This window comes from Xiphophorus couchianus, chromosome 7 (assembly GCF_001444195.1).
Source record: "Xiphophorus couchianus chromosome 7, X_couchianus-1.0, whole genome shotgun sequence".
Classification (NCBI taxonomy): Eukaryota; Metazoa; Chordata; class Actinopteri; order Cyprinodontiformes; family Poeciliidae; genus Xiphophorus; species Xiphophorus couchianus.
The window spans coordinates 31,778,241-32,056,168 of NC_040234.1; the positions used below are offsets into that span (position 1 = coordinate 31,778,241).

At 37.8% G+C, this 277,928-nt stretch overlaps 11 protein-coding genes and 1 pseudogene across 32 annotated transcripts; 9 read left to right on the forward strand and 3 right to left on the reverse strand.

The window, feature by feature from the left end:
- Positions 1-3,931: 3,931 nt before the first annotated feature.
- Positions 3,932-8,225, reverse strand: LOC114148360 (uncharacterized). Its single transcript, XM_028023586.1, has 6 exons — positions 7,949-8,225; positions 7,669-7,829; positions 6,357-6,573; positions 4,962-5,065; positions 4,660-4,797; positions 3,932-4,449 (listed from the first exon to the last, which is right to left on the reverse strand). The coding sequence occupies exons 1-6, from the start codon at positions 8,057-8,059 to the stop codon at positions 4,353-4,355; spliced, it is 828 nt and encodes a 275-aa protein (XP_027879387.1). The 5' UTR covers positions 8,060-8,225; the 3' UTR covers positions 3,932-4,352.
- A 2,004-nt stretch (positions 8,226-10,229) lies between these two features.
- On the reverse strand, positions 10,230-14,302 carry LOC114148361 (putative methyltransferase DDB_G0268948). The gene is made up of 7 exons (XM_028023588.1): positions 14,218-14,302; positions 12,902-13,247; positions 12,674-12,834; positions 11,739-11,955; positions 10,813-10,913; positions 10,530-10,667; positions 10,230-10,404 (listed from the first exon to the last, which is right to left on the reverse strand). Exons 2-7 carry the CDS (start codon positions 13,010-13,012, stop codon positions 10,314-10,316), a joined length of 819 nt encoding a protein of 272 aa, XP_027879389.1. The 5' UTR covers positions 13,013-13,247; positions 14,218-14,302; the 3' UTR covers positions 10,230-10,313.
- A 5,729-nt stretch (positions 14,303-20,031) lies between these two features.
- On the forward strand, positions 20,032-20,964 carry LOC114148674 (olfactory receptor 63-like). Its single transcript, XM_028024106.1, has one exon. It carries the CDS (start codon positions 20,032-20,034, stop codon positions 20,962-20,964), a length of 933 nt encoding a protein of 310 aa, XP_027879907.1.
- A 1,578-nt stretch (positions 20,965-22,542) lies between these two features.
- Positions 22,543-23,909, forward strand: LOC114148487 (olfactory receptor 11H6-like). The gene has a single exon (XM_028023809.1). It carries the CDS (start codon positions 22,977-22,979, stop codon positions 23,907-23,909), a length of 933 nt encoding a protein of 310 aa, XP_027879610.1. The 5' UTR covers positions 22,543-22,976.
- A 347-nt stretch (positions 23,910-24,256) lies between these two features.
- On the forward strand, positions 24,257-26,816 carry LOC114147735 (olfactory receptor 11H6-like). Its single transcript, XM_028022304.1, has one exon. It carries the CDS (start codon positions 25,367-25,369, stop codon positions 26,294-26,296), a length of 930 nt encoding a protein of 309 aa, XP_027878105.1. The 5' UTR covers positions 24,257-25,366; the 3' UTR covers positions 26,297-26,816.
- Positions 26,817-28,191: 1,375 nt separating this feature from the next.
- Positions 28,192-29,553, forward strand: LOC114147561 (olfactory receptor 1D2-like; annotated as a pseudogene).
- adarb1b (adenosine deaminase RNA specific B1b) lies at positions 29,396-161,654 on the forward strand. 8 transcript variants are annotated; one of them, XM_028022580.1, is made up of 13 exons: positions 29,396-29,586; positions 29,884-30,008; positions 73,044-73,120; positions 117,907-117,941; positions 139,849-139,923; positions 144,049-144,965; positions 149,317-149,431; positions 150,745-150,913; positions 151,057-151,208; positions 152,932-153,100; positions 155,973-156,154; positions 158,176-158,354; positions 159,016-161,654. In XM_028022580.1, exons 5-13 carry the CDS (start codon positions 139,896-139,898, stop codon positions 159,190-159,192), a joined length of 2,088 nt encoding a protein of 695 aa, XP_027878381.1. In that variant the 5' UTR covers positions 29,396-29,586; positions 29,884-30,008; positions 73,044-73,120; positions 117,907-117,941; positions 139,849-139,895; the 3' UTR covers positions 159,193-161,654. The 8 variants fall into 8 exon arrangements, with proteins under 8 accessions (XP_027878381.1, XP_027878383.1, XP_027878380.1 ...); XM_028022582.1 differs by lacking the exon at positions 29,884-30,008 and adding an exon at positions 114,662-114,714; XM_028022583.1 differs by lacking the exons at positions 29,396-29,586; positions 29,884-30,008 and adding exons at positions 68,682-68,692; positions 114,662-114,714.
- Positions 161,655-172,366: 10,712 nt separating this feature from the next.
- Positions 172,367-178,726, reverse strand: agr1 (anterior gradient 1). Of its 3 annotated transcripts, none has more exons than XM_028024355.1 (8): positions 178,706-178,726; positions 176,162-176,275; positions 176,004-176,067; positions 175,722-175,774; positions 174,590-174,666; positions 174,287-174,350; positions 173,292-173,375; positions 172,367-172,692 (listed from the first exon to the last, which is right to left on the reverse strand). In XM_028024355.1, exons 1-8 carry the CDS (start codon positions 178,707-178,709, stop codon positions 172,643-172,645), a joined length of 510 nt encoding a protein of 169 aa, XP_027880156.1. In that variant the 5' UTR covers positions 178,710-178,726; the 3' UTR covers positions 172,367-172,642. The 3 variants fall into 3 exon arrangements, with proteins under 3 accessions (XP_027880156.1, XP_027880157.1, XP_027880155.1); XM_028024356.1 differs by lacking the exon at positions 178,706-178,726 and adding an exon at positions 178,527-178,585; XM_028024354.1 differs by lacking the exon at positions 178,706-178,726 and adding an exon at positions 176,471-177,112.
- Positions 178,727-180,276: 1,550 nt separating this feature from the next.
- Positions 180,277-202,761, forward strand: traf3ip1 (TNF receptor-associated factor 3 interacting protein 1). Of its 13 annotated transcripts, none has more exons than XM_028022819.1 (17): positions 180,277-180,538; positions 182,825-182,893; positions 183,762-183,923; positions 185,606-185,734; positions 185,861-186,214; positions 186,307-186,357; positions 186,474-186,494; positions 186,735-186,758; positions 186,880-186,952; positions 187,224-187,247; positions 189,068-189,152; positions 189,586-189,672; positions 190,382-190,517; positions 190,595-190,631; positions 190,712-190,788; positions 200,095-200,312; positions 200,606-202,761. In XM_028022819.1, the coding sequence occupies exons 1-17, from the start codon at positions 180,416-180,418 to the stop codon at positions 200,769-200,771; spliced, it is 1,836 nt and encodes a 611-aa protein (XP_027878620.1). In that variant the 5' UTR covers positions 180,277-180,415; the 3' UTR covers positions 200,772-202,761. The 13 variants fall into 13 exon arrangements, with proteins under 13 accessions (XP_027878620.1, XP_027878623.1, XP_027878622.1 ...); XM_028022822.1 differs by having other exon boundaries at positions 190,382-190,511; positions 200,606-200,795; XM_028022821.1 differs by having other exon boundaries at positions 187,227-187,247; positions 200,606-200,795.
- A 3,261-nt stretch (positions 202,762-206,022) lies between these two features.
- On the forward strand, positions 206,023-212,279 carry asb1 (ankyrin repeat and SOCS box containing 1). The gene is made up of 5 exons (XM_028022834.1): positions 206,023-206,345; positions 207,331-207,469; positions 207,724-208,026; positions 209,686-210,068; positions 210,611-212,279. The coding sequence occupies exons 1-5, from the start codon at positions 206,252-206,254 to the stop codon at positions 210,739-210,741; spliced, it is 1,050 nt and encodes a 349-aa protein (XP_027878635.1). The 5' UTR covers positions 206,023-206,251; the 3' UTR covers positions 210,742-212,279.
- Positions 212,280-250,762: 38,483 nt separating this feature from the next.
- Positions 250,763-259,441, forward strand: LOC114147602 (protein Fer3). Its single transcript, XM_028022087.1, has 2 exons — positions 250,763-251,734; positions 253,439-259,441. The coding sequence occupies exons 1-2, from the start codon at positions 251,149-251,151 to the stop codon at positions 253,474-253,476; spliced, it is 624 nt and encodes a 207-aa protein (XP_027877888.1). The 5' UTR covers positions 250,763-251,148; the 3' UTR covers positions 253,477-259,441.
- A 6,976-nt stretch (positions 259,442-266,417) lies between these two features.
- On the forward strand, positions 266,418-270,621 carry twist2. The gene is made up of 2 exons (XM_028024273.1): positions 266,418-267,160; positions 269,562-270,621. Exon 1 carries the CDS (start codon positions 266,631-266,633, stop codon positions 267,129-267,131), a length of 501 nt encoding a protein of 166 aa, XP_027880074.1. The 5' UTR covers positions 266,418-266,630; the 3' UTR covers positions 267,132-267,160; positions 269,562-270,621.
- Positions 270,622-277,928: the final 7,307 nt, after the last annotated feature.

A 277,928-nucleotide genomic window follows, 5' to 3' on the forward strand; every position in this document is an offset into this window, starting at 1 on the left:
AACATTTTCTACAAAGACTGAGTCTTTTTGGGCATGACCTCAACTTGTCAATGTAACTCAGAATATAATTTCAAACAAACTGGTTGGTTTGTGTTTTAACAAGAGTTAAAAGAATGGATAACTCCCATTAATCTTTTAAAAGGAGAATATTGTGCATTTTAAATACATCTGCTTTTATAGTTTACAGGCTGTTTATTGGCTGTTTATACACAGCAAGTGATCTTGCTGTGTTTTCTTTAATTTAATGGAGCTGATATAACATTAGTGCAAATATGAAAGGCAAGGAGTGGTCAAATTTATTTAGGGTCATACAGCAGAATTGAATCAAACTCCGTCTGACTATATTTCAGAATTAGACACACATGTCAAAAATGATCAAATATTTAAACTTTCCTCTCACCTCTGGTCTCTACAGATAGTGGGCCAAGTAAACAGGGAGGGTTTACAATACAGTTTGATACCCTTCTCTACCCTGAACAAGAGGGGAATTAACAGACTTGACATGCCTCATTAGAAATATGAGTCTAGAGTTTATCTTTTCTGAAACCTCTTTAAAAATGTAAATGTCTAATTAGCTTCGTTCAGCTTTGATGTTTGCAACAGAGGAACGACAGTGATAGTAAAATGTTTCTCCTGGAGTCAGAAAAACTATTGCCTGAATGTCAAAAATGAATATATTAGGATTTCTTTCCTTCTTAAGGGGTCCGTCTTAAAGGCATTAAATGTGTCCTTGGACTTTCATCCTTGGTTTTTCTACAAATCTCAGATTCAACAGTTGGGTTTTTTTTAATAAAGTGCCCACATGTTTTGAGTTGTCACAGTTAACATTTAAAGCTGGACATTTTTGAGCTGAATTGTGATGTTTTTCTAATCTAACTGGAAAAACATCATGTGTTTTATGTTTGTATTTTTAAAGTAATTTCTGTAGTAAATACATAATAAACTAAACTTTTAAAAAAGGCTGAAGACAGGGTCCAAATATTTGAATCAGCTGTGTACTCCAGGACGTTTCCCTTCATCACTTTAAATAACTTTGCGAGACTGTAGATTTAGTGAAAGTAAAGTCTCATTGTAAAATCCCTTAAATGTCAATTTTGTATTTTGTGTACTTTTAGCTTTTTTGGTGTAGGTCTGACTTCTAATTTGAGATGTAGATCTAGTTTTTTTTTTTTTTTTTTTGTATTGTTCTTCCTGTTGTGCACTGTGTTCCTTTTACTTCCTGCCATTCCAGATTCTGAGTTTCTTTGTTTGGTATGTTAAGTCCTTCTTCCATTGCATTACATTTTCTCAGTTTGTCATCAGTTCCTTTTCTTCATCAACAATTTTAGCCTGTTAATGACAATTCAGCTGTTTCTTGTTCATTAATCACATAACATACCTCTCAGTTCAATTGTCAGTTCAATTGTTCCTTTGTAGGATCCTTCTGTTCCACAACCTGTTTCTATTGTTTTTTTATGTCTTGTTCTTCTTTTTGATTAGATGGAGATAATGTTCCTGTATGGTTTTAATACTTCTGCAATAATAAAAACTTTTAATTTAGCTTATTGGCAGATCAAAGGTAAAATTATGTCAGTTCAACGTGCTGCAGCTAAAGTAATTCAATCGAGGTGTTATATTTTCACACTATGCTTCGCCAAACCTAACAAAGTGATTTATGGCCATAACCCTAACTAGGTTGCATTCAACAGATACTGAAAAAATGAGGAAACTAAAGAATGAAAAATGCCTCTTTTCCAAACTGCACCAATAGCCAAAGTCTACTTTTGGGGGCTTATCCATCTGAGTGTCCATCACTTTTTATCACTGAAAACACCCCCAGTCATGAGTTTAGAATAGATTATGTTTGATTTTTCTAAAAACAGCAATGACACGGTTCCTGTTGGGTCTTCAAATGATAAACGTTGCCAAATGTTTTTGTTGGGTTCTCTTGTCTTCTTCTCAACAATATTTTCAACCTGGAAGTCACAGAGATAACAAGGTCTAAGAAGTTGCAGGGTAAGTTTGGAAGAAGAAATTACTTTTTCAAGAGAATAAAGACATTCAAAATGATCAAAGTCATAGATTTGACTCAGAGAGGCTGAACCTCTTCATAAGTAGCCTCTAACTTACCCTAGCAACAGACTGTTCTTCAAAGCTATAAATACTCAGTGCAGAAGGCATATAGTGATTATACTTTCTACATTTACCTTAGTTAAATGTTTGATTAAGGCCCTCTGGCATCTCTGAAACATTGTCTAGGTAGATTTGTCAAAATGTGCAGAGCAAACCTCCCACAAATGTTGATTCAGTGACTTCACTGAGCAGCTGTTTTTCTTTTATATCATTTAAGACTTTTATTAATTTATACTCATGAACAATTCACTGCAAAACCTTCAGCTGAACATTATGTTTACCCACTCAGTTTCAGCGCTGTAGTCCTTTACTAATTTCTGTAATGTAATTTATTCTCTATTAAAGTCTTTGTGGCAGTACCCGTTTTTTCAAAAGCCATTGTCTGTGTCAGTTCAGATCAGACTGAGGCTGCAGCCGCAGTGACAGAAGCCCAGTGGCTCCGGTCTTAATCATATAGAAGCAAAGTGTTGCACCTAAGGCTCTGCTCTCCCTGCCAGACCAAGTGACCCAAATATGAGCCAAGTGTCTGCTTAGTTTAAAAATAAAATTTGTCTGCAAGTACATGACTAATGCATTAGTCAGACCGAAACAAATCCTGTGATGTGCCATCTTTTGTTTGACATCTGCTGCACAGTTAGTCTCCACAAAATGTTTGGAATATTCAATAACATTGAATATGTGAAAACAATCATAAAACCTTTCATTTTGGCTAAAATGTTGCACTCTGGAGATGGAATCTTAGCTTTTTGACTGAAGCCTGTTCAGTTTGAAGTCTATCCAACTCACCCTGCTGTAAGAAGGTTACAATCGATTCAGTAAAGCAAAAGAATTCTTTTCTTTCACCATTACAATTCACACAATTTCTGCCCTTACCTAAAACATCAGCAGAGGATGTTTGCTCCATTGTTTCATTATGTGCCCTATACTGATTTGAATACGGCTGAAGAAGTCTTGTGTCAAATACAAATGAGGATTAGCTCTTATTTGTTTATTCAAACAAAGATTTTCCTGTCTAATGTTCTCACATTGACTTTTGGTTTGTACCTGATTCCTTTGTCACTTTCAACATCAGCTTTTTAAATCATAAAACACTGCCTCTGTCATAATTCACCAACTTCAAACCTACATCCGTGACCGGCAGTCCATAAAGACGGAAGGACCACCGAGACGTGTCAGAGTACTGTAGTGACAGGGTATTATTTTGTGGAGGGACATATTTCAAAAAAACAGATCAATAGGAATAAATCACCTGATGCCTGGCGTGAGCCATGTTTTGTCAGCCGATCCAATCTCATAGGATGGACAGCTATTGATCCAAGCTGTAATCTCGCAGATAAAAGCTTGATCTTTGGAAGTGATCTGAATGGCTCATACATTTTGCACTGACACAAAAGAAAAGCCCCAATACTTCCCAGTCTATAATGGTTCTTTTGGGTTACCATCAGCAGAAAACTATATACTGACATTCAGCATTTTGCCTTATTTGCTGACATTAATATTGTGTTTTATTTGCTGTTTTTTCTTTCCCTTGCATAGAAAGTACTCTTGTCCTAGTTCTACCATTTAGTATAGTCTCCTTTCAAAAAAGTCAGTCTGATAGAGCTACGTATGATATTAACTTTAAATGTTTTGGCCTGTGGGATAAAACTTTGGGACACCCCTGGTTTGCCCAGTTGACTCAGTGAAAGTCTGCATTAATGTGCAGACTCATGCTGCTAGCCAAATAAATTTTAATTCATTGAGTTTTAATCACATTTCAGTCTCACATTTTAAATTACAAGTCCTACAAACAGGAAATAAATACAGATGAGACTGTGAGTTACATTAAAAAATTATAATCTCAGATACATTTCATTAAAAAAACTACACAAATATCAGATTTTTACTTTCAGAAAGAAAGGTGAAGACAGCGACATAAAAAATGATTGACGTACACAGTTAATCAAAAGGACATTTGATGAAATGTCGCCCTCTACTGACATTATGTGAAACAGAAAAAAATCCTTTTTAAAACGACACAATGTTTGCTACTGTGTTATTTAAAGATATGCGAATGCTATCACTTCATTTAAATTTCAGTAGAAAACAGATATAAGCATTTCACCAAATGTCAAAGAGTTACTTGAGATATATAGTGAGATTCTTTCTGTCCAAAGAGAATACTTTATGAAATGATCAGCACCAGTAAAAGCAGATGTAACCTTTCCTGACTTCGTTAAAAAGGGCAGAGCTGCCAGAAGTCAGGTTTCTTGAGGTTTACAGGCCAGAAGGTAGAAATACTTGACAGCCACTGTGACTTCTGTCTCTGGAGAAGTCACTTTCATTACAGACATCAGCCTGGAGCAGACAGGAAAGGAGACAAGACTGTTTCAGAGGATAGCATATAAACATAAGGGTGTATAATGCCACTACTATTGTATAATAAAATATATGAGCATTTACCTTATTTAGAGCAAAGTATAAACACATCAGTGGTGGTTTAAAACGCTGGGACATAACTTTATGTGCAGAAAATGACAGATTTGCATCATAAAACATGATGTTCACCTCTCAGTTGTATCCTGGGAGAGCCTGTTAGCTCCCTGTGGATCTTCTCTCAGCAGAGCTTGATAACTGGAAAAAGACTCCACCAATCCCATGTAGCTGGACAGCGGCATAATATTTCTGTCCCAAAAACACTCCTGCCTGGAAAACAGCACTGTATATGCGCTGTGCATTGTATGCATATCAAACACAGAAATAACAGGGCTCTTTTTTCCTGTGCTTTGCTACATCACAGCCAAAGGGGAAAAACTTTTGATTTCACTGAAGTCAGATTACTAGCCAAAGAAAAGGAATCCATCACTCACCACTCCTTGTTGGGATAGGGAATAGATCCGTAGGCCTCCTGGTACAGAGCAATAGAGCTTTGACCAAGGTGGGGACTTCTGTAAGGTTCCAGAGCTGCGTAAAACTGACCAACAACAAAAAAAATTGATATTAAAATCGGGAATATGTTATGTATTTGTTATGAGTGACATTTTCTAACTTCGACTTGTCAATAGCACATTTTTATTCACTACACTACAGCACAGTTTCAGTGCAAAACCTACTGTGAGAAAAAGAGCAACAAGGTGTTTTAACCTCAAACGTCCACTGGATGGTAACATCACACTTTTTCAGCATTTTACATTTAGGTCTGAGAAATTCAAGCTGTACACTATTGATATATCATGAAATATTTTTTATTTAGATTTCTTGAATAAATTTTAACTTGTTGAACAAGGCCTTAACACAAAAGATGAACAATTGAATAAACATTTACTTCTTCTTGAGTCATTCTTACTTCTTTAAACACAACTATTATTATCTGTCACATACCCTGACATTTTTTATATCTGACGCCATCCTTGATGATTGATTCAACAGTAGAGTGGCAGAGTATTTAATGTCTATTTTAACTAGCCTTTAAGTTAAGATTTTAACCAAAACTCACAATTTTAAGTTATTTTTTATCAAACAACATTCAGCACTCCGACAGCAAAAGAGAAAGACTTTTAGTAAATAAAGGGAAGGCTGAATAGAGCACAGCGATGTTGTTCTATTTAAAGCATTTGAGATATTTCTAGTAATTAGGAATCTATATTCTCCAGAACATGCACATAAATTGCTGGTTTAATTAAGCTAACTGTGCCAATATTAAATACAAGAAACAGGAGACGGCATAAAATGTGAACTCAAATAATTTTATATTTGTTATATAGCAAATGCTCTCACACAGCGGTTTAGTAAATTTATCAACAAACTATATGGCCCCAATTTAGCTCAATAGAAGTCACCTCTATCTCACTATAATCAAGATTATAGTGCCAAATCACAACAAATGTTGCCTCAAGGCACTTTACCAAAAAAAGCAAAAAATATTAAAAATAAAAATAAAAAGTAGTTATCAATCATGCAGGCAGGTTGAAAAAATATTTTTGATGCTATTAGTTCCTAAAGATCGTAAAGACAAAACTATATCAGAAGTCAGAAGTTTGAGTTGAGGCTATACTGAAGTGAAAATCAGGCTTAACTATGAAAAATCATAGCAGTGCTTTAACTGGCACCCACAGAACTCCTTTCCTATCGGAGCCATGTAAAAATCAAAACATTAAGGCAAAGAAAAAGACATTTCCACTGCTGCAGTTATTTAATATTGTGTCTTTTTACAGATTTAATAAACGCGTTTGTGTTGTGCTTTTGGTTAAGTTTTCAGTCTTTACCTCTTCACAGACTTGGTTTAGTGTATCTTTGCAGCAGCCGGGGTAGCTGAGCTCCATGTTAATTGTGTAGTTGAGCAGAGCCAAGCAGCCTTGTGGTTTCAGGACCCGGTGGGCTTCCTGCAGGAACCGAGGCCTGTCAAACCAGTGGAAGGCAGACATGGCCGTCACCAGGTCCGCTGAGCTGTCAGCGAAGGGCAGCTCCTCAGCCACACATTGTCTAAAGATAAATCAGGGGGAAAAATATGAAACTTTCAGCCGGCATGACTTTTCCTTTTAAACATTCAAGAGGTGGATGCAGCCACTCAGACAGTACAAATATTAGACACAAACAGCCTATCCTTTGGTTTATAAAAGTCAGCATGCAGTAAGGACCATATGGACTATTTCTCCTGCTTGAATCTGCAAATTTCACCTTAGTGGGGCTAACAAAGAAAGTGTGATTTTTTTTTTTGTTTGTTTTTTTACGGTGACCTATCATGCTTTCTTTTAAACTGATTAGGATAGATCAATGAGATCTATGTTCATTACATTTTTGCATAAAATCATTCTCAAGTAATGCATTTTCACCTTCTCAGTTCTGTCTACTGTAAGCTCCTTTCAGAATGAGCTGTTTTAGTGCTCTGTCACTTTTATGCAAATAAGTTGTTGCGGATCACACCCCTGCCAACAATGTTTGTCTTTGCATTTTATACAATGATGCAAACAGATGCACAATTATACAACTGTACATCTTTGAAAAGCATTAGTAGAATTTCCTGCACAACCAACAAGACTGCATCAACAACAACAAAACACTTGTCTTTTCCAGCAGCCATTGTGCACTGAATGCAATGGTAAACTGAGCAAACATGGTTATTTGTGTGCAGGGTTTCGTTTGGGTTGCTAGATGAGGGGCGATGGCCGCCATTTTTTACGTCATAAAAGACAGCTCGTTTTCCAGCCACCAAAAAACATTAATTTATTGCCAGAAAATGACTGGATGATTTTTTTAAGCACTTGAATTGTTTCTAGAAGCGGTAGAGATCCAAATGCAAGTACAAAAACACACAAAAAGTGAATTTAGCATACTAGGTCCCCTTTAAGTATTTAAGATTTTAATTTGTAGAGGACTACCCTTTCCTTCTACTTCACTATTACCCACTACTTTCTATGAATAAGTCACATAAAAACTAAAAAGAAAACACATTAAAGCTGTGAGCTGTAGTTGACTGGGGAAAGATTTTAGTCACTGTGCTTTCATCACAATACAAGAAAAATAAAAAGCCACAGAGTGGATGAACCAGTGTAGACAACTTTTTTGGCTTGGACTTACCTATATGTGATGTTTGGCTCTTTGGCTTGCTGCAAAGCCACTTCCAACTGAGCAGGACTCACGTCTGTTCCCACAACCGAAGCAAAGTGTTTGGACAGGATCCGCGTGCCCTGCCCAGAACCACAACCCACGTCCACAGCCAGCCCAAAGGGACGACCCCGCTGAGAAAATATTTAAGTTACAATGCTGTGAAATTGCCTTTTGGAAGTAAAATAAACGGCCTACAGTGTTAGTATTTATAAATCAAAAACACAGACTTTGGTTGGCGGCTTGTGCTCACATGCTTCTCTAAGAAGTCCAGAACTTGTTGGATTAGATGATCTGAAGGTGAGATTCTGTACTTCCAGTAGGACGCAGCATGCTCCTTACCTTCAAAAAGTCTGTACGTCATAGCTGTCAAATAACCATTTGAAAATGGTTATTTTCCGCTCATTGAACTCAACTTTGCCAAGAAGACAAAAACAAACTGGAATATTTCTTCACTTGACAGGAAAAGCGAACTTCCACAAGGTTTAACTTCCTCTCTGCTGACTGACAGAACAAGCAGCGTGGGGGCTGGGCAACTGGGAGAAGCCGCCTCCAAGCAAGCGTGCTGCGCAACATAACAAGGGCCGTTAGTGTGTGATTATCTCATGAATAGAAAACCAGGTCAAACTCAGAGGCTCACTAGGAAATGTTTATTCAGGTAGCATGGAGGAGGATTTCTGTTAGAAAAGTCAGAACCCTGTAAGACTTTAGGTCCAAAGGTGGAAAATTAATGGCCACTGTATTTTTTTATCACTCAAATATGGCTTCATAAGAGAGTAATAAAAATAAAATGTAACAAATACACATAAAAATGTTCATAAAACGTATTTTCACTGCCAAAATGAGAACCTGACGTACAAAGAGCCATGCAGGCAAAAGAAAAACAGAGAGAAAATACATTATAATGTGAAAGCTTTATTGCTTTAACAATACTTTTCATTTTTGTACAAAATATAATCATGATATTACAATTTACTTTTTCAAGTTTGAACAATTATATCACTTCGATACAACATACATATTTATGGATAAACCTCTAGAAAGCTACAAAAGTGCTGAGATTACAACTTATTCTAAACCAATGTAGTGTTTGACTGCTTTTAATCATTATTCCAATAAATACAAAATATTTTGATCCACCTAAAGTTTGTATTGGTCACAAGAGCAAGGATTAATGGGTGGGAAAAAAGACACGTTTACAGTTTAGGGGAAGGCTGCAACAAAAGTGCAGATGAAAGTCACTAGATAAAATAAAAATGAAGACAAGTTTTTTTTAAGTTGTTTTGAACACTTTTTAAAGGGGTGGTTTTATGAAATTTTTTAGGCACATAGTGCCATTTAGTAGCACAATCAAGCAACTATATTACCTTCAGTTATAGAAAATGCTGTATATATCAAATATAATGTAAAAGAAATTTGACTTTGCAACTGATGCCTTGAAATTGGCCTCCGTTTCTTTAAGAAGCTCCTGCTCTTTCCTGAATGGTTGCCATGGGAGATTCAAAGATTCCTCAAACATGCGTGAAAGTAACAAAGCAACATTCCATGTTTGTTTTTATGAGGGAATAATAATATACATCATATAAAGCTCAAAAAAGTTACATAGTCCCTGGGATATTTTGCTTTCCCTCTGGTAAACATTCAAGTGTGTTGCAGAAGTTTAGGGTATAAGGAGAGATTTTACACACGTTTTAGAATGCAAGCACACAAGAATCTCAGATTCTGTTTTTCGCAAACAGAATCTGAGATTCTTTTGAAAAGGTCAAAAGAAACGACAGGGTGTGGAGATCACAGTAAAATCCAGAAAGCACCACTCAGAAATGTTTGGAAAATGCTACGCTAACAAAACATGTTTCATATAAAAGATCCCTGCAGTGAAAAGCGAGTTTGGAGAATGAGTAGAATGCTGACACTCCAGATCTGCCGATGTACGGAAGAGTACAGTACTCTGACTAAAACACACAAACAGATCCAGTGAAGAAAAAAAATAGCATAGGATGTTCTGATTGGAGGACAAATTAGAAAATATCTTGATAAGTCACTACTTTAAGGTTCCTCAGAAGTTGTAGACAGACCAAAAAGCAACCTCTAAACTGCTAGTCAAAAAATTGTTATAAATGCAAAACAACAGCATAAAAGGGATAGCAGAACAAATGAACATCCTATCCAAACATTCTGATTTGTGCATTTCTCCTAAAAACTGTTTTAAATATCAAGAGATTCTTTGCCCAGTTGTGTAAAGTGTTTCTCTCTTTGTGTTTTTATCTGCCTCACCTAAATAGAATCAACTTGAGTTGTACTCATAACTTTGAAAGAATTTCATATTTATGCCCATTACAACACGTTTGTGTCACTCATAACTAATGATTAGCTAACAATTAATTATCAAGCAATTCTATTTTCTCTTTTCAAATCATAATAACAGAAACTCCTCAAATGTAGTGTAAACCTTCAATCAAGGCAAATGTTAAAAATACTCGGAAATTCTGCATGGGTACAAAGCCAAATAAGTACAACAGTTCACTCTCGGGTTCTTGTTAGCTTTTTATGAATTACAAATTGAAGCATCATGAAAAAAGTCTTCCAGTGGTTAGTAGCACATAATGTCGTGGTGTTGGTTATTGCGGCTTTGAAGCCAGGACGCAGAAATATTCCCACTCCCGTTCTATTTCAGTGTCAACAGAAGTGACGCCCATTTCATCCAGGAACCTGCAATGAAAACGCTCATAGATTAGATGTACATATATATTATTTCCCAAAACTGTGTAACTAAACACCTAAATGCAAAATATAGACATCAGAATGTGCTTGTCTGTTTAAGAACAGAGAATTACCGCTTCTGAATGTTGGCCAGCATGTCTTCAGCCCCTTGTGGGTCTTTTCTCTTGTAAGAATTGTACATGGACCAAGTGCTAATAAAACCCACCAATGTTCTGACAGAGATCATGGATTTGCACTTAAAACTCTCAATCCTGTTGGATCAACATAAGAGGAAGAACACTGAAAACGTGCACTTAAATAAGCAGTCATGTTAACTACAATTCTGAAAGCATGCAGCTTAGCTTTAATTTGTATAATAACCATTTTTATAACATCAGATCAACTACAAAAGATTACCTTTCCTTGTCTGGAAAGGGTATGGCAGAGTACAAGTCTTCCAGTTTACTCTCTGATGCAGCGACTGGGTTGCTAGTGTAAGGCCGCAGCAACTCCTTCACCTGCATAATATCAACAGTTAAGGGTCTAGAAGCTCTGTCTTATTATTTCTCAATATCAATTATGCATTTGACACAGTTAATCATAACAATCTGGTGGAAAGGTTGCCACTCATGACACATTCCTCCTAAGTTGCTTTGTAATCTAATTGAAGATTTGGCCAGGACACTGACTCAATGGAGTAATGAAGCTACAGATAGGTGTTAAACTACAACTCTACTTCCTGATCTGGAACCTGACTTTTACTTATTTGGAGGATGACTAGTTAACTGAAGTTTTCATGACCAAAAGACACCCAATCTGTAAGGCAAAAAATGTGTGGACTTTGATTGCTAACAGGGTCTAATCTAACTAATCTAAAGAAGACATGTTCTCACCGTTTGCAAAAGACGAGAGGTCAGCAGCTAAATCTGATGCCAGTTTTAAACAGAAAGGCTCTATCATCATAAGACTAACTAAGGTTGGAAGTCTAAGTCTTTAGATGGAAGACATTTACAGCAAGGAAAACGACATTGCAATTGTTTTGTTTTTTTCATCCTGGAAATGTAGTAAAAATTTGTCAAATGGAAAATTCAGTGGCTGCTTTTAGTCAGAAAAAAAATCTGCAAATAAGAGGAAGTTGTTAATGTAAGCATTTTATTCGCCATGACTAGAAAATATTCTGTTTTATAAAATACATGTAAACATTTGCTGCAGGTTCAAGCCAGAAGTTAATAATTAATTCACTCACTGTACTTTGATTGTCTCCAAAAACAAGGCAGATCCTTCTGATGAGAATTAAAATTTAACTTCAACCATAAAAATCATGTCTTTAAACCAACACCTACCTCCTGGTAGATATGGTTTAGCTTCTCTCCACAGTCCTTATAGTTTAATCTGATGTTACAGTCCGTGAAGCCCAGCAGAGCCATGCAGCCCCTGGGCTTCAGGACCCGATCAGCCTCAAGCAGAAACCTGGTCGGGTCGAACCAATGTGCTGCCGAAGCTGCTGTCAACAAGTCTACAGTGCCATCCTCAAAAGGAAGCTCTTCTGCTGTCCCCTTACTGAAAACATACCACAGAGAGACAAGTACAGCAAGTGACCATCACATTACCAGTCAGTCTGGCTTTAAGGAGAGAAAAAAGTGAAAATATGTCAGGTCATCCAGTTAGCTCACTCAATTCCTCCAACCTAAACATTCTGCTTCCTAGCTGTTACTCAAGAAATTAAGAATAAACCTGTCACAATAAGCTATGAATCAATCAAATTAAAAGAAGCTTGATAATTCCCATTCTGAAGGGCAAATTTGTTTTCAGACACTTTATAATCCATTGTGTATTTATTGTTTTTGGTAGTTGTGTTTTATTTTGGATATTTAAAATGTCTTCCAGTTTCAAGAGTGTGTGTGGTGTGTTCTGCACAAAATTATAGTTTATTGGTCTTTGAGGGGGCAAATATATATTATTATGCCTTTTTTAATACATTACTTGAAAGGCGTCTCAAAACAACATTATTTATCACAATAATTTCTGAGACAATTAGTAACTTAACAAAATTTGTAACAGTGACAAGTCAACTTGTAATGAAGTTTGAGTCCCATCATGTAATGGATGCTGTGATATCACTTTGTTAATCGCGTTTTTGTGACAAATTGCTTTGTAGTTGTCGCCTTATAAAGGGAGGACTTTAGTTTATAAACCACATTTTCTTCAAAACGTTTCGCATACACAAAGAATTTAATATTTTGCTGGTGAACATTTACACATTTACACCTCTGCGTACCGGTATGTGATGTTAGCGTATCCCGGCACGGCCCGGGCCTCCTTCAGTTGGAAGTCGCTGATATCAATGCCAACCACTTCTTTGAAATGCGGCGCAATTAGTCGAGTATGCTGACCAGTTCCACATCCCAGATCTACAGCAAGCACATGCGGCTGTCCCTTCTGGGGATGAAAACGGGTGATAAGTTCTTTATTAAAGAGAGAAAAAATTCTTTCAGACAGGGCATACCTTTTTGTCCAAGTACTGAATGATAACATCCTTGAGCCCAGATGGAGGAGTAAACCGATACTGTTGGTAGATGGAAGCATGTTCCTTCCCTTCAAAAAGTCGGTAAGCCATTGAGAAGTTTCAGTTGCTTTTCTTATCTCTTGCCTGTTGTAACTAGCTTGTTCTCTCCTGCAGAGCAGTTTCTGTCCTTGGGAGCAAAGTTCGTCTTTTGTCTCTTTCAATCCCTTGTTTCTCTTCGCTTCCCCTCTCTGCTAATCTTGTTACTGTGTAACATATTTATTTTCAGATCTCCAGTTAGGCACGTGTGAGGTCTTCGGTCTTGCAGGAATAAAACCTCCCAGACATCCTACAATTCAAATAAAACAGATGAAAGCAGTGAGAATTTAAAGATGATCAGATTAAGATTATAAACCAAGCAAATAAAAGTGGCCTGATTAAGCTTCTTACTGAAAGCTGCCTATGTAGAAGGTCCTGTTAGCTCAGCTGCAGAGCTGTTAACTGTACACTGGGCCTCCTGCTTAACACTTTCCTTTTATTGCATATTTCTACACATTACATCCGATAAACTAACTACATTATGTGAAAAATTACACAAACTAATGAAATAATGCAAGTAAAATAGAATCAAGTTTATTTTCTTGTCTGTAAGGATAAATGTGCCAAACGGTTTTTGTTAATAATACAATCCATTTGTTGTTTAGTAACAATACACTTTACACGTAAAACAGCCAATATTATACTTTGTTAAATTATTGAATAACAACAAAGACAGTTGAACACAGATCTGTCTGACACAATCAATGTGTAGTTCCAGTAATTCACGAATGTCCCAACAGGAAATGATCATTTGAGAATTCACAAGACAAAAAATTAATACTATGAGAAAAAAGGAATAACACTTGCAGAAGACAGATAAAACACAGACCTGCCTTGAAGAACCTCTTCTTGTTTAACAGTAGTTAGCAATCAACTTAATGGTGCATTACTGGCCCCTTCTGCTCCAGAGAACAAATTACAGTCAAAATATGTCTTCAACCATCCTTTCTATGTTTATACCCTTAGTCCTTGTTGTCTGAAACGGCCACTGAATGAGTCGCAGTCCGACACAGAGACGAAAAGGACAAACAATCTGAAACATGTTCTCTCAAATAAGCCAGAACACACACAAGGATTTATTTATTTATTACGCTGGGCTGCAGGTCGACGCTTCCGTACAAATGTCAAAGTATCACCTTTAAACGACATCCGTCTTGTTTACAGCATAAATGGTGAGATTTACAAAGGCAGAACGGAAAAAAGCTCCAGCAACAACTTACCCTCTATGCTTGGCTGCGACCCATGTGAGGAAAAGGAAGTAACGTGGACACAAGTGTATACAAAACAGGACCTTCAAAATAAAGCAGCTCAAAAAGATCAAATTCACGAAATAAAATAGCAAATACAGTGGCATTCTGCATTTTAACTAAATGCATTTTAAACTCTGTGATATAAGCACTTTTTCTGTAAAAAGAAAAAAAAATCACACCTACGCTGCCTAGACTCAACCAACTTTTGGAAAATCAGATGTTCAACAACTCCTCTGAATATCTTGTATTTTGTTCATAAAATGAATGATCCCACTATTTAAATATACTCATTTCAACTTATATTTTAACTAGACAAAAGTTGATACATTCCATGAATGTTGGCTCTGTTGTGCCGACTACTAAATTATTTGCAAACTAAGTTATTTATCTGGTCAGTGATATTGTACCCCAGTTATTTTTAAAGCACACATGCAAATGCATTATTAATTGATAAATAAGAAAAAAAACAACACTTGTGTTGATAAATCAAAATGAAAGCAAATACACAAAATCATATTAAAAGACAAATGCAATTTTTTTCCTGTGATATTTTTAGGACAAATCTAAACAATCAATCTGTAACATGTTATACAATCAACGATGTTTTATTTAATTTTTAGATTTAACTCAATCGCTGATTTAAAAAAAAAAAGATTTTTCTATATCCCCGAGGTCTAAATCCTGACGTGTGTTAAGGATTGCGTGATTGTGGATGTGCTTAGAAAACTGTGTGAAGCTTGAATTATTCAGAGCAATGCTTAAGAGTGCAGGAGGATCTGATGTACTGCTCTCCTTCAAGTAATAAAACTCAGAAGAGCCATTTCCAAAATCTCCCTATTTCACCTGGAAAAGACAAGCGTTTTGTTGTTGACTTACCATTCAGAAACCACTTACTGCATTCTTGATGACTGCCACTGAAGCTCTACTTCTGCTTTTCAAAGATGTATGAATGTATAACTTCACATCTGTTTGCAGATGTCGGAGTGTAAACTCTGAGTTGGGAGTGTGTGGAAAGCAGCAGCTTATTTGGATTTAAAGTGATGAAGCCATAAATGAGGCTCATTCTGAAAGTAGCTCAATATAGGCAGAACTGACCATACTGAAATGTCATAATCTAAGAATGATTTTGTGCAAAAAATTTAATGAACATGCTTGGTATAGCTCAGAGACCTAACCTGTTCAAGGAAGCATAATGGTCACCTTTAAGTCTATACCTACTGTACCTCCTTGTAGATAAGGCTTAGCTTCTCTCCACAGACCTTATAGTTTAATCTGATGTTACCATCCGTGAAGCTCAGCAGAGCCACACAGCCCCTCGGCTTCAGGACCTGATCAGCCATATGCAGAAACCAGAACCAATGTGCTGCTGAAGCTGCTGTCAAAAAGTCTACAGTGCCATCCTCAAAAGGAAGCTCTTCAGCTGTCCCCTTACTGAAAATGTACCGCAGAGAGACAAGCACATAAATTTGACATCAACAGATTACCAGTCAGTCTGCATTTAAGGGAAAGAAGGCTAGAAAGAAAAAACAAAGAATTGTGTAACGCTATATTATGAAAACTATTAAATTAAATGTCAGCTCAAATTGAAAAAGAGGTTAAATGCCTATTGAGTATTCTAACAGAGTACTCAAACTGTTCTTGACTGATTGTATTCTTTCCTCACTCAATTACTCAGAAAAAAAAATCTGCGTGTAATGATGGACTCAGACCTTAACTTCCAGAGACACATAAAGACATAAAGGACAAATTTTCCATTTTCTTGAGAAACTCATCCATGCGTTTATTTTTAATCAGATTCATTATTGAAAGTGTCTTCACGGGTCTTCCTCAAAAGTTAAACAACGGCAGCTGATCCTGAACACTGCTGCCCACATTTAGCCTAAAACCAGAAAATTGTGGAGATCGCCCAATTCTAAATCCTTAACTAACTCCCTCAGAGAATAGACTTTAAAATATATTTGTTTGTTTATAAATCACTCAAAAATCATACAACTGACCTCTGCCTACCAGTATGTGATGTTAACGTGTCCCGACACGGCCCGGGCCTCCTTCAGTTGGCAGTCGCTGATATCAACGCCAACCACTTCTTTGAAGTGTGCCGCAATTAGTCGAGTATGCTGACAATCAGGAAGATCTGACAAAGAACCTCTTCTTTTTCTTTAAATGTCCTATGCTTCCCACTACATTCAGTCATTCATGAACTGATGGTGGCAACCTACTGATTGTAGCCAGAGCTGCCCTGAGGCAGTCTGACAGAAGTGAGGTTGCCATACACTGGCCGCCTGATCACCACCAGCAGGTAAGAAGTGTCTTGCCTATGGATACAATGACTGAGATGGATGGAGCAGGGGAACCAACTGTGCAGCAGCCTTGATTCTGTCAGCCAGCCACAGGGTAGGGTTGCCACAATCCATGTGCATTATTGGGTGAATGACTTCATGTAGTCTGAAACGCTTTGGAGTCCTCTGGACAAAATAAAGCGCTGTAAAAGAGTAGGCCATTTAACAGATCATTTTGACAGGCCTACTTACTCTTTAGAAAGCAAATAAGTGTTTTACTGTCATTGCAACACAACAGCTCATAAAAACAGAAGCAAAAGCAAACACGATTAGGCCATTTCTTTGTCAAGATTGTTGTTTTGTTTGACCATTTGCTACTAGGATAACTATTTTTTAAGTTCTGCATGATGTGCCTTAGAGGAAGCAAAGTGTGCTTAATTGCACCTGAGGGATAATAATATGACCTATTGACCATTTCCAAATGAGGCAGCGAGCATAATGCTATCCCAAGGGTTCTCATTAAGTTTTAAAATATCAAAGGAATTAACTTAGATATACATTTCTCCTCTGCTTAAAATGTGTATCAGCCTTGTACACTGAGGCATTGAATCCCAAACGTTGTGACTCACTGTCTTTGTTTACTTGTTTGATCACCTAGAGAGGTTTTCTACAGTACAGAGCAGAGAGACATTAAATAATCAGTAGTCAATTCACATTATTCACTATAAACAGTGCCAAAATTATTCATATCCCTTGAACGTTTTCATACTTTGTCACGGTACAACCAGGTATTGCTATATTGTATTTGAATTTGATGTGACAGACCATTAGAAAGTAGTGCCGAATTTTGAACTGGATGGAAGTGGTTCAGATGTGTACAAAAAAAATTTGAAAAGTGTGAAAAGTGCATTTTTATACACCTCTTTTTACTCTGAAACCCCTAAATAAAATCTATTGTTTTTATTATTATATTATCATATACCTGTATTTACTCATTCTATTATTATCTTTGTTTACTTATCTAATGTTTAGTTTATGCTTCTTTGCTACATATTCATTTACTCATTTGATTTGTTATACTAAGGATCATTTTGCATTTATTGATTTGATTTATTGTTTACTTATTTGTTGCTGATGATCTATATTTCAAGACATAGAATTGTGTAGTGCAATGGGCATGTAGATGGTTGAAGTGGAAGCTAACACATGACACTTCATGGTATGTGAGAAGATTAAAGTTTATGTGTCTTTTCCCATCATGAGATGAGGCTTGGGTGCAGCAGACAAGGATGCATTGTTTTGGGGTTTTCCAGAGCTGAAGTATAAATAGTCACAGCAGCTCTGTGTTAGTGGAAGCTCCAATACTTGCATATTGTACCTTATAGTCTTCTCCTTGATCAAGTACAGCCTTGAATAGATACATTTGTGAGTATGTGTTTGATTTGATTCTACCTTGAATGTTTCCTTAATAGTAATTTTCTTGACACTCTGTCATTATATTAAGGGGGCTCTCCAGCATCCATTTAAAAGTTAAATTAATTTTAATTTCAATGTAGCATCATATTTAAGGTTAGCTATTCTTTATCCCTCAAGCTTCTTTTAAACAAACCAAATATCCTTGGGTTAAATAGCTCAGTGTTTCCCAGCTATAGTCCTCAAAGTGTCACTGCCCTGCATGTTTTAGATGTTTCACACCTGATGTAAATGAATCCAGTTCATCAAAACCTGTCGATCCGAAAAGCAAGTGTGTTAAAGCAAAGAAACACCTAAGGCATGCAGCACGCTTTGAGGACCAGGTTGGGAAACACTGATATGTAAATATTCTATACTTTTATGACACAATTACATGTAATTTCTGTTACATGGCCTACTCTGCTCTCTGAGTAGCAAAACAGAATACCATCCAGCTGTGTGGAGTAAAGACGCTCAATGTTTAGTTGCAAGAGAACCAAATACCTATAAATCGGTCTCTTAGGTCCGCAGATCAGCTGCTTTTGGAGGTACCGAGATCAAGAAGGAAGCTCAGAGGGGACAGGGCTTTCTCTGTCATGGGCCCCAAATTATGGACCAACTTGCCTTTGCAGGTCAGGGAGGCCCCTTCACTGTCCACTTTTAAAGCTCGTCTTAAAACCCATCTATTTTATTTGGCTTTCAATTCTAGCGGGATCTAGTTTTAAATTGTATGTTTTTGTTTTTAAACTGTAAGTTTTTATTTTATGTTTTTTTTATTGTTATGTTGTGTTTTGATGTACAGCACTTTGTATCAGCTGTGGTTGTTTTAAAGTGCTTTATAAATAAAGTTGGTATGGTATGGTATGGTATAAATCGATTCATCCTGTTCAACTTGAGATTAGATGTCATAATGGGGGTTGATGCAGAATATGTCCAAAGTAAACGGGGCCACCTAAGAGTTGATTAAAAAGAATACAAGAATACATCCTCAGTGGGACTTTGTCCAGGTGGAAATATGTTGCACAGGACCACTCAGTAAGCTCCAGTTTAATCTAAAGATACACCAGACAACTTATCATATGAAGGAAATTGCGCTGCCTTCCAACCGAGCCCCATGCAGAAAGACACTTAGTGATCACATGTGGCAATGCTATCGACTGATAGATGGTGCGTTCAGGCTTCGTATGACTTTGGACTGCAGGTCGGAAAATGGCGTCACAGCTCAGTTAACCTTTTCCTCATCACTCATTTTGGCTGCGATAACCTTTCTCTGGAACCAGATTAAAGTGACAAAATTTTCTTGTTGGTGGTGAAATGGCAGATATGTTGTGTCCTATTTCCCATATACAGAATTGGGCAGTAACAAGGTACATTTTCTCAGTTACATTTACTTGAATAAAAGTTTTGGAAGCGTACTTTTAGAAGTAGTTAATATAAAGCAGAATCTCTACTCTTACTTTATTAAAAGTACTGCACCAGCTCTCTGTAATCAGCTTCTTGACTATCTCTGATTCATTCAATGACTGCAGAGTCATTGTTTTGTTCTGGAAGTCTGAAGTGTACAAAATTAAAAGTACTGCACAGAATACAGCCCCTTGTGTGCCCCAGTGCTCCTAACCACCTGGTGAAACAGACTACCCTTCAGTCTCACACACTGTGGTCTGGTTGTCAGGTAGTCATAGATCCAGGTGATTGTCATCTGTGTCTTCTGGAGTTTCCAACATAGGAAATCAAATTCATATAACTGGATATTCAAGAATCTCCAGAACTTCCTCAGATGTCAGTGCTAAAACAGCTTTCCATAGTTTCTTAATTGTTGCTTATTGCCCCTGAGATACATGACTCCTTTCTGTCCTTGTTAAAACAGATAATATTCATGAAGTTGGAAAATCCCACCCTTGTTTTTGTGTTGGAAAGCACACTGATTGGCTGCTTGGAAATCCTTGCTCAGCTGATTCTTAGTCTTACTAAAGAGTGCAAAGACGCTTGACTTGTCATTTGAAGACAGTTGTTTGCCTTTGAAACAATAGAGACGTTTCTTAACCCTAAAACAATGAATAATGTTTCAACAATTTCAGTGTTTTTTCTTTCAGGTCTCAATGAAACGAGTCGGAATCACAGATCAGCTCTCTTCTTTCTCAGTTTGATGTGTTACTGCATAACTGTCCTTGTAAATGTTTGTCTCATTCTGATCATCATCTTGAATAATGAACTTCATGAACCAATGTATATTCTGCTCTGTGCTTTTTGCATGAATGCACTTTATGGAACAGCAGGTTTCTATCCTAAATTTCTGTCAGATCTGCTCTCTCCTGTTCATGTCATCTCTTATTCAGGATGCCTACTGCAGGCTCAGGTGTTGTACTCCTTCGCCTGCAGTGATCTGTCCATCCTTGCCCTCATGGCGTATGACCGGTATCTGGCTATATGTCGACCACTGGAGTACCACTCCGTCATGTCGGTGCAAAAAGTCATGAAGCTGGCATCCTTTTCTTGGTTAACATCAGTTTTCATTGTTGCAGTCAACATTTTTCTAACATATAAACTAAAGTTATGCAGTCCATATATTAACAGACTTTTCTGTGTAAATTGGAGCATTGTGTCACTGGCATGTTTCTCTAATGAAACCTCTATTAATGAAATTGTTGCAAATATTACAATACTAATTTATATTCTTCATGGTTTCTTCATTGTTTGGTCATACATGTATATCATTAAAAGATGTGCCAGTTCTATAGAAAACCGGGCAAAGTTCCTGCAAACATGTGTGCCACATTTAATTTCCTTGTCCACCTTTATTCTTACTATTTTGATTGATATTATTAATAATCGACTTAGTTCTGCAGATTTAGCTAAGACTTTGCAAAATTTTATTGCGATGGAATTTCTTGTCATTCCTCCCTTGATAAATCCACTCATTTATGGTTTCAAACTGACCAAAGTTAGAAACAGAATTATTACTTTTGTTACTCTCAGATATAAATAAATTTAAGCGCATTTCTTTCAGATGTATTAATAAGCAATGCTTTCATAAACTTTTATTTACTTTGATTTTTGCTTTCTATTTAATTTGTTTCTGCTCAGAAATGTTTTTTCTTTAATTCCTGTTTCCTGTTCAAAATTTGACTTCAGAAATGTTTAATCTCAAATGGTTTTATACTTTGATATTCTGTGAAAATAAAAATGTTAAAAAATAATGTTACATATAAGAAGACGATATGTTTTGTCAATCTAATCAAGGCTCGGAAGGCAGCTGTGGAAATTATCTGTGGAAAATATTGCTTACATGACAAACCTGACAATATAAATATTTTAGCTGTTATTTGGCTGCTTCATGTTGCAGGATATTATTTTACACAATTTTCTTCTTTTTCAATAAGTTGCATCTTTATTGACTAAAATCAAATTTAAAAATGGGGGGACAGGACAGGACCGATCAGCGAGCTCCGGTAAGAAAAGAGGAGGCGGACTATGAGTTTATGTAAATAACAGCTGGTGTACGAACTCCACAGTAGTTGTTAGCCACTGTTCTCCAGGCGTGGAGTTCATCACAATTAAATGCAGACCCCGATACCGCCATTCTACTCACTGCGGTTCACATAGCACCGGATGCTAACGCTAGCTCGGCCGTGGGACTCCTGCATGATACTATCAGCAACAACCAGAACAAGTTCACATCGTCTCTGGGGACTTTAATCATGCTGATCTGAAATCAGTCCTCCCCCTCCCCACTATGGAACAGATTTACACTTCCAGGCTCCACAAGAAAGTTTTGGACATTTTAAATGACTCTTCACACCCTGGCCATGGTCTCTTCCAGCTGCTGCCATCAGGCAAGAGATACAGAGCAATAAAAACCAGGACAAATCGCCTAAAAAACAGTTTTTACCGGATGGCAATCATGGCACTAAATTCAAAGGCGTAAGAACTTCTGCTCTTGACACCACTTTGTTAAAAAATGTAAATTCTGTTGCGACACCTCCAGGCGCTGCAACCATCTTCTGATGTCTATTTATTTCTCATTTTGTACCATTTATTTCTTTATCTTTTTTATGTATGTATGTATATGTATATTGTATATTATGTATATACACATAACCTACATTTTAACTCGAGTCGAGCAAATCTCAATCTCGTTGTAATCTGTTGATGACAATGACAAATAAATCTTATCTATCTATCTAATGTAGGGCAAGAGTCCTGAAACTTTTAAATGTGTCCCTGGTTCAACATGCCTGAATCAAATAAGTGAATTACTTCCTCAGAATGCAGTCAAGTTGTCCAATCTTGCTAATGACCTGATTATTTGGTTCATGTGTGTTGAAGCTGAGATAGATACATTTATAGTTTTGTTTTTGATAAAAAAAAAATTAGCATCCTAATTTTATCCATGTTTCACAGAAATTGTTATTTTATTTAAAAAATAATCGTATTATAAATGTTTTCTGTTTTTCTATTAATAATATGTTAAGGTTATGTTATTAGTTTTAGAATAACATATAAATGCATGTATTTTATGTTTCTTCTCCTCCATATTTATAAAGCAGTTTTGGATACCATTAAACCATGCCAATTCCACTAATGTAAGCAATTTGTGGGAACTTCTTCTTTCTCATGACTAGTAACTTGAATGGCAACAGTAAACACTAGAACATGGAAAGATATTTTCTATCAAAAAGAGACCAATAAATAGTTAGAAAGGACAACAAAATAACTAAAACACAAACACCTGTGGATTATGATGTAAGTTGCCTTTCATGTGTGGATTAAATGGTAGTTTTACTCCAAGGAGTTGATTTAGGTTCAATCTAGGTGTCTGTTTCTGTAGAGTCAAGTGAGACTTGTTGAAGCTTCCGGTGTTCTCCCAATCAATGAGCTGCATTGCTAGAAAGGTGGGTTATTGGCTGGTTTGAAATCCCACTGTAACTGTAGGTTTTGCTATATTCAACAGACAAACATTAGAGATTGTTACTGAGCTGGTTACACTTCTCAACCAAGATGAACAATGTTTCAACAATTTCAATGCTTTTTCTCTCAGGTTTAAACGAGACAAGGAATTACAGATCAATTCTTTTCTTTCTCACTTTCTTGTGTTACGTTATAATCATCCTTGTAAATGTTTGTGTTGTTCTGACAATAATTTTGAATAATGAACTCCATGAACCAATGTATATTCTGCTCTGTGCTTTTTGCATGAATTCCATTTACGGAACAGCAGGTTTCTATCCTAAATTTCTGTCAGATCTGCTCTCTCCTGTTCATGTCATCTCTTATTCAGGCTGCCTTCTGCAGGCTCAGGTGTTGTACTCCTTCGCCTGTAGTGATCTGTCCATCCTTGCCCTCATGGCGTATGACCGGTATCTGGCTATATGTCGACCACTGGAGTACCACTCCGTCATGTCAAAGAAAAGAGTCATCACTTTGGTTTGTCTCGCCTGGTTAACACCTTTCTTCATTATAGCTGTAAGCACCTTATTAGCTTCTAGGTTGAAGCTATGTAGCCAGTATCTAAACAGACTGATCTGTTTGAACTGGAGCATTGTTATGCTTGCTTGTTTTCCAGCTGAAACTATAATTAACAGCATCATTGGAAATATTACAATAGGTATTTATGTTCTTCACAGTGTTGTCATTGTGTGGTCCTACATGTTTCTTATCAAAACTTGTGTTGGTTCTATAGAAAACAGGAGAAAGTTCATGCAAACATGTGTGCCACATTTGATCTCCTTGTTCACTTTTTCTGCAACTTTACTTTTTGATGTTATATATATTCGATTTGAGACCAATAATTTACCAACAACTCTTAAATACTTTGTCTCAATAGAATTTCTCATCATTCCTCCTATAATGAATCCACTGATTTATGGTTTCAAGTTGACCAAAATAAGAAAAAAACTTCTAAGTGTGGCAGCTATGAAATGCAGTCTTTAAAATTCTATTTTCCCTTTATGTATTCTTTTGTTAAAGTTCTTTCTTTTAATTCCTTTAAGTTTAGCCATGTTTTCTCCTTTTCAGCTTATAGATAGTTTACAGTGATATTATATAGGTAAAAATATTATTGAAATGTTATACTCCCTAAGTGAAACACATACACACATGCTGATGTTTTCAAGCCTTTATTTCTGTTAATAATTGTTATTTTCTGCTTACAACCACTGAAAACACCTTTTTGATTGGAATATTACATCAGACAAATAAAAAACATTTTCAATGTAGAAATTTGGGCTTAATGAAATGTTTGTTTAGGATTTTGCTTAAGGATTGTTATTTTAAAAAGGTATTTTTAATCTGGCAAACAAGATAAAAACCCACATTCTGATATATTTATAATTATTAAGTGGCCATATCTTTTTTTTTTCTTCTTTTGTTCCTAACTCAATGCATAATTGTATTGTATTGGATGTAACCAGGCAATAGTTTGAATTATAACTGCAATTTCTGTAATGCTCTTTTCCTCATACTTAGCCTTGTTTAGTTTAGCATTACCCTGGTTTTTTCTTCTGCTTTCATCATATGTGAAGCACTTGGTGTTAATTTTGTGTATGAAAAGTCATCATCTACAGATAACAACTGATTAATCACACAAATGACAAACATTTGTAAAATGCAAATATATATATATAGAAATTCAATACAACATATTTTATACAACTCAGTCTGTCAAATACTGTGTGCAGGCTGGCTGATAGAATAAAAACTTGTCAGCGTACTTTGATAGGTCAGATTCTCAAATATCTTATACCTCTGTTCAGTGATATTTAACTCCAGGAGCATCAAACTCTGTTTTGTTTTCATGATTTTAATCATTTTTGTTCAACCCTAACTGATAATCCTGAACCACATTTAGCCTCCTGCATGACATAACACTTAAAAAAAATTATGTAAATGTAAGTGAGTGGTTTGTTCCGCACTCAAAGTAAATATAAGAGATAGCTTATGGATGGCCAACAAATTAAAGAGACATGCATGCAACACAAAATGAGAAAATCATAATGGTGGATGATGATATTACAGATTCCCCCAGTCTGAGAGAGACTGAAAAAGGACTGTGTACAAAAGTAGGGAAAAGACAGCATTTTAGCTTGTTAGCTTAATAAGCTGACAAAATAACAATGTTTCCTCCAGAACTTTCTCACCTATCCTGTTTGGCCATCCTCTAAAATTGTTGTGCAATTGTAGTACACTTCTTGGTCCTCTTCGAGATGTTGATGTCTGCCCCTGTGGAATTAATTATGAGTCAGTAACCCTTCACCCATTGAATGAGCAACAGTGCATGAAAGAAAGTTTATTGGTTGATTTGAAATCCCAGAGCTACTGTAGATTTTTTTCATTTCAAAAGAGAATCTCATAAATGAGCTGGTTACAAAGCAGATCCACATGTCTTAACAATGAACAATGTTTCAGAAATTTCTCATTTTTTTCTTTCAGGTTTAAATGAGACAAGGAATTACCAATCAACTCTTTTCTTTCTCACTTTCTTGTGTTATGTTATAATCATTCTTGTAAATGTTTGTGTTGTTCTGACTATAGTCTTGAATAATGAACTCCATGAACCAATGTATATTCTGCTCTGTGCTATTTGCATGAATTCCCTTTATGGAACAGCAGGTTTCTATCCTAAATTTCTGTCAGATCTGCTCTCTCCTGTTCATGTCATCTCTTATTCAGGCTGCCTTCTGCAGGCTCAGGTGTTGTACTCCTTTGCCTGCAGTGATCTGTCCATCCTTGCCCTCATGGCATATGACCGGTATCTGGCTATATGTCGACCACTGGAGTACCACTCCGTTATGTCGAAGCAGAGAGTCATCACATTGGTTTGTCTTGCTTGGTCAATACCTTTCTGCATTATGGCTGTAAACACTGTCCTTGCATATAGGTTGAAGTTATGCAGCCCATACATTAATCGAATCATCTGTTTGATCTTGAGCATTGTTGTGCTTGCTTGTTTTCCATCTGAAACGACTGTTAACAGCGTAGTATCATATATTACAATATTATTTTACGTAATTCACTTTTTGTTAATTTTGTGGTCCTATATGTTTCTCATCAAAACTTGTGTTGGTTCTTTAGAAAACAGGAGAAAGTTCATGCAAACATGTGTGCCACATTTGATCTCGCTGTGCACTTTTTCTCTAACTATCCTTTTTGATGTTATATATATTCGATTTGGCTCAAAATATTTACCTCAAACAATTAAAAACTTCATTTGTATAGAATTTCTCATCATTCCTCCTATAATGAATCCACTTATTTATGGGTTTAAGTTGAGTAAAATACGAAATAAAATTTTAAGTGTGGCCACTATGAAAATGAAATAATGCTTTTCTAAAAAAAAAATCTTTGATAAAGTAATGTCTTGCCACTTTAGAGGCAAAATAAAGAGTCCACAATTATAAGCATAATTTGTCTTTTTAAAGACTGATGCAACAAATTCTTCCTGTCAGTAATTTATGTGGCTTTGGTGTTAGAATCTGTTTTATGTGCAATGCATTTTTTTGTTTTGTTTTATTGTTTTAATTAATACATTTCTACAACTCTACATGTCTTACATAAATGTAGATTTTTAATCTACCTTAATTTAGGCTCTGTTTCATTTTTTTAAATATTTATATTTAATTTTAATTACATTCTTTTCCCATTTTCACTTAATATTGTTGATCTAGAATTCAGAATCAATGCATAAAGCATAGATGTCTCGTCATCATTATCAGTAAATATTTCCTTTCCTCAGTCATTTTAACCAACATTGCCTCTGTAATTTTTGGTATTTCCCATGCTTAGCTTTGTTAGCTTATCTTTGTTTTGATTTTTTTTGTTATTATTTTATTTCCTTCCTATTTTTATATCACATGAAACAATTTCTGTTGTGCTTTCTGTGTATGAAAACTTTTTAATAAAGACTGACTAACTGAAAGATGACAGCACTGTCAAGTTTTAATTGAACTAATTAGGACAGTGTACATTAATTAGCACATTAACAATATGCCTGTATTAAAATACGCCAGAGTGAGCTCAAATTTACCAGCATAATTTTCTAAGACAGATGCATTTATAAATTTGGTTCTTCATCTTGGAATACAACTGTCATAGTTTTTTGGGGGGTTTTGCCTGTTCTTTTTCACTGTTGATGCCTCAAGTGGCCACTGGAGGGCAGAGATGACCAACAGAGCCGGCCCTAGGCATTTGGGCGCCCTAGGCAAAATATGTGGTGCCCTCCCACCCCCAGCACTTCCAACTAAATATATTAGACAACTGTCAGAATATTGTACATCATGTAGCATTGTTTTACAGCAAACATGGGTAAACCAAGCTCCATGACAGATGCAATAAAACACCAAAAAAGTAATGAAAAATAAATACTACAAAATATAGCACAATTAAAGTCCTTCCACATCCTTTTAATCCACTGCTGTTTATACATAATTTGTGATTTAAGAGTTGATTCTGTCTCAAATCACACAACCACTTCTCATTTGCATAATAAGACAGGAATGCATGAGGAAAAGTTAAAATAGGAGACAAAAAATGTAAAAAGAACATTGAAATGAAAAGTCCTGCAGGAAAAAACAAGATAAAAAAATAAAGGAGGTAATTAAAGAGACATAAATGGATCTGTATGAGTAAAAGATAAGGCATTAAAACATATTTTTACAAACAGTAAAATTTATAATATAAATGTATAATTCATTGGAACTAAAATGGAAAAATAAAGATGAAGGTAAATTCAGTTATAAAAACATGAGGTAAAATTCTCATTTTTTCCATTTATTGGTGCATTTTAAGCTATTTATATATGTTTTATTTTATTTTTAAAGTCTGTCAGTTTCGGTCATCAATACATTGCTATTTCATTGTCTAATTAATTCTGTTTTTGTGGACATGTATGTGTCCACTACCACTGTCGTCTCCCTGGGGTCAAACTAACCTGGAGAACTGCCCCACCTGTTAGCTCTGGCCATTTGCCTGCTCTGCAATGTCATTGTATCCATCCTACGTTCCCTCCTTCCCCATCTGTCTCCTCCTGTGAAATCAGTTGTGACTTTGTGAAGTATCCAACTTTCACCCAGTCAATGCTCTGCACTGAAAGAAAGAAGGGTTATTGGCTAAGTTGAAAACGCACAGCCACTGCTGGATTTCCTAAATTCAACAGAGAAGCGAGATTAGACATTGTCAGAGAGCTGGTTAAGGAGCAAAGACCCGTTTCTGAACCAAGATGAACAATGTTTCAACAATTTCAATTATTTTTCTTTCAGGTTTAAATGAGATAAGATATTACAAATCACTTCTTTTCTTTCTCAGTTTTTTGTGTTACTCTATAATTATTCTTGTAAATGTTTGTGTTGTTCTGACTATAATCTTGAATAATGAACTCCATGAACCAATGTATATTCTGCTCTGTGCTATTTGCATGAATTCCCTTTATGGAACAGCAGGTTTCAATTCTAAATTTCTGTCAGATCTGCTCTCTCCTGTTCATGTCATCTCTTATTCAGGCTGCCTTCTGCAGACTCAGGTGTTGTACTCCTTCGCCTGCAGTGATCTGTCCATCCTTGCCCTCATGGCATATGACCAGTATCTGGCTATATGTTGACCACTGGAATACCACTCTGTCATGTCGAAGCAGAGAGTCATCACTTTAGCCTGTCTTGCCTGGCTAACACCTTTTTGCTTTATTGCTGTTAACACTATCCTTACATCTAGGTTGAAGTTATGCAATCCGTATTTAAACAAAATCATTTGTTTGAACTGGAGTATTGTTATGATTGCTTGTTTTCCATCTGAAGCTGCTCCCAACAGCATGGCTGGATATTTCACAATAGCATTTTATGCACTTCACTTTTGGTTAATTGTGTGGTCCTACATATTTCCCATAAAAGCCTGTGTAGGTTCCATAGAAAACAGGAGAAAGTACATGCAAACATGTGTGCCACATTTGATCTCGTTCACTTTTTCACTTACTCCCCTTTTTGATGTTATGTGTTTTCAATTTGGCTCAAAAGATTTATCTGACACTTTTAAGAATTTTAAGAGGAATGAAAATTTTTTCTCATTCCTCCTATAATGAATCCACTTATTTATAGTGTATAAAAAGTGCTTTGTCAATAAAAGCCGACTGATTGATCTACTGTATATATGAGAAATCAGTATCTGTATTACCTCATTTTTGTCTCCTCAGAGACTTGCATTGCAGCCTAGAGAAAAACATAAACATATATTTTTTTATTTTTCATTTTCTTGATTATAAGTTAAATAAAATATATATTATTTTATTATTATACTATATTATCTTTTTGTCTAATTATTTGGACAATATTTCTTTATTACTGCCACAACATTTTGAAAATTTCTGTAAAAATCTGTGCGGTCTCCCCACCACCAGGCGGCGGTAATGTCTCGCCCTCTCCCCTGCAGCAGAAGAAGCGGGCCGACAGCAGCCTCTGAACACCGCAGTGCATGCTACCGCTCAGCCTGCTCCTCTGTTCGCCTTTCTTCCACATCAGCGACGCCACGGAGGAAAACAGACGTCCTGTCTGTGATTTTTACCCCAAACACCGGAGGACTGCCCGCGTCCTGACAAGTCTGCTCGCTCCCCTCCTGTCTGCCCGCAGTGAGTATTCTGGTTTTTGGTGTCATTTCGGGGCTGCAGTGGATGGAACATGGTTCCGGTGGTGTTTATATAATATTAGGTTGGTAATCCTCTACAGCAGCGGCTCAAAATAACGCGAATGATTCACATAAAACATGCTCGTCTCTTCATATAGGCGCCGCAAATGAGCGGGATATATTTACAGCTTGTTGAGGGATTTTAAGTCTATTATAATTGTCAATATTCAGATAATAATAATAATAATAATAATAACAATTATTATTATTGCACTCCCCCATCCCCTCCACCTCCATCCAGTTCTGCTCTGTCAGAGCCTGGAAAGGTCCGCTCTGGAGACCGCATCGTGTTCAATTAACGGGGATATGGGAGCATTAAAGCCGTGCTGCCTTCAATGCCGCAGTGTGTGCGGGGATGCTCTGCAGGTATAACCCGAAAAAAGCCTCCTCTCTTTATAAGTCCTTGGAGGACAAAAAAATAAATAAATGAATTAAAGTGTGAATGCAGTGCAAGAATGTGGCAACGGCGCTTATTTTCAGACTGCGTTTTGTACATATTGTAATAACAGTTTTATTACTATATTAGTGTGGTTTAATCAGATTATGGTGTCATTTATGCCTAGTATCTCGTTCCAAGAAATAAGTCAGAAATATTTAATCCACTTTGCCCTGTAAATACAATTTTTGCAGATATTTTGGGAAATCATTTAAATGATCCAGTAAACTCGGGTGACTCTGACACAGAAGGACCTTTCTAATGACCCCTACTTGAAAGGACAAGCAACCTGTGAATTTGTTAAACATCAGATTTTTTCTGGTAATCTCTCATGGTCAGTTGTTAGCAACAGATTTTATATTAATATACATTCTGTTGCTGAAGATTGACCAATTTTGGGAATTTTATTTCAGATAAGCTCATAGTTGTGATGTATTCATGGACCAGTAACAAGGTAATAGGTATTGGTTTATTTCTTTTGGTAGTTTTTAGCATGTTTAAGTATTTTTGTTGAATTATTATCAATTACTATCATAAAAAAATTACCATTAATCAAACTAAAGTACCTCTGAACACCCTCCATCTGGTAGATACTTTTTTTATTTGAGCCATATAAGTTTATTTCCCTACATTACTCTATGAGTAGGCTACTTAAAAAAATTCCTGACTGTCGCAATGAGAATGAAAATAAATCGAAGCAGGGCTGGTATAAAATACCCCATGGGAGATAACTGCTTTTTATTACTGGAAAGAGTCCAGTATCCACGACTGCATAATGTCAAAATGCCAAAGAGAAGAAATGATCACTGTCTGTTAAAGTATGTTTAAAAAGTATCATCACAAAGTGATCCATGTTGTGCAACTCGTGTCTGGGAATGAAATAAAATGGCAAATGCACAAAATGACCATAAGACACCAATAGATGGCGACAGTGTCAGAAAAACCTAATACGTTTTAAAAATTTCTATAGAGAGAACATTCTTAGCGCAGCTAACTGCTAATTTCTTCTTAATCGAATTTTTTTTTTAATCACATGCTTAAAATTTAAAGAGTCAGGACAATATAAGATGAATGTGAAAAATCCCTTAAATGCGACTCCAGTATAGTTTCAATTTCTAGAGAAGAGAAGCCATATTTCACATAACTTTGCGTATTTGCACTTAGAAAAATTTGCATGTTGTAGAAAACACCCAAGACACTTTACAGAGAATACAAGAGAGAAAAAATGTTGAGTGCTCATACATCACTTCATCTGTTTACCTTTCAGTTGAAATCCTTCATGCATGTGTTCCTCTGACATAATAATGAATTTAATCTTCCTTTCTGATCTCTTGCCTAGATCTCAGCTGGATAGTTCAGCTGCTGATGTAGGTTACCTTGCAGATGTCATAATGTTTGGCTTCCGCCAAGCCTGATTTATTTCTTATAATCTTTTCAAAGTGGTCTGTAATCTTGTAAAGTGGTCTTAAGCCACAAGACTCCTGTTTTTCTGGAGATCTAACACTTTTGTTTGACATTTTTCCCTCATTTTTGCTTCTGTCATCTTGAAGAAATGCATTTAGGCTTTAATGAAACGCTTAAGCTTACACACATCAGACCATTTAGCAAACAAACTACTGTTAAATTGGATGATTAGGAATTTTAATACCATCTACTTGTCACTGAGTTGCAGACTCATCTGTTCCTTTAGGAACATCTATAAAAATGCAAAGGATAATAAAAGTACTAAATTTGCACCATAAAAAGTGAAAAAGTGATAAAAATCCGGAACCTTGTCAAATGGTAATGAAGTATCAAAGAAAGTGAACAGAGTTTTCTCTGCTTTATGGACTATAGATATCCTCCATAAATTGCAAAAAATAAAAACAAACAAATACCTCCATACTTTCCCCTCACTTACAAGAAAGATAATTTTTTTTGTGTTTGGACATGTTTCCAGTCACTGCAACTGCCATTCTTACTAAGATAAAACTGTTTCAAAATTATAATTAGCATGCTACAGGTGGCATGTCTGTTAGGAAAGGTAGATCTAATTTAGAGCTTGCGTCTGAGAATGACATTCCACCTGATTACATCACACTCCAGCTGCAAGTCGGAGATCCAGCGAGTCTGGCTGATTGTTGTTGTTATAACTTCTAGCTGATTTTCTTTCTATTTTATGCTTTCAAGCAATGTTCCGATGGCTTAATGAGATACAATCTGAAGAAATACTGAATCTCATTCCAGCGCATACCTAGTCACAACCCTGATTGATCAAGTTTTTCTATGCCTCAGAAATGTATATGTCTATTGCAGGTATTTATTAAATATAAAGTTGTTAAGGCAGAGTATAATGAAATGTGAATTGAAGCCAAGACTTTTTACAGCACTATACGTGCGTATAGTATGTCTTTACTGGAGCTGGATGCAAGATGGATTTATGTTGTAATTATTAGAAACTTTTAATACGTCTTCCAAGAGTGTTCTGTGTTTATTAAAACTGCAAATATGGAAGCATTTCACTTTTTAAAATGCATTTTCAAGACTAGCTCTCAAAAGGAGGCTTTTTTTTCCTGACTATGAAGCTAAAAGTCCAGATTGCTTATTTGCTGAGTTAATTGAGCATTTAGCAGAAACTGGTTGCTACGGTCAGCTAAAACAGAGCACCGTCGAGGCAACCTTGGCAAAAACTGATCAAAGCTGACTACACAAGACCTTACTCTATATTTTACAAAAAGACTGCTACTCTTCTTGCTGAGGTGACACGTTTAAGAGAGGAGAAAACGGCTGAGATCACTCACTGGGGATCTGGTGCCAAACTCAGCGATCAGCAGCGTTGGGTAAACGGACCCACGCAGCAGAAGAAAAGACTGCTAGTAAATTTTCAGTGAATCTCAGTGCACTCTGTCCATTCACTCTCCTGTATGTGAAACCCAGAGGGAGCAGACGAGGTGGCTATAACCTTCACACAGCCCCATGTGGACATGGAAGTCTCTCTCATTGATCTATAGGTTCCCTACTCTAACCCGTGGGCACTGTTGTGTAAACCCTGATGAGTGCACCACAGCTCATCAGGAGGGTAAAGCAAGGAATATTTTTTTATTATCCATCCGTCCGTTTGTGTTTTTGTCTGTTTTTCCCTCAAAGCACTTTGAATTACTCTGAACTTGAGCGATGCCTCCATTCATCCACCAAACCATCTGTCTGACCATCCATCCATCCATTTGTCTATTATTCATTCATTCATCTAGTTGATTGTCCATCATCCTATCCATCCAGTCAGTATTTCCAGCAATCTATCATCCTTTCTCTGGTCCTTCCTTACCTTGCATACTTTAACAATTCCTGTTTTAAATCCTAACCAATATACAAATATTAGTTCTGTAAATTAATTGAAAAAAAACCCCCAAATTAATCACACTCTACCACTGTGATTGGTCACTATGCTTAATTTTGTAAGCTTTACATGTAAATATGCCAATTTCTCACAAAAAAATTAAAAAACAGGATAACAAGAACATTTTCAGTTCTAATATTTTTCATATTCAGGAAAGTTTAAAAGAAGTAATTTTGTTTCAAACATTAATTTAAAAAAAATTATTATAAATTAGTTGTGCTTCTGTGGAAGAATAATTCATCAATAAAGTGTGTACATACTGTAGTATCTTAGTTTTATCCAAACTTCCATCAGGGAAAACCTTCTGAAAGTTTCTTTTTTTTTAACTTTCTGGTTGCAATGACTGTAACAAAGCCCTTAGTCTAAATCTTAAAATAAGCTTTGATAATTTTTTCAACAGGTCCCCAAAAGCTTTGATTCTGCAAAAGAGTGATTTCAGATTCTATGAATACTTACAAAAGGCTACATTTGGACAATTTGTCCCTTTGGTTTGAGAATTGACTGCAAGACTGATGAGCCGCTGTTTGTAAGTGAAATAATTGAATGGATAGGGTGGATAAAATGAAATGGCTCTGCATTCCTTCTTTCTGGACGCCTTTCCTGAATATGTTTTCTTTTCCCGGCAGAACCTGCAAAAACACATTAGAGTCTCGCCTAATTGTAAAATTGGTTTGACAAAGTTAAATTAATCAGACTTTCCTCGGTGCGACAGTGATTCTCCTGTGTGTCGTGTACAATCTCATGAAGAGTGGTTGAAAAGAAGAAATGCTATCCGTCTGCTGGGAGATAAATTACTTTCCAGAATGTGCTGTAATTGCAGAGGGGATTTCCTTGTGGCGATTGGACATTGTTTCACTTATTTTGGGTAGAAAAGGATTTTAAAGTTGTTTGAAATGAATGTTTCCTCATAGTGAAACCTTATCTCGGCTTATCCCGACCTCTTTTCCTGAAAAACACCAGGCATCCTGTTTTCTTCCGTCTGATTCAGCTGTTGACTTAGATGAACAGCAGCGACGGTCTTGATGTGTTTTACCAGACAAAGTTCGTGTGACACTCAGCAGCTTCCATACATCTGATCTGCAGCTTTTTTCTGCTTCCATGTGAAAGTAAGGACAGTTTTTTTTAAGCATTGGTGCTATATTTGTTGCCTTATGAGACATGGCAGAAGGAAAAATGCTGCAAAATTGAAAACCTATGTGTTAAAAAACAGTACACTCAATTCAATATATTGCAGAGCTTTATTTAGATAGATTTGGCGAAGCTTTAGTTGTCATTCAGACAGTCTTGCAATTAACGGTAGAATACTCAGTAAATCATCACCCTCCTCCTTCTCAACAATCAATACTTGCTAATTACATTAGTAGAAGTATATTTTCTGATGTTTAATATGTCAGAAATTGTTTAGGTGAGTCTAGAAAACTTCATCTAAGCTGTTTCTTTGCCAAAACAACAGATATCATTCAATGCAGTTTTTTTAACAAAAGAATGTTTTGAAATGGAAATACTGAAATAGAATTTTGTTAAAATATTTTGAATGATCTGATGACTGTTTGCAATGAATACAAAACAAAGAGACGTTAACACTGCCGTCATCCCAACATTCACCATGATGATAACATTTAGCGTGTTTTCCTAATACCTTGCAGCCCTACATGAAGCTGTGCATCATGTCGAGACTTTGGGCTCCTGTGTTCAGTAGACATTGATCCAGAAGTCTGTATGTTTATGTCTTTTGACGGGTGAACTCATGCTTTTGTAGAGCAGGTCACAGTTACAGTTGATCAGATAATCAAGGGCATTTGATTATCAGTATTTAGCATAGCAGGTTTTACCTGAACTATTTGCATTTTTTTCAAAACAACAAGCTTATTAAGTAAAGAGTTGCGCATGTTGCTGTAGATTTTGCAAAACTCAAAGTTAGAATGCTAAGATTGTCTGCAACCTCTTGAAATAAATACAATTCTTAAAAGTGTGGCATGTGAAATGTACAAAAGGAGCATTTCTGCAGTTTAAATGTATAGAATGTGGCTTACTGCTCAAACAGGCTGATAGCTGAATTTTCCAGCTGCTTGGCGTGAACACCAGCTCTGTTCATGGCTGACTGCTAACCTGACTCCACTTTAACAGGTAGCGCACCTGGCTGTCCGCATGCAGCTACATCATGTGTTTCTCCACCTCATGTTGGCTACACACAACGATCTGCTCCACATTTCTTATCTGATTTAAACTCGGCTTTTTTTAGATTACATTTACATTAGTTATCCAGTTACTTCTCCACTATAACCTCTCTTAGCTGCATTTATTAAGATTTGAGTTGCCTGTTTTGCTACACTTTTGTTGTTAGTGTATTCTCTGAATATGAACCCTCTTCTCTTTAATTTGAAATACTTCATATTCAGAGGCAAAGATGAATAGTTTGGGTGAAAATAATGAGCAATAACAGTATATTTATGATTTTTGTTCATAGCCACACAAGGTTGCGCATCCTGTTTTGCCTAAATGAGTTCAGAAAAACATGAATTGAATTTGTAAAACAATAGTTTAATACTGCAAATATTTACTTTTTTTAATAATTTGCACCCCCATGTTCATCTCTGGCACATTAAGGCTTGAATATTTTCTACAGAATGTTTTTGTAAAGCAGGACAGATGAGGGTTGCAAGGGCTTTTTTCAGTCGAAGAGTGACTACAAAGTGAAATGGTTCTTTTTCAACAAATCCATCTGGAGTCATCAGCTGAACTGAACCTAACATTGCAATAAATGAACTAAATTCTTCAAGCACTTTGTCAGTGTGACAATCTGAAAATGTTTTTTCTAAATGAGCTTCAGGTCTTTGCCTCTGAGAGAGAGGCCACATACGACCTTGATGGTTCACATCTTGCCAGATGCGAATGGCTGACATGATTGCTATATAGCTGGAATTGAAACTGGAATTGAAATTGATTTTGAATGTATTCGTACATGATAGAATGAGTTCAATCAATCAGATAGCCTATGTGCAACACTTATATCACATAACGGTTGATTGGGTCAGCTGTTTCTAATTAGGATGGCAGTAATGGTGTAAAGGAGACTGATGGAGGTGTAACTGGATGATGTAGAATGCAGTGTCCTTTTGTTTTTTTGTAAAATGTCACAATTTTTAATCTTATTTAATTTTCCTTGTTATACCTTGATCTTATGAACATCCAACCTTTAATTTAAATTCAGTGAATTCAGTTGGAAAGGATCAAATTTTGTTTGCTTTTTGTACTTTGTACATCCACTATTTCCTTATTCCAAGCTCCAACCATTTCACAATGTTGTAGCTTACAGACAGAGGGATCTTCGAACATTCTTCTTTGCATAATCCTTATTGACTGACAGGATGTTGTGTCTGGTAAAGCATTTATGATTTGGATATATGTTTTAAACCATCAATAAATGTTGCATGACAACCTATTTTCAGTTTATTAGAGGAGTCCACCAGATTTTTATTAGAAATGTCGTGGTACTTCAAAGCTTATGATTGTGTGTACTTCAGTATGGTTCTTTGGGCCAAAACCAACCGTACCACAGCATCACTGATCCTCCACCTTACTTAACCCTGGGAATGATGTCAATCTTAATCTGATCTGACCAAAGCCAATGGTTGCAGTAAAAGTAGCTCTTAGTAATCTCCATGTTCTGACCTTTATCATATTTGGAATAAATAGACTTTTTTTCTGGCATGTTTTTATAAGGATTGGTGGCATTTTGATGGTGTGTATAGTGGTTGTTGGGACTTACTCTAATGAGCACTGATATTTTTTGTACCATCCTCCTCATTAAGGATGGGGGCAAGATAAATATGTGTCCTCATCCAGCCTTATTGTCATGGTTTAAATTTCAAATTGTTGCTCAGAATGTAGATATGCACACATTTAGGCTTCTAGTCTTTTCTGATTTCTTCTTCTGCCAATGAACATGTGATATGTTCTTTTGTTTTTATCATTTTGAAGAGTAATAAACTGGCTTCCTTGTTATGTCTTATTTGTATCCCAGGGAGATTAAAAAAAAAGTCTTGGATTACTAATTGAAATTGTCCATTTTTTTTCCATTGCTTTGACTCTAAATCTTCTACTGGTATGAATAATTTTGTTCTTAACAGTGTTTGAAATGTCCTCTTATCACAACAAATAGGAAGAAAGTAAGTAAAATATATACACCGCAAGACAAAAGCAAATGACCTTTTGAAGATGTTTGTTGAAGCTGTCATTAACCATTATTATATTATCCATATACTGGCTGAAGGACTGTTCAGCTAATGAACATAAAAGCCAAGTAACGGTTTGCAAAAGCAGCCAAGAGAAGGAATTTTAATTCCTGAATACATGTTTTGTCTCATCATAAAATTAAAATGAAAGTATTTGATTCTAATGGTCATCGGTATATTTATGTGAAGTTTGCAACCTGAAGAACAATGGCAGCATGAGGTATCAGGTGTTTTGCTGCATTTTCACAATGTAGAAGACGATAAGAGGAAAGAAGATTATGTAGAAATAATGAAGGATCTCAAGACATTAGTTAGGAAGTTAATTTGAACATTAATGGGCAATGATTTGAAATATATCACCAAATTAACGATAGTGACTTAGACTTAGTGATAAAAAAAAAATCCCAGTCAAAGTAGTAAAGTAAAAATGAAGCACAAATGATAAAAAATGCTTTTGTTGTATTTATTTTATGGAAATTGTTAAGGGTTTTGAATGACAACACAAATATAAATGTGGGATTTTCCATTATGCTATTGTAATACAATCTGAATTTATTTTGAGGGCTTTTTATAACTTCTATTGAGGGTCAAAAGAATCTTGAGGGCACTGTATAATTTAGATCAGCATGAATGTGTTTGTACTGGGTGGAAGCTTTTATTGATTTGAATCGGAAACATTTCTGCATAGCCACTTGCAAGTAAAGAGTTGAGTGTATAAATTTATCTATGGTGTGTTGCACAGATATAATGATGGCTTGCAGAACGCTGTGAGGCTAAAGTCTCCTGTTGTGCTCTGGAATTCCTGATTGTGGTTGAATTTTTGCCTTAATATACTGCTAATGTACGACTAATATGCTTTATATGTTCACTGTTCATATGGCTCTCTGTTTGATTCCTCACAAGTAGCTCTTGAAATAGGCTGTCAGTCAGCGTCAGAAATGAAGTGTGTTTATGGATATTCAGAGTGAAAAGCCTGCTGCCGTAACATAGAGGGAGAGCTCTGCTGTTTTATTAAAAGATACAAGCAGTAATGTCGTATTTTCATGTGATTCCTTTAAATGAGATTCAGAAAATTCTTTATTGTGTTGTACACATGAAAACTAGCAGAATAGGCCCTTTTATAGTTCAGGCTGTTGTCCAGATAAATAAATATCTGATTCTTGTTATTTCTACCTCATGCTCCTGGTGAGCTGAGCGCTTACCTGTCCTCCGCTGAACCTGTGGAGAATGATTGTCAAGCACAAGAGAAAGATATCGAATCTGTGTGCATGGACTGGACATTTTTGTGGATGACAAATTCATGCGAACTGACAGTTCTGATTTTGACATTGCTTTTTTCCCCCAAGTCAAGGTGAGTTGTTTGGGGCTCGCTTTGAAAGGATGTCAGATGTCTTTACTCTCAGAAGCGGTCGCAGTTTCACACAGTGCAATGACCACCCTGTCCTGTTTCTGTCGCTGCAGTTTTATGCAATAGCCAATCCTATTCTGCCCACGTTGAGAGCATGGCGTCCGAAGTGGAAATCAAAGTGGGAATTATGTGTTTAGGAGGGATTTCTGGCCTTCAGTCAAATAATATTTCAGGATTCAGACTCTAACTATGAATCATATCAAATTTCCACACACAAACAGATTTTGCTCTAAAGTTATCATAAAATGTGAAATTGCTTGTGGTATAATCGAAAATACAAAATTAGACAATGTTGTAAAGGTAAGCAGTAAAACAATATAGACAGCACTGTAATGCATTAAGGAAAAAGCAATAGAATAGAATAAAACTGAACAAATGAACTTCCTGGAGGAAATGTACTGATACTTAAAGATCACCAGAATGAGTTCCAGAGAGCCTGTTGATGAAATGATAAATTAGAAAGCTATGTTTTTGCAAATTTGTTGGTGCAGGAACGTTAAGCTCCTTGGAAAAAGTAAATGGGAATTACCAATATACATCTTGGAACATTTAAAGGAAACCTGGCTTGTTGGGGTGTTTTAAAGTTTATAGTTAATTTTTTTTCTTGGTACTAAATAACCACCACCAACTCATTCATTACAAATTTTATTCCAAAATCTTCCTGACTGCAAATTGCTTAAGAGACAAGCTAACCACCCTTATTAAAATTAATCCACATAGGGAAGTTGGACATCCTGCTTTCTGTCATGCCAGCTTCAGATGATGAACAGCTGATCCTGGCCATGAGGAGGGCATGCTGTCCACAGGGGGAAATAAAAGTCAAACTGTGCAATACGAAGCACAAAAAAAAAAAAGCCTGAACAGATTTAATCCATCCCTTCAGCCCAGTGATGAGCAATTCTGACTAAATGACTGCTGGGGTTCAGAGTTTTAAGATTGACTGAATATGGTTCAGGATTTGAACCTGACCCTGGCTTCCATGGCGTCCCCTACTTTGGCTGAAGGGGGTCCCTACATCAATGTGGCTCCATCACCTCACCTCCGCTGAATTATTTTGAGCGTGGAGCCGCGGGTGGTAGCCATTATTCATGCGGGCCCCATTAAAAATGCGACCCGTCCGTGACTGCAACACGTACGGCGGTCTTTACTTCGGGGAAGACGGTAACCTTTAAAGGTGAGGTGTTGTGAGTGTGCACAGACAGCTGGAGGTGATCTGCAGGACTTTTCTTTTTTAAAAAAGGTTTTTTTTTAACTTCTCTCTTTGCATTCACTGGAGTTAAGTTCTATGTGAAAACAGAAGAAAGGACTGATGCACACGCCAGACAGGGTTAGCATCAGAGCGTGAATGTGACATTACAGTCAATGCCACACACCCACACATGTTAACACTACAAAGGGCAGGACGAGGGCTACATACAACCACCGGGTCTTCGGCCCATCATAGTTCACCACACAAGTCCTGGGCAGCAAAGTTGTTTGGGATAACTGATAGATTTGTCAAAAAAAAAAAAGTTTTCTGTTGAACAGAAAACAAGTAGTGCCTGCTTATTATGTAAGATATTTCAGTGCTTTACTGATGTGTTTATTTTGGAGGCTGGCACTGTCATAAAGCAGCAGAGAGAGCAGTCATAGCTTTTATGTGATGTAAATAAAATATCAGATATGCAACAGATTCATGCTAAAACAAAGAGTAATTGGCTTGTGCATGACTCACAATGTTTATTTATGTTCTGTAACCTTTGCTGGTGTGATTGTGGCTGAATATTTATGCTCTCTCTGCTGTGCTTCACATTTTAGTTGTTGCACTCATTCATAGCTGCAGGCTTCTCATTTCAGCCACAACTTTGTGGCGTCAGTGGAGTCGGTTGGATATTTGCATATGAGGTTGTATTTTATTCAGGCTTTTTGAGATTAGGAAGCATTTTATTCTAAAAGATGGACTGAGACTGTTTTATTCTAATTTTTTTTCCTCTTCTTTATTTCCCAGTTGCACTACTGCTGAGTGACATTAGAAAATCATACTGCCAGGATATTTTTGTCAAATATAATATATTTCAGGGTTTCCCCCAGAAAACTTGCTAAGCCCAGTGGTCAGGGCGCCGAGACGGTCCACCGTGTTTTTGTATTAAAAGATGTTAAGTAAACAGGAAATGTAAAAATATTACTGGCTCATTATAAATTACGGGAAAACGCTGGTATCTCGCTATCTAAACCCACAACTAGTCTTAAAAACAACAAATAAAAAAAATCCAATTAAAATGAATATCAATTATTTGCACTTCTGTTTAATCCAAATTAAGTCAGCTGCTCCAAAAGGCCCCCTGGGGCTTCAGGGGCCCCATCGATGCTAATATTTTAACACAGACCAGCGATATATAAATGTAACGTTTATTTATTGAGATTATCAATGGTGTTAAAGGAGCTGGCAAGTGTACTTTGTAAAACTTCAAGGAACAATATTCATAGTTAGATTGTTTTGTTACCACAGCAACAATCTGATGCTGTAAGTTTAATCTTTGAGTTTGAGCTCTGTTTGTTTTCAAATACAAATTTGTAAACTGCAATTATAACTGATTGTTTTTAGGTTGGCCAATTAAACTTTTCCCCCTCTCCCAGATTAAATCTAACACAGAAGCTGTTAGAGGTGCTCATTGTTTTAGCAGGAAGAGGGGCCCTTAAGTCAAATCCTGCTCAAGGCCTCATGCAGCCTTGGACCGGCCCTGCATGATGAATTAAATCCACTGCACTGCGCAAAGACGCACAAAAAACGGGAGATTTAATTTAATGCTGCTAATGTGGCTTTAGTAGCTCTTCCATTTTGTGTCTGTTGAGTTTTTAATAAGCGTCACAGAAACGGTTCTGTTTACTGGAGTTAATGGGACGAGATTCTCAGTTCTCCGCGAGGCCGCGCGCATTAAATCTGGCTGACTAAGTAGGGAACGCATTTGACATGGTTTGATGCGTCGTGTAACGGGAAAAATACTATTACTACTACTGATAATAAAATAATATAAAACCAGCGTGAAGCGCTACTACGAGGCGAGCGCGAAAGCTCCTCACCGGGCTGAACCTGCATGATGAGGTTTGCGCTGGTTCGTTAACCACTAAAGCTCCGGCGAACCGGGAACACATACATAAATTTTACAGGGAAGACAGAGCCACACGCTGGGCAGCGTGTTGAGATGTAAACACCGCATATAATTCTTTGTTCACAAAGATAAATCATTCTCACCGCTCCCTCAACGCCCACCTCTGAATTCGCGACTAGAAGTTATACTTGCGGTTCATAAAGCTGCGCAACAAGAGCTAACGCGGCGGAGTTTAAACTCGCCTTGAGTTCTGAAAAGATACATAATTTCTCACAGGAAGTTGATGTAAATGTCCATACAGGCCAGCCTGTGTCCAGTTTGAGTGAAAACTGTGTCCACTTCACTCACTTTCACTCACTTACCTCACTTTACCTCCCGCTGAGGTAAAGTGAGGTAAAACAGCGGCAACGCGCAGAGGCGCCAGCTGTGTTATTGGTCCGCGAACTGCCGGCTTTACATGCATAAACTATAAACCTATCTATTATAAACCTATCCGTTAGGAATAAATGTGCTCCGCTAGTAAAATCCTCAGATCTGGCTTTAGAAAGCAAAGCTTAGCCTGGCGGGAGGGCTAGTAAAGCATGGCGGCCGGCAGGCTTATAATACACTGGGGGAAACCGTGCACTAATAATACAATCCACATTTTCCTTTTTTTTTCTGTTTTCTGTCTGTCACTCCAGTGCTTAAAGCTTTCTCTGCTGACCTTAGTAACTTGGGTGCATCGCCTGGGTTTGTTATTGCTCCTTTGCGAGTTGTTATCCAACAGTATGAAGATTCTGCTGCGGGTCCCACAGTAACATTTTAACGTTTGTTGAGACTTCTTTATGCATCTTGCTGTTTGCTGCAAGAGTAAATTTGCTTAGAAGGCCAGACATGATTATACCACCAGGCTAAATGCCTGAGGCTTAATTGAGACAAACCTACAAAGTGCTCAGTAGCAATGTGTTCATTATATGCTCCTGATGTGACATACCTGTTTTATTTTTGTAATTTTAAATGGGAACAATTGTGGGAATGTCCTAATTGATTCTTTATCAGAAATAACATTTTTCAATAAAAAAAAATACTTTTTATATTTAGTTTTGTTTGTATTGTTACTTGAATTTTTGAGTCATATTGAAATTAATAAATATCCCTAAAATATACTTGGAAAAAACACACCCAGGGGGTCCTGATTTTTTCACACAACTATATGTATGCGAAATATAGCCATAAAGGTTTTGTTCGATCAGTTCTTTCATCACTATTTGACAGAGAAACTGATTTTCCCAAGCAGCAGTCTCTGATACTGAGTTGTTCTCAGAAATGTCTGTTTTGTATTCAGCACACAAACTTTCTGTGTATATGCAAGTGCATGTTTGGCGGTATGAATAAGTCTACTGTTACACGTTCACTTTCCAACATCTATTTAATTACCCAGACTTTTAATTGGGTTTCTAATCTGTTGCAAAATCCTGCTTACCTTTTTTCTTTCTATAGCCAACCTCCTTCACCTCCATATGCATTACCAGAACCTCAGGTTTTATGACCTGTCCCTGTCTCCTGAAGCAGGTTACAAATGTTCAGTGACATAACTTTGATTGTCATGACTAGGACTGAAATGATTCCTAGAGTGATTTGAGTACTTTGATTATTAAAATTCCTCGAGGAAAATTTATCTGCCTCGAAGCTTAGTTAAGTTATGTTTTGTTATTTAATGCACCATGTTCCGGCCGGGTGGTTATTAGCGTTCCTCCTGAGTTGTTGACGAAAGCTAAGTGTTAAAAGCATAACGCCCAATTTTCATGTTCTGCCTGGGAGGATTATATTGATTCATAATAATGTCCGAATTTTTGACTTTTTGGGGGGACATAAACATCCTTAAAATGACGGGAGAGATTCTTGGAGTACGGCAGCTTTTGTCCTCTTGGAGCTGCTGGTTCAGAGCGAACGGTGGGGACAAGCTCGGGGGCAGGTGGGTTACTTATACAGGTGAGTGGATAGACTGAACACTGCAGGCGGCTTTGCTTTAGATGTGTAGCTTTACAGACAAACCGGAAAATAAATTTCATATCATCCCAGTCGCAACAAATTGGTGGCGAAGCGAATCGTGACGTTACATACCTGGTGGGTGTGTTTCTGTGTGAGATGAACGAAGGTGCCAAATCCTGTGGCTATTATTGCTGAACACAAAGCTATAAATGTCTGGGCAAGGTGAGAGTTCATCTGTTAAACTCACTGAAGATGAATACATAAACCAATAGCTGGAGAAAGGAAATTTTTTATAAGCGTATTTGTGAGCCTGCCTCTTTATTATTAAATTGAATATAATTTCAGATTTTTGTATAACTTTTCTCCAGGTTAACTTAGAAAGTGAGCTATTATTGTTACAGGTAAATTTCTAAATTAGAGAAAAGTTATTGTTGGGGAAGCTCAAATTTGAAAAATTGGACCGATGTTGATATGCAATAGTAATACTACTATTATGTTAGATTTACCAATGTTTTATTGTTTTTATCCGATTACTTGATTAATCATAAGAATAATCGATAGATTACTCGATTACTAAAATATTCGACAGCCCTAGTCACGACCCGACTTCTGGTCTGGTGGTGTTGCTAGCTCTTACATTTAGGCCATCCTAATGAAACTGATAAAACAGAGTCAATGTTAAGTCTCTTTTGTCTTTTCTGAAGCCAAGTCATTTTATTTTATCATTTTCTGTATCAGTTAAAACATCAGTATTTGGATACCATTGGTATTGGACAGGGATCATGTGTCTGTATTATAGTTAAGAAGAAATAACTATTTTTAAATAAAAAAAACAACAAACTAAAATACATCTTATATCACACCATGAGCTAGGATGTACTTGTATTTTTTTTGTTTTTACAGATACTAATGTTTACTGTGAGTCCAGTAAAAATATTTGGAAGCAAAATATTTGGAAAAGCAAATATTTAGCATCTCCAAAATATTTGAGAAGCAATCTGAGAGGATCCCCCTATATTTCATGTTTCCCAGTTTCTTCTAGTCTACCTGTCATTATCTTTATGTAAGCATTCAGATCTCCTCTGGACCCAAGTCAGAGCCTCGCTGCCTTGGGATACACTTGCACAGTCGATCCCTGAGTCTGTGAAAAGTCACTCTGTGTTCTCTCCACCGCTCTCCTGGGTGTCCTGTTTTAACTTATGCTCAGAAACAGACATCCACACAATGGTTCTCATTATAACCCCTAAACCCATTCCCTCCAAAATGAACTGTGTCATGATGTGACCGTATGTGTTTCACTGTGGATTAGGCTAAGTCCATTATTAATGCAGACCACATGGAGTAACTGTGAAAACATATTTGCCCCTCTTTATGAACTCTACTGAGCTCCTTGGTCTCATGTTTTGACAAAACATACAGTTGGATAGTAAAGCCGTTTACCCCTTAGCAAAAGCTTCAAACTTTTATATACACAATTTGTGTTTGGTTAAGTAATAAAAAAGTTGTTCTTTTAATTTTATTGTTAAGTTACAAATATAGCTACATAGGTTATGAAAAATGTATTATTTTGGAAATGTAAAAATGAAAAGCCTCTTTTATATAGGGTAAATTGCTCATCTAAATCAGTGAGACTGAATTCATATTGGCCTTCACCATTTTGCTCACAGATGACCTTCATTGTTAAAATATTACTATTATTAATAGGTTTTTATTATTAAGAAAGGTGGTTTATAATTCTTCATGCCTTACATTGCTTACTTACGTTTGAGTCACTGTCAGTTCTGAAGGGTTGAACAAACAATTTTCTTTCTCTCTTTTTTCCCTATTGGTATGCATCCTCATCCTTGCAATAAAAGGTAGACCACTTTAATGGCAATTTACAATAAATAGAGATATCTTAATTAACTAATATGTCTAGTCATAACACCATTTCTGATATCTGGAATGTAAGTGTGGCAAAGCAGATCTTTTTTATGCAGTCTGTCATAGGCCATGCATTGGCAGCTATCGTTTTGTTTAGTTTTCGGAGACACAAGCTTACATAATACGTCTCTGCACTTAGTGGAAGTAGAAAGACTAAGGATGGCACAGAGAAGAACAGTTGCTACTAAATCTGCACAAGTTGGTAACTTTTCCCCAAAAGAAGTTGCCAACTTTTGCTACCCAAAGTTATAATTCGGTAACATCAAATGAAGACAATGAAACAGGTAAGGAAAACCATTTTTCAATCAAGTCAATGAATTGGATTCACTAAATGGCAGATGTGAAGATTTCTTTAGGCGTTTTCAAGTTACCTGTAATTTTTGTACAAAAATAATTACAATGTAATTTTTTCAGCCTATTTTACCAAGATCAAATTAATTGCATTGAGAATACTTAGAATGAAGACTATAAGTAGTTGCAAAGCTGGTACAAGCACATCTCTAACAAAGGTTCAACTGTCACTTGTTGATATTGCCGATAAAATTTGTCCTGATTGTTGAGTGAAGTTTTTATCATTTCTAAAGTATTTATTAATCTGATAGAGACGTTAAAGTCAGACTTAACTTGTTTTTGAGAAATGGGGGGTTGTCAGAAGCAGAGTGTAGCAGGTGCTGCCCGTCCATGGGGGCATATTTGTGTACTCTGCTCACTCAGTGGGAACATTTTAATTTGATCCCTTTGTTTCTATAAAACAGGTCAGGATTTGCTTTACCTCCAGGCTATTTGTGTCAGTGCTGAAGCAGAATTTGTTGAGGTGAGGCAGGATTGGATTGTTTTCAGACAGAGCTATCAAAACTCTTACTTGGTCCAGAGTTTCTTTGAAATAAGGCTCTTCGCCTATTTAGTTCAGTAAGTTGTCATTTAGGCTTCATTTTCACTGGGTAATAATTAGATTTCTATCTCGAAAAACACCATGCCATACTGGAGAAATCCTGCTTGGGTCACCGTAATCATTTTCTCAATGATTTCATTCTGTGAATAAATCTGAAAGCAATAAAGTAAATGTTTCAGTTGGTGAAAATTTGTTCAGCATGCACTGTGCATTTGCCACAGATAATGACTGTATTGTTTGTTGTCTGAAGTGGAAAATACACGCACATCACATAGGAATGTTCTGCTCTCTGACTTTGTACGCCTAAAAGGTTTGATTTCCCAAATGAAGTGATGGCAACTAAATTGAGATTTAAATCCACAAAAATTTAAATATCTGTTTTTTCCTTTAAGACTTGGTTTTATACGAATTTCATCAAAGTTCTTTGTGTTTAAAATGCTCAAGAACAATTGAATATGAAAAAGTTAAATGTTTGCACTGTAAATCTCCACTTAAATGGTGTTTTCAGAGGCTAAATGGATATTTGTTATAAATGGGTTCAAGTGTGTGGAAGGTCATTTTTAAAAATAATGCTATCAAACTGTGAATAGGCAAATTTTACAGCGCTACATACAGAACTGGCATAATTACAATAGTGTTTTGGGATCATTTTTGGTATTTAATTGTACAGTGGACACCCCTTCCTATTTGTGTTTAATATTCACAGATTTACCTATTCCTGAATTTTTTTGTGAAACATCACTCCAAATTATTTGCTAAACATTTGACTGTTCATCACTTGTTTGTATAACATGTCTAAAATATTTGAAAAAAAATGCAGCTTGGGTAGCAGAAATACCGAGGTGCATGCTATTGAATGACATTTGTAAAGCAGCCAATCCAGGAGCACCATTTATTCTACTTGGTGCTGATTGGCTGTCCCCATAAAAGCAGACATAAAGAAGACTGTAGATGTTTACTTCTGCACTACTGCTACGGTGGTTTTCACTGTTCCTATTAATTCACATTAAGGTATATTTGTTGTCAAATTTGTTGGATGAGAAATTATTATGAAATATCACAAGATCTTGTGTTTACACTATGTGAATAAGTTTTATTTATGGGTTTTGCATATTTTGCTTATAAATGTATTTTTCATAATATAATAATAACATGAATATATTTTAAACACAAACAATATTTTTCCTACCTCTACTTAAATCCCCGCTGCTTCGATTCTGTGCAAAAGAACAATCCTGGTATAGTCTATATCTGAAAATTCTCCATATTCCCAAAGCAGTATTTGCTGATTTTGTCTAGTGTTTTGCTTCATTCTAGACTGAGATCTTATGTGCTATAAAGCCAGCAGTTGTCCCTCACTGTCATTTATTTAGTGAGACTGCAAATATGCAACAGCAGCATCCTCACTGCATAACGCTTAGACACAGAGGTCATTTCTGGTAGCCACACTGGTGAATTTTACATAATAGATGTGACAGATTTATACAGACCTTAATGCAGAACTTTCTGTAAACTCATGTTTGCAGTCAAACATGTTTCTGGTTTTCTGGTATTGACAAACATGATATTGTATAAATTGAGTTTTCAGGTTCAATGCTGCTGTTCCTCTCAGAGATTCTCAGCAGAGGAATGAACACTGCAGAGAGAATGTTGCAGAAATTCTTGATTTTTATTTTTATTGGCTTTTTGTTCTGTTAATATTTCATATGTTGGTATTTCAGAGAAATCTGTGCGAGGACAAACGTAGGCAGGCTCTGTAGCACTCACTCTTGTCTTTTTCTCTTCCCCCAGTGCTGCAGATTTTCTTCTTCACACAACATTCCCTCTCGCTCAGACCAAGCGGTGATGAAATATGTGCCTAAATTTGGATATTCTGTTGTTGCAGGGCAGCTGTGAGCTTTCATCTTGCACTTTCTAAAAGTGCTCTACACGGTGCTGAGCTTTTCATTAGCAGCTCTCCCTGCCCTCCTCTAAGAAAAAGGCTCAACTTTCCATCAACACCTTGAATTGCAATATGTAATAAAGGTCTTATGTCCTTTCACACATAGCTTTTACAGTAAGTTTCATCTCAAAACATCTTAAGATTATTTGTAAGGGATTCAATTGAACAATGAACAATTGGTTTTGTACAAAGTCTTGGTATTCTTATTGATTAAAGCATTGATCCTGTATTGTTTTGTTTTTCATGATTCCCAAGTCATTGAGTAGTTTTTGGACAGAAAACAGAGTGTATGGCTGATTGGCCAGAGTATGCTTTTCAATCTTTTTTCTAGTTGAATCCGTCAAGCTATTTTGCTTAGTGCTTTCTCTAATGATGTCAATGCAACACACTTCAAATTAAAAATGTTCCTTTGCCTATATCACTTGTTGTTCATTGACAGATGTGTGGAAAAAAGTAAAGTGCTGGAATGATAATTGTTTGGCACCAACTTGTTGATATCAGTTTCCCCTAAACTAGTTTGGCAAGTTGGATATTTTCCCCTGTTGTTAGTACACTGAATTATGAAAATTGAATCAAATGAGCTGCTGCTTTCAGAGCATTTATCATCTTCTACTGGACAATCTCACGAGATATATTTGGGGAGGAAAGGGTAATTCTGGTGTTATATGTTCATTCAAGTTCATGTTCAGCAGAACAGGATTGTAAGAATGTGCAAAGCTAAAAAGACGCATTTGCAAGGGTCACTGTCATTTTGTAACCCAACCTGCTGACCTAAATTGACAAATTAGATTGGAAGTACACATGCCACTCCACCCATCCCCCAAACACATATTGCATTTTCGGTGTCAAAATAACAGTCAGAGCAAGGTTTAAAAATACTATATGAGGGACTCTGTGGGCATCCATTTAACAATTTGGAACGATTTCTGTGAGGTTACTGAACACAGATCACAAGCACTTGTAAAGTTGCTTTATTGATGCTGAAAAAGAATTGTTGCATGCAAGAATGGCTATGTTGCTTTCTCTGTCTGTGCAAACCAAGGGTCTGAAGAAAAAAACTGCTGGGAAACACTGGACTAAACACCAAGGTTTCTGTCAATAAGTTGATTCTGCAGCATTGGTTTGCTGATAAAACACACAAAACTCAAAGCTACTTATGCTGTGTCTGTTTAAGCTACCACACATTGGGAAATCACAAATGTTGATCACTTTTGGACCAATGATAATTGAACGCCATAATTTGCAATATGGCCTTGTTTTCTTTTCTGTTAAAGCAGAATTTTAGTCTATTTTTAAAGCCGGAAATTAAGATTAGCTTCTTAGACTTCTTTGACGAATCTAAATATGAGTTGCAATAAATATTAGACCAAAAGTTTCAAGATGGTCACTATTTTCATTGCGATGAAATATAGACTTTTTACTTACTGGTGTTTATTAAATTAAACTTATTTTTTTATTTTGAAGAGTGAGATTGCAATGGACACCCAGTGAACAGGGTCTAGGGACCACAACCTCTTGTAAATAGCTGGAATCCATGAATACTTGAGACCTCCTCTAAAATAGCTTATAATACCTACTTTAAAAGTTCAAAGGCCAAATATACTTTAATATTCATTAATATGCACAGTGGAAACTGTTAACATCACAAAGCCATGACCTTCAAGGTCATCTAGAACAGTTTGTGGCTGGGCTTGAGTAAGCTCTTCTAACAGGAAACATCACTAGAGCTACAGGATCATGTCAGTTGTCGTCGTAGCATAGATTGGTTGAAGTGCATCCAAGTATAAGAGATTACATCACTTAAGCCATGGATATTGCCTGTTCTGCTTAGAGCCAGTGGCCCTTCTGGATAGAACAGGTTAAAAACAGATAACTTGCCACCACACCGTGGACTGTTGACGGCTTACTGTACACAGTAAGTTACCTAGTCTTTGTCATGTATTGTATTGCTTTCAAGTCTGAAGCTATAGTTCTCAACCAGTGAAAGGTGGAATGTTAACTTCACGTAAGGCTTGAATTTTTTTGTTCAAGCATTCAGGTTTAGGTGTCCTGGTGTTCATGAGTGATAGTAGGATACAGTATGAGATTAATAGGTGTATTCAGGTCTCATCTGGTGTACTGAGGCTGCTACTGAAGCTTGTTGTGGTGAAGAAGAAACATATTCAAAAGGTCAAGCTGTCCACTGACTGGTTCCACACCTCTCCTGTGGGTATAAAAATGGACCATGACTGACCGAATGAAATTGTTTTTATGAGCTTCATCTAGAGTGTCTGTACTCATTCTAAAGAGGAACATACAGTATGTCTGCCTTCAACACACATTCAATGGTTCTTGATGAAGTGTTTCAAGACCTAAGCAATTGAGTGGACTTAAGTTGTGGATAGTGTTATCGGAAGCATCGATGCTTCTGAATGTAACAAGCTGGGTGAGACGCCATGGGGATGATGATCACTGACCAGATACTTGGTGACTTTTGAACAATTGAGACATAAGTTGAGGTGAGGACCTCCATCTTCTTGGATCTTGGAGTAGAACTGCTGCTCCTCCACATCAAAATGAATCAGTTGAGTTGGCTCGAGCCTAAGGTTTGTGTGCCCACGATACATCTCTGTTTCAAGATTTCTTGTACATGTCTCATTGAGAGAACGCACTGGGGGATCTAAATATATCTCTTCTTGCCTGGGAACCTCTAGGGGTCACCAAGAATTAGCTGAAAAGTGTCTCTACGAATAATGATCACAGGGTTTGTGACATGGACCGACATAGCCGATTGCGAATAAATGGAAGACAATACATTTATGCAGGAATTAAATGTCTTGTTGGAAAACAGCTCAGCTCTACATACAAATGGACTTAATAACCTTGGTAGTAAACATTTTAATTGATATAGTTGTTTTCAAAGGAGTTAGTCTGATTTCATTAAGATTCCATTGTGGCTCACATGAAGTGTGAAGAGCTATTGACATGAAATACCAGGACCGTATTAACAAAACATAGTTCCCAAGATGTTTCTTTAGGGGAAATGTTTAGGGATCATATACATGACAACAGTTTTGTAAGTGACCTCAACACAAACCTTATCGTGCCCCCTGCTCTGATGTATTGCATGGTGAAAACCAGAGTTATACTACATCCTCTGTACTGATATGAGTAGAAGATGACCTCCTATGCCTCAGAATCGAGTTGCTTTCAGACTTGCTGAGCAGCCCATAGAAAAGAAGGATTTTTAATCCCACAGAGATGCTGTGTATCCTCACCGCTTCCTCACGGATGCAGAGCAGAGTGATGCAGGATCCAGTGAAATGTGTCAGTAGACAGGCAGAGCTGGAGGTTTTTCGGAAGCAGGATGCAGAAGATCTTTTTTATTTGTCTGTACAGCAGGGAATTTGCCTTCTTGTACCTCCCAGAGGTGCGCATTTAATTTCTTTGTTCTTAAAAAGTGTGCACGCATTTGCGGCAAAGCCTGCGCTCAGGGTCTCGGCAGAACTGAAGTTTATTTTTTCTTTTTGCAGAAGCAAGTGTTGTTTGATTTGTATTTATTTTATTTGTGTTCTAATCGACACCCCTTCTGGTCTCTTCTCATTGCTTTGAAGATGCTGCTGTAGCTTGTTTTCCTACCTCATTTTGCTCCAGATGCTGTCATGACCCTGGTGAATAAAACAGTCCAAAATTATTTGAACAACATCTGGGCACGAGTCAGTGCAGCATCAGAGGAGAACGTCTGTCCTGGAGGGCGGTCGTTGGTAATTGAACCGTAAATAAGACGTGGCTCAGGGGATGTAGGATGCCTGTGCAGGCAAGCGTGGGTTTGTATGTAGGAGAGAGACAGTTTCAGTGGAGAGTGTGTGCATCAGGGCACAGGGGGATGGGAAGAGGTGGAATCTGCCATATGGAGGAGAGGGAAAGACAAAGAGAGAAAAAAAGGCAGCATGGAAGAGAGGAGGAAGGAGAAAAGTGGAGAGACTCAGCCACTCTTGTCAACTCACTTAATGCTCCCTGCTGGCCCCGGGGATGCTGACAGCACAGTTTTGTTGATTCATCCTCCCTCCCCGACCAGTTCCCTCGTCTTTTGCAGTCAGTCTCTGTCCTTGTTGCCCTTCTGGGGCTCTGTTTATGACGCCCTTTGTCACTTTGTCCTTCATTATGACCTTGTGAAACTGAAGCCCTTGCTGTTGGGCCTTTGGGTCTGCTTGACATATCTTGACATATCTTTTCATTGACATATCTTTCTCTCCAAAAATATATAATGTTGCTTAAATCTGGAAGGGGAAAGGTAGAGGTACTCTACAGCAAAGATGTGTTACAGAAAGCAGATTCTTTTATTTTCATGCTGAAACTCAACGAGTTACCCATGCGGAGTAAATGCCATTCGGTTATATTGATGTCAAACAGAGTGACCAAATTGTCTTTACCACAATACAGTGCCACTCTGCCAATTTGTGGTTTAAGTTTGTGTAGTCATTTATTTGTTGCACCAAACTATTTGTGGAAAATTTCCACATCTAAAATATTCCAAAGAAAATGCAGTTTGGGAAGGGCTGGTGTTTGCAAAGTATCCAGTCCAGGAAGACCTTCGTTTTACTTGTTAGTTTACTTGTTTACATCTTAGCTTTTGTGGTAGTACCAAGATGGTTTCCACTGTGCACAAGAAAAAGGTATAGTAGATCTTTAAACTATTAAAACAGGAAGTGTTTATCAATCAAATTTAATTCCAAAATAGCTCTGTTACTCACACAGAGAACATTTTAGAGGGTTCTTAAGTACTCATAGATTTCTGCTCTTTGTAGGTGATTGTGGTCTCTTACACCTAAAAATGCTGGGTGTCCAGTGTACATCTTACTATAAAACACTGTGTTATTGCACCTTCAACTATTACTTTGGTCCAGTACAAAACAGTCATCTTATTAGGGGAATTGGTGATGATTAAAGTTGCAACTAGATTATTAGATCCAAAGCCAACAAATCACCTATTAAAGTTTTTTTTCTGAAATATTTGTTAATAAATTGGATAGTTTTTCCCTTGGAGGGTAGCATGGGCTTTAGAGTCCTTACAGTATTGGTGTCCCAGGTAATCATGAAAACGTTGCAAGAAGAAATAACTATAATAAAAAAAATATTTGAAGACAGAAAGTACCAAAACTCCTGGTTGGACTTTTGCTTCTGGAGGTATGAGCTCCTGAGATGTGGAACGTACCAGAAATGAGCCATTCTGAAGGACGTCAAGGTTAGATTTATTGACTTGGTTTAATATCATGTAAACATATTCAGTTGTAAGGGGGTTATTTTGCCATGAAGGTTCTGTTTTCCCCTGTGGATTTTAGTACGATTCTCTGCAGCCATCAATGTCCTTGACTCAGTTGTAAAGTTTAAATACTCTCTTTTCCACATGCTGAAATATCTGCAAATTAAAGAAAACCATTTCGTTTCTTGAGTGTTTCAAGATGAAGAGTTTAAATTTCCACCCTCAGTTAATGGATCTCAAGTGAAAGTTCCTGCATGATTATAAAGCTTGATCACTGTAGTAGAAAGAGTAGAAATCAGAGCCAAAGCTAACAATGGTTTCTGTATGTTGGTGGAAGTGACGTCTGTGTGTTCAGCACCGCTTCCTTGCAGATGTTGTTGTGAGTTTAGTCCTTGATCTCTGTGTGATTCGCAAGAAAGAAGCAAATGAGTTCATGTTATTTGTGCTCCCTTTATAAATCACAACTAAACCTCATGAGTTGGAGATCAGATTAAATTCTCAACAATGTGAGAACGATTTGGTGGAAGTTGTATAATCCCCTTTTATCGCACCTTTGAACAAACTCAGTAGGTGGTTTTAAGAAAAAAATGTAAATATACTGTCGTCAGAGTGGTACAAAATGATTTTTAATGCCAGAGTTTTGTAATACTAAGAAACTGTGATAATTATCAAACCATTTTGTGGCATATAATGTGATATTTGTCTTGTTCAAAATAACCAGACAGGATTGCAAAAATTAGCATAAGTTTTCATATCCTCAAATGAATACTTTCACTCTTTAGTTCATACTTATAACAATTTTTACTAGGAAATCTATTGTGCTAAGAATTAAGATTGACCATCTTTGTTGGATGGATATGATGTTTCAAATGGAGATGTATTTCATTAACAGCATTTGTGTTTCTGGTTCTAGATGGCACAGCAACCATATCGACAGTCATACAAATACCTAAAAAATAAGTAATAAATAGCTTTTTAAAAATCATAACCTTTATTGTTATCACAATAGTACCACAAAATATCACAATAAAATTCTAAGTCCATACCACACACCCCTAGCTTGCTGATACAGATGTTAATGTGGATATATCGTGCATCACTAGTTGCAACATTTTCATAGTATCTTTTTAAATATTTTTAAGGAATCTCTTAGCAGCAAACACACACATCAGTGTAGGTATTCCACTATAAAACAACTCATTCTATTATATAGGACAATAAATGTTCACCACTATTGAGGCTTCGCTTTAGTTCCATGCTTGTACATAGAGGTTAACTCATCTGAAGTCATGAATTCAGGTGAACTCCAGCCATTTGCTGCAGCTTTACCTCGTCTTCATGGCTCAGCTTAAGCTAAAGAGATGGAGAGACCTTTTTGTATTGTTGCCTAATCTTAATATGGATGACAAGGGCACGACATCCTATCTTCACCTGTGCCTACGGCAAGCCTTAGTCATCTTGTTCTTCCCATCGCTTCCATGTTTTTCCACTTCACTGGATCAGCAGCATGACCTCATGCAGGACGGATGTAGCCATTTGATTCCCTGGCAGATATTTATGTCTGGGTTGAATGTTGCTGTAAAGTTCGCCTGTCATTTGTGACAACCAGTTGCTTTCTTATGGAAAAACTAGATAACAGCCTGACAAATGGCAGCACCAAGTGCAAAGAAATCTCTATGTAAGCTGTAAAAGGATGTCAGCAGAAGCACATGAGTTGTAAAAAGCTGGAATAAGAAAATTGGGTTCCTGTGGACTTGCAACTGCTGGGTTTATTGTTCTGTAGCAAACTAGGGTGCCTCTTGACAAAAGAAATATGGAGTAATTCAGCTACAGTTGGTTTCATTAGTGAAAATTCCTCAGTTCAATAACCCGTAGAGGTTTTTAAGCAAATTGAGAAAATGTTCGTCTACCCCCAGAAATTAAATAAGTCAAAAAAGGTCTATTCTTTCATTTATACTTTTGCATTGTCCCTTTGCAGATAGACAGATAAGCAGAAGATTTCACATGTTAGATACAAAGTTATTTGATGCAGCAGTAAATCCCCGTTTCTGTCAAGTTTGAGCAGAATGATCCTGATTGTGATTTTTGCCATAAGTGAGCAGCCTCAGGCAGTGTGTGGGCGGGAAGAGAAATAAGCCTTTGTGTTTTTTTGTCTCTGCTGAACACCAACACAGAGTACAGTGGGATGGATCTGCCAGCCTGAAAATTATATCAACATTGTGTTGGAAATCAAGACTTTTATGTCTGATCTGTAACAAATATTTACCTGGCTTTTTTTGTTAAAGAAAAAGCCACTTACTGAATGCATTATTGGCTGCTTTTAATTATACATTTAATACTAATTTCAGGCGTGTATCATTTTACCTTAATGCAGTAGTTTAAGGCCTGAGTTATGTGATCTGATACCATACATACAGAAGGAAATGGTAACAGGCACCTGTTATTGATAATCCCACCCTCCCTAGCGCAGTGTTTCTCAATTCCAGTCCTCAGGCCACCCTACCCTGCATGTTTTAGGTGTTCCCCTTCTGCCACACACCTGGATTGAATCCTTCTGCTGTTCTTGATGGTCATGCAATCATTTGAATCAGCTGTTCTGGGATGTAGGCACATCTAAAACATGCAGATCAGGGGTACCTGAGGACTGGAATTGAGAAGCACTGCCCTAGTGGGAGAAGTGGCTCATGGTCTTTTGCCAAAGAGAAATCCTGCAACTTCTAAAATCTGATGCCATTGCATTTTTGTTTACATTTTTGAAGAAGGAAGTTGTGCTCCTGTCTTCTTCAGATGTTTTCATGTTGTTTACTTCAGCTATTCATGATGGAGCATCACCACAGACCAGGCATTAAATTGGTCACTCAAAAGGTTTGGTTTGTTTCACACCAAACAGTGCAGTGTGAAAGCGAACCACACCAGCTGAAAATGTAACAAATTTTACAATTTCCGTTACCAATCAAACCAAGGCTACTGGACTATCAAGTGTGAAAACATGCTTTGTTTGATTATTTTATCCTTTTAACACTACTGCTAATCTAAGATTTTAAACAATGATGATACTGTTTTTTGTGGTTGTAATGAAATAATGGTGCCTTTCTATGAAGACTTCCACAGAAATGTTCTCCAATCGAACAAAAGAACAAGATTTCCAATAAGAGTGGTCTAAACTGGCTTCATTTGTAGAGGATAACCTTGCTGAACGTTGAGGAGCTCGCAGTAGAATGGTGACTTCTCCACTCCAAAAGAAGCAAGTGGTTTGGGCTTCTTGATTGAGATGTCTTCAGGATGCTTCCCTTTGGAGGTTTTCCATTCACTTTTCATTTTGAAGAGACCCAGGGGCAGACTTAGAACTTGCTCAAGGGATTATATGTCCCTTCTGACTTGGTATCTGCCTCAAGGACTTGGAGGGTTGCAGGAAAAAGGGATGTCTGGTTTTCCCTCCTGGATTTGTAACCATGGCAACCTGACCTCTGATAAGCTGTTGGCTGCTTACGAAGACAATGGATGGACACTGAGTAACATTAGCCTTACTGTCATGTAAACGGACCTAATAGGTAACAAGAAACTTGAACTGGTGCACAAAAATAGTCTGTTGATTAGCTTATTCATCCTCATTCAGCTAAAATATTATCTTCGTATCATATTTGTTTTAGTAATTAAATGGAAATGATATCTAAAAAGGCAGTTCTGGAGCAGTGAAGCATGACTAATACTTAGACCCTAGCGAATCCAGAAACTGTGAAAGCTCAAACACACACTTCATTGCAGCAGAAGGGTTTTGTGTTGGGACATTTTTTTCATTCATGCAGTGTTTTTAATATTAATAGTTACATCTTATTGACTATTAATTACCCAGCACATTGCCTTTAGTGTAGCCTGTGCTTAAATTTTTTTAAAGTTTCAGGTGAAGACAACCCATCCCAGCCCAGCCAGAATCGATTATTGATGCACTCACAACCTTCACCGTGTTTACTTCTATTGACCTCTTTCAGAGGAATGAATGATGGAGTAGTGTAAAGACCGGAGAGGATAAAATATTTATCTCATTGACATTATTTGAGGTCTGACTCATGCACAGCGAGTGACTATTGTGATATTAATTCTCCCTCTGTTTATTTGCAGTCTGCTAACCGGAGCAGAGACGATGATGACAGCTCTTATGATTTACAGAGCTGATGGATTTGTCGCTGTGTTGCTGAGATAAATGGGATTGTGGTTAGTCAGCCAATAAGCAGCATTTTATTTGCCATCCCACTATCATCTCAGGCCGCCATGATAAGCACAATGACAAAAGCTCAGGATTGATTGGTCAGTGACGATTTTGTGTCCTTTATCATCAGGGAGCTGATTATTGGTTATTGAATGTGGTCATTTTTGTGTCCTTGATGCAGCTTTTAGAACCTCATGTAATTTAGTTCAGTTTTTTATTGTTGCCATTGTTCTTAGTACTTAATCTGTCCTTGGATGAAATAGTTAAGTTACCATTCGTCCAAAGTTATAATCTTAAAGCCATACAAAAACATTTTATTTTATCTCTGGGTTTCTGTGTCACTGCATCACTTGTTGTCTCTCCACTATATTACCAGGAGCATTTTGCTGTTACACACCACAGTATATATCAGAGCTGCACAAAAATGTGACTTGCAGTCATCTTTGCAACAAACTGTTGGATGAAATGTTTCGTTAGCTACTATATTTACACTGACGTGCTTGCACACCCTGCAGACACATTTTACATTTGATCTAGATTTAATGACAGAAATGCTAAAGCTCACAAAAGGGAGGTTGGATATTTTGGTGATAGATTCAACAGTATTGCCGTGCTATGTTATAATAGTGTGCAGCTCTTCTATGGATGGATGCTAAGCTATTTTGGCCTATATTTTATGCAGATTTTTGCAGTTGTTTTTGGTTAAATTCTTATGAATAATCTCCTATATTCTTGTTAATCTGTTGCACATCTGCCTTGTGTTTCAGTGATGAGTTCTGGTGTAACAGAACTTAATTTTTCACAAATGCACCTCCATTCCTGTTGACACCAATGTTAAACAGGTACTAGATTCCCAACATACATGACAAAAAAATCTGACTAAGATAAGTTCTTTTGTTGTACTTGTTCCCTCCGCCAAAGTTTTATTGAAGAGATATTGAAAGATAACATTTGGTTGAAAGCTGAAACAAAGTCAATAAAAGACATCTGTTAACAAGATATGTACAAGTCTACAAGTGGTTAAGATTGATCAGATAAGCCATCCAAACCTGACTTTCAAGGACTTGGTGCTGATTAAATGTGAAAATTACTAAAAAAGTCAACAATTTATATGGACTAAATAATGATAAGAACTGTCAAACCTTCAAGAACATTAGAAAAATGTCCACAGCTGCCTAATTCTTGTTGGGTGGGTGGTTGTACTGGCAACTGTCACTGGATTGAGCTAATCCTGTAAAAGAAATATTAAAACTTTTTATAATCTGGTATACAGCAGTTTTTTGTTTGGGAAAAAAAAATCCTAGCTTGGGGATTGATTTCAGTGCATTTAGATCTTCCAGCGCATGGAGTTAGTGATGTAAAGGTCCAATAATCCCAATCTGAGCTCCAGATGGGATTTCAGATTATATTATATTTTTAGATTTTCATGGAAAAAGTTATTTCTTTTAAAAATATGTTGAATATGGATTATAGATCAAAGCCACCAGATTAGAAAATTATACATTGTTGTATAACCTCAGTCTTAAAATTGGCTTTCACCAACAAAACTCATTTCTTTACAGACAAACTTTAAATGGTGAACACACCCCTTTTTATCCCCTGAAAAAGTAGAAAAGTAGGACTTCAATGGCAGTTTCTGACAAAAACTCATCTCAGTAGCCTTTTTATCAGATAATGGATTAGGATTTTGAGCCTGAAGGCTTCAGAGTTGAGGACGGTTATTTTTTTTAATAGAGGTTGAAGTTCTGTAGCAGACTTTCTCTATGTTGAAATTTACTCCACACACTCAAGGCTGTACAGGCAGTTTGATTAACATCCAGTTGGCTGGTCACAGATGTGGTACATGCAAATAAACAGCATGTTGCTTGACTTTCTGCTTCACTTAAAGTCTTCTATTGATGTGGTGCATTTCAACTGCTTTAATGGTTTTTACAGTGAAATTAGTTTCAACGTGTGCATTTTTATTATGTTTTGTTTATCCCCAAGTTATACTATGTTTTTTTCCAGCTACTCCCGAGGGTAGTTTCCACTTTTTGTCCTTGTGCCACAAGCCAAATCACAACCACGGCTGACTGATCTTTAGAAGCACTTGGAGTACTGATGTGGTTTGTTGGTGCATGTTGGGAATTACAAGTGCCCATATTGAGCCAGGGTTTAAGACATACTAATACTAAATACTTGCTCTTGCTCAAAAACGATTTTCTTTTTACTATTAGTTACAGCATTGGTGCCCAAACGTTTTGAGCCAAAGATCTACTTTTTCTCTCACCAGCCGGCTGAAATCTACCTCATGACACGAAGACATAAAAATTGTAAATTAAACTCTATTGACTTATTTTATATGTGAATATACAGTACATCAGTCATAGCAGAAATATTAAAGTGATAGATCAAAGCATCGTTGAAGATGTTGATGCTATAGGCAAAAAGGATCTCTGGTAGTAGTCAGTCTAATGAATCTGAAGAAGCTTCTGACTGAAGACATGACATGCTAACAGCTTAGTTGCTGGACAGCAGAGATGACAGTTCACAGTAACACATTATGAATGACACCATCAGTTGTTGGCAAGCACTGCTAATCCACCTCATTTGTTTTTGCAGCTTATCTTTAAATCTCTGTTTGGCTGTACGGTTAGAAAGCCGGGTAGAGAGAGTCATGGAAATGAGTCTTGTCGTTATGATTTATGGAAGAGATGGTTTATACTTCCTCAATCTCTGCTCTTTGGTAATGCTCTGCATCTATTAAGCCTCCTGTCGTGTAGTTCAGGTATTATTTGAGATTTTGAGATATTAATCAGTTGCTCCCAGCTGTAAAAACAATACCTTGTTGCCACGGTTGCGCATCTTAATGACTGTCTGAAAGTAGAAAAGGAAGAGCGAAAATCATACCGGCTGAACGGCATCCAAAACCAGAAGGAATCTGTCCAAACATGCAATGTATCAACCAAAGGAATGATGAACAAAAGTCTTCAAAAAAAAAAAAAAAAAAAAAACACAAATCAGAACTATTGTAACAGAGTTACTCCTAACATGCTGCCACTATTCTAGATCTGTGCTCCCCAAACAAACTGAGGTTATTTATTCATCCTACTCACCATTATCAGAGTTTGTTTGTTTGTTTTGGGATAATGCTATGTACGGTTCTTCATAAATTCTGCATTTGTAAAAGCACAAATTTGCTAAACATTTCTAAAAACCAAACTTTCAGCTTTTTACTGCTTTCTTTTTTTCTCCAAGACCATTGAAGAATCCCTCTTTCCCCAGATTTGATCATTAAGTTGGACACATCTTAGTCTAATCTTTTGGACTGGGACATAAAAAAAAAGTACATTAATTCCGTCTGTAGCATCATTTCTTGTATTTTGAATTTTATCACAATATTTTATGGTTCTTTGTGATAACAATAAAAATAATTCTAAAAACATTACTTATTACTGCATGGTTGCATGGCGCAGCATTCATGGCACCACAAACACAAATATTGCTTTTGAGAAACCATCCCATTTGAAATAGATGTCCTCAGGTTGACACTTATTTAAAGAAGTGTGAGTTATATCACAAAATAATATTTTCAAACTTATTGATGTTTGATGCTCTGGTGAAACAGTGGAGGAAATGGTGAAAATAACACCTATAATACTGTTTTTTTAAGCAGTAGTATAATTTTGATTTATTGAGTCAACAATAAATCAAAATTCATACAATATTTCACGATGCAATAAATGCCCAAACCTAATCATGTCTTCAAATAATTTTTATTCAGATCAGAACAGGTTGACGTTCCAGGTCCTTTGACCTGGTTGTACCAATCAAGTCCACCAATCTTCTTAAAAAGAGAAGGTTATATTCATCCTTAAGCTCCTGAATCATCCATCCTCATTGATGATTTCCCGTTCCCATTCATGAGTTGCAGACTACAGCTGAGTGGAGGACTGCACCCAGTTTGACAGCTATATTTCAGAACCACAATGGGTCAGATGTTGATGTAATCCCTCCTTCAGCAGCTGGTGAGGCTGATATCATGCTTCGAATTAGACTTCCAAAATATTCATGCATGCACACACACAGATGGGGACAGGCACTTAAGCACAGCGAACAAGGACGTTTTTTTTTTCTTCCTTTTGTGTGAATGAGGAGCTGTGGATCAGTGGTTGAGTGTCTCCTCTGTGTGTCTGTGAGGTCGACAGCCCAGGGAAGATTAGGAGGAAGCACATCAAATGAATGAAAAGGATGAAAGCAGAAATGACGGAGAGGAGAAAGCTGATGGTGCAGGAACCCTGCAGTATTACACCCGCCTTAAGAGAATTATCTGTGCAGGGTCTTTGAAAGTGGACACGAACACACACAAATGGACTCATAATGCAGCTTGACTTAAATCCCATTAAAACTGTTCATTAATCTGAACAGCTTATTGCTGATTCATGTTTATTCATACTCAGTTTCTGTTTTCCTGCATCACTTTGCTCCTGCTTTGTGAATAACTAATGGAAAGCACCTCTGTACAGATTGTCATCATGCATTTTCAGACAAAAGATATTGCTTTGTGCCCTCATATGTTTTAAAGAGTCATTGAAACTGTTAATAATTAAAAATGGGTGTGTTGGCGGACCGGCCGTGGGACCCGACTGCAGAGAGTTTGTCATTAACTTGGGTGGTTGGCCTGAAAAGTGAGGGTGGGGTTGAGCTGTAAATGGAAGCAGTTTGATTCAGCCACGCGTCACCATAGCAGGGCCACAACACATACCCCTGCTCCCTCATGCTCACTGGTTTCCATATGAACAATTGGCACCATTCTCAACACAGAGATGACCACATTTCCTCTCTAAAGGGATGCACAAATGCCCCAAAACTTTGGAAATTCTCGTGGAGTCAAACTTGTTTTTCCCCCTTTTGTTAAAGAGAAAAACTTCCATTCAGATCTGAATGCAAATACAGCTTTACAAAACAACTCAGAGCTCTCGAGGGTATCACATTTTGCCATGTTACAACCAAACTTCAGTGTATTTTATTGGGACTTTTTGGGAAGTAACAGTAACTTCACACTAATGTATGAAGTAAAGAAAATCCTATGGTTTCAAAAACACTTCATACATAAAATTTGAAAAGTGCTCAGGCCCAATTAGACAATAAATCAATAATATGGGAAGTAATATTCTATATACAGTATATATCCCAATAGACCTATCATTAGATTTGAATCATGCATATATTGTTTGAAAAGATGTTGTGGGGAAGAAAAAATACTCCAAACTATCTCCTGAGTCTGAAGTGTATATTTAAACAGCTGATGTTAAAAGGATTAACAATGCATTTATCATTTTTGCTGCGTGGATGATGTTAGTTTGTGTATATGGTTGTCAGCCTTGAGTAAATCATCCTTATTTCAAACCGGTGCTTTAACACTTTTGCCAATATGTTGATTCATGTCATAATTTTACAAATACACAAATGGTACATGAAACAAAGATGTAGAAAGGCTTTCTACTTACCTTCACAGCTTGAATGAATTTTGAAAGCTTAGCAAACTGGACCTTAATCATCCTTTCTGACTGCATTTCAGTTGGGTTTTATCACCATATAGTAAAGAAATACAAGGAAAATATGTCACTGCTGAAGTTCGTCTGCTGGATAATAATGTATAAATGTTCTTTTTCTAGAAATTTTTTTAAAGGGATAACAGGCAAACATTTTGGCATGTTTTGTTTAGCGGATGTTGCTGATGGATTTACGAAACCCATACCATGTTATTTCTCCTTATGTGCTCCATATTCTCGTTTTTTTTTTTTTTTTTTCAACATGAGGTAAATGTTTTCTCAGACAGGATCCTGATTGGTCTCATTTGATCATAATTTAGATGAAGACCCGCTTCGTCTGTGTTTACATGTGGCACACGTGCAGAAAAACTGTGTCTCAAGCCTCGCGGGCCACGGAGGATGTTGGTTAACCGGACCCATCTGCCGCGCTTGCCAAGCGTAAACGTCGCTAATCAGAACCTTGCAGATTTACGGTCAGAACAAATCTCCCTGTTTCAGTTTCAAAGTGGGCCGAACAAGTTTTAAACAAACAACCAGCGTGTCATGTTGGGTTTTAATCGTCTGACCCACATGCAAGAACACCCACAGAACAAGGGAAATCAGTAAAATTAGATTTATTGCAGAGAATGACAGTCAGAAAAAAGGGGAAAAACTGGTCCGGAGAGGATTCGATGCTTCTGGTTGGAGCTAAGGGTGAGAGAGTATGGTGAGTTCGATGACTGGAGGAAATGGTAAACTGCTGAACCCTTAACGTTCTTACTTCAGCTGAGATGACACGGACCGGGGGGGAAGGTCTGAAGGATCCTGGGCGGATTACTTGAGGTCGAGTGTTGCTGCTTCGCTTATGGTGGTGGGGCAGCTCTGGAGGGCGGACGAGGTCTGGGCGGGTTTCGTTTATGGCCGGAGAGAGGGAGGCAGCGAGCGTGGAGATCCGATCACCAAGGTGGGATTCAGGGACTTGGGCATCCGGTGGGCAATAATCCACCGGCGTCACAAGGAGAGGTTCTGCGCTGGATTTCCACTAAGGGGGTTCACAGCTTCAGTAGTGAGAGTTCCTATGGAGGCACAAAAAACAAAGAATCACTAGAAATTCACAAAGTTCGATCACTGGAGAACTTCAGGTGGCCTGTAATACCAAAACTGGCAAAACACTCTGGCACTGGTGTGTAGGCTGCCTCCTCCTCTTATACTCCTCCAAATGAGATCATGCAGTGCAGGTGATGAATATCAGCTGGTCCACGCCCTCCAGGAATGACTGCCAGGCGCCCCCTGAAGGATGGATAGGGAAACAGCAACCCCAACCACAGACAGGAAACACCCAGGAACCCAACACAGCGCAGTTTTGCGCTGCTCTCACTCCCTAAGGGGAAGAGCTAGTGATCCGACCTCAACCCGGCTGAGCTGCGTTTCAAATGCTGAAGGCTTAGAGCAGCTCAGACAGTCAGAAAAACAAAAAAAGTGAAAACGAACAGAGGGCGGGAGGGTAAAACGTAGCGAAAGCATGCTGAATTCAGTCATCAATCTTATGTGAAGTTACCGAATGTGTTTACATGCCTCAATACTAAATGTCAAGTACGGTTATGATTCAAATGGTGAAGAAAGAGTTAAAATCACACACCGGGATTCAGATACTCGGCCAAAAGCGGAATACATCAGGCTTGTCGATGCCATTAGCAGCTAATAAGTGCGCACACTCACCCCTACAATCATGCCGAGCAGTGTTGCCGTTAAACTACAATGGATGGGCTCAGTCAAGCGGGGGTGACCTCTTTTAATGCAGCAGCTCTGCTCGGTTCCCTCTCCTGGATCAGATTGTGAGTTCCATTGTGTGATGTGTTTAAAAGAAGGATTAATCCGCCTCCTGGTCTGGTATATGTGTGTGTACAATTTGTCGACCTTGTTTATGCCAAGTTTCTTTCAGTCTTAAATTCTCTTGATGGGTGTGAGATTTATTTATGTGTTTCTGTCTGGGAGTCGGCATTAAACTCAACATTACACCCGTAGGTGTAATAAGCAGTTGAACCAAAGACATTAAAATGCCATGGTCTAATAAGTTGTCTGTGCTTTTCTGGGCTGTCTTATCATATTAAATCCCATTCTATTATGTAATTTATTAAATCTGACACTTTATTTAAAAGCAAGGCCATTTAAAGCCCTTTCACCTCCTTATCCACTAATCAAATGCCTTTTCTTTAAAGATTCTCCTTCCATCTGGATCTGATTTATTTTGGAGATTTTATCTAAGATCATTTGAGGGAAAATCCAGTTTTCTGCCATGTTTTTAGCTGATATTTTTCTTCGCACTTTGGGTGTTGGGTGCGACGCTCAGAGCTGTCAACAGAGGTGTCAAACAAGTGACAAGTTTTCTGAGCAAGCAACAAAAACAGATGGTTTAGGGAATAGAGACACGACTGAAGAGAGAAATGAGACGGAGTGTGGAATGTTTATCCACTTTTCACAGGAATACATGTCACTTGAGTCTTTTTACAGTTTATGCTAGTTGGGTTTTTTTCATGGTGGAATGATAACATTTGACTTGAATAATTGAATTGATTAAACGTTAGTAAATAGAACCTCGACCACACCCTTTTTCCTGTATAATTCAGGCTGAATATTTGACCATCTTTCTTGTCGTAATTGATTGATTTTCTTTAGTCCTGCTTGCTTCTTTCCATGGACCCGTCTTTTAAGCATTGCCCACACGTTTTCTACTGGATTGAGATTTGTACCTTTCTAGAAACTCTTTGAATCCCTGCTTTATCCATTCAAAAGCTAGTTTTGTTTGAGAGCCACTAGTGTCTAAATTTAATCCATCCAGCTGTTGATTAGACGCAAAGTTGAAGGTACTGAACGTAGACTTTTTTTTTTCATTATTTCACCCATATTGTTATGAGATCAATGCTAGTGTAAAAAGATCCTTTAGTTTCAGATTCCCTCTTGAAGTTTTATTTCAATTTTTTTATTGTAGTTTCTCAATTCTGTCGTAAAAAGGATTTTGCTTTGATTTGCTTGCAAATGCTATTTTTTTGCACTTCACAAATTGAATATCACATCATGTAAATATGTCAAGGTATTTTGTAGGCACCTTTAAACTTGATCTAAATTATGTCCTTGGTTTTAACAAAATGATTCAAAGAAATAAAATGCCTAAAGGTCAGAAGTTTGATGCTATGACATACTTAAATAATAAGCAACGGTATTCCTGTATTTACTTAGTATTGGTTTGATACTGTAATAAGCAGCTAGTTCATTAGTTCGTGATTGTAGGTAAAAATTCTCCCTGCGAGGTTATTGTGTTAGTAATTATCTAAACTTGGGTGTGTTTTCATTCTTATTGTTTTGCTGTTATGTTTGAAGTCACTGTTGCATCAGAGTTGAATTCATGTCACATTTTGACAGTAGCAGGGCAGCTTTGATCACATGTTCTGCAATGGCAGAGAGGTTTTATTCTTCATCATTTTTTGCATGAAAACTCTTTATTAACCAGGCTGGATTTGCTGAGCATGTCTGACTGCCTCGTTCACTCAGCAACAAACATTTCTAACCATCAGTTATGGGCCACCGAGCAGCTATTTTTGGAGGCACTTTATGTTAATTTGCCAAAGATACCTTTGCAGCAGAGCTTGAGCTTTGAGTGAGTCATTCTCTTCTCTCTCATAAACTTTTCCCAATGTGTGACTCTCGCACTTCTCATTTGCAAAAAAGAAAAACGTTTTTTTTTGACAGCAAACATCCCTTAAAAAACCCATCAGCTGTCAAACCAGCTGCGTAACGATGCTGAAGTCAGCTGAGCCTTGTTGTAGTCATCTACCACCTCTACAGCATCGACTGGCGTGTCAGTTTGACCTCTGACAGTTTGTCACATCCAGCATTGACTTTCAGAGGCTCAAACACCAAATAAACTACAACAGTGTGTGCAAACTAAAAGGGTCATCGCACTAACTGTATTAAAAATACACCTGAACAGGGAATAATTGGCACTTTCACATGGAGGTTTCTTCTTGAGGTCATGTTTAATTAAAGGGATGTTTACACCTAACTGCCTCTGTCATTCATCATTAATTGGAACTGAATGTTTCTGTTTATTGGTCTGCACAATGCACCGGCAGGCTCGGTAACAGACACTGTTACTCAACCCAGGCACTTGGGTATCTTTGCTCTAAGTTACAGTGCATCCAGAAAGTATTCACATTTTCCATATTTTTTTATGTTACAGCCTTATTCCACTTTGCATCCACTTATTCTCTTTCCTCAACATTCTATACACATTTTTGACAGTGTGGAAAAAAGTTTGTGAGATTTTTGTAAATTTCTGAAAAGTAGTAAACCAAGAAATCACATTTATTAGTTTTGTGTTTACTAGTTTTGCTATGTGTTGAATTTGTGCGATGACAGTGACATGAGAATGCAGTTGTTTTTATGCAGCATTGTTCTACACTTCTTTTGCAGCCTTACACACTTTTCTTTTTCATTAACTAAGTGACCATTAGTAAATAACAGGCTCTGAAAACTGTTTTGGTTTTCTAGCCTGAAGCAAATGTGATGTAAAAATGCAAATGACCTTTTCCTCACTGTTGAAATGGGGTTAATTGCACTGTGTTGAAAGTTTGGATTAGCTCAGGGCAGGCTCCATTAGGAGCAGTCAGCACTTTAAAAATATTTAGCTTTTTCTCTTAGATTGAGAATGCATACGAGGGGTGAAATGTATTCAAACATTTGCATTTTCTTTCATGTGATTCATTAACAGTAATTTGCTCGCTCCTTGTTTTATTTACTGCGATTGACGTCTGCCGCAGTATTTGGCTGCTCATGTGGAAACTGCTGCAGCAGTCAGTAAGAATGCCGAGTCTGTGAAAAAAAAAAACCTGATTGAGGCGCTGATTCCAGGGAGAGGTGTTTGCTGGAGACCTGGCATCACTGTGAAAGCAACTGTCAGGATTAAACCACAAACTGCAATGTTTTTGCTGCTGCTGCTTGAGCAGAATGTAAAAGTGAAGTCGGGGTCTCACTGAGAAACGCACTCTTGTTTCCTTCGCCTGTGTTTTTGGTATTTGTTGGGAAGAGCTCCCACAGGATGCAGTAGCAGTGGTTGGATGCTCTTAGACTCACACTCATGCCTTCACCACAGTTAAATTAGTTGTAGGCCAAGCTCTTGTCCTCAGAGACGAGGCAGTGCGTGCGCTTGTGAAGCGTGTCCTCCACCTCCCTTCCATTGCCTGGTTATAAAGACGTAAGAGGGAGGAATAACTAGGTGACTCATAGCAACTCACAGCTGACTTATGTAACAAATTTTATTTGGATTTCACATAAATCACCCAAAGCTTTTATACATGGACCACCTGGATGACACGGTTTAATCCAAAGCTGTTGATCATTCTTCACCCTTAGGGTGTTTTCACACCTCATTGTCCAGTAGATTTGGTTCGATTGGGAACCAGAATTACAACATTTGTTCAGCTGGTGCTGTTTGCTTTCACGCTGCATTGTGTCAAAGAATCTAAGCCCCTTGAAAAATCTGTTCACCCCTCACTTGTGGTGGCACTGCACCAAGAACCACTAAAGGAAACGACACAAAAACCTCCAAAGAAGACACCAAGCTCAACTTCCTTTTTCACAAAAAGTAAACAAAATGGACTTGGATTTTAGCAGTTGTAGGATTTATTTTTAGTTTTTGGTAAAACACCACAAGCTATTTATCCCTCTAGTGCTAGACACGAGCGTTAGTTTTCGTTGTATTTACCCAGAATGTCTGGCATTATTGTCCCCTTCCTCTGCGGTTCGCTTGCGTCCACATACGCATTTGAGACGTAGTAGAGTTGACTTCAACCAAACCGAGGCCTAGGTTTTAGGCTGACCAGAGCTCAACTGTGCGTTCACAGTGCCTCAAGTGAACCAGACTTTCCAGACAAACAAACTGGAGTTCAATTAAAGTGTAATAAACCAGACTGGTAGTAGGTGCCTTGGTTTTGGATGAGGATTTGATTTGGGTACGTTACAGCAAGAAAAAGATATAAACATGAATGCCAAACACTATGATTCTTTGTACTTCTTAAAACATAAAATACCTCTTACAGAATAAGTAACAACCCACCCTTACTGAGGGGGCCATAAGTTAACAAGGATTTTACAGGAAAGCAGAATTTATCTCCTTGTAGTTAAAACCAAAGGGTGCATTTCAGATTTTACTACCAATAAGTCAAAAACTGACAGGTTGTTATAAAAAGACAAAGAATCCCCTATAAAGAAGTGGATATTCCACCTGTGTGCTGTTATTACCAATCGATCATGCATTACTTTGGTGTGGAGTGCTTTAGATTTAAACTTAAATGAATATTGCGTCGAACCTGTCACTGATGCTTTTCCTGCCACGGTTTGGTATAAGTACATGTACATTCACATTCCTCCTCCCTATCGCTTTACACTCCCTTTATCTTAGAGAAGACCCTACAAACAAAATTAAGAGGAAATGCTGTACACAGAGGGTTCTGGTTATGACATTGCCTGTTTTTGTGCTTTACTTTGCTTATTCAAACTTGGAGTTGTCATTTTAAGTTGTTTTTGTGGGTATAGCGTACACAGAGGGTTCTGGTTATGACTTTGCCTGTTTTTTGTGCTTTACTTTGCATATTCAAACTTGGAGTTGTCATTTTAAGTTGTTTTTGTGGGTGCAACCAACCCAGGTTTAGGCATAAGTACAAAAAAGGTGTTACTTTGTTTTTAAGCATTCTGAAGAAAGGTTGCTCCAGTTCAAGAAGTCCTCTTGGCAGCTCAGAGACATGTAAAGCACCTTGGTGGACGGCTAGAATACAAATGAAGCGAATATTCACCTACGATGTTGAAGGAAGGAGTAGAGGGAGGTTTTTTTTTCTTTCTCCATCCCACCAAGTTGCCCATCTGCCAAGAGGAGACCATATGTCCTGAGTCCACAAGACTTTTTCTTTTTAATGGACTCACTATCTTTAAGAGTTTGTTTGATGAACTTTTTTTTCTTTTTTCTTTTTTTTACATTATCCTTCAGGATTTTGTGTTGAAAATACTGTTCCATTATCTCCCATTCAACAATGAGCAACAGCATTAAAATCTCACGGCTAAAACTGTATATATTTCTGTCATAACAACCTTGAACCAGCGAGGCATACCGTGTCCCGTGGTTTCTGCAGACGGGTTGTTGGCAACGGATCCTGTGGGCAATGAGGGTTGTGGGATAGGACTTCTGAGGATTTCTCCAGGATGTGCAGAATGCCATTAATGCCTGATCGGATTTATATAGAAAAGCGTTTCAGAGTCTGGATTTTTGCCATGTTTCTTGAGTAGAACATATCTGAATGGTTTCCCAGTCATTCACTTAATGGTAACGGTTGACTAGAAGGCATTAAATTAAGAAGGGAAGTTGGTTTACTTTCTGTTCGGACGGAATGTTGAGACAGATCTAGATTTTCATGGTGCTGATTTGAATTCTCCTGGTGGAGGAAGCAGGCAGGTGTTTCAGATACTCATTGTTAGATGAACGTTACATATTACAATATTACCTGCGGTGGTATGTTTAGGCCAGAGGATGGACACTTGTACTCGTATAGCAACCCTGAACAGGAATAGCTCGTTTTTACACTCTGGATCAAAATTATTAGATTCTTTTTCATTTTTTGTTCTTTCCTTTGGTTTCTTATTTTGTTTGTATTTCTTTTTAATTCATGTAAAGCACTTTGAATTGCCTTGTTGCTGAAAATGTGCTATATAAATAAAATTACCTTACCTTGCAGTCAGAAGTTGAAATTGTTATTCCAGTTGGAAAAGTTTGGCAATATGAACCTAAGGTTTCATCACAATATTTACTATGTGGTACTATTCCAATAACAAAAGTGACAGTAAGAACTATTTGTGACAACTTTTTTTACTTAACCATAGCCCTGTGACTGCATGGCACAACAATCATTAACGTTCTTTTTTGTCACATAAAAAAGTGACAAAATTTCAAATTTATTAATACTCTGATTGGACAGGCAATGGAGAAAAATCCAGACAGTTTTGAGGGATTTTTAGCATCATTAATTGGAGTTTATGGAGACAATAATAAATCAAAAATCATTAAAAATGTATTGCAATAAATAATATCGAAAAATGCTCCCCAGTTAGAAAGTTCACCAAGCATTCCAGTATAGATATGTCACTCAAATATTCTTGAGTCTTGACTTGGACTTGAGATCAAAGACTTGAGATCAAATGACTGGTGAACTTCTCTGATACATACTAATAGGATATGTCTTATTTTGCGGGTCTAGACAAATTTGATTTAGTAGCACCGGGAGCAAAAGTGGCTCTTGGAATTTAAAATATTGAGGTAGATGTTTGAAACCCGGACACAGATGAGAGATCCAGCTGTACAACGATCCCAAAACAACAAACATGAAAACTGACTTAACCAATCTTTGTCCTCTGTCCTGTGGAAATGTGGACTCTACTTAAAAGCTGCACTATAAAACCAACCAATTGAAGTTTTTTTGGTGCAATAATTAGTTTAGCCTCACATGGATTATGAAATTTGCTTCTCAGTACCAGAAATGCGAGCCTGTTGGCTGGACCTCAGTGTTCTGCTCTTTTCACTGTTGTCACTGCAGGACTGGTTACGTTGGCAGTGAAGGATGTGTTACTTGATCGTAATTTGTTTCGAAACCTGCCACTCATCCAAGACCTTGCTAAACCTTGCCAGTGTCACCTCCTCATCCTTGTTGCCAAGACGCTCCCGTGTTGCTTTTTCCGTGACAATGGAGTCACATTACTGATGTGAGCGGACAACAGGGCAGCATCTGCTTCCCTTTCCCACACCCCTCAGATATCTTGGCTTCCTGCTGTCAGTCTTTCTTAGCGCCATCGCGTTGTGATGTTGCTGCTGGTCGGTCATGCTACTTGCGGCAGGGTCAGCGGGGTTCCTTCGCACAACGCTGCGGTGATCTGTGGCGTCTTACTGGCTGCCTGAAGAGAATTGTGTTCCTGATTTGTTCTGTTCCAGGTTGATTTTTTTTTCCATAGATTCCCAGAACAAAATGTTAAAAATAAGGTTTTATTCTGCTTTCGTTCCTTATGTGGTTATTGTGTATTATCAAAAGAACTGAACATATTTTAAATGATGTCTTCTCCCTTCTCTTTAGGTGCGGTGTGTGGTGTAAATAGGACAGAATTCAGAAGATAAAGTTGGCAGTTTCACCGCTGACTACTCACTGGAACGGTGAGTTCAAGCCTGTCATATTTCAAACATTTACTCCAAGACATCATGACATGAAATATCCGGATGGATAGATTCCTGGCTGCATGTACCAACCACAAAGCTGACTCCAGGCCAGTTCATATGAACAGAATGGGATTTATGGAAGACAAATTTGTCCCTTAAAGCATTTAACCTTATCTTTTTTATCTGTTAAGGGACTTCGTTTCCAAGAAGCTGTAATTCATTTACACTGCTTTGCAAAAGTATTCATACACTTTTTACATTTTCTAATTTTTGTACATTGCAACAAAACATCTGTGTATTTCTGGCGGGCCGGATTTGGCCCTCGGGCCTTGAGTTGTGGAGCCTCCTTTGGTGGTTAGCCTCTAGCAGCTTTATACATCAGTATAGAGATGTTATTGTCTATCATTCATAGCAAAATAACACAAATTCAGTCAGGTTGGGTGGAGAGTGTTCATCAACATTCAAGTCATTCAAATTACAGATGCTCAATTGGTTTTAGGACTGGACCTTGACTTGGCTATTCCAGCACATAAATATGTTTTTTATCCTGCAGGAAATGGGAAATTATAGGTTTGTCCATCTTTCCATTTTAAAATGATGGACTAATTGGAGCTTTTTCAAATGTTCAAAGCTTAGATGTTTTTCTTGAACCTAACCCTGCTTTCAAACCAAGTGTCTAGGCCTGTCACAATAACAAAATCCGGTGGATGATAAATTATCAATTGTAATTGTTGAGATAAATGATAATGTGTCATTTTGAGATCATTTTCATCCATCCATCCATCCATCCATCTTCTTCCGCTTATCCGAGGTCGGGTCGCGGGGGTAGCAGCTTCAGAAGGGAGGCCCAGACTTCCCTCTCCCCAGCCACTTCTTCCAGCTCCTCCGGGGGAATCCCGAGGCGTTCCCAGGCCAGCCGAGAGACATAGTCCCTCCAGCGTGTCCTGGGTCTTCCCCGGGGCCTCCTCCCGGTGGGACGTGCCCGGAACACCTCACCAGGGAGGCGTCCAGGAGGCATCCTGACCAGATGCCCAAGCCACCTCAACTGGCTCCTCTCGATGTGAAGGAGCAGCGGCTCTACTCTGAGTCCCTCCCGGATGACTGAGCTTCTCACCCTATCTCTAAGGGAGAGCCCAGCCACCCTACGGAGAAAACCCATTTCGGCCGCTTGTATCCGCGATCTCGTTCTTTCGGTCATGACCCAAAGCTCATGACCATAGATGAGGGTGGGAACGTAGATCGACCGGTAAATCGAGAGCTTCGCTTTTTGGCTCAGCTCTCTCTTCACCACGACGGACCGGTACAGCGCCCGCTTGACAGCAGACGCTGCGCCAATCCGCCTGTCGATCTCCCGCTCCCTTCTTCCCCCATTCGTGAACAAGATCCCGAGATACTTAAACTCCTCCACTTGGGGCAGGACACCCCCCCTGACCCGGAGAAGGCACTCTACCCTTTTCCGGCTCAAGACCATGGCCTCGGATTTGGAGGCACTGATCCCCATCCCGGCCGCTTCACACACGGCTGCGAACCGATCCAGCGAGAGCTGCAGATCACGATCTGATGAAGCCAAAAGGACCACATCGTCTGCGAAAAGCAGAGATGAGATCCTGAGGCCACCAAATCGGATCCCCTCAACACCTTGGCTGCGCCTAGAAATTCTGTCCATGAAAGTGATGAACAGAATCGGTGACAAAGGGCAGCCCTGGCGGAGTCCAACTCTCACCGGAAACGAGCCCGACTTACTGCCGGCAATGCGGACCAGACTCTGACACCGGTCATACAGGGACCTGACAGCCCGTATCAAAGGGCCCGGTACCCCATACTCCCGGAGAACCCCCCACAGGGCTCCCCGAGGGACACGGTCGAACGCCTTCTCCAAGTCCACAAAACACATGTAGACTGGTTGGGCGAACTCCCATGCACCCTCCAGGACCCTGCTGAGGGTGTAGAGCTGGTTCAGTGTTCCACGACCAGGACGAAAACCACACTGCTCTTCCTGAATCCGAGGTTCGACTATCCGACGGACCCTCCTCTCCAGGACCCCTGAATAGACCTTGCCAGGGAGGCTTAAGAGTGTGACCCCTCTATAATTGGAGCACACCCTCCGGTCCCCCTTTTTGAACAGGGGGACCACCACCCCAGTCTGCCAATCCAGGGGAACTGCCCCCGATGTCCATGCGATATTGCAGAGTCGCGTCAACCAACACAACCCTACAACATCCAGAGCCTTAAGGAACTCCGGGCGGATCTCATCCACCCCCAGGGCCTTGCCACCGAGGAGCTTTTTAACCACCTCGGCGACCTCGCCCCCAGAGATTGGAGAGCCCAACCCAGAGTCCCCAGGCTCCGCTTCCTCAGTGGAAGGCATGTTGGTGGGATTGAGGAGGTCTTCGAAGTACTCTGCCCACCGGCCCACAACGTCCCGAGTAGAGGTCAGCAGCACACCATCCCCACTATAAACAGTGTTGGTGCTGCACCGCTTCCCCCCCTGAGACGCCGGATGGTGGACCAGAATCGCCTCGAAGCCGTGCGGAAGTCTTTCTCCATGGCCTCTCCAAACTCCTCCCACACCCGAGTTTTTGCCTCAGCAACCGCCCGAGCCGCATGCCGCTTCGCCCGCCGGTACCCATCAGCTGCTTCCGGAGTCCCACAGGCCAAAAAGGCTCGATAGGACTCCTTCTTCAGCCTGACGGCATCCCTCACCGAAGGTGTCCACCAACGGGTTCGAGGGTTGCCGCCGCGACAGGCACCGACAACCTTGCGGCCACAGCTCCGATCGGCCGCCTCGACAATGGAGGCACGGAACACGGTCCACTCAGACTCCATGTCCCCCACCTCCCCCGGGACGTGTTCGAAGTTTTGCCGGAGATGGGAGTTAAAGCTCCGTCTCACAGGGGATTCCGCCAGACGTTCCCAGCAGACCCTCACAACACGTTTGGGCCAAGTGCACATATGGACACCCTTATGCTTGAACATGGTGTTCGTTATGGACAATCCATGGCGAGCACAGAAGTCCAGCAACAGAACACCGCTCGAGTTCAGGTCGGGTGGGCCGTTCCTCCCAACCACGCCCCTCCAGGTCTCACTGTCGTTGCCCACGTGAGCGTTGAAGTCCCCCAGCAGAACAAGGGAGTCCCCAGGAGGAGCACTCTCCAGTACCCCCTCTAAGGACTCCAAAAAGGGTGGGTAATCTGAACTGTCGTTCGGCCCGTAAGCACAAACAACAGTCAGAACCCGTCCCCCCACCCGTAGGCGGAGGGATCCTACCCTCTCGTTCACCGGGGTAAACCCCAACGTACAGGCGCCGAGATGGGGAGCAACAAGTATGCCCACTCCTGCCCGACGTCTCTCTCCCTGGGCAACTCCAGAGTGGAAGTATGTCCAGCCCCTCTCAAGGAGACTGGTTCCAGAACCAGAGCCATGCGTCGAGGTGAGACCGACTATTTCTAGCCGGAACCTCTCGACCTCACGCACTAGCTCCGGCTCCTTCCCCACCAGAGAGGTGACATTCCACGTCCCAAGAGCCAGTTTCTGCAACCGAGGATCGGACCGCCAGGGTCCCCTCCCTTGGCCGCCACCCATCACACAGTGCACCCGACCCCTTTGGCCCCTCCCACGGGTGGTGGGCCCATGGGAGGGGGGGCCCATGTTTCCTCTTCGGGCTGAGCCCGGCCGGGCTCCATGGGTAAAAGCCCGGCCACCAGACGCTCGCCATCGTGCCCCCCCTCCAGGCCTGGCTCCAGAGTGGGGCCCCGGTGACCCGCGTCCGGGCGAGGGAACACCAAGTCCAAGGTTTTCCTTCATCATTGGGGTCTTCGGGCTGCACTTTGTCTGGTCCCTCACCTAGGACCTGTCTGCCTTGGGTGACCCTACCAGGGGCATGAAGCCCCAGACAGCATAGCTCCTAGGATCATTGGGGCACTCAAACCCCTCCACCACGATAAGGTGGCAGCCCATGGAGGAGAGATCATTTTCAAGTAACATATTGATAATGGCCTAAAAATGCAAGTTCATCCAATATATTGGTTCAAGACTAATAAACCTAAATCTTGTAAAGAAACGGTTAGCATTGGAACTGGAAGACATTTTTAATATCCAAAATAAAAAAACCAGAAACAATAAATAAAACGGAAATAAAAACATTTTATTTGTGACGGCAAATAAAATGGATTATGTTGTCCCTGTAAAGGGAATTACCCTTAAATAGAATATTAAAATGGAAATTGTCAAGCCTGTGTAAATTTATTTTGCAGTCAATTGCTTAATGCTATTCTATAATAGCATTAAGCAATTACACTGTACACTGTACTACACTGTATCCGTCTACTACATAAAATCTTAATAAAATACTTTAAAGTTTGTGGTTTTATTGTGAAAAAGCTCAAAAGGGGGAATGAACACTTTTAAAAACAACATCTCATCTCCTCTCTGTGTTTAGTCTTGCGGTCGACTTAATGGATGCATTTTTCGCTCCCTTTTCTCCATGCATTGTGTTTCTGAGTGGAACAACTCGTCTCACAGTGTCTCCCACCGGTGTGGCTATTTTTAGGGGCGGCTCAACTATCAAGGGATGCTGCCGTCTCCCTCCATCTCTGTTTGTCTATTTTCCCCCCAACTCTTCCATGTGCCAATGTGTCAAAACATTTGCTAGTTTGTGTCAGAGTGTTTAAAGTGGAGGAGGGATGGAAATAAATGTGTGCACAGCATAAAAAACTGACCACATGTCACTTTGCGGTGCGGTTGCCAAATCAAACTCAAACTGCTTGGGTCATGGAAAAAGCAAAAACAAAACAAAATATTTCGTTGAGAAGTTTTGAAAATCTTGAGGGGGTAAATCTGAGGATGCTGTTGGCTATTATTCTTCAACAATCCAGAAGAAAAACAAACATTAGCAGGGTAAGAAACCTCTGAATGTTGGATAGATTTAGCTTGGTTTTAATCACAATAAGTTGACTTCTGGTTCCCCCTCCTGCTTTTTGAAAACTCGTCTCAGCCTGGGTCCAGAATTTTATAGCCAGATCTTTGAGTCACTTTACACCCTCGTCTTGGGACTTGTGCTCCATCATGCATTAAAATAAGCTGATTATCACCAAACTGCGTATGGGTTTTTGGAATAATCTGTTTTTTGACTGTTTTGATCCCATTCTTTATCTATGGCAGTGTTTGTTGGGCAGAACTGTGACTAAGCCTACTTCCTTGAACTAGAAACTAACCCACACATGGGTTGTATCAGGATGCTTCACTGTCAACACAACTAAGACTTGATGGTAGCTTTTCTTTGTTGGACAAATGATTTTCCAGATGTCACAAACAATCTGAAGGCGGATTCATCAGAGAAAATAACTTTGCACCAAACTGTCTGTCCTTGTTCTTTTTGCTGAATTGCAGTCTGTTCTTAATGTTCTTCTTGGACAGATGTGGCTTCATTTTCATTGTTGCCCATATTTTCAAAAGGCCGTTGTTTAAACATCTTCAGCTCACTTTTGAGGAAAATGCTTCTTGCTCATATTTAGGCAAGTCAAGTTTATTTGTGTAGCAAAAAACTGAAATGTCTTTTTGCCAAAATCCCCTAAAACAGGGGTTTTCAAAGTATGAAAGGGTGAGCCCCCCTCCAAGGAGCACAATGCCTGCTACGCCCCCCTCCCCCATAATCAACCCACACATAAACAAATGCCACTACAAAACACCTTCTAATTGCTTTTATTTTAGAACCATCTCATCTTTTAAAATGACACTTTATCTGAATGAAATTTAACACATGAACATTTTAAAACATTTCCTCCCATTTTAATTATTTTATCAGGGCCTTTGTATGGCAAATACGCCCTTTTTTCATTTTTCTAATGATAAGGACAACCCCAAACTCATTTTTCAACCGTTTTCTCAAACAAACGTTACATCTGAGATTCTGAGTTTAATGTTTGAGATACCAACAGTGTTTTCACATCTTAACAAAAACATTTTGATCAGATCTTTGGAACACATCTGTAAATGTTGCACATTTCCTTGAAATTAAAAAATAAATCAAAAACCTAAACAGTTGCAAAATCGTGGAGCTCTTTTTGTGGCTCATCTAAACAATTTATCTCGAGCTAAAAGAGCATGCTGTATGAAAGAGCGGAGGCATACAAAGGAAAAAACAGTTACGCACCTATGCCCAAGACAGCAAGCAGATAGCTTCTTTTCCGGTTTATTTTTTCCCTCGCACCGCGCCTCCCCTAAAGTGCTCTGGTGCCCCCGCCTCACACTTTGAAAACCGCCGCCCTAAAACATTACACTGCAGTGGCAAAATACATTAAAATTATGGAAAGTTGGAAAATAACCTAAAATGAAAGGTTTTCAGTTATTTCTTAGAGGAAATAACTTACTATAAATGAAGTCAGGGTTTCAGCAGTTTTGTAGTTTTCTGGACGTTTGCTCCTGGTTAGAGGAGCATAAAAACTCAATGTTGCTTCTCCATGTTTGTTTCTGGTTCTAGGGATGCAAAGTAAGCTAGAACCAGAAAACCTGAATGGTCTGGAGCCATTCAGTGATTTGTAAACTAACAAAAGTATTTTAAAGTCTATTCTCTGAGCTACAGGGTGAGAACTTTAGATCTGTGGTGATGTGTTCTGTCTTCCTGGTTTCTGCAGAGTAGTTGTCTTACAATTGGACAGTTTTAGGTTTGGTTCCAGCTTTGTCCTGTCACATGTTGATTTGCCCCTGGGCAGAGCACTTAACCCATGCCAAAGTGTAAATGTGGCTCTAGTGCAAAATGCTTGGAGTGGTCCGTGTCACTGGGAAAGCGCAGTATAAGTTCAGTCCATTTATTATTTCATCTACCCCATTTCATAGCAAACATTTTACTATGCTGATTGCTTTCTTCTATTTTTAGCCACTGAAGATCTTTGCAAAAACAAATTATGCATATCAACTCGCTGCACAGTAGAGATGAATTTTCAACAGGAAAACTAAAGCGTCAAAGAGATTTAAAGCGTTTCTGTTAAAATATTTGTCCCTGCCTGTGAGGCGGGTTTGATGTCATAAAAGCTGCAGCCAAGTTGTATTTTGGAACGTTACTGATGCCTTGTTTGGGATTTGATTCATGCTAGAGACTACACAGTGAGCTCTTGGCCTCCAGACTTATCAATGTGTTGACGCTTGAGGACAATAAAGCTACATTTTTCTTTGGTTTAATAAAGTAGTCCCTGTTTGCGTTGAGAGCCAGCAGTGGCTCAGATAGAACAGCTGGTGTTATTGACACAAGGAGACATTTATTGTCCTCCTGGTGTGACTCTTAACCAGTCCTGCTTCGTAGTGTGGGCAGTGAACTGTCAGGTAGAGGAGGACCGCTTAGAGAAGACCCTGATGAGTACGACTCGCACCCGGGGGCGCTGTTATTTCTCCCAGAGGAAAGGTGGAAAAAAGACATTGTCATCTGCTCTGCCTGAAAAAACCCCCAGCTTCGCTTAGACCATGACTATCACATCTCTTTTAACACAAGCTGGTAGCATGCACACACATTTGCTCGCTTTCCAGTGCTAATTAAAAGGGGAAAAAAACACATTTGCGTGCATGCAGACACTCAAATCCCAGCTGCTGTTATTTTTAAACAATGCCAGCGCCCTGTTCTGTGTGGATTTTTATGGCAGCAAAGTTCCTGCTGCCTGTGCTGTTGAGGAGTACTCATGCCCTCCAGCCTGCACCTCTCCTCCATTATCCTAATGAATATTTAGTGCACTGTTGGCAGGACGGCCACAACTCATCCTGCTAAAATACAATGAGATGCTGCGAGGTTAAAAAGACGAGCGTTTGACAGACGCTAACTCCGCGGCGGTGTATTTTTATGGACAATTCAGTCAGCCGGGGGTGTGCAGAGTGACCGAGTCACAGGATAGAAAAAGAAACGCTGGACATATTTCACAGTTTGCTGTCATAAATACACAGAGTACCAAAAATCAAATCAGGAAATGAAAAACTGAGAGAACAGTCCTAGAATAGCTTTTAGCAGGGTAGACTACCACTTAATGCACACTATTTAATATCTTCTACTCTCTTTTTCATAAAAGCATGACCTCCTTTAAGAACAGAATTAAGTGAGCTTTGTCTTTACTTCCTATGCTCCTAGCAGTTTCTGCTGTTGACTTTTAAGATTGTTGTCATTCATCTTAACGTTTTTATGGCGTTACCTCAGAGACCTCCTCATTCTTTGAGTTGGGTATCTCTGCTTTGTGGTCTTCATTATATGCACCTTGATGCACCTCCGGTGAGCGGAGAACACACACCAAAACCATTGCGATACAGTTTGATTCCCCCACTCAGGCTTGATCCTGTCAGATTTGGTATATTTGATCCACTATATAGATGATTACATTTTGTTGCATACAATAAAATAGGTTAAGAGAATGGTTTACAGCTGAATAAAGCTTTGTATTAAATTAAAATAATCACTTTGTGAAATAACATAAGGCAATAACTCGGTGGGAAGAGAAGCTTTCTCACAATCACAGGTTGTGGTTTGATTCCAGCATCCTCCTATCATTTTGTCATGCCCCTGGGCAATATACTAAATCCCAGCTGACCTACCTTTCTGCACATTGACGTATGAAAACATGTTTGTGAGTGCAGCTGGGTAAAAACAACTATTGTGTAAATTGCTTGTTTGGTTTGGAGTACTTCCAAAGTGCTGAAGTGCACTGGATGGTTTTTCATACTCAGTATTCTTGGATTTTTATGTGGAACATAACTCCAAAATATTAGAAAATTTTGCCTATTCTATAATTTTTAGAGCATGCCTAAATTATTTGAAAGAAACTATAGTTTTGGAAGCTGAAATATTGAGCTATAATGCTACTTGGCTTGCTGTTGGCCAGAACATGCAAAACAGCAAGAGAACAATTTATTTTTCTTTGTGCTAATTGGTTGTTCCTCCAAAAGCAGAGATAAGTTTACATTTTATCTTTCATTAAAACAGATCAGACTTTAAAAGTTTAGGGTTTGTTAAAAAAACATTGCACCTTGTGATGGTTTGTCTTACCGATGCACTTGCAGAGTAAAACTGACACTCAATTTTATCTGAACATCTATACTTGCTGAATCTTCTTGTGACGTATGCCTATTTCATGTAATCCGGTAAGTCTAGGTTTGTGAAAACAAACAAAACTAGAACTATAAGCAGTTTCAACGGGTTCAAAGCCCAACCCAGCAGTTGCCACATTGCAACTTTACAAATAAAGAAATTGTAATACTAGTTTTCAGAAAATATTGTTGAAAAAAACTCATCTTGATCTTATAAATCTAATATCACAATTTTTATCAAGTGCTTAAAAAATTACAAGTAAAATGTTCTTTTTTTTTTTGGTCATGCCAACTATTATGTGTAGTTCAATGTTTTTTGATCTTTTCTAAAACCATTACACATTTTCTACAATGTCTGTCCAACTTAGCATCCTGTGTAATGTCTAGTTTGATATGTTTGATTAAGGTACAATTTTCATTCATTCTTATTCTCATAATCTCCCTTGGAGGTGTTTTATATATATATATATATATATATATATTTATTTCAGGTCCATCTTGAGGAAATAGCTTACATCAATCATACAAAAATGTTGATTCTTCAGGGAACTCATTGCAACATATTAGCACATAGATGTTTTAGTTCCTAAAAAAAGACAAAATTATCTTCCCAAAAAGAAACAAAAACTATAAAAAAATACCCAAGATTTATGAGGGATTGTTCCAATTTTTTGTTTTAGCCTCGGAAACATTTGTAACAGGAGTCAGTGATATCTAATGAAGCAGTGGCTTCTTTTAGGAGTATCCTTTGTCATTGTTAAATACCCTAACTGCCTCTTGAGTTTAGTGCCAAGAGTTGTAGACATTGAGCGTGGGCGCAAGTGTACCTCTAGGAAATGGGATTTGGGCTTAAGTGACTTCTCTTCCAGCATCTTTACAAAGGTCACAACTGTTGGGTGAGGTTCAGTTTTGGAAGCTAGAGGGAACAATTTCTTATTTCTTATTTCTTTCAAGTCTCTTGAATTTGGTTGCAGATGTCCTTTCTTTCAGTTCTCACTCTATCAGAGCACTTTGGACTATTGTTTAAACCTTGAATGACTTCCTATTTGGCTGACTATCCCTTCTAGTATCCACGGTTCTACCCGCTTTCTTAGGTGAGAACATATCTTAAATTTTTGCCTTACATGTTAACATTGAAAAAGTCTAAAATGTCAAAAAGGTTTAACATCTAAAAGGACCTAAAAGATCTAAAACTTTTGCTATGCTACAAAACCAGAAAGCGTAGGTTTTTAGAAATATTTAGAAGAAAAGAATTTAGAAAATCTTCAGTTTCACCTAAATACTGTTTGAATTTCTGGTAACAATGGACTTTTAAGTTGCATTCGATTTGCATTGGCAATCTTCATCTGGATTTTTAGGGACTGTGATACAACTATATGGCACCTTTCGGTGTCAACATTTTTTGCAGGTGTTTAAGTATGGGACTTGGGCAGCCATACAACCCTTTCTAATATATATAATTTTTTTCTACTTGGTGCTGCAAGAACGGTGCCTGAGAAGATTTAATCTCCTTGCCAAAAGTAACTAGGCTGGCCATATTTCATCACTGTCATGTCCTTGGAGATTTTCTGTACATCTGAGAAGTGCAGCAGTAAAAATGGGACCTGCTAGAAGACTGACCTTTGGTGCAGCAGCTGGGAACCATATTTCAGGATGGCGTGTTGTTATGGAGACGTCATAGAAAGACCTTGACGCTGCATTTTTTTTGGAAGGGTTTGCTTTGCTGCAGGGTGAGTCAGACTCATCATCTTGTTACAGTGTACATACAGTAAATGCAAAATTATGCTAAATTTGGTGTGGTAGGATTCCTGCTTTTCTTACTGTACTATAAGCAAATATATTACTAGATTGGTCAGTTTTTAATAGAGATATTAATCAACTGTAAAAGACTTCAGAATGGATATATATCTATTTGAGTTCTAAATTAACAAATAAGTACCTCTATTTGGCCAAACTAGATCAGAGAGACACTAAGTGAGAGATTTTAAATTGACTTTTTGCTCCATCAAGTCTCACTATGAAAGTACTTAGTTTAGTAATTAGTTCACTTAACTGAGCATTTTTAAGGATTTGCTCTCTTAAACTATTTGACTTGAAAAAGCTGCTATCTTCTTTCGTTAGGAAACATATTTGATTGAAGCAGCTATAACGATCCTAATTAATTTTAAAGGTTGTTTTTGGAGATAAAACCATTTTTCTTGTGATCTTTTCTTGAATGTAAATGTGACACAGAGGATGATTGTTGTATTTAATGGGGTAGGATTTCAGTGAAAAAAATTTTTATGCTGGAACTGGGTAAAGAACTACATAGATGGATTGAAAATGTAATTCTAAGGCTGTGTAAAAGGAAATACAGAACAAACAGTGTGTTTTATAACAAAAAGCAGACGCTTTATGGGACGCTTTATCCTCACTATGAGTCAGTTTACACCCACCTGGGGTACGTTTCAAACCTGCTTTGAGAACAGATGATTTAAAGATACTACTAAGGAAACCTGGTTAAGTATTTGAGTCCAATAAATTATATCAACCAGCAGGATATTGCTAAGTTGGTTAATTTGGTTTGTTGAAGGATTTTTTGAGTTCTACTTCTTCAGTGTCCATTGGTCCAAATAGGGTCCAGAACCACAACTACTTTAAATAGGTTTCCATATCAAATTTTCAGAAATTAGTGTTTAAATAAATTTGAATGTGCTTTGGATTTTAGCATTTTTTATGGTTATTATTTATGGTTACTATCCGGCAACGACATGAGACCCTTTTTAATGCCACAAAAACTCATAATATCCTTTCTACAAAAACCAAACTTATTGGTTCAAATAATTAAACTATGCCCTGTTTACTTTGTTAAACAGGAAACCAAAAAATAATTTTGCAAACATTTCTTTAATCTTTATTTTAAAAAGATGTCGGATTTTGTGGTCCTTTCAACTTTACAATGTTTGGATACCAGTGGTGAAGAGGAGGAAGTGTTAACAGGAAACTAATTGGCAGGGCATTGGTCAGAAATTGGGTTTCAACTGGGTGAATTGACTCTGAAGCTTCAGTTTCGGCTCAAGATTGCATTGCATTCATTGACTGCAATGAAGGGTCTTGTAAAAATCACATTTACAATCTAAAAAGTGAAAGTATTGAAACCCTGAAACACATTCTGCTTTACATAAAAAATCTTACAAGCAGCTCCTAGAGCTGATTGTAGAAGAAAAGAAGTTACACAATCTAATAAATGAAATGATTTACAGCACAAAACACCAGCAGCACAATAAGGCAATGATTCAGTAGAAAACTTTGAACATCAGGAATAACGACAAGTTATTGGGGTCCTTTTAACCTACATGTATTTTCACAAAATAATGAGAAGTTTTCAGGACTTTGTGCTAATTATCCTGACCAGAGCATTTTATAAGATATGAGCCAGCTGATTTATTTGAGGAAGAGGAAAGATCTTTTTGAATTCAGCCCAAAGATTTTGCTTGAGGACATTAGGACATTCTCTTTGAGTGCATCATGGTTTGTGTTAAAACATTTACTTATTCATAAATAATTGCAGCTCTCTGTTTTGGCTCTCCTCTCCTCAGATGCTCTAACGGCATATGCTCTCTGTGATCTTAATGAACGCAGCGATTCAAAATATGGCACAGTGATTAACATATATTTCTATGAGTGGAGTCCACATGGAGAGCACTTGCATTCTTTCACACTTTGCACCCACACCTTGTCGATCTGTTTCTCACTTTCTCCATTTATTTTCATCTTCAGCAAGCTGTCATTCTTGCGGACGGGCATGTGCTTGCACGCCGTCCTCGGCAGCCACCAGATGGGAGACGGACGGGTCCCGTATCAAAGCCCCTGTTTGTTTTGGAAAGCCGCGAGTGGGAGCGGTGACCAGATGCAAAAACAATGTGATCATTGAGGCAGGTCTGAATCGGCAGCTGCTGCTGCTGATAGTGCACACCCGACCCTGCAGAGCTGGTCTGCTTTGTGTTTCGGTGACATGTGTTTTCCACTGTACGTACTGCAGTTAGGACTTTGTACAGTGATTGAGCTTCTTGTTTCCACAATGGAAGGGGTTCTTTACTCAAACATCAGCTCTGTGTACATCTGGGATAAATATTGAGCTCAGTAATAACGTTCAGTTCTGACACGCTGTGTATAAAGTTGGTGTGGGTGTAATAATACAGATGTGGTGTTTTGATTAATCAGTATCTGCTAGAGTGTGACTGTTACTGCATGTCTGCAGGCCATATTGTTGCCAGTATTTTTTTTACGTGGGTAATATTTAGAGTTGACTGCCTGCACAAGTTCCAACCTACATGGTTTTATTTGATGCAATAACATTTCTGTGGAACAGTCTGGAGTCATTGCTCATTCCCTCCTTTTGCATCTAAGTTCTTCTGATCAGTGGTTCTTCAAGTTTTCTGAAAGTTTTTGTTCTTTGGATTTTGGCTGCTTTGTCACTCAGTTTCAGTCCAGTTCTTTGTTTGAGCTGTTTAACTCTAACCTTTCACTTAAGTCCAAGAGATTAATTAAGAACCAGTATTTTATTTAATATTTAGAAACTTTGTGGCCAGTAATCTGTCCCACCAACACAAATTGTTCCCATTTTTTTAGCCACATCTATGAAACCTTTCTGTTTAGTTATGCTTCCACTACAGGGACCAATTCCAGGAACTAAAGCATTTTTCTAAGCTAGTTGTTTCTTTCCCTAAGGTTTCACTTCAGGCCCAGAGCAGAAACCAGAGTATTATTATTCCTGGGCATTTCAGCTTCCCAATATTCCTTTTAATATTTTTTTAGATGTGTGCTATGGAAATATTCATGAATAGGCATATTTTCTATAAATAAGGTATTATGCTTCTCGGAAAAATCAGCAAGTAAACAAAGGTCCACTGTACTTTAATAAAGTCAGGCCATCTTAGTGTAAATATTAACTAAAGAAATTAAATAAAGCATTCATTTCTGCTGTAGAAGCAATTTTCTTTTCAAGATTTAAACTAGTAATATTACAATATTTTCCTGCATTGATCTGCTGTCTGTCGTACAAATTAAAGTGATAACAGTTCCTTTGGATTGTGTGTCATTAACAGCCAAGATACAAGATGCTGCTAATGTTGCTAAATTCATTTGAAGTTTGTTGCTAGTTTGGGAGTAACTCTATATGTTTTATAAAGTGTAATTCTGTGACAGAATAATTTGTTGTAGATTTATTGTTGACAATTTGGGCTTTCATGTAGCTCAACATTACCCATTTGCACGCAGTTGGATGTGTCACTCCTTGGCTTTTAAACAATAGTTCTGTGTTCAAATTTTACTATTTTTAATTATATTCAAAGCTGCATTGTTGTGGTTTACTGAGATCTGTGTCTGCAGATTGCTGTAAAGGGATCTGCTCAGCATCAGCAGCGTCAGCAGACAGACCCACAGTTGAAACATGGAAAAGGAATGGCCTGGGTAGTTAAAAATGTTCTGGGAAAGAAAGTCCAGAGGGATTTTTCTGATGTTATCCCAATGAGGAACAAAATGAAGCGACAAAGCTGGTACTTATTGAAAAGAGAAGTTTGTGTTACAAGAAAGCGTTTTTAATTTCAAACCAAGTCAATGTTTAGCTCTGTTATTGCATCACAACGTAAAAAGCAGATATATAAATGCAACTCCTAATCAAATAAAATTGGTTGAACTGTTGGAAAATTAGAAGATATCCTGCATCTAAGATTACAAGCTAGACAAGAGATAGGATATTTAGTCATTCAACTCTCCATGTCCCTTGTCTTTTTTTCTGTGTACAACAAATTTGCAAAGTAACATGTATAATATATCACTTAAATTAACATGTTTTGTAGCTGACTGTCATTTAGGTTTTCACCATAAGTTATTAATTTGTTACATTTCCCGTGTGACTACAAATCATCATCAGGCTTTTATTATGACTACAGGTTCAGAACATACCTCAGATCAGCCCATTTTGATCTGACAGACTTAATGCAACAATTACAGACGTAGTCGCTCATACTCTGCTGCTTCTGGAAACACTCAGCGGTAACAAAGAACCATCAATCAATCACATTGTTCTTGGTATTACACTCAGCAGTGTACACAGACATGCATGTTTAGAAAATAGCAAGGAAAAATTTAGATAGGATTAAGTACTAGACCCCGGAGGATTGTGAAATGTTTGTGCAGATGGTCAATTATCTGGTTCCTCATTTTTCGTTTGGATCCTTGACTTTCTTGTCGGGATCACTAATTCAATTTGTATAATACAAAGCAGACCAATAAGAATACTTAATAAGACAGATCTCCATGCAACTACTAACAGTCCATTTATTGATGTAATAAATGGACCCATGTTTTCAGAACTTGGTGCTTTTTTTGTTGCTGAAAGACATTAGTGTAGAATTGATTTGTTTCCAGACTGTTTTAAGAAGCTCCATACCAGAAAGAATGAGTACACACTTAGAGGAAGATGTGTGTTTAGAAAAGCAAACAGCAGAATTGATTTTAAAAAGTTTCAGTTTGTTTCAGTAACAACAGTGCATTTATGGTCTAATTTTTGATGCTGAAATTAATACATGAAGATTTTAAAAACTGTAATTCACAGAAGTTAAGTCCCACAAGAATTTGGTGTCAATTTTAAGTGTTTATTATTATTATTAAGTTAAGTATTAACTGGCAGTTGTACTGTTTTTCTCCTGCTTTCTCCATATGTGTAGTTTATGGACTTTAGAATCTGTTCAAAACAGATATTGGAAAGAGGATAAGTGAAAGAAGCAATACTTCAGCCTGCACCTTTTTGGTCATGTTAAATTCATAAATGATAATGTAGTTAATACTGATGTGAAATCTTTGGTACCAATTTTTGTTTTAAGTGTAATTTTTGTTTAAATATAGATAACGTATTTGATTCCCCCCACTTATGGCTTTTGACCAAAATGACAAAAACAAACTCAAACATTTTCTTTTTCTCTTTTTAAGTCATTTCATCCTGTCTCGCATGAATGAAATGTGAATGTTAGACCTCAGTTCAGTTGGTTAACTTCTGAAGCCAGCTGGAAACTTAAAATTCCTATCTTTTGTTCTTTATCAGAGAGTGTCCCACAGCAAATGGCTGCCTACACACCGATACTCTTTGACGTAAATGTGTTATAACTTGAAGCATTGAATATTTAATTATTTAATCACTTAAAAATCAAGTCAGCAATGAAGAAATACCCAGAAATGTCTCATTTTATTGTTATCTCAGAAAAAAATAATCTGTTTCTGTAAATTACCAGCTTCATAAAGTAAGTATTTGATTTCAAAATTAGCCTACAGGCTACAGAGATGGCAGTTTACACACATTTCATTGCTTAGCCCACTAATCAGCTACCATACCGAGTCAAATCAGATTTTTGTGGTCTAAACTAATTTTCTTTGCAACTTCACCCCTGCCAAGATTGCTTAAATTTCCCAGCGAGTGTTGCAGCGGGGAAATGTTATAATTTGATCCTACTCACCTTGATCAGATTACACACTGGAATTATTATAATTACAGCTGTCACTGATTAATGGGCATGCTATAATTACAGACTTAGCCACAAGTAAGTGTGTATTGGTGCATGTGTGATAAAGAAAAATGAATATGCATTTGTTAAGGAGTGTGTATTTATTTTAACTTAATTCATCCAAATACCTGATTCGTCAAGACTCATTGGTGAATCAAGCAAATCAAGCTTGGACACAAAATAGCCTTAATTAAGAGAGGGATGGCAGATAAGAGCCTTTGTGAAAAAAAAAGTTGCAAAAGTACAAGAGAAGGTTGTAAAGAATGATGGATGAAAACCAGGCTATATCAAATGTCACAGAAATAATAACCATCTAATTTTAGTTTGCAGCTCATAGTATCAAAGATTACAATAATCTTTGGTAACAATAAATATTGCAGAATAATAAACTGTGTTTAAGGATGTTAGAGTTGCAGTTGAGTTATATATATCTTTGTTGCAGGTGAGTTATATATCTGTATATCTATGTTGCCACCCTGGTTTAGTTCCGTCAGTCATTGTTTTCCCAATTGCCACACATGAAAAGAGAGGGATTGAGGATAGTGCTTTGTGGGTCTCCATTCCTTTTTAGCATCTAAACTTTTCATAGCTAAATTTACATCTTGTTGAATCTTACCTTTGAATAGGATTTTTATGTTTTCTATTTAAATTGCTTCAGTTACTTAAGTTACTGTCTCTGTAAACTACATTACATTAGACAACTATTTGTCAGTTTGTTTAGGTTTGTACCTCACACTATTGCCTCACATTCCTCTATTTTAATGATTCTAACATTCTTATGTCTATTTTAAAACAATGCTGCAGCCTTTATGGCACTTCATTCTTTTTATATAGTAGGAGGCATTTAAGATGATAATTTCACACAGATTATAGGACATTTGCTTGTCCTGAAAAGTCCAGAAGTAGTTGAGGTGAAACAGGTCACTGGCTTGATGTGAAGAGCTTACATAATCAGACTTCCAGACCATTGCAGCTCCAACCACTTTAAACTGAGAGAAGTTTAAAATGTGCGTTACGAGTTAAAAGTTTGGACCTGTAGTCATTTATGTTTAATGCAGAGGTTTGTTTTAGATGGGAACAAGAACTGTGTGATCTGAAGGAAATTCTATAAAAGCTGCACTGAAGTTCATCCTCAATGAGTATTTCCTGACTTTATTTCCATTCCTGTTATCCAAATCCATCCATCCATCCATCTATCTGCCCAACTACCAGTATGCAGTTTTTGAAGATTTTTTCTTAAATACTTTGAACACATTTGATTCTAAAATAGGAAGAAGTACTTTCACTTCTGAATGTCACCATGTCTCACAAGGTGACATCCAGGATTCCCAGCTGGTGTCTTAGTTTTGCTGCCAGACGGGATTTATCCTGACTGACCAACATGTTTGCAAACTCTTCTAAACCATAACCATATTTGGGCATATTGGCTAAACGGCAAAAAATGAATAACTTCCAAATACCCTGGACAGATTACTGCAAATGACTTCTAACACTTTATCTGAATGACGCCCTATTAAGCATTTTCAGTTGAAATTCTGAGAGTTGCAGTTAATGCTAAAATGAATCACAGCCTCACTGAGGTGGCGCTTTTTACCAACCAGACGGATCGTATGGAGCTGAAGTAAGGGAACCAGAAGCAAGGCGAAAACGGAGCGATAAGGGACTGAGCTGCAGGGTTTTAAATATTAATAGCATGTATATCAGACTTAGTGCATGCATGAGCTGTTTGTGTGCACTCCAGGTTTTCTACAAGCTCAGCACCCCCCGACCGCGACAAGGCGAACCTCTCAGTCTGTGAACAGAGTCAGTCGAGCAGAATGGAGTCGCAGGCAAATGGACGCGAGGGCCGAGATAGATTACGCAGATGCTGCTGCCGCTGCCGTGTTGACAGAGCTGTGGTAAACCTCGTCTGGTCTGGGATGTTCCACCGGGGACCTATCTGCTTTATCTTTTACCCAGAATGAAGATTAAAATCTAAAATAAATAAGCAGTGACATGCGAGATGGAATAAAGATTTGCACTCATTGTGATTGAGCTAAATATTATCATTTTCATTATTTTACTTGACGTTCAAGATTAAAATGGATAGATTTATGTATAAAAAGCCGTTCTTGGTTTTTGCCTCCCTCCCACGGTTCATGTGAGTAGGATAGAAAAGCAGCAGCTTCTCTGTTTATCTGCTTGCTTGCCAAATGAAAGAAATAACCTCCTACAGTTGGCAAGGAGAAAATCTGGCAGATTTTTTTTAGATGCATCACAATATTATGGCCTTTTGAAAGGATTTATTACCACACACAGCTACTTTATCTTTCTTAAAGAAAGTTAGATCAGTCTGAACATGTTTTTCACCAAAATGTTGTCAGCACTTTTGGCACACAAGTTACCCACCAGCCAAATCAGAAAATGGCATGCAGGTTCCACTTAAAATACTGCTACTGGTCAAACCAGAGATGGAATATTTTACAGTTGTTTTTACCTTAATTTTTACTTTCTTATCCTTGGACATGGTGCTGCATACAGTATACTGTTGTGTATTTGTAGTTCAGCATTCATGGGTTCTTCACTTCACAATTTTATTTGGAAACATAGCTCTAAATTTGCGTAAAGTTTCCTATTCAGTTTTTTTGTGTGTGTAGAGAATGTTAACTATAAAAAAGTGCAGTATAGAAAGCTGAGATATCTAGACGCAATGCTATTGGCTGGTGTTTACAAAACAGCCAATCCAGGAGTGCCTTTTTTTGCCCACGATTACTTGTACTGCAAGAATGGAAATGAGGAAGACTGTAAATGTTAGCTTCTGCTGTAGCGCTACTACGGTTTTCATTGTGTGTATTTACGGATATTATATTATATATGTATTTGGTGTTTGAACTAGTTTGAGAGGGAATCATAAGTATTTGTAGATTTTAGCTATTCGAGGGCAGATGTGGACCCTAACAGTGTGTATACAAGGTGCACTGCAGTTTGCAGAAATTCCTCAAAATACAGTTTCTCGTAAACCTTTTCTTTCCATGTATAGAAACAGACAGTTTTACCGTTTTTGGTACTGGGTGTCTTGCTTAAAAAGTGCGGTTCCCTCTGGTGGAGCTGGTCATGTCGCATTCAGATTTAGCTTTCATAAATAAAATCAGCTTAGCTGAACCACCAGAGGGTGGAGTCGGGGTTAGCAGAGTCAATATAATTTTTATTAGGAGAGGTCCTTGACTTTAGCCTGAAACTGTCTGCAATCTCAAATCCTCATAGAGAACAGTAATCCTGCATGAGTGAAAATATAAAATTCTACACTTTAAATAAACACAGTAACAGATATTTTCTCAGCAGCAGGTGCAGCCATTTCAAAATACTCATGTGTCGTCTCAGCACCCTGTTTGGGGAGAGTTATGATGCAAGTGTGTGCGCTTGTGTGAGTTTTATTGGCTCCATTGAGTGAGTAACATTTCCAATCTGTTGTGATGTCGTCTTCCCCCCTGTGGCAACACAACTGCGTCACGGCTTGAGTTTTGCTGTCACATTTTTCTAGAATGATCTGCGTTATGTAAGGACTGAAATAAGGGGAACGACACTGCCAAATCGACATACTGCTGCACACATGCGGACACACACTCTTTCTTTCTAACACGCACACACACACTGCCAAAGTGTCCCAGCTGGTCGGCTGGCACTTTAGTCATAGAAAAACCTCTTGGATAGGACAGCTGAAAATATGTTGTTTTTTTCAATAGCAAAAGTCATCATTTTAGGATTAATGTTCATAGTGCAGAGAAGGTCACCAGGTGACTATACCTCAGCTGCTCATTACGTGAAATATTACAGAAAGTCAAGGCTGATTTCAAGGGTAAATACTTTAAGATTCCATGAATAGAAGGCACACTTATCCAATAAGTTTGTTTGTACTTTGCTTCTAGGCAGCCAGACTTTCATGTAATCTTTTTAAGTGGCCCTAATCAGTATTTGTCCAAGTTTTTTGAAGGTCTTTCAAAGTTTTTATTTTAACTTTGGCTGCATTCACACTCATTTTTAGTGGAGTTAAGCAATATGGGCTTAAAATCTTCTGGTATTTGTTGTGCTATATACTCATAAACCGCTTTATTAGGTGCACACATTCAGTTGCTTTCAGACATAGCTGAGAGTTTTCACACAAAAGCACATTTGAGGTTTACAGAGAATGGTTGGGAAAAGAGAAAATATCCAGTAAGTAGCAATTATGTGGACAGAAATGCCTTGGTGATGTCAAAGCAGAAACGGGCTTGAAACAGTAGCTAAAATAACCATTCGCTACAACCAAGAAAATCAGAATATCATCTCTGAATGTACAACATGTCGAGCCTTGAGGCAGATCGGCTGCTGCAACAACAGAAGACGACCCCTAATGGCTATACGATCCAAAATCCAAAAGAAAAGCTACAGTTCATACAGGCTCACCAAAAAAGGACAATAATAGCTTGGATTAAAGATGCCTGGTCCAACCAGTTCAGGCTTGTTGGACCTTGATTTCAGCTGAAAAATTCAGATGTTGAGATCAGAAATTATGTACATGTTATTGTAAATTATATTATACAAGTTTCTTAAGAGTCTACTTTATCCTGCTGTCCAAGTGAACACTGTGGAATTTGTACTTCACCAGCACCTCCACTTCTTCTGCCATGATGAAAATAAGGTTTGACCTAATCCCATGACTTTTCAAATCTACAATCATCTCTTTTGTTCACATTCAAGATGACATGATTATTCCCACACCATGACACAAAGCAGTCCAACATATTTCTGTACTTCCATACTCTTGTACCACCAATGACTGAAAATTCATCTGAATATTTCTTTGGATGAGATGGCTAAGTTGTGCAGAGTAAAAAGGAATGTAAAGAATCCAGCCTGTGGTGCTCTTCAACATCTGACCACCTGGTTAGACAAATACTCCTTCAGCCTCTCAAACTGTGGTCTGTTTGTCAGGTAGTCATTGATCCAGATGATTGTTGCGGCCTCCACCTGTGTCTTCTAGAGTTTCTGACAGAGCAAATCAGGTTGAATTCTGTTGGCTGTCATAATGCAGGATGTCAGTGCAACAGGTCTCGACTTACTGAGGAGTGATGGGTAAGCTTTTTTTTTGGTACTGGCTGAAGGCTGAAGAGGTGCTGCTCCACACAGAACTTCAAGACCCTGGGGCTGACACCATTTGGACTTACAGTCTCGTTCTAGTTCAGTTTCTTCAGCTGCCTCTACACCTTACTTCTGTACACAGAATGGGGAGGCAAAGAGGGCACTACTTGACCATTTCTGGAACACCCAATGACTGAAAATTCATCTGAGTATCTCTCTGGATGACAGTACCGGTGTCGTTTTTGGATCTTTTGATTTGGTTGAAGACAAAGACGTAGAAGCCAACAAGTCCATGACCGAGGTAGAAGAAAAGTCAGTAATTATTTGGGGGATATTTTCTTCTTTTTGGAGACCATGTCCATCCCTTTACAACCACAGTGCACCAATCTTCTGATGAATACTTCCAGCAAGATAAGGCTCCATGACATATTAAACTGAGTTCTTGAACATGACATTGAATTTAATTCAGTCGAACAGCAGTCTGCAACTCCAGTCTTCAAGTACTACGCTCCTGGGGATTTTGGATGCATCTTTGTTCCAACACACCTGATGCAAAAGGCTGAATTACCTCCTTGGCATGTCAGCAAGCTTTGTGAGAGCCTGGTCATTAATCATACATTTGATTCAGGTGTGTTGGAGGAGGGACACATCCAGTGGTTGCAGGACAGTGGCACAGGTGGAATGGAGTTGTAGACTCTTGCGCGAAGCACTTTTGCATCAATGATTGCTGATGAGATTTTAGCACAAAAACAATACTACTTGTTTGAAATATTCTACGTTATTCTACCTTAACAGAACATTAGTCTTTTTTTTTCTTCTTATAATCCATCATGTTGAAACACTGACTTCTTTTAAATCTCAGCTAAAACCCCACCTGTTTAGGATTGTATTTGAAATGTAATCAATTACAAATTCATTGATGGAACTTGACTTAATGTCGTGTTTTGATTGTTGATTCTATGTTGCATTGTGTTTCTGTGTTTGTAATGATGTAAAGCACTTTGAAATGCCTTGCTGCTGAAATGTGCTATACAAATAAAATTTGATTGATTGATTGATGTTTGAAGAACATCAATCTTCAAACATCATCAATTTTTATGTTGGCAGTAGGTGGGTTGTTGTGGGCTACTTGGCTTGTTCCAGCCAAAAAAGGCGAAGCAAGTTCATTTGTCTCCAGATGTCCCAGAGGTATTCTGTGTGAAGAAGGATTCTTGGTTGGAAGAGTTTGGCAGGACTTTAGTGCAGGCCTTTAAGTGAGCTGCATGCCACTAAATTGTAACAGATTCACCTACTTTTTTTATTGTTTTGACAAATTTCTAATTAAAAACAAAATAAGAATAAACAGATTACTTATTTGCTTGCCACATGACATTCATACAAACTTCATGTACCCTTACATATCATGAAACAACTGCTCACTTTTTGCATGTCCTCCCAACTGCTACCAACTGCGCCACTGGGCTGCACAGTGGCGCAGTTGGTAGCACTGTTGCCTTGCAGCAAGAAGGTCCTGGGTTCGATTCCCGGCCGGGGTCTTTCTGCATGGAGTTTGCATGTTCTCCCTGTGCATGCGTGGGTTCTCTCCGGGTACTCCGGCTTCCTCCCACAGTCCAAAAACATGACTGTTAGGTTAATTGGTCTATCTAAATTCTCCCTAGGTGTGAGTGTGTGTGTGTGAATGGTTGTTTGTCCTGTATGTCTTTGTGTTGCCCTGCGACAGACTGGCGACCTGTCCAGGGTGTACCCCGCCTCCCGCCTGGAACGTAGCTGGAGATAGGCACCGGCAACCCCTCCCGACCCCATTAGGGACAAAGGGTGAACAGAAAATGGATGGATGGATGGATGGATGACATTCATACAGCGGTTAGATTTTATTTAAACCATGCTACATTTATCATGATTTAAATAAAACCATGATAACTCTTTCTTTTCACTCTTTCTTTTCCAATATCTGTTGGCTGTTTTTTTCAAACATGTTTTTCTTTTTTTTTCCACTCTTGTAAACCACGTACTGCCTATTGTGTTGTGATGCGGTTGTCTGCCAGTCCATTTGTGACTACTCAGTCGCTGTATAAATAATAGATCTGATGAAATGACAAATGGCGTCCTGTTGAATGTTGCATGTGGATTTTGACAGAAATTTGCAGTTGTGTTTAAGTGCACTTTAAAACAGTCATATGGCATTATGAGCTGATGGTTTATTTCAACATCTTCATTCAGCTGCGGAGTTGTTCCTAACTTTGCAAGCTCTTTTTCCGTGGGCGGGACTTGTTCTGGGGTTGGGATCTAGCATTTAATAACTTCATCCTGCTTTCTGTTCTCTACTTTTTAGAAATTTCTCCTCTGGGGCAGTGCTGATCAGATTTTATCTGCTCGCCAGATTGAACGGCAGACGTTTAGTGTCTCTCTGGGTGATAGAAGAATAGGTGGAAAGACATTTGAGAATAGTTAGTGGGTATCAAGTGAGCCCTTACTGGTTCTGCTAAATCTGAACTCCACCTGGGTGCTCTCAAAAGCCTCTGGTGAGCACTAATAAGAGCTAAAATAATGGTAGAGAGAAATGGCTCTGGCTGCTCATGACCCCGTTCACATCAGAAAAGCCGCTGCCAGCATTCTGTCTGCCTGTCTCTGAGTTTTTGCCACTGTCCACCTTTTGTTCTTGTTTTGTCTCATTACATCATCTCAATTCAACAACTGCATGTCCTCCAGATTATAAGCACAGTGTGTGTATTGGACTAATGGTATATCATGAAAATGCTTTTGGCCTGAAGGCCTTGATGTTGTAGATTTAATTTTTATAGTGTTTAAGGCTTTGAAGTGCATTAATTTACTACCTTTAATGGTTTCATTGGATAACTGGAAGTTGATTTATGTGTTTTCCAGGTCTGCATAAATAGGAAAAAGAAAACTTCCTGGGAAAAAATGTTTCTCCGTCGATCCAAGCTGCTTGGGTCGACGATCCATCCTTACATACATACATACATTCATCCTTCTATTCTTTCGTCCTTCTTTCCTTCCTTCCTTCCTTCCTTCCTTCCTTCCTTCCTTCCTTCCTTCCTTCCTTCCTTCCTTCCTTCCTTCCTTCCTTCCTTCCTTCCTTCCTTCCTTCCTTCAAACTTATATTTACAAGTGGACAATGATTTAAAAATTATAAATTTTAGACTGGCATAGTATGGAAATCTGACATAGAACCCTTAGTGTGATCTGCTCCCTGGTTTGGAACGTAGTTATGTAAATGTGACTTTGAGCATTTTACCACAACACTTTCAGCTATTTACATTTGAGCTGTAGTGCTCACTTTTCATGCAGAATCAGTTACTTAGACCATAAATACACATTCACAGTTAAATTGTTATATCACACATGTCTTTGTGTTTGTGGGAAACAGGAAAAATGTCATTGAAGTCCAGTTAGGTTTAATGACGGGATATTTACCCATAATGCTTTGTAAAGCACTGCTGAGTCTCTCTTGGGGCTCCAAATTACCTCTCACATCTGCTGCTACTCTTCGCCACAAATAAGTCAGCAAAACACACTTAACACACACACAGCCCGTCTCATACTGTACGTCCAATAGTGCAAAGAGGGGTTGTTGGAACTGATTAGGCTGTTGTAAGTCATGATGATGCACTTAAACAGAGATGATGGAAGACGTTTCAGTAATTGATTGTTCCGCCATTCAAATTAATGTGACTAGAATACAAATTAAATTGAAAACAAAACAACTAGGCAAAACAATATGACCACACATCTTAAAATTACAATACTCACTAGTTTCCTATCTTTGGGATTCTGATTTTCCCAAGGTCTTTTGTTTGGCCGCTGAGTTACTGAGTATTTTGGGCTGTGGTGTAAGGTCGTAATGTCCGGAAATGACTGTACCGTGTTAGCAACACTGGCACACTACTTCAGGTAACTGTTGGAACGATAACGGAGAGAAGCAATATTTGTGCTTTTGAGACTGACTCTATGATGTTGATTTTACAGCCATAGGAGTTGTGCTGAATGGTCAGATTCCTTCGACCATATCAGTTTACCGTAGTGGGTCTGTCTGGATTGTGATTGCATCTCCAAGACAGACTCACAATGCACCATATTGATTGGTCTGGACTTCTCCTGGCTAGCTGAATGGTTCAGACTTCGTTTTTTTCCCCTTAGTGATTTAGCATGTACTCTTTGATGGAATGGAGCAAATGATTCATTTTATCAGGCATTGTGGTCTATTAGTGCAAGTAGAAAGATGGATTTGTAGTAAAACAGTTATGAATGTTATGTTTTAAAGCTATCAGTTTAGTGGCGTTGTGTTCTTTGTTGCTGTTTTTTGGTGAATTTCTAACCGCTATTTGCAACTTTGCTTACAACTTCATCAGGTGTTAATATTTTCTTCTGGTGATTATATATTATTCTTGAAAGCATGTGTAGCTTCAATGTGTAGTGATGTTCATAAACATTGATCTGAGGAGTAATGTAAAAAGCATTTATAAACACTGTCTGATGTTAAGGAGTAAGCTGTTGTTACCAAGTATCTGTGATCACTTTCTAACAGCAGTGCTGCATAATAAAACCCACACCTGTAGGTGGTGATAACATCTGCCAAAACCCAGAAACCTGGCTCCACTGTTGTTTTTTTTTTGCAGGAGGTAGTGGGAGGACATGCAAAAAGTGAGCAGTTGTTTCATGATATGTAAAAAAACAACTCTGTTCACCATGTCCTACAGTTTTGGTTTTCAGGGAAACTGAGAAAACATCAGAGAAGATGAAGCATTTACTGGAGAAGATGTGATGTGAGGATGTTGGTCGCTTGCTCTGCAGAAACAAAGGTCTTTTCTCTTATGTTCTTTGGTTGATAAAATCAGTTACTAAATGGCTCAGCAGTCCAGATCTATCACTGTAACTGCAGGGTAGAGAAACATTTTGTCTTACTGAGATTGTGTTGTTACTTTGAGGGAGTTCAGTTTGTGTGTGAACAGGTTTTGATTGGAAACCTGTAGAACTGCCGAGGTGGGTGGCCAAAAGTCCACATTACAACCACTTGAAGTGTTTTTAACTTCAAAAACTTCATTTTTTAAGTTAAAATAAAGGTTATCTTAATCATAGAAAAGCAGCTTGCTATTTTATCTGACAGTAGTTATAATTTTTTGTCTGATTGGTTTATTGTAGGTTTAAAGAAGAGGTATTAAGTCATCTGTAAAAGATGACCTTTATTTCCAATATAAGAGGCTTGAGTGAAAAAAATTAACTTCCAGAGACAACGTTAAGCAGATCAAACGTCTTCTTGAAAACTCTGTTTTTCACATACAATTTCTGTAGGTAAGAGACACATCCCAGCTATAGATTTATGAAGGAGATTTCAGAATGGTGCCAAAAATACATCTGTAAAACCCAAACTATCAGTGAAAAACAGCCCCAAACATGGTGAAGCAGTTTTTTAAGCTCACAAACCAATTGTCGTTGGCTCCTTTCTCACAAAAATATTTTCAGTCCTTCGCATGTTCCCATATGCACACATTAGCTTCCACCCACAGTGCTTCTCTGCAACCTCCCACACTAAATAAATTTAGATTATTGGCTGAAAAGTAGTGCAAACTTACTTCACACATTTTGCCAAAACAAAAAAAATCTGAAAAGAAAACAGATCTTATTGGCCCTCTTTTTTAAGAACTTAAAATAAAAACATGAATGTCAGACTTCTTATATACTTTAGTTTTATTGAATGTGAAACTGCACTCCCAGCTTGTGTATTTACATTGGAAAATGTTGAGAAGGATAATTTAATCATCATACGTTTACAGATTCAGTGAGACTAAAAATATAGTAGTAGGAATTAAATAATAGCCCTTTATTTTCGAATAGGTGCATTTTCTTTGAGGTGGTGTAGTACTACACAGAATACATAGCAAGGGTCTCTAAGTGATTTTTGTTTACAGAAATCAGATTCCACAGCAAATTATACTATGTAAAATAATATGTAGATTTTAAAATAATTAGAGTCCTCATCGTAGCTAAATAAATAAAAAACTGCAAGTGCTTTTGCAGTTTTGATTCTTTTAGGCATTAAGAAAATTTGCATTTTTGCCTAAGGAACCAATTTGTACCAACCTTGTGGACATTTAATGCCAACTTTGAGATCAAATAGTTTAAGGTAGGGTTTGTTCAGCAGATCACGAATGGCTTCTTTGGTTTGATTATATGTTTTTGAATACTGTAAGAGTCAACAGATTTAATTGAAAATCCGAATCACAATCAATGATAATAAAACATAAGAAAATAATGTTATCAAAATTTGTGATATTTGTCATTATGGATAAATAAGTACTTACATAACTAGAGAAATAAAGAAATATGCAACACTTGGAATGTGGGTAAAAGACAAGTAAGAAGGGATAAAATGGCAACATGCATTTGTAGTGAAGGTACAGTCTGTCAAACCTGGCCCAACTTTATTTGTGAGGAACCTTTCTAATGACCATGAATAATTAGAGAAAAAGGTATTAATCCTTCTATTTTGGAAAAATAATTTCCTAAGGTATAAGCGTTCCTTGAGCGGACAAGCTCCATTGTCTTTTGAATATTTTAGGTATACTTTATGGAAAAACACTGCAAATAGGCAGATTCTCTTATCAATAATTTGAAGTTACATTCCACAGAAATCTCTACGAATACTGAACCATGAGTAGACGAGGGTTGAGTGTATTTCTGCTTTTAATCATAAAACCTGCATTTTTGTTAATGCAATCAGCCTGATTATGAAATTTCAAGGTTTCCTGTCTGGATTTTGTTTTGTTAACCTTTAAAACAAATAATAAAGAAAGAGGTCTTAGCAGCATAGATGTGCATGAGTTGTTTTGATTTGGTTTATCTCTCTCCACTTTGACTCACCAGAGCTCTCTTGGGTACACATGGTCTCTCTCTGTCATCTGCTCCCTCGTTCTCTCAGCCCCAGCTTCTGGTTCACCTTGGATGACCAAAAGGCTAAATGACATTGAAACCCTCCTGAGTCAGCAAGTTGCTAATAAATCATTTGTCCTTTAGATAACTCCACAGATCTACCCCAGTGCAATGCCATGCAGCTTTGTGGACAAACAGTTGTTTCTTTGAGCGTTATAGTAAACGCAGAAAAAATAAACTGAATTGTGCTTTTATTGGAGCATATATGCACCCTTTTAGCTCTGTTTTAACACAAAGAGAAACTTGAACACTGTTCATCAGTTGTATTTGTGATAAAAACCTGCCCATTACCAGAGCAGCACTGGCTGAAATCTGCCAATCTAAAATAGTAACCCTTATGTAACTGTGGCCTCTGCATGGTCAAAGGAAATGTCAAATGCAGTTCTGTAGCCTAATGGCTTTAAATCTTTAACAACCTCACAAATAGAGATCAAATAATGGACTGGATGTTGACTTTGGCAAAGAATAGCTTTCGTACATGCAATGAAAGAATGTTGTAAAAGATTTAGCTCTAAATCTAACTGAACTAATAAATAATTTGGATTACAGCATGTAGTGATTGTGCTATTTTTTAACAGTGTAGATTTTTATGAATTTTAAACATGATTTTTTTTTTATCTTTTTGAGTGTCTATGGCTAATATGTTATGTATATACTTCTGTGAAGTATAACATATATATTTCACTAAACATGTAGATGGACAGAAGGCAGACTGCCCACAAGTCAGACCAGCTTTGCTCACACGTCACTAGGCGACGAGCCTTGGGCAGCCTTGAACAGATGGCAAACCCAGGAAGATGTTCCACCATCCTACACTGTTCAGACTGACTCAGTGCTTAACGTTTATGAACACTTTAATAGAGATGCATACTTTAAAGAGATTCTCAACCAAATGTTAAGACTTGGTATGAATCCTACCTTCTGGAGAAGACCAGACACATTATCTCATAGGAGAGAGCTTTGAGAGGATGTACCTATTGGAATAACCCTTAACCAATGGTGTAGTTTGTAGATGACAGAGTACTAAATATTTCTAATTGATTTAATATTTCCAGCATTTTGTTTTAGGAGTCTCTCAGTTTAAACTCCTCTTCCGTTTGTATTTTCTGTTAACTGTAAATAACCCCTTGGGGTAATTGGTATTTGTTTGAAACTAGAAATATATTACAACATGCCATAGTTGCATTAATAAAATCAGCTAACCTTTGTGGAAACAATAATTCAATGAAAGCAGACTTATGTTTTCACACTCCAAGAGAGGATGAGGTAGTAATGGTCTCATCAAACCATTTTTAGGTATGTAGACCAGAATTGTTAAAGTATTATGTTACTCACAAACCTGCTGCTGTTTGTGGTCAAATGTCTGCTAAGTTACATTTTTCAGTTTTTAGAATTAAAAATCTGTGAATTTTACAACTTTGTTTTGATTTTAGATCGATTTAGTCCAGTTTCACAGTGTAACCACGGTGACATAACTAAAAGCTGTACCTGTAGAATATGGGTTGTAATCCCATCTGTTCTTCAAGCTTTATCTCATGAGAAACAGTGTAGAGTACGTTTGTTACTCAAGTGCAGACACTGTGACAAAATCATCAGTTAGAGTTTTATACCTGAAAATAATTACTTTTTATTTTGGCGACAAAAACAAGCAAGATGCTTTGAAGTGACTTTTCTTAGGTTTTACATCGTAACTGCTATCACACAATCTGAGATTAATACTCTATTGCACTAATTTCATGTTTTTTAATTACATTAAGATCAGTGCAGTAATTCATACATCCAGATCGCAGAAGTAATAAATGTGAAACATTGAAGTCTGACAGAAAAGCGAATGCAGAAGAAATCTGTAATGGTCTGAAATGGGCCAGCTTGCTACACACACAGGTCCAAAAGTGTGCTCTTAACCCATGTATTTTTTGGCCAAAGGGAGATCTCAGAAAAGGAAAACCAAAAAGTGGAAGTTGGGAAGCCTAAAAGGGAAAGTATCTCAAAGCCAAAGGCATGTCTGTCTATGCCTCATTTCCACTTTATAGGTTCTGACCTGGCAGCATGGCACCAGGAGATCTTTTTATATTTACAGCGGTACTGATGCTGTCCAAAAACTTTTTTTTTTTCTGTGTGCTGGTTCCTTACTTACAAAGAGAGTCATACTGGCGTTCAGCTTGACGTCTTCAATGTTTGATTTGGTTTTCTTGTTCTGCTTCAGATAACCAAATCAGAGCTCTCCACTGCCAGAATGAGCATCTCTGAGTGGAAGTCCTGGATCAGCAAAAGGGGGGGCTAAATAGACCTGTCACAGTAAAATCCAACTTTTTTTTATATCCAGAGAATGGTACTGTCTACTAGATGATATAAAATCAGTGTCTTATACTTCCATGGAGAGGGGTTTGCAGGTAGCATTCGACATGGATCCAGGAAAACCAGCTACAAATCAGATTTACCATCATTCCACAGCACTTCAGCTTCCAAATCCCAACCCTAGCCTAATAAATTGTTAAAGACTACCTGCTGGCGGATGTTTTTCCCCCTTCAGCTTTATTGCGCCGCTGTGGCTGATTTTGTTTTCTATTTTGCAGTTTAGGACACAACATTTTTACGAAATTTAACAATAAACGGCAAATGAATTGATTGATTGCATTCATGCAGGAACAGGTTTCCCGGGCGAAGGATACATTTTCACAAAAGAGTTTTTCTAGTTACTAGGTGTAAGATGTAACCTACTTTACCGGATCCCCACATCTTCTACTATCATAAGACGCACACATGTGAACACAACATGAGGTGGCCTAGTTTTTCAGCTCCTCTGTGGTAATCCGATCCAGGACCGTTGAATAGAAGGGGTCTGGGAAAGCTTGCTCTGCCATTGTTCAGCTGGAGGAGCGTGGAAGAAAGAGGTTCTGAGAGCATGTGTGAGGCCGGATTGAGTCTTTATGAGCTCTAAACCCTCCTTCCTGACATGTGAGATTGAGCAGTGAAGCAGTAAACTCTGACTCAAAAATCACAAGTATGCCTTCATTTAAATGTATTTGATCCCATGTAGTGTAGTTATAAAATTTCATCCCAAAGAATCTCATGCAGACTCAGGTAGCTGAGCTGAATTTCAGCTCTGGGAGTTTGCAGTACAGATCTTACCTGGTGGTTCTGGATTTTTCTATCTTTGTGTCTCTATGTAAAGTTTTTTTTTTTTTTTGGTCATAAGCCAGCTGTGATGGCCACCTGCCCACTTTGACAAGGCTTTGGCAGCTTCCCAGATGGTTGACCCAGATAGTCGATAGAGAAAAGGAACAAACTGTTTCTCAGACTCGCTTTAAAACGTGCACCTGCGAAGGTGCTCCACATGCAGAGATCCACCTGGGCGGGACACCTGGATGTTTACTGGGTATGAACCCTCAAACGTTCCTGATGTAGCAGTTCTGTTACTGCGTGACTCTTTTCAAAGTTTTACAGCTGCAGACAAATCGCAACATTTGTGATTAGTTGGTTGTTTATAGTAGCAGACTGCAAATATTTTAACCCATGTGTTTCAAAAAGAATTGGAAGTGCATCAAATTACTCATCTTTTAGTATTTGCCAAACATTTGCAAGACACCTTTAGTTTCTGTTCATGATGCATCTCCTAATGACTAAATCTAAGGATGGATGATTAGACTTTGCTTTTGTTGATGAGCAGCATTTTTTCAGTTATACATGGGAGTTAAAAGTCTATTGCCAAATAAATGTTAACAGCAGAGGAGAAAGGCTTACTTTTATCACTAATAAAATTGATTGAAGTCACATCTGTAGTGCAAATGTATAACTGAAGATGCAGAACTTCTGATATGCTGCTACTACTTGGGTTGTGGAGCATAACAATTTGGGAGGAAATTATAAATAAAATGATTATCCACAAATAACTTGGAGTTATGTTTCACAGAAAAATCTGTGAATTTGTGAAAACTTAAACACAAGTAGCCTTGTGTCCACTGCAATTTCCAAATTTTCTATATGGGTAAAGATCAGACTTTGTGAAAACCATTCCATGTTTACCTGTTTTAGCTATTCCTGAACCAGATTTTGTGTGTGTTGGTATCATTGAGATGTTGGAACACCAAAGTTTTAGACATGTATTTTACATGAGTTGAAGCTGAAGAATTTGAAAGTAGTCGTCGGTCATTCTTTCAACCAACAACTTCTAATTTAGCCCAACTTCCTGAAACATTCTTCCTGCCATTGTGGACAAATGGCTCCATCTTTGTTTTGTCTGACTAGTAAAAGCCTTTTCTCAGAAGGCTTTTGATTTGGCCATGTGGGCAGCTGCAAATTTCAGTGAAGCTTGAAAAGTAGCCCCTTTGCAGCAGCTGCTTCTTTCACTGAGACAGTGAGACATTTTTTCAGTTAGTCTCCAGTTCACGGCAGCTTTGGTGATACCTGGCCTGGGTTGTTCCTGAACATCATTACCAATTTCTTTTCATCTGAAAGAGACAGTTTGAATCTTCCCTAAGACTTGGCAAAGTAGTAAAACATGTAGATACTTTCTACCAGTTGTTGGATGGAGGCTCTTGGAATGTGCATTTGTTTAGACTTGTGTCCAAAAGAATTTCTCAAGTTGCGTACATCTAATGATACGTTTTTTAAGCCTTCACTTCCCATTTCTTAGAGGGTTAGTCAATCCAGTTAGTGCTGTCAAACAAAACCGACAGAGAGAATTTGCAGCTGCAGCTAAACATGACTACTGACCAGTTGTTAATGCTCCATTGCTCTGATAACCCTTAAGATATTTTTGAACCTTTGTTACAGCTGTTAAATTACAAGAATTAATTTATTTCCTGGACAAAAAGTAATGCCTTTTCTTGACAGAGGGTTGTTATTTTATTATAAACCATTTCATAGTTGGTTGTTTTTGTCTTTAAAAGAGGAAAACGTTATGCAAGATAACTTTTTTTGAGCTCTATATAATTTTATAATGTTATTCCCTCATTGAAATCATACCTTGAGTGTTGCTTTCATTCTTTAAAGGCTTGCGCTCACAAAGTACTGCCTATTTCCATAAAGGTCTTCCTCAGAGCTGCAGTCACCAGACAAGCTTCTGCCTCACAGAGCACCTCTCAACAACTCAGCTCCTTCAGACTAACGGCAGCAGCAATTAGCAAACGCCTCATGGAAATGTGCGTCTGCAGTTCCATGCTCCTAAGTCGATGTTCCTAAGAGCAGTTTTAAATGACATAATGGAGGAGCATTGTTGTGATGATGTGCTGATGGCAGAGTGTCGTAAGGAACAGAAGCTTGTTAAAGAGATGAAGACCAATTTTATGGAGTCAGATTGCAAAGTCATATTTCTCTTAAGTTATGCTTGGTAGATACAGCATTTTTATAGCAACTTTAGGTAACATAGTTGATTGAGCCATAAAGTTACATTATGTCCCTGAAAAGACAAAGTAAAGCCCCTTTAATATTTACAGACTGCAAACATTCACTACTAAAACCAGATGGTTGCTTTAAGTAATGATGCAGTTTGAACAAAAACTTATGATAAAAAGAAATGTGCAGTGATGGCAAAAAAGAAGAGATTTACCTTCAAACTCCCCCCATGTTATTTTTTATCCTCTTGTGTACACTGTTCTCTTGTCCTGAAGTGGTCCAAGAGAAATAAATCAATGCAACTTCAAACCACAAGGGTGTAAGATCAGAAAAACTGAGAATACTACAGCAGTACGTGGGCTGATAACCAAAGAACTCGTAAAATGTTGGAACTGCGTTTTTTTTTTCAAACAGGAAGCGGCCACTTTGACTTTCCTCTCTGTGATTGTGGGTGTTTAGCTGCAGTCAGGTGTGTTTCAGTGCAGTAATTATCCTCAATGTCACGCCGCATTGCAATGCAGCAAAGATCTCTTGTGGGGGTGTTTTATTGCCACCGGGTCTGTGTGAAACTGAAATTAAGCTGACTGTTAAAACGTTGTAATTTTAGGCACACTATGTCAGTTGTAACCTTACACACCAGCTTATCTGTGTTTTTACACTGTTTGTGTTTTTCCTGTGGTTTTAATGCCCCCTCCCCACTTCTGTGAAACACAGGAAATGGAAAGTTGCGCCAGCAACATGGCCACCCAGCAGGCCAGAAAGATAAATTGGCTGAGAAGAGGCTCGTTCGTCACAGCAGAAATTGCTGATGTGTTCGTTGCAACATATAACAAATACAACAAAGAGGGAGAGGACAATGCAAGTGAGAGCAAATGTGCTTTTTCAGCATGATGGGACTCTGGCTGAGTACCCCTGTTGTGGATAATGAGCAACTTATGAAGCGGGGTTTTTTTGTGTGTTTTCAAGGGCGGAGAGCGGGCACGGCTCGTCTCCGACATGCTATTCATCATCTCGTCTGTGTGCTCCTAAAACGTCCTTGGATCTCTGCTGAAAGATTGACTGCTTGCTGTCGGTCGTTTTAAATCACTGTCACATAAATGGTGTCAACACCTCCCGGTTCAAACTTATATCTAAACATCTTCATGCCAATGAAGGGTGACATCAGATTCATTAAACCAAGACCCCAGATCTAGGACTGAAACGGTTTATTGCAATGAATTGATTATTTAAATAATTGTCAACTAATTTAGAAATTTTACTTGGAGAATGCAGATTCAGAAAAAAGGCCATTTGCTGAAAAAACACAACATATTCAAAGCAGAACTGTGCAAAAATATTTACACATATCATGTTTAAGAAGAAAAAAAACTTTTCTGTACAAATATTTTACCCGAAACTCCTCAAGTGGCAAAGTTTTAGCTTCACCCTGTTCAAATTCACTAAGGGAATGGTATTGTATTGCATGTAAGGGAATAAAATGTTTTCTTCTTTAAAAAGAGAAGATTTTAATTATTTGTTTTATTTATATCTTTAATGTATATCTAGTATAGTTTAAAACAAGCTTAAGAGGTTAAGTGAAAAATCTTTAGAATTTGACCTTTTTTTTTTTTTTTAATCCAATTAATCGCTTAATCGTCAGAATAATCAAATAATCGTTTGTTGCAGCACTGTCTTGATCCTCCAGTTCCTAGAAAAGGATAAGGACTTTTTCCTATTCAGTTTGAGTAAATATTGAAACAGAAAATTGTTTATTTCCTGTCCAATTGTTTAAATGATGCATCCATCCGTCCATCCATCAACATCCAGCCTGCTCAAAAGCAGGAACTTGTTCACACCATGTTGGTTTAGTCGCTTTTTCTATGAAAACAAGAGTTTTCTCCTTCCTGCTGCAGCTCTGCAGGATCAGAGTTGAAATGAGGGAACACCATGACAGCTGTGAAAGAAAATCAAAATAGCTCAGCTTTATTAGCAGTCACTGCAGCACCTTGTTTATGCTAGAATAAAACTGGAGAAGCAACAGAGTCCGAAGAGGCGTGATGCATTTTGACATGCTTTCTGTGTTGTGCAGCAACATCATCTGTGACTCAGTTTAAGTCAGTCTTAAATATGTGCAAAAAGCACCTTGAATTTGAAAATAGCTCTGCTGGCTTGCTCTCTGCTGCCCTTTTCTCGCCCTTCCTCTATTACAACTTGTTGGCTTTGCCCTTTTGTCCATCTTGGCAGCAAGGACAAACAGAGTGGTCTATTGTTCGCCTGTATTGAGCTGACAAGTATATATATTAACATATGTGTGTCTGCCAACACACACACAAAGATTCTTGTCATGTTTCAGCCAAAAATCCCAGTGCCACAGGCAACGACACGGACACATCCTAATCAGGGAGAGTACTGGAGGTTTGGTTAAAGAGAGAACCACACCCAGTAAGTCAGTAGTAAGAGTTCATGGTTGGGCTCGGAACTGGTGGGAACTCCCATGGGAAGAATTAACTCCTTTCTACTCACAGCCCTTATTATTTAAAATTCAATCTGAATTACACTCTTCTTTTTTGGGGAAAAAGCAGTGAGCTTAGCTGATGGTTTGTCCTGAAATCTGTGGTCAGAGGTTTCACTCTGGAGTCCAATTTTAGAGAAATGTACCACCTTCATGGATAGCTTTTCCTTCTCTGCTTACTTGCTGATAAAAAAAGACAGTTTTAAAAAAAGACAGTTTTAATCTACACTTCTCAATAAATGACGCTTTTTTAAGTAAAATTTGTTCATTTTTCTCCACCTTAATTCTAATCTTATTTTGCTATGTCACCACTAACCTTCACTGCTGGCAAATATGTTGAGGCCATGTGGCTTCTGTGATACTCCACTGAGCCACCAGCTGCTTCGTCACCTGCTTCAGCGAAGCCTCACCAGGAGCTCACAACACACATCCAAATCCTTACTGCGGGTCAGATTCATCATGGATCTAACCAGGTGAACAGCAATCATCTGTGGGCAAAATTCAAACATATACAAATGTAGAAGTTTCAGTTTGATTATGACCGCCGCTCAACTCAAAATAACTCTGACTTCTTGAAAAAAATTAATGTAGTAGGGCTCTCACAATACAAAAATTTCCAAGAAAAATACTCAATATTTTTTGTAATACCACGGAAACTTAAAATAACAGGTTTCTTTTTAGATAAGAGTTAAAAATTTAATTAATTACAATACGGCACAATTTTACCTTCCTTAATTTCGGCAAAACCATCAACTGGGCACCATTCACCATTCATTCACGTATTTTCATCAAATGATGAAAATACGTATATGCCTATGTTCACACAGCAAGCAATTGTGACCCAAATCTGATTTTTCCACTGCTCAACAACTTTAAAATTGATCCCAATATGACGACACCAATTATTACTTTCCATAAACAGTGTCTTACTGTGATACGTCTACATTTTTCTTCAGCGTATGCAGGTTGCTTTGGGGTCAGAAACAGTTCACATTGCTATGTATTGCAAATTTTTTTGCCTAGGTCCCTCTTGAAAATGAGATCTAGATTTCAACGGGGTTTACCTGGTTAAATAAAGGAAATATAAATAGATTTAGAAGTTACAGTAGTTAGCACTGGCTTATAGCGTTAGCTTGTAGCGATAGCACAACTAGCATGCTGCGTCCTTCAGCATTTTGTTTTTTTCTTGTCTGTCTTGTAATCCTGAAAATATGCCATTAACGGAAATTTCATACCTTATGCTTTATGTTTTGAGTTGCTTACTCAAACTTGAACTCCTCTCCAACTAAATCAATCTGAATATGCAACATACTGGTAAATAATATTGACTTCATTTGGCTTAGAAACCATACGGATGCCATTGTTGACAGCAATTGTTCCTCTTGTCCGCATTTTGTAATGTCTGCTTTGTAATTTGCATTTCTATAGCTGACTTCTGCAACTTCAAACATTTGTTTTAAAGAGATACATAAAGGCAAGTGCTTTTTGACACTTACAGATTGTTGCTGTTGACTCACTGGCAGGAAGCGCTGCCACAGCAAAGGGAGCTGTAAAACAATAGGAAGCATTACAACACCCAGTCAGGATGGTGATTCAGCTCAAAGTGTGAGGAAAGATGTTCGTTTTCCCAGTTGACTGCATCTAAAAGATGAAGCAAGTGCAAGAAAAAGGGATTCATGCACATAGACTGAAAAGGGTTTTGGCTCAGTTTAACTTTTGACCTTTTCCTACCCACACTTCTCCTTTTCCTCCCTTCCTACTTTCATTTTCCAAACCAATTTGCACCCATTTAGTTATCTTTTGCACATCGATTTATTTCTCTTGGAACGTGTCTTTAATAAATGGTGGTGACAAATGATCTGCTGGCTTCAGAATGCAGCTCATTCCTATTGATTGTTGTCCTGATCCATGTTCTGCATGGTTCATGTTACAAAATCTGAGATTATGACCCTACCCGATGAAGTAAAATTAGAGTAAAGTATCTCCTTCTGCTAATGGATAACTTTTACATGAGACCATATAACCACCTTTTCTTTCAGTGGACCATCTGTAGATTTTAATAAATTACTTTAAACCACTGGTTGTCAATGTAGATACTAAATGAGCTTCTTTTTGCATTAAAAAGGCATAAAACTACCAAAAAGTTAAATTAGAAACACCCCAAAAGAAGATATTGGAGCTTCAGAATAGAAGACTAAACACAATACATATTTCACATGTTCAAATGCAGAAGAAAATAATAGAAGCGGAGTTTGATGTAAAAGGAAAAAGGAGTTGAAGAGATGTAGCAGCCAGGTCTTTTCCAGGCCTGAACCAATTTCTGGATTTCTTTGGAATATGAGATGCTACTTCCAATTTTGACCAATTACAGTAGTTTTACTTAAAGGAGAAAGAGAGAAAACAATATTCTTTAAGTCATTTAAGTTTTGAAAACAAATGAAAATTGAGGAGTTACACTTTTATCCTCTATGCATCAAAGCACACACCCATATTCTTCATATAATTGTTTATAAACTCATTATAAGTTTATCAAAGTGAAAGCTGGTGGTTTAAGGATTTATAGACGCACAATGTTGGGAGTTCTTGGTTTTAATTTTTATTATAGGGGCCAGTAAGGGGCCAATAAGCTCAGATTGATGACCAATCTGAACCAATGTGGGAAAATTTGTAGATTCCCATCTCTGGCTGATTGATTCACTGTTAAATAAAAAGCTAGACACTTTTCTGACTTTGTTAATAAAGACAGGCTTGTTGCAGATAAGATAATTTCCCTAAATCAGAGTAAAGAGGCTTGTAAGTTTATTTTAGACTGAAAAAAATGTGCTTAATAAAATGTTAAATAATTTAAGCCTGCAGGTCGGCTGACTAAAATCTACATTTGATTATGATCTTGCATTCCAGCACAGTTATAGCTGTTCTTGTTACTGTGCTGCCCTCTGCTGGAGAAATACAAGTAAAACAAAAACATTACCATGGGGTAATGCGTTTCTAGGGACACAAAGTGGACTCAGTCATCCGGCGTCTCTCTGAAAAACAAAAACAGTTCTGCTGACACACGTCCCACTTTATATCTGAACTGAATGATGTCACAGTAACTGTCAGAGAAAAGGACTTAAAAAGCATGCGTTACCGCAAGGAAAAGAAATTTAGAGTTTGATTAAAACATTTTTTGTCATTGCACCGAAGGTAGGTCAGCGGGAGGGGTCAGTGTTAATGGTGTGTGTGGCCAGTCGTTACTAAACCACTGGCCTAATTTTTGGCTGAATACCGCGAGCCATGGTTTACAGTCACGCACTCCTCTTATCAGTTGACTGGTTTTTCTTTCATAACACCCCATTTCTAACATGCCCAGCCTCTCAAACGTAATTGCGGTCCAATATGGTATGAAGTTCTTTCTCTTTTTTCTTTGGCCTGTGGTGTGATCTGAGAGGAGGTCTGCAGCTACAAAGGCTCACCCCTTCTGTCTCTCCTAATCTCTCGCACCGTCTCCCTCTCGCCAAACTGTGTGAGTTTTGCTGACTCCCTCACAAGGCAATGAGACTCCACTCTGGTCTGTCTGGATGTTTTTCATCTGCGTTCGTTCTCGGATATTGAGGTGCTGCAGGACACACGCGTATCTGTCGTTTTGCTTTTTCACTTGTTTTCCTTTTGAGATAACTGCTTGAACTTGGAGTTGAAATAAGGCTGCAAAGAAATGTATTTCAGAGGCTCTTCAGAATCTAAAAGTTTATTGAAGGTGAGGTTGTTCTTTTCTCCATCTCCACTGGTTCTTCTTTTGCTTGTTGTTTTTTTAAACATCAGCTTGTTTAAATTGCTGCCAGTTTAAAGTATTTTTTTAGCACTTATTTCCATTGGGTTTTGTATCCTAAACCTGTTTCTGGTACAATACTCTGCTCTTTTTAGAAGATGCTTGAAAATCTTTAAAATAAATTTATCTCTTAGTTGTTCTCATTCACTGGAAAGAAATCCCATGGTTTGAAATATTTGTTTTAGCCGCTTAAAATTTTTATAATATTTTTTTACAACAACATTTTACAAGTTTAGAGTCTTTCTAGATCATCCAGAATCCTGGTCCTCTTGTGAGCTTTTCAATAGGATTTAGATCTAGGAGCTGAGATGACCATAAAAGAAGGTTATTTTTTATTTTATTTTATTATGGTTTGTCATGCTTTTTTCAACCAGAAATGACTCACTGACATTTAAAATCTCATTTATTTATTAGAATATATTTTAAAGGATTTTCTGGTCATTATTTGCAGCAAATCTGACAGGAAACTATTTATAAAGGAAATAGACCCACAGCATGCCAGATCCTTCCCCATATTTAATAGTTGGGCTAGCTCTAACAATGAATCTTTGAATCTGAGTCACCATTCTGTCTGAAGACAAAGCTGGGTCTGCGTAAAGTCTTAAATATTACGACTACAGTTCTTTAAAATTTTTGCTGTGACTGGAAATAGATGCGTTTTGAGCATCTATTTGCTGACTTGTGAAATCAAGACATCATTCAGTGGCATTTTTTCTTGTCTTTCCCATTTTCATGAGCAGAAAGGAGAAGTTAATCTCAATTTCGCATCATATTTATAATCCAGAGACAAGCACAAGTTAATCTGGTCACTTTAAAAACCAGAGTAGACTTATTTAAAAAAAAAAAAAATTGTTTTTAGACAACAAGTAAACATTCTCCAACGAAAGATTTGAATCTGAACCCTAAGATGTGATTTTCTTTCACTTATCCCAGTCTATCCTAGTGAATGGCACATATGTGGAATGAAAACAGGCAAAATTTTAAAAAGTAGAGCTCTGTAATATTTTGAGTCACAACAATTTATCTCATTATTAGCGATATTGCAATTCAAAAGGACTGCTTGGATGCAATATTTAGTAGTATATTTGTAGTTCATGGCCATGCATGTAATGTCTGTCTTTGATTGCTGACATGCTAACAAAAAGTGGTGAAGATTGTAAGCGATATCATGATGAGAATATACATACAATAGTGTCTCAGTTACATGTTTTCCTGGTGCTGCTGCAGCCCTAAAACAAATACTTTCTTTGGATCTTTAGAAAGCCAGAAGAACTATCGATCCAGACCAGCTTCAAAGAACCAGGAAAGTCTGGTAGGTTGGAAAAAAACATAAAGAAAGGATTTTGGGTCTAAATACAGTACTGCATGCAACACATACTTCACTTTTCCCACATAATTTTATGAAATTAAAGCATAACAAATACTCTTCTAAAATAAGCCTCTTTCTTTAATCCCTATGCAGACAAAAAGTTAAGGACTACTAATAAGTAGTTTATACAAAGAATAAGTGAAAATGTGCTAAATTAAATTTAGCTGTAGTTGCACTGTTTAAGGTGCCTTAATTGTGGCACCAGTTATATGCTATTTTTTAACACAGGATTCTGATCCCACTGAATTATTAATATACTTAAATTAAAATGTTGATTTTTCATTGTAATTTTTTTTTTCATTGTAGGATTATGAAAAATAATTGAATAAATTCATAAGATATGAATTTATTCAAGATATTTCCACACATCTTCACTAAAGTAGAGAATACTGTTAATTTCTCACTAATCTGCTTTGGGGAAGAAGCTGGAGAATTCAGGATAAATGCATTGAGGGTAAAGTAAGCTTCAATGAAACACTTGTTAAGTCATATTCCATCCTTGGAAATAGATTTTATAATTCATACAAGCATCTTTGAAAACACTTGAAGAAGGGGGGAAAATATTGTTCCCACTTGGGTTATTCTTAGATCTCTGTGCATTTTAGTTGAACATTCAAACTGACCACAGTAGCCTGGATTTCCTCCCTTTAAAACAGTTTAAGAGCTTGTTTTTGTCAAGGATCTTGTTTCAATGTCAAACCACACTAAAAGTCACCAGGAGGTCAGCTGGAGCGTCTTGAATTCATTCTGGGTGACCACAGCTTCTCTCCGCATCTCCTCTGAGTCAGTGCTTCAAATGCCAAGGCCGGGAGCGCTCCGAGCGGGGTTTTCTTTTCACAACTTTTACAATATCACATGGTTCTTTGACTTTATTGTTGCTGGCTCGCAGAATGTGCATGGTCTATAAATTTAAATTCTTAGGGAAATGGTTGTTATGGTCTTGATTTGGGGAAAATAAAGTAGCGCACACTCAGAGCACATGTAAGTCAGCCAAGGCAGTGGTGATGGAAGTTGGCCAGCTGAAGTTATGGTTGGCCTGCACACAGAAGCATGAATGAATTTGCGTCTGGAGTATATTTATGTTCGTCATTTACTTTCTCATACTTATTCTCTGCCCCACAAACATTAACCTGAATCTGCTGGCCTGTACCTTCCTCTCATTCACTTAACCTTTAACCAGCACTTTAAGTATATTTAATATGAAGCAGCTGAACCTAAAGAAACACTACATCTTTGCTCTCTTGTGTCTCATCAGTATTTTTGGAGAAAGCCTTTCTTAACTCCTCCTGTTCGCCTCATTCCGCTTCTCTGTCTTCATTTCCACGTCTCAGCTGAGCTTTTCTTCATTTCTTTATCTTATGTTCTCACTCGAGGGTTTTTCTCAATATGCTCGCCTCACTTTCCTTTGTACCTCTCAGGCTTTAATGTCTGTTATTCTCCCCCCTTCTCGTTTTGCATTCCTGCACTATCATCCCTGTCCCGGGGTGCTATATCTAGAAGAAAGACAGTAGGGCTTTGAGGCTTTCTAGTTCTCACATTTGTCTGGAGATTCAGTTAGTTTTAGCTCTTTGGACTTTTTGTACAATTATTCATTGAGAAAAAACAAACCCAAATTAGGAGATATATGTTGTAACATCCCACATGGATGAGCCGGATAAGTGGCGATGGTGGTAGGAGTCTCCCCCGTAACTGGTAGGTTGACGGTTGACAAGGACTTAAAATATTCTGGTGTCTAATTCATGAATGAGGAGGAAATGGAGCGTGAGATTGATAGGCGGCATCTTCAGTGATGTGACCACTGCAGCGGTTGACATTCCTACCCTTGTCTGTGGTCATAACCTCTCAGTAGTGACCAAAAGAACGAGACTGCGGATACAAGTGGATGAAAAGAGTTTCCTCCGCAGGGTGTCTGGGTTATCCTGTAGAGATCCAGGAGGGACTCAGAGTAGAGCCGCTTCTCCTCTATGTCGAGAGGAACCTGTTGGCTCGGGTGTTAAGGAGGTGTTAAGGCCTCCTTAAGACCTCTCTTGAGTTGTTAAGGAGGCATGGGTCCCATCAGGACGAGATCCAGAGGAAAACATGCTGGAAGATCTATATTTCTGGCCTGGAAACGTCTTCGGATTCTCCCAGAGGAGCTGATCCAAATAGCTGGGGAGAGGGAGGTGTGGGGCTTTCTACTCGGGCTACTGTTGTCCCTCCAACCCGACCCCAGATTAAGAGGAAGATCATGGACCATGGAAAATCTCTGGTGCCACACCTAATGGCACAAATGCTGATTATTTGATTCAAACAACTGAATTAGCTACCTGTTTACTTAGCTCTGCTCATGAGCCATTATTTGATTTTGGTTTGTTGAACCAGGGCAACATATGAAACATGCAGAACACCAGACCTTGATTGCTAACTTTGGGATCTACTGCTGAAGACAGTATAGGATCCAGACTCCTCTATTTTTGGTCTCTTCTCTTTAGCTCAGTCCTCAGGTTTTCTGAAGGATTTTAGTTTAGGGACTGAGAAGAAAGTTTAATGCTATTATGAAGCACTGCTTTGCTGAGTTAGTTGCATTTCTTCAGTTATTATCCTGCTGAAAGGCTTACATTTTTATTTTAAAGGCAGGGGCCACCAGATTTGTATTTTTAAAACATCTCTGTACTTTCAATAAGGTGTCCAGCTCTTCCACCATACTTAACAAAAGGGAAGGATGCTTTTGCACATAGTTTTTTATAAAATAAATTTCATGTTGAGTGGTTCATTTTTGAAAACTCAATCTTATTCTTTTCTGACCAAAACACACATTGCTAGTTTAAGGTCCAGTAGAGTTTAGCAAACTGGTAGAACAGAAAGTTACAGTAAGTCATGGAGGAAGGATCAACTCAGAAAAGTAAAAAAAAATTAATTCAAGGTTGCTTCAGTTACATTGTCTGTTGTTGTGGTGCTGATAATTATATAATTAAAAAAAAAAAAATCTGTATTTGTTCATTTAGCTGCAGATTATTTATAAATCTCCCGGATTCTGTATGTCTCTTTTCTGGTCCAGCACATCTGTGAAAATGTGATGACAAAGATGTCTCACTCTGCCAAAAATCCTGCTGAGTATTTACCTGGAAAATATGTTTTTCTCTTTGTCTCCAACAGGTTTTTCCAGTCACAGACTTTCTGCAAGATCAAAGGTCAGTGTCATTTTTTTATTCATCCTGAACACATTTATAACAACAATTTTATTTAGAACTGTGTTATTATAAAATGTGGCATGCAAAGAGCAACATTTAGTTTTAAAATGCAATGACATCATCAGACCACTAGAGGGAAGCAGAGTATTTCTTTGCAGAGGCCAGTGTTTTGGCGACTTTTACACTTGTTAGGGAATAAGAGTTCATGTAGATAAAAAAAAATAAAATAAAATTACTTATCATCTAACCAGGTTGAGTGACTGTGCATTGTTGAGCTCTCTGTATGGGTGTGTGTACTGCTTTCTCTTTAACTACAGCATGTTAGAGAGCAGGAGCATAATTAAAGGATCTTAGTTGCATTTGTGTGTATACCCAAAAAACTGATTAAATTAGTTGGGGTTTTTTTTGGCAAAAATTCGATGGATGGATGGAAATATCCGATGATTCAAGCTTCCATTCCAACATGTGTTAATTCCTACCAGTCTCTCCTCTCAGCCAGTCTCCTCCTTCTCAATCCCACTCTACTCCAGTGCCTCCCCTCTCTGGCTTCTGATAGGGCAGCCATGAAGTCAACAGAGGAGAGAAGCAGCCGGAGGAGGAGAGAGAGGGAGGGATGGAGAGACAGTTTGGGTATGAGGGTAGAAACAAAGAAATGCTGCAGGTGTTGTGGAGTTGAGCATGTCTGTTGCATGACTTTACTCAGAGGTTGACGTGTGATAGCATTGGCTATCAGAGGTGCAGGACTGGTAGGCTGATTCCAGCTCAAGTTTTACCTTATTCCTTCATAGCGGTTTAGTTGATTTTAGAGAATATTGTGGAGCTCGAAAGCATGGCCCTTTTTACCAACGATGTGCACAGCCTGGGCTCCTATTACTGCCTGATCCGACGCAAGTTTAAGAGGAGGCGGAAGAAGCGCTCTGAACGCAAAGGTAACCCTAAGAGTTGAAGTTCTGTCGTCTTTTCTGATGCTGAGATGCAAACAGGTGTTTGCAGCTTTGAAACAAGTGGTTCTATGTTGTTTCTTTGACTTTATAACTGCTTACTGAGTCCAGGATATTACATTTATTCTTGCTTTTTATGGCTGCATGTTTACAGCAAAGTTTATCCTAAACAGGCGAATTTCTGTCAGTCTGTGAACGTAGTTAGTTTGATTTAGTCCTTTTCCAAGTTTGAATAATTTTGGAAAACAAGGCATGTTGATAATATAACAATTTTAAAACATTTGCATTTTCTTTAGTAAAATCAAAATTTTCCTTTTATATCCATAGCAAAAGACATCTTCTCTACAAAGCGGGTGACGTGACCAAAATTTTTCTTGTTTTTTATATGTTTGAAGTTCAAAGTTTGAATTATCTTTGAGGGGCTGAAATGATTTCTGTAGAAATCTACAGCTTTGTTATATACAGGTACAATAAGAAGTTTGGGTGGGGAAATTTTTTCTTTCTGTAATGACTTTAAAAGTTATTCATACCCTTTGCAGATTTGCATTTGAAATCCTTATCCCACCAATTAGATTGTTTTGACGGGAAATGAGACCGACACCTCTACAAATTCAATAAAACAATGTAAAGGGAGTATCTGATTTGGAAAAAGTATTAATTTGTATACTTCTATCAACCATTTTTATAAAAAAAAATTGTAGGCTTCTATTAAACCTATATCAACTTCTTGCATGTTTCCAAAGTTGCTTTGACCTTTTTATCTATGATGTCGATATCTTAGTCTTTGAGGTTGCAAGACCTCTCTTCCATTATCCAATTCTTTCGATTATTTATCATATAAACATCTCAACCTTGACTGGACCATCTAAAAATTCCTTTCAGTCAAAAGATATTAGTAGATCAACATAGTCTAAAGAACTTTCCATCAAAGCCACTTTTATGATTACAAGGAAGAGAAGCAAAATACAAAGCCAACTGCGTCTGTATAAAACCTTTACAAAGACCTACAGAAATAGGTCAGTCTGCAGGTATTTTTTTCTAACAGGTGGACATAAAATTTTTTTTAAATTTAATGAAAAGTTGCTAAAAGTGAGGAGATGAGAAACGTCTCTGCAGTTCTTCCAGACGCGACAGCAGTATCTACTAGAGAATAGGATGTGCAAACTTTTTTGTTTAGTTTTTGTCTACTGCATAAAACATTCCAATAAGTCACTTTCTTTTCCAGAGAAAACAAATCGATTAAATGTCAGTATGTTAAATATAAGGCAATAAAGAGTTCAATCAGTTATGAAGAGTTCAATTACTAGAGTGAACCCTAAAATATCAAGATCATCTCCTTTTTTTGCTTGAAGGGACTCCAGAGATCTGTTTTCTTTGTCTTCCTTCCCCTCCGTGTCTCTCTGAGCGAGGCGGGACGCTTCATAATTCAACTTCATAATTGAAGTTGAATGACGAGAGCCCTTCAGCGCTCGGAGCGTTTCTCTCCTGAGTTTGCTGCTCCGCTCCGGGGGATTAACCAAACAGAGAAGGTAGTAATTACTCAGGTGGCCACAGCTCAGCGGCAGCATTAGCCATGTCTCAGCCACTTGCTTTGACATCCGCCAACCTCCTCCGTACCACCGCCTCACCTCCGCCGTCAAGTCCATTCATCCAACTAAGCCCACCTCTGCTGAGGGAGCATTTTTTTTATCCTTTGATTTAAAAACTCCAGGTCTGCTCGCTCAGAGTGAATATGTCTATCAGTATTACCCAGCTCTGTTTCCCGCCTCTTTTATTCTCCCACTCTTATCACCTAGGAAAGAAATTTGCACTTTTCGCCGGAGAGAAGCGATGACGAAGCAGGAGGAGAAGGAGTCTGGCCTGACTCTTACTCTGCTTTAGCTTTCTTCGATTTCAGCTCTTTAGTGAATTCCTGGGTTCTTGAGTTCCTGGAGGTTTTTTGTTTGTTGCTGAATCACTGATCATTTCAAACTAAATCTGAAAATTCCTTATGCCGATTTTTCTTTATAATCTGGAAATGTTCTCAAAATGTTCCCACCAAAGCTGCTTGTGTATCACAGATTATTCCAAAACTTCTGCCTCACTTCCAAATTACGTTATTTTGTGGACAATGACGATCATTTCCTGTGGAAAATTGTGGTTGTTTAAATATAAAGCTGTCCGCTCACTAATCAGCACACCTCAGGGAAAAAGAGACATGAACACTGGCTCTTCCCTGTTCAGACATTTCTGTCTTCCATGTTTTATGACAGCGACATGAAAAAGACCGAGACCTTCAGGCCGTAATTATTGCATGTCACTCTACGCAGCCACGTTGAAACAAAGCACACCCGCTTTTAGTTTTGGGTTCTTTAATTTCAACTGTAAATTCCATCCTGTTATTCTTTAATAAGCCAAAAAATGGTGAAAGTAGAAGTGGTTTAAAAAATATAAAACAACTAGCTGCAATTTTAAAAAGAAAAGCAGGCAGACAAATTCTAGCCTCAAAAAACAGGATATCCTGGCTTGAAAGGATATTTATTTTGACTTTTAATCTGATGTTTGGGTTTAATCTATTACGAGCTGTTAAAGTCTCGTAACTTTAGTTTATAATTTAACTTTAGTATATTCAATACTGCAGCTAATTCAAATAATTTAAAGTCAAATGAGATAAAGCAATAGATTTTAACATTTTTATCTGTATTATATTCTTAAAATTATTTATTTAGGTGATTTTAACCTTTCCATACACTAGTAAAAAAAAAAACAGACTTTGCTGAACAAAATCAACCAAACAAAATTAAACAAAAATAGCAAAAGAAAAAAGAACAAGACAAAACTAATACAGAAATATATTAACAATATTTAAATTCCTATCAATTGCAAGAACAGAAAGGGTAGCCCAAAAAAAGGTGTACATTGATTATATAGAAAATGATATAGATAATTTGCTTTTTATACACAGCAAATGATCAAAATCAAGACAGAAAAATCTTTCCTGTATATTTTTTGTCTAAAACGTATTTACATCAGTAAAAGCAATAAAAAAGCATACAGTTTATGAAGACTGGAGTCAGGTATTGTATGAGTGATACTAAGTATGAAAGACATCAACAATTACCTTGTGAAGAGTTTATTACTTGCCTGTCAGTCAGGGAAGGGTTATAATAGTAAGTTCAAGTTTATCAAACAGTGAAAGAGATTATCCATAAGTGGAAAACAAGTTGTGACAATTGAGAATCTGTCAAATAGAGGACATCCTGGTATATTCACCCTACGGTCAAACTGTGCAATATCCAGATAGCTGATTTTAAACTCTACAGGTCTCAGCATGTTATAAATGGTGAAGTTGATGAGAGTAGAATTAGGCTGCAAAACCTGGAAAAAGAAGGGAACAAATGTGGGAACAGAGCTTAGGTTTGCAACCACAGGACTTCAGAAAAAATATCTTTTGGACATATGAGACCAAAGTACAGACGTCTGACCCAATCAGACCAAGCAACAGACTCTGAATATCAGCAGGAAAACCTCATACTAATGTCAAGCACCAAAATCCAGAGCTTAAAATGATTTAAATGTTCTGGTGGGAATAAAGGAGCTGTGCACAAACATATCCTCATATACTGTATATCTAGTTTTTGTGACTGAAGCAAAATCTAAGCCAAAACTCCTCCACAACATTGTGAGAGCCTGATAAAGACAGAGATTTGCAGCTAAAAGTGATTCTATAAGTTATTGGATCATAGCTTATATGGTTTCAAGTTCAAGTTGGATTTAATATTTTAAGAGCCCATACGAGTAAGCAAATGTTTTACTTTATCGTAATCATTTTACCATAACTGTATATTGCAGGAGCATCCGAACATTTTGTCACATGGGCCAAAGTAGTGACCAAAATAGTGTTCTTTTACCTACTCAGCAATAAATAAACCAGGCATGCAATTCTTTAATTAAACAAATACACTAGTTGTATTTGTTGTTGGAAAAGGATGTTTCCTTTTAAAAAGGGTTTTGCATGTTTGCCTTACTACAGTAAATGTTCTAGGTATCAATTGGAAAAAAATAGAAGAAAATGTAGTTATTTATAAGCAGTAAAATCTGGATTTAGGTCACTTTTTAAAAACAGTGTATTGAGCCAAGTTTAAGTGTTGATATTTTAGATATTTGAATTTGTATCTTTTATTAACATAGCTGAAAATTATTGACATAATTTTGACATAATTTTCAGCTATTACTCGCCTCCAGTCTTTGGATATAAACTGAATGATGTATAAACCTGTTTCTATGTGAAGGATTGGGATTTAGCTCTCAGTGAATTAACATATAGCGCAGAGTGACTTTCAAAAGACTCAACTTAAGCATATCCCCGGTGCATCTCTCATAAATGTGCCAAACCATGACACTTGCAGACGATGCTTTCCAATGGGCCGTATATGAAAAATGGAAAATGGGGAACAGAGGCCTTTTCTGCCTCGCCAGCAAAATCTCTAAAATGAGCTTTTGCAACTTGAATAGTGTGGGAGGGGGCTCTCTACCGCCTGACGCTTCAAATCCATCGCTGTGAGGGGGAAGACTTTTCATGCAAGATTTTTATTTTTTTTTGTAGCTTCATTTTCACTTGTTCCTGTATTTTTTCAAGATATTTGTAAATTACTGAATGGTTTTTCTGAATGCCTCACATTTATTATTGTTATTTTCTTTAAATTGATTAGCCGGCCTTGAACAGCTTAGATTAACGTCTGACATCCACAGCAGATGAATCCAAATAGAAAACACAGTCCCATTCATTTGTATTAGATCAGAAAAAGAGCAGATGATTAGAAGCAGTGCCTGGCTGAGTACTGCAAACACAGCGGCACTCTGTCATAATAAGAAATGAGTTGTGTCTGCCTGTCTCAATGTAATTAGCTTTGATTAGCATGCTGCTAATGACTATGACGGACTGTCGCAGGGGGAAAAAAAGCTCTACTCTGTTGTGGGATCCTTCAAACCGCTGAGGTTTGTTTAGCTGACTGTGAGAGATTACAAATCTCTGCAGAGATTTGAGATTTCATAAATATGAGATTGTTTTGCCTTTTATTATGCACACCTTATATTACGCTCTGCAGAGAAGGAGCTAAACCACTACTCCGTCTTCTTTCCATTCACCTCTTTGTCGTCTGTCACAACCTTTTCCATCCCACTGAGGTCTCCCTCCATGCCCTGTCCCAACTGTCCATCAATTCCACCTCATCTGTTTGACAGCAGAAAGGCCACGAGGTGTGAAATTCAGCTCCTGCACGACGCCGTCTGCAGTCGCAGCCCCGCACAAAAATTTTACATGGATTCATCCACAGCTTTGCGGCATTTTACTTTCGGACCTCCGCCCCCCTCACACATGGGTACACACAAACATGTGGAAGTCAATGCAGTCAGGATCATTTCACCAGGCCTTGGATGTGATAAACGATGGTAGGTGTAAGGCTCCATGGACATCAAATCAAGGAGAACAGAAGGACAGAGGACATTGGTGTGATTAGGTCCACAGCTTTCAAACCATGACTTACTTTCCTGTAGATTGCTTAACAACACTTTAGAGTAATTTTTGGCTAATTTTTAACTTCTTGGTTTTTGTACTTTGTCGTACACTAGGGTGGTAAAAGAGGAAAAGATGCAGGAAAGCAATGTTGGCAAGCCAACACAGAGTAAAAAGATTGTCTGGACAAAACCTAGACTTTGAAAATGTGGTCTCAAGACCAGTGCTGAGTACTAACTTGATTTGTCTTTACCAGGTGTGTATTTTAAGTGTCTTTGTATGATGGAAAAAGTAGTCACAAGTCAGAAAAAATGGGTTAATTGTAATAAATTAGTTGCAATAGATTGATCCCAAATTAATGTTTTGATATTATGGATCCCTAGTTTCAAAGTATGTGGATTTAGCAGAATTTAAGTTTGTTAAAATCAATGCCTTAGACCATAACTCAACTGAACAGTGTCTTTAACTCTTGTAGACAAACGGTAAGACTGTATATTATATCTACATGTATAATGTACACAGAAGACTTCATAGTCCCTGAAGAGAGGCTTCCAGACAAATGTCTGACTTCTTCATCAATTATAGATTAATCAGTAGAGTACTCAAATACTAAAATATTCAACAGCTGTAACTGCAACCCAATTTTAAACAAAACAATCCTGCTGTTGGTACAGAGTGACTTTCCTGCTGTCCTCTGTCTCCATAAGCATGTTCTGCTGTTGTTGATGCCTTCACGCTGATGCAGGACTCACACTGAGCTGTTTTCTTCCATGAACATGTGAGCTCTCAGGTGCCTCCAACCTGTGTGCTCGGTTTGCAGCTCTGAACATTGAGCACAGCGTCGTCGGTGGCCCTCCGTGGGCCAAGCACGCTCACACATCCGAAAATTCGCTCATTTCCAGACACACTGAAACGTACACTCTTTTCCCCACAGGCACCCGGTGCCTATGCTGTGTCATAAATCAGAGCTGTCAAATAGATTTTACAGCACCTAGTGAAAAGAGGAGAGGCAGCCACCCAACAACCTTGAAAAGATGGAAGAAAGCAGAAGTAGAGGAATTGTATTATTATCAAACCTGAAGCCTGGACCTAAGGAATCTATGAAGAAGAATAGGGCAGTTTTTCATGAGAGAACATGGATGACAGATACTTTGGGTGGTGTAACAAGGACCGGCCCTGAATGCACCAAATAACCAGAAAACATAAGCTAACATGGTTAGCTTTCTGTTTTTTCTTTCTTCATTTAAATATTTTAGATCATGTTTTTATCGTGACTGAAGTCGACATGTAGTTTAGAAATGGTGTGGTTGGCCAGTTCCTTCACATACTCAGATTGTATATCCAATTGGATCTGAAATTCGAGACATTATTGGTGGTTGTTAGATTATTTCTCTGTAAAATAAGTAATTTGCCATGAGGCAAAAAACAAGTAATTTCATTATTGACTCTTGTGGATCTATTGTGTGTAAACAGAAGGAAAGTGTTTCCTTTTGTCATTAAATTTGACAAGTTTCCATATGTCTACTCTTTGCATTTTTCCCATCAACAATTTTTTTCACAAGTTTTTATTTTTTTACCTGTTGACCCCACTTGAAACAGGCGACATCCATCTCTCACTGGACACAGTCACGTCCTATCACTCCTAAAGATTAAGTCTCATTGTTTTTTTCCCACAACTTAAATGGTTTTATCTCCGAATGTGCGAAAAGCCAAGCAAATTTTTCATTGAGGACTTCTTTTAATGTTGAGAGTGTTTTGCGCATGTGAGTTCCCCTAAATAAATTATTCCGGATCAGTTCAAAAGTGCTAATTTACAACCTTTCAACTGAACAAAGTTTGATATATATTGAAGTTCTGATTATCGACTATTAAAGCTTTTTCAAGTAGTTACGCGTTTATGTTATGCTCTTATTTTGAAGTGGCTTGAGACTGTTCGATTTCCTTCGCTCTCTTTTTTTTTTTTGCCAATAATTTTATTTCAAAGAGGAAACATACAGGAACAAAATAAAACTGACTGTGGATGTATTAAGATAAATCCAAACTCTAAGGACATTGCAGAACATCTAAATTGTGTCAAAATTAAATTGGTGCTTGAGGGTTGTAGTCTTTCAAGGGCAGATATAATTTGAATTGAAGTTAGCGCTTTTGTATTACTTTCCACAAAATACCATGTCTGTGTAGTGGTTTAGTGTTAGCAGAACTATTGTTTATGAGCAATGCCAGTCACTGAGTGTAATTAATAGTAATCTGATGTATTGAGATGTACAGTTTAGATGTAAGTCCCATATTGCCATCCAATGACAATAAAGGGTTTTTGTATCCATCATTGTCTATTATCACAGTAGACTGTACTAATTGTTATGGAGAGGTTTGATTTTTGGATTCACTCAGCTAAACAATGAATTCCATGGATATTAATGCTAACTCATGGGGATCCTGAGTGTAAAACTTGAAGTCCATTTTTATTAAGAGCTCATTGGGTCAGATAACTTTCCCATCCGACGCTATAAATCCCCCTGATTGGAGGAGCCTCATTGGCTGTCATCATCTGAGTAGCTGCCTCTTAATATGCAGAGTGGAGGGAAGTACAGACATCCAGCAGCGGGGCTCAGAAGGCAAATCACTTCTGGCAGTCTAATTCACCGGTCATTAGAAGGGCCAAATTGAATAATGGACTCGGAGGTGAGTTGCGAACGTGTGTGTGTGCTCATGTGTAAGTGTATCTGATGAGGCTGGGACAGCCATGTTGGGTGAAAGTGTGTGTGAACCCTCACACACAATTCTGCAGCCCCTTCACTTTGGCCCATCAGTTTCAATCTGGTTGGACGACAGGCGCTCCTTCTTGGTGCCAGGACCCCTCTCCATTAGGCCACCGCTGCCCACACGTGTACTCCATTAGGCGGCATTACCTGCTCCGTGCCTGTAGACATCTACTCGGGAACCAGGAGGCTGGAGGATGGTGCAAAGCTCCTCGCTTCACACAAAAAACAAAAAGACCCGATCCTATTTCTATTAAGATTCTTCTTCTCTCTGTAATCACAGGCCTGCCAGAGCCTTATTGGGGAAAGTAATGGGATTGTAGGGCAGTGACATTGGCACTCACTTATCCCACTGCATACATCGGCAGTAACAATGAGCCGTGTGTCTTTAATCATACATTTTCCTAGCTTTAGTTTACGCCCGCTTTTGCTTTTAGTTTCCAGTAAATTAATCTTTTTTTTTATTTCTGTTTCTGTTTTTTGTCTTTTAAGTGAACATTTCTGCCGCTTTGAGAAGACAATTACTGAAAGTCTTTAAATTATCCACTCTATGTTGCTGCAGCCTTAAATATTGAGTGGCTGTTAAAAGTTAGGACGGGAGAAATTAGTTAATATTGAATCAGAGTTATTCCTAACAGGTTTGAGCATCTTGGTGGTTGGATCAGACCTGATGGGAATCGGAAAAGGGAATTTTGTTTTGGAAATGAAGGAAAAATCGGACAGAAATGAAATGGATTGGGTAGAGGTTGCTGCCTGGTGGGCCTATCAGTCTGTGTTAGAGCCACTGAGAGGGTTGTCTCACAGGTGGGCTCTCCTGCAACAGCCATTTCCCCTGGCTATTTGTCTCTGTCCAGTTTCTTTCCCTTTCGCTTGCCCACTTTTCTTCCTCTTTCATCTCCTCCTCTACCTCATCTTCGATTGCTCATTTCAGTCTCTCGTTCTTGTTCGATCTCTTCCTTCTCTTCTTACACTGATTCTCTACTTTTGCCAGTTTAAAACTTTTACCGTTTAGACAGAGAGCATTGGTATTATTAATATAAACAGAGATTAAAGTACCAAAGTACCACTTTTCTCAATTAATATCACCTTTTTTTAACTAATAAGATTGATTTTTAATTATTGAATGATTGTTTGTTTTACAGTACTACTATGAAAATTACTTAAGTAAACAAGTAGAGGGTAAGCAGTATCTTAAAATCAATTCTTTGAGAAATTATGAGAAATGCATAATTCTTTAGTTGATCATTGACTGTACCCAAAGTTTTCAGCTGTTACCTCAATGGTGCTAAAATTGTACTTTATTTTTATCAAAAGAAATTTATATTTGGTATATTTTATATATTTAACAAATCGATGGGCACAAATATGTCTTTATGATAGCATGTATGTGATATAAGCATCAAATTAAAATAGGTTCTTTGCTCAAGTTTAGGTTTTGTCTATTAGGTCTGGATTTACCAGCCACCTTTTGATGTACACCTTGCTAGTACCCAATTCCTACAGAATGCTTTAGCTCCTCATGGCATTGATTCAACATGGTGTCAAGCAAACCTTTGTTCTTGGGTCCAAATTGACATTAGAGTGTCAAGTAGTTGCTGCAGATTTAGGGCAATTTGTTGTGAATGTCCTGTTCCACAACATCCCAAAGGAGTTCTATTAGATTGAGATCAAGAAACCAAGTTTGAGATGGCTTGAACTTTTTACATGACGCATTAACCTGCTGGAAGCAGCTTTTGGAAGATGGGTAAACTGCGGTCATAAAGAGATGGTCAGCAAAGACTCTCAGATAGACTGCTCAGTTGGTAGGAAAAGGCCAGAAATCTGTCATAAAACACCGGCACTGGCCAGTTACCAGTTTCAAAGTACTGTGCAAAACTTAAAAAGTTACGATTTCAGATCCATTAAAGTTTTACTGGGCATAAAAACCAAGAATAAATCGTTAACAAATATGTACATAATCATAGATTACTCAACAAGCTATAAAATCTTTCCCTAAAATAGTTTTATTCCAAAAAGCAACACTTTCCTCATTCTGCTGGCATTCATTTTACCATGTGTCAGGCTCTGCACTGTGTGCAGCCACTCAGCTGAAAACGGACCATATAAAGCCTTTAGAGCAGATGTTTACCACTGGTTTCCTTGGAGGTAGATGTTTTTGGTAACTACCTCATGTACATGAACCCCTCTTCCAGTGTTGGCCCGTTGTAATAACATCTGTGTTAAAAGCAAATATGTACGACCTCATGTTGTGTTTAGTCTGATAAAATAAGTGTGAAATTGAGCTTTAAGAGTTTGGACCTAAATCAGTCAAAGAAAAGAACTGCTGAAATGTTTTTTTTCATTTAATTGGATTAATATGTTGAGATGTTTCTGTCAAACAAAATTCCAGGAACTTTAAAAATGAGACAAAGAGGCTAAAAATGTTTATGTGTATGTTTGGGGTTTATCCATCCATCCATCCATTTTCTGTTCACCCTTGTCCCTAATGGGGTCGGGAGGGTTGCTGGTGCCTATCTCCAGCTACGTTCCGGGCGAGAGGCGGGGTACACCCCGGACAGGTCGCCAGTCTGTCGCAGGGCAACACAGAGACATACAGGACAAACAACCATGCACACACACACTCACACCTAGGGAGAATTTAGAGAAACCAATTGACCTGACAGTCATGTTTTTGGACTGTGGGAGGAAGCCGGAGTACCCGGAGAGAACCCACGCATGCACAGGGAGAACATGCAAACTCCATGCAGAAAGACCCCGGCCGGGAATCGAACCCAGGACCTTCTTGCTGCAAGGCAACAGTGCTACCAACTGCGCCACTGTGCAGCCCTGTTTGGGGTTTAGTACAATGCTAATCAATTTGTTTATTTTTCCATCTAAATAATGTTTGACAGTCATCAGAAGCATAACTGCATCCTTTTTGCCTTGATGGACACTGGAAGCTGCAGCAACCATTTAGCTACACTTTCCTCTTTGGTCCAGCAGTCGAGCTGAATTCCCTACCACAGCCCTGCAGATGCTAGAGGGGATCATTGCTACTCACTCTGGTGATTTATGACCCCACCCAAAGCCAGTTTAAGAAGCCTGTGTGCTTGCATGTGTGTGTTTTTGTTATATTGTTGAAGGAACATATAAGCAGGCAAGACAGAGAGCGGCTAAGAATGTGTGAAGTAGGAGAAGTAATGGGTTGATGGCACAAAGAAATGTTTGGTCTAAAAACAATAATGCATGAGAAGAAGATGGTATTTTAATGTATGACAGTAAAATTTGAGGTTATTTGGTATTCTAGTTAAACAGCAGATTAGATTATAATAAATTACAATTTTATGTGTTTAGATACATTAGAAATGTTCATTTTTCAGTTACATTTCAGACTACAATGAACTTCCGCCTATTCGTGGTTCAGTATCTGTGGATCTTTCAGTGGGACGTAACTCAGAGTTATTCGCGGACAATAAGCCTGTTTTTCTTAGACCATATCTAAAATATTTCAATGAAAGTGCAGTTTGGGGAATTATAATTCCTAATTATTTTGACACACAATTGGATGGCTGTAGAAAAGCAGCCAATCCAGAAGTGCCATTCATTCTCCTTGGCGGTGATTGATTGTACCCCCAAGGAAATTAGAAGATATTGCATTTCTGTAAAGCAAAACCTATGCTGCTATTCCTGCTGTGAAGGAGGATGCCTATAAGTTTTACATTTGAAACTATCTTCCTCTGAAGGTAACATCCACAGCCTTCCTTATCTCTGCACAGGGTACAGCCAATCAGCACCAAGGAAATAAACGTTGCTCCTGGGTTGACAGCATTGTAAACGCCAGCCAAAGGTGTGTCAACTAGCGTTGAGCCTAAGTGTTACGTTCACAAGCTGTATTTATTTTTTAAGAAAAATATTTTAGATATGCCTTTGAGAAAACATCTGCAAATCTGCAATGTTCCACAGAAACGTCCGCAAAGAGGTCAACCACAAATACTGAACTATACTGATACTGTGCACATCATTCTGTTGGCATGTTTTCTTTTCGCGTTACTCTGTTTTGGAGGTTATTGAGTGTTCTGAAAAGATTGAGTGTTGTCCAGATCCCAGTGGACTGTCTTCGCTGAAACTTGAAGTTGATTGTATTTGAACATTACTGCCAAAACAGATATAAAAAAATTTTCAAGAAGAAGGTTGCTCATACCTTGTTGGATCGCTCCCTGGGAAAAATCAAGGCTGCCAAACCAGCAGGGCCTAAGTCCAACAGTAAGACAATGTTTTATTGTTAATATTTGATATTTATTTTCCAAAACATACCTCAAACTTGTTTTTACTTTGCCGTAGTGGAAATGTGTGAGCAGGTTTAGAAGGAAAATCAATCAAACACAGAACTTAAAATACAGCTGTATGGTTGGCTGTGCTGCAAAGCTCCAAAAACTGTGTTTGTTCTTTATATCCAGGGACAGTATTATCTCTTTCCTGGCCTTTATTACCTGGCCTCTCAATCTTCCCCTGCCTTCATTTTTTTCTGTGAACCTTGACTCCGCCAGCCTTCTGAAATGCAGTCCTCCGTAAAATCCATCAAATAAAAAATTCATATTGATACTCTGGCTCTGTTTTTTTGCCACCTTTCTTTACTTCCACCATCAGCACTCCTTGATGATGAATGACTGACTGTCACATATAAAAAGGCTGGAACACAGTAAAAGGTTGATTCTCTGCTTTTTTCCACACCTCTCTGCTCCTGCTGCTCTAGTTCTTTATATTTGATCAATTTTTCATAAGAAGGTTGTTGTTGTTGTTTTAAATAAGAAGGTATTACACTCTTAATACTTTTTAAACCTATACATATCCTAGTGATTTAGCTTAACATCAACATTACTGAATTTGGGCTTTCGGTTATTTTTATAGAAAGTTAATATAAAGCTTTTTTAATTCTCAGTTATACCTTTGTACTTCCCTTCAAACTGGAAAGTTTTAGGGGAACAGGTAATTAATACAATAATAATGTTAAATTAAAAATGATTGGTATCAAATTTAGGAGAATAATTTATAACTTGTAAAGCAAAAACAAGATAAACTGGTTAGAAATCAGAACGAATCAAATACAATCAAAAGGGCATTTAAAGAAATGGTGAAGTTTTGCAACCTCATGCTACCAGTTTATTTCACCTTTTTATTCACGGTACCCTCTGAGGTTTGACTAGGCCACTCTAGAACATTCAATTTGTTCTTTTCAAACAGGCCAGTTAGAAAAACTATTATCCTTTAATGAATGAAGTGACCATCTAAAAACTGCATTATTTATTTATTTATTTGTCCGATAAATCTGTTAAGGGAAAAATACTTTTTCATTGCAATCTATAATAATTTATACACATGAATATATTATAATATTTACTATAAATATGATTTATCTTACTATCAGTCATTTTGCTTTAAGAAACTCAACAGGTTTTCTGCTCAAGTTGAAGGCCAGAAGCAGATAGTCTCTATTCAGCTTGAATAAATCATTCAAAACTAAATGAACTAAAAATTGAAACACACTTTTGCTGCAAAAAAACTTTTCATTATTGGGTTGCTAAAAGTCAAGTGTCAAATTCTTTGGATCTTGTTCGACATTTTCAAAACAATGACTTTGAAAGGTGTTTTGTAATACTGTAGATAACATTTCTCCTTTTATTTTTCTTCAAATCCCATTCATCTATGCAACCTTTGGCTTTTTTTTATACTACTTTGGAAACTTTCTCTGCAGCAAAGGTTAACTGTATTCAACAAACCTTATACAAAATAAATTCCACCACAAATGGGACAAAACATTTTCAGCCAGTAATGAACTGTAAAAATAGTAGGAGAGAAATAAAAAGCCAAGGTTTTTAGTGCAACCTTTATTAAAGTTGAGATTTTTTTAGTAAACTAGTGATTGAGTTCATATACAATATAGGTGTAATTCATACACCATAAAGGTGTAATTGAAGGCTGTAACCCATCAGTACTTTATCATTATAGCCATTGAATGGATTTTATTACTGAAGCCAAATATTTCTTATATTAATGATATCCAATGATTTATGAAAGACTAAAGTATTACAGTGTGTTTGATACAAGATTATGAATATAAAGCTTCCAAGAAACTTCAAGTTTCATGGTTCTGTCTACATTTAAACACAATTATTGAAGGAATTAAATGGATATTTTACACCAACAGTGCATTAGTTTATGTACCACTTGGGAACATTTAGACGCTGCTTTATGCTATACTGTGAAATAATTTTCTTAAATCTTATAGTTTTGATGTAAGGATATATAGTTATGGTACCTAAATAGATACTTACTAACAGGACATTGCTCAGTTATTTTGGCTTCATTAGGGGTCACGATTTCTTTACGTTCATTAGTCAAGTGGTCAAGTGATACGTCTTATTTAACATTACATGTATTCATTAGTGTGATTTAAGCATTTTATTCATTGGAACACAGCCACTCAGTAACAGTGAAATGTAACAGCCTTTCTGCCACCAACAGTCATTAATTATTCATCGTAACAACGGAGGCAGCGTTGCTCTGTGTGTGTCTGTCAGAGATTAAAAGGGAGTCGCAGCACAACTACGAAACGTATTATTTTAGTGAAATGAATAAAAGACGACATGGTGAGATGGGTGTTTATATCTACATTATTAATGAACAAAAACCAAACATGACAACACACACCCAGTCATGAAAAAATATTATATTCCAAGCCACATTCATTGTATTCAGTCATGTGAAGAAATATGACACCACCAAAAAGTATTCGGTTTTTCTAAAAAATCTCCACATATTGATATCAAATCTTGGATATGATTGTTAGTGGGAAGAATTTTTCTTCACGCAGGTCGCTTGGGGTCATAAACCATTCACAAAGAATTGGATTTATGTATAAAAAAAAAAAAAAAATGGAATTAAGCATCAAGACCTGGTGTATATATGTAGCAATCGTTCCCTCCTTTCACTTTACCAAGAAAGTTATACATGTGCAGTCTCTTCTTACTGTCAAGGCCTGGATTTTTCTATTCACAGTAACAAGAACCTGCTAGATATCCTTAGATTTTTGAACATGTAAGGTATCTTGGTAGTTGTTTTTAATTACTTCCATTTGTAGTCTGTTTTCTGTGAAATGACTGGTTTAAATGTTCAAATCTATCATAAATCACAGTCTCATTGCGTATCCTCCAAATTAAAACGCCAGGTAACCTTTGGAAGAAAGACTGCAGACACAATAGAAGAGGAGTCTTAAAAAGAGCTGTTCTCTCAGCAAAGCAGATCCTATCCTATGTATTTTTAGAGCCATCTCTTACCATTTGTGCTGAAAGGTCAGTTAAATAAGTTAAATGCAAAGACAAGAAAAAAGCAGGGCGGTGACCATCCTGTAAAATGCCGTTATGGCACAAAAAGTCAGAAATAAATGGATGTGTTGGTAAATGGGAGGAATGATTTTGATGACACAGCGTTCTTTCCAAATAGTACATCTGGCTAGATTAGACTATAAATGTTTTCCCATCAGACAACCACTTGGCTTCAGATGTGGGCATTTCCTTTGTTTAAGAAGTAGATGATACAGTTTTAGACTTCACATAAATCTCTTAATTATAAGAGAAATACAGTCTTAGAAAATGAGGACATGAGCATTGCTGGAAATAATTTTCCTTCATGGCACCTTAAAGTTTGTGTTTGCATATTAGCAAGTACAAAGCATTGCACAAGTATTGACTCCCACTCCTTAGTTTTTCTACACTTTGTCTCCATGCAACCATATTTCTTAGTATGCTTTATTGGGATTTGCATTGTAGACCCAAAGTAGTTCACCATTTTTGACGTTTTTACCTTTTTACCCTGAAATTTACAACCGGAGCCACATTCGAATGGGTTAGATCAAATTATTTTGCTAGAATGTCCCAGTCAAAGTCTTGACCTAAATCTAATTGAGAATCTGTGACAAAACTGTGCATCCATTCTGACTGATTGACATTCTGAATTAGGTACTTTGCAGTAAAGAATGGGCAAACACTTCAATCTCTAGAAACCTGATTGTGACCCTAAAAGAAGTTCTGCTGTAGTTTCACTGAGTATCGACCCAAAGATGTCCAATACAAAAGTCCTGCCACAGTTTTCAGATTTTTATTCGGAAACCGTTTTTACTCCCACGTATCCTTGACTGACTCATCATTATCCTCTTTACTCAATGGATTATTGTACCAAATACAGTGATCCTCAAGATATTTTCTTTTTCTTCATTTTAATTGTCATTGAGTTGATTTCCTTGGAGTTGACTCAGCAAGTACCTGTTTTACATTAATTTCTGATTTATAAAAGTACAGTTATTCGCCATTACACCTTTTTAGTTTGAAAACATTCCAATATAATTTTCTCAGAAACCTTCCAGTACTTGCCTTCGTAGAGAGGTTGTTTGCTACAGTACGAACTGCTTGGCCTGCCAAGGGCAAACGTTTCCATCTCCCTCCTTTCTAAAGGAGATAATGATTCTCTTTTTCTTGAAATAGGATTGCATTTTCTCTCTCTCTTGTCCTCTGTCCCTCTCTCACCTTTACCTTTACATCCACCCAGCCCACCTGCACCCTCCCCCCAGCCGTCCACTGCTGGCACTCCCTCCGCAGCAACTATGCTCTATCGCTCCGTCGCAGTGCAAGGCGAGGGATGAGAGACAAATCAAAAACGCCTTATTTCCCCCTCAGCCCCTCTCACCATGCCAGATTGAATTTGAGGCTTTTCATCTTCTTTCTCATCTTTCTCCCTCCCTGCCTCCCTTGGCGTCCACTCAGAATTACCTGAAACCACAACAGCTTGATGACGTTATATCGCTTATTCATGCTGAGGGAGACAGTCGGCAGGTCTTTGCTTTGATTCTTTCGACTCACTTAAAGTCCTCCGCTTCTGTCATTTAGGTCCAGAAATGGTCAGTTTCAACATCTGTCCGGGATCCTGTCTCGGTTTACCATTTTTTTTAGAAATCCACATGTATCCAAATGTTTGGATTAGTTTTGTTTGCTTCATCCACAATGACAAAAATCAGAAGTAAACATGTCTTTTTAAACTCTTCTAAACTCCTCCTTGCATTTCTATGACATTTCTCTCGACTTCTTGTCAAATACGCCATGCAAAAACCAGGAATTAAGTTTTTTGCGTAGAAAAATTTCTAAATGTGCAACATAAAAGAGGTATAATTGAGATTCGACCACCAAATAAGCCTCCTGGTACTGAGTTGTTGTTTTTTTGGTAACAACTGATACAAAATTGATTCAACTACAACTCTTAACATCTCTCCAATAATCAAGCTAATCTCACGTTACACTATATTGCCCCATAGTAGCCTGCTATTGGAAACACTAGGTGTGTAGGGCGCCCCTTGACATTGTTTTAGCAAACTGCAGTCTTTAAGGGTTGGTGTCCTACTGGAGATCAGCACCTGCAAGGATGAGTGTGTATAAATAATAGATGGATAGATGCAGAATATTGGGCCTTAAGGACTGACATTTTACACCACTGGTTTAATATCAAACTGATGTAAATATCAGGGTAACATGAAATCTGTAGGGCTCATATGCTGGGCAGTTGCACAGTATGACATTTTCTGCTTATGCAAACATGCAATGTCTCTTCCATCTGCAGTGGGAAAAATAAGTGTTTGATGTACCACCAATTTGTCAAATCTTTCCACTTACAAAGAATGGAGAAGTCTGTCATGGGTAAACCTCAAATGTGGGGAAATATTACAACTTAAAATAAAAACTTATTTGGCATTTTATTGGACGAAATAAGTATTTGAATAGAGCTTTTTTCTATAAGTACGGGAGTCAAACATTTCCTGTACTTCTTGACCAGGTTTGCAGACAGTTCAGCAGAAATGTTTATCTACTTCAAACCTTTAAGACTGCGGTCTGAGCTCTCTTTAGGTCATAGACCAGGTCCTACCTTTAATCTCTGGGCTTATTCTTCACCTTTATCATGATCATTGATTCTCCACTAAGTCAGATGTCGCATGAAGTCTCAATCTGAGGAAAATGTACAGTTTTTTTTTTTTTTTACTGTCTTCAATTTTCACACCATAGTTGCCTTCTCACTAACCTGTTTACTAATGGTCCTTTAGCCAATTCCAGCCATGTACAGGTCTACAGTTTTTTTCCTTTGGACTGACCAACGCTGGAGATGTTATTTCACACAATAAGTCAAATAAATTATTTAAAAGTCATTCAATTTGATTTTCCGGATTTATCTGTATTATATTTCGAAATATATTCTTGGTTTTTTGGTAACCAGCTCATGCACTGTTGTTTGGGCATTCCTGCAAGTTTATGAAACAAAGCTTAACTTTTCAAGGCTCAGGTACACCTGTCTAGAGAGAATGTGGATGTTGAGAACATTCCTTTCAACTTGAAGTGCAAAAAGATTTACTACAGTTCTTATTACTAACATTGAATGTTTCTGCACATGAAATCTACATTTATTTAATAATTGGAAGCACAAGAAGAACTCATGAAGGAACTGAATTCCTAATGCGACTCTACAGAAGTTGTGTTACATTGATGTTTTTGAAGTGTAACATTTTGTAATAAGTATTTAATGTGTGTTTATATCCAACTATCTATATGCTGGTACAAACAAATATGCATTCAGACATATTCCCTTTAAAAAAATAATCGTATATTTTGTCCATTCAAAAATGTATGTTACTGGTAAAAAAAAAAAAAATCTTAAATTCTCCTTTCCCAAATCTCTTTACCCTTTGGGAGTTTGTAGTCATTTGAAATTTCAAGGCGCCCATCCTACACAGTTCTTTGTGAGACTTAAGCCTCTGATTGCAGCTGATTTCAGAATCAGTTTTAGACTTTTATAACCAAGACGGTCTAATGTGAAAATCAAAACTGACAGACACATTTGCATTGGCTGCTGATTAGACTACACAGCCCACACTGGGCAGTAGGAGTAATGAGAATAAAAGTGCATGCTAAAATCAGTCATGTTTTACATTTAGTATTGTGTTCATGTAAGAGCTCTAATTTGTTTACTCATTATATACCAGCACCAATAATTAAAAGTCTGGAAATAGAAAATTGTGCCACATCGTGTGCGGTGGAAAGCGAGAGTAGGTTTGGTTCTGGGTTGCTGAATGAGCGCGCCGAAGCACAGCGCACCTGCCTGCTGCTACCAGAGAAAAATGACTCCCATCTCCCACCCTTCCTCCCTTCACCCCACCTTTTCATTTTCAATTATGGGTTGGAATATGAATCGTTAATTGGGTGATAATTGTGCTAGCATATTTGCTGTCACCCACCATTAGCTCAGATTAATTAGCCCATTTACTTTAGTTTAAGAAAGTGTCTGGCTGAGGAATGGGAGCAATGATGGAAGGCGAATAAGAGAGAGAATGGATTCACCACAATCTGTTCCATATCACTTGTGCCATCTTTTTTCTGCCTTCACTCGCTCTCTGTATGATGTTCATTTCGGTTTCTTCTCTCTTTGCAACTTTTACTTTCTTTTTCTGATTCACCTGAGATTGTGCTCATCTTCCCCGGTCTTAACAACATTTTTTTTTGTTCTCTGATGTTTTTGTGATACTTTTGGAGTCAATACAATTCAAGTTGAGCAGTTATTTTTGGCAACATGAGCCACTGATATCACTTATGCAACTGACTTTGGTTTTTGAAATGTATATTCTTGGTAGACATAACCAAAATTATATTAACTTGAATATTTATAAGTTAATCAGTGTGTCTGCAAGTACATCGGACAAACTGATGAAGGAAGGAACTAAGGTACAGATGAACAAAGGATGGAAAGTATGAACAAACAAGACAGATAAAGGAAGAAGCAAATGGATGAACAAACAGACGAGAATATGGATGAATGGATTGACCGAGGATGTAATGAAGGAATAAACTGTCAAAGGTTTAATGAATGAATAAAGAAAGTATAAAACATCTTTCATACATGGTGCTTTCCATCACTGCTTGCAACATTTACTTCTTTGTTGTCCTGATTCCGATTTTTTGTTGTCCAAACATGTAATGAGACATATCTGCTCAAGTTGTTGTCTACCAAAGTGTTGTCTAAATGGAGTAATATTTGAAGCTTTCAATTTTGTTTTATGTAGACTCTTGAGAAGGTACCCAGTTGTACATTTAGAACCAACTTTTCACAAATCCCTGCCAATTATTTTTCTGGAGTTTTAAAAAAGTGATACAGTCCAAAGGTTTGCTGGTCATTGTCAGTTGGAGCGAATATTTCCAATTACAGGAAATCATTTGATTCGATGTTGGTTTGAAAGTGTTGCTTAATGGATCTCTAATCGCTCCCTCCACCTTGGGCTAAGTCACATGTGTGCAGCAGTGGAGTGACTTGGCCATGTCAGGGGCTGCATATCTCTCTGCAGGCAGTGGGAAATGAGGTCTAATCGCAGGGATATTAAAGTCACAATAGACTGCTCCTGCTATTAAGGCCTGTCAGCCCTAGGCCCCTCTCTCACCTTGATATCTCTCCGTCTCTGAATATTTATATGCTTACATCAGGAGCTCCTTACACAGTGCAGTCTGTGCATGTTTCTTTGTGTGTGTGCTGCTATGTCAAGCGAGAAAATTCATCATTGCTGTAGCCACTCAAGCTCTCTGAATATGTTTATGTGGTTGTGTGTTGCTCCGTCTGCGCTTACACGGTCTGCCTTCCTGTCCTCCGATCCTCAGGTGCAGCGGGGGCGAGGCTGCTCGCGGGTCAAAACAAACCTGACGCCATGGATGTGGATGAGGAAGAAAACATGAGTGAGTCCATCTTGATTTTTCTCATTTGTTCATCCATCTTTTTTTTTTACCTTTACTTTCCTTCCTTCCTTTCTGTCTGCCTGCTTGTTTATCCTTCTCTTTTTATTTGTTGCGTAATCAGTGTGATCTTTTGTTGTCTATATACTACTTTTTTAAAAATAAATTTGTAAGCATTTGTCTAATGACCAAAATAATTGAAGAATAAAGTTTTAAAATATATTTTGGAAAATGAAAATAAATGTGTGTTGGGAAATACTTGCTTATTTAGATCTGAGTGAGAATATAGTTGTAGTAGCAATAAAGAATTTTTTAAAGCTGATCATGATATAATGATCTATCTTTTGCCAGGTTCTAAAAATATTTAAATCTATCCTCAAGTGTACAATAACCATCTCCATGGTAACTTGAAGTAATTGAATGCTGTGTGATTCTTCACAACTACATCTGTTTTATCTTATCTAATACATAACTCTAACATCAGCAATTTCTAGATTATTAGCATTATTATAGGTTGACTAAATCAACTCATTAACTTCTAGGTGCCCCTAGTTTTGAGGCTGGAAAACAAGATCAAATAATCAACCCTCTACCATACTAGACAATAATTACCCTGTCACATTATTGCATACGTGCATCAAGTTCCAATGGCATAATAAAATATGCTACCACAGCTAAATACTGCTTCAGCCCCAGTTAAATGCACCATGTTAAGTATTTAGCATTGTAGAATTTATACAGCTACTGAAATCTTCCAATAAATGTCCAACAAAAACAGTTTTTAATGTGCAACACTGTGCAAAAGCTTTGTCTGCACTGTGAAAGATTAACTTCCCTCAGATGTTTGAGGCATTGTGCATTCAAATTCAAGATGGTAAGTTGATCCTTATAAGTGAGAATAAAAAAAATGGTTACATCACTGGAAAAAATACTACTTTTTAACTTCAGTCCGACGGGAATTGCAAGAATTTATTTTTCACACACACTTTATAGGATTAGATTTAACAAATTTTAGAACTGGGTAAGAAAAAAAGTCCAAATACTTAAAGGCCGTGAATTGAAAGATGGATGTACTTTTTTCAAAATGCCAGTTTATTTTATGCCCCGTCTTAAATAATACACTCAGACTGAAGCATCCACACATAAATATGCCACATCAACTTTAACCAACTCTTAGAGCTAATCTCCAAATCTATGATACCTCAGATACTCCTCTGTCTTTTATTGAACTTTAGACATTTTTGTTTGCAATGCCCACAACAAACACATTTAAAGTCAGCTGTAGTCACAACACTCTAGCTCGTGATAAGAATGAAAAACTCTGATTGTAATGTCATAGTTTTTGTCTTCACTTTGTAGAATGATATGTTGTGAAATAAGCAGCTACAAAATTGTCTTTGTTGCCTTTCAAAGACTCTGAAGCTTGGTTCTTACATTTTTACTGCCAGATATACATAAAAGATGTATCTGAAGATAAAACACAGCCCTCGCTCACACAATCCTGTTTCTTTAATACCAAGGGGACACCAGAGGAAGAAAAGAAAGAAAGTTTTAGCTTTCATGTGACAACCCGGGGAGCTCTTGAAGCTCTTTTATCTAGTGAAATGAACCAAAACAAAACCCCAACAAGAAAGTTACACCTAAAATTAAGTCATGTCTGTTTCACTCAGTTAATTTGGAAGGGATATTTTAAATATTCTCTCTCCATTATAATTAATATTGTCTACAAATGTTGATTACACAAATTCCAGCATGACAGTGACAACAACTGCATGCCTGTGCCATAATTTAATGCATGGCTCTTGTTTTATGCGTTTTTTACCTCCTTTATGTCTGATTCAGTTGGTGATTTTTCACCACTGCTGGCTATTAAGAATCTCATTGTTACAATAAGCAAAATTATTAAATGTTTTATTTATGGGTAAGAGGTATGTAACTGAATAATTTTGTGCACCATGGTAACAGAAAAAGAAGCTCCAGATTGTTCTGTGTGTCATTTCTTCACTGTATTTGTGCAGCATGCAAGAGGTTTCTTAATGTATGTTAATTTGTTTTATTGACTATCAACACCTCATAGATACAGATGTTAAAGAGATGTACCATAATTAGCTAAACCTCAAATTTAACACAGTAGTACATGATTAAATACTCTGTATTTCAAGAGTCCAGGTCCCAGCATCATTCTGATCGGTGCGGTGTTGTCTGGATATTTTTTTGTTTTCATGGGGTTTTTCCACCAAAACCGTTCCAGAGCTAAACTAGCACTGGCTCTTAACTGGTCCAATAGACCCTATAACAGGGAACTGTTTTGGTTTCAACAAATTTGTACAGACAACCAATTTTGGTATTTGTCCTTCTGTCTCTCCAAATATCTGTTATACTAACACATATCTGATTCATGTGTTAGTATGACACATGTCTGAATCAGACATGACTTTTTAATTTTATTTACCATCACCACACCACAAATATATTTTCTGTAGAATTGAAAAAATACTATTAGCTACCAACCTTTGTGTAGAAAGTTAACTCAGACAAACCAACAAAACTTGTGAAATTACCAATGATTTATTGAATCAAATTACCACATTTCCTACCATTAGAATATTTGCAGATCATAGTAATTTATTTTGACTTATCCTATGTTTAAATAGGTACAACAAATCTCTCTGGTGACTATGAAAGGATGCTTAGGTGGCGCAATGATGCTTAGGTGGTCCTCTAAAAGTAGGAAGCTACAAAAATCTGATGAAGGGTGAAATGACCAGCACCTTGTAACTCTTCTCCTGATGGAAATACAGTAAAAAAAAATAAAAATAAAATAAAAAACACATAATGTGCTGGTCAAGGTGCTAAAGTTAGTATTTTCCAGAAAGAATTAATGTTATGCAAGATCTAGTTCAGGTTTAGCTTCCAAACTGTTTTGGTGGCAAAAAAAACTTCACTTTGTGCATTTGTTTTCAGGTTCTTTTGCGATGCACCAATACCAATGCTGTAAATGCATGACTACATAAAGAGTGCATGTTTTCAGGTCATAAACTGGATGAGTTGCAGTTTGTGATCTTAGAATCAATTTTTTGTTGTTTTTCTTTCCTGACTCAGGACATGTCAGTGGCAGTGTGCAGTTGGTAATGGCATGTCAAGACATTTTGTCAACACTCTGCTCTCTGACAGCTCCAAAGGGGGGGGATCTCAGAGGCGCAGGGTCTTATGAATGGCACTTCATTAGAAAACTTTTTTTTGTTTGTTTTGTTTCTTCAGACTTTCCTCATTTTAAATACGGGAGTCTTTGTTTTCAAAAATAAAATCATGTAAATGGTGTAAACTGCATTTTAACCTCCACCGTGTCACCAGTTGAGACTTTAGGATCCTGCAGTAGGTGGAGTCTTCTCCTTCTGCCTCTTTGATGTACTCTCCTATTTGCCTGGTCCTCAGCTTCCTCCCCCTGCACTACTTTCCCTGCACTCCCTCAACCCAACCTACAATCCCACTCATGCACACTGCGGCCTCTCTTTCTCTTGAGTACCGCAAGGAGTAACCTATCAAGCCTTTGCTGAAGGATGTTATAAATGAAAATTTTTCCCAACATTCCATCCACTTTGCTAACTAGAATCAGTGATATGTGTTCCCCTTAGTTCAGTATATAATTGGTTTTGGTTTTTCTTCAGAAACATTAGCAATTTAAGATAAACTGGGTGAAAATAAACCCTTTTGGTCTGGTTTTTGTGTGTGTGTGTGTTGTTTGTTTGCATGGTATTCTCAAGGCCCTGTCGCTGTGCAATGTAAAGTGTTTTCAATGTCTACAATATATTTTTATTGTATCCTAATTTTAGTAATGTTGAACATGAATATTAGTTAGTTTAATTTTAAATGTAAAGATAGCAAAGTAAAATGTTTGCAAAGGTACTCGTTAAAGCTTTAAGTCATTCTGAAGAAACAGATGTTTTTGTATTTGTCTTCCTTGTGAAATAGGTTTAGAAATTCAATCCTAACTATATTTATCTTGTTGTTATAAAGGAACACAAATCATTGGTTCAGTTCCAAAGAGTGATAAAGGAATCTATAAATTTTGCATTTACAAGATCCTGCAACGAAGGCGTTGTAAGTTACTCTTTCTGGGCACCGCAGGTTCAAGCAGCACAGACGTTAAGGAAAACCGAAACCTGGACAACGTGTCCTGCAAAGACGGGATGGGAGTCGGTGATCAGCTCCCCAATGGAAGCGGCCATGGCAGTCGAAAGCGCCCCTTAGAGGAGGGCAACAATGGCCACGCACATTCCAAGTTCCGAGCCAAGAAGCGCAAGAAAACACCTGGACCGGTGTTGCCTAAGAATGCTCTGATGCAGCTGAATGAGATCAAACCAGGTCTCCAGTACAAACTGCTGTCTCAGACTGGGCCGGTCCATGCACCAGTGTTTGTCATGACTGTGGAGGTCAATGGGCAAATGTTTGAGGGCATGGGTCCAACCAAGAAGAAAGCTAAACTAAATGCAGCTGAGAAAGCGCTGCGTTCCTTTGTTCAGTTTCCCAATGCGTCTGAGGCTCACCTGGCCATGGGCCGTACACTTACAGTGAATACAGACTTTACATCAGATCAAGCGGACTTCCCTGACATGCTCTTCAATGGTTTTGAGACACCAGCTCCTCCTGAAGAATCCTTCTATCTAGGCTCCAACGGTACAAACTCACTAGGGGAGTATCCATTACCCACACCACCTGGCAGCAACCTTGTCCAGGCTCCGTTGCCCTCTCCATCTGCATTCAGCTCACCCTCCACTGGCAAAAACCCGGTCATGATCCTCAATGAGCTCAGGCCAGGCCTCAAATATGACTTTGTCTCAGAGAGTGGTGAGAGTCACGCCAAGAATTTTGTGATGTCAGTAACTGTGGACTCAGAGACGTTTGAAGGCTCAGGGCGCAACAAAAAGCTGGCTAAAGCCCGGGCAGCACAGGCCGCCCTCTCTGCTCTCTTCAACATGCAGCTAGACCAGACACCGTCCAGGCAACCCATACCAAGAGAGGGGTTGCAACTTCACCTTCCCCAGGTAAGACATTTTATTCATTTTAGATTTCTCTAGTGTCAAAGAAATACAAAGAAACTAGATTGTAATTAGTTTAATCTTGAGTATTTATCAGAAATACAATCCAACCTGAATAGGGGATGTTGGATTGTATATGGTGCTTTTGGTACCATGTACACCTTTCAGGTAGTAGTTGAAGGGGTTCAGTGATGCTCCTTACTCAACAAATGCTTACTCAGGTATCGTTTTGAGTTGAATTCAAATCAAAAATACTTCATTAGGTCCAAAGGGAAACTAGATAGGTGTTGAGTGGCAAAATATGTTTTTCTTCAATTGAAAAATTTCAAGATTCTTGAAATCTTGAAATTTCAAATGAAACAAAGCTTCATAATGCGTCAGTAATCATATTAAAAATCATGTTTTTAATATGATTGCTATGTAGTGAAGGTGGTATTTCCTCCATTGTTATGCATCACATTATTGTCCTGCAGTTGATATGCCACAAATGTAATATCATAAAGTTTATTAGTTTGTAGATATAATCTTATAGGTATCTTATAAGTATAATTTAATGGTCAGTGTATGCTTTAAGAAGGTTTTATAGTGAAAGAACAGCAAAAGTGAGAATATTATAGCCTCTATACCAAAGAAGATATGTTATAAGTTGAGTTATCAATAATGTATATCAAAACAGAGAGGAAGCAAGATTAGCCTCTAACTTCAAGAAATTTGGCCCTCTGCAAAGATCTTAAGCAGAAGTGAGATGTGTCGTTAAATGGGGCTAAATAAGACACTGTTGAATGAGGAGTATCTTAAGTAGAACACAATCATCCTAATATTATAGACTGACTAAAATAGTTATTTTAATATAGAATAAAAATGGAAACCGGTGAATTTTGAAGAAAAGAAACATTTCCAGGTCTTTGCTCGTCTTTACCTCATAAAAGCATGCCTCTGTGTAGTTATAGTTGAGTCTGTTTGATGATTTCTTTTGAAATTTCTAAAACCCACATACAACCCAACAAGTGATACACAAGACCCATGGGTCTCATAAGAAAACAACACCCAATGCAATTTTCTCTTTTCAATATCTTGCACCAACTCCTATTGCACCTCACACACTAGTCCTATAATTTTATTCACTTCAGCCAACATTACGGCTCTCTGGGCTCCAAACCTGGGCAAATGTGCGACTAAACGTTCACCATCTTGAACTATGATAAAGCTGAGGATATTAAATCTGTCTTGAGGTAGCTTGATGATGGAAACAGCAACGTCTAAATGTTAAAGTCACTCAGTGTTCATGTGTTCAGCCGATAGTAAGGGCACAGCTTAGTGCCGGTCTGCAGCACAAATGTGCAAAGTTATATAACAATGAGGGGTGTCAAAGACGGGCACAGCTGACATTGATATTAACAGAAATGAGTATCTAAGCTTATAAGATATCATCAGTTATTTTCTGACTGCATATTGCTGTACATTTGTCTGCCTGGTGAGATACAGACGATTTTAGATGTATAGTTATGGAAAAAAACTAAGTGCACCCTTAGTGCTTCCATGGTACTTAAGGGAAAATAGAAGTCACCAGCTGCTAATCACAATCCTTTGGTTGATTGATAGTCAGCATTGTGACCACCTTTATAATAGCAGAAATCTTAACACAATGCCAACTTATACATTAGCAATGACCTTGGAGAAGCAATTGAAGCTGCCAATCAATCTGGTACTGCTTGTAAGGTGTCAGAGTGACTAAAGCCAACCATTCTGCAGGGAGAACGATTATTCACGAATGGAAAACATTTCAGAAAGCTTGTGTTCCTAGCAGTGAATGTAATAGCAAATTCACCTCAGAGTCAGACAATGCAGCTCCTCGTTAAAATGGAAAAAATTCCAAGAGCTACATCTATTAATCTAAATTGGAGCTGGAATGTCTGTAATTAATTATAAATCCAGTGTAATGTATAATTGCATTACACTGGATTCATTTGCTAAGGCAGTTACAGGTACAAAACAGATCTGTTTGTTGTGTAAAGTGCTTTATAAATCGGCACTTTATAAATAAATTGACTACAATTTATTTAGACTGCACAAGTATGGATTGTCAAGAGAATTTCAGGAACAAAATCATTTAGACACACAAGACCAATTAAAGTAGTGATGGTAATCGATTAAAATTTTTAATTGCAGGGTCTGTAATTTACTAATTGCATTTTAATCAAAAATATAAATGGAAAAATAAGCAGCATTTTTAACTCAAAAAACCTTTCTGCTGTTAATTTATTGAATAAGTAGACATAGCTCAACAACAGCGAGAGAAGGGGTTTTGTCATCCATCTCAGTTCTTTTCTGATGTCGCTTGTTCGTCAGATTTATAGATGTACATATAAAGGCTCCAACTAGAACAGGGGTCTCAAACTCCAGTCCTCGAGGGCTGCTGTCCTGCAGTTTTTAGATGTGCCACAAGTACAAAACACTGGAATGAAATGGCTTAATTACCTCCTCCTTGTGTAGATCAGTTCTCCAGAACCTTGCTAATGACCTAATTATTCTATTCAGGTGTGGTGCAGCAGAGGCACATCTAAAAGTTGCAGGAAAGCGGCTATCGAGGACTGGAGTTTGAGACCCCTGAACTAGAACCTTTGTATGTTAAAAAATGTGATTAAGTGTTGAAATTTTAAAGTTTTAAAATCTACGTAATTAATTTATTTAAATTAACACAGTAAAAGTTTAAAGTAAAGCCAATAGAATCATATTTACACCTCATACAAGTGTCTGACATGTTGGGAGAGGGTTAGGACGTTTTTAACAGACTCTGGACTTGGTCAACTTGCAGGCATTGAGTCGACCAAGAAGTCCTCTGTACACCAAAGTACTCTAAAGTCAAAGTTGAAGCTGTTTGTTTGACAACTTAAGCTTGGCCCAAACTGAATTGTCAATAGCACATTGATCCCAAACATCACAGAATCTAGAGCTGCATATGAATGAGTCTCTGCAGACCTTAATGAACTAAAGCAACATCGTAAAGAAAAGTGGTAACACCAACAAAGGCTTACAGAAAGTTATTGCTACAGAAGCTCATTCTTCTTGGTGTTGAATCAGAATTTGCCCATATTTTTACCCCTGATTATGTTGATGACAAGATTTTACCGTAGTAGGTTCTGATAGAGGTGAAACACACCTCAAAGGAACATATTCGTCTGACGCGAACATTGTACTCTGGTTTACAAAGAGCAAAACTCTCAACTCATCCGCCCTTCCAACTGTACTAATCTATAAAGCTGTCATTGAAGTCTCATTCACACAGGTTATCAGAGAGGTGAAGTTAATTGTCTTAGATGGGAGCCAGTGTGAGAAGAGAAATAACTCAGTCAGCAAAGCTAATCAGCCTGACACGTAGTCAACAGGCCTTTCTTCTCTTTGTTCACCCTCTCATCTTGTCCTGAAGCCCATTTCAGCTTTGACACTCCCAGTAATTTCTCATATAAATTTTCCGTTGCATGATATTTAATTTCAGCTCTACTTTTCTATCTTGTATAACACTTATGGGAGAAAATGAGGTGGCAGAATTTGGACATTATCTTAAGTTTCTTATTTGATTGTAATTAGAATTTACAATTAAAATTCTAACTACAATTAGAATTTTGTCATTCTAATTACAAGATTCTTATTGTTGTTTGTGTCTTATTGCACAAACAAAAAGTAAACTGAAATGTATTTTATGAGAGAAAAGTGTAAAAAAGAGGTAAAGAAAATTATATTTTTATGGCCATAAAGAATAAAAGTCCTTGGCAATGAAAACCGAAGTCATCTGGCTCAGACTCTGAAGTAGCAAGGAAGTAATATAAGACTGATTTCTTTAATTTGTGATCAACCAGCCGTCATCTCTCCTTTTGGTTGTCGTCATTTTCCATCACATTAGCAGTGGTTAAAGACCCAGCACGAGGAGCGGGCTGTCCAAAAGTTAAAGATGTGTGAAGTTCATTTTAGGTTTCCTCAAATGCTCAGCTGGAGATTAAAGCTCTGGAAAGCAGACGAGCACTTTGCTCTCAACTGAGGCGCACATTTGCTTGTTTGTTTTCTTTGCTCTGATTCGTTGTCAGAAGGGAGATGCTAAACTAAAACTGTCATTCCAAACTCCAACAGCGTTGCTTAAAAGATTGTTATGTTTACTTCAGAGGGGGCCAGCCCAGTTTCACTTGTTGCTGTTTTAACGCTTTGACTCGTTTGATGCTGGATGTGAGCATAGTGACAGGTAGATAGCGCTCCGGAGGCGGATAGCATCAGACATGCTCTATAAGCTGACATATCTGAGGCGAGGGTTTTGTGTTTGTGCGGTTATGTGCATGTCCTCCCGCACGCTTGTCTGTGTCTGCAGGTTCTGGCTGACGCTGTCTCTCGCCTGGTGGTGGATAAGTTCAGTGAGCTGACAGACAACTTCACCTCCCCTCATGCACGAAGAAAAGTCCTGGCAGGAGTCGTCATGACAACAGGTAATATAGGAGGAGGAGACCCGGTGATGCCTTCCGTGCTTACAAAAAAGTCTTTGGTCATTTAAAAGTATTATTTGGAAGGGTAATTAAAGGAAAGAGATAAGTGCTTTGGTTATTGATTGGGTCATGAACAATAGGATCCCAAATGCATCTTCTCAACGTTCTGTTTGGCAGTTTTAGCAGACATCGTTCTGTCTCATATAACTACATACCTCTGGATGTATCTAGACATCTGATCATAACCCTATTCCCTGCAGGAATTTCTAGTAGTAAATCGGAGCAGCTGCTAGAGCTGGTCTTCAACCAGTTCTTTAAAAAAAAGTTAAGAATCAGCTTGATATCAAGAAAGTCATGTTTTATTCTTCTACCTTTGTATTCCAAATATCTATTGTGTATCATTAGGCAGAAACAAAAGACAGTATTTATATCTTCTTTTCTGAAAACATACATCCTATTATTTCCAGTTCTTGTAACCTTCCTGTTTGGGATTTGTGAAGTGTGAGGATACATCCAGCTGACCTGAAAAGATGATGATAGGTTTAATATTAAATTCTTTGAGTAAAGAATTCACAGTCTTAGTTTTTACCAAAAAAAATGTTTCACAAATTTTGCTTCAAAGAATTTGTAACCTTGCTAGTTCATATTATTTCCATGCCTATTTCATTTAACTAATGCTACCCATCATCAGACAGGCAACTACAATAGTGCTAGTATGCTGCTGAATAGCGCAGTTTCATTGACTCATAATTTCAAATATATTGATATTTGTTGGTCCTCCAATGACACACAGTTGAAAAAAAATATTTGTAAAGAGCAGAAGTAACAATTCTCTTAACAGTTTTCTAGAACATCAAATACTGGGAATGTCTGAAGTATTTGTGCCTCTTTTGATGTGCTCCCATTGAGTGTGGTGTGTATAAACTGAGAATAATAGAGTGGAGTTCACAATGTTCTGCTGTGTCATTACCAGGTACATTACCTTTTTGTGAAGTAAAAATCTTGTTTTAAAAACTGGAACTTTTTAAGGCTTACTTGACGACCAGTGACTGACATGTGCCTGTTCTAAAGTTTATTGATGCTGGCAAAGCATCTGCCCTTCAGGAGACAGAAGTGTGTGTATGTGTGTGTTTCTGCAGCTGAAGATAACTGGAACGAAGCTGACTGCTAGGATTCTCCATTATTGACACTTATTTAAGTGGCATGCCTCTCCTTCACAGCAGTCTGCCTTTTCTTAGTTAAGGACCAGCATTTTTAGTGTGTGGACACATGTGATTCACCTGGGTGTCTCTGTGTTATCGCCACCTTCCCAACAGGGACTGATGTGAAGGAAGCACAGGTCATCTGTGTCTCCACGGGAACCAAGTGCATCAACGGTGAGTACATGAGTGACCGCGGCCTGGCACTAAACGACTGCCATGCAGAGATAATCGCCCGACGCTCGCTCATCAGGTACCTCTACACCCAGCTGGAGTTCTACCTCAGGTTAGTGGATAAAGACATCCTTTGTTCAGTCTCGTAAAGTGCAGATGTACATTTCTACAAATGTTCTATATTCCGATTGCATTTTTATGACTTATATAAAATGTGACAAGCATTCGTTTTTTGCCATTGGTTTGTGATTGTAGCAACATAAAAGAGGACCATCACAAGTCCATATTTGTGCCATGTGACAAAGGAGGCTACAGGTTACAGGACAACGTTCAGTTTCACCTCTACATCAGCACCTCGCCCTGCGGAGACGCCAGGATTTTCTCTCCGCACGAAGCCGGAGTGGAAGGTGCGAAACCAGCCGGCTCTATCTCCATATCTCTTCCTCTGCTCTGAGGATACATTTTTAATTTCTTCCCGTCTTTACTCAGAATTCAGCTCCAACCGCTGATTGGTTTTCTTTAATTAAATGTAGAGTTATGCTTTGCTTTATTTGAATGTTAGTGCAGTGTCCAAAATATGCTTCACAGACACATTTGAACAAGGCGCTGGTAATTAGAGCGTTTAGTCATTCTATGTCGTCCTCCATCAGTCTTTCTCCTACCCAGCCCAACCACTGTCTGTCTGATTAACCTCCCTCGTACTCTTGTCAGGCTGCTTTCCATTGCACATGGCAGGCTGAATAGAAAACAGCCACATTCAATTAGTCAGTGAATAGACGGGCGCCTGCTGGTGGAACATCAGAAAACTTTGACAACATAATGTGGACGACATTTTTTGCTTTCTTCTTTTGGAGACACTGGCTTTGTCAGTAAACACACCAATTTACTAGTGTGAGGGATTTTTTTGTAAAATGCTACTAAAAATGCAACACAATTGTAATGATGTCCAAATAATTACACCACTGGCAGTAAGGTTGTAGGCTAATTCGACTATGCTAAATTGAAAAATGATAAAGACTTCTCCAAAGTGTTCAATCTGTCAGCAGTGCCTGTAAACATGTTAAATGTGTTCCCCTTGTATAGAAGCTAAGGAGACAGGTACAGAAACGTCTAAAAATGTTTCCCAGTTACTGTTTCAGCACATAATTAGAAAATCAAGATTAAGAAAAAATGCAGATGTTATTTTTTTCTTTAAATACATTATCATGATCCTGTGTGCGACAGAATGCAGTTTAGCATTGTCTTCCAAAAAGAAACAAGACTTTCTGCCTTAAATAAAATTAAATATACATCCAGGTACTGATGCAAAAAATGCAAGAACCAAGAAAGAAATATAAACTGAATGGTAAAATCATGAAAACATTTGTGTTCACTACATGGAGGACTACATTGTAAGATGGGGGCAGCTTGGTGCTTGTCATTCTATCTGAATGTGTGATACTTGGCAGTCATGCAAATATATGTTTTGTAAAACCATAAAAATTAAATTTGATGATTTTATATTGTTTTGTTGTTTTCACGTAACCATAGGCGTCATCAAAAAAAAAAAGGAAGAGTAAATTTCAGCCAAAACAACTTAATCTCAGCAGCTTTCTAGAAAAAACAAGGACATTTGTGAGTTCAGAAAATTCTATGTTTTTTCTGGAAAATTCCTGCAATTGATCTCAAAATTGCAGTTTTTTCTCCAGCAGATTTTTGACTTTTCAAACTCAAAACTTTTCTCTTTTTTTTTTGTAGAATTTTTTTTTTGTTTTTGAAATTTACATGTGAATGGCCCTGATGTGCCGTTGTGCATTGCATACATACTGCATGTATGTATTTTCTGAATATTACCCATTAAAAGCTTTTTAATATCTTAAATTATGTTGCTTTATGCATCGTTTATATTGTAGTATTCACTTTTTATGCCCCAAGCAGGGGCGGAGCTAGAGGGGGGACACTGGACTCCCAGGTGATTGATCTGTAACAGCACAGATTTATTCCTTTGCAGTAGTTGGTGCTTGGTTTATAATATCATTTAATCCATTCTGTTTATCAGGTTATCATGCTAGCTAGGCATTGGTCTGTCTGAGATTATTTTTTTTTTTAAATATGAATTTCTGCTTTATGTGTGATCATTTTCTTGCTCAGATCAGGGAGACCGGCACCCAAACCGCAAAGCAAGAGGCCAACTCAGGACCAAAATAGAGTCAGGGGAGGGCACCATTCCTGTACGGTCCAGTAACACCATCCAGACCTGGGACGGCGTGCTTCAAGGAGAGAGGTTGCTCACCATGTCCTGCAGTGACAAGATCGCAAGGTAATTTGGTTCAAATACAGTACAAAATAGAGTAGTTTAAAGTGTTAAATAGGTTGAATTCTCTTTGTTTCTGCAGCGTGTTTAGCAGTCATGTTACTGTATTACATTAGAGTGAGCGAGACTAATTCCACCTTTTATTGCCACTGTTGTTTGACGGTAGATAAATGGTTTACAGAATGGCAAAAGTTTCCAGCTTTTGCCATTAGATGTTACCAAATACTGCATGATGCATTTCGAGTTAAAGTCTTGTTTTTGAAAATATTCAAAAAGCTCCAAAAAGTTAACTTTTTGACAGCAACAACATTAAAAACATTTGTTTACAAATTTTTTTGCATTCAAATGTGTGCAACATAATATTTTCTAATTAGATAAACCCAAAAACTTCATGCCTGATTTCCCTTCAGCCACATTCCTTTGGACTCTCATGTTTTATTTGCTGCCAGTATAATTTTCTGTACAGTGATATATCCCCCCTCTGTCGATGCACTTTATCATTTCAAGTCCATGTTTTTTTTGGGGGGGGGGGGGTTTCTGAGTGTCAAAGGGAGCTTGGTGAATTGATGAATCCTTTGTCCCTGGAAGAATTTTTTTCTTGGCTGATCATAGCGTCTTTAGTCTCTGTCCATGTTCAAGGCAACACTTTGATGAATGGTGAAACTTCTCCATGACTGATCATGAGAATGCTCCACCTCCGCTCGCCTGGATAAAACTCTGCCTGAGCGCACAGTAACTGAATGCTGATTGTGTAATTCATGTGGGTTGCAGCATAAATACTGTTTACAGCTTAGTGTTTCAGGACTGGTACAAATTGTTTGTGACATTTTCTGTGTTTCTGTGCAATTTAAAGAAAACCACAGAGTATCAAAAGATCAAAAATAGCCATTGATTGATTTCAGTGTTAACTGATTAATTAAATAGTTATTTGATTGTCATAAATAATCTGTGTGCCTTTAAAATTCATCTGGATTAGCCAAAAATTAATAATTATATAGAACTGAGAATTCATTGTCAAACCCAAGAACAGCAAATATAACGTGTAATAGGTAAATATCCAGGCTATTTTGAGTCTTAGCAACTATTAGACAACATAAGTTTCTTGCTTATGTAGTTTCTGGGAACTTTGCAAAACATTTTTTGTTTTTTACGTGAGCAACTTGAAGGAAGTGCAGTTTGTTATGGTCTATTAAGTAGCGTTCTTTTTTGAAGTGAATAGCTGCTGGAAATAGTTGCTATAAAACAAAATTATGGCGAGTTTGAGTAGAAAAGAGGAGTTAATAATTTCCAATGAAGAGTTTTGGAGTGCATCTCTACACAAAGTTTAGGCTACAATTATTTTTTTTTATTTACGATTATTGTACATACAGTATAGTGCTTAAATTGCTGACATAAAATCAGAATTTTCAAGTGTCATTTTCAATCTCTCTCAATATCAAAAACACGGCGCTCTCCGCATTAAAACAAGTTTTTGAAAAGATTTTACTTACTGAATCTCTGTGTTCTGATTTATGTTTTTATTATGTGTTTAAAACCTGAGCAGCTTCTCTTCCTTACTTTTTCTCTGTTTTTTTTGTGTGTGTTTAGTCTCCCTGCACGGAGCCATAAAGCGTTATATTTTGCAGGAAGAAACACAAAGCAGAAATATAGTGAGGTTTGACAGGAACAAAATTGAATGCCTCTGAAAACATAACTCCAATGAGCGTGCTTGCCTGTTTCTGCTTCTTTTTGTTCGCCGCGTGTCCTTCAGAAGGTATTCAGGTGCATTTGTGTCGCCGTGTTGTTGCGATAAAACCGCGTGTGTGTATGGCTAAGAATAATATGAAGCTGTTTGACTGTGCTGAATTTGTGTTTTACCGCCTGCAGCTATAAAAGCCTGAGATTTCATTTCTCCTTCCCTCCAGTTTTACACTCACCTCCTCAGACACATTTGCACCAAGAATATTGTGTTGTGGAACAATGGAGCCTTTTGTGCAGCGTCGCATCCGTTGCGTGTTTTATATGCCAATGTTCTTACTTGAAATTGAATACCGATGCTACAAGCCAAATTAGTTATTCTTGGTACATCATTTTATAACTAGAGATGTTCCCACGTTGTTAGGTACACTTATTCAATTGCTTGTTTACACTAATAGTGAATCAGTCAATCACAAAGCAACATATAAATGCTTTTTAGCGTTCTAACAAGATGAAGATAATTAGCTTAGGAAACATCATTAAAGGGAAATATAAAACATAAAAGTCTGATTTCAAGCTTGAACTCTAATGTTTAATCTCCATTTTTTAATTACTGACTAATAACCCAGAGAAGCTCAAACAGCTTTACAGCTTATTATTCACAAGAAATTATTGCTCAACTATTACAAGAGTTATATGTCATTAAATGAAGAAATTTTAATGACTTAGATACATTGGAAATATCATTTATGTAAAAACACAACTACCTCTGATATTTATACTTAGACTGCCAAGCTTTGGAAAGATTTGTTCAAGGTAAATCTTGAAATGTTGAGATTCTAAATCTGTGTGAATTCTTTATTTTATTCTAGATGTATTCATCTTTATAATTACGTAGTTTATTCAACATAGAAGGTAACTCAATTTTAATTCAGTTCAGTTTATTTATAAGCAACAATTCACATCAGATATAATCTCGAGGCACTTTCCAAAAAAAAAAAAACGTCCTTTCAGTTCAGTCACAAATACATTTCAATTTCTGCTAAACAATGAAGCAGGTTCACATCACTCTTGAAAAGAAAAGAGTTTCACCACATAACGCACGGCTTTTAGAATACACCCTTTAAAAACAAATTGCTGTGTGGTTTTTGTGTTTCCAACATGGTTTCAGATTCTGTCTTGTATGTTTTTCCCTCTCCAGGTGGAATGTGGTGGGCATCCAGGGCTCTTTAATGAGCTACTTCACCGAGCCCATCTACTTCTCCAGCATCATCCTCGGCAGCCTTTACCATGCCGACCACCTCTCCAGGGCCATGTACCAGCGCATTGCAGATATCGAGGACCTGCCCCAGCAGTTCACCCTCAACAGGCCTCTACTCAGCGGTAAGAGCCCTCACTGAAGTGAAATAGATGATAAAATACGGAAAGACCCGCTGGTTGATTTTTTTTTCTCCCTTAAATTCCCAGCTGTATTGCGTGATCACGTTCACAATTTAAAAAAATAACCCAACCGTGTGAGGTCACCTTTTTAAACTTTGATAATCCAACCCCAGCTCTCCAAATCTCAAGCAGAAAGATTTTAATTCTGGGTAGTAAACACATTTCTTGACCTCACAGGTCAGTCGTAGAGGAAAGGAGGACAGGAGGAGCTTTCCTGCTTTGTTTGATCTGAGCTGACATTTATCTTTCTGCTGTGGAATTTGAATAGCTTTAACATTTTGTATAAATTTTCAGCAGTGGCTTGACCTTTTCAAAAGCCTTTTGTTTTTCTTTTACTTTCCTTTTTTTGTTTTTAATTTAGTACTCTGTTTTTGTTCTTCCTGTCATTGTTTCTTTGTAAAACAGCTAAAATATATCATTAGAATATCAAAGAAGTCATTCTGATTATGTCAAGCAGAATGATCTCGCTAAGATTATTTGGCTGGATTGTGGTCAACATTTATTTTGCTTAATCTAAGTACAGCTGACTAAAACATAAACTGACTATATGGAGCATTATTGTAAAATGATACTTTAAAAATTTGCACAACCCTTATAAGAAAGAATCTATCTCACAAATTCATGTTGGCTATAAATTCATAAATCTGTTCCTTCCCTTTTTTGATTGCAGCTTTATTTTGATAAATGGTATGCAGTAACTATTTAAACACAGATTTAACTCACCTCTCTCTTTCCTTTGGCTGGTTGGCTGGCTGGCTATATGAATGGTTAGTTGGATGGAAGGCCTTGTTGGTTGGTTGGTTGGTTGGTTGGTTGGTTGGTTGGTTGGTTGGTTGGTTGGTTTGATGGATGGATGGATGGATGGATGGATGGATGGATGGATGGATGGATGGATGGATGGATGGATGGATGGATGGATGGATGGTGAGTTTGATTGGACAGTTGTTCTGTTTGTGTGTTTGTTCAGTTTATTGGCTGGCTAATTGGTCAAATGTTATAGGTGTTTTGGCTAACTGGCTGTTGTAACAAGTTGAACTTTTTTTAAACAATATGCCTGCTTGTAGTAGATCTACATAAAACTCCAGTTATGTCAGAATAAACTGATGGTGAATGGCTCCTTTCCATACCCACTAGGGACTGAGTGACCAACACTTCAATTTCACAGTGTTAAAACAACATAACAACCCTTCAATCCAAACTACTCTGCACCAGTGCTTTGTTTTGTGCAGCTTCTTATGAATGCCTATTTATGTTTCCATTCATACCTCAAAACAGGCACCAAAACAAAGAACTAGTTTCAGACCAAACTTCTCTTCCTGAATAGCCATTGTGTTTCTTAAAAACAATCAGATTTAGCGTTAGACGTTGTGGTAGGGGGTGTCTCATTGCTTCCTGGATTTTACTCACCATTCCCCGTGATCCTCTGCTCCTCCACTGTGGTTCCTCTCTAGAGGAGATAATAGTCCGGGGTTATTAACCTTTTCCGCTTTAGAGACTTTTTAGCGGTGAAGGGCTGTGGCCTTAGAGCAGTGAGAATTTCATCCGCTGTAAATCATTTTCTGCCACAAGTGCTGCCAAATGGAACCAAGGAGCTTAATGCACTTTCACACATACACGCACACACAAAAGCGAGCAGGACACAGGGATTTATGGCATCCATATATCTCCCATTTATGTTTGAGACACAGTGGAGGCCAAAGCCCTGTCATGTTTTGGAAGAGTTCAGGCCTCGTCCTCAGAGTCCCCCTCCGAGGTAGATGGCATCATTTCTCTCCACCATGTTAGACAGCATCACATAAAAAAAGGTTAAAAAAAAAAAGATGCTAAAAGACATCAGGGCTGTTTGATAAGCTGCCTCTGCATCAGGATGCCTTTTCGATTAAACATAGGAGGTGATAGTATTGAGCTGATCAGGTGCACAAAATTCTTTGTAAGCATACCAACTCTTTGTTTGGGATTCCCAGGTATAAGCAACGCTGAGGCTAGACAGCCGGGCAAGGCGCCGAACTTCAGCGTGAATTGGACTGTCGGCGATCAGGCACTGGAGGTGATCAACGCCACCACGGGGAAGGACGATATGGGCCGGCCTTCCAGACTCTGCAAACACGCCCTCTACAGCCGCTGGGTGCGCCTGCACTCGAAGGTACAGAGAGCCGGAAACGCAACTTATATTACAGTTCTTTGCAAAACAAAAATTTACGTTTTCATTTTTCTCTTTTTTTTGCTCTGATGCTCCTAATTTTGTTTCAGTATAAGTTTGTTTGTTCTGCAGAGGGTTCAAACTTTGTTAGAGAACATTAGCAAACAAACAGCATCATGAAGACCAAACAACAGAGGTGGAAAAGTTTAAAGCAGTGTTTGTTTCTAAAAGAAAAATGTCACAGATAAGTATCTTAAGTATTTGTTCAATCTATGATCACCTATGCGCTGCACAATGGCTGCTGGAAAAGACAAGTGTTTAGTTGTTGACTTACCATTTAGAAACCACTTGCTGCATTCTTGTTGGTTGTGCAGGAGGCTCTACTTCTGCTTTTCAAAGATGTACAGTTGTATGACGTTTGTAGCCATCTTCACATGCGACTGTAAGCGTTGAGTTGGGGGGGGGGGGGGAGTGGCTAATAGCAGCTCATCCTGAAAGGAGCTCAGAATAGGCAGAACGGAGCAGACTAAAATCTCATTATATAGGAATGATTCTGTGCAAAAAATGTAATATGTTTTGTAAAGCACAGAGACCTATGCTAACCTGTTCAAGGAAGCTTCATCCTAAATTCTACTTTCTGTTTCTATGTCCTCTTCCTACCCAGCTGTCATCCATCCTGCGGATCAAAGTGCCCAAGCCCAGCTCATACCATGATGCCAAGCAGGCGGCCATGGAGTACCACTCTGCTAAAAAGGCCCTCATCAAGGCCTTCCACAAGGCCGGCCTGGGGGCCTGGGTCAAAAAGCCCATCGAGCAAGACCAGTTCACCCTCAGCTCCTGATTGAGTCCGGGGACCAAATGGAGAGGGGGGGTTTCCCAATGCACCAGCTCCTCCCGCCCTCCCTCCCTGACCCAGGCCGGAAAACTTATTGAGCCCCTCAGTAACATTTTATTTCCGTCCCCATGTGTGAGCTATACATGTGCACTTGTCACCTGCGTGGCTCCACGAACTCTCCATAGCTCATCATTCCTCAGAGGACCTCCGCCTCATCTTGTTTCTCATTTTTGATTTTTAAGCCTATAATTTTGGTTTTAATTGTTTTCTGTTTTTAAACTGGAACCATTATTCTTTTTTTTTTCAGTCACTTTGTTTTCAGGACAGAAATGTTCCTCATGCTGTAGGTGTGAAAAAGTGGCGAAAATACAATTTTTGTCTCTTTTCGCAAAATGAGTGTAGCCTTTTTAGGGGAACATGTAGCATAGAAGAAATATATTTTTGTTGTTGTTGTTACTGACTAATACCAATGTGTATGGACCTAAAGATAATTGCTAAAATTAAAAACAGTGATCTTTAATTTAATGATTCATAAATCCTCAAGATGTAAATCTAGTTCAGAAAAGTGAAAATATTCTAGGTATAACATATAATGTGTGTTTCTCTCATGCGTTCTTAGCCCCTTTTATTAAAGGTGAAAATGTTCTAAAACAATGTCGCCCTGTTTGATTGATTCACAATAAAACAAATTCAGGACAGGTGTGACTGCAGCTTAGCACTCTCAAGTTAATATTTTGTGATTTTCTTTTTCATTCATTTATTCATTCATTTGTCCTCAAAGGTATTTCCCATCGCTGTCACTTCATACTTGAATATCCGGGTGGGTCATGTTGGAGTCCTCCCCCTCACCTGGGTCCCGGGACGAAGCTTTAGGAGGCGCTGCACGTTCTATTATTTTTTCCTTGATTTATTTGGTTTCCTTTTTGAATCCATGGCTTTGCATGGAAACTGAACTGAGAGGCTTGCCGAGCAGAAAACAAGCGACGGGGAACTCTATGCGTCAATGATTTTTGAATGAATGCCAGCAACTTTCTCCACAGGCAGCTTTGAATCTTTGTCTCTATTTTCTAAATTTCTTGTGATTAATTGAATGATTTTTGGGGGGCTTCAAGAGAAGAGGGTTTTTTTCTGTTTGTTTGTTTACTTTCTGTGTTCCCTTATCAAAAAAGGATAAATGGGGATGAAACTACTGAGAGAACAGTGACTGTACAACAAACTTCTCAGACTTCTTGTATTTACACCACAGAGACCCCTGACAGCTGTCAGATCAGATAATAGTAGATGTCCTGTAGCACACATATGGTACAGTATATGAAGCTAGATTCAAGATATGCCACATTAAGCCCATCTGTGGTGGCTGTGATGCAAACATGCAATCTCCACAACGTTGTCCTTGGAAGCACCTTCACAGACCGTGCATGAACAGACTCAGAAGCTGTATGCTGAAACCTGATGCCAGTAGTGTCCAACCAAATGTACAGTTTTCCAGTTTGATGTTCAGCCTCCTGTATTAACGCCTCTCTGTGTATTAACTCCTGTTCACCGTGAGTCAATACTCTTCCATGTTTTAAACTGGTCAATGAAAACGCATTTCTAAGAAACTTCAGTCAATTCCTGTTTCCAGCTGTAGGATGAAAAACACAGTTTGAGTGTGAAATTTGTGTGTGCTCAGGTGTCTTTCAGCATACTCAGTTAAATTTTCACCAAAGATGTAGATTTTCACGTGTTTTTCCCCCAGTGTTAATAACACCTGTTTTTTAATGGCTTGCTATTATTCCGCCATCATCCCTTTACTGGCAGGTTGTTTTTTTTTTTTGTACTTGTGTTTTCTGCAAAAAAAAAAGTATATTCCATATTGGGCATAAAAGTCAGGCTTCTTTAGTGCAAATGTAGCTGTCAGCGCCCACCATGCATTTTGTGACCTGCAATCATAACTGTTGCAATATACTTGTTCTGCGCATATAAGGAACAACAAATGTGGCAAATTCTCCCTCTGTGGAAACCTTTTGGATCTCTCCTTTGTCAGTAGGAATGTGAAGATCTTATTGTTCCTATATATAAGTTTATGAATCACTGACTACAGCCAATGTACAGCATGGCACCAACACTTCCAGAGTCGACATGATTCATTTCCATTGTAGCAAGACAGATACAGCAGGAAGAAAAAAAAGCAGCACTGTTACATTTCTCCTCCACCAGCTGGCACTCGTGATGTCATCGAAGGTTGTCCAATCCTCCTTGTTTTGATTTAATTTTCTAAGCCATCATTAGAAAATCAAAGTTGTGTTCAAAATGTTCACTCACTCAGATTGTGTGTGTACAAAAAAACTGAATGATGCAGGTGGAGCCAGCGTTTTGGTGTTGCAACACTAAATTCTGCTTTAATGTGTTTATTTGCAGGTATATTGCATAAACAAGCACCAGCAGCATACATCACATTATAAATAAATGGTTTTTTTAAAACCTTATACTAACATAATTCATCATCATAAAATTTGCACTAAATCTTATGTTACCAGTTTTACTTTCCGTGAAGTCAGGAAAGTCACAAAAATCAACTGCGGACAATAAGTGTCAGTATGCAAACATCAGCATTAGTGCCTTTACTTTATTATCATTCTTGGTCAGTCAAGGCATTACATTTTGTTTCATGTACACTATTTCTACTGTTTGGTAACGTTTTATATGTCGCTTTATTTATAAGAAAAAGGAAATCACTGGTGGATGTTAGCTGCCCTGCATGTTAATGGTAGCATGCTAACATTAGCATTACCATGCTGAATTGACTGAAGCTGAAATACAGTAGAGCTGATGCTGATTCTCTACTTACACTGTATGACATTGAATTGAATTTCTAGTTGACCATAGTTGATGCTGTGTAAGCGTGTGTAAAATATTAGAAAGTCTTGAAAATTCAAAGATGCTTTTGTTACTAAACTCTTCATATTGGCAGTGGTTAAAAACTGGAAACACTGAGCTCAACATGAACTTTTTAACAAAGCAGAGAAAACCATTTGCTAATGCAACTTTTAGCATTTTTTTTAGTTATCCTTAACTGCGTATGTTAAATGTACATCATCGCTAACAGTAACATGCTAAAGACTGTACATTGGTGGCTTTAGATGCACATCAAAAAATGCTTCCATCCATTTCTATGAAACAACCTACTGCAGCATCTGAACACAACATAAATGTAGATGCCAATATGTTATGGCATTTTGTTCAAAATGGATAAGGGAAGATTAATTTTTGAGATTGACATATTCTGAGATATATTATTACAAATATAATTTAAAATAAAGATATCCCTAGCAATCAATGTTTCCCTAGATAGAATATTCTGGTAAGAAATATAGTTTTAAGTGAAGGCCTAAAGATTGATTAAATTAATTTTAGTTTAGGAAGCAATTTATTTGTGTCTTATGTTAGGCTAAATAGATAACTACATTTAGGTAAAATCCACAGATTTGAGACTCAGCATGATATGTCCAATATTGACACGTCTGCAAGAATAAATGGTCTAGAGCAGCGGTCAGCCCTTCGCAATTTTGCTGCGTTTGACGCGCAAGACGTAACCGGTAAAATCCGGTTTAGGATTTTCAAAATAAAAGATCCGGAAATAGTTAATTATTTCTTGCGCGGACCGGTACCGGGCCGCAGCCCGGTGGTTGGGGACCACTGGTCTAGAGTCAAGACAGTGGCTGGTGGTTGGGTATTAGTGTGTTAACATGTTAATGTCAGCATCAGTATGTTAATATTCACAGCTACACAACTGTCATATAGGCTACAGTAGTGTAAAGAGTGTACTACCTCTTTACAATACTTTTGCTAAGCCCTATGAGAGTTTTCTTGTTCACCGTACAGTGGGTGTTAGCTTGCTAAATTTAGCATTACCATTCTTAGGCCATTCAAGTTATTCTGGGTTTTTTTAAAAGTTAGTGTACCACCTCAACACTACTTTTTTGTACCATCTGAGAACTTCTGAGTACACAATTAATGGTAGATTTAGAGTAATTGTTATCTGTTTTCAAAGGCACTGAATCCTAATGTTAGCATTAGCTCGCTCTGTTAGCTCAGGCTTAATTTAATCATGGTCTAATTTGATGATGCCATGTAGCACCTCTGTAGACTATCTTTACTGTACCAGGCAGTAGCTTTTTAGTACACTATCTACATAGTGGCTAGAAAACTAATAATTAGCTGAGGATGTTAGAATGCTAATGTTAGCCTTAATGGACTTGTTAGCTCAGGTTGTAGGGCATAGTGGTCTGTCTTTAACAATGCAGTGAACTGTACATTCAAGTAAACAGTAGAAATTGTGCACAGGAGATGAAAATGACTGTAGTGAAGAATAAGTGACCAATTTGAACACAGCTTTGAAGTTAGCTTTATAGTAAAAGTGAAGAACAGTCTGATTGAGTGATTCCCTACAATTTAACCCTAACTACAATCCTAGCCAGTAGGCCTACTCCATATGCAAGTGTGACAGATGTTTCTCTTCCTCTCTGTTTCTCCCAGTTCGTTCTGTTAATGTTTTGATTTTTACAAAGCTGTCTGAGGGTTTTTCTTTTTCATATATGCCCCGTTAAGATTGCCTGCTCCTAGAGTTTAGTTTTTTTTTTTTTTTGACTGCACTAAAGATGTCAACTGATGATGTCATGATTTAAAAAGAAAAGAAAAAAAAAAGGAAAAAGTCTCCATTTATGGTTCGGATGAATTCAACTACTGGAGCAAGTACGGAACTGCTTCCGCTTAACCCCCTCGTGAATCCCTGAAGACGGTCAGTGCAACCCTTCCCCCTTCTTGGTGGGGTTATGTTATTTTGGTTCTGTTCAGTGAGCCCACATTTGGAGGCTTTTGCTCCTTCTGGGTTCAGTTGTCCAATGTGTGAAATCCTCCACCAACTCAAACCACGACCTTGCATGTTCTACCAACACTGAAGCTGCACCTAGCATGATGACAAACTTTTAAGGACAATGTAGAAAAAACAGATATAGATAGTTATATGAAATCAAGAAAAAAAAAAGAATAAAGAAGTTCTTAGTTTACTTTTGATCTTTGGGTCAAGTTTATTTCTGATTATGTCTTTGACTCTTCTTTCTGTGTGTCTGTGAAATGATAATATAAGAATTCACAATTCTCAACTCAATGGTCAAGGTGGAATTAGTTTTATCACTTCTACGTATCATTTGCTCCCAGTTTGCCTCCTTGTAGATTCAGTTCTGATCATCATAAGGTTACAAGAATTAAACAGAACATTAACATTCTAAAAAAAACAATCAAAATCAGGTACAGAACAATTTTCTTCCTTAAGAAATAAAATCATAACACACTCAGCAATGTCAACAATGAAGCCAAAGCATTGCTATACCAGGTTATCCTGACATCCATTTTACACAAGTTAGTCCAGTAGATTTGCTTTAGATGTCTTTCAATCCAAGGACATATGACCATGATTTATTATTATTTCAGCTGCAACCTTATGTGCCAAACATTAATTTTTAACAGGCAGCATGCACTGTTGGCAGTAAAATCCATAATATTTTATTAAAGTACTTACATATTCACCTTAAGATGTGATTAAAATATTTTCTGTTTTGTTTTTGATACCCCTTATATGGTCTTCATATAAAATATATCACGTCCTTTCTTTTGAATACTGGATGTCAAACCATAAATTAGAAAATATCGGCTCTCCACTAAGTAATTTTGAGAAAAAAAAAAAAGCAAGATATGATGTAAACTTGTGTAACAAAAGACAATGGGTGAAAATACTGTGCAGTACAACAATAAGGAACATCTGTTCAGCCTGATTTCATTAACCTGTCGCTCTGTTTGCTTGAGAATGAACAGCCTGTCACTGGAGATCTCCGATGGAATCACCAATTTAATTAGACAAACAACGTATTTCATTTCTAAGATCACCTCAGGGTCCACCATCACCAGAACTACACCTTTCAAGTCCTTATTGCGCAGTGTTCCACAATGAAACACATTTTAAGCAGAGTTTGAAGTTTTATATATAATCTGTAGAGTAGCTTTGTGTGGCGGTGGTGACATTTTTGCAGAAACTAATTGCATACGTGTCGGGTGTCAATCAGACTCAGTGTGGAGGCTGGATTAGTCAGACGGAGGCGTCTCATGCATTTTACTGCTGGTTTTAATCTTCAGGTCGGACAGCAAGTGAAGGAGGGTCATCGGGTTCCCTCTGTGTGCTTACCAAACTCATTTGAAGAGTAAATCAAAGGTATGAAAACGTACTTCAGATCTGAAAGATATTTGGGGTCAGAGGATTTTAAGTTTACTTAACTTGGGGAACTAAGAACTCATTTATTCATACTGCTGTTTTATTGATAAGTTAATTCAGATCAAACAAAAACTGATTTGGAATGATTTATTGAAACCAGATAGATGCTTAATTATTAATATAATATTGTCTTATTTAAAAAACAGATGTCACGCTTAAAGCATTGAATCTTTTCCTAATTTCAGAAGAAGCTTTCTGACATTTTTTTTGTTGTTGCAAATTTCAGTCACAACAAATGGATCAAGTAATAATTCAATGAGTTATTGTCATTTTTTAGTATTTAATTTATACACTGCAGTCCAGCAGATCCTAAACGTCTTTTTACTAAAAAAGGTGAAATAAAACTGTAGCTAGTAGAGATGTGGCGGATGCTGCAGTACCTTCTAGTGAATGACAAAATAGTCCAAGCAAAAACCCATTGTTGATAATAATATATATTATTATGGGGTGTACATATTTCAGTGACGTCCTATCAGTGTGTGATGTATCAGTGATGGGTTGCTCCTGTTCTGCAGCTTCTGTGATCTTGCGATTGAAACATAAATATCAACAGCAAATATCACAAAATGGATTTTTTTCGTTGTGTTTACAAATCCATAAAAACAACAAACAGAGTGCCATCTGCAAAGCTCAGAACTTATGATAGCTGCTTATGGTTTTATGCTTTTTCACAACTGTAAAAGACTTATGAGACATTGCATAAATAATCATTTCCTTCCTTTTTTGTTTCCATTTTCTCCTAGTTTCCTCTGGAGACTCTTTGTTTTCTCCTCCAACAGCTCTGAACTGGTTAATATATTCTTAACATGTATTAGATTTCCCTCTATGGACATATCTTAATGTCAACATTTTGGTCATTTCTTCATTTGGTGTAAAATAATCTATTAAAAAACTTTCATTTTCTGGCCCTAACGTCATATCAAAATGTTGTCAAAGCAAACCATTGAAAGTCAGCCTGAGTGTAGTTAGCCTGTACAGGATGTCACCTGTTTCACCTGTTGATGGATTAAAAACAGAGCAGTAGAAGAAGGAAATGAAGGAAACTAAAAACTATGTTAGCAACATCAGATTTGCAATGTTTTTTTGTTTGTCTGTTTTTTTTTATATGGGTCGAACGTACGGCATTTCACCATCTGTCTCTAAAGTGATTTAAAAAACTATATATTTTTAAATACTTATTTTGGTCCAAGCTCATCAAAATTTTACATTTTTGTTTGCTGCTGTTCATATTTGTTTAGCTGTGGGGAAAAATCAGCTGAGAGGAAACCCTAAAATAATCCTCCAAGTTGATAGCAATTTCTTTGTTTACTCTCTGGGCAGATGAACTATCAGATCAATTATAAATAACCTATAGATGCTGTAAACACTGAGCTCTCTGACGTTTACCACCCCATTGGCAGGATGAAAGCTCTAAAAGCAGATTCAGTCATTGCAGCAAACTTCACCATGTGAGAAACGCTCTGGGTTTTAATAATGCATAAACCATCTGCTATTTCTTGTGACGCCGTCTATGGAAAACTTCTATCAAGTCTTTTTATTACAAGTAATTAAAGTTGGCTTTGTCTTAGTATTTAAGCTAAAAAATATAGTATTCATGAGCTCCAGGAAAGCCTAAAATCATCTTCATGAGGCCAGACACAAAGATTCACTGGTAAACATTAAAATATGCATTCTTTTAATTTATAAGCACGTCGCCTCAGAGCGCCAGCACAGTAAAGAACAGAGGAGCAGCTCTGGGCGTCCCGGTGCAGGAGGGCAGTGAGGGAGAGGCCAACAGCTTGTGCCCCTGAGAGAAATGACAAATCATTAGCTCTGGTCCAGGAGTAAATGGGAGCCACACTCCTCCAAGGCCCACATTTCCATTTCAATTTTCTGCTCAACAGAGTTGATGTATGTGGCGAATCAAACAGCCAGACCAGTCTCCACCTCGGCCGGCTCGAGCCTCCTGATATTCACCGGTTAGAGTATGGATGTGACCTTGTATGTGTGTGTGTGTGCATGTGTAGGTGTTTTATGCAGTGATAACACCAACAGACTAAGTACAAAGGAAACACAGTGTCTCTGTGTAAAATGTTTTGCCAAAAGAAAAAGAAAATCAGTTTCTCCATTGAGGGTCTTCATGTGATGTGATGCAAGTTGAGTTTAACTGTGTGCAGAACATCATATAGCATCATACAGCATTAAACAACATCCTCTGCACTGAAAATCTTTGTGATGACTGAAAATTTCATGAAGAGTTTTGACAGTACTGCCAGTACATAAGGCACTGCTGAAATGTTTAATAAATCAGGAACATTCATAGATAATAAATGTAAAAAATTTAAAGTTTGAACACACATGGATGCTGTCAACGCAAACGGACATAATGAGCTGCAGTGGGACCACAGCAAGTTCCCAAGTAATAATGTTGCTGATAAAACAGCATTTTGCCCCTGGAAATATATGATTTTGTTCCTACAGAACCAGTCATAGTCATTAGAAATATGATTGTCTAAATCTGGCTATAAACTATCCATCCATCCATCCATTTTCTGTTCACCCTTGTCCCTAATGGGGTCGGGAGGGTTGCTGGTGCCCATCTCCAGCTACGTTCCGGGCGAGAGGCGGGGTACACCCTGGACAGGTCGCCAGTCTGTCGCAGGGCTATAAACTAGTCATAAAGAAAATGTAAAATAGACTAAATACTCACTTTTAATAATCTTATATTCATTTGTCCATTCTACTAATAAAGCACCAAATATTTCCTTGAATCTGACTATAATTTTTGCACATTACAATCAGCTAAGCTTACCTACAAATCCAGTAATGGGATGTGGTGACAGTTGAAAGGAACAACTCCCTTTTAAGCTGAAGAAACTTTCAGATAGAGCTAATCGCAAAAGCAGAAATGCATGAGGCCAGAGAAACACAGAAAGTACACAAAGATTATGGTGAAAAATTTTTTTTAAAAAAAAGCTCCATCCATTGCAAAGTTGTAAAATGACAGAAAAACAGAGAAAGTACAGAAAGTTGTTGACTTAGTCCAAGAAAAAGACAGACGTTAAATTGATGACTGTCCAGGAAAGAGACAGAAATAAACTAATCACCAGAGCATGAGTACTTTCTATAACTAAGCTAAAACCAAACATGTATACAGAGTTAATTGAAGCAATGTCAGGGAAGGAGACGCGACTAAACACAGAAGAAGACGTTTCTCCAGTTGAGTATCATTACCTCAAACTCGCAGGAGCAGATGGATAATGGCTCATTTAGGCCTGATTAAAAGGTTTTACTGAATTGGAAGTTCAATAGTGTTTTTTTAATCCACTTCAGGGGTGGATTAAGAAAATCATCTGCTTTAGGAATGTAGAAAATCAAGCTGGTTTTGAAGAAAATTTGTAGAGATTAAAAAAGACATGCTAGACTTTTTTATTATTTACTGCAAACAGAAATAATAATTGTGTTAAGTGTATTTTAAACATGTAAGACACATGCTTACACACAGTCTTGTATATAAAAATTCATCTGACGTGAAGAAACACGGTGTTGTTAAAAAGTTGACTTCCCATCAGTACAGCCATTTGGTAATTGCTAAACCATCTCTGTGGCACGGTGATAGTTTGCAATTTACTCAGCGGTAATCCCGAGTGCCGCTGTGTGTGAGAGGAGAGCAGATAGGCTAAGTGCGGAGGAGAAAAGTGTCAAGAGGAGACGCAGATTGAGCTTATCTGTGCGCTCAGGCCTTCCTTTGTCAGAACAGCTCCTTTACTGATGAAGGCTCTTTGAACCTGACAGAATAATTAAAATCAAAGAGAAAAAAGCTGACATTTGCAATTTGACCTGTCTGACTTACAAGGCAAAATTGGCACCGTTTCCTGTAGATTGCATTATAATAGCATTCTGCCCCCGTGTGAGCGTGTGTGTGAGGAAAGTTTGTGTTGGCGTGTGCGCATGTGTGTACTGTACATATTGCTTCAATGCAGTGTGTATTCAAGAGTGTGTGGGATGGAATAAAAGAGTAAGTTTATGGCATATTACCCAGTCATTTCTTCATTAAGGAGCTGTTTTCCGGTAAGCGGGCGCTATTTGAATAGCTAAATTGTCCGAGCAATGTGCAAACAAGAACTAATAGCCCAATGTCCTTGTCACTGGCAAAGTCAAAGTAAAGATCTCTAAACTTAGGTGAGTGTCTGTGTGTTTGATGGTTTGGTCTGTGAAAATATTTCTGTAAATCTGAAGATTCTTGCCTTGAATTTGATGTCCACATGTGGGCAACAGCCAATTTGTTGTCTGGTTTTAAAATGGAAATATTTTAGAACCATCAGAGCAAAACAGATAGAAAGTATGTGAATCATAATCTGTTTTTTTTATTGTTTTATCAAAGAAGAAAATATTAAAAACCCTGTTCTGCACCAAAAAGGGATTTCTCTTTAAAGCAGGAAGTGAATACCATATATGAATAATGCTGTGAAATCTCATGTACAACAGCTGTATAAAAAATGGACTGTTTACTTCATCATGTTGTAGGTCTAGTGGATGCATATTGTGTTATTAATAATACAGCAAATGGAGGTAGTGACTTTTGCTGATAAGATCATCTGGACAGGAAATGCAGACCAGCAGGAAGTAAACTCAACAATTGGAAATATGGGTTTATAGTCATTTGTGCAAATGAAGATCAAATACTGTGCAGCAGATGGTCATACTTTTCAGCAGGCCCAGATTTCTGTTTTCAAATTTGTTTCCATTGGTCTTGTGTAAAATGTTCTGTGAGATTGAATTTGGGGATTTTATTTGCTAATTATCAGAACTAACAGAAATAAATGGTTTAAATATTTTTGCTCTGTTTGGAATTAATCCATACATCAACTTTACGTTTTTAATTAAATTACAGAAATGAATTAACTTTTTAATGATATTCAAATTTATAGGAATGTACTTGTATTTATAAAATTTTCATGTACACCACACTGTGCGGCTATCACATCAAACATATTACATGAACAAACTTGGCCTCCATTCATGTTTTTCCCACTTGAATAACAATTCCTTAAACAGCGCCAAGTAAATGAGGTATTATTCATTTTCTCCAAGTGGTATGACAGCTTTGGGAAGATTTGGAGGCATCATTTCTCTCCCAGAACACTGAAACAGCAGCGCAGAGAACACACGGAGGGAATTGTCAGACCTGAGATGCCAGAGCAGAAAACACATTTGTTATGAATCCAGCAGTGCGCGCATACGAAACCTATTGGAAAAAACAGAGGGAGGCAGTGTTTAAAAAATCTGGAGAGGTCCATCTTGAGATGTTTTTAAACAGCATGAAGAAAAGACAACTTCTCAGTGAGCAGCGTGTGACAGAATTCAGACTGATAAAAAAGAGGATATGTTGCATTAGTTAATACACATTATTAAAAGCATGTGATATAAAGGGAATAAATAACTCATAATAACTTATAGCATCAGTTTCACTCTCGTGCAACAAACAATTAACTTTATAGGAAGGACCATCAGGGCTGGTCTTCCCTCCATCCAGGACTTGAACATGTCAAGGGGCAGCTAAAGCTAACGTCTCTGCAGACCCCACACATTCTGGACACAAATCGTGTAGATGTTTACCTTCAGGTTGGCACTACAGAAAGCTACTTACAAAAAATAGCCACCCCAGACACCCTCCAGGCTGTCAAAGTGGTCAGATTTATACCATACATACTTTCAACATTTCAACCTGGTCTTCTTTTGTTAAAGCACTGCACATATAAATATTTACAAGAAAGACAAAACTTTTTTTTTTGCTTTGTTTTGTTTTTTCATATTGTGAATGTTGTCACTGATAGCAAAGCATAACCAAAGACAAAATTCCTTATTGGTGAGCACAAACTTACTAAAATAAAGTTGATTCCTAATACATTTGTGTTCAACAGCTGAGCCATGTTGATTTCAACTTATTTTCAATGACAGCCAACTAAACACAGCTAATACATTTGACAAGAAATTGGCATTTAACTTCTTGTAGCTCCCCAACACTTTATAAATAAGAACCCACCATTAAGTACACATCTTTTTATGTGGCGATCTTCACATCTGGAAAAGTAGGTGATTTAAAAAACTAATATAACCTTGTTTTACTCATAAAAATACAAATTCTGAAAAAAAAGAGGCAAGGACATCAGACCTGGTAATAAATTTTCTACCTTTAACTAAAACTACTTCAGTCAACCCTAAGCCATTTTTGCTTTCATTCCAGGTAAACAAAATTTGCTTAGAGCCACGAAGGCAATAGACAAAATAAATGACTTCATAAAAATATTCTTAGTGTCATTCTTTACAGAAATATTATGCATGAAAATGTTAAACCAAGTTTTTACTAATTACATTTACATTTTAAACATTAAATTCTTTAGGATTTTTGATCAAGCTTCTTAAGAACCACATGTGGCTCCAGAGCTGCAGGTTGCAGAGCTTTGATCTGCATTAAGGTTTTGTCTATTAAAACTGAGTGAAACATACAGTGTTCCTTTGATTTTGTTATTATTACAATGAATCCATTCCATCTCTAAAATGTCTTCATATGGTCTACTTTAACTAGCTGTATCACACTGCCACCTAGTGTTAGACAAAATGGCAATATCCAAAAAACTAAAATCTATTGTTTTCCAGGTTCTGTGAAGTGATAATTAATTGTTTATTTGTTATTAACAAAAGGAAAGTTAAGATATTTTATTAATCTTTGGTAACTCTGTGCTCCTATTTCAGTTTTAGTTTGACTCTTAAACTCCCAGAGCTTTGAAAACATTAAAGTTGGTGGTAAATTTGCCTTTTTCTTTTCTTAACAACCCTTAAGAAAATACAATTTTAAGATTTTAATGCGAGTAAATAGAATAAAGTTGAAGCTTTTCATTGAAATTGCATTTATTTCAATGTGGTTAAGACACAACACATTGCAAAGAACTTGACATTTGAAGTTGTTTTTCCACTTTTTTCTGAGGTATGCAGCCATTTCTCGACATAAAAAAGCACAACTGCAGAACAGCAACCGAAATATTACAAATGCATGAATAAAATAACACTTGCTTCTCTTTAATGTTGGTTTAAGTGAGCTCTATAAGACCGTGTAACAGTTCAGTGCTGGTCTTTCTGCAGGAGCAACCTGGTAGAAGCGGAGCTGCGTCAGAGTTCACTGTGCAGCAGGAGTTTGACTTTCTTCATGTTTGCTGCCACTGCCAAAGAACAGAGGACAGGAACAGAAACATCAGAGCCCCGATACTGAGCTGCCAACAGGACAGTTCATTAATTCAAGCTGCAGGTACATCTGCTGTGCAACAGTTTGTAATAATCCACATTTATTGAAGACTCACACTTGTCAACAGGAGGTTCACTTTGTTAAAACACAATGTCAAAGAACAGCTAACTCCCGGCTTGAGTATGAAATAGTTTTCTCAACATTGCTACTCAGAAATAAACTGTTGCATCACTTTTTATTTCCTTTTAACAACCCTTGGAAAAAAAAATTACATGTTTTTTCTGGAGCCTTTACTATCAATTGCCCACTTTCACTTAAGTTCAAGCTACTATAGCTAAATATCTACATGTGGATTCCTTTGGACAACAAAGAATATGATAATATTTTCCTGTGTAATTTGAAAAAGCAAAATATACACTCAAAGTGTTGCCTAAGTAGTTATCTCAGAATATTTCAACCTTCATAGTGTTCATGTAAATATTATTTTACAGATTGGACATAGGGATTCTCCTTGCATGTTTTCACCCTATTAAACAAGAGCAAACAGCGTCAAAGTGAGAGCTAACGGTCACTCACAGAGCTCCATCTCATCTGGGCCGTAGGTGTAGAGACGCTCTCCGTATTTCCCCACAATATCTGCGCGCACAGTCTGAGATGGATCTGCAGAATGACACAAATGATCAGCTAAAGATATAACAGTTAGAAGAACATGGGAATAATATAGCACAATAAACAAAAGATGATGGGAAACTATAGCAAAATGCTATTCCGCAGAAGAGTTACATCAAGTTAGTAGCACATAGACTTGTGAGAAAGTTACGAAATCACATGAAAGTGTTATATATATATATATATATGTATATAATCTGTACAAATTTATATTTAACATATTTTTTTAACAATACTTAGAAATATGAGTAAACAATAAAAAACAAAAATCCTTTTAATTTTTTTTTTTAACAGGACAACCACACATTTGTTTGTAACTTAAAATGGCTAAAACACACTTAGGAGAGTTCAGGAACATTCTGACAGTTTTGGAACAAAAAAGTAACTACAATATACTTTACCTGCTGCACACCATGAGACATTTTGCTGAAAGACTGGGATAAAATACTATAAAAATACTTTTTGATTGGTTTTCTTAATGTTTTCAAGTGTTTTAAGTTGGAAGCAACACTAAATAGCCACTAAAATTCTTAAAGTCCCAAATATTTTAGTAAGATGTTGATGTATACATTGAAATTGAAATATCTTTGCAGCCTACGCACTGAAGCATGAATATGGCAGAGCCACTCAGAGGATTTCTGCATTTGCAAATCCAGTATTATTCAACATTTACGTTGTGGGGGAAAAAGTAAAAGGAAACATTTTCCCCCAGAATTTACCCATGAAGTATCAAAACAACTTAAAATGGATAAAATGTATTCTTCTCATTCACATTCATGTACTCTGTGTTATGATCCTATTTAATTAGGCATAAAATCCCTCTCTGATGTTTACTTCTGATTTTCTCAGAGCTGCAATTAACATTACTGATTCATATTATAATAATTGATGGGAGTATTTACCAACAAAGAGGATTCTGGGAACATAATAGCCATCAGGAGCCAGATGCTTGTCCCCAATTTCCTCCTGTAGAAGAACAATAATCACAACAATTATAATAACCGCCAATGATAAATGTGGTAATTTACACAGAACCAAAATAGAATCTGAAAGCATTGTGCTTACAGTACGTACCTAAATAAACATTAGCACTAATCTGAATAGATTTTCCAAAATTTTGCATTAATAATAACATATCTAGAAGTGTCATGACCAATAATATTTTACATAGTTTCTCTTCAGAGTATGTATAATATTTTACTTACCACCACGTTAAGCATGATGAAGTCATCTTTGGCCATTTTCTGGATGGATTTATCAGCAACAAATGCCTCCTTCAGAGCTGTTAAAATACTTATAGTTAGTCTGAGTAGTAAACTGGATATGATATGATAGTAATGAGTACAATAATGCAACAAAAACAATAAATGAAAACCACATTTTACAGGACATTTTTAAAGTACACTAACCTCTAAATGTGAATGTATGAAAGTTGAATTTAAATTTACAGTGCTCTACACACTTGTGGGCATTCCTGGTAAAGATGTGTAGAAGAAAACCCTGAATTAATTGTGCAATACCCAGATTTAAATTTAACTAATTTAAATCTGGGTATTGCACAATCAAAACATGTTACAGTACTGTGAGGAATCTGTGTTTCTGGGAACTTTGTTAAGATATAGGGCATCTAGGGGGATTTTAAATAAAAATCCGCTCAATTCAGCTAGAAAACTGAAAATGGGGCCTTGATTGGGTCTTTTAGCAGGATAATGATCCAAAAAATGGACAAATTAACATAGAAATGGTTCATTTGACATAAAATTAGCCTTATTTCATAGAGATCTCAGTCTTTAGTCCTAAATCCTATACAAAATACTGAGAAGAGATGAAGAAAATAAAATAGATGACCCAAGTCTCTGGATGATCAAGAGAAAAAGATTCCTCAAAGACCCTTCTCTCCATTAGGACCACCAGTGAAACAGTTACAGAAGACTAGGTCTGTCAGTACTTTGTACAACAAAATCTGGTGTTTCTATCTCATAGGATTCTTATACTCTTCCACTGAATAAACGTCTTTTCACCAGACAATACACATTTGATTTACAGGCCTTTAAGACCTCTTTACAAGGAATGCTAATAGAACAAAACTAAGAGCCAGCTCTGCTCTGTTGTTGAGACTTCCACCGAGCCTGCCTCCAGAAAACCAACTGAGTGATTTATAACTAGAAATCCAACATACTTCATTAAGTACACTGCAGGGAATCAGGGACACAAGCACTGAACTCCCCGTGAAGTAAAGGAGCCACAATGACAGAGGGTGTGCAGATCTGCATCTATACATGTAATATTTGTTTTTTTCATTGAACAAAGCAAAACAAAACCAAAGTTCTACGGTACCTTTACTGTGTGGGCAGTTGTCTAGATGATGAATGACCATCAGTGGTTTCTGGCTGCGAAAATAAAACCAGTGAATCAACTCGGTGGGTTCTTCAGCACAGTAAGCACACTGATGGTGTAAATGCAATTAATCTATTGACAAATTGAGCTGCAATGGCAATTTTTTACATGATTAATGATTTTATAAAGCCAACTGTTTACCTGTATGTGATTTTTTTAAAAAGCTACATTGAAAAGAAGATAATCTTATCATGCAATCAAGGAATGGGTTTAAAGTCCTACCTCTTGGCACTTTCTGACAGGCCCTCTTCAAAACTTTTGACCCATTTTATATTTTTCCCCCATCCTGAAGAAGAAGAAGAAGAAAAAAAAACAAGACAAGCTAATTTTAGACTTTAATTCAGTCTTGATAAAATCAATCTGCTCAAATTGAACTTCACCTCTTGACAGGGGCGCAGTCGCAGTCTTCACCTTTTTTTTATTCTGTGCCTCAGCAATGGCACAGAGGCTGATGAACAAAGCAAGCACGACCCAGCGAAGCATCGCTCCCCGACCTTTGAGAAAACCACAGTAATAATCGCCTGTTTAACATGTCAGGTGTCAGGTGTGGCGTCGCTCCGCCCACGCGCATGACGCACTGCGCGTAGGGCACCACGTTCCTTACAAATTATTGCAATTATAGTAATTGCGATAACAAGAAAAGTGTAGAAAGCGTGTTAATAAATTAAATACAAAAGTAACAATTTTACCCAATGAGAGGAAGAATCCTCCACCGTGTGGTCTGTTCATTGAGCTCAACCTGAACCTTCCTGCTCTAAGGGCTGTTTAGCCCAGCATACACATTTCAGGTTTGGCAGGTACGCACACGCCTTGAATTATCGTTCGTTTATTTCCCATATCAGGTCTCACTCCTCGCGCACACAGGTCTCTCTCTATGGCATAAATGACGTCAAAGACAGAATAAACAAAGATCTTAGGAGTTATTTGACCGATTGTAGACAAAAAATGAATAAATAAAAAAATACAGCAAAGCATGAACTACTGAGCCAACACTAAAGTGCTTTGAACTAATAAAAAAATATGAAGAATATCAAGCAGTGAAGACATGAGAAATGATCCTATGTCCAGTCTGTTACAGCTGTTCTTCAAAAATGATTTACTTTGAACGGCAGTGGTAAAGTCTTATTCTAGAATAATATACTTAATGTGAAGTTCTGAAGACTTTGATGATTTTTGACCTTTTTCTCAGACTCTTTGTTGCATTTCTCATACACCTACTGCAAAACCTAGTTGATACTTGCAAAGGTTGTAATGGATAGTTCATTCCTCAAAACCACATATTCATACCGATGAAGTGTCAATTTCATCACTATAAAAAGTACTGACACCACCTTTATGATTATTCACTCTGGAAGTGTTTTCTAATGTAAGGAAGTCAGATCTTTTTGACACTATCTGAAAATGCTCAAAACAACAGTAGACTCTATTAGCACAACTATTGGTAAATAAGTATCAGACACTAAAAAATATGCTTCACGATTATACTCCATATGCTGTCTGCAATTCTAATTTGTTCACAACATTGTACAAAAGTAAGGTATGGATTCATATAAAGCAAACGTAAGAAACATCCTTTGGAATTGCTGACATCTTTAAGAAAGAATAAGAAAATGCATAAAATCGACAGATCTTAAGAACAAGTTCAACATTTATGTTTGTAATGACTCAAGCAATGAAATGGGGATGATTAGTTTTAGAGAGAATGACTATTCAGCTCAGCTCACTATCGTAGTCCATTTTGACTGACATGAACAAATGATAATATAAAACAGCAGAGAATTTTTGGAAGCAATTGATGCAGGTCCTAAGCGATCTGAAATGTGTTGGCAAGAAAGAGAAACTGCTTCTACGGTAAGCATGAAGGACCAAGTGTTGTGCATGTTTGAGTTATGAATATTTTAATTTGATCTGAAAAATGTAACAAAGCAATTTAGAAAAAAAAACATTGCAATAAATTCTTTCTAATGAATCTTCCTCAAGAAAAGGATTTTTGTCATGATTTTATGAGTTCAGTTTCCTGAACTCATAAAATCAATGAATAAAATGTTACATTTCATTCATTAGACTTCCCTTATTTCCTCATTTCAATCCCACACATTTTTTTGGTGAGTCTTAATTTTCCAGCTCTAAGTAGAGGGAAATAAACTCAGAATAATTCAGAATTATTGTAAAATTTCAGGGTGGTGAGCAACACAAAGCATTTGTACTCAGGACACTCAACTGGCTAGCAATGGTGTCTGTGTCATGCACACGTCAGAGAAAAAAGACTAATTTCTTCTCTGCAATCACACACCTTGTTGGGGGTTAACTTCAAAGATATTCAACCTTTAATCATTAAACAAGTAAGACAGGCCTGGAATTCCTGTGGTAAAAATAGCAGCAATTTTAAACATTTTGAAGCATTTCCTTAAAGTGGATGTGATAAACATCTTCTCTTTAACAATTTCCTTGTAGAGCACTCTTGTGCACATTACAATTGTTTCCTTCTCAACATTCAAAATGGAGAAATCATAATTTGTATCACAAATGATGATTCACATAGAAATCTACTTCTCGGTAATTTATGATTGCATTTTTGTCAGAAATTAACAAGTACAGCCATAATTGTGCAAATTCTTTACAAATCCAGCAATCTTTTAATCAGCTTTTCATGTTGTAAAAGACGACATGAATGTTTACACAGAAAAGACAACTCAAAATTCTCCTACTCTTGTCTTCTGATAAAACTTATGGTGGATGTCTTACCTTGTCAGCATGAAGCAAGAATCTGTGCTTGCTCGCCTCTATGATTTCCCTTTTGTCAGTTTTCTTTTAGCCAAACTTGCCAAACAGGTATTTATATAATAGTTTGAAAGAAATATGAAACAAAGAGAAAATGTTACTCACTAAGAAGCTATTATATGTAGGCGCACACACAAACACACCCATCAATCCTTAGTCTGATGTTCAGAGGAAACCAAGCACAGCATACCAGCAGTGAAGAACAGTGGCGGAGAGGAGGTGACGTGAGCCACACGGCTTGAACAATTTGCAGTTAATGAGTCCAACCAACAATGCCTCTGAGTATCAGAGTAAAATGCACAAGCATCGCTAGGTTAGATTTAGCTAACAACTCCACTTCACCGTAACAGGAAGGGTGGGAAATTAAAAACAAAGGAACTCCAGCAAACCATAAAGGCAAAGTAAGGGCCAAAGGTTTGCTGCATAATTGTCAGAAACAGATAAGGATTACAACCAGAAGACTTATTTTTGGCTTTGGTCCAGCTAAGCAAAATGTATTATTTTTGTAATATCTACATCATGAAATTTGTTTTGATTTTTAAATGAAAGAAAAACAAATTTGTTCTAGGGTTTTAACATAAAGAAACTCATGAAACTTTATTATGAAAGGGAATTCATGCAACTTCTTTAATTATCATATTTGATTACATGATAAAGCAAGTAGTTTGCGATCTGAAGAGAAAAAGCACCAATCCCAGCATTTATTTGTTACAAAAATCTTTTAAAACATTTCTCAACTTCATCATCCTTTCACAAACTTATTAAGAGCCACAGTGGAAGGTCCAGAGTTACTTGAAGTTCTCGTTTCAGACCACACCCTGAGTATAGCTGAGTATAAGTTAATTTCACAATGATTTAAAACATGACCTGTGGGCTAATGGTTTTATAACCAGTGACTTTGTGAACAAATAGATTAGTCTTAAAAACCATGGAATTTGCTTTAATCATTTTTGAAAACTGGTTATGTATTGCAAAAATACAATCAAGTAGAAAAACATATTTTCATTTCCATATTTCATTCTTTATTGTATTATCTTAAAAAAAACTATGATTTAAATTGCTTAAAAAAGTAACTATAAAGTTTTTTTTAGTAACTATAAATTAAAATCTATAAATATATTATATACCTGATTTGCCACATAACCTAACTTAAGCTTTTATCAAACTTAGTGATAGAAAGGAAAATTTCTCCTCTTTTTAGCCCCATTTCCATTAGTGTTTGAACTAGGAATCTGGATGCCTGATGTTTTTCTTGGACAGTTTAGTCCTTTCCAGCCTTGTTTCTAAATGGCACACATGCAGATGCAACATTAACAGGATTCTAGTGCACCTTCAGGAGGTCCGAGACACTCATGTGTTGTAAAATCTATAACTATAATGGATGCATCTTTTTTCTGGCAGTTTTTTGTCTTTACTGAAAAAAAGATGTGCAAATATTTTTTCCAGGCTATAAGCATAAAAATGTTAAGAAAAATAGTTTAGTTTAATCAAATGTTTTACAGTGAGTTAATATGCATCTGGTCTTTTTGTATAGTAGTCTAAAATTGATGTGAATAATCCCCACCAAACCTGCAGCCGCAAAAATGCGATAAAACCCAACATTTGTGCCGCTGCATAACATTTTGGTCATCACTAAAACCTTGTTAGCTAGCTGTTAGCTGTTGCTATAGCAATAGAATACATTGCGAGCTTAAGCGCTTTACGCATGCGCACTTTTCATAGTAGCGATGCACTGTGGGATTTCTGTGTATTGACATAGCAACCGGGCCAAGGAGCCTCCGCCGCGAAGTATTTTTGTCCGGATTAGTTTTTGCCTCAAACTCGTTGCTGGAAGTACGCTTTCCACCGCTGCCATGAACGCGGCGGTGGTGAAAAAGACTCAGGACACGCTGGGGAAAGTGATAAAGAAACCCCCGCTGACGGAAAAACTGCTTTGCAGGCCGCCGTTTCGGTACCTTCACGACATCTTCAGCGAGGTGAGCCTCTAACGGCGAAGACATGTTCACAGCTGAATGAGGCGACCACGGCATCTTTAGCTAACGGGTCTTATTCGAATTCACAGAGAAACAGCTTATTCGGTGGCTAATAATAAGTTAAACGTAACAGTTAGCCTGCATTAAACAGCGATAGCGCTCTGGTAGATATCAGTTGTAGCACGAAAAGCAAGTAAGACATTGCATTCTCCAACCAAACCAAACCAAGTTGCTAACGTTTATTTAGAAACATTTAACTGTTGAGTTCTCCGTGGAGTCATCTGCTTGTTGCTTTAGCTCTCCGTTTAGCGACGTTACCCAGTTGCTAGAGGCACAACCTGGACCCTGGCAAGGATAAACTACTTAGTCCGCAGATGGATAACTGCTACTCTAACACTGAGTATGGCAGTCTCAGTAATAAGTCAGCTAAAGTAGTCTGGGCTGTTTACCCATGTCACGGTGGCAACCCTGATGCTCTGCAGCTTATTACAGCTGGACTGTTGGGTAATGCAGATTTACGTTGAGCTGCCTGAATCGCATGAAACGTTGCAATAGAAGATTTGACTTAAGAATGTCAAGTAAAAGGACATTTTGTTCTTTAAGAGATTTAAAAGGGAGAGATTTAAAAGGGAATTGCAGAAGCAAATGAGATGGATTAGCAGTGCTTGCCAACAACTGATGGTGTCATTCAGGACATTTTACTTCGGAGTATCGTCTCTGCTGCCTGGAAATTGAGCTGATAGACATAGACAGATTTTATTGTCATTCAATTGTACATTTCAAAATGTACAAATTGAAAGAAATGTCATGACAGTTGTGACAGTCACAGCTTTCAGTCAGAGGCCTCTTTACATTCGTTGCAAGTCTGACTTCTACAGCAAATCCGTCCTGCCCACAGCCTCACCATCTACAATGACTCTTTAAAGCTGCTTTGATGATATGAGTAATAATATTTAGTTTCCCTTTGGGATGAATAAAGATTTTTTAAATTGAATAAGATTGAGAGGGAATGTTAGTGAACAAACGGCATCATGGAGAGCAAGGACAGCAGACAGGGATAAGTTATAAAACAAGGCAAACATTGAGAAATACGTTGCCATTTCCCAATGCCATTTTTAATTTACACACTTCTATTGTCATTGTCCAATCCAAGATGCTTAGTGACTACAGCTGCTTGGCTATTATTTCGTAAGTTAAAGACCAGGATCAGTTAACAAGCGCCACAAGATTTTAGTATCTTTTAGACCGCACATCTTACAGCTAGTTTTACTTTTGGGCTCAAAGTGACAGATGCTTTTAGTACTGTTTATACAGAATGGAGAGTGTATCATGACATACATCGTCTCAACTTAAATGCTTAAATTCAGACTGCACTTAATAGGAGCTAAACTAAGACCAGTCCTCTTTAACATGAAGTGTCATACATAACCAAGTCAGTTGCATTCTTGAGGTGAGACATTCCTCTCAATCATCACCTGTAACATAGTGTTAAATTTCACTGTAGGTTCATGCATATTAGATTAAGGTCAACATTCCTGTAAGTGCTTCATTTACTTTGATTGGCAGGATATCCTAGACCTGATTCCATTTTAGAGGCATGATTTTTTTACATTGCATTTTTATTTTAATTATTGTTCTCACTCAAATCTATATTGATATATTGTTGTATTATTAATACTTTTAGCAACCATTCACTGTAGGAGGAATTTGTTCTTCTTCATCCACTTGTGAGATACAGGCTACCTGGGTCAAAGTGCTTTAGATTTGTTTTCTTTTGTCCCAAGTGCAATAGAGGAACTCCGTCAGTCAGCCAATGTCTCTATGGTGTTTTAGTAGCTCTATATCATTTTCCCTAATTTAACAGTTATTCCACTGAAATGTTTTTTGCCTATTTCTGAACCGTTTTGTGGCAGAACATGGTCAGGTTGCTTTCACTGCTACAAATAAAAAAGTCAGTGTTGAGAAACATGTTTGGGACCAATAACCAGTGGATTCTAATTCCCTTTTGGGTCGCTACAGTGAATCATTAGTCTCCATTTAGTTCTATTGTCTGCGTTCTCCACCCTCACGTCAACGAACTTTATATTTTACCACATCCATAAATCAAATTTTTGGTCTTCCTCTCAGCCTCCTCCACTGAGACTCCAACCTCACCATCCTTCTACTGACTTAATCATAGTCTCTCCTCTGAACATGTTGATTGATGGACAAAAAGATGTTTTGGATAAAAGTCTCTAAATGTTCTCAGTTATAAAATGATCTGAGCTTTTCTGTTCTTCCAACTTCCAGGTTATCAGGACCACTGGTTTTATGAAAGGCCTGTATGAAGAAAATGAGATGAAGTCAGATAGTGTCAAGGTAAGCTGGTTGTCCTTGGCTGTTTTTCTGTTACTCTTCAGCTACTTCTAATATATAGTATTCGGTTTTATCATGCGCTTATGTAGTTTGAGCCGGTTTATGTGCTACCTTAATGTTTTGTTGAGCAAGCTTGGACGTTTGAGATTCCCCTGCTGTTTCACCGATCTGTCTCTGTGTTGAGTAACCAAACACGAGTGAGAAGCCTGGCAGTGAAGCGCAGAGTGTTTATCGAGGTGTCAGAACTCAGGTCTGCCATTTGCAAGTTGATCCTTGATTAGGAAAGGATGCGTAGAGGCTGCACCAGCTTCTCACCTTACCTTAAATTAATGCTGTTGTGTTAGGTGTTCTAAACTTTACCAGGAATCACATTTATTGAGCAATTTATTAAAATGCCATTCTTTATTGAATGAAGCTAGTTTTACAACCAAACATTTACATTTTGGGTCAATCCAGTTGATAGTCACAAAAAAATTTAAATCAGAATAAGTATAACATGACCTAAATATCTTCATTTAATAAACAAGACAATTTTACTGATTATTACAGTTATAACAATGTGTCTAATATGTATTTATTGTTAAAGCATTATTGAAAGCAGTGATATAAAGTAGACAAGCGTAGGAAAACAGTGTCCAAAGTGCTGTTAAGCTCTGCTCCATACAGTTGATCGGTTTTTGGTGTCTTATTAAAAGATTTTTTGTATCCATAGAAACATTTTGATCGGATATCAGTTCAGTTTTCAAAGCTTTGGGAAGCCTGACAATAATAAGCAACTCATTGCTGTTGCTGAACAGGTGCAATAATAATAACATAAGCTTTCTAATTAATGTCCGATAATGTTTTTTGGTCATGTTTTGTTTTGTTGTAGGATAAGGACTCAAAAATGGCCTATCTTCAGAAAGCAATAGATGTTGTGATGTTGGTGTCTGGTGAACCTCTGGCAGCAAAGCCAGCACGAATTGTTGCTGGTCATGAGCCTGAGAAAACCAACGAGTTGCTTCAGGCCATCGCAAAGTGCTGCCTCAACAAGGTATGTCTCTCTGGGAAATCACTCAAATGTGTTCAGTTTCATTGTTCGTCTACTAATGAGCTGGACGTTGTTATTGAATCACCATTTTAAAAATGTGGGTTTTATTTTTCACTGTTTGAGAATACAGTCCAGCTAGCTGAGGGAGTACGGTAAAATAACTTAATTGAACCCTGGAGACGGTGTTAAACAGAAGAGCTGATGCCCCGAGGATAGCTGATCTTTAATGTGGATGTAAACAATTCTTGGTGTTTCAGGTCGGTTCTTTTTTAGAGCTTATGCAATAATCAAGAAAAACTACATAAAAGATGGGAAATACATTAAAATAATAACATTAGGGCATGCAGTGGTGGCGTAGGGGACCCATGTTTGGAGACCTTGAGTCCTCGACGCAGCTGTCATGGGTTCGACTCCTGGACGTCAGCCTACTTTCATATAAGGGACACTAGAGCCCACAGAAGACCCCCTGGAGGGGTAAAAAAAAAAAAAAAGAAATAATAACATTAAAATGTAGGAATGAAGGAAACTGTATGCAAGATGTAAATTTGAAACAAATAAACAGCTAATAAATCATAAACATTCAGGTATCTAGCATACTTTGCTAGTTTTTAGCTTCTTGAGGTCTAGTTGAATGCTAAACGCTGACATTATTAAACACACGCAAAAAACAAACACACAGAAATCAGCATAAATACATAAGACATGTTTTATTAATCTGAGTTTTTTCAGTTTATCAATTAATCTGTTTTGATCAACTGTACCAAATGGGCCACTGAAAATATCTATTAACAATGCTAATTTTACTAAAATGAAATATGGTGTAACTTAGTCTGGCTGCGGTGCTTCAATTCATAGCTTTAACATTGGTTATGTTTTATAACTCTATGTAAGGTCCTATGATCTAGAAATTGTGGATGTAATTGTAGAAACAAACAAAAGTTCACCGCAGCACAAATTATTGTGGAGTTTGGTTATTTTAGGATTTGATTTAATGAATCCTGGAGTCTCAGTGGAGCAGTTCTGGTGAGGTTCATTGTGAGAAAGCAGTGAAAGGAAAGTTTATTCATCGCTGCTACTCCCTGTCTGTGTGTGTGATGTGACCTGCTAACCCATGGTTCAACAACAGCTGTGTGAGAGGAATTTGAGAATCAGGTGAAACAATGTGTTTACTGTGATTTTTAAATAATATAGATTTAAAAAAAAATTTAGATTAAGGTATTTCATGTCTTCTTTTTTTTTACTCCAAATTATCTGTACACTGACATGCAACTATTTCTTCTGATTTTATACGTTTTTGACATTTTTTTACCGTTGCGCTTTGAAGTTTGTTGGTTTTTCTACATTTATAAAATTTTTGCATTTATTGTGGCCAAAAAATGCTACTTTACTTTGTTACCTAGCAACAAGCTTCTAATAAATTAGTTCTAATAAACAAGCTTCTAATAAACTAACTTAGTAGGGCTAACTAATTAATTAGTTAATTAGTTAATTAATTAGACTAATAAATTAGTTAGCCTTAAGTTAAAAAGTAAAACTATTACATTCTGTGACATTATACAATTTTTTTGATCCCTGATTTAATTTTTAAATGCGTAGGAACAACCAACAATGTTAGGAATTATTCTCCCTCATTAACCATTTTTTCATGTACACCTTACTTAAGTGAGTTCCCTTTTGCTTTACAGTTGTCCAGTGATGAAGCAGTGAAGCGAGTTCTTGCAGGAGAAAAAGTGGACTTAAAGACCAAAGGGAGCACCTCCAGATCTCAGGGCAAGGAAAACAGGGATGGAAAGGAACGGCAGCCGGATAAGGAAGTGAGTCCCCTCCCTGTTAAAATATTTTTAAAAAATGTATTCAGTGCTCACCATCCTACCCAGATATTACAATAATTTATCTGAAGCACATTTAGCATTGTTTTCTGATGTGTTTAAAATTTACAGGAAAAGAAAAAGATAGAGCGAAGTGGCAGCCGGGAGCATAAGGATCCGAACCAGGGCAAAGAGCAAGAAAGCCGGCAGAGAGACAAAGAAGACCACCATGACCACGAGCGCACAGAGAGGCATCACCGCAGTGAGAAGGACCACCAAGACAAGAGCCGAGAGCAGGAACGAGAGCGAGACAAAGGACGGGTCAGGGAGAGAGATCGAGACAGAGACAAGGAAAAGACCAGGGAGAGGGATTCTCACAGAGACAGAAGCCAAGACAAACGAAGAGACAAAGACCGAGAGAGGGAAGGAGATGGAAGCAAGGACTGGAATGAAAAAAACAGAAGTGGGGAAAGAGAAAATGACAAGGTTTGGCAGCCATACTTAAGCAAATTTTCAATTGAGCAAATAAATTCAGTAGCTCACATGCTCTGCGCGTGTGTGTGTGTGTTTACCATCAGGCCAGAGTGTCAGAGAAACCTCAGCAGAAAGCAGCCAAAACTGTGCCAGCAGTAAGTTCTCTCCTTTTATGGTAGATTGCTCAGTTTTCATGTTTACATTTTGGAAAAATAATTCAACTTCATTAATTCAAAAAGGTGATAAACCTCTCATCACTTCTGTTTTTAAGGATCTAAAACCAGTTGAAGAGGTAACAATGTTTACAGACATGAATGTGTTTGTTGCACGGCTTTTGGCTAGTTTTTTTTTTTTAGCTAGTTTTCTTTTTTTAATGTGCTATTTATTATATTAGGTGTTTCTTTGGGGCTTTCAGATAGTTTTTTTTTGCCGTTTGTGCTCAGTGCTGTAGCAGCTTTCATTTTAACAGATTAACATGATGGTTTTGTGTGTATGATTCAACTAAAGCCATATTACTGTGCTCTTTGTTCAGCCCACAGATGTAGTAGAAAACCAGGTAGGAACATAAAGATGCTTTGTAGCAGTAGAGCAGAGTACTTTAGAAAAGAAGTCACATAACATGCTTTATCAGAATTCTATAAAAAAACAGATGTTTTCTTTTTTTTCTTGTTTTACAGTTAGGTAATCCAGCTAGGATACCCCGGCCCTCGTCTGCCAAAGGTCAGAGGCAGAAACCCAAAGTTGAAAGCGGTAAAGGCTTTGAGAGCTTTATTCCAAATACGCACATATAACTTATTTTAATCAATCTAAACTCTATGGGATTGTATAGAGTTACATTGGGTTACTTATCTGTTGGCAAAATCCATAATACATAATGTTATTGAATGGAAATGAATAAAGGGATTCTGCAAACATGTTTTTCTATGAATGATTTGAAGACCCACGTTATGCTAATTATGTCTCTGTTACCTACTAAAAGAGATGCCTTGGTATGTTATGACTTTTCATTTGTTCCTTGCAGCAGATGAGTCTGACAGTGAAGGAGGTAAGTGTTTTCTCGATAACATGGACTTCCTTCTCATCATTAAAGAATAATGTTTTGTATCTGTGAAACAGACACAAAAGCACTTAAACCAATTCCAACTTAATTGGAATTGGTGTAAGTTCCTCATAAAAGTGACTATACCTTTTGAATCTGTAAAAAAATTTTGATGTGTGTGTGTTTTAGATAAACCAACACATATTATCTCATAGTTGGGAAGCTGAAGGAAAAGTACATACAACCCTTAAAAAATATGGAATGCTTTTTTATTTAGCCCCACTAAGTTAATACTTGGTAGAGCCAGTTTTCAATGAAATTACAGCAGCAATGTGGATGAACATGGTTTGATCTAAACTATTTCATTTCAGCTTTAAACTTCTCCACAGTGTTTGCTGATTTCTCTGGTCTTCATGATGCTGTTTAATATTTTTTGATAGACCTCTAAAACCTTTACTGAACAAATGTGTTTATTTACTAAATATAAACTTATGAAGGTATGTGGTTGCACTGATGTGTTTTCTTCAGAATACCATAATGAAAGGGGCTAAATATAAATGCAACCACGATTTTCAGATTTTTAAAAATATAAAATCAAAAAAAAAAACCATTTATTTTCTTCTACTTCACATTTATGATCTACTTTGCTGGTTTAAATCACATAAAATTCCAATATAATGCTCTGAAGTTTTGGGTGAAATGTGACAAAAGGTGAAAAAGCTCCAGGGTTATAATTAGTTTTGCCAGATTGCGCCGACTCGCATCTCTCCTGTTCAGTAAACCGAAGAAGTCAAACTTGATGATATGTCCTCATCTTCAAGGAAATCCTAGCAGCTATGATAATTACTGCCTTTTCTTTGCCAACATACTGAGCAAGTCGGTCAGGTTTTATTTGTAAAGCAAAGCGTTAAACACAAAGTCACGCTGCCTGGGCGTTTACTGGTCCAACATACCTGTCCAGAACCAAACTGGGCTGGGTGTGTAGTAGAACGGGGGGTAATAGAGTTTACAAAGCAAACAGAAACCAGACAGTCTGCAGTGAAAAGTAGTTTAACCTGTTAAAGGTACATGAATCTCATTAACTGGTATTGTTTCAATATTTTGTATTCATAATGTGGAAAGTAGCCAAAAATTTAAAGAATGCTCTACACTATCACTATGTTTGATCTTGTCTTATATTTTTCCCTTTTTTCACTTTGATTAACCTGAATGAGAGTTGGTGGGTGTGGTCAGATAAATCTTGTCCTCCCACTTTGAGTACGTCAAGTCTGTCGATAAAGTGGCAAAACTGTAACATGAGGAACACGCCCTCATGTTTATTGTAGTCTTAATTTCACTGTTGAGTGAAACAATAATAGCCAAACATTACAAAAAGTAATTTATTTATCATAAGCTCTCAATTATATATAAGAGCTTATTGATAATCTTAATGCTGTTGGGAGGGTTGTTGCTTTTTTCTTGTTTATACGTGGAAAAGCTCAATAATAAAAAGCTGAAAGATGTGTAAAGGTGCAGGGAAAATAGCCAACTCCTCAAAAATTTCTCCACCAAGTTTGTCTTGTTTTGTTTTTTTTTTGCTGTAACCTCCCTACAAGTTTTTCTACAAATGTAGAAATCTAGTAGTGAATCAAGAGTTCAACTCCTGTAGACCCCTGGTGGTCTACAAGGTCATACATTTAAAAATTTGCAGAGTTTTAGAAGGAATTAAATGGGATCATTAAATTAGTAAGACTTTGTTAGAGTTGTGGTTTTAAGGATTCTAATCAAGGGTTTGGTCTCTCTTTTCTGTCCAAATTGATTCCCTTCTTTTCTTTGTCCACTCACAGATGGAGACGTTCAGTTAGTCCAGAGAGCTGTCCCTCAGGAGAACGGCGACTCTGAAGAATCCTCTGTGCCAGACAAGACTGTTAGGTGTGTACAGTCAATATTTACTGGATCTGCAACATTAACCAATGGACTTTGCTTTACCCTTTAAGTTCCAAAGTCTAAATGTAGTCATTCGTCTTATTGTTGCATTGATATGAACAATAAAACATTTACATCCAGATTTTTCCAGTTCTTACTTTACAGGTTGAAAACTTTGGAAGTCCTCTTCCTTTGCCTGACTAATCACTAATGATTGGCCTGTTTAGCTGCTGTAAAACCGCAACTGTTATTAATATTCTGACTGTTGGCGGGCAGAGCCGTCATCCTCCTGATGTCTGGATCCTTCTGACATCTGGCAGATCTCACACACGTTTCCGTGTTGTTGTGCTCAAAATAAGCTGTGAAAATCACAGCTCATAAAAAGAAAACCTGCTGTTGGTGTTTTTTAAATACTTTGTTTGCGGTTTTCATCCCACAGGCGAGTTGCTCGGCCGAGCAGTGCCCGCCCTGCACCTCCTCGAGTCAGGAGACAAGAGAGCAGTGCTGACGGGACCCCAGCTGAGAGGTGACCTCATCGTCCCAATTACTGAATGTTTGTCCCATTATGGTGCCTTGTAAAAGTATGCGCACCACTTGAATCTTTTTCACATTCAAAAAAAATTCCCAACGCTGTATCAGTCACTAGAAAACAGGGCTGCAACTAATTATTATTTTTTGTAATTGATTATTCTGACGATTAAGTCAATCTTATTTATATAGTACATTTCATCAACAAGGCAATTCAAAGTGCTTTACATCATAAAAACATTAAGCCGTCATCAATTATGAAACAAGCAATAAACATTACATGTTGTCAAATGCCATTATCAAAATCATCAATCAAACACACATCAGATATGATGATCAATGTTTCACTTGTTACTAATCGAAGGCAACTCTAAACACGTTTTTTTAAAGGAATTTGGTGTTTCAGAGGTTTTGTTGTTTTCTGGAAGTTTCCTTGTGGGGGAAAAAAAAAAGACAATTTACATTTATCCACTACTTTTGCTTTGTCTGTTGTATACAATCTCAATAAAACACATGAAAGTTTGTGGTTGTCACATAAGAAATGTGAGAAGTACAAGGCATATGAATCTTTTTTGCAAAATGCAAGGTTTGTTTGGCTTGTACTGTCCTTGACTTTTGTCCAGTTTGAAAACTTTTTAGCGAAACAATTTAGACTGAACTTATTGCACTGATCTAAGCCAGTTCTCAGTACGACTCTTGTTTTTAAGGCTGTCGAGTGCCAAGCCCGCAGCTCCCATTATATTGGACGGGAAGAGAAAGTCAGACGATGAGGAGGATGAAGACGAACAGTTCCTAGTGATGGAGGCTGTCACCCCACATCCAGATTCTCCTAAAACAGTGAGAGTGGGTGACATTATCATTCATCGGTGTGATTATGAAGTTAAAGTCCAGAAATGATCATCAATATTTGTTTGTGACAGGAAGCTGCACATGAACTCGATGCTGATGAAAAACATGGTAAGTGATTTAACTTCTTCAGCTCTTGAAGAATTACAAACCTTTTGCTTTTTGAAGCTGAATTTTGTCCTCTAATGCAGGCGGACTCGTGAAAAAGATCCTTGAAACAAAGAAGGACTACGAGCTGACTCCGTCCTCATCAAAGTCTAAAGAGCAGGTTGGTATTTCAAACATTACATTTTTCAGATTTCCACTAGAGGGCAGTATTAGTCTAGTTCTGTCTGGACGAGTCCTGTGAGCCGTTTCTTTCTGGGAACTTTGTTCCCTGGGAACACTATTTTAACCACAGGCCCTGGTGCAACACTGGCTTTTATCAAAAGAAAGATGTAAACAAATGGAGTGAGGAGGTGGAGGTGTAATTGCGGTGCCTCTAAACCACAAAAATGTTCCCCTTCAGTGAAGGTGAAGGGCTAATAACCAGGCTAGCAGCCATGGCCCCTTGCAGACCACACACACTATTGATCCACACATCTAGATGTCTGGAACAAAAATGAGTTGTTTGCAACATTTCTGCTATTTAAAATTATTCAGCTTAGCAAGGTTCTCTGCTCAATTAGGAAGCATCGTAAAGCATGGGAGAAAGATTTTAGAGCATTTTTTATTTTTTTTTAAAATCCTAATGGATTCTAAGTCCATGTAGCTAAATTTTGTCTTTCGCTTGAACCGGTTATTTACAGACCTAGTAAAGATGCGTAGAAAGCCTTCGACTAAATTTAATGCCACAGGATAGTCTCACAATGAAACAGCTGGAAAATTCAAACTTTAATTTGGTTACATATAAGGAAGAAAATCACACATTATAATGACAAAGAAAGATCTTTGAATGTTTCTTGTTACATAATCTCTCTAGATCCTATGTTCTTCCTTATTTATTTTGTTCAACTCAAAAGTTTTGTTCTGGTGAAACATTTCTATGTTAATTCATTTTAATTTTCAATCTGCTGGACCATGCCCACAGCATCATAGATCCTCTACCCTACTAAACAGTGTGTTTCTACTTAAGTTTTGTTAAAAAGCTTGATCTAAGACTTATGTGACTCAAACTCAAAGCTCCAATAGCATTGATCAAACTCCACGTTTGTCTGTTATATTAGAGTGAAAACGCCTCTTCTTGATATTGCTCCCACACAGATGGTTGATATGTATAAAGGCTCTTGATCTGTGTCACATCGTATTTATAGATTCTCCCTGTATGATACTCTTGAGTAGCAATATCACCATATTGAGATGAAAATAAATGCAATTAAAAAGAAAATTATATAAAAATATTAAACTTACAGTACAGACCAAAAGTTTGGACACAATTGTGTGTCCAAACCTTTGGTCTGTATTCAGTACAGACCAAAGGTTTGGACACATCTTCTCATTGAATTCAATTAGAAAGTGTGTCCAAACTTTGTCTGTATTGAGTACAGACCAAAAGTTTGGACACACAGTTGTGTCCAAACTTTTTGTCTGTACTGTATATATTATATGTTTTAGTTTCCCCCTTTTCTGGAAATTCTTTTTTGAACTGCAAAGATTTTAAGAAAGACTCAAAATGAATTTTTTATGTGAATTTCTTTCTTAGTTTTTATTTCATAAGTCACCATTTTATTTCTGTTTTTTAGGTTTCAAAAATAGACATTAAACTTTCGGGAAAAGAGTCTTCCCCTCCTAAAAACGTCTGTATTTATGGAAAATTGTGGAAATCCTATGCTGATTTTTCCATTACAAACAGAAATATTTTTACAATAGCGTATTCTTTAAAAGGTTTACATTTAAAAAATTCTATTTCTACAGTTATTAAGAGTGACTTATTTCTCTGAAGCTGCAAGGCAGAGAGGGAAAGCAGACAGCTGTGGAAGCAGACAGGGCTGCTCAAAAGGGAACAATGCAGCAGCTGTAACACCGCAAGACATTTTCCCAGAACATGTCTGACACTGCTTGATATCCGTTGTAGTTTGCAAGAGAGATACATTTGTGGTTGCTGCGCCCATCACATTTAATGACCACAAAGAACAGATTTAATCTCACAACCAATGATTTTCCTTTCTTGACAATGTGAACGTGATGGAAGCCAGAAATATAGAATAAACATTCTACATTTTAGTTTTCAAGTGGTTATTGGACAGAAGATTATATCTTTCTGTCATTCTGCTCTTTATAGAGTAACAGAAATATATGAAGCCGATGCAAACAAAACGTAATTGAGCTTCAGCCGCATTGTGCAAATTCTAGGAAGATTAGTGTTTCAACCCTGTATGCATCTTCGTCAGAATCACAAGTGAGCACAGCAACAGTGGAAGTAATCACAGACCACCTGGCACAGGTGTGTGAAATTTATTGGAGACACAACAAAATCATGCCACAACAAATTTTCCTGGACAGTAAATTGAAAATAAACTTTCACACAATAAAAAATTAGGTAAACATACCAATAACCACTAACAGAAGGTTGTATACCAAAATTAAAAAAACAAAAATATCTATCTTTTTAGCAATATGAGGGAAAACTAGCAGAAAAATGGCAGACAGTAATGTAGCAATAACATGAGAGAAAACATGACAGATATTTTATATGTTATGGTGACTTTAGGTGGTTAAACAGTAATTTGCGATTATCTGCTGGCAATACCAGCAATAGCAACAATTACCTTGATAAGAAAATGCATTGGGCTCCTTTAGTTTTCACACCATGACTGTTCATGTTTTTCCATTTTTAAACAGCCAAATTAGTCTAACCTGTAGTGGTTTTTGAAATATTAAATATAAATATGAAATATAATTTTAAAAAATATAAAAAACTTCAGTTATTTTTAGGAGTTAAGAGTTCCAGTAATTGTGGTGTATGGTGGGATTTTGTAAAAAAAAAAAAAATTGCTAACAAAATTTTTTATATTAATGAAGGCCTATTGTATTATTGCTAGCACTGTTTATAGATTACCCTCTGTACGCCAGAGAAAGTGCTCTTTCATCAATATTTGGAGTATAAAAGCGTTTGAAGCTTACAGTTTGGTCTGAGCTCCGCGGTGTGAGGCGGTGTATGCTGTCTGAGTTGGGTGGTCCCCTTCACTGGAGCATGATGCCCTGCATCCCATCCTAGCTGACCACCCTGGCTGTGATGGATGAAGTGTTTTGAGCTGTCACTCATGCAGAAAGGCCGCTGATCTATTTCTTCCTAACAGCGACCTCAGACAACATCACTCGTAACTCGCAGCTGAAGCCAGCGAAGCGTAGCCAGCGGTAAACTGAAACTGCTCATCGGAAATTTATGGACTCAGGATTGAAAAGTTGTGTGCGTTAAATGTTGTTTATGTGCAGCTCACGAGCTCAATTGTAAGTTCAAACTCATACAGACAAAGCAGCTCTTTGAGTAACATGAGCACAGCTTTCTGAAGATTATCCTAATTTCCTCAATTTTTGGTGCCTTCAGGCCTTGGATTCATAGTGTTGTGCCTGGTCTGAAGGTCCAGCTTTCTGCAGGTACATCCATTTATAGGAGCCGGTTGTTTAGTCCATCCCTCAGCCGCTGCTGGCCTTGCTTCGTCAGCTGTATAAAGAACTATAATGACTTCCTTCCTGACATGAAAAAGCATAGAGGTCAGCCTAATGGACCTCTGCCTTTCCTTTTTTATATTGTAATCACAGTGAAACACAAAAATGTAAACTCTGAGCTTCCCCTTTTCTCTTTGATTTAAATGATTTATTTCTAAAATGCTGATGTTTACAGAACACGTGTATGTCTAACCAAATCTGGGTCTTTATTTTATTTTTTCCATTTGTGTCATTAGAAAATCCCTTAGGTTTAAACAGTTGCCTGGTTACATTTTCCTCTTGCTCCTTCACTGTATGGGTAGCTGGAGGATATTCTGTATATTTATGGGTTGACCCTCATCACAACCCCTCAGCAGCCTTGTATATTATTCCAAGATAGTTCTCCTTTTATTTTGACACAGTTTCCCTTTTGCTACAGCTGCGTTTTCATTGGAATTTTTTTGTATTCTTCTTTTTTTCTTTTTAATTGCCTCTCTCCACCGGTTTTTCACCCCATCAAATTAGCCTTGATGAAGGTCTATAATGTATAAATAAACGGTGTGGCATTCAAATGGATGGCTGTTGAGTGAGAGTCACGGAGGAGAAGGGCCAGGATACTTTCTGCTGGATTGTCAAGAAAATAAATACCCCTCTCTGCAGACCTCTGTGTCTTCATAAACATCCAGGTTTTTTATGTGGAACCATAAGGAAAAGACCCAGTGGTATTGGATTTTTGAGGGGCTATATTGACTTGCTGGAAGAATTGTTTTCTGCTATAGGAAAACCTACTTCAAATCTCTTGATATTTTTTTTTACTTTTTGTTTCTTTAGATAGTTTCTCTTGTTTGAGTGCTTCATAGTTTGGGATTTGTTAAGAGATTCCTTGTTCACCCCAGATGTCAAAAGGTTGATCTTCATTGTCTCCCCAGGGGGCTACTGTGACCTTAGAACAACATCCTGTAACCTCAGTGCTCCTTTCCTCACTTCACTGACTTCGAGCTATTTTTATTATCCAGTTAGCTTTTTTTATGAAAACATGGCACATAAACAACACTCTGAGATCCTTTCAAAATAATTTTCAACAAGATAAAAACTCTTTAACTCAGAACTACACTAGCAGCAAAAATAAGATGCTCCTACTTGCTCCTGAAATTATACCGCATGGTTTGCACTTCCTTCATCAGCTGTGATGATCTTAAACTGTCTGTACTTACTATTGTGACATGCTCTTCATTTGTAAACTTTATTGCTTTTCCATTGTTTTTCCATCCTTGTACTTGGGTTAAACTCAAGAGACATGTCATCATCTTTATGCCTAAGAGAACCCAGGAGTGATGATGCTGCATTGGGAACGCCAAACTCTGGCATCAGTACAGAGCCCAATGGTCACCCAACGAAAGTATTGATAGCAAAATCTCCAGCTCAAATATGAGTTCCTAAAGTGAAGATTGATGTGGCAATTTATCCTGTGGTGAGAAGAAAGTCGAGAAAAAAAATGTATCTGAGAGCAGTAGCTTGGAGAACTGACCAACCGACTTCCTACAGAGTGACTTAAAATCACTATAATGTATCCAGGTTGCGTATAAATCACCGCAGTTGTAAATAACCACTTGCGACAGCAGCTTTAGTTTAACACAGTGGAATTCTATCAACTTTCAGACAAACATCATAGTTTTGCCTCTGGCTCTGGCCGACATTCTCACTCTCATGTACACAAACATGCTTGAGAACCTTCCTCACTAAAACTTGCAACTCAGTGATTGTGTAAGTCTCAATTTTCTCCACTTAATCCATTCTGTATTTTACTTGAGAATTCACCTGCTCTAAAGTACCGTAATGTCGATTTCAAAACGTTACTATGAGGTGGCAGTCACCACACACACTCTATCATTTCATTAAGTTTCCAACAAATACTTTCTTCCTTGACTTTCTTATTTATGAAAACACTCCGTTCTACGATTGTCGTGAGAGAGTTCCATTACAGATGTTATCATCCATGTTGGTGCCTTTAAAGAGCACGACTTCAGACAAGTTTTGTGTCAGGGAGTTGTGTTTTAAAAATTGCCTATCATCTAAAGTGTGATAATAAATTCACTTTAAATTACAATAATTAGAAAACATAAATGAATGGTTGTGTGCAGTTTAAATTTCTCTAATTTTTTTTGTTTTCCCAGTTAATGGTACCCAAAAGGTTGCTGTAACATCAACGTTTTTCTCTGCTTGAAAGCCATTTTTCTTGTCAAAGAGTCTTTGTAGAATGTTTTTCTTTCTCCCAGAAAATCCCCAAAAGCAGTCCATAAATCACATTTTTAGGACATATTTCCTCGTGAAGCAAATTAGGCATGTGATGACAGGAGGAATTTCCTATTGAATTGTACATCTTGTGTTATACAGTTCCCCTGGAAAAGACGTAGAAAAAAAAAGTTTAAAATAAACTAATCTTGTCGTCTCACGCTGAAAGCTCCAGAATAATCCAAGCTTGGTTTTGGCACATTTATTCAGTGGAGGAAAAAAATTGTTTCTAGATAACTGGTGCCACACTTATTGGCATCACTAACAACTCATAAAAAATTAATGTAACCGAAATATTTTTTATAGACATGTTTTGCTTTTTAAGTTGACCTGTATTTCTGACCATGGCGTCCTGTTTCCTTGAAGTTTAAATATTACATAAGACATTCTAGCTACAGCTTAAAATTAGAAAGACATGAGAAGTAGTCATTACATTAGTAAAATGTGTGTTTGTCTAGATGAGCCTAGATAAAAAATCTTGATCCTGATCCATACTAATAATTTTGAAAGTCAATCTCTCAGTTCAATCTGCTGGTGTTTCCTTAGATTGAAAACAGTTTTTTTTTTAAATAATTTGAACAATAAATTGAACTTGACTGCACTATTTGATAAGTAGGATAAATTAAAACTTATGTATGATTTGATTGAATTATTTTGCTAAAAAAGTGCCTTGAGATGACATGTTGTGAATTGACGCTATACAAATAAATTGAATTGTATCCAGTCAGAATGTCTCAAGCACAGATATTGCTCTAATATAAAGCTTATCTCTAATTGACTGACTGATTTATTTTTATAGTGCTTAATAACATCTAATTAAGGTGACTGAGGCACTTCACTGTAAACAAAACAGTAAAACTCACATTACAAGAAAGAAAACGAGTAACAAAATATATTACCATGCTACATTCATCTAGTAGTGAAGAACTGTGCAGCATTTATTGATGAAGTCATGGAAGCAGGAGAAAAAATAGCCCACAACAGCATTACTACAGACATTGCACAGAAGAAGTAGTTTTGGGTGTTTGCGAACACAATCAGTTGTTAAAGTTTATTTTCATTTGTACATGCCTAGTTTTTATCAAATATTTTTTCTTACTTTTTCAATATGATATTTCCCATCTCCAGTGCAGTGGAGGATCTGTCATACTGTGGGCTGTTTCTCGTCCAAAAGCCATGGGTGCCTTGTTAGAACAATCTCATCATGACCTTTTTGGGGTTCAGTCTTTCAAAAAATAATTTCAGTTTGAGATTATCCATTCATTTTTACCATTTTTGTTTTGTTTTTATTCATTGGGTGGCCATGGTAAATTTTACCTAAGCACTAAAATTTACCATGCTTTCCTCTTGCGTCACCACATCTAAGTACTGATCTGTAGTCTTGGTGAGAAAAAGAAAAAACACATGGTGCACCGGTCTCACAGACCCTGACAGAGACTTACATGGCGCTGTGATTTACATCTACCAAGACGCACTGAGCACGATCAAGAGCTTATGTTTTCACACCAAGTTTTTTATTTTCCAGCAGAGATTCAGAGGAGGGGGAGTTCAGAAATGAGGGTTGAGTTGAAACGCCAAACAGACTGAAGCCGCGGGTCCCGTCTGGGGCCCTGTAGACCTAAAACCACAGCTAGACCGAATGAGGCATATAGTGTTTGTGTAGCTGCAGGGTTCGCGGCGCCCAGTGGAAAGCCACCCACCTTGCTGGGGGACCACTGGGCTCAGGCATTGCAGCCCTCACACTCATGAGCCCCATTGAAAGCGTGAGGCCGTCGGAAGCCTGTACGTGCTTCCTAAAAGAGACTGAAGTGGTGTTGTTTGATGTTGATGCTGCAGTGTGGTCCTGTCTGCTGGGGCTTGCTCAGATTAGTTACTGAAGCTGTCTGGTTTAAGGAGGAGAGAGATGGCTTGATAAGGATTTCTGTTTCTCTGCTATGACCCAAGCAACATCTTTGGCACCTTAGTTTACACCCTGCTTCAGTCTGAATTCTGCACTCTAATGGAGACAGGTGTGGAGCCAAACAATTCAGGGTCTTGGTTGAACTTGAAAGGAGGCATAAAGTGTAGCTGTTGTTACTCAATACTGTAGTAAAATAACCCCACTGCCACAGTCTGTTACAAACATAAACAAGACCAAGACTGCAGGTGGGGGTTATGTGTGTTCATCTCAGGCTCCAGTGGGTGTTTGTAAGTAGGTGGGCACGTGCGTGTGTGTGTGTGACTTTAACTTTGCATTGCTTTCACATCACATACACACCTACAGGTCTTACAAAGTCCAGCTGAGCAAACATCCTCAGGTTTGCTCTGTGAAAAGGGTATTCCCTCCCCCCCTTCTCACCATTAAGGAACTGGGTGTAATTGGGATACACCGCACGCCATGGACTGGAAACCTTCAACAACCAGTTGTCTCCATTGGCCAACAGCATGTTTGATCTTTATATATACAGCTAGCTTGGTAGAATTCCTTAATAAGTTTGACCTTGAAGTTGCAAAACCACAAAATCCAACCATGCTTTGGTTCTGGTTCTGGTTCTGGCCTTCGAGGCTGTGCTGGCAAAGAGACTTTTATGTTTTGGTCTAAAGGAACAAGGAATGTTTCTCTCTTCTCTTAGCTGCCTACATAAACTACTGTGTGTTATTAAAGAAACATTTTCTTCATTGGTCTTTTAAAACTTCTCTGCTTAAGGCAACTAAATTTCCTGAAGAAGTGTGTGACGTGACAGGTTGGCTATGGTGAAATCAAACATTTATGATTGTATTTGTTTTCTGTTTGATGTAATGAGTGGGAATATACAGGTTGTTATTCTAACTTATAAAAGACATTTCTATAAATCTTGTCTAAGTCCTTGGTTTACCAGTTGATATTACCCTTTTCCACTGGCACTTAGCAGCGTGTCTCAACTCAATTCTATTCTATTTGTGTGGTTTTCCATTGCAGCTGAGTAGCAGCTCTCGTGGTTGTCATATAGTTGGGTGGTCCAAATCCAAATCAAAGCTGTTTTTTCTCTAAACTTCCCAAATTACATCAGTCGGAAATCAGAAATCCACGCTAAATCAGCAAATTAGCATGCTATTTTGACCTAATGTATGATTCTGAGTTTATTGCAAATTTTTTGCAAAGTATTTTCAAAAATATTGGGTTTACGTGATGCTAAATCCTACCTGCAGGTGGCAGTATTTCTAACTTTTTACTACACTACTGTCTTGTCAATATTTTAAAAAATTTTAACAGTTCTATGGGTTTTATCAATAAATTCTGGCACAACTGGTCTTAATGTGGCCCAAAATAAAAATTAGTTTGACACCCCTCCTGTAAAGAATGAACTGGTACCATGTAACCAATACCAGTGAAAAACTCTAAGTAGAGCACCGTCAACCCACACTGAGAAGGTGCTAATGGAAAAAGTTTCTTGAGAAATTGTTCATAACCTTTTTAATGTTGTCATATTTCAATGAATTTTCTGTGACAGACCAACACAAAGTAGTTCATAATTGTGATATGGGAGGATATGATGCACGCTTTCCATTGTTTTTTTTCCAAACCTGAACAGTGGCGCTTCCAAAAATACAGTCATTTACACTAACAGTGTTAGCTATGACTGTAAGTTCATCATCCCTTTTCCATGCTCAAAATATCATCCAACCTCACTTTCAGAACTTGGTGTCCGAAACAGCTCGTAAAAAAGATCGGGAACTGGTGATGAGGGAGATCGACCGGCTTCGCTCCTCCATCCAGATGGTGTGTCGGAGTTCCTTACCGCTTGGAAAGATCATGGACTACATCCAGGAGGACGTGGACGCCATGCAGGCTGAGCTGCAAAGCTGGCGGCGGGAGAATAAGGAACACGCACAGGCCTTGCTACAAGAGCAGAGGTTGGCTTGAGGCAGACACTCATACTTTTCTTGTTTTTATTAAAATATCAGTGTGACATCATGTTAAAATGTCCTGCAGAGGGAGGTGGGATACTTTAACAAAAGAAACATGGCTCAAAAATATTCATTTCTTCATGGTTCCATGTCCAGCTGCCAAGACATTGTTTATGTTATGGTTTTGTCTTTAATCTAGTCAGATCAGAACTGATAAGTTTCCACAACTTGTTGTTTTTATTTGCTGGTTATTATAGATGAGCCATTGATTGCAGTAAATACTGTTCTCCTCTCCTCAGGATAACAGACCGGGCCGTGGAGCCTCTCAGCGCGGAGCTGGTCGAGCTGGACCAGCTTATCAAGGACCAGCAGGATAAGATTTGTGCTGTGAAGTCCAATATACTGAAGAATGAGGAGAAGATCCAGAAGATGGTAACTGGGATCAACTTTTCCGCCAGAACCTGAGTGACTAAACTGGATAGAAAAAAATAGACTCTAAACATTGAAAGATGAGCTGTTTTGACTAGAGAGCCGCACTGTGAGGCACAGATTCTGTTTCTGAGGTTTTTAGAATTAAATCAAATGGATCCACCAGGTTGTTTTAAATTGTGCCTTTGTTGAACGGATCTGTGGACAGCTTCTAACTTGGAGGTTTGTATGGATTGGTTTATAATAGCCGCGCTAGCTCCATACAGAAAAATATCTTTGTTGTTTCAGTTTCAGTTTCAGTTGACTGCACATAGGATTTCTGGTCTTTATCAGCTTTCATTTTATTTTCAGCATTTATCTTTATTAGTCTAATTAAACTGACACAGTTTTAGCCTAATTCACGTTCATTAGCATCTTTATCTCTGATCATCTGACCTCTCATCCCTTAAGATCCCATCGACGTGGTTTTCAGAAAGCATTTTCCCGTCACATTTTTATTCTCTTCTACTTTTGATGCACTGCTGCACTTTGATATTCTCTTTTTAAACTGTAAAGGGGAAAATATGCTTTCTGTAAACGTGGCAGCTAAAGAAACTCCACTTTCTGTCATGAATGAACACCAGCACATTCTGGTTTTGCCACTTCTAGTAAATAAACACATTGAATGTAGCAGTGAGCACAGAAGAGACCTGATTTATGAATTTAAAAAGAAACTATAAGGATTACATTTTGCTCCTGTTATGGCCATAACAGGAGCAAAATGTACAATGCTAATAGATGTAAATGAAACAATTAGGCTGTCCTTGATATTGTTAACAAAAATATTTAGTTTTAGTCTATATGTGGATTCATTATGGTTACATTAATGTTCTTGCATTGTGATGTATGTCCTGAAAGAAAAGGCAATATCAACATAATATATAATCTTAATTTGCATTTAAGCAGTCACCCAATGGTTCCACAGCACAAAAACCTCCTAAATTGTGCAAAATGTGAACACTTACCTGAATATGCTGATTAGACTAATAAATGAAATCCAGCTGAATCCACTGAGATAATTGAGTCACATTTTATGTTGGAAATTTGAGAAATTCCAACCTTTTTTTTGAGTAAATTGCAGGAAAGGGTGGCATTTTGGGGTCACAAAGTTTCCATTACAATCGTTAGTCAAAATCTACATGCCAACCAATAGTTTGGAAAAAGACTTCTCTGTCCTACTGTTACTAGAGTAAACGTGAGGCTTGCTAAACATGCCAGGAACTTTAACTGGAACCCTGTGCTTTGTTTGGCTTTTGATTGAGACTTTGAGTTACTCTGAAATGTTACAGAAGGAGACCAAGCGTTTGATTATAAATATTCTCTTTACGAGAATAATAATTCCATAATTTATTTATTTTTTCTTCACTAATTTCCCCAATCTGGATTTGGTTTGGTTGAATGTTTCTAAAAGGTTCAGTGTGAGATAATGCCACGGACTTCAGGATTTTGACATGTTGACCAAATGGGCGATGTGACCATTTATCTGAAAAGATCTGTGACAACTGTGCTGTGAACATGAACTAATTATAAAATTTTTACTGATGCCATGGCCTAATACTCACATAGCTAGAAAACAAATGGATAATGCTGATTTAGCTTTTTATGCCTAGAAATTTAAGCATACAGCATGCAACTGTATTAAAGGCACATTTTCTGTTACTGCTCAGGAAAAGGAAACACTAAATTTACATAAACGCTTTATAGACTCAACAATTCAACAACAGCTATTAGATGAAGACTCAGCAGACTTTGTTTTTATAGTACCATTTTGTGACAGGAGTTTTAGTCAGAGAGCGTCTCAAAGGGAAAACCGATAAAGTGGGGACCTGCATATTACTCATAATTACTACATTCACTGTACACTGTTTGTTACATTCTCTCAGTTTACCTTTCAACTGTACATAATGTATATGTTGAGATTGTATCATAGTTTAAATGACTATATAATTTTGTAGTGGAGTGAAATAAACGATCACATTGCAGTAAATGTTTGCCTCTTGTTTATGATTTGCGACAGAGTGGAGTGGAGGTTCACTGCAGCCTGTTAGTCAGAGCGGCCTTAATGAGAGGCTTTGACTGTTCAAGTCAACACAAATGAAGTGGTGATGGACAGGACTGTTATTTTGAACATTTCTTGTAAAGGTTTTATTACCTTCTGTCACACTGCAAGAAAGTGATTTTCTCTTGAGGTCTCATAAACATTCAACCTTTCTTTTTCAGCAGCTGAACAACAACGGTTTTGTTTTCGCCCTCTATTAGAAAATAAAGCAGCAGCAATGTGAAAAAGGTGTTTTTGCGGATTAGGACAGATTTTTTTCTCAGAATCCCCAGAAAAGTCAGAATTATGGTATTAAAGTCAGAATTCTGAGGGAAAACAAAGTTGGAGTTCCATGGGGGAAAAAAAGAAAAAACAAATTCAAGAAAAAAAAAAATAGAATTGAGATTAAAGTCAGAATGTCCAGAAATGTCAGAATTCCCAGTAAAAAGAGACCCCCAGAGGGGCCATACACTCACTTGTGACTGAGGTGTGCCTTTCTAGTATCAGGCTGGACTTCAGAACCACCTTAAATCTCACATTTAACAAATTGAACAAGGTGTCAGAAACAACTGTTTTTTTTCACATTGATGTGAGAGAATCCATGATGTGAATCTTCTGCAAACCACTATGAAACTAGTTTGAGATGAGTAGAGCTTTGTGACAGTAGTCATCAGACGATGGCTACGTAAAGGGTTGTAACAACACTGTAGTAGACTGTGGCACAAAGCAGAACGGATCTGTTTTCATCCTGTATACACTGAATTGTAGAGTGAATAGTAGCCTCAGTTTCCTGACAGCAGTGGGATAAACTGACCAGGCTGCATTACTGCGGATCTTTTCTTCTAGATTGAAAGCCAGTTGCCACGCCACTGCATCATTATCCCAAAGTCTTGTCCTGTTTGTGTGGAGTGCAGTCAATAAAAACAATGAGGAATCATTCAAACGGTAATCTTTCAGCTCAGCATTTCTTTTCCGGCCCCTTTTCTACACAAAGCCAGATCCCTGCAGGCAGCCTGTCCAGTTACGGGGCCGCCTGGCTCCACTGACTGGGGCGTTTATTTTTAGAGCTCCACCACGGTCCAGTGTCTGTCATCAGGCTGCATAAAGCTACAGCTGCATGCCTCCATCTGTACTCACTATAACAAAGATGGTGAGCACTGCACTTCAAGTGCATTTATTTTACACTTACAATTAGACCAACTTCCTTGTAAAGTTAACCTCAACCTTTTAAAAATCCTTCTTCTTTTCTTTAATTCCATCTCTTTGCTCTGGCTCTGACCACTTTTGCAAGGATTTAATTTATCCTAAAAGGCTCCGTAAACCTTACAGGTTATTCAATGTTTATTTGTTGCATAAAAACATACATATTTTTGTCCTCCTCCTTTAAAAAGACAGTATAGATTTTGGCTCAAAGTTGTTGCTGCAAAAAAAGCGAAATAAAACAAACAAAAAAAAACTGGACAGATAATAGAAAAGAAACATTTGGTCAACAAGCACTTGTTACCATTGGTTCGTTTTTTCTCTAGTTGTGATTAATTTATCTCATACTGGTTTGCTGAAGTCTCAAAGCCTTAGACATGGGACTTTGTGACTGCTTAAGATGTTAATGAAGCAGAGGAGTAAAGAAGATGCTCTTGGTTTTCTGTTAAATTCTCTTCCTCATCTCTTATGTGCAACAGCACAGTTTCCAGAACACAGTCAGCTTTTTTTATCAGCTTGTTCAGCTTTTTTACTTCCCAGCTTCAGATGTTGCTACCCTAACTGCAGATGATATTTCACTCACAAGATTTATTGATGGCATGCAGCATCTTGGTGCGAGGCCTGAAGAACCTAAAGACTGAACAGGAAGTACAATTTCGTTGAAAGATTTACAGCTGTGACTAACTACATGTACTCTGTTTTTCATCCTAATGCATCTAGTTTTTTCTACGCATCTCGGTTCTGTGAGGTTTTTCCTCAGTGTTTGGTTTCAACCTACTTACATCACCAGTTGGCTTAGGAGATTTTTCTTGCACTGCAAAAAGCAGAAAATGTGCAAAATTCTAAGTACAGTTTAAATAAGACAAAACTAATATGCAAGTAACTTTTCTGCAACATGTGAGTTTGTTTTAAGTAAGTAATTTCTGAACATTAATGAAAAAGTTTGAGTTCCATGGGAAAATATCTTGTTATAAGTGAAACAATCTGCCAGTGGAACTAATACTTTTTAAAAAGAATATTACTGACTTATAATAAGCTCCTATATTTTGCATAAAAGTTACATGTGAAAAGGTTTTGTCTTATTTCAAGTGTAATAAGATAATTTGCCTAGAAACTAGATCAAAATACTCTGCTGAAAGGGAGTTTTTTTCTTCCCACCATGACCACATACTAGCTCAGTGTCACCAAATTAGCTGTCCTCTGTCACAAATGTTATGCTCAGAAAGGATTCATTCAAAATCAGGGACTCAATGTGTGTGTGTGTGTGGGGGGGTCAATGATTATATGTCAACATGCCTCTAATTTATTGGTATGAATTTCACTTATTGTGTATTTCTGTAATGTTGGAAATAAATTGGGAACTGCTTCTCTTTTTTTAAATTACATTAGCTGTGAATTGATGCTATATATATAAATTGAATTGAACCAATTTAACTAATACACCTGGATGTCTATCTTTTTTTTTTCTTGTACATAGTTTGTTGGTGTCTATAAATAAATATCCACATCTTGTATGCTTTTTAAGTTATCCAACTGAGTTTCACAGTTGTTATATCTTGTGTTATTTTGTAATAAATATGTAATATTATTTTTCTTGTGCTCTAAATGTGCTTGTATTGTGCAATATCTTGTTCTTGTACATGGTGCACTTTTAAAGCAATGACTCCAGTCCTCCCAAATTCTTGAGTGGACTTTTCAATTTTTTCTTCCACGTTTTTCCTTCCACTCAACTTTCCTCATATATGGGTGGATACAGCACTATGTGAACTGCTATGTTCACACAGAACTGTGAACTATTATGTTCACATAGTGCTGTTACAGAACAATAGAATATGTAAAAGAATATTGTTTTTCTTTAGGCTTAAGCAATCTTCAAATGACCAGACCGACTGAATTTAGAGTTTCCAATGGCTGTAAACTATGATAATAACTATAAGTGAGTGTCCTCTATTACTCATCGGTTCAGGACATCACAGGCCGTTAACAGCCGCCATGATATCGTGTTATTTAGCTATGACTCGTTTGTATTTGAAAAAGATGCGTTTCCCTTTAAATGTCGCAGCTGAGCGCAACCAGGAAGCAGCGCAGCGATCCGAGCCCGATCGTCCATCATCAACAGGCTTGTTTATGTCCTGCTCTCTCTTGTCCTCTGCGCTGCTGGCTCATTTTTTCTTTTAGTTTTTAATAAGTGAAGTGAAAGTAAAGGGGTTCGGTTTGGCTGCGTGAACTCTGCGGAAGCATGGCGGACGGTCCAGCCGCTGATGTTGACGAGTCGCCCAGTATCATTTTCCCCCCGCTCATCACTGTGTCCGACCTGCCCAGCACTGCTGCAGGTAAACTGACGGCGGTCTGACTCATTACACACACACACACACACACACACACACACACACACACTGCTTCTTTAAGGTTTTGATGCTGCAGTCAGACGTTTACATACACTCTTCATGGCGTATTAATTAGAGGCTTTTAATAACGGATGAATGACAGGAATCATTATATAGCTGCATTGATCATTTTGTAACACGTTTAAGTATATCGAGATAGCATAAGATAATAACCATCTGCCTAACGGTGTTTTTTATTCTCCGTTTTGGCGCATGGAGGCATGCTGTGGTATCTGGAGCAGCAGAACCTTTAAGTCCTGTTCCTTTATGAGGTGGGGCCTTCATGGGTCTGCCTTGTTTGTCTGGCATACCCCACAAACACACGAATGGAGATCTGACTCCTCAAACTGATAGTTTTCAGTCCAGTCTTGCCCAAACCATAACACTGCCTCTGCTGGCTTTCCATAGTCCACGTTTTCAGACAAACTCAAGGTCCAGGGGCCATAGCTTTTTATGTGGCCCTCTGGAGTGTAGAGGGCCACATAAAAAGAACTGTAACAGTTGTGTGTTTAATATTAATATGCTATGTATTGCAAATTTTTTGCTCAGGTCCCTCTTGAAAATGAGATCTAGATCTCAACGGGGTTTACCTGATTAAATAAAGGAAAAAAATATATATATTATTTTATCAATAATATCAATGCGGTTTTACCTATATTGTGCCAAATTATATTATAAGTAGAGCGCGTAAGATAAAAATTTTGTGATTGAATGTGAGATATAAACTCTCAATACCACAATTGATTATTTGTTCACAGAAATATATGCGGTCATGTCAGTTTCACTGCACAGTCAGAAAGACAGTGACACAGAAATACAGTTTTTGAGCAGAACTGAATGAAAAGTGTGTGTGTCAGAACACCCACATCCCCACAGGTGTGATGCAGAGTTCTCTCATTCCGTTTCCTCGGTCTGTCTGCTTGTCCATCAGGTCGTAACCTGAAGGAATGGCTCCAGGAGCAGTTCTGTGACAAACCACTAGATCAGGATGACATGCGGCTCCACAACGCTGCTTACGTGGGCGACCTGGACACCCTGAGGAACCTGCTGCAGGAAGATGACTTCAGACGGTGAGGCCAGCTGACTGCTGGACTGATCGAAGAACAACACCTAATCTATGCTGTAGTTCTCAGGTTTTGCAAATTCCCAGAGAAAACAACTGAAAGATTACAGAGAAAATACAAAAGCTGTGTGTTGTCTATGTTTTAGTTTTAGAGAATATCAGATGTGACGTATTACTCTTCTTATGGCACATTTTCTGGTGTTACTTTGAGTGGTACCATTTTTTAAAAACAATCATAAAACTCAAATTTTTTGGTTTCAGGCGTATTAATGAGAAGTCGGTGTGGTGCTGTGGTTGTCTGCCCTGTACGCCCCTGCGGATCGCAGCGACAGCCGGACACGCTGCCTGCGTAGCCTACCTGATCGCACAGGGAGCTGAAGTGGACCTGGTCGATGTCAAAGGTCAGACGGCGCTCTACGTAGCGGTGGTTAACGGTCACCTGGACTGCGTTCGGATCCTCCTGGAAGCCGGCGCCGATCCTAACGGGAGCCGCCACCACCGCAGCACCCCGCTGTACCACGCGGCGCGGGTCGGGAGGGTTGACATCCTGCAGGAGCTCATCAGGTGAGACGAAGCAACATACAAACCTCTTACTTTGACCTCCAGCAGATTTATAGGTGTATTATATCCTACAAATAAAATTTGTTTTTACTTTATAATTACTGTACTGTGCTGAATTACTCTAATTTACTAATTATATTTTTAATCATGTTTCCTCTTGACATCCTCTTGTTATTTTCCCATTACAACAATAATTTCAATGTATTTTATTAGATTGTAGATGTTCTTTAAAAAAAAAAAAATCCTAAATGAAAGTTAGTGTGTTGTTTATTTTTTGTATTCAGCCCCCTGATTCAATGCTTTGTAGACCAGCTTTGCATTGACATGTTTCTCCATTATCATTTGGAAAATAGTTCAGATAAGACTTGCTTTGTAAGACTTGCTTGTTTATTAGTCTGGACTTTGATTGGGCCCTTTTGACACATGAGTATAATTCAACTTAAACCAGCTTTTTTTTTTGTATCAAATATGGACTTTGAACTGTATCTGGATCAGACAGCAGGTCAAGTCAAAACCATTCATCAGTGTAGATAATGTGGGCAGATTTGTGGAATTGGACATATAAAAATTGGAATATCCTAAAATTTGGTAATTAGTGCTTTTCTGTGACTGAGCGATAGAAGAGTGTGTGTCCTGTCTGCTGCTCTCTGTCAGCCTATGTGTGTGTGTGTGTGTGTGATGTGACCTGGTCAGCCAAGGCTCAGGTCTCCCTCAGACGTGCTGCCGAGTGAGAGAAACCTGATCCCAACGTAGCACGCTGCTGCTACACCAGTCACTTCCAAATACAATGAGCATAGCAGAGTGCTTAGTCTGTGAAACAGGAAAACGGCTCTGTCTGTAAGTTTGTCAAAGGTCCAATAATTAATGAATTATTGGAACCTCAAAGAAAACCAGTTAACAGCCAGAACATATCAACACAGAGTGAACAAGCTAGCATTGACAGCCATTTCTACAAATGCGTCCCTCATCAAAGAGCCTTGGTGGTGGAAGGTGTGCGTTTACTGAAGGCTTACTTTCTCCAGACTTTTGGAACTTCTGGTTTTCTTTCATTTTATTCTGTACATTTACTTCCGTCCATCCTCTCGTCAGCTCTGACCAGCTTCCCCAAAGCATGATGTTTAACAGTGTGAATGGTGTGTTCAGGATGTCTGGAAATGTTAGTTTTTCATCACACTTTGCATTTTGTATATGCATAAAAATTCAGTTTTATTTGGATCTTACCAGAGCATACTCCTCCACATGTTCTATGCAACAGTTGTCCTGTAGACAAATTCTCCAACCTGTGCTGTTTACTTCAGAAGCTTTGGAGTTTTTGTTTCTTTTCTAATTGATGCTATGCTTGCTCAGTTTGAATTTGAGATATTGTTGTAATTTTTAAACTTACATTCCATACAAAACAAAACAAAACAGTTATTTCTACTGTATCAGACACTATTTTGAAGTACACAAAATCTTTTTTTTTTAATAATTCATTTATATCAATGACAGGACAGTGACAGCTTCCTTATCATAGATTAATGATAATATTGAAGATTGTTTATTATGAAGCCAGACAGTTATGAGATATGTGGCTTTTTAAAACATCAGTTTTAGTTTTCTTTCTGTTCTCATTGCCCTAAATTGCATTCATAAAACCATGCAACTTTTCTTGTATCTTTCTAGATTCAATGCCGATGTTGACATGGACCACCAGCTGGGTCCCCGGCTCCTCCTCAGTGCTCGAACCCTTAGCACCCTGGTGGTGTGTCCTCTCTACATCAGCGCTGCCTACCATCATCTCGAATCTTTCCGTTTGCTGCTCCAAGCCGGCGCGCAGCCCGACTTCAACTACACGGGGCCCGTCTGCCAAGAGGCCCTGACTCGGGGCCTCGCCTCCTGCCTGCTCGACGCAGTGCTGCGACACGGATGCGAGGTGAGCTTCGTCCACCTGCTGCTGGACCATGGCGCAGACCCAGCGCTGGTCCCATGGGAGCAGGTGGCACTGGAAGCACCAAACCGAAGGAAGGTGGATCCGGAGGCACTCAGGGTGTTCCTGGAAGCAAAGAGTGAGTGGAACTAGTTTGCAAGTGTGTAGACATTAATGGAGAGCTCATTTAGCAAGGGTTTTAGCTGCTGTTGTGTTAGTTCATTTATAGAAACTTGTTACATAGGTGTAAACATGAGAAATAGATAATGCAATATGAAATAATACTTTTGCCATCCTGTTGTATTTATTTATATTTTAAGATCAACTGACCATCTTGGAATGAGCGTTCAATGATTTCTGATGGTCCCCAAGAAGTCAAATACATATTAGCTGAATTAGTCAAAAAATAGGTCGAGCAGTCTTCAGTTGGAGCCACTTTAAGTATTCAGTTTGCTAAAGTCAGTCATTAGGGCAGAGTGTCTTAATAGTGCACTATCAGATTAAATAATGTTATTAGAGAGTCATTACTAAGACTTTTAAAGAACACATTCTGGACAACCGCGACGAGGACTCTAACCTTTACGCCACGTGACGTCACATTATGAATAATTTCTAAACCTTTATCCTTTGACTCTTTTGTGCAGCCACTTAGCCGCCTTTGTTTTTATTTTTCCTTGACAGAAAACCCTCATAGGCTCACACATCTGTGTCGCATCCAGATCCGCAGAACGATGGGCAAAAGTCGTCTGAACCACATAGCTTCGTTACCACTACCAGAACCCATCAAGAACTTCCTGCTGCACCGAAACTGACGTTTGTTCATCGTAACCCATGCGGGTAAAAAAAAAAAAGAATAAAAAATCTTAGTAAGTCCCAAAGACAAGCTGTTGTTTGCTTTTTACTTTATAAAAAATAGACATTTATTTTCTAAATGTTTGGAAGTTAAAAGTTCTGGATTAACCTTCTGTCACTGTAAGGATTTTTACAATTATTTTCTTTCTTAAATTAACAAAGGAGCCTTAGCCATGTCTGAACTTGTGAAAACTGTGTCTTACAACAAATGTTTTCTTTCAAATCACAAAAATGTATCGTGGCTCTAGTTCAGGTTAGGTGTAAAAACTACTGAATGAATTAGCCTGAATCAAGAGTAAAGTTCTCATTTGTAGAAGTGTGATTCAGCTCCTTTAATTGCTCTTTTACATTCATGTAAACTATGGCTTTATCCAATTATCTATTAAATATTTAAGGTTTTATCTTTTGTAAAGTGTTGCTACAGGCGGCTGTAATGGCTGAAGGTAGCAAAACATCTTATATAATTTCATCTCTAAAATGACAATAAAAAGAACACTGGTACGTTCCCCACTTGTTAATTAAGATTATAAACCCTGAAGCCGGTTACATTTTCATGTTGTGGAGATCTAAATTATGTTTTATTAATTACCACCAAAACACACTTGCTAAAAATGTTCTGCTGTTTGATGGTGGTATTGCACTTTTGTTTTTCTATACACAAGTGTTTATGAAGTTAACCTCCTTTTGCTTCTTCATGTTAATACTACAGGTTTAATGGTAAACTTAACAATTTAAGTTGGGAAAGCAGATTACTTTTTGGATCACCATTTGATATCATACCCCTGAAAGGAAAAAATAAATGCAAAACCCAGGTTTCTTTTCAGTTTATATAATTTTGGGCTAAACTTCATTATTCATACAGCTACAAATCATTATCACCTACCATTCTTGCATTGGGTTGGTGTAGAGTGCTGTAGATAGAGTGCTGTAGATAGAGGCTTAACCAAACATGGTGTCTTTTACTAGGCTTTTTCAGCTGGTGTATTCTGCTAGTGATGGCTTAGTTAATTGCAATTACCAATTTGTGCCACTAGATGGTGTTGCATCTTTACAAAGCAATTCCTTTACATAAACATTTTGCACTTTCTTAAATTGGTCTACCTTTGTGAATGAAAGAGCAAACTAAAGGAACATGATTCATACTGTAATACTGGTACCTGGAGAGATGTTTACATAATAGACATTATTACTACATGTCAGTATACTGAGAATAAACAGGATCCTGACCAACTTGTGACTGTGTAAGAAAATATATTACAAGTTCTTTTCTGTATCATTGACAATCTATAAAATATTGATAGAAGTGTTTTTAACTTTGTATTTATTAGCCAGGAAGCTGCCTTCTCTGGGAAATTGTGACATATGTTGTCTTCAGTGGAGGTCTGCTACTTTTTCTCAAATACTAACAATTAAATGTGGTGCATGTATAACATGTCAGTGTGTCTTGCTCAAAAATGTGTCATATTTGTTTGCAAACATTAAATCTGGTCTCAGATGATTCCTTGTTTGTTTTTTATTACCTTAAACATGTCGAGTCGTACAAGTTTTTGTGCTTCTTGGAGTTATTTTCGGATGCTTACTGTTCCTTTTTGATTTCTGTTACAAACCAAGATGAGACAAATCATCTGAGCCTGTGAAAATGATTGGGCTAACAGTCTATGGATTATAAATGATTATAATACAATGAAAAAGTAACACTATTAGCAGTCCCTAGATAGAGCTTTCCAGAATATTTGGAACAATAGAAAGTGTGCCTTTGTTATAATGTTCTCATGTGATCTCTGATAGTGTCATTTGAGTTATCTACCAAGAATATGGAAGAACAATGCAGAATATTCTTTATCCTCAGAGGTCTGAACACATACCAGGAATGTTTCATTTAGTAATAGATGAAACATCTATTGCTAGATATTTCTACATTGAATTAGTTGTACTATTTCAATGTAGAAGATTAGTTACACTACAGCCCTATTTTAAATGCAGGAAATAGACCCTTTTGCCCATTTGTACCCTGGCTTTGTACTCAATTCTTGCCATTTTGTTCAATTTTATATATATTTTTACTTGCATACTTAGGCTTGTGTGTCAGCTAATTTATCCATGATATTTTTGTTTGAATTTAGAGATATAAAATTTCTCAAATTTCATGTGAAATAAAATTTCATACTTTATTATCTTCTAAAAGTTTTGCTATAATATATTTCCACTGATTGAGTTAAATCATGACGTACGATTGGCTAAGAACTGTGACCAAAACAAAAAACATTGAGTGACTTCATACTGGTGAGCATTAGTAACTGTAGATGTAATCACATATTCCTACAACAGATTGTGAGTAAATTATAGACAATGGCTTTAAATAATCAAATCATTGTCAGAACTGAAGGGTAACTTCTTTTTCATACCTGAAGTTTTATTAATGCAAATTACATTAAAGTAGAAACATTTTAACCATGTTGTCCTTTTAAGGTAACACTTTATGTTGCACACAAGGCAGTTTCTCTTTTGCGTTTATCTTAACCAACATGCAACGTTCAAAATCTTTTGGGAAAATGGTCCAATTTAATACAAGCGTGAGAGAGGTCCGGATCAGGACATTTGATATTGTCGTGAAGTTGATAAATGTGTCATGCTGTTTGGAAAAGACCCCTGAAAAACTCCTGTTTTAGTAAAAACACTACGGGATCAGCCTGGGAACCCTGAAAGAAAGCAGCAGGGGGCAAAACAGCAGAGGAAAATTGAAGGTCCAAGTCCTAAAAAGGTCATGTTCAGACCAGGGAAGATGAGATGTAGAAGTTTTTGCATCTATCTTGGATGGAAGAAGATTTTCTGCTAATATCTTTTGGAAGAAATTAGGCTTTTCATCTAGTTAAACTCTCAAATGAGTCCTAACAATAGATGTACATTAATGGAAATGCCAGTTGTTAGAGTAAATAATATATCTGAGGTCTGTAGGTGGCACTGTTTTCCTTTCCAGTATAGCAGGCATCGCATCTCCTTCCCTCACTGCTCTCTTTTTGACTCTGCCTCTCTCTGCATCTTCCCTGTTGTCTCCTGACTGCAGAACCTCAACATGTGCCTTCAGGGCTAACAGTCTATGGATTATAAATCCATAGACTGTTCCTTTCTGATCTCATTAAAAGCAGGTTTTTCATTAGCAGAACTCACATTTAAAAACTGAATGAAAGAAGAACTGTTGGGGAAACCACTGTTTTCTTTCAAGAGCCAATTTTCTTTATATGACAGCTTATTTAGAAGGCACCCTGGTGTGCTGTATTTTTTTATTTAAGAGGTTTTGCATAAACGTCTTATATTGCCCAGAGTTTTTTAAACAAAATTGTGTGATGAGTCCCGGTCTGAAGGCTAAATTTTGTTTGTGACTTGTGCTAGAAAAGTACATTATTAAGATTATTGGAGTAGTGTTTATATTGGATTACGTAGAGAAACAGATCTGGTAAATGGTTTGCTTCCTCTCGAAATCACCAGCAGCCTGGAAAAGCTGAATACTGTTGTTCATTCCTAAGTTTATATGCACCACAAGCTGCAATCAAAGTCTCAACAGGCTCCACTAATATCGGCACAGCATTCCGCTTCTGCATGCAAGTCCATGTTAAAAGCACCGCGGCTTGATTCATGACCTTACCACAGCTTTGAGGTAGATTTCCTCTGATTCTGTGTTTCCATATAAAACCCTATGTCAGGGTGTAAATGCAGGTGTCTGGTTAGCATGTAGTATGGGTATTTCTTTATATTTTCCATTCATGAGGACAGTGCTTCTCATATTGGACAAAAGTTTGCAAACATTGAAGTTTTTCTTTGGACTTTAGCTCCTTTTTCTCTCACCTTTCTGCTTCCAGGAATGTTTATTTCTTGGATTTAATTATTTTAATTGATCTCTCTAAATTGCCCTTCGTAATGCATGTGTGTGTGTGTGTGTGTGTGCTTGTTTGTCCTGTATGGACCACCATACAGGACAAACACCATACATGGGCCACCATACAGGACAAACAAATAGTTTCCTACTGCAGGCTAGGTAACGCGACCTTTCCACAAAAACTCATTTAAAAATTAAGAACTACTCTTTAAAGCATAAAAAGTCACCTAGAAGCTCAACAGAAAAAAACAGTTTTAGCCGAATTGGCTTTGTGCTATTTTGGTTATTTTTCTGAGAGCCCACAGAAAGGCATGTTTGTCAGGGTGCTAGGTAGCTTAAGTGATAGAGCGGGCACCATGTGCAGAGGCTGTAGTACTTGACGTGGTTGTCCTTGATTCAATTCCTGGTCTCAGGCTTTTTGCAGCATGTCTTCTCCTTCTGTCTCCTTCACCTTTCCTGTCAAATTTACTGTTAAAAAAATGTACACGATTAGCTGACTTTACATCAGTGAGATCCTCTATCAGGTCTTTGGTAGATAAATAATATTTGTGAGTAATGTCATTGAGAAAAACAAAACATTCAAACAGAGACGGGTTTTAAGTCTGACATTTCTTCTTTTGTCCTTGTTTTGCTTGGCATCTTTCCTGATGGTTTAAAGCAACAGGCTTCCATGAGCAAGTGCAAAGACTGGAATGATAATGTATAAATATAGCAGACAATGTTCCAAAGACATAGCTTAAAAGCTGGAGAATTGCAACCCAAAATCACATAAACAAATTACAAGAGAGGCATAAAGGAGATGATGTAACATACTTTATATACTCTTGTTTTAATAAAGAAGGTCATAAAGAAGGTTAAAAACTTTATCATGCAGACTTGCTCCCCTGTCCAGTTAGGATTTGCCAAACGTTGTGTTTTGGATGATCTCATTCTTTAGGCAACCCGGAAGTAGTAATTACCTTGAATGAGCACATCACTCTGTGTTTACCACACACACACACATACACGTCCACACACACAATGTGCCTCTATGCCAGTGCAACACAATCTTCCTATTTTTACTCTTAACCACACAGCAACAGAAGTGGAATCAAAACCAAAGAAGATTAACGTGATTCGCAGAGAAGACATTAAACTGAGTTTGGTGTTTCTCGGTCCAAAGCAAGCAGTCTTTTTCCGCTTTGGCTCATTTCTGATCAGTCCAACAGGAAAGCCTGGGTGTGCATGGCTGAACCTGAATATATTGATCATTTTTCATTTTTCCTCGCGCTGCTACTTTGCAGCACATGTGGACCGCACGTCTGCCAGAGCTTTTCCTCCGCTAAGACCGTCATGCTCTATAAACCACTCAATCAGTGCTCAAGCGCAACACAAACAGGGAATTCCTTCAGTTTTTGCAGATATAATTAAGAGGTACATGGTTAGAAATGCAGAAAGAATCTTCACTAATAAAAGTGTGCTTTAATTAAAGACCTCAGAAGGGCTTAATGACCTTTAATCTGACTGAGTTCCAAAGGAGCCGGTAGTTGTGAAATGTGGCAAAGCCAGGAAGGATGTGAAGTGATTGCTTCTGTAATTACTGTCACAGTCTGTAACTGGGGTCTTATACTTAATTAGTTCCCTCTCATTTGGGCCATGTTTAGTAATTGTGTATGTGTGTTAGAGCTTGAACTGCTGGATCTGCTTTTCAGGAGTAAAGAAACTCTAGAAAGAAGGAAAGCCGAAAGCATCTGGCTTGAGAAATATTAAAAAAAAAGGTTGAGTTGGATCTCCAAGAAAGTCGTATTGCTTTACAGTGCCTTGAAAAATGATTGAAGATGTCTTTTGTTTTTGCTTTTTTGCTACACTTACAACATTAGCCCAAGATAACCTAAGTTAATACAACAAGCAAATTATGACTTCATTTCTTAATAGAAAAATGCTAGCCAAGTCACTTTGATAAACTACCTTTTCTAATTCATTTTCACGCGCCTCAGCCAGGTTCGATCCAAAACTCACTTCAACAGAACTTGTGCGACAACAAGAAGCAGATTAAAATAAGGTAAAAATTAACACATCATGCTCAGTTCAAGAAGAGATGAGAAACAAAGTCACAATGTGGAACTTTACCAGGAGTGAGCAGCCAACCAAAATTATGACTAAAGTGTATAAGCAACCCAGAAGAGCATTTGAAGCACTTCAGACTTCGCTTTATGTCAGTGAAGGTCAGAGATAATAAATTAATAAGAAACAAACTAGTAAAAACAAGGCATCTATGGAAGAGTTTCAAAGTGAAAACCTCTGCTGACCAGAAAGAACGCAATGACTCGTTTGGCACAAAACGTTTTGATGAGTCCCAAGACTCTTGAGGGATATTTCTGTGGATGGATGAGACAAAAGTGGAACTTTCTGAAAGGTGTACGTCCAATTACATCTGACTTACAACTAATGAAGCATTTCAGAAAAAGAACATCGGGCCTACAGATGACTGGAGACTGAGTTTCTGCTTCAGGACCTGGATGACTTGTAGCATTGGATGGAGCCATGTTGGTCTCTGGCAGAAAGTCCGAAAAGAGAACTCTTCATCATCTGTTTGTGACTGTAAGCTCATGCTCTTAAAAGAAAAGGGGTTGGAGTGGCCTAGTCAAAGTCTTGAATCCAGTTGAGATGCTGTTGGATAATCTTAAGCACAAAGTCCTCTTATTTGCCTGAACTAAAACAAATATCCAAAGACGAGACAAAATTCTTTCACAGAGATGTAAAGACGTATTGCCTGTTAATGTAAACACTTGATAGCAGTTGCACAATCAGTTAATAGGGGTAATTACTTTTCTACAAGTATTTTTTCACAGATTTATTTAGAGGCAGCAGTACTGGGGAAGAAGCAAAGGGGTTAATGATCAGGCCAATGACTTTTTGACTAGGCCAATACAAAACTTTCATTTTGTTTAACCATTACAAGGTGGGCTGGTTGATGTACTTCTCTGTTAACTTTGTTTCCATACACATCAGCCTCTCACAGTAATGGTTGCAGGATATAATGCATGTTTTGTCTGTTTTATTTGAATTTGTAAATCCAAGTCCCTATTGGACTGGACAATGAATGTAGATTTCCTGTTACATGCCCAAACAGAGGTTTTGTCCATTATTTATTACTGCGGTGGATATCTGAGTGGGTCAGTTCATAGCACCATGATAGTGGCCATTACACCTAACCATCCATGATGAATTGCTTCCATAGGGCTTTGCTACTCATGGGAAGGATTTTCCACCATGGAGAACATCCTGTGGCTGCCAGTGGAAATGGGCTTGTGTTGGATGAGGAACAAAGCTGTGGAGCTGTCGTGGCCGATGAGGTTGGAGGGGACTGTGGTTGGGGGTGGGCATGGGGTCCCACTCCTCCTCTTCTTCTTCCGCCTTCTTTATGTCCCCAACCCCCACAAAATGAACCAAAACCCATCAGGCATTTTCCCAAACCACTGCTTGACAACAGCCTATGTAGAAGAAACCCCGTTCAAACAGAAGAGGGACGAAGAGGAAGAGAGTCATTCGCCACTGTGGGAATCTTGTAAACTGTGCTTTCCTGAGGCCTTGGGAATCCCACACAAGAGCTGGAACCTGCGGGCATGGAAAACGGGCTGTGTCCCCTGAGAGAGGTTGAAAACAACACTGTTTGATCACTAGTAATATATATATATATATATGAGAGTGACACTATTTGTTTTCTTTTAAACCTACTTCAAAATAGGTTTGTTGAGTGAACCATAAAAAACTCTAATTGCTGCTGGAGCCTGCAATGATTTTTTTTTTCTAACTAACCTTACCAACATGAATTTATAATCCTGGACCAGCATCTGTCATGAAAACCACATTAAGGAGGAGTTAGTGATAGACTGAAGGAAGAATCGGAAATTGTTCATGTTTTTCTAACAGGCTTAACTTCTGCTTGCGACAGGGGATTTTGTATGAAATCCTTGTCTAATATCTTCAATTTTTCAAATATTTCTGCCAAAAAGTACATTTACCAGTACAGTTTCACAAGATTGCTGAAAAATCTTTAATAATTCAATTCAATGTCTTAGACATTGGAACTTGGATCTATAAATGATGATGCACACCAAGCTAACTATATTTTGTAATGCAATTCAATAATAACCCAACCTCAAGGCTTATCCATGTATTTATCCATGTATTTATGTACCATCGTGCTCAGAGGCAAAGGTTGTACACTGTTTTAATGACAAATGAAACACCAGAAGTAACTGTTCACCACTGTATTTAAGACCATGTAGAATTTTAAGGTTGTGGTTGAAGAGGGACCCAAGACTTTATATAAATACAAAACCATCAATCACATAAAAAATTATGAGCGCTCATTTGAATAACACATATACAATTTTTTTAAATGTAAATAACTGGTCTGATGCAAATTAGCATAATTAGGCAAAAAGTACATTTACCAGTACAGTTTCACAAGACACATAACTGTGTCTAATTTTAAACATAGCAGTGAATTTTCAACTCTTATGAATGTATAATATTTTACAGATGCTGCTGTTCCCCGTTAGGTCTTTGAAAATGACTTACATCCCATCGTCCAACCCATTCTGGTCCATCATTACGGTGTTTTTTGTTTGTTTTAATTAAAAATATTGCGGCATCGTGTGGCACAGGGATTAGGTGAACAACTGTATGGTAAGTTTTAAAATTTCTATTCGATGAAAACATTTCAATATGACAACATCTGAAAAAGTTTGAGTAACGAAAACCTTTCACTGCTTGAGAAATTTTACTAAGTTAACACAAATTGACTCTGAAATAACAAAGTTGGAAGATATCCAATAAAAGCCTGTTTAAGTAATGTTAAATAGTTTACATTAATAAAGAGGGCTGCTGAATGTTGGAGGATTCTAGTAAATGTAAAATGATAACCACTAATATTCTTCTTTTCTTCTTCTTTTGGATGGACATTTAGAAAAACTCCATTAACTATTTCCCAGGAGCTAAGAAGCTCCCAGATCTGCGGAAACAAGAAGGAGAGGAGAAGATAAGCATATAGGGAAAGATTTGAGGGACATATATAACATATTCTTCATGTGGTACGCGGCTTTTACATCTGCTTCAGGGCATGGTCCCTTGTTTTGGGATCATGCAACTTGTGTGTTTGAAAGGATCATATAATAAGAGGATATACAGTAGAATATATTTTTGACATTCTTTAAGTTAGAAGTTTATTAAGAGGTGTTTAAAATGTACATGTGTAAAGATAACTAACTATAGACACTAACTATAGACATCTTTGCATAATAACATACAATAATCTTTATATAATAAAGTTTGAAAAGTGAACAATTCAGGAGCTATAGTTCTCTTTGCATATTTAAAAGAGACCTGCGGCTGCATCATAAATTAGCTCTTTTTTTTACATTCTTCTCCCATTTTATTTATTTTCAAATGTCAAACTGATGCAAAAACTGATGCAAATGAAACTATTTTAATCTACTGTTATTCTGTTTGCAGAAAATGAGTCCATTGTTGAAGAGCTCAGTACTTCATCCTAATGCATGATGATTTATAAATGTGTGGTGGGAATAGAGAGCGTAGGCCTGGATCAGTACAGATTGCGTGACCATGAAGCCAACTTCCTGTCCTTAGTGAATTCCACGGAGAAGTGTGCGGCTCCGTCGATTTTTAGTCCTTCTTCTCCAGTCCCAGCATGCAGGCAAATGAAATTTCTGTGTGAGTGTGACTTGATTTATGTTTGCAGGAGACATCTTTTGCTCCATGACATCCCAGAGAGACTAATGTCAGAGGTTATGGCAGCCAGTATATTTACTGATGCACAGGAACTGATGTAACTGCCCCAGTTGCCTTTAAAATCTGGGTGTGACTCCAGTCACACTTGGATGCAATATTATATGAGAGAAATAGATAACCAGGATGGATAAACAAAATATGCAGTTACTCCTGCGAAATCCTAGTCAACCTTCACATATGGCTCAACAGGAAGCAAAAGGGCTAAAAAATTAAGCCTGTAAGAGATACTAGAACTGTAATATTAATTTGCCAATCAAATAATTAGGCCAATCAATCGACAACGTTCAAATTAAACTTTTTTAGGGAATGATCAGTATTATTACTTTTAAAAAGACCAGGAACCTAATTTATTTTTCAGTGCTATGATTTTCTTATCAAACCACAATATAAAAAAATAACTACATGTAGATTTACATTAATTAATTAGACACAACTAAGCAAAAGGAGAAACAAAGAACAAAATGTGCCATACTGAGAGGAACAAAGGCTGTCTTATTCAATAGATTAACATCCAATAGTTATCCAGACTTCATTGTGCATCCATTACGACAAGATTTATTGTTAATGAAAGTATTGCAGCTGGTGTTGCAACATGTCTTAAAATTACATTAATTTATTCTCTGAACGTTTTGTTAATGAAATCACATTTCCAAGGGAATTAGGAGCAGATTATGGGAGATTATAAATGTCTTAGATATCTCGAAAGTTTGGCCACCTGAGGCATTTAAATATAATGAATTTAATTAGCAGTTATAAACCAAGTTAATGGGATAAAACACAAAAGATGACCTTTTTCAAAGGACAGATTCGCAAATTAAAGGCATTTAGGATCTTATAAATTTGTCTCTAAAATTTAAAAGGTTTGTGGTTTCCTAGGTTTTGCTACCAAGATTAGCTGGACGTTTTCTGCCACTGGGGAGAGTTCAAGAGCTTCTATTTACAGAGCCCATAAAGTTCTACCATAACCACCCACACATTCAATCAGTCAGAATGTTTTTATTAATTTACTTTTGGGAAACTGACATGCTTCTTCAAAGTCAGTCTACTTTATTGTCAACTTGCCTCACCCTTGTTCAGCTAATGAACCAGGTCCTCGATGATGTATTTGATACTCCTCACTCTCTCCACATTAGTGCCTTTGATGGTCAGTGTTGGGTGTTGGGTGTTGTTAACTCCAAGGAAGTCAACAATCTTCTTGATCTTGCTGGGATTCAGCAGGAGGCTGCTGTCTCTGTGCCATGTGGTAGGAGGTTGACTTACACCCTCTAGTTGTTTGTTCTTAGGGATGAAACCCTACAGAGTTGTGTCTTCTGGAAACTTCACCATGTGATTAGTGCTGTAGGTTTTGTGCAGTTGTGCGTCACCAGGGCGAAGAGCAGGAGATTGAGCTCACATCCTTGGGATGCCCTGTGATCTGTGTGATGTTGCTTGACGTGTTGTTGCCAGTGAGAGCTCGTGGCCTCTCACTGAGAAAGTCCAGCAGTCAGTTACAGAATGAGGTGTTGGGGCCCCAGTTGGTTTAGTTTGCAGATGAGCTGTTGTGGGGTTATGGTGTCAAATGCTGGACTTATTCTCACATACGAGATAATGCATTTTCCCCAAACTCTTCAATAATGTGTGTGAAGAAAACCAGTTATAAACATAAACATGTAATGATGATTTTTCCTAGTTTGGATGAAAATAGATTGACATTGAAGAAAAGAGTGAACATTTTCTGCAGTATGTCCTGAATATCAGGCTACCATGAGTTAGTTTCTATGTAATGCAATATTCATAGGTGGTACAAAGCAGTAAAAACAACTAAAAACATTTATAAGAAGAATTAATTTATCCCAAGTGCAATAATGTTTCTCAATTGCTGACCATTATTCAGACGTGAAGTTGTGTCCATTTCTGGTTTGAAAGTTTATGATTATGCATTGTGAGTGTTTTAATCATCATGCAAACCCAAAGACAAAATACATTTGTAGACAAGATTATTATTGTTATTATTATTTTATCAACTTTTAAACGTTGATCTCTCCAATCCTACATTAGATTAAAACCCATACAAACTAGTATTGGATATATGATTACAATAAGTACAACCTTTTTTTTCTTTTTTTTTTTTTTTTTACGTAGAAAGATCTAAATTTAAATTGATTTACAACTTTTACCTCTCTGCTTGAGGAAACCCAAAACCCAAAATGAGTCCCAAAGATAAATATCTACAGGCAGAATTTCTTCCTCCAGCTCCTCTCCAAGCTATCCGTGTCCCCTTCTGTGGTTTCTAGAGCCAGGCAGCCATTAGGAAAGCCCATCTCTTTAATCAGTTTCCTTGCGGAGGTACTGTGGGACGCTCTGTGGACCGCAGTATGTTTCCTCTTTTATTTTCTCCACCACTAGCACACCCACTTTATGGGAGAGCCCAGAGGTTTGGTGAAGCCTCCTTGACAGGTGGACAGGTGGTAGTTCAAGAGGGTAAACAAGAGTGACAGGGACAGCAAGTTGCTGGTGCAACTGAAGCTGAAGAAAAGACACACAAAACCACTCTCTGCTTGCTTATAAATACTCGCTGTGTCTTAAAATACAGAAACCATAATTTTGTTCAGATTTACGATGGCATTTATTGGAACAATTTGGTTTTCCTTTACATGAAACAAACATGGACACAGCAAAGAGAATCGACTGTGAGTGTCGGGTTGAGGTAGAGTTACGTCTTCCAACTAAATCTCAACTTTTACACCAAAGTCAGAGAGAAACTCAAACAACTAGTGGTCAACTAAAAATACAGGTAGGTAAGGATGTGTTACATTACTCTTGTTGTAATGCCACTGTCTCTTTTCATTATATTTAATTAAGTTCACTTTCATATTAACTGGCCAGTTGGCAATCTGGGAATTAATTTTCAATGCTCTATTAATGCTCTGAAGTGGTCTGATAATTATTAGAAAAAATTATGAGAAATTGGGGAAACTTGCCATGCATTTTTTTTTTTAGCAACATTGCATTTTTGTTTTAGAATCATTCACAGTGGCTATTACTTGGAGAATACAGCGAGGAGGTTCACTAGAAGCATGACAGAATATCTTCAAATGCGATAGGCGAAAAAACAATTTTTTATTTAAATAAAAGATGTATTACCATCCAAAGCAACGGGCAGCACACAGGAGAGTTATAGAAGAGGGCACAGAGTGAGAGTCAGAGGTCATCTTTGACAGAAGCATAGCTGCAACAGTGAAAATACATAGCTTACAAGATGAAAGAGAGGCTTTGCCATGATAAATGCTTTGGAGGTGGTGCCATTAAGTAAAACGAAGAGGACAGAGCTGAACAAAGCAGAAAATTATCAAATCTCTATAGGAAGTGACCAAAAGTAACATATGATGGATATACTAGATATTATATATTTGAGAGGGGTGTAGAATATGGATGTTTGCTCTTCTGCTTTGCAGTAGTGTTCTGCTGCTCAAAGATGAGTTATGTTACTCTTGTTGTAATGCCACTGTCTCTTTTCATTATATTTAATTAAGTTCAGTTTCATATTAACTGGCCATTTTCAATGCTCTCTCAATGCTCTGAAGTGGTCTGATAATTATTAGAAAAAATTATGAGAAATTGGGGAAACTTGTTAGGTGTACTTTCACATTCATGCTAAGGCGATTTAATCTTCATCAGCTCAGATTAATCCTTATCAGTTGCATTAGATTAAGTAAGGGGACATAGCTATGTGATCCAGAGCTGTGCTGATTCTGTAGCAGTATACCTAGAGTGGAAAAGCCACAGCAGAAATCTTTGTCATGTCCAACAAATAAGGTGGCAGCCTTACGTGTCTGGTGATAAAACTGTGTGCATATTACACTCTTAAACATGTAGTGAGGCAACATTGGAGGGTATTTTATAAATCAAATTGTGTCTTCTCACAACATTGAAAAAGAAGCCAGATGCTAGCTAGTGTCATGGCAGTATTGCTTTGCAATAAATGGCTCATGAGAGTTTTAACAGTCTGCTTCTCTAACGTCTTGTATTTATCTGTACCATAACACCACTGATATCAGAACAAGCGGAGATTCTGTGAAAATTGTTTTCTCATGTAACATTTCTGTTTTATTCCATGAAAGAGTTGCACCTAGCAAAATTCTCATTTGCATTTTCACTTATGGATAAACTTCTGTCTATCGTTGCTCTTTACAGCTATTTGTCATTCCATGCTGAAGTGTGTAGTTGAAATTCACGTTGAATTTAAGCTTAAACAAAGCAGTAATAATCCAAACATGAAGTGATTTTGACAGGAGAGTGCGACAACTGTCACATTCATTCTGCTGTGGCAGAATATTGAGTGTGACAAGTTTAATTTGTTCTATAGGTAAAATATCACAGTATGAAAGTCAGAATAAACACATGCAATAGTTTTTGTTTATCTATTAGAGTTTTGTAATAAATTATGCAAAAATATGCAGAAGTATATAAAAAATTGAATTTTTGAATGAAGCATTAATGTGAAACACCTTCAGGTTCCTGCAGCACAGGAGCTTTTAGGTTTACTGTGACTTAATATTACCATCAGCACATTTGCATCAGCTGTCCGTTTTGCTTTAAAATGGACATTTGGTAAAGTAAAAATTCCAGATATACCTAGAAACAAAATGCAGACTTTGGTTGCACGTTATTTAAATGTGTTTATGTGTGAGTAATTGTGTAAGTGCATGTGATGTAATCAGTTCGCCACAATATGCGTTTCTGCTAATTACGTTTTCTGTTTAATTTGGTCTTTGTTTGAAAAGAGAGGAAGGAAACAGGCCTTCCCTGGTTTGTTGTACCACATAAACATTTCAAGTTCTGATCCAGCTTTATTTATCACAGCTCACTTCCAGATCCCGTGGCTATGGCCGCCACATTTCATGGAATAAAAGGTTGCGCTGTGTTTGCGTGTGCCAGGAGGTTGTTGATAAGAGGGAATCTGTGTGAATGTGTACATATACAATACCAGCTGTAGGTAGTGTGTGTCTAAACTGCATCGTGTTTGATGGACTGTAGTGACAAGCGTGCGCATGTGAGTGCTTGTGTTTATACTTTCAAATATGTCCCACATGTGGGAACAGATCTAAACCCATTTACACTTCCTCTCCTCTTCGCCATTACTTCCCAAACCAAATTAGAAAATAAATACTCCCCTTGAAGATAAATGGAAGCTAATATAGACCCTTGTGATCAGTGAGATATTAGCCATTTGTCAGCTTGGATTATTTATGTGCTTTGCAGGTTATTGGTATAGCTCTAGCTCATTTAAACAAACTTCTATTCTTTTCTCACTGTGTTAAAATGTTTTCTACATTTCCACAGAAAGATTGACCAATAAAATGTCTTTTTTGGAGCAATTTTTTTAGCTCAACAATTAAGATATTCTAATAAGCAGCTATCAATGACATATTATTCACAATTCTTTCTTTTAAACTCATATCTGTCTGCTCAGTGTAGCTCACGAAAGCTTTTATGTTTGTGGTGTCATTATGCCTCATAATAAAGTTCAATTTTACGGCTTAAAATTGACACTGAAAATAAGGAATGTACCTGTATGTATCTACAGCTTCAAAACAGAACAAAATCAAAAGCACAGTGGGGGGAAGGACGAGGGGAAATATGTAAAAAGAGAAAAACAAAACAAATGTTTATAATTAACTTTGGATTAATCAAAAAAAAAAAGAGCCAAATAATTTGTTGCAACTCATGAAAATAACAAGGATTCCTGGATAAAGTACATAAACTTCTAATTGTTATTTTATAGGATTTAAGTACTATTATAAAATATTTTAGAGATCTATAAACAAAAAAAATCATGTATTAACTTTCTTTTATGGCCGGTGTAATAGACTAACAGTTTATCTGTACAAAGTTATCTGAGGCAAAAACTGTGCAGGAAACAACCTGACTTTCACATTTAGTTTTATTAGTTGAATCTTCCCTCAAAACATGTTTACTACGTATTCACACATTGAAAAATATCAAAGGACCAAGCTGGTACCAAGGTATCGGCACGGAGCAGTTTATACCAACCTGTCTGTTTACAACCACAATCTCTTTTCAAATGTGTTGCTACATCCAAAACAATAGTAAAATTGCACAAACCTCTTTTGTTGGAGGATAACGTTACCATGGCAATCTGAATTTAAATTACTTTGGTCGAACAATATTTTTATCCAAACTCAAATTAAGTGGCAAGTTCCCATCTGAGTAATAATATAAATATCCTTACATGTAAGGAGAAGATTCATTTAAATAAAAATAAATGCAAGCAACCAAATAAATATAAAAAGCTGATCCAGTTTTTTTTTCTTACTAGATTCGAACCTTCACAACTGACTGAAGCATCCCTCTGCCCTCCTCTACCCTTCCCTCACCTCTCTCTCCATCCTTCATCCTAATCCAAAGCATCTTGTGGAACGTCTGAAGCTCTAACAAAAAAAAAATGAAAGAAAAGGATGTGGCTGAAGCAAATAAAAGAATCATAACAGGATCAAAGGAGTTCTGCAAATCTGTTCCTTCTGGTCATGGCGGCTTTTGCATAAAACAAAGTGAAGCTGAAGACAGCTATGGCAAAGCTGAGAAAGAGAAAAGAAGAGGGGAGGGGTAAAGGCAGAGATTTAAACTTTATATCTTTTGAACAGGTCATCAGCGCTGGCTCCTGCTGTTTGATTGATACTCATCCTTTTTATTGCAGTTTTTTTAAACACTTCTCTCACTCGTCCATTTGTTGATGACACCCACCTTTTTTCTGTGCAAAAAATTCAGACAGGTTTGTGATGCATTTATTTCTCTGATCAAATTAAGTTGTACATTCAAACCTAATTCACGAAAACTTTATTGGCTTAAATTTCATTGTAAACTACAAATAAAGAAAACTAAAAACTTTCACAAGTTTGTTTATGTAAATTTACAAACTAACACAAAACATCAATAATCATCTTCAAGAAACTCAAAAATAACTTCCTGATTAGTCATTTATATTGTGGTGTGAGAATAACAACAAAACCATCAAGTATCCTTTTGTTGTTGTTTTTTAATATAAAGTATAAACCAAAACATAAATGCTGGAAAACAGTAAAAGTTTTCAAAAGTAAAAAAAAACAAAACAAAAAAAAAAACACAGAAAAAATCAAAAGCAAACTTGGCTGCTTTGACAATAAATAACTAAATAAATGAAATGCAAACAAAAACCTTTAACCTTCACCTCAACCCTCACCTTAACCCTTAAATGTACAGGCACATATATAATATATCTCTATTAGAAAATTATTTCACTACCATTTTCTGATGTGTCCAGGCTGAAGTAACACGTTTTGAAATGTTCGTTTTTTTAAAACAGCTTTTATTTTAAAATTTTGGGTTTGTATCCTCCAGGATACATTTGCTTGTTTGGGATATAAAATGACATTTTTTACATATTTATTATAAGTTATGAGACACATTTTAAAACAATCTCAGCAATGAATCAGTCTTGTGACTGAATGTTTTACATATTCTTTTTAAATACCAAAAGTGAACAAGTTTGTAGAAACGACATCCTTGTTAAAGAATCAATATCTGGCTTAAGGTCACATGACCTAAATATTTTCCCCGTCCCCCCATTAAATGTATCAAGTGATCTGAAGTGCAGGTTGCTGACAGCCCTCTTGTCTACATCTCTTGTGAAATAGCTGCATCCCCAGATGAGAGAGTTGAAGGTACAGTTGAAGTGAGGGTTGAGGCAGAGTTCATGTAAGGGTGAGGGTTGAGGATGAGGATGAGGCTAAGGTTGCGGCGAGGTTTAAGGTAAAGGTTGAAGTTACAGTTCAGGCGAGGGTTGAGTAAGGAAAAGGTTGAAGTGAGGTTTAAGGTGAGGGTTGAGCGTAATGTAGGGTGAAGCTTGAGGTGAGGCCTAGGACTTGACAATACAGTTGAGATAAGAGTTTGAGGCGAAGGGTCGAAGTGAGGGTTGAGGAAAGGGTTCATTTCAAACTGAAAAAGGATTTCTACAAAACAATGACAAATTGAATAAAAGTATAGAACATAAAACAATCTATTGTATATTCAGCCCCTTGATGTCAATATTTATCGATGCATCTTTCCACTCTGTCTATGTGGATAAATCTCAATCAGCTTTGCACATCTAGACGCTACAATTTTTAGATTTTCTTCTTGCAAAATTATTAAAGCTTTTTTCTAGTCCTATCACAAATTCTCTATCTGATTATGATTTAGGCTTTGACTAGGCCAATTGAGAACATCCACCTTGTTATCTTTAAACCATTTCCGGTTTACCTGGATGCTTCAAGTTGTTGTCTTGGTGGAAAATAAATGTTATCCGAAGCTGTAGTTCTCTTGCAGAGGGAAATAATTTGTCCTCTAGGTTTTGACAGTTTATTGGATCTGTTTTATCTTCTGCCTACCTTTCCAATCCTTCCAGTACCTGCTGAAAAAAAAGCTCATTCCAGCCTTCATCCTTGCCACATGGTGATATGATGGTGAGAAATCCATGTATTTGGCCTTTCTGTGAACGGAGGAGAGAGACAGAGCATCACCCCATAAATCCATCATCATAGTCAAACATGGTGATGGCAGCATCAGTGGGGGATGTTTTTCTGGGATAAACAGGAAGATGCTTGCATAAAAACATTGAGCAATGCTTGCTGAAAACCCTTTTTTATAACAATGACTCAATAATCTGCAAAAATATACAGCCAGAGAAGATGATGGTAGCTCAGCAACATGCAGATAAGTCACATTGTGTATTTCACAGGGAATAGAAATAGATGTGGGCTGACTCACTTTCATGGACATTTTAGGAAAATATTGAGAAACTGTGTCCCAATTTGTAGCTTTTTATAGAGGAATAATTATCACCACAATGGTTTAAGTATTAATTACAGGGAAGTACTGAGTAATGAAAATACATTTGTAGCTTAAAATGCTCTGCTGCAGAGAACTTTTTTATTTTAACAAGTATTATATCAAACTTTTAAAATAAAATCTGATTTTTTCATGGTTTTGTCTTCCTGCCCAACAATGCAGGCCACAGCTTAACACTCATTCTAGCTATAAATTTAAGATGTATTCAGTGCATTTGAACATTTGTTTTTTATATTTTCCATCCATTGATTGTGGTTAGATTAAAAACAGTGAATTAGGCACGAAAGGTGAGCTGTTATCACCAAACCAACAACCAAGCAGTCAAATGTTCAGTCAGAATTATGTAAAAAGTGTTTCAAAGGCAAACATAGTTTGTGGCTGTAGTATAGCTTGCTATGGAGCATTCAACCAATGTTAGCAGGGCTATATTTTAGCTTTTTTGTATAATTATGGATCTTTTTTGGATTCTCGATTACAAAAAAACACATCAATGTCAAACTTTTGCAGTCAATTTCTTTAATTTCATTGCGTGTGTCTGTTTAATCACCACTTCACCCGGAACACAGCAAAATAAGAAAGAACATTTCAAGTGCAAAACTACAAAATGTGTCATTAAGAGTCCAAAAACATTCTGAGATTCATGCCCAAGATGTGAGGATGAGAGCTTTTGACAGAAGCTGCACTTCCCTCAAGCTAAATAAGTGTTCTGCACGGAATGCAAATTTAAATCACAATACACCAAATTCTTTCATTTTCAGAGTTCTATCATCTTACACTCAATTTAAAACACATTATAGCTTGGGAATCCACAAAACATGTACCCGCACTTAAGAGAAAAGGAGTAATTAAGGGAAAAAATCCGACCAGTTTAACCACTCGACATGGGTACTCACAATGGTAATGTGCTGTTTGTTTCAAAGCACACCAGAAACATTTAGGATTTGGCATCCTAAATTCCCCTCACTCGTCTCAAGCTATTCACTTAAAAGAGAGGAAAATGTGGATTTTCAGAAGTATTACTTCCAGGAAATTAAACAAACTCAAGTGAGAAGTCCATATTCCTGGTCTAACAATAAAAACCTTGTGTCTGTCCTGTTTGTTTGACTCTTAAGATGCCGATGGGGTATAGTGGCAGAACTGGCAGGTTTACAACAGTGAAGGTTGTTGAAACTGGGATGTTTGATTTGTAAAGAGTCACTTCTTGAAAGGTTTCTCCTGAACAAAGAAGTTTCTGTGCGACTGTTTTGTGGAAGCTTTCCATCACTGCATTGGCCTTTGTGATCACAGCAACAGAACATAGCACGCAGCATAATAAGTCTAAAAGTCATCCAAATAAACAAACTCTGATGCATTTAAATGAGGCTCAAGCCTTCAGAGAGAAAGACTTGGCTTCTGTGGTGTCGCCTGATGAAGGCAAACAATGAAGCTCTATGGTGACGAGTGGATGAAACATCATGCTTGAAGTGCCAAAAAAAACATTTCTCTCCAAAATTAAAAAGTTCTGCCAATAACTTTGCATTGTGAAGGTAGTTGTATTTTTCTATTCCACAGTTATTTCACATATGTGGAAAAACTTCTTCATACTCCTTTTCAGACATAGTTACAAAATAAATGGTGTATTTGTGTGTAATTATGTATGTGTAGCATGTAGCAGGGTTTACATTTAGGAATATGTAAGTACTACTTTTGTTTTGTTTTTCTCTTGGTGGGATGTCTGAAATGAATTCATCAATTCAATTCAGAAACCCACGTTCTTCCAAGTTTAAGCCTTGTTGGTTTGAAGCAAACCTGATGAATTTAGATTTAGTCTTTTTAATATTTCATCCAGTTTGTGCTGTGCACCATATGACTGGCACCAAAAGAGCCATGTCTGACAGTTGGTGCAGTTTTTTTTTTGTTGGGAAGCCTCACTGTGACTCCTGTATGTGTAGTTGTTGTTATGGTGGCCAGAAAACTTGGTTTATCTTGGTCATGTAGGAAGCTGTAAATTTTTGCCGTGGTTTAGTTTTTGGATCAGGATTTTCTTTCAGGAGTTGACATCCTCCAAGTCCATGTTGATGACAAAATGCCTTCACTGTGAAAAGTGACATTCAGTTTATGATAGAGCAAACCATTGATGGATCAGTTGTTGTTTTCAAACCAGTTTTTGTTTCAGTGAGGGTTGCAGTTTGCTGAAGTTTGGACACAGTTGGGGGGATTCCAGAAAACAATAATTCCAAAACATGACAGTGAATCATTGGTATTTGTGGGGGTTAGGTACTTTGGAACTGTAAAATAAATACACATTTTATTAATTACATGCATTGTCTATTAAAAGTTGGCATTTTAATCTATTCTCAATTTATACTCTTTACAAAATGTATAGACTATGCTCAAAATCCAGATCTACTTCAGGTAGACTGAGTAAATATGCTGCATTAGGAGCTTGTTGATTGCGACAAAAGGCACATCACTTCTCTGGAATTTACTTAAGGATATTTAGCCATACATTAGGGGGATGCATATATTTTCGTTTTATATCTTCTGACATCACAACTTGATATTATGTAGTTAACTGTTTTCAGGAGTTGAAATAATGTGCAAATCTGTAAGATTTCAGAAAAATATACATTTTAGCATGAGTTTAAGTGTGCAATCAGCATGAGAAGTCTGAGCAGTTAACTTTTTCTCCACAAATGCAGCAGTTCTTGGTTTACTCTGGTTCAGATGAATCTGTAACCTGAATTAGTGAAAATCCATCTGCGGCGAGGACCTCGTTTCTGCTTCAAACTTATCAGCGGATGGTTTGACGTAGCTGCCAAAGACCTCACAGACTGCACTTGTCAGGAGTAAGCAACACGGAGGCCTGGGGAAAACCTCAGCCGAGGCTGTCCATGACAGCTGGCATGCCACAAGGCCTGAAACAATACACAACCCGTCCCTCCTGACGGCCATCAGTACACACTCGTACAGTCACGGCAGGGGAAGAACGTACGCTCGCCCTGACATCTCCAGACAGCGAAAAATAAACGGACAGAGGGGAAAAAAGAAGAGACACAAAGAATACCAGTGTTCTGCGTAAAAGGAAAACCGATCTGCTTTTTCATCATACTCCTGGGGTGTCATTGTGTAATAAAGATCTTACTGACCCTCCCCAGCCACTGCCATTTTAATGCTTAGTGGCAAAGGAGAGTAAACACCAGTACCACGAAAACACTGGCTGCAGGTCATTAAAATACCTCTGAGAATATAGGATGCTTATCACATAATATGAACCACATTGCTCCACTTACCTCCTGTGTAAATGGGAATGAATGCAGGGTTTTGGTAGATATCACTACCTTTTCAAGTACTCTTTGAAGTCTGGGCAGTGAAAACAAATGTCTGGGAAAGTGAAAACTTAAAACAAAATTCGGGAGGGTGCAGACTTCTGTAAAGGTCACGACCACACATTTTGTTCTTTACAGTATTTCATCTACAGAGCCAAAGTTGGAGCAAGAATGCAAGACTTCAAATATTGTCAGCAATATGCGGGCTTTCCTTTGTGAGGTCAATTTGGAACTTCATTCCCAGATAGATTTGTTATATTATCAGATTTTAGTATTTCTCAAGGCTGAAAAAACTTCCCTTAAAAAAACGGCAAAATGATTTCCAATAGGTTTACCAATAATTCACTAATTTTGAGAACACAAGGATTGATATTTGAGGGGAAAAATTTTTCCTCTAAATTTAATTTAAAAAATTTAAGAAAGACTCGCGATAAGTAAAAACTTATGGGAAGGTTTTTACTTGATGCAAGTAAAAATGATCATTGTAAATGACAAAATGTTCTACGATTAAAACAAATTTGGCAAATTAATTTTGACGTCTTTGTGCTTCACTGAATATTGAGATATGACTTCAATCAAGTATCACATAAGCGACTAAACGTTGATAGGATGCAAGAGCTGTATGGCACTAACAGATTTCCAGACTAACTATTTTTACTGAAGTACAGAACTGTTACTGTGCAATGCCACAGCCTTTAGGTTTTGTTACAAAATCAGGTTTTGCTCATGTAGAGTCTCACTGAATGACTGAAAGTCTGCAGTTTGAATAACATTTGGGGGGCTGCAAGCCTATGTGTCAAGACCAAAAACCTTTTATTTAAGACACAATTCCCTTATTTTGCTCCAAGTCTTACTAACCTGATAAATGCATAGCCTTTGGAAAAGCAGCACCCAGGTTCACCTCCTACCCTCCAACTTTCAGATGCATCCTTCTGTCTCCAGCACACCTGAATCAAATGACACCTCATGACCCGTCCTCTGTTGGATACCTCTAAAGCAGGAGTGTCAAACTCCAGTCCTCAATGGCTGGTGTCCTGCAACTTTTAGATGTGCCTCTGCTGCACCACACCTGAATAGAATAATAAGGTCATTAGCAAGGCTCTTAAGAACTGATCTACACAAGGAGGAGGTAATTAAGCCATTTCATTCCAGTGTTTTGTACCTGTGGCACATCTAAAAACTGCAGGACAGCGGCCCTTGAGGACTGGAGTTTGACACCTGTGATCTAAAGGTTGCAGGATGTTAGCTCTTAGTGACTGGATTTGGACACTTTTGTAACAAGCCACATTGTATAGTTTTTTAAGAAGTCACCAGCTGCAACTCCATTATGGTTTGCTGACAAACTAAAAAATTACTTCTGTATTTATTTAAAGTAGTGCAACTGAGGCCTTAAATAGCACATTTTTAAAAAGCATGGATGTGCAAAATGTTCTCATGTCATTTTTAACCCCAATATGTCAGATATTTTATAAAAATGAAGTGAAATTTTAATCATTGACTTAAAAACAGCCAACTGTCTTTAAGTTTTTGCTGCATTAATGACATTTCAGTGAAAGGTGTTTGAGTTAAAATCTTCCAAAATCTGAAGTGATATTTGGATTTTGTACAACAGAGCAAACCATAACATGGAGCATCACACTCATTTTCTGACGTTAATTTTACAGCCATTTACAACTAAAGCAGAAAATCAAAGCCTAAGCAAATACCAGCAGGAAGAAAGCTCCATCAATGTTCACCTTTATAATGCACTGCTCCTCAGTTTCGTCTCCATCCATCCATCCATCCATTTTCTGTTCACCCTTGTCCCTAATGGGGTCGGGAGGGTTGCTGGCGCCTATCTCCAGCTACGTTCCGGGCGAGAGGCGGGGTACACCCTGGACAGGTCGCCAGTCTGTCGCAGGGCAACACAGAGACATACAGGACAAACAACCATGCACACACACACTCACACCTAGGGAGAATTTAGAGAAACCAATTGACCTGACAGTCATGTTTTTGGACTGTGGGAGGAAGCCGGAGTACCCGGAGAGAACCCACGCATGCACAGGGAGAACATGCAAACTCCATGCAGAAAGACCCCGGCCGGGAATCGAACCCAGGACCTTCTTGCTGCAAGGCAACAGTGCTACCAACTGCGCCACTGTGCAGCCCAGTTTCGTCTCATGTTATTTAATATTGTTAAATGTGCATTAGATCAGCAAAACTCTTACAAGAAGATTTCGACAGCACGTCAAATATTTAAAACCAGTTTGATTCATTCAGCACGCTGGATGTTGGATTCTTTCACAGTTCGCTTTAATCAGGCTTTAAGTAAACAGGCTCAGGCCTGAGCAGCCGTCTGTCTTTGACATTTCTCTCTGACGTTCTCGTTCACCTCGCCTTGGAACTCCTCCTGCATGGTTCATGTTCCTCGACTCTGGGTCCAAGTTGGACCCTCTGAGACCCATTTCCAGGAGTAAATTATTTTCCATTGCCCCAAAACACTGCGACTTTATCAGTTTGGCAGCGTGCTAGCCTCCAGGTTGTCAGGTGATGGTTTCTCTGGATAGTTTAAATGTTAGGGCTTCAGGGAAAGCCTGTTTTAAACTTGATTACCTTCATCCTTTGTAGAAGCAGACTTTCTTGTTCCCTAATGTATTATTCAGCTGTTTAATTCTGTTTCATTTTCCATCGGTTAAACTTCTTACTCTCAGCGGTACATTTTATGATTTAAAGAGGCTCATCAACAATATATTCTCTTAAAATGAACAGAAGTAATGAAACATACATTTCTTGTTTTTGTGGTCTTCCTTATGAGCCACACTGAATGTTTTAAAGGTTTGTTTTTGACAATTTTTTGGTGTAGTGGAATTAGATTCTGTTTGATGTTATCCACTATAATTTACTGTGTGACATGTCATGACTTCTGCCTCAAGAGCGCAGTGACTCATCAAATTGGCTAGTTGGCTTCAGTGTTTCAAGTGATTCAGCAGGAAATCCGCAGAAACCAAAGATCAAAGAAATGTGTTGTAGTCCAAAATATTACGCTTATTTCCTCAAGAGGGAACGGCAAGGACAGAGGAGGGGGGTGGGGTAACAGGAGGCAAGGGTCAGGCTGGGAGTTGTGTTAGTCACTGTTATTGTTTGTTTGTCCAAAATGACGTTGGCATTAATCATGATGTTAATGAGCCGATAATTCTCTCTGGGGAAGATTTTGCAAGATTTTAATAGCTTTATAGAAACTTGTAACTTGTTAAACAACATTAGGGAAATGTTGACTGTATGCAGTCACTTTGACTAATATCGAATACTACAGGGAGTATAAGAAGCAGCCCATGTCTTTGTTTTAAATAATTTACAATAACATTTTAATTCTTATAACCTCTGGTAGGGGTTTGGAAGATTTATAATCAAAGAGACCCTTTTTACCCAACAGACTATCTTAATAAAACTTGTTTAGAGCTGCAAAGGTTTCATAATCTATTTTAAAAAGACAACTTTTAGTTTTAGTAAAAGATCTCCTTCAGGAAATTTGTCGCGATTTTTAAAGAATCATCCTTTCTTCTATTTATTTATCACCTAATAACTGCTGGAGACAGGCACTAGTCCCTTCATGACCCTGCAAGGAAAAGTGGGAATAGAAAAAGGATGGATGGATAAAACTTTTGCAAAAAGAAGATGGGTAGATTCCCTCTATGGGAGGTTGATATTTGAGAAGAAATTATATTGTAAATAAAGAAAAAGCACCATTTTTCCAGCCTATAAAAAGATAAATAGATATAAAAAATATATCACTGGCACTTTTACCGGTTGATCTACGTTCCCACCCTCATCTATGGTCATGAGCTTTGGGTCATGACCGAAAGAACGAGATCGCGGATACAAGCGGCCGAAATGGGTTTTCACCGTAGGGCGTCTGGGCTCTCCCTTAGAGATAGGGTGAGAAGCTCAGTCATCCGGGAGGGACTCAGAGTAGAGCCGCTGCTCCTTCACATCGAGAGGAGCCAGTTGAGGTGGCTCGGGCATCTGGCCAGGATGCCTCCTGGACGCCTCCCTGGTCAGGTGTTCCCGGCACATCCCACCGGGAGGAGGCCCCGGGGAAGACCCAGGACACGCTGAAGGGGCTATGTCTCTTGGTTGGCCTGGGAACGCCTCGGGATTCCCTCGGAAGAGCTGGAAGAAGTGGCCGGGGAGAGGGAAGTCTGGGCCTCCCTTCTGAAGCTGCTACCCCGCGACCCGACCTCGGATAAGCTGAAGATGGATGGATGGATGGATGGATGGATGGATGGATGGATGGATGGATGGATAGCACTTTTAGTGTCATTCTATTGTGGAGATTCAATGCAAGTACTCAATCAAAAAAGTGAAAACCTGATGTTCAAGAGCAATTATTGAAGACTAAAGAGCCACTTACAGACCACTACTCTAAGGATACTTTGGATAAAAAAAAAAACAAGAAGAGAAAAACTAACTTCAGAATATAAACATGAATACAAATATTATTGATTATTCAAACCAGTCAGGTTGAACTGATCGAAAGGAAACTCTTAAAGGCCAGGACATTAAACTTTACAATAACTTTGAGAACTCAAGGTCAGACCTTTTAAGTAGCTTTTACAGGTTCTTCCTCCTACAGAATTTTTGCGCGATGACTAAGGCTGCAGTATTCTTTTTAAAATCCTTTCAAAAATACATTTCTAATGCAATGACAACAAGTTTCTGTGTCATTGATTGAAAGGTATTGATTCTATAAGGGACTCTTATGGAAAGCAAGCTAACAGACCAGAACAGGAAGTGAAACAGTTTTTCTTTAAAAACTCACCAGTCCTGATTTATACAACAGAGACATGTAGAGATCAATGTAGCGCCTCCAAACAAACCACTATTCATTTACAGCTTTAACAGAATGAGTCATCAATACTACTTCCTACAGCTCCTGTGAATCTAATTTCCTTTTTCTGCTCTAGTCAAAGGGTTTGTGTTTATGTTTAGCAATCTGTTTCCAATCTGTAAACTTTCTTTCTGCAGTAGTATCCATTCTCTCTTTGTCCCGAAACACACTTTTTTCCAATTCTTTGTTGTCTCCATGAAATGGCCCAAGATTGATGAAGGATGAGGGGATTTTTGTCCTTGGCAGCAGTTACATGAGTTATAAAACGGTAACATCAACTAGATGAGCAATTCAGTCTAACTCAAATGTTGGAGTAGAGTGCATTGTTCCTCAGTGGCGTAGTTGGAGCTTAACAGAAATAGAAAAGACAAATTACAAAAAGCCAATTTTTACACAGCTTTCTATAACTTACAGACTTCATAAAATAATGACTCATCTAAGCAAATCTATACACAAAAAGCAAGTTTTAAATTTAAACCTTCAAACCAACATACATATGAAGGCTTTAATTCTGTTTTTTTCCTGATTATCAGTTGAAAAAATTGAATTGGTGACAATGTCTGAAAATCATCTTGCAAGATGACGAAAGGGCAAAATGAAAGTGACAGGTGTTGTTCAGTGAAAACAAAATTAACTTGACTCAGTCATTTTCACCTACTATTAAAAAAATATTAAAGGATAAGATAATGCCGGTGCTTCTTCACTGCAAAAACACAAAATTTTACCAATAATTTTGGTCTAGTTTCTAGTACAAATATCTTAAGACAGTTGAACTAAGACAAAACTAACTTACAAGTGACTTATCAGCAAGAAACAAGATCTTGGTTTAAGTCAATAATTCCTTAATATGGATGAAAAAGTGCTAGCTCCACTGGTAGATTATTTTCAGGTATGGTAAGAACAGGTAAACCCTATCATTCCTCTAAAGACCAACGGCCCATATGAGCCTCTGGTGTCCAGATCACCATTTCAGGGCTGACCGAGGCAGTTAACCCCACAGAAATCGGCAAGACACCAGAAGAGAGTCCCCACAAGACGTTCCTGAGAAATCTTTAAAAATATATATATAATTTCAACTCTATGTTTTCTTAATGATTTCCAACATTTCTTGATGGAAGGCAACATATTTATTTGACTGATTCTTTTTGTATGTACAGAAGTTCCAATCTCTTCTGTGAAACTTTGCAGCTCTCTAAGTGTTATTTTTGGCCTCTCTGTTATTTGTCTGATCAATTCACGCCCTGCTTGGTTTGTAAGTTTGGGTGGTCTGCCATTTCTTGACAGATTTCTTTTGTGGTACCAGATCCTTTCCAGTCCTAATAACAGATTTAATGGTCCAATGAATATTTTGGGTTTTTTAAGTGTTTTCAAACAGAACCAAAACTTTATTCCTCGTTTAGAGAGTAACTTGGTTTTCTTTGTTCTGTTTATTTGGTATTACAGAATTTGCTGTGTTGGCCCACTGGCATCCAAGAAAGGCAAACTGATCACAACAGAAAGAGTTCAAATATCTTGAAAGTCTACTTTCTCATGATCCAAAATGCAAACCTCAATGATAAAAATGAAATAATGAGGTCATCCTCTACCAAGTACCTACAGAGACTAAGGAATGCCTTTATAGATCGGTGTAAAGGTAAAAACAAAGTCAACACTATCTATGTGTATCATGTCATTCATCAGATACCCCACTTATAAAATAGCTTTGCCAAAGGAGGAACTAGATGGCACTTAGAGCAAGACAAGAAAGCTCCTCACAAGGCGTGAAGGCTTTTACTGTAAGTTGAGATTGGGCTAAATAGAATAAGGGAAGCCAATGACTAATAAGTGTTAGAGTAACAGTTTTGGGTGAGCAAAGATTCTCACCTATGAACTGTTGAATGAAGATCTCAGGCAGCAGAAACCCAATGTGGACAAAGTGGACAAAAGAGAAGTAATGACGGACATGTCAGTCTCAAACAACAGAAACACCAGAAATAAGGAAAAAGTGCTAAAAAAATAGAGTGGTAGAAAAAATAAATAGAGTGCTCTTTGTGATCTATAAAAGTGGATTCAGCAGAAAACAGGAAGTACCTCTGGGATCTCAGTCCAGAAGATCAAATTCAAAGAAAAAGCAAAGCTTGTGTCAAAATGTCAAGCTCTATGGCCTCAGGTAAAATACCTGGACATAAAAGTTGAAAAAATATGATTGTGCATTTGGTTGAACTGAAACCTTCATATTCCGGACATGAAACAATAGTGTTTGCATTGTAACCTTATAGAAAAAAGGCCCTTATTGTAAATCCTTTAATGTCTGCATGTTCTTCTGTGCACGCTTGGCTTTATTTTGGCTTCCTCTAACAGCAACGCTCTCACATGTTTGGTTAATTGGCAACTCCAAATGGCCCTTTGGTTAATGTGTGACCACGCTTGTCATACCTGAGTGTATCATGTATTGAACCTGTTCTAGACTGACTAATCCAAAATGTTCCAAATCTTTCATTTTATGATTAGATGCAGAAAATTGATACATTTCTCATTTAGTTTCTTCAGCATGAAGGCATGACAGACCTATGTTTCTTATAAACATATATCTACAAGAAACCTATGTCTCTTGTAGGTCTACTACATTGAATTGTAGTAGACCTTTATTACTAAAGAAGTAATAATTGAAGAATTATCATCTTCCTCTATATTTTCCCTGTAAAAAGCATAAGAAATAAATTAGAGCACAGTTACTTTCATGGATACATAAAAAGTATAAAAACTTGTACTGAATTATAAAATCAAACGATGTCCAGGTCTTACACAATGTCCTGGTTTGGAATAAACAAAAGATCTGTGAGTCAGCGCCCTGAGTGGCAACATTGCATACCAGGAGGGAATGTGCTTCTCACGTCGGTAAATGGATCTGAATATTTGCAGGGTTGTTGCTTTTCGTTTCAGATGTTGTTTTCTTTGACATTGTGATTCAAAGTTGGTCAGGCCTCATTTATAATGTGTGCTGGTGGTATCATTTCAGCAGGCAGTGGGGCACATAGGGGTGAATGATCCCCCTCCTCCCTTTCCTTTCCCTTAACTCAAACTGTCAACTGGCAAATCATGCTCTCATGAAAACCAGACATTTAATTGTTCTCAGATGCTGAAGCTTTTGGTGTGACTTTGCTCTCTTCTAAGCTTGGATTAATTCAGCGCCTGTTGATTAGAAATGCTTGCGTGCCTCGACGGCTCGAGGTCTGAATCAACATGAGTGCAGACTGATCAAAAGGTCAATGGTATCAGAACAAAAACAACAAAGAGAAGTGAAATGTTTGGACCACTAAGGATTCAACAGAAACTTGGACTGCGTTCAACTGACCAGCATTTAAAAAGCTTCATATCTCCCCACATTCATCTAAAATATTATTCAGTTATTTGCATTGTGTTGTGGAAGTGATTTTACTGATTAAGAAATGAATTGAGAAAGGTTTTTGCAAGTCTGAAAGCATTTGGATGGTGTGACAGAAAAATCTGTGGTTTGGACTAATGGAAAATAATAAACAATCTGAAAATGCTGCAAAATTCAGCTCTGTATGCTAATTTTTTGTAAAATAAATAAATAGTCAGGGTAGTCAAATCATTGGCACCACACATCATTAAGGGTTTACTGATAAAAAATTCAACTATTTAGTCTCCTTAGTCTTAAGATATTTGAATTCCTAGATAAAGTATTTAAACCTTTGGATTTAAGGAGCCATAGAGGAATCTGAAATATGTGCATGTTCAAACTCTTAAGTCCATAGTTTTCTCAGAACTCTCTAATGCAGCTGTAGCATAACATAAAATATTGTTTCAATAATGCTATATTTATGTTTGTTTTTTTTTTTTTGATGATGTGATGTAATGCTCTAATGTCAAATGTTGTGTTTTCATTTGCTATAAGCGTAAAATCATCTAATTAGTAGTACCAGAACTTTAGTCTGTGTGTAATCAATCTACATGTTTTTCACTTACTTAACTGACATAAAGAAACTCATTATTATTTTTGATTATTGAATATAACTACATAATCAGAGGCCAATCCCTCCCTGACCTCATACTGAAGATTTCAGGAATAAGCCTTTTGATTTTTTTTTATACTATATGACAGGAATTTTTCACCAGATGTTTAGTTTCTCTGACTGTTCACTAAACTTTTCATTCAGCACCAAAACAGAACTGAAGTCTCTGTATTAACCACAGTGTGAATCTTATTTCTGTTGGATCATAACTAATCTGTGCAATATTCTCACTATTGGTGTCGTTCACCCCCTCACTCTCACCCAAACTTAAAGTCTTTTTTTTTTTTTTTGCGTGCTTTAGTCTTGCTTTGATGGACTTTGTTTTCTTTTTTCATGAACCATATTTGTTTCAGTTTACATTTGTTTCCCCAGAGAGATTTTTCATCGCATTACATGTACACTCCTGGGATTTTATGGGTCGTGACTAGTTAATCTTGTTAAAATGTTTTCATTTTCTGTTTGATGTCCTTCTAGGAACAATTTGTTTTTTTTAATCCTGTTTGTTTTCTATTCTGATTTTTTAATTGAAAAGCATTTATAAGTAAATACATCTCTTTTGAGTAGTAAAAAAATTACTTGAGGTCTTAGTTGGTTGAAGCAGCCCGTCTTCCTCTCTTTTAGCCCATGGTGCTCAGCCATTGTCCCATGTGGGATCATGGCTTTTGCTGCAGAGCAAAGTGGAGAAAGCTTCTCACTCAACTTTCTCATTCACAGGAAGGTAATGATTGTAAGGGAAATGCAATCTTCTAATGAGAAGATTCATTTTGCAACTGGTTCAAGTGTCCTTTTATATAAATCTAAATAAACAAAACTGAGTGATTCCAAGTGAGTTGACAGCAAACTGACATCACACATGTGCCTGTCAGTAAACTTAACAAGTGCCATGTAACTCAGGAGAAAATGTGAACTAATAAAATTCCCCTAATGTAACACAAAGACACACTGCACAAAACAAATCCTTTTTGTCTAGTTTTTTAGTGTAAATATTTTAGTACACTTGAAATAAGACAAAACTAAATTGCAAGTAAAGAGTAAAAGGCTATTTTTATGTAATAAGGTGATCAGTGATCAATATTCTTTGGCTTTCTGAAGGTATTTTAACAGTTTTATTTTGACTTTACCGCCTTTTTCACTTATTTTCACTCCAGAACCTGAGTGTCTAATCACTAAAAAGAAGAGGGCTAAATTATCTGGATGAACAGACAACATGGCCATATACCATACTTCCTTAATTCACTGCGGTGTTGTTACATGTCTTTACTGGTTTTAATTTCTAGTTGTTGAAGACATCTAGTACCCCCCTGTCCACGTTTTCATTATTGTTGAATTTTAGGACAATTTTCAGTTATTTTCAGGTACAGGGCAAGAACAGGACAAAGAATGAGTGAAAAAACAGCCAAATTCAAAGAAAAGAATTTTTTAAAAAGCCTGACAGACACAGGGATATCTGGCTGCTTGGGAAATGAAGATAAAGAAATTGGGGGTGGCTTAATTTTTTCACAGTACTGTAAATCTGTTCAATCATTGCCAATTTTTTTCAGCGCTTCAATTTGGTCTGTTAATCAAACATTATATATTTTTTTTCAACTTCCTATTAGTCATACTGGGAATAAATTTAACAGATCAGCTGACGTATACAGCAAGGTCGCTGCAAGCAAAGCTAAAGACAGCTGGTGTTTATGCTAAGAGCCCAATCACAGGCATATCTGTGCAGTGACCTAAGACAGCCTTGTGCCTGTTAAGATCATCTCCTGACCATCAGGCCAGTGTGTATGTGAGCGTCTCTATGGACTTGATAGTGCTCAGCTCCAGGGATGTGGACTGGCAGGGGGAGAATATTTATGCTCTCTGAGCATAAATGTTCCTGGTACGCAGATTTAGAGAACAAAATCATCAAGCAAAAGGTCAAAATGATCTGTTCAAGAGGAGCTGCTGATTACAGCACCTGGCAAATCATGCACAGCATCTGTTGGTATAAGACAACATGGCTGCTCTTATGTATGTTAAATTTACTAGTCACCAGGGTCCCATCCTATCTGTGAAACAAGCAATAAAACATCCTCTCCACCCACATCATATGAGCTCTGAGGAAACAACACTTGTGCTGGTTTTAGTAATCTGACTTTTTAATTTATAAAGGAATATGTAAGAAATTTGGGATTTGTTGTTCAAAAGACCATTTCCATTACTGAGAATGAGTTACTGCCCAGGGTGAGTCATCCATGTGCAATTTCTTTCCAAAATGACTCGCGCTTACTGAGCATGCAGTCTGCGGAGTTACACAGCAAGATGGAAAAATTAAACTTATTTTTGCTGTCATTTCCAATTGAGGTAATAAGACAGTGGCAAGACATTTATTATCAGTTCATACTTGATGATATTTTTCCATTTATGATAATTAAATTTATGTGATATCCACTGGTCAGCCTAAGAGGGAAACTGCACATAAATCCAAGATGTGTGAATGGTTCCACAGATGCATTTTCTGCCATTTTGTTCCTCTCGTGTGCTTTGTAATAATAGAAATTAATATATATATATATATATATATATATATATATACATATGCTGAGCACGAGAAACTAGATAAAAAAAAATATATGTGCTCAGCACATACATATATATATGCTGAGCACGAGAAACTAGAGAAATACCAGGGCCTCAGGGAGGAACTGGAGAGGGCCTGGAAGGTGAAGACCACAGTGGTGCCTGTAGTCATCGGGGCCCTCGGGGCAGTCACCCCCAAACTGGACCAATGGCTACAACAGATCCCAGGAACAACATCAGACATCTCAGTCCAGAAATGTGCAGTCCTTGGCACAGCCAAGATACTGCGCAGAACCCTCAAGCTCCCAGGCCTCTGGTAGAGGACCCGAGCTCAGAGGATAAGAACCACCCGCGGTGGGTGAGAAGGGAATTTTATACTGCTCAAAAAAATAAAGGGAACACTTTAAGTGTTAAACACCTGTTTAAGTGTTCCCTTTATTTTTTGAGCAGTATATATATATATATATATATATATATATATATATATATATATATATATATATATATAAACTTTGTTAAAATTGTTTTCAAAAATTATAATTTAATATTGGTGTTTTATGTTTCTGTAAGAAGAAAGACATCCTGAATAAAAAAGCACCCAGCACAAGTCTTATTTTACACATCTCTGACTCACTTTGTGCAGTGACTAATTTGAAAAAGACTCATGATGTCTGACTAACATTGTCACTGTATTATTAATAGTCTAAACACCAGTTTCTGCACCGCATTTTAAATCTATCAAATATTTTTTTAAAAATCCAGCTCCAGTGTATCACTACTTATTGAGAGTTTTATGCAGCTACTTTTCCAAATTCCTGTTGTAGCTTGCTGTGCTGCCATGAAAATGCTTGAACTGAAAAAACAAACAAAAACTTTAAAAGTAAGAGAAGATCCAGCTTCAAGTGTTACTGTTATATCCGTTTTCCTCTAGAACAGCGCTACAACACTTTTCCACTTATAAGGACTATGTTCTATGGAACTTAAAGGGTAATATTTCTAATAAGATGATTTGTTATCTCTTTAAGTCACCACCAGATGGTGTTAAGTGGTCTACTAAAGGTTTTGCTCTATTAGGCATCTTCTGTTCAAATATTGAGTTCAGTGTTTTTACAAACAAGAATAAACATGGAACTAGAATGACATAGCTGTTAACTCTAACAGTGTAGAGTTACACATTGTGCAATGTTTATATTGATGTAAAACAACTGAAATTGTGAATAAAAGTGAAATAAAAAAATAAGTAGTACATATAAAGTATTCAAAAAGATGTTAAATAAAAACATAGTGGAAAATAAAGAAAGGTCATTTCACAGCCAATGTAAAACAGTATTGAAAGGCTGATCCTCTTGAGTTTTATATCTGGTTTTGGGATTACACCGAATTTCAGTTTGAGTTGAAGTACGTGGCTTTAACAATCCAGTAATTCAAGAAGGAGCTTAAATTTGCAGGACCCTGAAAATTTAAGTTTAGAATTAAATTCTAAGACAGGTGACCAGTGCAAATTCATTGAAATGGGACTGATACGAACCCTTTTGTTTATCTCAAAGACTTGTTAACTCAATTTTCTGTTGTTATACGTTAAAGGTGGGTTAGATGAGGGAATGTTACTCTGTAAAGTAAGATTCTCTCATTCCCTCTAACGTTTTGACACCAAACTTCTTGCTTTGGAGATATTTCTGAAATTATTGAAAATAATTGATTTACATTCAAGAGAAACTGACTGGACAAAAGCAACAACTGGTTTCCTAAAATTAGGATCAACAGGACTTTAAATGACTAAACATGTAAACCATCTTCTCTGGTGTAAGGAAAAACTCTCAGTCTTCTCAGAGTTTAGTTTAAGGAAATTAAGATTTGTCCAAGAGGGTGTACATACATTAAATATAAGTGGGTCCAGGATAGAGCCTTGGGGTATCCCACATATTAGATTACACTACAGTTTCGGTTTAAAAGGTTGGATTTGAACTGCTCTTAAACCATCCCAGAGATTCCCAACAAATTATCATTCCTGTAAGTTAGATGGTGTGATTGACTGTGTCAAAGGATTCTAAATTTTTTAATCTTCAATTTTTTGAAGACTAAATAAATAAATTTCACAAAAAGAGATTGACATTCATCAAAAATGTTTTGTTGTTCAAGAGACTAAACTGATTAGTCACAAATTTCCAAAGGTTTTTTTATGCATAAGAGGAGTTAGTCTTGTCAGTTAGTTTCATAAGAAATGATTGATCTGTGATCTGCTTCACCTGCCATTAATATAACATGTGACTGAGTCCTTCACACATTCTTTGTGTCCGTGTTTTTGGCTCTGAATGTTTAAATCTGTTTTTCAGGATTGAAATGAGTTTCACTGTCCTCGAGTCGAAGAAATGTGCTGAAATCATTTGGATCTACAATGTATCCGTGACAGCTATCCGCTGCCAAATAGTTAAAAGTCGTGTTGTTATGCTCTGTAGGCGTTGCCACTAAATACCGCTGATTACACATTCCCTTGTTTTCACCCATTTTCAGTTTTGTGGTCTTTTTCTTAGATGCTTCTCAATTAATGTATGGTTTGGGATTGTTGTGCAGTAAAAAGTAGTCTTATGATTAAATTTTCCTCACACGCATATGAGATGAAGTCATGTTATCTAAGTAACACCTGTTGTCATGCAGTGTAAACACACCCAGTCTTTTAAAAGGTTTTTTTTTTATCAAATTGAGCGCTGAGATTCAGCTCGAGTCTCCTAAAAGTCCAAGGAGAGGGGTGGTGTTCCCAGAGGGGTGTTTGCTTAAGCCTCATTTTATAGCCATGATGCTTATTCCAGACACGATCTGAGGCTGAAGCACAGAGAAGTGGCACAAAACTAGCAAACCACTTCCTTACTTCAGGATTTAGATGACTTTTTACTGTTTTTACTAGATAACCTTTTTTCCCCCTATACTTAGATGCACCAAACATGGTTTGGATGTTGTTTTCCTCACACAAACCGTGCCGTGTTGGTTTAACCTTAGAATGTCGCCCTGAGATCCAAAAACTCCTCTCATGCAAGACAGATTTGTATGCAATCGGTGGAGGTATTTCCTGCATTATTTTCATTTTGCTCTCTGATATGCCCTTTGATGCCGGGGCACATACTGTTCATTGCATTAAAGCTGATTGCAGCTTACCTTTAAAGGTAAAAAAGCCTGGAGCAATCTGGATGGTGATCTGTGGTCAAGGCTAACTTCTGCTCTGAGCTATCACTTCAATGTGCCATGACATTCTAATGGCTCGGTCCCAGGCCGGATCAAAGAGCTGTTTGTGGTCAGGGATGGAGATTACACTTGGCCGCTGTGCCATTCCCTCATAGCAGCCAGAACAGATCCCAGAGGTTTTCAAATCCCAGATGTTTATCGGCCCTGTACCCAAACAAACAAGATGAACATCACTGAACACAGTCATGCAAACGTAATCTTTCTTTATGTTAAGCATGGTTCAAATTGTGTCTGTTGCCTGCATTTGTGCTCCTAGACTTAAATCAGTCTCCAGAGATTACATGAGGACAAGAACTACAGGACAAGCTTATGGTCTTGATTCTCAAACTGTGGTACAAGTATCACTAGTATTACTTGGTGTTTCCACAGTGGCACCCAGAGGAAATTTTTATATGAATTATTTACAATTAGTGATGTCAATTCTTTAAAACAAATTAATCAGATGAATTACTCTGTAGTGATGTGATTAATCAGAATTACTGTATTCTTAACTTTGTAAGCTTGAAATGTGTTTAAGAAAATCTTTTATTGTCTCAAATCAAACATGTCTGAAGACTGTCAGTTTTCCAAGTTCTCATATTCAGGAAGGTTTAAAATAAGTGACTTTGTTTCAAATGTTAATTTAGAAATGTTTATGGTAGCTAAACTGGCTCTTTGGTGGAAGGGTAATTAATTGTTGCAATATGTACAAGTTTTTGTACATAATAAGATGATTGGGATAACTCTCCGGAGAACTTTTTAAAGTGAAATTTGTTTAACTCTCCTTGCTTATCGTTTCACTCTTGATTGCTTGACAGCCCTCTGCAGGAGAGAGACTTGTAGGTCAAAATAAATAATGCGATTAATCTGCATTATGTAATACTGTGTTAACATGTTTAACTTTTTAGATCAATCGCTCGTTAACCCGTTAACGTGTTAATGTTGACAGCCCTACTTACAATATAAATATGAATCAAAATAACTTTTATACAGAGTTAACAAGCCCAACCCCAACAAGGAAAAGTGGTTAAAGCACGTTGCCATTTGCTTTAAATGAATCCAGCTCTATAGGAAATTAAACTGGTTAATATTTCACAAACTCCCAGTAGAAATCATATTATTTGAGAGTAAACCAAAAAATGCCATTAACTACTACTGATGCTTACTGCCATTGACCTCTGACTTCAGAGTTTGGATCTGGGAATAACATTAAAACCAAGTTACCCATATGTTATTTGGAAAACCAGATTTGAGATTTTTGTACTCAATGATCAGTGTCTTGTATTGTTAAAAGTACAATACAGTATAATTACCTGTATGTAAAAAGTAAAGTGGCTTTAGATGCAGTTAAAGCCACTGTATGTCTTGTCTTCATTAAAGGCGTTTAAAGAACCATGTCCTCATACAGAAGTTGTACTTTGTAAGTTTGGGCTATTTTTCGCTGCACACTCAGAAACTAACAGCTACATGACTCAACATTTAGCTCATTACCACGTCAGAAGCTATTGTTTTAATGTGTCTTATTTGAAAAACGTAGCAGTTTTTTGTAGTGAGGTGGCACTGAACGGTTTAAAGTTACTTTCAGTAATACAAGAAAGTCATTATAAAATCAAGAAGGTTAAGGGGAAAAAATGAGCAAATAAAAAGAATAAGAGTAGATGACAAATGAGATGCGCAGAAATACTGCTGCAGAGAGTTTTGGCTCTGACTCTACAGTCCAGCAACACAAATCATCTGTAGGAAGTGACACAGTCTGTCACTGATTAACAAATCATAATATTGCAAAGAACATGAAAGAACAGGTGTGTGGGTCAATTCCGACTATGTCTGTTTGATTTGCGGATTCATTAACATCCTTGTTTTCCATACTGTAATTCCCAGGTGGGGAACAGCTTCAAACCACAGGCCTAATTGGGAGCATGTGTTTTTGCACAGCGTCCAAGGCATGCTGGACTTTTCCAGGCTCAATTTAACTTCTGGAAAGGATCTCACAAATCCAGTATAGGATGTATTTCAATAAATCAATGTAAAACATTTTAAATTACCATAAGCACTGGACAAGTTTCTTTGCTGATGGTTCTAAGGACATTTATCCACCCTCCCTTTTGTTTCAACCTTTAAGAGTCCCTTCACTCTTTTCAAACTGTCCAGACCACTTGAGTGCCTGTATAAAGAATAAGGTGGATCTGGATCTGACAGGCGCGTCTCTTGAGCCGGCAGCAGACCAAACTGTGGCCGTCAGCTGGGCGAGATCTGCTCCTGGCAGGCGGCACAACGTCCTAGGATGGCCTTCCAGGAGACAACTGTCTTACTAATTAGAAAGCCAAGACACTGATTATGTTCAATTATGGTACAACCTTTAAGTCTAATAAAGATAATAATTAGACTTAATTATGATCTAATAAAGTTACAGTTCATATCCTAAATAGGCTACATTATCTGCATCATCAGAAATACAATAAGTCAGAGATTTTCTCAGTTTGTTTCAAGTATTTGTGGATTTTAGCAATTTACAGGCAGTTGGCTGGCAGTCTGGTATTCACAATGTACCCCTGTGAATACCAGGGAAACACTGTAACTAGGCACTTATGACCTAATTTTCCTTTTGGATTCTACTGAAGAGGTTCAGAGACGTCTGATCAAGGTATGGTAATGCTCACAAAAGCGATTGGTGAAAACTGATGCGGCTTCTTTTAAGCCTAATTGTCAACTTGTCAACTAAAAAACAACAAAAAACAAGTGGATGACTTATTTTACCTTTTTGCAGGTTTTATGTTATGGCAGGAGTAGTTAGTTTTAATCAAGTTATAAGTCATCCACTTGTTTTTTGTTGTTTTTTATGATTACCAAACAGTCCTCTTTACCATTTTTTCCAAAAATAAATTTCAGACATGATTCACCTGTTTCATTGTGGATCATTTGGAGCAGATCATCTGCAGCCTCCCTTTGCATCAAAGCGCCTCATGCTGTCTGTGTTTATGGCAACAAGCCGAATCCCTTCAAATTAGCATCCTGAAGGACTTTCTGAAATCAAAACCATGTGTTTGCAAACATTTATCTTTGCTGAATTAGACTCTATCCCTGCTCTGTCCTCCAACCAACCCCAAAGAACGACCTCGTTTATGTGATGAAGCTGCAGCATAATTACAGTGTGCATCTCCTCGGTCGTTTGCCACTTAGTTAGTCATATCATTTGCAAATTAGGGATGTATTAATGTGGTCTTTACCCAAAATACATTGGGTGAGTTGACTTAATTTTGTTTGAATATTCTACATTTTGTAGGTCTTTTTGAAAGCTATAATCTCAGCATGTAAAATCCATTGGAAGGGTACCGTGAAAGCATTAAATATGCCAAATTTACTTGAAAATCTTTTTCTCTGTGAAACTAAGAAAGGTCTTTCATGTGTTTCTGTCAGTGGTTGTTGTCAGCTGAGCTTCAATAGATGAAACAATCCCATTCAGGAGCTACTGGGTGTGCGTGGCCTGCTGCGCCACAACAATCAGATCTTCCACTGCTGCACATCCTGAATGTTTTTGTGTCAGGGACTACATGAGAGCACGCTTATAATTAGACATGTGTTTTCTGAGCTTTGAGTTATTCAGAGATCTGTTCATCTCTTTGTTTTTTGTTGTTGAAGCAATGAACAATCAAAGACGAGGGGTGAGGAGTCCTGAAGAGCTTCTTTTCAGCCTTTAGAATTTGGCCACAGCGACCCACAGAGAACCGAGAAGGCGCTGAAGTATTTAATCGAGATGTTCCCAGGAAGCTGACACACACCAACGATCCACTCAGGTAGATTTTAGACTCTCTGCTGTCTCTTTGCCTTTACCTCTTTACATTATCAGATCTTATTGGAGTATAAAGGGGTAAAACATGGAGGATATTGGACTCCTTTTAGACTTTGATCAGGAGGGCTCCACTGACTTTGCATGTTGGGGACAGATGGACCAAAACTTCCACTTTCAGACCCAGCTGGATTCCTTCCTGATGGACTGCCAGGCAGCCAGCGGTCAGCTCTCCCCCTGGTCTTCTTTTGGCTGTCAGTCTGTGTTTTCAGACACACAGCTGACAATCACCGACTTGGATGTACAGTCACCGGGACTTGGCGCTTGCGCTGAAAGCGACGGATGCTCTGCCGATGAACCTCTGGAGGCAGCCAAGCGCCGGACACGGAGCCTGGTGGTCCACCAGCCGTACAAGGTCCAACGGCACGCCGCCAACATCCGGGAGAGGAAGAGGATGCTGAGCATCAACTCTGCCTTTGAGGAGCTGCGCTGCCATGTCCCAACATTTCCCTATGAGAAGCGACTGTCTAAGATAGACACTCTGAGGCTGGCCATAGCCTACATCGCCCTGCTGAGGGAGATCCTCACGTCGGGGTCTGACCCCAAATCCTATGTTGATGAGTGCATGAAGAGCGGCTACAAGAATCAAACCAATGCAATCTGGAATACAAGCGGTGAGCTCACTTAGATAAGCCAAAATACTTCCCTTTCAGAAACTACAGCTTAAATATGTAATAATTATTATCTAATATTACTGAAATAAACCTCTGATTAAATATATTTATCAAACATTTAGATTTTCATATTCACATATGTAAAGGTCTTTTTGAAGTTGAAGGAAAATTAAGCAGATGATTTTAATCAAGAACTAGTTGTGTTGTTTCTTTCAAGGTTTTGAACAAAGGTTTTAATAAACACACTGCTAGGGTGCTTCAAGTTGAATAATTGCACAATGGCTGTCAATATGTTTAAGAGAGTGCATTTATACTTGATGCAATTAAATCTGTCATTGGAAGAGAAAAAAAACAGCTAAAGATTTGGCTTCCAGCCAAATGGGGAAAGTCAAATCAGAATATAATCTAAAACTCTCATCTTGAAACAACATATCTGGAAACTATTCACAGCACTTAATTTCCGCATTTTGTTATGCTACAAACTTAATCTGAAAATAGATTGTAACATCTTTCCATCAAAATAACACACATAACGTCAGAGATCTGAAAAAAGTTGGTTTTCTTTCTTTTCTTCCTTTGCCATGACTCAAAACTGAGTGCAGATCTATTATGTATTTGCAGCTCATCCTTTAGATCTTTCTCCAACCTGATTGGAGTCCAATTGTTCTAAATTCAGAAGATTTGACGTGATTTGGAAAAAAACACATCTTTAGTGACTTCATTTCAGACTTCTGAGACCAGATTGCACAAATCTGAAGGACAGCATTGAACACTCTGGTCTTCATCATTTGGAAGAAGCACAGTGTTGGAATCGGACTCTCCCTTGATCTGGTTCCCTGAACAAATGGAGTAATCTCTGAAGAACTGACTTGGTCAGAGATATGATCAAGAACCCAGTCATCACTGAGGAAGAAATCCAGTGTTCCCATGTGAAAGGAGAAACAACTCAATGGTCAACCACTGACAATGCAGTCTTAAGCCATTAGGCTTTTAGTGTAGAGTGCCTCTCAAATTATTCAGAATGGCACCTTAGAGAAACAATATCATCTGGGCTGACGAAACAAACCTGGTTCAGTGAATTAAAAGGTTAAATCTAAACTTGACTGTCTACCCAGGTTGTCCAATGCTGAGATTGAGAGGATATGTAGAGAAGAATGGTAAATAGGTGTGCCAAGATTGCAGAGAGAGTTCTAACTGACTTGAGGCTGTAAAAATTATTTCTTTATATTAATTTGCAAAAATGTCAAAAAAAAAACTTTTTTCACTTTCCCACTAAAGGGTATTGTGTTTAGTAAGGCAATTATTTCAATCCATTTTGGAGTAAGTCTGTAACAACAAATCATGGAAGAATGAAGCGCTGTGAATATTTTCTGAGTGCTCTTTCATTAGTCTGACAGGTTTTGGACGGATTATGGTGAATCCCATGAGGCTAATGCAGCTTTGAGCAGCTTTTTCTGCGTTCTGTTTGCACTTTATTCCCAGGTGTGGTTCCCAGAGGCATTCGGCCTTAAATGAGCCTCGGTTTCCTTGTATTCTTACTAGCTTCTTTGTCTTAATTAACTAATTCTTTGGGAATGGACTCTGAAAGCTCTCGTAGCTATTCATGCATTTTCGTAAAGCCCACGCTGAAGACTTGTTAAACAGTCATTAAAATGTATTAACACTCATGCCTTAGCGCCGGTTTTGTCCTTTTGTGCCCCCCAGATCTGACAGCCCGTCTCTCTTGGATAAAGTGGGATTAGCTGGGAAACACGATGGTATCCTGAGTCTGTCGGCTGCAGCTATGTGTCAAAGACGGACAGACCTGCTGGCTTGGTGCAGCCTGCTGACATCTGCAGACTTCTCACTAGGTCACACACCTCCGCCTTTATCAGCCTTCCTCGCCACTTTGTTCCAAGTAGCTTTTAATATTCTAATTTACTGTTAACTGGTAATTGAGAGGCATTGTTTCAGAAATTGGGGTAGTAAGGAGTCCTGGCACAGCGCAGCTTTCCCAAACGGATGCCATTTGTCACGGAGAGGCAAAGCTGGCATCAAACTCAAAGGACTCAAACTTCTGCACACTGAGCTGAAGGGCTTTCTGGACTCATTTTCATCTAGCTGCAGTTTTAAAAACAGCCTTCGTCTTGTAAATAAAAGATCGAAGTAGATGGTCAAGTGCTGCTTCCAAACAGCAGAAACAGTGGCTGGAAACTGAATTACTCAAATAGCTGCTAATTGTGTTTTATTTAAGCTTTTCATTGGTATTTAGAAATAAAGTGGATTATGAAATTGCCTTCCATGAAAAGATGTAGGCTACATGTCCTCACCTTCTTAAAATAATGGCCTCAGTCATTTTTTTTTTTTTTTTGCCAGAAGTGATTTAGGCCAAAAGAAAAAGTCACTTTTGGCAAAAAATGACTTATGCCATTATTTTAGGAAGGTGATTCAATATTAAGAACATTTTTAACCATGAAATGTGACTATTTTGTCTTGGAGATGTGATTTCTGTTTCTGTTTTAAGCTCTTTGAGGAGTTGGGCTAAACTGCTAACAATGGTTTAAACATCTTTCAAAACCATCAAACTATGTTTGCAATTTGTCCTGATTGGAAAAAAGTCAAGTGACAAAAATGGTGCCTTACCATTTTACAATGCATTTTCACAGTTTTTTATTTTATTTTCAACTCTTTCTTTGCTTGAGATTTAATGTAAGTGTATTATTGCAAAGAAAGTTGTTTTTAAAAGGAACTCTGAGGACAGTGGGAGTCATCTTCAAATCTTCAAAAGGATTATAAATAATTATTTTTCCATTATCACAGATGGTTAGAATCTGCCAGATTTACTAACCTATCCCTAATCCAAAACAGATAACAGGAGACCAAAAAGACAATCAGCTAGTCCAAAGATATAAACACTGAATCTAAATCTCAAGTGTTCCTTTTAAAAATATTTCATAATCCCTTGATCTGTTTCTTTTTATATATTTTACTGCATTTCTCAAATTCTGAAGAACACAAAAAACTTTTATTGTTGCAGTGTTTCCTAATCCTCACAGGGGGATCTGAACCCATCAGAATACCATTCGTATGAGATATGAATTAGTCATCTGAGCGGAAATTCTGGAGGCCAGAAGGAGTAGGATCTTTCCAGTCTGTGGCTTACATTAGGGTCTGTATTTTATTTATTTATTTTCTCTTTTTTTTTTTTTGCACTGAGGTGGTTTATTGATTTAACTTCCGACCGACCTGCTCTGACAAACGCCAAGAGGCTGTTCTCTCGGCTGGCAGGTGTGTTTATCGTGTCAGAGAACCTCTGCAGTCTCTGGCGTTGCACTTGTAAATATAATCAGTGCATTGCATCCTGTGAGGGAGTGGGCTAAATTTAAATCTAAAACAGTTCTGTGTAAAGGTCACGCAGCAGTCAGAACAAAGATTAATTGATTTTGATCATTTTGAAACTGTTCAGATAAAACTGTGCAGCTACAGTTAGTGGTATACCTAAAGATGTCTTAAAAAAGACATTTTATTACAGTAGTGTGTTGAGTGTGAGGCTAAGCAGTGAGCAAATTTAGGAGAGTTACTATTTCCATGTAGTCAGTTTCTGACCTATGTAGATTATGAGAATGGTATTTACTCGTCTTTCCTATTTAAGTCGTTAGTCTCAGATCATATCTATAGTAGAGGCGTAGCGATACCTAAAACACACAAGATGAGACAGGATATTAAGTTCACGAGAGTATTAGATTCAAGGAAACTTCACATATATACTTCAAAAAGCCCTGTATTCTGCATTTTTATTGGCTTGAGGCAGCCGATAGTGGAGCTTTCTACCACTTTCAGCAACAATTTCTTGTGCTTACGTATTGCTCATGTCTCATCTTTCACTCTTACTATTTGCAGCTCTTACTGGGAACCCAAAATGCTGCCAAACAGTTGATTTAAGAGTTTTTGGGGCATCTTCTATTACAATGAAGTCAAGACGATTGCAACTAGCTTGTGCTCATGAGATGGCAGTCAACTCAACAACAAATATTGTGATGCTTCAATATCGCAAAATCTTGCACGACAAAATGTTTCTACACCTTGGGGAAACAGGAAGCTCTGAACAACTAATACATTTCCAAATTACTTTTATCAAGTGAAAACATTAAATAAACACAATAATGCCAAAAGTATTTGCTCATCCCTTCAAATTGATCAATTCTCTAACCTATATTATTAGTGTATAATATTCAGCTTGCAGGCTGGTTCTACAAACATTTGGAAAAGCGTGGGTCTCTCCCAGTTTGGCAGTGACTTCCAGTGTTGTAACATGATGGAAGACAACTTGTGCAATATGTCCAGTGATTACGTTAATCTCTACTTGCTATTCCCCAGTTAAACATCACTGGCATTGTTACAAAGTGGAAATGATTGGGTGTGACAGAAACTCAGCACAACATTACTAAGCAGGTTGAGCCAATGAGGCACATTCACACTTTCAAACTTCATGCAGCCTTCAGATTTACTTAAGAACAAGTCCAGTTCCATCCTGCAACTTTTGGATGAACTAAATCAAATATTTGACCCGATTCAAATAAATGGTTTGTATTTCCAGTTTTTGGCAGAGCTGAATGACATGCTGATGAGGGAATTCAGAGTAGAAATGCATCTAGAACTTGCAGGACAGCAGATATCAACTACTGGATTTGGACTCCCATGTTATGCAGCTTCATGGAATGGATTTCCATACTGGGAGAGAAGACTCAAAGCTTTATATGAAGTGGGAATGCACTATAGCGCTGGGATGCTTTTTAGGGATGATACTGAAGTTTATATTATGAAGGAAAATTGGGAAATACTTTCAACAAAACAAAACAGCTTTTAATACGAATGTTGCAGTTGCATTTATTGTTTTGGAATTGTTGGTGCAATTTCTTAAAGCGGATAATCCCCTCATCAGTATATCTCAGTGTTGAATTTTTTTCAAACTATTTCAGTGATGAGATTATTTTACCGCATTATTTCTATATTTTTATTTTTATGACCAGAGGTGCCATTAAATTTGGAAGGGCACTGGATTGGCTTATATTTTTATATAACAGGAAATCTAGTACATGCGGTTTCTCTGTCTCTTTTCTATGCCTCTCAGTGGCTCCCCTCCCCCAAAATAACACAAATTTCAATGCTGTTTATATATAATAAAGGGAATAAGAAAGACTGTTTTATGGTCAAATTTTATAGGGTAAGTCCACAGAGTTTTCACAGCAGAATGACATCATTAATACAAAAAATAGGGCTGGGCGGCCTGGGTGTGTAACATTTTAAAAACAATATTACCAGATGCGTAATCCCCTAAAAATACATGGTGTACACAGCTTCCCAGCTTTTCATGAGCAGCATTAACTCAATCTGTCCTTCAGGGCTTCACTGAAGCATTTTCCTAAAAATAAAAAAACAAAAAAGAACATTTGACATGGGATCTTTAAGCTCATTAATCGGTTGCAGGGTAATTTATCTCCAAATGCCATCAGAAAATTAAATAAGTGAGAAGAGAAAATTGTAATTTTTCACAAAGTTGCATGATAATTCTGCACACCAAATAGTTGCCCAACAATTGTGACTGACCACAGCAAAAGCAGGAAGAAGTCTACTTTAAGCCATCCAACGACGTCAAATAGGTGAAAATCAAAAAATTAATGAATGAGATGTGAGCATCTGAATGTTGGAACTCTAGATTCCAAAATTCAGAAATAAGCAGATTTCAAAGTTTCTTCACAAACCTGATTCTTTTTTCAGAAATGGATAGTTTTTCTTCTTTTTCTCTGTTTGTTCTCTGCCAACTTGTCCCTACATTTGCTATGGCAAGTCACAATTTTCTCCTAAGAAAGCAAAAAACTAATTTCTTAAAATGAAACCTCAGATCTGAGGCTTATTAATGTTTTGGATTGATAGAGAGGACTGTTCAACAGCAGAATAAATCCACAAAATACAACTGACCTAATATTTATACACCCAGGATGTATCAAGAATGTCATTCAGGCATTTTGCATAAAACTGTTACCTACTGAGACAGGTTGGCTGAAAATGTGCAGTTCTTACAGATATCAATGTAGAGAGAAAAGATTTTCTGGACTGCAATTTTCACCCTGAGACCAGTCAGTCTGGATGCTGGGCTTCAAAAAATGAACTTTTATCAGTTTTTCTTTACCTAGTTGACAGAATGTTTGATCTGCCTCCCACTGACCTGACCAAGTTGCAGAATAATCACATGTTCTTCCTCTGAAACTCTTCCACTCAGCTCTCATCCTCATGGTGATCCAGATCTGCTTTTCTCATCACTGCTCAGATTCAGAGGATCTTTTGCTTTTATCTTCTCAGTGGATCATTTAGATCAGTGTGTGTGTGAGTGTGTCCCAGTAGGCCCAAACATGAAACAGACTCTTTAATATTTGAAACCTTCTCAGATGTGCATTGGAGCAGTCAGATGCTTCCTCATCTTTATACCTGGAGCCCCCCTACAGAGGTCGGATTAAAGCCTCTGTGGTAGAGTTGAGTCTCTAAAGTCAGATCAATGGTGTCTAGTGGAGAGGTGAGGATGTTATTGGTTACACAGGTGACAGTAAGACACCGACAGCAGACTGTAAACACCCCACTTCTTGTTGACATCCATGAACTGCTCCGACCCAATCAGAGGAACAAACACCACAACTGTTTGCTCAGTCCAAGCCCTGAAAGGCTGGAACCAGTCAGGCCACCTGGCTGAAACATCGCTGTGAACCTGGACTAACCCTCCTGCTAACCTTGGCACCAGGGTCACAAGTGCAGTCCTAATTACGCTGCATTATTTGTGGAAGAGGCCGGTCCATCGACACCCGAGTGCACGGCTTTGCTCATTTGTTCAGCAAATTTACTCTGACCCCCATCAACACTGACCAACCCCCCTCCCCAACCCGTTTCTCCTGGTGAAGTCCAGATTCTGGAAGTAGCACGTTCATAATGAATATAATTGTGTTATAACCAATGTAATTACTCAGGTGACACTGTTTTTTGTAACTGTCAAGTCAGTGAAGTGAGCCGAGGAGAAGTTTGACTGAATGGAGTTTTTCAGCTGCTTTTTACCGACCATGAACCTTCAACTTAACACCTGCTCCGTAAACAGTCATGCATTTTTATTCTGTGCAAGTCTAGAGTCATCTCTTTTTGCTTTTTCTCCATAGTAACTCTAGTGGAGCTGCAGAAATTCACAGCTGAAGGGAGGGGAAACCAATCTTTTAATATTGTTTCAAGAAAATTATAAGAAATCCTGTTTTCAGTTTGCCACAAAGCAGGTGTGGAACAACAACTATGTGGTAAAACACATAGTTCACTACATTCAACCATCTATTTTTATATCCTCTTGTCCCATCAGGGTCGCCAGGATGCTAGTGTCTGATATGCTGCTATCATTCAGTATACGATCTACCTGTCTGAGAAAGCCTAGAAAATAAGTATTTAAAATCAATCATGTGATTGTAACTAAATGTTTAAACTCCATCATGTTTAGAGTTGCTGTTGAACTATAATAAATGACTAACATTTTGATGTGTAATAGTGGCACTTGACAAAATGTAATGTTTACATGTTTTCTCAATTCTTGACTGCGTGGTGTCTTCTATGACCTTGTATTTTTGTGTTTTCATGATGAAAACTTTGAACTGACTTGTTGCTGAAATGTGCTATACAAATAAATGTGATTGATTGATTCATTTAACCTTTGCAAAGTACTGTAAATAACACATTTGTACTAAAAAGTAGTTCCAAATCACAAACTGGAAGTTCAACTGAAGTCAGTGTTCAACTTTGAACATTAGAAATTCTTTACCCAGTTTTACCTCATTTGACAATCAAATGACAAATTTGATTGTCAAAACCATTTGGTAGACTTTCAGATGAACTATGCTGGTGTTTTCAGAACCATATGTGGCCGGTGACATGGACTCTCACTTGAAGCCCGCACCTGATTTAAAATTTAAGTGATGGAGATGTTGGAGCTCTGGTGGAGTGGACTCCACCAGAAAAAAAAATTGGAATATGTGGTTTCATCACAATTGCTGTCATTAGTAATATTGCAAATTTACATTTTCTTAACATCCTGGAAATCCTGGTATACTTGTAGTTCCTTTTACTTATATCAGGGGCAATCGAGAAAACAAAACTGTTCGGTTCCTTTATAAAATCCATGATTTTTGTTTTGGCTGAAACAGACATGTAACTGTAAATCATGGCATCTTGTCTTCACGCACGTCTCCAGAGTGTTAAACCTCAGAGGGCTGCACTTCAAAGCTCGACAGCTATAACTTCACATGGCAGCGGAGCAGACTCAGGTATTGAGCTTACAGTTTTTGAGGAATGGGGGGGTTAGCTGTGCCCTGTTTTCCTTCCACCTTCAGATATCAAAGCAAACTCTGACAGTGGGGGTCTCTGGCATCTCAGGCCCCCTTTCCACAGACGAGACAAAGTACTGCGCAATGAACCTGCATTGCATTAAACAAAGTCTAAATGTTTCAAGCTGTTACTCACTCCCTGGTGAAACCTCTATGAAAGGGCCCCTAATGCGATTTCAGAAACACCTTGTCATCGGCCCCAGGGCAGCAGGATGGAGAGGTGTGGGTGAACGCATTAGCAGGTTCTCTGTGTTTCAGGTTGACTCTATGACTGCAGGTATACCTATGGTTTTATAACCTAATGCTTACCTCAAAACTAAGCCCAAATATTTATTGGGAGTGAGGAATAGTCAGCTTAATTTATATAAACGTTATTGTGCAATTTGTCACCATGGAGGTATTTTTATTGACGCTGAGTCTTTTAGTCAGCCCGCTTATTCTCATGTTCTGACAAATAAGTTAGATTTTACTCTTTTTAAAAACTCTGGATCGGTTTTCATTGTTTCTCAAGAGGTTTTCACCAAATAGTTAAATTGTGGTTGAGATTGCTACTTTTGATGTTCTCATCCTACAAATGACAAAATATTGTCATAAAATTTAAACTCCATATCATTCGTCTCTAATGTTGAGTTTTTCTGACGTTGATCTGTTTGTGCACAAACAGATGTTAGCTGTTTCACTGGAATACAAACCTGGGAGGTTATTCGGGGAAGAGTCAATACCAAAAGCACAGCCTTGTGTAATATTCAGTGACAAAACTGTCTTAATGGTTATTTGGCCTCTGATGGCAAGCTTCCATCTCCAATCACACAGCATTATGTGGATTTATTGAAATAAACACAATTATATGATTTTTGTGGAAAAAGGACATATGACTCATTGTAAACCTAAAACAAAAAAATGGTACATCATACAATTTGTTATTTTAGCTTTAGTTTTCTTAGTCCAAGTCAGTTTCTTAGTTAGCATCTAGTAAATAATCACCTGATGGATGAATCTCTTGGGTCCTAAGTCATTTGTTCGCCAGATTTATTTTTGTTAAACATAATTTTCAGCTGGTGGACATCATTTTTATTCCTCCAAATATCCGTATGAAAATGAGTAGAAAAAGTAAATAAAATCCAAAACCAAATGTCAGAAAACTTGAAGAACAGGATTCTGCACAACAGAAATTGGCTTGTTGAAAGCAAACCATGTAGAAATTTACCATTTTTGCGCAGAACAGTGTTATGCAGTAATTCAAGACTAAATGTGAATTCCTGTTGTGTGTGATGTGGAGTCACATGAGTCACAGTTTCACAATTTACTGGAAGTGAGCTGTGCAATAAACCAGACAAACTATGCAGTTTTTCCCTTTGGTTTTTTTAAATATTGGCATCAAGTCATTCCTTTTAAATTGGAACATTTTAGTGAACAGACAAATTAAACAGCATGTTATCTTTTCATTAACAATAGGGTGTAACACTTGAATATGACAAGCTTTCTGCCACTAATTAAAGTTGCTCAAACTAGCTCTAACTCACAGATAATGTACGGAAAGATAAGCTTTCAGAAATTCAGACCTGTTTGCTTTAAGGACAGGTCACTTGTGTTCGTCAGAGGTGATTACTGTCCTATAAATGTTTTAAAACTTCAAGGAGCTTTAAAGTGGCCGTGCTGCTGTGTGTGTGTAATAGATTATTACTCATAGAATAGAAACCAGCTGTGCTTCAGTTTACAGATCATCTTCAGTTCATCTTGAACACCAGGTGCAGGCGCAGTCACTCAATTTTCAGAAGAATTCACTAAATTATTTTTAATTATGTTCAAGCTGAACAACACACTTAAGCTTTATTTATTAATATTTTATGTAGCAGAATAACTCAAACTAAGTGGTATTTGAAAGGAAAATGATAGTGTCTTTCTTTCAGAATGACTCAAGTTCAATCAGTCTCACTGAACGGAGAGCATCGTAGAGTGAGTAGCTTTTTGGATTTCTGCCTGGACTTTGACTGGGCCATTCTAACTCTAATTCTAAGCCATTTCATTGAAGTTCTGGCTGTTTTTTATGGTTGTTTTTCTGCTGGAAGTTGATCACCAGTCTTATGGTGGCCATTTATGGATTATTTTTAACATGAAAACATTTTTTGATTTGTTGTTGTCTTGATAAATCCCAATTAGTGATGTTATAAAAACTGACGGAATTATCAGAAATAATGTTTTTACTATTTTCTCAATAATGACAATTAAAAGTAAATGGGATCCTGAAGAAGCAAATTTCATATGGGAATGTTTTTCAAAATCAATATTTGTGTTTGTGGTGCTATTAACGCTGTTCACAGTCATGTAAGTAATTTTACCTACAGAAATTAAGTAATAACTAATTTATTATCAATTTTACTGTTATAATAGTACCACAAAATACTGTGATAAAATCCTAATTCCATATCTCTTTAATAGCATCTCCAATGTTTTCGATCAGGATTTGCATCTATTTAGTTCCCTCCTTATTCCTACCAACAGTTTTATGAAATTCACAACTAATATTGAAAGACTTTCCCACCAGAGTTGTGACTCTCTGCCCCATCAAATCAAACCCAGGTTGACTCTTTTCACTGATCATGTGATTTATGAAGGGTTTTATTTAGAGCTCTTAGATTAAATGGGAATAAATACAAATGCACTTGACTCTTTTCAGATTTTGCTTTTCATTCGAACCATGTGTGTATTGTTTTATTTTACAGCTACCGATTATTTTGTATTGGTCTACCACATCAAATCAAATCCCATGAAAATATTTTGAAGCTCAACATAGTTGTGACAAAATGTGAAAAAGCTTAAATATGCATCACTGGGAGACTAATATAAGACATGTTGATGTAGGTGATGAGAAAGTGATGGTGAACTCTGTGCTTGAGTTTGTGGCAGATGCAAAAATACAAGCAGACATGTGCTTTGGCTCTCCTCGTTAAAATTATCCGGGGTGAGCCGCATTCTGGTGGAGGTGGTGGAAGTCAAAGGTGACTGGTCCTGGCATCCTCATGGACAGTAAAGCTCCTCCAACAAATCCCACGTTAGTGTCAGATCAAAGCGTCTTATAAATCATCACAGCTCCACACGTTTGGCCGGGTTGTACTCGTTCTGGTCCCGTTCCTTCGTTCCGTGCCAAACCTGGTTCTTGTCTCTCATCACCTCTCCATCTCACTAGTCATCTCCATGTCTTGTCTTCGGGAGGCCGATGGCAGTGCGTGTAGCCAGGATGTGGTTCTGTGACAACACAGAGGATGTAGAATCACAGAGACTGCACCCTCAAACCCATGTGGAGTCCATTTCGGAGGTGTCAGACAAGACAGAAGCACGTCACCCTGCTCCGCTGAGTTACAGCCGAGGCTCATCTTTGATCTGCAAAGAAAGGCCATCCCTCTCTTTCTTCTGTCTCACCTCATTCTTCTGTGAATATTCTTCTTTTTATCTCCCACCATTCCTCTCAGAGGGAGGTGTTCTGTAGACTGAGATTCACTCCAAACTCCAAAGAACATCATGTGAGATAAACATGAATCACTTCCCAGCATCCACATGGGATTGAAGAAGATCAACTGTCACAAATTAACAGCTCACCGACTTTACTGAGGTTATCATGAAGACAAAGTTTGGGTCTCTATTTTATAAAATGTATTATTATGAATAGATGAGAAACAGTCAAAGAATCATTAATACTCAAGAATATAATGAACAGGAAACTGCCTTGATCTCCATGAAGGAAGAACACTGTAAGACATCTGAGTCACATTTAGATGTGTTAAACTAACTTCTACTCTGCAAGTCAAAGAAATCTCGCAAGTTTTAGATTGTGAATTTAAATGTGCGAGTTTGTGACAGACAAAATTACAGTAGTAAGTTGAGTTTTTATTAATTTTGTCTTACCTCCAAGGGTTTAGTAAAAAAGGGTTTTAAGTTATCACTTTAAAAACTGAAAGAAGACAAAGAGTGGAACTATTTCCCAGGTTTTTAAAATCTGATGCTAAATTCTTGTTCACATCAAATGAAAAAGGAAGTTGCACTTGCACTCATTATCTTGTTCAGAGGTTTTCCTTCCAGTAACTGCACTTTGGTTTTCCTTCTTGGTCCAGTGCCACCACTGGTGAGGAGGGGAACAGGTTTTAGTAAAGGGATTGGTTCGTTTGGCACAGTGCAGTGTGAAAGTGAACCGCAACAGCAGCAGTTGAAAATGTAATAAATGTTGCAACTTTGGTTCCCAATCACACCGAGTCTACCGGACTATCAGGTGTGAAAACACCCTTAGTGTATGTAAGTTCCTGAATTTAAAGGAAGGAATAAAAATTCTCCCAAAAACCAAGTCTCTTGCGCTCATTACTCTGGCTTTTAGCAAACAAGTGTAATGCTAATAATCCCCACCGTCCGAAATGAATAGCTGGCTGCTAGATACAGTGAATAGAAAATATTGCTGGCAGACCCACCCCTTTGTCATCGGTGTGTGCGTTTGTCAGCTTACCTCACAGATGCTGCACAGGATCACTCTGCTTTCTACAAAGTCAGGACCTTCTCCCCCAAGCGCAGAGGCCTCCTGCAGCTGAGCGGTGGAGCTGAAGATCAGAGGTCACAATCAGGGAAAGTGTGTCTGCGTGTGTGCGTGTGATTCTGAGAGTTCACATTCCTTCTTTCATGCTGCAAGTGTGCATAAACTTGAGCCTTACTTTTCTCCTGGCACATGTGAAGCATTACAGTCTCCACCACCAGGCTGTATCCTGCAGATCGCCGCAGTCTGGATCACGGCTCCGGCGCTGCGTGAAAAACTCTGTGACAGTAAGTGGAGCCTGAAACACAAAGCAGACCAGGCTTTTCCAGCATAAACAAGAGTGCGTTTCATGGGTTCAAACTGTGCTGCACAACAAGCAGGAGGTGATGGGTTCCACCTCATTTGCAGCGGCCGAGCAGTTTCTCCTGGATGGGTAAAACAAGCAACGCTGATAATAAAATCTGATCTTTTTCACATATTTTTCCTAGAGTGTCAGTAATAACCTTTCTTTAAGGAGAAAACAATGAAGTTCAACTCATACATTACTTTTTCTTAGAAACACTTGTTGATTAGAGATGAGATGAACTCCTGTTTATGGTTGTGATGGTAGGAAAGAGGAAAAACAACATAAAATTAATTTCTTTTTAGGTTTAGGTAACCAGTTGTTTTCTTGTAACTGTGCCATAACTCACCAAGATCAGAAATCATCTTACTTGAATATCATGTTCTCTTGTATTTCCCATTTTTGAAGAGTTACTTAAAGAAACAGGCCTCCCTCGGAAAACAAGAAGTTTTGAATGAGTTATCAAAAGGTCTTTGTTCAACATTTAATAAAATAACAAAATGCCTTCGCTGAATGTTGAACAGGAGCGGTTAGTGATTTTATTTTATCAAAGCACTTCATTCTTAATGTGGGATATTTTTTTATTTTTCAACGAATGAATTCAAATCAAATGTATTTGTCTAAACATTTCCGTGGAACCAGGAGGAGATACATTTATTACGTTTTTTTCACCTTCACGCCACTGAGCAAGTTAGGGTTCAAATCAAAACAGGTGCAGTCAGCTGATGTGATAAAACCTGGAAAACACGTGCTGAGATTCTTCAGATGTTTTAATGTAAGCCACATGCGCGCTGCGTTTTTCTGCGTGGATAGACGACGCAGGACGCGGGTGAAGGGAGAGTCTGGAAGCGTGGCGCGCACACTGGAGAGAGCGGGCTGCTTGGTGAAAAAAATCCTCCATCCTGTTTCCCTTTATCGCTTTAGGATCTGTGAAAGCCCACACAAGCGATTTGACTTGAATTTTAAGCTGGGTGCTTTTCCCCAGAACCCGCGCGTAAATCGCTCTCCAAGGTGCGCACCCTCCGACTAAAACACATCGTTACCAGCCAGTGGTATTCATGGAGGATTTTTTAATAAAATCTTATAAAGAAACTAGGTGCAATAAAATAAAATTAAGGATTCATATTTGATATATTTTTCAAAAAATATTACTTTAGATAGCCGAATAATTTAATGCATCGCTTTTTAATCTATTTTGGTTTATTGTGGGATTTGAAAAGAACAAGAAAATATCAGTTCTGTTTTATTGCTGAGGACAAACTAATTAAATAAGAGCAGGAGGGTCTTTAGCTTGTGACAGTGAATAATCTCCAGATACATAAAACCACCGCAGCCTCCTGCTCATCGGAGAGAGGCGCACCCAGGACTCACCCTCCGCCTCCGCCCACCAAACCCCTCCCCTTCCACCCTCAAAACTATTTAGCATCTGAAGTTGGGACAAAATTTCCAAAAAACATTTTTTTAGAACAAAAAAAAATTTTCTGCGAGAGTAGACGCGGGCCAGCCGCCAGAGTGAGCTTCGGCGTGTTAGAAGGAGAGCATCTCTAAAAGTTCTTCTCCTCCTTTCTAAGGATTTACATTTATCCTGTAACCACGGCTTCGAAGGTGGACACCGTTTTTTCCTCCCTGTCTCTACATTTCTTCAAGAAAGAAATGGAAGAGGGCTCCAGCTCCCCGGTCTCCCCTGTGGATAGTCTGGTGACGAGCGAGGAGGAGCCGGAGCGGCAGCAGAAGCGCTTCTCCAGGAAGAGGAGGCACAGCAAGAAGTCCGGAGAGGACAGCAGCGGGAGCAGCCCCGGTCCCGGGCCGGTGAAGCGGGGCAAGAAGCCCAGCCCGAGCAGCAGCCAGTCGTACGAGGAGCTGCAGAACCAGCGGGTCCTGGCGAACGTGCGGGAGCGCCAGCGGACTCAGTCTCTGAACGAGGCCTTCGCGTCTCTGCGCAAAATTATCCCCACGCTGCCGTCGGACAAACTGAGCAAGATCCAGACTCTGAAGCTGGCCTCCAGGTACATAGACTTCCTGTGCCAGGTGCTGCAGAGCGACGAGATGGACAGCAAGATGTCCAGCTGCAGCTACGTAGCGCACGAGAGACTCAGTTACGCGTTCTCGGTGTGGAGGATGGAGGGCGCCTGGTCCATGTCAGCATCCCACTAGCAGTCAGAGACAAACACAATGCCAAAGCGGTGGGTACACTGAGACCTGAGAGCGTTCAGCTTATGGTTCCAAATGTAATCGTTTCTATCATTTTCATCCATATTTTTCACTAAAATATGCTCAGACGCACGCATCCAGCTGACAGTAGATATTAAAAGAAAATTGTGGGGTGGATTAAAAATACTTTAGGATTTGTTCCGATGAATATTTGAGCTGCCAGAGTTTCTAATTGGGGATTTGTAGATCCGGCCCGAGGCAGAATCGAGCTAAGCAGCAACTTAGGGCCTCCAAACTTCCTGGGTCCCCAGCAGGCCTTCTCACATTCAAAAGCGCACATTTGTTTAAATTCACTCAGATTTTAAAAGGCAGCTCATTGTTATGATTTTCAAAACATGTTTCAATCAGAATGTATGAATATGAGGAACAGGAAGTGAATTACTAAACACAAAAATGATGAATTTATGATACAAAATTAAAATTCTGCATAAAGTAATGAATAAATCTATTAATAGAAAATATGACTGAAACAAACAAACAAACAGCAATGAGAGTAATGAAAAATTCATCAAGTTCAGTGTTTTGATTAAAAATTTAAAATATGGAGATGTGATCATACATCACATATGAAAGTAATGAATATGTAGATATTCAAAGGTAATATTCATCCTATCATCCATCCATCCATCCATTTGGATTGAATTATCTCCACTCAAACGCAGCTACACTTAACATCTCTGTCTATTTGACGGCTGTCGCTTTAAAAACAAAAATACAGAGAAAAGGCTGTTAAAATTCATGGTCAGTGTTCATTGGTGGGAAATACAATGAACATGTTAGAAAAAACAGCAGTGCTGCTCTTTCTGTATGTTTTTTTATTATTATTATTTATTTTGAGAGTTTTTTAACAAACTCCTAATAAGATTTCAATAATAATAATAATAATAATAATAATAATAAGCTACCAGTTTAGTGTACTGATTAGTAAGATAAATAACTTTAATGGACAATGTGACTGATGAACATTACTTAACTATAAGATATATTGCCTTCAATGTGAAACACACAAACTATGAATATGAAATCAGCGGTTTTGTGGTGCTTGGTGGGTGAAGGACTTCCCCCAAAATCAAATTGTGCTCAGGGCCCCACACAACCTTTGACCGGCACTGGCATCTTGTAACGGGTCTGCATCTGAATGCTGCAGCTTCTGATCTTCACTGAGCATCCAGGTCAGACATCTAGATAGTGAAGGTGCTATGCGTCCTGTTTCCAGCAGGAAATCACGATAAACCTGAGACTTGTACTTCTCTTCTTGACATGGGTGATAAAGGGGAGGGAGAGGATTTGAAATGCAGGAGTGCGCCGAGAAAGGAGAGCAGCAGCTGTGGTGCCATCACGGCTAATTTATATCCGCAATAGAGGCTTTTCCTGCGCGCAGACCGCAGGAATGGGCAGCTCGGCTGGACATGAAAAGTTCAAGCCGGTGCAAGATAATAAAAACAGAGGAACGCATTAACGAGCAGTCAGTCTGCGGTTACAGAGGACTTTTTAAAATGTAGATTTGCAGCCTTGTTGGTTTATGTTCTGGTTGTTCCCTTTTAACCAAACTTAAACTTATCTGTTCGTACACTTTGCTGCAGTGACATTTTAGGAAATGTTTTAATTGTCCCACAAATAGTCGTTCATTGACTTCTTATTATGGTTGTTAAGGTTGGCCGGTCAGGCAAAAAATAGTTGAAAATATTTTAGGCCATGTGAAGACAAAAAAATTGGGTCTTAATAAAGACATTAACTTTTTAGACACATGTAGACATCAGTTATGAAAGTGGTTAAACGTCTTTTCACCTTCAACCTTTTAGACCGAAGGGAATATAATCTAAAGGCCTATTTACAACTTTTGCTCGTGTTAAGGATGAAAAAGTGTCGCATGAGATGCGCATTAGCCTAAAATCCCATGTGATGATCATATCAGATAACAGTAAAATATATGTTTTACAGGCGGATTTTATTTGAAACCTGCCATTTAGCTAACCTTTCAAATCCAATAATAATAATAATATATTTTTAAGTGAAACATAAAACATTATTTTTCGTAAGTATCATTTGTTGGGTTCAAACAATAAAAATCAAATCAGTCAGGTTGTTCTCTTCAGAAGAAAGATCTCTGAGCGCATTTGCATATTATTGGAGTGAGACCATTAAAACCCCCGCAGGAACTGCTTTCTATTGTTTTAGGATTGTGCCTCAGGTGCCTTCTAATAAATTTGCAGCTGGACCAGTCACATAAAAAAACAGCCCATATGGTTTTACTCAGTTCAGGGGTTCATAATTGATTCATTAAGGACTTCCCGCTTTCTCTCAGAATTCAGATTGTGTGTATTTCAGTGCGCCTTAATGAGAATTTCTCTGTTCTTTTTTTTTCTATTTCAGACTGTTTGCTTCCGAATGATGTAAAAGAGATTATTGAAGAACTGATTGACCTCACAGGCCAAGGATGGAGCAGAGGCGTGATGTGGCCCACGAATTGGGTGTGTGTGAGTGTGTGTGGACGCAGATTCATCACACCGCGGAGGATAGAACGTTGCAAAGTGCGCAGCGGGCCAACACAGATCCGCCAGCTGTGCGCATTTACGGCCTGAACTCTCACTAAAGCCTTCCTTTAAAAAAACAAAAAAACATGGAGATTTATTTTGTTTTTCAAAGACTTTAAGCCAGATTCTGAATTTATATATAGATATATGAAAGCATATTGTACATATTTGTGTAACTATATCCTGTAAAGGGACCAATGCAATTCGGAGTCTTTTCGCTGCATGGGGTTTATTCCAACGACTTCCTTCTAAGTTCCGTCCAGTTTCCACTGTTGTTTTTGCTTATTTATTAAACGGGTATTTTTTCTAAACAACAACAAAAAAATGTACTTCTGTGTTTTTTCACATATACTTAAAAACTCATTAAAATGTTCGGTTTAATAAGTTTGAATAAGAAAGTAGAACTGGCTCTCGTTGAAGGGATTTTTCCCTCTGTGTGTTGGGTGTGAGAAGTTGCCCTTTCCCCTCCCCTCTGCGCTTGTTATGGAAAGAAAACCCCGCAAAAAAAAGAAAAGAAAAGAAAAACAGAGCCCATAAAGATCCAGCTTCATTAAGAGCGCAGGAAATAAAGTTCAGCCACATAACGTGTTTGTGCGCTTTTAAAACCAGGCAATCAGTGTTTAAACTGCGACTCCTTCGACCGCAGATAAGGACAATAACTCCGCCTAAAGTTAAAAAAAAAAAAAGAAAAATAAATAAAAGACCTCAAAATTACGACTGAATAAATTCTTTTGAGTTTAAAACGTTCAGCTGTTTACATCCAGCTTTCCCAGACGTGGTGATACAATCTGAGCGTAAAACAGGAGCTCATTGTGAACGATGGGTTGCTGCTTTCAGGGACTGTCGGAGCTAAACGACGCTCTGGGACTGAAGCAAAAATAAAACTCCTATCTCACACACACTGAAGCTGTAGTATGAGATCATTTGGGAATTAAATACATTAATAATGCTGTTTTGAAATCATTTACTGTCCAGCTGGGACCTAAATGTGTTTTAGCCCCAGAGTGGACACACCAAACTTTTTCCACCTGCTGCTTTTGTGAGAATGCTGATATCTAACAATACTTAAATAATTAAAATTTTCCAAGAACTACACATTAAACCTTTTATTTTATTTTTGTTTGTTTATTTTTTTTGACAGCGGTATGCCAAACTACTGCTGTAAAATCTAGAAATATATTCTGCAGGTTTGACAAATTTCTTTTTTCCAAATGCATCTCCACAGCATAAATAAGTAAGCTAGGGTTCAAAGTGGCTTTGTAGAACAACTTAAACACATTAATCTCTTGGCAGATCGACAGCATCTGACATGTTATTAGTATCAGCTGCTGGTCAAAATGGCAACATTTAGAGTCCAAATCTCTCTTGCGATGTCAGACTCTGTCCTTCAGATTTCAGATGTTTGAATATTTCTGCTCAGTTCAGTTCAGTTTATGCAACAGCGCCAAGTCACAACAGATGTCACCTCAGGGGAGTTCACCAACAGGTCCAGTTCACCTCCAGTTTGCCAGTGCAGCTGAAACCATTCCAATGCATGTCTTTCCGATCCAATAGGATAAAGTGAAACTGAATCCTGCTTATGAAAATTAAAATCAGTTGATTTTGATCTCTAAGGAGCAGACAATAAATGACGTATCCCACTTAACGTATCCCACTGCACAGAAGGATATATATACATATATATATATATATAAACATAAATATATATCAAAGTACATTATATAAAGATGATATGGGACCTTGTCCAGTGATTAAGGGAATACTAATGAAGAGAATACTTGCTGAAATAAGCTGCATGCTGCACAGAGCAGAGTGATGTTGTGCTCATGCACTCTGCTCTGCAGTCAGCCATTTGGGAGCATTTCTGGCTCCACAGCCTCACAGCTGAAAAGACTCCAGTGCTGCTCCAGCACACCTGAATTTATTTGCTTGTGATCAGACGTTTTGCAGTTTTTCTCCATTAATGGTCAGCTCATTTAAACTTTAGTATGTCCTAGAACTCGAGTCTGACATTCTTGCTTTATTATTCCGAGACGCGGTCTGAAATGGAGGGCTTCTCTGATTTATTATGCGATTTCTTTATTTGCATTGCAGATTGTCATGGTAACGGGGGCCTCTTTTGGTTCTTGGGCTCCTTATTGGCCATATGTGCCCTTTACTCACATTATTTACAAATTTATTAGTGATATATTTGAATGTGTAGGAGCAGGAGTTTCCAAGTGTCCAAATATTATGCATGAAGATGTGGTCAAGCTCTTTCACTTAAAAAAAAAAGGGATTTCCTCAGAAATAGGAAGTGATTTTTTTCTGCATTTCCTAGCTGGAAGAAGAAAATTATCAATGAAATCATTCACAATAGCTTGTTAAAAACAGACGCAACAGTGTGCAATCACTCTCAGCTTGGTGGTCTCTGACGGTCCCAGGCAGCCCTTCCTACAAAGGCCGGCTTCATCCGTAGGAGCCTGTTTGATACCTGCTCATTATCCCGGGCCCGCACAGCTGAGCGGCTCACCCTGGGGCCAGTGCTCCAGTGGTGCGGGAGATCCAGATGTTTCCCGTAAAATCAGACGGAAAAAGCTACAAAACTTTAATTTGCAGTAAAAACGGGGGAATAAAGTAAAGGTTTATGCTCTGTGTGTCACCGATGGTACTCTGTGTTCGTTTGGTTCAGTGAAAAAAAAAAAACCCAAAGGTTAACCTTCCACCACTTTGGAGGGTGATGTGAGCCTGAGGAAACGCTGTTAGTGTGCCGTGCTGGCAGAGCCAAGAGTCAGCTGTGCTGGCTGCGATTGCTTCAGCACACAAAGCCCGAGACACGCAGGCTTCAGGTTGACCTGAAGTGTCGAGCACCTCGTTATTTTCCTTTTTTGTTTGTTCTGGGGGAATCATGTTTTCAAGAATCTATGACTACAAATGCCACAATCATAAAAAAGATTGAGGAGAAATAGACAGTGTGTTCTTACCTGGAGCTTAAAAGGTGAATTTCAGAATGTTATAGTCTATTTTTCAGAATTTTAAAGCCTTCCATAATTTTCTTTCCTGGGATTTACAGGGAACTCTTCTAGGTACTCCTATAGGTACTTCCTCAGAACCTACACGTTACTTTTCTGAATTTTGCAGCAGTTCCTCTGAACTTACAGTTTGCTTATTTTTAGTTACAGGTTTCTTTCCAAAACTTACAGGGTTTTTTTAAACAACTTCTGCAACTGACTGGGTTCTTTCCGCAACTGACTATGTCATTTCCTCAGGTCGAGCTACAGGTTGCTTTTCCGGAAATTATAAGCTTCTTTCTGGAGCATGATAGATTATATTATTATCAATTATATCATATCAAAAAGATAAAGAGTTGCAAAGGTCCATCAAACTGCAGAAGAACCTGTAGTTTGATGGAGGTTCTTAATAGAATTTGATTGTTACGCTTTTGATTTGTTAATACATTCCTGATTTTCTCATGACCCTGTGTGGATTTTAGGCAATTCAAAATAAATTCAATTTTTGTATTGTAAGAACTATTATCCTGTCAGATTTGTGGAAGAGATGTTGGTGTTGTGTAATTATCTATAAGTTCTTTGGAGGGACAGCGGAACGTTCAGCCAAACAGTTCAGGTTTTCTTTACAAACTAAAGGAATCCTGAAAAATGTCCATTGAAATTGAAAGAATGCGCAAAACAAAACACAGCAAATCTCCTGTAAAGCATGATGGTGGAAGAGTGATGACATGGGTGGTTTGTTTTCAAACAGGACTGGAGCGTCTTTCACTTGCAAAAGCAGACTTGTACTCCTGTATTTACCCAAGAATTCTACAGTAAAATGTGGACCTGTCAAACAAAGTAGGCCATCAACAGGATAACAACCCAAACAAACCAACAATTTATAGTAGAATCTCTTAAAAATAAAATAATCAAGATGTTGCGGAGTCCTAGTCAAAGCTCAAACTCAAACTTTAAGAGAGCTGCTGATAAACAAATGCTGCAAATATTATTTAGCATTAGTCCAGCTAATTGATCAAGTCTCATGTCGATTGTGGCCCTTTATGATTCTTCATTGTGCTCATTATTCATGCAAACATTCTTGATGATGAACTGAAATGCTGAGAAAGTGAGAAAAAACTGCAAGAAACTGATAGAGAATCGGCATTTACCCTCCGCTCGTGCAGAGAGCTGATCTATATCTTTATGCTCTCCCAAGAGAACATCTGCTATTTTCACATCACCCCCGCCTTTTGAAGCTGACTCTATGAAATCACTGAATGCTATAATACAAAGTCATCCTTTCATCTTGAGGCCTCATCTGGGGATTCTTTAGGCGACTGGGTCGGATTATATAGCTGTAAAGAATGTGAATGAAGAGAGCAATATTTCTTTTTCTATCTGAGTGACACATAATGATGTGTATTTCTAATATCTCTATACGAGACTGCATTTTATTATTTGGAGATAGCAGAAAAGCAAAATCCTTTATCTGCTTCAGTAATTAATAAATGAATCATTTTAATGTTTTCTGTTGAATCAAAGACCAACACTGACGTGATGAGATGACAGCGCTCACAAACAGAGAGCATGTGACTTACGCTGCAGTGATGTGGCCGAAGAAATAAATGCAGCTGGAAAGAATGGATCAAATGAAGGAAGGCCAGCTGGAAAACGTTTACGACTCAAAACCTTCCCAAGTCTTCACTGTTTGACAGGAGAACAGCACAGAATATACAAGAAATCTGACTAACCTGTGGTCAGTCTCTCAGATGCATGCAGTGTTTTGATGATCCTGCGGGACAAATCCCATTCTGATGCAAAAGTTAGTGGTAGAATAAAAGAAAATGCAAGCCAGAGTATTTGCCACTAGTGAGGCAGAACTTTAGCCCAGGTGAGGGTATAAGGGAAGGCATCTGTTTATAAAGTAACAGGCTGACTTTCCCTTCGTCTTCCACTGCAGGTCATTAACACAAGTGATGACTGCAGGGGTCACCAGAGGTTCCCAGGTCACGCCAATCCAGGAATCTGAAGGCTTCACCTTCCTCGTGGGAGAAAGGAGCCAGGCGGATTCAGGTAGCTGCTGAATTATTGATCCAGCAGATGGGCAGAGCTGTCAGAATCAGATCAAATGCAAAGGGTTGACACAGCTGGGCGGTTCAGCTAAAGTCGGAAGGAAGTTTCCGGTTCCAGTCTTCTACTGAAAGCCTCCTAGTGGTAGAGCTTGAAACATGCAGCATTTAGATAAGACCTTTAATGTCACTGAAAATACTCTGACATTTGAAAGTGGTGCAGGATGTGATTAACCTAATAGAAGGCGTTACTTTCATACTTACCTTTTTCATCTTTTGCATCTGTAAGGAGCTGAGATTCACCGTCTTTCAGTGTCCATGAGACAAGGGTTAGTCCTTCCAGCATTAAAAGCTCAAGAGAGCAAGAGAGAATACAAAACATCAAGTGCTTTCCAATTAAAAGGAGCATATGAAAATTTCAAACCCACTTTTGAAAGTAGGACAGCCTACTTTTCAAAAGTCAGGCTGTCCATTAGGTATTTAAAAGTCAATAGTCTTTCAGAGTTTTTTTTTAAACTCATTTCTAGTACAACACCTGGCTCTGAGAGCATTAATCAAATTCTGCTGAAAAAAAGAAAAATGTAAAAGAGAAGCACAAATGAAAAGGCCAGAAATGCCGATATCATATAAAAATGTATTTCAAAAAGTTTACATCCCTAAAATCTGACATTAAGTACATTACGACAAAAAGCTTCAATGTATTTTTGTTTTCAGTGAGAGAACAACGCAAGGTAGTGCATATCTGAAGTGGAAGTTTTTTGTTATTTTTTTTCAAGTAATAAAAAAAAATCTAAAAAGTGTGGCATGCATTTGTTTCCCTTAATACTGAAATTTCTCTGCCTACTTTCCACATGCAGAGCTGGACAATTATACTGATACTGGTTTGCAAAATAGCTCAAGCTCAGCTGCTCTGAATGAACATTAATTTTTCAAGTCTTTCCACAAACCTTTAAACAGATACAGATCTGGATTTGTCCTGCTGGAAAGTCAACCTTCAGCCCTGTCTGAAGACTTAGCAGCCTTTAGCAGGTTTTCTTCCATAATTTCCCTGCATTTAGCTCCTTAATCTTTCAAACAACTATGGCTTCCTCGGTCCTACTGAAGAACCACATCCCCCCTGCATGATGAAACCACCACCATCTTGTTTTCTTCCACACACCTTTTGTTGTATGCAGGCCAGAAAGTTTTATTCAGAGCAGCTTCTTCTACATGTCCTCTGGTGGTAGATTGTAAACGTTACTTTTTATGACAGTCTGTCAATAAAGGCCAGATTTGTGGTGTACCCAACTAACCCTATTCAATTTAATTTATTTTAAAAGCACATTCAAAAACAACAAATGGTTCCCCAAAGTGCTGCACATCCAGAGAATAAGTAAAAATAGCCAAAGTCAAAATAGATACAAACCATGTTAAGCAACTCATACAAAAGAACAATGCCAGGGAAAAAAGATGATTCTTCTAACAAAGTTAAAAGAAGTGAGGGGAACACTGGGAAGTCTGACTCTGCAAAAACCCAAACACCCCTGGGTGAAGGCCAGACTAACCCCAGAAAATAATGTGTTACAGTAAACAAGGTGGGAAATCTGGTTTGACAAAATGATCTTGATTTTGGTCATTGGAAGTTGGAAAAAAAAGCTTGTTTTTACTAGAGAGCATCTTAGGTAGTTGTGTGAATTCATTGGTAATTAAAACCTAACAGTACTCAGTTATTAGGGCTATTATTACTTATAACTCACAGTACAAGTATTTGTTGTACATATTCTTCCACTTGACATATGGATCTTTGCACTACCAAGACTCCATATGAGCCTCATTTATGCTCTTTTCCTGGTTTGTCTGTCTGAGTCTAAAGCCATATCTTGTTAGGTTTTACAGTTGTGCAATAGCTTTTCCCGTACAGCTGACTGAGTTATGGTCAGGTGCTGTACTAAATGTAAGTAAGAAAGCAGTCAGAGTCATTGAAGAAAGTCTGAAGAAGCATCAATCAAGACCACCTTAGATTAAAATAGAGTGGAAGTGGAAGGTAAATATGAAGGAATAGTGGATGTGTGAAAACTTTCCAAAGCTGTGTAGATGTTAAATCAAACTGCAGACTGAACACCCATAGCAGCAAGATGAGCAAGCTTAGCCCAGCTCACTGCTACTGTGCATCAAACGTTCAAGTTGGACTGAAGGAAAAATTGCAAAGTCTTCCCGGCCGTCCCACTGAACCAGATTCAGGATAAAAAATTTGGCTAAAGCAAATGGCTAAAATTTGTTCTCGAGTCCGAGTTAGTGTTGAAAATTCAAATCCAACAGTTTTTATTCCCTTCTTCTCTAGAAAAATCTCTCCTTGAAAGAATCTGTTTATGAGTGTTGATGATCCGAATTTGATCCTAATAACTCTTCTATAATTACTTTGGCTTGTCATTCACGCAGCTGGCCGAAGCCCCACGAGCCCGTTAGGGATTTACTCCAACTTGCAATTAAGACGTGTGGTGATGAGCACATCTGGGGTATGGAGGCCTTTTCCCTGCGCCCGAGCAGCCACGTAATAACAGAGCTAACTGATAGCGACTGACGCTGCAGGAGGATGAGCAGCGCCGCCACAAACCATAATGTCACTGCGGTCAGAGCAGAGATAAAATAGATATGCCTTTTTGTTGTGGGGAATGAGGCAGCCATTTTTGCCCGTTGAATTTCCGAACAAGAAGCCTCCACCTCTTCTCTGACCCGAGCTAACTGGGGGCGCAGGTTTGAGGAGCCTATGGTGAGCAGTCTGTGTGTCACCTCACTGTCGTTAGAGCATCTGCAGCCACAGAGGAACCATAAAAAGAGCACATACCTAGCTTTACTGTCCCCAGAGCTCTGCAGTCTCTCCCGGACGGTAAATATTATCCCTAAGGTCTCCATTTAACCTTTTTCACCCGAAGACCTCGAGACGTGCTCTTCCTCGTTTGCCTTCAACGCTGCGTTGGTGTCTCAAATCTTTGTGATTTACGGAGATTGTGACAAAGCAACCAAAAGTCAGCAGCGGCCTTATTTACACGGTTACGCACTAAATTCAGCGTTTGACTGAAAGCAGAGGAATGTGTTTATTTGAGGGGAAGGAGGGCTGGATTGGTTTTGTTTGCTTTTCGGCTGTTGTCTCAGCGTCAGCTCCGCCACCAACAGGGGTTCACTGCT

Bases quoted from the DNA above. Each gene is read 5' to 3' on its own strand.
- twist2 (XM_028024273.1), top strand. From the start codon at position 266,631: ATGGAAGAGGGCTCCAGCTCCCCGGTCTCCCCTGTGGATAGTCTGGTG.
- LOC114148487 (XM_028023809.1), top strand. From the start codon at position 22,977: ATGAACAATGTTTCAACAATTTCAATGCTTTTTCTCTCAGGTTTAAAC.
- traf3ip1 (XM_028022819.1), top strand. From the start codon at position 180,416: ATGAACGCGGCGGTGGTGAAAAAGACTCAGGACACGCTGGGGAAAGTG. The intron at 186,215-186,306 runs GTTTGGCAGCCA...GTTTACCATCAG, and splicing joins GGGAAAGAGAAAATGACAAG to GCCAGAGTGTCAGAGAAACC. The intron at 190,632-190,711 runs GTAAGTGATTTA...CCTCTAATGCAG, and splicing joins CGATGCTGATGAAAAACATG to GCGGACTCGTGAAAAAGATC.
- LOC114147602 (XM_028022087.1), top strand. From the start codon at position 251,149: ATGGAGGATATTGGACTCCTTTTAGACTTTGATCAGGAGGGCTCCACT. The intron at 251,735-253,438 runs GTGAGCTCACTT...TGTGCCCCCCAG, and splicing joins TGCAATCTGGAATACAAGCG to ATCTGACAGCCCGTCTCTCT.
- LOC114147735 (XM_028022304.1), top strand. From the start codon at position 25,367: ATGAACAATGTTTCAGAAATTTCTCATTTTTTTCTTTCAGGTTTAAAT.
- adarb1b (XM_028022577.1), top strand. From the start codon at position 113,289: ATGTATTTCAGAGGCTCTTCAGAATCTAAAAGTTTATTGAAG. The intron at 139,924-144,048 runs GTGAGTCCATCT...TGGGCACCGCAG, and splicing joins GGATGAGGAAGAAAACATGA to GTTCAAGCAGCACAGACGTT. The intron at 158,355-159,015 runs GTACAGAGAGCC...CTTCCTACCCAG, and splicing joins GGGTGCGCCTGCACTCGAAG to CTGTCATCCATCCTGCGGAT.
- asb1 (XM_028022834.1), top strand. From the start codon at position 206,252: ATGGCGGACGGTCCAGCCGCTGATGTTGACGAGTCGCCCAGTATCATT. The intron at 206,346-207,330 runs GTAAACTGACGG...CTTGTCCATCAG, and splicing joins CCTGCCCAGCACTGCTGCAG to GTCGTAACCTGAAGGAATGG. The intron at 207,470-207,723 runs GTGAGGCCAGCT...TTTTGGTTTCAG, and splicing joins CAGGAAGATGACTTCAGACG to GCGTATTAATGAGAAGTCGG.
- agr1 (XM_028024354.1), bottom strand. From the start codon at position 176,510: ATGAACAGACCACACGGTGGAGGATTCTTCCTCTCATTGG. The intron at 176,276-176,470 runs GTAAAATTGTTA...GTTTTCTCAAAG, and splicing joins AGGATTCTTCCTCTCATTGG to GTCGGGGAGCGATGCTTCGC. The intron at 174,667-175,721 runs GTACCGTAGAAC...GTATTTTAACAG, and splicing joins CAACTGCCCACACAGTAAAG to CTCTGAAGGAGGCATTTGTT.
- LOC114148361 (XM_028023588.1), bottom strand. From the start codon at position 13,012: ATGGCTTACCGACTTTTTGAAGGGAAGGAACATGCTTCCATCTACCAA. The intron at 12,835-12,901 runs GTATGCCCTGTC...TTTCATCCCCAG, and splicing joins TTCAGTACTTGGACAAAAAG to AAGGGACAGCCGCATGTGCT. The intron at 10,914-11,738 runs GTAGGTGTTGGT...GATATTATGCAG, and splicing joins TAAACCATATCTACCAGGAG to GTGAAGGAGTTGCTGCGGCC.
- LOC114148674 (XM_028024106.1), top strand. From the start codon at position 20,032: ATGAATAATGTTTCAACAATTTCAGTGTTTTTTCTTTCAGGTCTCAAT.
- LOC114148360 (XM_028023586.1), bottom strand. From the start codon at position 8,059: ATGACGTACAGACTTTTTGAAGGTAAGGAGCATGCTGCGTCCTACTGG. The intron at 7,830-7,948 runs GTGAGCACAAGC...ATATTTTCTCAG, and splicing joins TGGACTTCTTAGAGAAGCAT to CGGGGTCGTCCCTTTGGGCT. The intron at 6,574-7,668 runs GTAAGTCCAAGC...ATTTATCTTTAG, and splicing joins GAGCCAAACATCACATATAG to ACAATGTGTGGCTGAGGAGC.